The sequence below is a fragment of the Malus domestica genome, chromosome 12 (assembly GCF_042453785.1).
Source record: "Malus domestica chromosome 12, GDT2T_hap1".
Taxonomy (NCBI): domain Eukaryota; kingdom Viridiplantae; phylum Streptophyta; class Magnoliopsida; order Rosales; family Rosaceae; genus Malus; species Malus domestica.
This window is the reverse complement of record NC_091672.1, coordinates 27,718,741-27,983,307: the sequence shown is the minus strand read 5'-3', so window position 1 is coordinate 27,983,307 and position 264,567 is coordinate 27,718,741. Positions and strand designations below refer to the sequence as shown.

The 264,567-nt window shown below is 37.4% G+C and overlaps 24 protein-coding genes, 9 long non-coding RNA genes, 4 other non-coding genes and 1 pseudogene across 52 annotated transcripts; 26 read left to right on the top strand and 12 right to left on the bottom strand.

Annotated features, from left to right (window-relative positions):
• Nucleotides 1–12,728: 12,728 nt before the first annotated feature.
• Nucleotides 12,729–17,064, bottom strand: LOC103450895 (serine/arginine-rich splicing factor SR30-like). 5 transcript variants are annotated; one of them, XR_003767362.2, is made up of 16 exons: nucleotides 16,924–17,064; nucleotides 16,672–16,769; nucleotides 16,298–16,363; nucleotides 16,131–16,205; nucleotides 15,920–16,022; nucleotides 15,788–15,834; nucleotides 15,590–15,647; nucleotides 15,414–15,463; nucleotides 15,283–15,339; nucleotides 15,026–15,174; nucleotides 14,866–14,943; nucleotides 13,848–13,929; nucleotides 13,486–13,575; nucleotides 13,356–13,389; nucleotides 13,162–13,235; nucleotides 12,729–13,042 (listed from the first exon to the last, which is right to left on the bottom strand). XR_003767362.2 is itself a non-coding variant. In XM_008390300.4 (14 exons), the coding sequence occupies exons 2-14, from the start codon at nucleotides 16,756–16,758 to the stop codon at nucleotides 13,039–13,041; spliced, it is 882 nt and encodes a 293-aa protein (XP_008388522.2). In that variant the 5' UTR covers nucleotides 16,759–16,769; nucleotides 16,924–17,064; the 3' UTR covers nucleotides 12,729–13,038. The 5 variants fall into 5 exon arrangements, 1 of the variants encoding a protein (XP_008388522.2); XR_011574122.1 differs by having other exon boundaries at nucleotides 13,486–13,929; XR_531616.4 differs by lacking the exon at nucleotides 13,486–13,575.
• A 4,684-nt stretch (nucleotides 17,065–21,748) lies between these two features.
• On the top strand, nucleotides 21,749–24,285 carry LOC103450897 (uncharacterized). The gene is made up of 3 exons (XM_008390302.4): nucleotides 21,749–21,991; nucleotides 22,379–22,469; nucleotides 23,888–24,285. Exons 1-3 carry the CDS (start codon nucleotides 21,922–21,924, stop codon nucleotides 24,024–24,026), a joined length of 300 nt encoding a protein of 99 aa, XP_008388524.1. The 5' UTR covers nucleotides 21,749–21,921; the 3' UTR covers nucleotides 24,027–24,285.
• Nucleotides 24,286–33,998: 9,713 nt separating this feature from the next.
• Nucleotides 33,999–35,566, top strand: LOC103450898 (uncharacterized). Its single transcript, XM_008390303.4, has 2 exons — nucleotides 33,999–34,138; nucleotides 34,988–35,566. The coding sequence occupies exon 2, from the start codon at nucleotides 34,990–34,992 to the stop codon at nucleotides 35,329–35,331; it is 342 nt and encodes a 113-aa protein (XP_008388525.1). The 5' UTR covers nucleotides 33,999–34,138; nucleotides 34,988–34,989; the 3' UTR covers nucleotides 35,332–35,566.
• Nucleotides 35,567–36,217: 651 nt separating this feature from the next.
• On the top strand, nucleotides 36,218–38,212 carry LOC103450899 (dormancy-associated protein homolog 3). Of its 2 annotated transcripts, none has more exons than XM_008390304.4 (3): nucleotides 36,218–36,677; nucleotides 36,942–37,154; nucleotides 37,721–38,212. In XM_008390304.4, exons 1-3 carry the CDS (start codon nucleotides 36,557–36,559, stop codon nucleotides 37,828–37,830), a joined length of 444 nt encoding a protein of 147 aa, XP_008388526.2. In that variant the 5' UTR covers nucleotides 36,218–36,556; the 3' UTR covers nucleotides 37,831–38,212. The 2 variants fall into 2 exon arrangements, with proteins under 2 accessions (XP_008388526.2, XP_008388528.2); XM_008390306.4 differs by having other exon boundaries at nucleotides 36,449–36,677; nucleotides 37,728–38,212.
• Nucleotides 38,213–41,692: 3,480 nt separating this feature from the next.
• LOC108169231 (folate-binding protein 1) lies at nucleotides 41,693–44,077 on the top strand. The gene is made up of 5 exons (XM_070809188.1): nucleotides 41,693–41,760; nucleotides 42,962–43,074; nucleotides 43,349–43,423; nucleotides 43,510–43,706; nucleotides 43,850–44,077. Exons 1-5 carry the CDS (start codon nucleotides 41,693–41,695, stop codon nucleotides 44,060–44,062), a joined length of 666 nt encoding a protein of 221 aa, XP_070665289.1. The 3' UTR covers nucleotides 44,063–44,077.
• A 19-nt stretch (nucleotides 44,078–44,096) lies between these two features.
• Nucleotides 44,097–44,521, top strand: LOC139189966 (uncharacterized). Its single transcript, XR_011573824.1, has 2 exons — nucleotides 44,097–44,235; nucleotides 44,353–44,521. It is a non-coding gene; the product is annotated as an uncharacterized lncRNA (long non-coding RNA).
• Nucleotides 44,522–44,756: 235 nt separating this feature from the next.
• Nucleotides 44,757–47,457, bottom strand: LOC103450900 (uncharacterized). The gene is made up of 8 exons (XM_008390307.4): nucleotides 47,159–47,457; nucleotides 46,412–46,493; nucleotides 46,256–46,323; nucleotides 46,043–46,140; nucleotides 45,712–45,848; nucleotides 45,462–45,529; nucleotides 45,208–45,271; nucleotides 44,757–45,121 (listed from the first exon to the last, which is right to left on the bottom strand). The coding sequence occupies exons 1-8, from the start codon at nucleotides 47,167–47,169 to the stop codon at nucleotides 45,104–45,106; spliced, it is 546 nt and encodes a 181-aa protein (XP_008388529.1). The 5' UTR covers nucleotides 47,170–47,457; the 3' UTR covers nucleotides 44,757–45,103.
• A 1,616-nt stretch (nucleotides 47,458–49,073) lies between these two features.
• On the top strand, nucleotides 49,074–51,046 carry LOC139189757 (uncharacterized). Its single transcript, XR_011573624.1, has 2 exons — nucleotides 49,074–49,362; nucleotides 50,861–51,046. It is a non-coding gene; the product is annotated as an uncharacterized lncRNA (long non-coding RNA).
• Nucleotides 51,047–57,100: 6,054 nt separating this feature from the next.
• Nucleotides 57,101–76,080, bottom strand: LOC103413953 (xylan glycosyltransferase MUCI21-like; annotated as a pseudogene).
• A 30,450-nt stretch (nucleotides 76,081–106,530) lies between these two features.
• On the top strand, nucleotides 106,531–109,972 carry LOC103413950 (beta-glucosidase 12-like). The gene is made up of 13 exons (XM_008352383.4): nucleotides 106,531–106,738; nucleotides 106,888–106,957; nucleotides 107,214–107,272; nucleotides 107,422–107,497; nucleotides 107,668–107,745; nucleotides 107,839–107,926; nucleotides 108,008–108,263; nucleotides 108,461–108,576; nucleotides 108,719–108,936; nucleotides 109,073–109,104; nucleotides 109,198–109,300; nucleotides 109,443–109,551; nucleotides 109,668–109,972. Exons 1-13 carry the CDS (start codon nucleotides 106,568–106,570, stop codon nucleotides 109,837–109,839), a joined length of 1,548 nt encoding a protein of 515 aa, XP_008350605.2. The 5' UTR covers nucleotides 106,531–106,567; the 3' UTR covers nucleotides 109,840–109,972.
• Nucleotides 109,973–116,786: 6,814 nt separating this feature from the next.
• Nucleotides 116,787–120,272, top strand: LOC114820055 (beta-glucosidase 12-like). Its single transcript, XM_070810186.1, has 13 exons — nucleotides 116,787–117,003; nucleotides 117,153–117,222; nucleotides 117,479–117,537; nucleotides 117,688–117,763; nucleotides 117,934–118,011; nucleotides 118,105–118,192; nucleotides 118,274–118,529; nucleotides 118,727–118,842; nucleotides 118,985–119,202; nucleotides 119,339–119,370; nucleotides 119,464–119,566; nucleotides 119,709–119,817; nucleotides 119,934–120,272. Exons 1-13 carry the CDS (start codon nucleotides 116,833–116,835, stop codon nucleotides 120,103–120,105), a joined length of 1,548 nt encoding a protein of 515 aa, XP_070666287.1. The 5' UTR covers nucleotides 116,787–116,832; the 3' UTR covers nucleotides 120,106–120,272.
• A 13,783-nt stretch (nucleotides 120,273–134,055) lies between these two features.
• On the top strand, nucleotides 134,056–139,651 carry LOC139187484 (uncharacterized). Of its 3 annotated transcripts, none has more exons than XM_070810155.1 (9): nucleotides 134,056–134,146; nucleotides 134,885–135,230; nucleotides 135,843–135,946; nucleotides 136,670–136,950; nucleotides 137,143–137,381; nucleotides 138,424–138,642; nucleotides 138,755–138,853; nucleotides 138,940–139,020; nucleotides 139,122–139,651. In XM_070810155.1, exons 6-9 carry the CDS (start codon nucleotides 138,436–138,438, stop codon nucleotides 139,548–139,550), a joined length of 816 nt encoding a protein of 271 aa, XP_070666256.1. In that variant the 5' UTR covers nucleotides 134,056–134,146; nucleotides 134,885–135,230; nucleotides 135,843–135,946; nucleotides 136,670–136,950; nucleotides 137,143–137,381; nucleotides 138,424–138,435; the 3' UTR covers nucleotides 139,551–139,651. The 3 variants fall into 3 exon arrangements, with proteins under 3 accessions (XP_070666256.1, XP_070666257.1, XP_070666255.1); XM_070810156.1 differs by having other exon boundaries at nucleotides 134,058–134,146; nucleotides 134,885–134,951; nucleotides 136,686–136,950; XM_070810154.1 differs by having other exon boundaries at nucleotides 134,058–134,146; nucleotides 134,885–134,951.
• A 2,592-nt stretch (nucleotides 139,652–142,243) lies between these two features.
• LOC139190256 (uncharacterized) lies at nucleotides 142,244–142,752 on the top strand. Its single transcript, XR_011574349.1, has 3 exons — nucleotides 142,244–142,321; nucleotides 142,494–142,571; nucleotides 142,665–142,752. It is a non-coding gene; the product is annotated as an uncharacterized lncRNA (long non-coding RNA).
• Nucleotides 142,753–142,844: 92 nt separating this feature from the next.
• LOC103423647 (beta-glucosidase 12-like) lies at nucleotides 142,845–143,826 on the top strand. The gene is made up of 3 exons (XM_029089981.2): nucleotides 142,845–143,089; nucleotides 143,293–143,408; nucleotides 143,550–143,826. The coding sequence occupies exons 1-3, from the start codon at nucleotides 142,931–142,933 to the stop codon at nucleotides 143,824–143,826; spliced, it is 552 nt and encodes a 183-aa protein (XP_028945814.2). The 5' UTR covers nucleotides 142,845–142,930.
• Nucleotides 143,827–143,905: 79 nt separating this feature from the next.
• LOC139190255 (uncharacterized) lies at nucleotides 143,906–144,886 on the top strand. Its single transcript, XR_011574348.1, has 3 exons — nucleotides 143,906–143,935; nucleotides 144,029–144,131; nucleotides 144,275–144,886. It is a non-coding gene; the product is annotated as an uncharacterized lncRNA (long non-coding RNA).
• A 192-nt stretch (nucleotides 144,887–145,078) lies between these two features.
• LOC108172049 (uncharacterized) lies at nucleotides 145,079–145,699 on the top strand. The gene is made up of 2 exons (XM_070809187.1): nucleotides 145,079–145,511; nucleotides 145,629–145,699. The coding sequence occupies exons 1-2, from the start codon at nucleotides 145,079–145,081 to the stop codon at nucleotides 145,697–145,699; spliced, it is 504 nt and encodes a 167-aa protein (XP_070665288.1).
• Nucleotides 145,700–149,197: 3,498 nt separating this feature from the next.
• LOC103423648 (uncharacterized) lies at nucleotides 149,198–150,068 on the bottom strand. Its single transcript, XM_070810215.1, has 2 exons — nucleotides 149,787–150,068; nucleotides 149,198–149,702 (listed from the first exon to the last, which is right to left on the bottom strand). The coding sequence occupies exons 1-2, from the start codon at nucleotides 149,810–149,812 to the stop codon at nucleotides 149,390–149,392; spliced, it is 339 nt and encodes a 112-aa protein (XP_070666316.1). The 5' UTR covers nucleotides 149,813–150,068; the 3' UTR covers nucleotides 149,198–149,389.
• A 27,182-nt stretch (nucleotides 150,069–177,250) lies between these two features.
• Nucleotides 177,251–179,762, bottom strand: LOC114820182 (uncharacterized). 2 transcript variants are annotated; one of them, XR_003767589.2, is made up of 4 exons: nucleotides 179,527–179,762; nucleotides 179,338–179,437; nucleotides 179,141–179,238; nucleotides 177,251–177,626 (listed from the first exon to the last, which is right to left on the bottom strand). It is a non-coding gene; the product is annotated as an uncharacterized lncRNA (long non-coding RNA). The 2 variants fall into 2 exon arrangements; XR_011573719.1 differs by lacking the exon at nucleotides 177,251–177,626 and having other exon boundaries at nucleotides 179,022–179,238; nucleotides 179,527–179,758.
• A 1,686-nt stretch (nucleotides 179,763–181,448) lies between these two features.
• On the top strand, nucleotides 181,449–182,789 carry LOC139189918 (uncharacterized). The gene has a single exon (XM_070809186.1). The coding sequence runs from the start codon at nucleotides 181,449–181,451 to the stop codon at nucleotides 182,787–182,789; it is 1,341 nt and encodes a 446-aa protein (XP_070665287.1).
• A 279-nt stretch (nucleotides 182,790–183,068) lies between these two features.
• LOC139190146 (uncharacterized) lies at nucleotides 183,069–184,060 on the bottom strand. Its single transcript, XR_011574189.1, has 2 exons — nucleotides 183,328–184,060; nucleotides 183,069–183,221 (listed from the first exon to the last, which is right to left on the bottom strand). It is a non-coding gene; the product is annotated as an uncharacterized lncRNA (long non-coding RNA).
• A 117-nt stretch (nucleotides 184,061–184,177) lies between these two features.
• Nucleotides 184,178–186,114, bottom strand: LOC114820054 (uncharacterized). 3 transcript variants are annotated; one of them, XR_011574188.1, is made up of 4 exons: nucleotides 185,687–186,114; nucleotides 185,220–185,299; nucleotides 184,995–185,088; nucleotides 184,178–184,402 (listed from the first exon to the last, which is right to left on the bottom strand). It is a non-coding gene; the product is annotated as an uncharacterized lncRNA (long non-coding RNA). The 3 variants fall into 3 exon arrangements; XR_003767355.2 differs by having other exon boundaries at nucleotides 184,995–185,065; nucleotides 185,152–185,299; nucleotides 185,687–186,083; XR_003767354.2 differs by having other exon boundaries at nucleotides 185,152–185,299; nucleotides 185,687–185,997.
• A 2,179-nt stretch (nucleotides 186,115–188,293) lies between these two features.
• On the top strand, nucleotides 188,294–191,213 carry LOC103450891 (serine/threonine-protein phosphatase PP1). 3 transcript variants are annotated; one of them, XM_008390294.4, is made up of 4 exons: nucleotides 188,294–188,910; nucleotides 189,772–190,331; nucleotides 190,566–190,760; nucleotides 190,857–191,213. In XM_008390294.4, exons 1-4 carry the CDS (start codon nucleotides 188,715–188,717, stop codon nucleotides 190,878–190,880), a joined length of 975 nt encoding a protein of 324 aa, XP_008388516.1. In that variant the 5' UTR covers nucleotides 188,294–188,714; the 3' UTR covers nucleotides 190,881–191,213. The 3 variants fall into 3 exon arrangements, with proteins under 3 accessions (XP_008388516.1, XP_008388518.1, XP_008388519.1); XM_008390296.4 differs by having other exon boundaries at nucleotides 188,317–188,910; nucleotides 190,902–191,213; XM_008390297.4 differs by having other exon boundaries at nucleotides 188,344–188,910; nucleotides 189,761–190,331.
• A 709-nt stretch (nucleotides 191,214–191,922) lies between these two features.
• Nucleotides 191,923–193,863, top strand: LOC103450890 (large ribosomal subunit protein eL18y-like). Its single transcript, XM_008390293.4, has 5 exons — nucleotides 191,923–192,080; nucleotides 192,157–192,246; nucleotides 192,987–193,115; nucleotides 193,226–193,408; nucleotides 193,546–193,863. Exons 1-5 carry the CDS (start codon nucleotides 192,078–192,080, stop codon nucleotides 193,702–193,704), a joined length of 564 nt encoding a protein of 187 aa, XP_008388515.1. The 5' UTR covers nucleotides 191,923–192,077; the 3' UTR covers nucleotides 193,705–193,863.
• On the top strand, nucleotides 192,410–192,505 carry LOC114820298 (small nucleolar RNA snoR69Y). Its single transcript, XR_003767788.1, has one exon. It is a non-coding gene; the product is annotated as a small nucleolar RNA snoR69Y (small nucleolar RNA).
• On the top strand, nucleotides 192,746–192,822 carry LOC114820302 (small nucleolar RNA snoR53Y). Its single transcript, XR_003767793.1, has one exon. It is a non-coding gene; the product is annotated as a small nucleolar RNA snoR53Y (small nucleolar RNA).
• A 1,410-nt stretch (nucleotides 193,864–195,273) lies between the features above and the next one.
• LOC103451298 (F-box/kelch-repeat protein At3g06240) lies at nucleotides 195,274–196,297 on the bottom strand. Its single transcript, XM_008390717.3, is given in 2 exon segments — nucleotides 195,274–195,763; nucleotides 195,766–196,297. Coding segments are annotated over 2 exon segments (846 nt in total). The 3' UTR covers nucleotides 195,274–195,449.
• Nucleotides 196,298–196,784: 487 nt separating this feature from the next.
• Nucleotides 196,785–199,155, bottom strand: LOC103451297 (putative pectinesterase/pectinesterase inhibitor 28). The gene is made up of 3 exons (XM_008390716.2): nucleotides 198,368–199,155; nucleotides 197,709–197,983; nucleotides 196,785–197,533 (listed from the first exon to the last, which is right to left on the bottom strand). The coding sequence occupies exons 1-3, from the start codon at nucleotides 199,153–199,155 to the stop codon at nucleotides 196,785–196,787; spliced, it is 1,812 nt and encodes a 603-aa protein (XP_008388938.2).
• A 589-nt stretch (nucleotides 199,156–199,744) lies between these two features.
• Nucleotides 199,745–202,094, bottom strand: LOC103450889 (putative pectinesterase/pectinesterase inhibitor 22). Its single transcript, XM_008390292.4, has 2 exons — nucleotides 201,014–202,094; nucleotides 199,745–200,658 (listed from the first exon to the last, which is right to left on the bottom strand). Exons 1-2 carry the CDS (start codon nucleotides 201,951–201,953, stop codon nucleotides 199,991–199,993), a joined length of 1,608 nt encoding a protein of 535 aa, XP_008388514.1. The 5' UTR covers nucleotides 201,954–202,094; the 3' UTR covers nucleotides 199,745–199,990.
• Nucleotides 202,095–208,124: 6,030 nt separating this feature from the next.
• LOC114820296 (small nucleolar RNA snoR69Y) lies at nucleotides 208,125–208,217 on the top strand. The gene has a single exon (XR_003767786.1). It is a non-coding gene; the product is annotated as a small nucleolar RNA snoR69Y (small nucleolar RNA).
• Nucleotides 208,218–208,369: 152 nt separating this feature from the next.
• On the top strand, nucleotides 208,370–208,462 carry LOC114820297 (small nucleolar RNA snoR69Y). The gene has a single exon (XR_003767787.1). It is a non-coding gene; the product is annotated as a small nucleolar RNA snoR69Y (small nucleolar RNA).
• A 2,978-nt stretch (nucleotides 208,463–211,440) lies between these two features.
• On the bottom strand, nucleotides 211,441–212,247 carry LOC114820053 (uncharacterized). The gene is made up of 2 exons (XR_003767351.2): nucleotides 212,001–212,247; nucleotides 211,441–211,773 (listed from the first exon to the last, which is right to left on the bottom strand). It is a non-coding gene; the product is annotated as an uncharacterized lncRNA (long non-coding RNA).
• Nucleotides 212,248–213,451: 1,204 nt separating this feature from the next.
• Nucleotides 213,452–214,112, top strand: LOC139189942 (uncharacterized). The gene is made up of 2 exons (XR_011573718.1): nucleotides 213,452–213,627; nucleotides 213,844–214,112. It is a non-coding gene; the product is annotated as an uncharacterized lncRNA (long non-coding RNA).
• Nucleotides 214,113–217,039: 2,927 nt separating this feature from the next.
• LOC103451296 (phospholipase D zeta 1-like) lies at nucleotides 217,040–223,304 on the top strand. The gene is made up of 20 exons (XM_008390714.4): nucleotides 217,040–217,355; nucleotides 217,766–217,867; nucleotides 217,996–218,111; nucleotides 218,207–218,348; nucleotides 218,428–218,598; nucleotides 218,734–218,907; nucleotides 218,999–219,241; nucleotides 219,323–219,439; nucleotides 219,541–219,680; nucleotides 219,812–219,961; nucleotides 220,144–220,300; nucleotides 220,385–220,843; nucleotides 220,941–221,051; nucleotides 221,147–221,293; nucleotides 221,401–221,598; nucleotides 221,687–221,788; nucleotides 222,224–222,355; nucleotides 222,462–222,527; nucleotides 222,626–222,687; nucleotides 222,808–223,304. The coding sequence occupies exons 1-20, from the start codon at nucleotides 217,164–217,166 to the stop codon at nucleotides 223,058–223,060; spliced, it is 3,234 nt and encodes a 1,077-aa protein (XP_008388936.2). The 5' UTR covers nucleotides 217,040–217,163; the 3' UTR covers nucleotides 223,061–223,304.
• Nucleotides 223,305–224,937: 1,633 nt separating this feature from the next.
• LOC103450886 (ABC transporter G family member 11) lies at nucleotides 224,938–229,096 on the bottom strand. The gene is made up of 10 exons (XM_008390291.4): nucleotides 228,250–229,096; nucleotides 227,421–227,710; nucleotides 227,159–227,330; nucleotides 226,941–227,063; nucleotides 226,656–226,784; nucleotides 226,374–226,568; nucleotides 226,198–226,284; nucleotides 225,828–226,100; nucleotides 225,624–225,731; nucleotides 224,938–225,535 (listed from the first exon to the last, which is right to left on the bottom strand). The coding sequence occupies exons 1-10, from the start codon at nucleotides 228,601–228,603 to the stop codon at nucleotides 225,203–225,205; spliced, it is 2,064 nt and encodes a 687-aa protein (XP_008388513.1). The 5' UTR covers nucleotides 228,604–229,096; the 3' UTR covers nucleotides 224,938–225,202.
• Nucleotides 229,097–232,124: 3,028 nt separating this feature from the next.
• Nucleotides 232,125–234,451, top strand: LOC103450885 (CST complex subunit TEN1-like). 2 transcript variants are annotated; one of them, XM_008390289.4, is made up of 4 exons: nucleotides 232,125–232,348; nucleotides 232,850–232,995; nucleotides 233,749–233,902; nucleotides 234,025–234,451. In XM_008390289.4, the coding sequence occupies exons 2-4, from the start codon at nucleotides 232,892–232,894 to the stop codon at nucleotides 234,142–234,144; spliced, it is 378 nt and encodes a 125-aa protein (XP_008388511.1). In that variant the 5' UTR covers nucleotides 232,125–232,348; nucleotides 232,850–232,891; the 3' UTR covers nucleotides 234,145–234,451. The 2 variants fall into 2 exon arrangements, with proteins under 2 accessions (XP_008388511.1, XP_008388512.1); XM_008390290.4 differs by having other exon boundaries at nucleotides 232,209–232,348; nucleotides 232,836–232,995.
• A 7,735-nt stretch (nucleotides 234,452–242,186) lies between these two features.
• LOC103450882 (probable protein phosphatase 2C 34) lies at nucleotides 242,187–245,472 on the top strand. 2 transcript variants are annotated; one of them, XM_008390286.4, is made up of 6 exons: nucleotides 242,187–242,661; nucleotides 243,483–243,780; nucleotides 244,020–244,322; nucleotides 244,478–244,595; nucleotides 244,686–244,909; nucleotides 245,092–245,472. In XM_008390286.4, exons 2-6 carry the CDS (start codon nucleotides 243,535–243,537, stop codon nucleotides 245,317–245,319), a joined length of 1,119 nt encoding a protein of 372 aa, XP_008388508.2. In that variant the 5' UTR covers nucleotides 242,187–242,661; nucleotides 243,483–243,534; the 3' UTR covers nucleotides 245,320–245,472. The 2 variants fall into 2 exon arrangements, with proteins under 2 accessions (XP_008388508.2, XP_070665332.1); XM_070809231.1 differs by having other exon boundaries at nucleotides 242,301–242,661; nucleotides 243,561–243,780.
• Nucleotides 245,473–247,996: 2,524 nt separating this feature from the next.
• LOC103450883 (topless-related protein 3-like) lies at nucleotides 247,997–256,562 on the top strand. 2 transcript variants are annotated; one of them, XM_008390287.4, is made up of 25 exons: nucleotides 247,997–248,365; nucleotides 249,275–249,454; nucleotides 249,546–249,659; nucleotides 250,218–250,376; nucleotides 250,856–251,036; nucleotides 251,143–251,272; nucleotides 251,656–251,771; nucleotides 251,882–252,017; nucleotides 252,151–252,260; nucleotides 252,415–252,484; nucleotides 252,559–252,632; nucleotides 252,731–252,826; nucleotides 252,901–252,993; nucleotides 253,316–253,443; nucleotides 253,549–253,783; nucleotides 253,872–254,042; nucleotides 254,133–254,219; nucleotides 254,320–254,472; nucleotides 254,561–254,671; nucleotides 254,750–254,929; nucleotides 255,013–255,141; nucleotides 255,252–255,347; nucleotides 255,627–255,809; nucleotides 255,892–256,067; nucleotides 256,162–256,562. In XM_008390287.4, the coding sequence occupies exons 1-25, from the start codon at nucleotides 248,286–248,288 to the stop codon at nucleotides 256,379–256,381; spliced, it is 3,408 nt and encodes a 1,135-aa protein (XP_008388509.1). In that variant the 5' UTR covers nucleotides 247,997–248,285; the 3' UTR covers nucleotides 256,382–256,562. The 2 variants fall into 2 exon arrangements, with proteins under 2 accessions (XP_008388509.1, XP_028945812.1); XM_029089979.2 differs by having other exon boundaries at nucleotides 252,151–252,272.
• Nucleotides 256,563–257,412: 850 nt separating this feature from the next.
• LOC103450884 (pre-mRNA-splicing factor 38-like) lies at nucleotides 257,413–260,666 on the top strand. Its single transcript, XM_008390288.4, has 5 exons — nucleotides 257,413–257,912; nucleotides 258,559–258,680; nucleotides 258,810–258,900; nucleotides 259,048–259,245; nucleotides 260,077–260,666. Exons 1-5 carry the CDS (start codon nucleotides 257,623–257,625, stop codon nucleotides 260,498–260,500), a joined length of 1,125 nt encoding a protein of 374 aa, XP_008388510.2. The 5' UTR covers nucleotides 257,413–257,622; the 3' UTR covers nucleotides 260,501–260,666.
• Nucleotides 260,667–264,567: the final 3,901 nt, after the last annotated feature.

Genomic DNA, 264,567 nt, shown 5'->3' with positions numbered 1-264,567 from the left:
GTCACCTGGATCTCTGCATGCATATATATATATGGCTGGTACTTGGCCTGTCCCGTCGTTTGCATGCATATATATATATTTTATTTGCTTGCTTATATATATATATATATTTTATTTGCTTGCTTGTACATATATATATATTTTATTTGCTTGCTTGTCTTGTCATCCACATGCATGTATATATATATATGCATTTGTTCTTTGATGCCGTCCATTGTATGCATATATATATATATATATATGTTTGCTTGTCCCATCACTTGTCATCCGCATGCTGACTTTCCATATATATATATGCATTTGTTCCTTTGGCTGGCGTGGGGTCCTCTGCATGCAATATATATATATATATATATATGTATTTGTTTCTATGTCCCGCCATCTACATGCATATATATATATATATATATATATATATATATATATATTTGTTTGTCCCAGTCTGCACATATATAAAATTTCTCATAATGTGCGCTCCTTCACTGATGGATTTCTTTGTCGTAATGCTAGGGATCTTTAATTACGAAGCTTTCAGAGGCGTGGTATTTGGAGTGAGCAGGGTGTGAGCATATTTGTGCCTTCTGCTGCCTAGGGTTTGCACAAGGGACTGCAACGGGGTTTCGTTGTGTAGTGCCTTTTGCTGTCGCTTGGAAGGACTGTCTCGTAGCTACCTGCTTTGCCGTGTTGCTGCTGATTTATTTATTTATTTATTTTTTCGAGGTCATGGTATTTTTTAAGTGCTTTAAGGGCGGCACCCTTACCATTCTTGCCCAGGCCGGTGACTTGCAAGACAGAGGAACGACGTTGAAGCTTTACGAGCCACTGACCGGTCCTAAAGCGCTTGCTCTTCCCGCGAAAGATAACTCCATGCATATTAAGTCGTGGTCTTCCGAAGTATCTTGGGATGTGGTGGATTCTGTCCAAGCATATACGAAGAAGAAGGCGCGCATCTCGAAGATTCTTATCTTGAATCCGTCGCACCATGCCGGTGACAATCATTCGGCCTCATTTAAGCTTCTTGGTGATCACATCCGCATCGGAGCCAAGGCTTGGAATGGTACCTTGTCTACTGCTGGAGAGGTCGTTTTTGATGAGTTTTATTGGGAGTGGCTCGAAGATGTCTTAAGCCGATCTAAGGATGTGCTCACTAAGGTGGACCTTTACCACGCTGTGTATGCGTCTTTGTTTAGTTACGATCGCCATCCTTCCGTTATTCGTGCGTTCTTAGAGTGTTGGTGTTCGGCCACCAACACACTTCACACAGCGCAAGGGGAGATGTCAATTTCACTTTGGGATCTTCACAGGATAGGAGGTTTGCCGATCCAATGCAAGTTTTACGACGAGGTTGTTCCCAGCGCAGAGGACCTTTCTCTTTGCAATAACCGAGGATTGCCTGCCAGTTGCCGCTATTTGTTTTGGGCGTATCACAGGCTTTTCCAGGATGCTCGAGGTAAATCAGGCGTGAGGATTTCCTCATGGATCCGATTCTGGTACTGGGAGGCCATGAGGTATAAGAAGCCTTTGAAGAGAATTGGTCGTAACAAGACCACTAGGCCAAAGGGCGACTCAGACCCGTCCGGTGTTATTGGCGCAACCAGGCGTCGCTCTTCTGACGAGTTGAGAGCATTTGAGGATCTCGGCATAGCACCAGAGCATGTGGATGAGTCTTACCTGGCTGCTTTCTTAGCTTGTTGGCTTTGTAAATTTGTTTTCCCCGCAGGCGACGTCAACTTAGTTCGCCCTGGAGTTTTCAAAGTTGCTAGCAAGATGGCTGCAGGTGAATCTTTTAGCCTCGCTATTCCGGTCTTAGCCAGCATTTACAACGGCTTGAGCATGGTTTCTGACTCGGCAAGCACTGAAGATCGTGCTGCGGTGCTTCCTTACCACTATGTGTATGGTTGGTTGGGTGAATATTTTGGCACTCATTTTTCTCTGTCGACTCTGGATAAGTCAAGACCTTCCTCATCGACCGGAGCCAAGCTAGGGCCTTTGATGACGAAGTATTCTGGTGTGCTCTCCGCGAAGAGCCTTGACGATTTGCAAGCGCGAGCGCTATTTAAGAGTTGTGAAGATTTGAGGATGGACCCCTTAGCGAGAGTTGGCTCGGTGCGGCGAGGCATCGTAGACAACTCGCATCTCCGCTTCTCGGACTTGTCTTATCTTATAAGCCTTCGCTCGGGGTTTGTTTCTTTGCGGCAAGAAGACCGATGTATCATCCAGTCATATAGCCCCCACCGTTTCAGCAGGCAATTTGGTTTTGTCCAAAGCGAGCCAGGCAAGTTGAAGGAAAGGAACCCATCGGTATCCCTGCAAGCCGTGTACATGCATTGGGAGTCTTGTACCCGTTCATGCACAAATGCTGTTATTACGCTGCCGGCCAATGATGAGTTCAGAAGCAATCCAGTGACCCGTGTTTACGCACGTTGGTGGTCAAAGACACATTATGAGAACTCGGGGACGGCAAGTGGCGCCAATTCTTCTCACTTAAGTGATGATACGTCGAGAGAGGGTTATCCTGTGGTTTCTATGCGAATGGTACTCCTTGATCGCGCGAGTGCGGCTCCCTTACAAGATAGACCTGTAGCTTTAACTCTTCAACGTCCATGCTTGTCTCCTCGACATCCGGATGCTTCTGAAGAGGTGGGGGATGAAGGTGACTCGCACGAAGATGGATTTATTTTGCAGCAGCGTCCACGAGTTTCAAACAAGCGACCACTTGAGGATGCTCAGGCTGACAGTGATGTCAATTTCCGTCACAAGAAGAAAGAAGTGTTTAGAACTCCTCAATTCGATGACCGTGAGCCATTTGAGAGAGATGTATATCCTTTATTTTCTCTCATGATTTCTTCTGCTTTTTTCGTTTTGGCTTTTATTTCTAACATCTTTCTTTGTCTTCTTTAGGTTGGGCCTTCCCGTCATTTTGATTTGGCAACTGCAGATGTTTATTCCTATACGGAGATGCTATTTGCAGGTAACCTACCTACAGACGGGGATATCGGGGATCCTCCTGGTGTAGAGCTTGTTCCGAATCCGTCAAACTTCCCGAGTTTGCCACGTGTGGGTGGGGGTATGCAAGAACCCGTCATGCGTCCAACGCTTTTGCCAGCTAGCTCTGAGATCTCTTTGAGAGGACCGAATCTTAGCGGTACTGAGCGACTCATCCATCGCATAAGTCTTGGTGCAGCAATGGAGATCAAGGGCCATATTGAGGCGAGGATTTCTAAGTGTCCACTGGAAGACCTCCCGTTGCTTAATGAGGATTTGTCGAAGTTTGTTTCAGTGATTGACAACCTTAACGTTGATTCCTCCTCCTTGAAGATCAAGATTGCCGAACTTATGGCCGCCTCGACTGAATATTCTTCCTTGCGTGCTATTTCCTTAGAGAAGTTGAGTCCAGATGTCAGAGCTCATCAGCTAACCATGATAGACTCATCACTGGCTCAAGTCTGGTCATTTCAGCAAGCTGTTTCAGGAGATTATCAAGCCACGGAGGCTTCGTTAACTTCTGTCCAAGGGCGTCTAGATGCATTGGCGCGAGAGCGAGAGCAGTTGGTAGTCGAGGCATCACAACTCGACAGCGTCCTCGCAGAGCAGGGAACTGTACTTTCTCAGTACCAAGAAGAGATTTCACGCCTAGAACGAGAGAAAAACACGACTATAGAGTTGCCCGTCTTGTCTCCCACCGAGGTAGAGACTTTGAAGACCTTGGAAGGCTCGCTTGGAGATCGCCTTCGTAGTTTTAGAGACATAGTTTTCAAGTAATATTTCTTGTAATAAGGCCTTGGAGCCAACTCCTTCTTTCAAAGAAATAAAGCATTTATGTTCTTGAATTTGCTCCTCGATCCTCAAAGTGTTTACTTATTATTATTATTATTTCTTTTAGATGATGTGACTGTACTTGAAGTTTTGACACTTCGAGTTGCCTACGTACCCTTTGTTGAGGAGGGATCAAGTCATAACGTAGTTCAAAATACATTTTTTTTTTTATATATATATTTTTTTTTTTGCCGTTTGCAGTTTCAGCTCATGCAGACCAGGAGCGTTGTGCCATGCAGTTTAGGCTCTTACAGACAAGGAGCTTTGTGTCCTACAGTTTAGGCTCGTGCGGACAAGGAGCTGGAATTTGTTGCCTTTCAGGGGTAGTAGCGCTTCAAGAATCTACCGTTGATAGGGCCGATCTTCAAGCCGTCCTCCGCCATGATTAAGTAGGCGCCATTGGTGTAGACTTCTTGTACTACGTATGGTCCATCCCATTTTGACGTGAACTTGCTCTTTGTCTTGTGAGTTGTGATGATAGGCCTACGCAATGAAAGGACGAGATCTCCCATTTGAAAAGACCGAGGGAGAACTTTCTTGTTGAAGGCTTTAGAAAGTCGCGCTTGATAACACTCCAGGTGTTGCTGGGCTTCGAGTCTTTTCTCATCCAGTGCCTCCAGTTCTTGAAGACGTAGCTTTGCATTCTCTTCATCAGTCAAGCCTTCTTGTATAGCCATCCTTAGCGAGGGGATTTGACTTTCGAGTGGTAGAACAGCTTCTACGCCATATACAAGGGAATAAGGTGTGGCTTGGGTAGGCGTTCTATATGTTGTCCTGTATGCCCATAGGGCTTCGCCTATTCTTTCATGCCAGTCTTTCTTTGTTCTACCGATTACCTTCTTCAGGAGGTTGCACAATGTCTTGTTGAATGCTTCTGCAAGACCGTTGGCCGGAGCATGATACATGGAGGATTTGTGCTGCTTGAACCTGTATTTCTCGCAGAGCTCGTCCATGAGTCGGTTTGAGAACTGCTTTCCGTTGTCGGTGACAATGTAGCGCGGCACCCCATATCGATGGATGATATGTCCCTTGATGAAACAAACGACAGTTTCCTTCTTGACTTCCTTCAGGGGTATGGCCTCAGCCCACTTAGAGAAGTAATCTGTTGCAGCCAGGATGTAAGCCTCTCTTATAGATGACTTTGGCGCAATTGGTCCTACGACATCCAATCCCCATGCATCGAACGGCCATGAAGTAGCTGTGGGGTGTAATGGTTCAGGCGGTTGATGTATGAAGTTGGCGTGAAATTGGCAGGCTTGGCACCTTTTGGTGTATTCTAGGCAGTCCTTTACCATGCTTGGCCAGTAATAACCCATTCTTTTGAGCTGGAAATGAAGCTTTGGTCCGGACTGGTGCGCTCCACATATTCCTGAGTGTGCTTCTTCCATGGCTTGATTGGCTTCTTCCTCGCCTAGGCATCTCAGAAGTACCCCTTCAAACGATCGCCGGTAGAGTGTTCCTTTGTAATAGAGGAAGCGGTGTGCTCGTCGACGTATTTCAGAGCGGTGTTTCGGATCATCTGGAAGCATTCCGTGCTCCAAGTAGTTGATCAGAGGCTGTCTCCATTCTTCAACGTTGACCGGAAGTATTGAAATAACGTTTGTATCACTTAATACCATTTCGGTGACAAGCGGGATTACCCATCTTTGGCAGACTGGCACGTTTGTAGCTTCGTCTTCTCCTAATGTCATGCTCGAGGCTAGGTTGGCGAGAGCGTCTGCCATTTGATTCTCTTTTCTTGGCACGTGTTCTAGTGTTACGGCCTCAAACCTTTGTAGCAACTGCGTTGCCAGCCGGAAGTATGGGACAAGGTCATCTTTCCTCACCTCATATTCAGTCAGGAGTTGATTGATTATGAGCTTGGAGTCGCCGTATATCTCAAGGGCTGCGATTTCCATGTTGATTGCCATTTGGAGCCCGAGGATCAGTGCTTGGTACTCAGCGACATTGTTGGAGCATAATTCGCTTAGCTGGAATGAATAAGGTAGTACTTGCCTTTGTGGCGACATGAATACTACTCCTGCCCCCGCTCCGTCTGCTCGTGCAGATCCGTCGAAGAACATCGTCCATGTCGGGAATATGTCGATGCAGAACACCTCTTCGTCGGGCAAGTCGTCTGAGATTTTCCAATCGGCCGGGATTGGATGGTCAGCAAGGAAGTCTGCTAGCGCTTGTCCTTTGATGGCTTTAGCTGAGACGTAGATGATCTCGTATTGATTGAGAAGTAATGCCCATTTAGCTAGTCGCCCTGTCAAAACTGGCTTAGACATGACGTATTTGACCGGGTCAGCTTTAGCAACCAAGTGGATGGTGTAAGCATGCATGTAATGTCTGAGCTTCTGGATGGAAAACATCAAGGCTAGGCACATTTTTTCTATTGGGGAATAGTTCAATTCAGCGCCGGTAAGCGTTCGACTGAGGTAGTAGAGCGCTCATTCTTTCTGGGCCTCGTTTTCCTGTGCCAAGAGTGCTCCAACTGAACTTTCCTGAGCAGCAATGTACAATATGAGCGGTTTCCCTGGTACAGGTGCCCCCAGGACAGGTGGACTTGATAAATACTTCTTTATGCTTTCAAAAGCATTGTTGCATGCTTTGTCCCATACGAACGGAACATCTTTCTTCATGAGTCGACTGAACGGTTGACAACGCCCTGCAAGGTTGGAGATGAAGCGTCTAATGAAGGCTAGCCGACCTTGTAGACTTTTCAACTCGTGCAGGTTTCTTGGCTCGGGCATGCTTTGAATGGCCTTGATCTTTGATTGGTCCACTTCAATGCCACGATGCTTGACGATGAAGCCAAGGAACTTTCCAGATGTGACGCCAAATGCACACTTTAATGGGTTCATCTTGAGGTTGTATTTTCGCAACCTTTCGAACACTACTCGCAAATCCTTCAAGTGATTTGATCTTTTCTTTGTCTTGACCACCACATCGTCTACATAGCATTCTACATTCTTATGTAGCATGTCATTGAAGATCTTCTGCATTGCGCGTTGATATGTAGCTCCAGCATTCTTCAGACCAAAGGGCATTACCTTGTAGCAGTAAATACCTTTTGGAGTGCGGAAGGCTGTTAGTTCCTCATCTTCAAGAGCCATGCGAATTTGATTGTATCCAGAAGAGCCGTCCATGAATGATAGTGCCTCATGGCCAGTGGTTGCGTCCACCATGATCTCAATGATTGGCAAGGGGAAGTCATCCTTCGGGCAAGCATTATTGAGGTCTCGAAAGTCCACGCAAACACGTATTTGTCCAGATTTCTTAAGGACTATGACGATGTTGGAAATCCACTTGGGGTATTGCACCTCTCGAATGAAGCCTGCTTCGATCAACTTGTCAATCTCGGCCTCGATTTGTGGGATGAGCTCGGATCGATAGCGTCTTTGAGTTTGCTTTACTGGTCGCGTTCCAGGCTTGACTGCAAGATGATGCACAGCAATGATAGGGTCGAGGCCGGGCATTTCCTTGTAGGTCCAAGCAAAGACGTCCTTGAACTCTAATAGCAGCTGGTAATACTTCTCTATCTCGCCTGCACTTAGTAATGCGCTTACGAAGATAGGCTTCGGTTCCTCACTTGTGCCTAAGTTGAGTTCTTTGAGATCGTCAACTGTGGCTTGTCCCCCATCTTCGAGTTGTGACGGTGCCGCAATGACATCTTCTTCGAGGCTTTCATCTTCTTCACCTTCTTGGATTGTGATGTGGAAGACGTCTTGGGCTTCTTCTTCGGTGTTAACCTCCCGAGCTAGTTGGCATGAAGATTGTCCAGTGTGAATGATGGTGCGCCTTTTCACTTTCAGTGATCCAACTGTGTCAACCTCCAATATTGCTTGGCGCTTCATTCTTGAAGGAATGGAACTTCGAACGCCATCCTTTTCTGCCAGGCGATCGATCTCTTCTACTTCTGGTGTCGTCTTTCTCCTTTTGGAAGGCTCTTTGGCTTCTCCAAGTCTTTCCATAACTGACTGTCGTGGAGGAAAGCTAGTCGTATTGCTTTGCTTTTTAGGTTTTGATAACCTTTTGAAAACAGAGCCTCGAGATACTAACGTGTTAAGCCTTTTGAAGACGGAAGTTTTGTTTTGACCGCCAATGAGTTTAGGTGCCGAAACTCTGGGCTTTGAACAATTCATTCTATCGAATACTGATGTCCGGGGGGCAGGTTGAGGCTTCTCTCTATCTTGTATAATGTGTACGCTGATGTGTTGGGCGCTAGCATTTTTTGCCTTGCTGGAGATTTTCACCGGTGCATTTGGTGTGAAGCCAAGCCCAGCTTTGTTGTTGCTAACCCCGTAACCATGCTTCTCTAACTTCTTCTGAGTTTTAGTGAGATCACGTTCGTTGTCTTTGACGGTGTTCAAATCATTCTTTCCCAAATTTGCAGAGGAGGTGAAGTTATACCCAGCTTTCGACATAAGTTTGTAGGCGTTTGGATCAAAACCTTCTTCGGTCCTTTTGGTTGGGAGAAAGCTTGGTTCTACCCCCTTTGGCAGGCCTTTTATGAAGCCCTGTGATGGTTTTGCAACCTTAGTGTCGCCTAGCTGGGTCAGAGGCAAAACTGCATTCTTTTTTAGCAACTTTACATTATCTATGTGCCGCTGTGCATCGGCTTTGCTCTCTGCAGTTTCGAACGGGGATTGACCATTCTTTCTTCTCAAGGTCGGGATGTACCGGAAGACGGGTACGCTTGGTCCGTTTGAGGTCGTCCTACTTCCTCTGGTTGTTGCAGGTTTAGAAAGCTCGTCGTCATTTTTGCTTGAAGATGGCATAGCTTCTTCTTCTTGCTTCTTGGGCATAGCTTGCCACTCCTGTTTTTTAGGCGTTGCTTTGCTCATGGATTTAATCTCTTTTGGAAGAGTTTCGGGCACCGTGTCTTCATTTATGTAGAACTTGGCGTCTGCGAAATGTGATTCAGCTTCGGTGAATGGCTTGGTGTCGCCATAGATCACCTTCACTCGTTCTTGGTAAAATTTTAAACATTGGTGAAGGGTGGACGGTACCACTCCGTTTGCATGGATCCAAGGCCTTCCTAAGAGCAGACCGTAGGAAGTTCTTGCATCAATCACGTGGAACATCACGCTTGACTTGAGTTCACCAATGGTCATCTCCACTCGGATCATGCCCATCGCTCTTTGTCCTCCTTGGTTAAAACCTTGGATTAGTAGACGGCTTAGGGATAGTTCATCCACCTTGATGCCGATTGCGGTCATTGTTGACTTTGGCATGATATTTATGGCTGACCCGCCGTCCACAAGCATGCGGCTGACTTTATGCTCCCTTACGTACCCAGAGACGAAGAGAGGTCGGTTGTGAGGCTTGGATCCTAGCAACAAGTCTTCGTCGGCGAAGTGGATTGTGTCCTCGGTGGCATAACATGTGGCACACTCGTGTGGCCGAGGCCTCAAGCCTTCGTTCTTGCTTTCTTGCACTTCGTGGTCGTTCGGACTCGCTAAAACCGTTGCCAATGCCCTTCGTATCTTCTTTGGCAATTGTAGCGCTTCCTCGATGCTAAAGTGTATTGGCAGACCTTCTTCAGGTGTCGGAGTATTTTCTCCCTCAGCGGCGACAATTTTGCCCTTTGAAGGTTCTTCCATTTCTACTTCGACCATGTGACATGCGGTGATAGTGCAATGTTGGAAGAAGTCCTCCGGGAAGTACTCGTGCAATGAGACGGGAATGCGTGGCTTTTGCTTCGCAAGTTCCCCAGCATATATTGGCTTAGCAGCTCTTATGTTTCTCTGAGGCTTCCTATTGCCGCGACGGCGGTGTTTTCTCCCTTGTTCCCCCTTTTGCTTTATAGCTTGCGGTTTTGGTTTCCTCGTCCTCTCATAGGTCACCAATGTCCATCCTTTGTCATCGTCAGTAGGTGCGTCCTGGTTGCTTGCCCCCAGTGACGGTGGTGCAGAATGTGCAGTGTGGTTCGAGTATTGCCGAGCATGGTCAGGCATTTCTTGAAGAAACACGGGATCAAAGGATCCGAACACGACCGTAGTGGTGTGCGTCGCAGCTGTGTCTTCTAGGTCGAGCTCAATCCGTCCTTGTTGTGCCAACTTCATGATGAGTTCTTTTAGGATGAAACACTTGCCCACATGATGACCCACGATACGATGGTACTTGCAGTACTTGGGATCATTGATGCGATTCATTTCTTCAGGGCGTTTGCATTCGGGTAACTCAATCACCTTCTTCTCCAGTAGGTCGTCCAGCATTGCGTCCATGTCGGAGTCCGGAAAAGGGTATACCTTCTGCTCCAATTCCCTCAAGGTGTTTTTGTACCTATCTTGGGTGTGGGAAGGCTCACCTTTTTTCGTCTCCCTTGCTTTATTGAAAGAGATTTTGACGGGCACAGACGAGGTATTGATAGGGGTGGTATTGGTGGTAAAAGCTTCCTTGGCGGGCTTTTCCCCATGATTGTCTGCTCTTGAAGTGAACACCTTATCCCTTTTGAAATCGGTGATTAGCTCCTTCTTTCCATGGTGGGCGATGCTCAACTCCATGTCGTGGGCACGGGTGGCTAATTCTTCAAAAGTTCGTGGTTTGATACCTTGAAGGATGTATTGTAAACCCCATTGCATGCCCTGGATGCACATCTCGATTGAAGAAATCTCGGAGAGTCTGTCCTTACAGTCGAGGCTTAGATTACGCCATCGGTTGATGTAGTCCATGACTGGCTCGTCCTTCCACTGCTTTGTGCTTGTTAGCTCTAGCATGCTCACAGTGCGGCGGGTGTTGTAGAAGCGATTGAGGAATTCCCGCTCCAATTGCTCCCAACTGTTGATAGACTCAGGCTCCAGATCCGTGTACCACTCAAAGGCGTTTCCTTTCAGCGAGCGCACAAACTGCTTGGCGAGGTAGTCCCCTTCGGTTCCTGCGTTGTTGCAAGTTTCAACGAAGTGGGCAACGTGCTGTTTCGGGTTTCCCTTTCCATCAAATTGCATGAACTTTGGTGGTTGATAACCCCTCGGCATCCTTAGGGCGTCGATCTTCTTTGAATACGGCTTTGAGTACAACCCAGAGGTATATGAGCTCCCTTCGTATTGTGCCTTGATGGTGTTGGTGATCATCTCTTGCAGCTGCTGGATAGAAAGAGATCCCATGAGTGCCGCTGCTTGGTCTGGTTTCGGCTTCCCATCGATTTTCTTCACCGGGGGTTCTTCGTCTCCGCCAGCTCCTCCCTTTAGTGGATCATCCTCTGGGTCGGGTTTCTCGCTGTCCTGCGCCTCCAGTCGGTTGACTAATGCCGCAATTTGCAAGTCTTTTTCTTCCACAGTTTGAGTTAGTCTTGCGATTGCTTCATTCATTTGAGCAAGCTGTTCCTCGACTGAAGTTGCTCCAGCGGTCATGACTTGCATGGCTGAACTGCCGCTTGAATCGTCATCGGAGAGCATGGATTCGGAGTATTCCCTTGGTCTTTCCCCCCTTGGTGCCCTTAGTGAGGCTAAGGTGATCATAGGCTCGCGCCTGGGGTACTCTTGTCCCTTTGGCAGAGTTGATGCAGAGGTGAAAGAGGTGGCAGAAGTAGCTCTTGCCATGCTTCGAGTCGTGATGCCCAAAGTGACACCACTTGCTACGAGGACGCTCTTGTTCTTTGCGCCGGTTGCGGGAACAGTTTGAGCCTTCCTTGATGCCATTAATTTTCGAAGTGCGCTTGAATTTTGGAGAAAGAGATGAGAGGCAGAGATTGTCCCACTGGGCGTGCCAATTTGTGAACACGGAAAATTCCTGAAACGAAAGAGACAAGAACAACGCGCACAAACAAATATTTGTATTTGATGATTTTGGGTTACAATCTCTCTCTCTTTTGATCCTCTGATTCAATCTCCGTAAGGTGTTGATTGGTGGATGTTTTGTTGATCCAAGGGCCGTTGATGCTTGATCTTGGATGAATTGTTGGAAGTTTCTTCAAAGGGCCGTGGGCTTGATCTTTGAAGGTGGATTTGAGCGGATCTTCAAGGAGCCATTGGGACTTGATCTTGAAGAACAGTGATGAACGGATCTTCAAGGGCTTTTGGGCTTGATCTTGAAGAACAGTGATGAACGGATCTTCAAGGGCTTTTGGGCTTAATCTTGAAGAACGGTTGGATGTGTGTGGATTTGTCGACGTTGTTGATCCAAAGGGCCGTTGGGGCTTGATCTTGGATGAACAGATGATGAACGATGGTGCTTTCCTCAAGGGCCGTCGGGGCTTGATCTTGAATTGGTGGAAGTTCTTCAAGGGCCGTTGGGGCTTGATCTTGGAAGAACGATGAACGAAGAACACTTTCTTCAAGGGCCGTCGGGGCTTGATCTTGAAGGTGGATGGTTGTTGATCCAAAGGGCCGTTGGGGCTTGATCTTGGATGAACGGATGATGAACGATGGTGCTTTCTTCAAGGGCCGTCGGGGCTTGATCTTGAAAGAGCGATGAACGAAGAACGAAGAAGGCTTTCTTGATTCTTCGGGAACCTGGATGCTTGAGAGCTTCGGAGTTTCAGAGCTTCAGAGCTTCAAGGTGTAATATGAATTGGTTCCCCCAAATGAATGAAATGGGCTTGTATTTATAGAATTTTCCAAAGCCTAATTTTGAATATAATATCCCAGATGAAATAAGTCGTTTCTGCCAGGTGTTGACACGTGTCCTATTTGATGACTTTTCCAACTCATTTCAATTTTCGTTGAGTCACACGTTACGTGTAAAATTTATGTAATACATGAGCGTTGACACTTTGATTTATCGGTCAACATTTATTTACCGAAATTTCGATGTCTACAGGATCATTCATTTATCGCCAAATCTTCGAGTTTTACTCTTTTTTTCTTATTGATTTTGAAATTCTACAAAAGTCATAAAACTTATTTCCGTGTTATTTTTTACTGCACCAAAAGCTTGCTAAAATTCAGGCTAAGCACCAAAAGCTTGCTAAAATTCAGGCACAAGGAGAACAGAAACAACTCACGACGAGACTAGATAACTGCAAGCATACATGGGGTTTGTACCGCAACGCAACCGCTTCAAGTGCACACCAATTCAGCAAAAGAACAGCGTTGGTTAAGATCACTTTCAATACATCATACTAAATTTAACGTCGCTGACTTCATCGATGCAATACAAGACAGTGCAAGGAATGTCCTAAACCGAATGCGTCGCACACTGCATCAAGTTCCCAATTTCCTTCAGTCTACGAGAGACATAGGCAATAGGAAATGATAACGACGCGCATGGAGTCTACACAGACTCGTCCTTCGGATCTCACCTGGAAATCGCAACCTTAGTTAATACCTGATGTTAATATTTGGTAAGAAGTGCAGATAACACACTTATTGACTGAACAAACTGAAAAGTAACAATCATCAGTGAAAATTTTAGCAGTACCAAGCAGAAGGCGAAGGAGACCGAGATACGCTTCTGGACCTTGACCTCGATCTGCTCAGAGACCTGCGGTGAGGCTGCGTAGCACCAATTTCAGATGCATTAGTGGGATGCAATTCCATGAGATCCATCTTGTTTTTCATATTATTGCTCTTTCAATTCAAGAAAAGACGATACAGAGTGAAAACGGAACTTACAATATAATTTGGAGACCTAGATACCGTCCGAGATCTGCAATATTTCCAATAATCCAAAATTAATATCAACAGCATTATTCTTTTCTATTGACCTAAAGGCCCTGACACTGACTTCCAAGAGCAGACTTACCGTAATTGAAAGCGTAGAAAATAGTAATAATCATAAACCTTTTATCCTCGGATGCTCTACACCAAGCACCCCATGATCTTTCCAGCATGTCTTAAAATATAAACCAATTAATAAAAGTAAGAAATCAAAATACCAGCATCACACAACATCTAATCCTAGATGAAAAGAGGAGAAAATCCACGCATCCTTATCGCAAGTTAGTGAATGTACTAGTTTGTGAGCCTTATGCGTCCCCACCGCTAATTTGTGGGTTTTGATAGCTATGCGTTCAACAGTAATCCATCTTTAGAAGTGATTAAAATTATTTGCATTGAGATTGATTTTTTTTTTTCCGGAGGTGCTCATCAACAAAGTCGCGTTACCTCAACTAAGAGTTGCAGGCATGAGCACCACATCCCATCAAGGTCCTAAGATCCAGTCCCCAGATCTCCACAAATGCCAGATCTAGCAAGAAACAAGGAAACCTTCATAAACAGATTAGGATAACCTGCTAACCCTTCTTAATAACCCAATAACCCCTTACACCATCGAAAATTCAGACACATGATTTTGTACACCAAATTTGTGGGAGTGTAAACGAATTTCAAAGATTTGGTAGTAAGATCCCCATGTTGGAAAAGACTAGAAAAGACATATAAACTTCAAAATAGACGTGAACCTTATTATTTTTCAAAAACATACTCAGATTTGTTAAAAGAATAAAAAGATGAAACACAACCACCTCATACCCTTTTCCAAAAAACATTAGTCATAAAGTTTTAAAAGTAAAAGAGACGGGAAATACTTGAATCCTGTAGAACAAATCTAAAGGATTGATAGTTTGAACTATAGCGCACATATGGGTAACTAAGCAACTAGATAGGAAACAAAAAGGTACGGCTACCCTGTACGCCAGAAGCTTCCAAGATTGTGAACCCATCATGAACGAAATTTAATTTGAAATTTTCTTCACATTTATAAACACAATTACACGTCTGATTCGCAATAAAGCAAAAGCTAAGCACTTGGCCAGTACAGCAACACAGCTGCTAATTTGCAATGAGTAACCCCAAACCTATTGGTAGTCGTTCTGAAAATTTATGCTAAAGCTCAATGATGACTAAAGCCCTAAAGGTTATGGATGTCTATATACATAATACTCCGCTACCAGGGAAAAGAAAATGTAGGAGAAACACTAATTTGATAGTGAGAAAAAACCTAGAAAGCAACTACTAGAGAAAAGGTAAGCAAGAGGTAGAACATAATTGAATTACAATCTAACAATGAGAAAAGAAAGAAATACCATGTGTGCCTAAAAAATGAGATCCTCATCAAAATGGTATACTCATTAATTATACCAAAGAAGTAAAAGTTAAGAACTTTTAGGTAGCATATAGGTACCTTGAGCGGGAACGTGAGACAGACCTTCGGTGAGATACTGATGGAGAGCGGCGTGAATATGTTGACTCCGGTGATATGCTGCAACAAGAGAATCTTTGTCAAAATTGCACTGTCCAAAAGTATAATACCTACCTAATGCGAACAGAAAACTGCAGTCGACCTTCTGCTCTGGCCCCCATAGCTATAGCTGCGGCTGACACTTGGACTTCTTGACATATATGGAGAACGACTAGGGCTTCTAGAGTAGCTCCGTCTATAGTCATAACCAGGGCTTCTGGAATAGCTATGCCTAGAATCATACTCCCTCACCTGTACACAGAAGAAGAATAACCAAAATTGCATAAGTGGAATCTCGAATTCAGCATAACGTGCACATCATAGTAATACCCAAACATTAAGTCAAAGTTAAAATAATACCCGTATGTAAGAGCGAGCAAAGGCATTTCTGAATTCAGAGTCATCGAGTTTTCTGATCTGCAGATCACGCCGAATCAGACAATATCAAAATAACAATGCAATTGTATCATCTTTTCATTACTTTAACTTACAGCATATTTCATATCCTCGTAGTTTGTGTAATCCACAATTCCCGTCATGCCTACAAGAATATCGTTATGAAATCTATTAAAAACAACGACCATACCATTTCAACAAAATAAAAGTACACGCTCCAAGCCAATGAATCTGGAAAAAGTACATGCTCCAAGCCAATTAATCAACTCACCACCACGATCACGGAACACTTGAGAAAAGCAGACATCTCCAGCTCGGCGCATGTGATCCTGATCATTACATACAATTAACTAATAGTTAAGTCATATACTAAAAACTTTTCAAGTATCTCTTATAATATTTAATTGCAATGCCAGAAAACAAATGTATAAGAAGATAACACATTTACAGAATAAAAGAACATTCTTACTTTCAGATCCTGCCACGAAGCAGCAGGAGGCAATCCAGTGACCAGCACTGCGCATGGGAGTGACAAATAATAAGTTAAACGAATTCAACTCCAGAAAGCTGAAATAAAAATACTTTTGAACTCCCTTCGTACCACGATAGTCAGAGCGCCGAGAAGCACCACGGCTGCTGCTACTACGACTGTAACTGCTGGAACGATGTGATGAGGAGTGCCGTCCACCATGTGCTAGTTCAACCTACAAAGCCATATGCAAAAAACATATAAAGAAGGAATACAGTAATTCACACGAATTAGCTAATACAAGATGCATTCGAAGAAGGATATATATACAAGTATGACTAACCCGTAAACGAAACCCATCAAAGTCGTACCCATCCCGGCCATAAATTGCATCATCAGCATCACGAGGATCTTCATACTGCAATTAATCATCGAATTTGAAGTAGAACACAGATATCAGCCAACAAAACACAACTAACAAATTCATCAACACTCATATTTAACACTTACCTCAACAAAAGCATAACCTGGCGGTCTTGGAGGGATTTTGAGATCAATGTCAACAATAGGCCCATACTGCAATTTACATAGAAATATTAAAATTAAACCCATTTTTCTGCGTAAAATATAAATCATGATCATCCATGCAAAACCTAGCAAAAAAAAAATTACACTAAATATCTCATTAAATCTATCTTTTTTTTTGTCAATATATCTCGTTAAAACTAACAAATTGTTCATCTTATTCAGAAACAAGAAAAATGGTAGAGATAAAATTATATTTTTACAAATAAATATATCAAATTTATCAACCAAAAAAAAAAACTCTGCAGAAAATAATTAATTTCAATTAAATTGTGAAAATATTAAGAAAAAAATGCGACCTTCAGGAACAAATCTTCAACTTCTCTCATACGAATATCTCCAGGCAGATTGCCGACGTAGATAGTGCGACTCGATCGACTACTCATCTTTTACTCCCCTGAAGAACACAATCAGGATCATAAAACCATTAAAAATAAAATAAAATTCAAACTTTACAGTTTCAAAACTACGAATTTCCGTACCCCAAAAGAAAAACTAGGAATTTATTTACTAGGGTTTATTAATTTTTCGGAAAAATTATAGGGCTTTACCTTTAATTCACAGAGATTGCAGGGGAGAGAGAGAGAGAGAATGAAATGGGTCTGATAGAGTATGGTAGATTCTGGAGAGTTTTGGGAGCTTCTGGATGGATGGAGTAGATAGATTAATGAGTTTATATAGTCAGAGTTTCCAGTGTTTGTATGGCTAACACGTAGCGTTAGATCAACGGCCGGAACGAGATGCGTGTATGGTTAGCGATCTATCAGAACTGTCACATGGCATGTACCTTTTTTCTTCGTCTACTCACATGGCATGCCAAACAAAAATGGATCCTGATTGTCTGCCCTCCATGTCTCATTCTCTCCTTGTCTCCTTTCCATTTGCATCTATTTATGTGGTCACGGTTAAATCACGTTAATATTTTATATTAATTTTTTTTATAGAAATAATAAAACAAAAAATAATGAGAATATAAAATGTTAACGTGACTTGACCGTAACCACATAAATAGAAGGGGATGGAAAGGGTATGGGATGAGGTGGGCAGACAATCCAGGTCCAACAAAAATACTTAGCTACTCAACAGTGAGCATTTTTTTATACTCCCTAATGATTTTGACACAATAATATTTAGGAAAGAGATCCTCTTTGATCCTTTTGATCAAATCTACAAAATCAAAGAATTCGAATTTTTGAAATTTGATTCAATAACTATAAACATAACCCCCTTTAAAAGATATAATAACTTTAGTTGTTTGATTAATTTTCAAATGTCCAAATTCCTTAATTTGATGGATTTTGTGGAAGAGATTCGAGGATCCCTTTCCTAATATTTCAACATTATTATTTTATAAAATAATAAACATGTTAATTAATTCTTTTTTTATTTTAAAAAATAAGAAATTTGTGGGTCCTTTGATTGGACCAAATTAAATAGTGAGTACTTAAATGTTATCTAGTTGAAAGAAAAGTATATTTATGAAAAATGCACGAGTTTTTTTAGTATCAGCACTTAAAAAATAAAATTGGTGATTTCTGTTGTTTAAAATTAATGAGGAGGTCAAAACATTACATGTGTTTATTTATTTTTAATTTTTTATGGATTTTTTTCATAAAATAAACTTATAAAATTTAGTCAAATGATAAAACAAGTTCAACTATAAATGGTGGTTTATACTGTTTAAAATTAACGAGGAGCTCCCAAGTTTGAAATGCTATGCATATTTATTTACTTTCCATTTTTTACGTATTTCTTTTGATAAGAGTGTAAATTTATAAAATAAGGTTAAATAATCAAGAAGTTTAATCAAAAGTAGTGGTTTTTATCGTTTAAAATTAACGAGAGGTCTTAGGTTCAAAACGCTATGTGCATGTATATTCTTTCTAATTTTTGCGAAGTTCTATTTTGGTTGTTTATTTTTTTTAATTACTAGCTAGTGGCTATGTGGGTTGCAGTTTTTAAACTTTCATTCCAATTCAAGTCTAACCTTCAAAATTTTAAATTAAATTTGTAAATCGTGTGACATGTCACCAATATGTTTAATTTAGTGCTCATTCATTTCACCATATGTATCAAATTCTAGACTCGATCATGATTATTATTTTAGTTCCATATTGATAAAGTCAGTAAATAAGAAAAAAAAAACCTCACGATTTATATAAAACTAATTTAAAACTTAAGATGGAAGAAAACAAAACTCATTATCTATCTACTTGTAAGTTTGGGGTTTTTTTGTGACAGCCCATCCCGAAATATTTTATTGTTGGTGTGAAATGTCTTTTATGCCCTTTAATCGTTGAGTTGTGTTGTGTGGTTTAAGCTTTGGATTTGGACCAATCCTTTTTATTCCTAAGCAATTGGAACTTAAGACATTTATTTGTTTTGTCTGGTGACAAAACCTGGACCACACATTTTCCCTCACACATACACATTAGCCGTTGACTTTCTATCTCTTTTCCTCTCGGATTTTCTTCCATTTCCGTACAATCGTATGGTCATTTGCTAAACCAGTATTTCCTTGCACGGATTGAGGTTATGAAGTTGGTCTTTGTGTTCCTTGCGAGTGTAGGAGCTCATCCATACCCTTAGTTCGACATGGGGGCTTCTGAAACTTTAGAACCCAGAAGCTCCGATGAGGTGCACTGTTCATCTAACGTGATTGCGGACTTTTCTTCAAGTTTGGAGGTGTTAGAGAGCCTTAGAACTTATTCACGGAGCTTAGGGAAAAATTTTGGAAGGTTTCAGACGTTAGGAAGCTCGGGTTTGACAAGTTGCAGAGGTGGGCGGATTATCGTGATTTTTCCGGCAAGATTTCATGAGTTTTAGGACTAAAAGTGGTAAGGTTTTGTTCCTCTCATCCTAAGCTTCAATTTGGTACAAATTTCATGAATTTTGGTTGAGAAATGAAGAAGATTTGAAAATTTGAAAATTTTCCAGTTTCCAGTGACACAGACGGCGACGAAATTCGGTGACTCGCCGAATAAGAAGGCTAATATTTTGTCAATTTTGACGGAATATTGTAACGGCGTCAGGTATCTTTAACGGTATATGGTTTTATTTAACGGAATATTCCCTAACACCATTAAGGAATTCGTCAGTGTGCCAGGCACGTGCCTGCGCGTGGGTGGTGCGTGTGGCCGGCGCTTGAGGGCTCGTGAGACATCAAAAAATTATTCTAAAAATATGGGGATGTTTGTGGGGTTGAGTAAATCATGTTGGTATATTCAAATACCCCAATTGAGCAATGTATGAGAAGTTATTACCTAGTTTTGGTTATGTGCTTTAAAATAATGTTTAAATAGTTGTTTCGCATATAGATGAGACCTATCCTGAAAACGAGCGCAGTCAAGCAAGGCTCAGGGATTACAACCCTTCCACATATTAGTGAGTGGGCTTTTGGTTTTCAGTATATATACTTGGTATTTTTCCCATAAAACTTAATTAAATGGTTTGATATTTTGAAATGCCATGTCAAATGCTCTTTATATTTAATTGTGCATTAGTATGGTTATCTATGTTGTTGATTGGCGTTGCGAACATTCAGGTAAGCTTCAGGTGGGTAGATTAATGGTAGTGTTTGTAATGAGTAATTGTGTTGAGATGTATTTAGAGATTATTATCATGCACCCTGGTGTTAGTGCTCCGCCCAAGGACAAGGTCTAGCCTTCACGTGATTGTTCACCTCTCGCACCACACGCTCACCTTAGATCCAATGTAGGTGCCAGCCTGTCGTACATACCACTTTAGGTGGTTCCGACTCGTAGGTGACTTGCGATACTTCGCACAGCCTTCACGTGACCGTAGCACTTGAGCGTATTTATTTACACCCAGCCTGTCGTACGTATCACTTTAGGTGGTTCCGACTTGTGTGCAGAGAACTAGTTGATAAGATATAAACTCAGTCGTACAAGTCATGTTATGTGATTTCGGCTTGCATACTATTTCATATTGATTTATTTCACCTGACTTACTTATTTCTTTATGAGATTTGACATGGTATATTAGGTGGATTTGCTATTTTGAATATGATTTTGAGATATAGTCGTATATGCTATTTTATGAAATTATACAGGTTTTACGGCAATGGGTTACTACTTTTGATAAGTGAAATGGTTTTGAAAAACTTTGTTTTTGCTCACTCACACTTTATGTTTTGCGCCCTTCCAGGTTCTAGTTAGGAGTGCTTGTTGGTGGCTTACAAGGAATTCACGGCAACTCTAACAAATTACCACCAATGTAGGATCACCTTTGGTATTGTATAATTAGTATTTGTCCGGTTGGACTGCACTTAGGCTACCTATGCTCTGATTGTGTGTATTCACACTTAAATCTTGTCGCTTGCACTTGTATTATCGTCTAGTGTTTTAGTCAGTTTGGTTTTTGTTTATTTGCATTTCTTATATTAATATTGCTTCCGCATTGTACACATGACTACGTCACCCTCGCGTGACGACTAGTATGCCTCGATCTAGGTCGGGATGTATCATTTTTGGCTCCCTTCTCTCATTACAAAATAAATTAGCATTTTCGTATTTATAATTTATTGAGTTTGATTTATTTTCGTAAGAATAATTTTATCAAAGTCTTACATGTGAAAATAAATAATTTTTTTTACATGAAGTTACAACATATATTTTCATGGCAATCCGGACCTCAAAAATCTCAATATCGACCTTACATTGGATCACTAAGAAACAAAAAAAAATCAGGAAGATGTCCTATAACAGAAAAATGTGTCATTTGTACAATACGATGTAAGTACTTGTGTCCGGTACACTAGAAATTTTTTTTCAGCTCAGAACAGAAAATACACGTTTGGGGTTAGATTCTTGACGCTGGTGACTCACACAATGATAATCAGAGAAAGTTGAAATATCTTTGTGAGTTTTTCTGATCTTTAAAGATATGACAACGAAGCCAACGACTTGTCTTTTTAAAGAGAAAAAAAGGACGTACTAGGATTCTCTCATTTCCTTTTTACATCTCCTTCCATCCCTTCCTTTCAAATCTATTTTGTCTTTCTCTTTTTATATAAAAAATTTAATATAAGATGTTAACGTGACTTAACCGTGACTGTTCAAATAGAAAGAGAATGAATGGGAGAAAAAAAAAGATGGAAGAGAATCCTAATTTAAAAAAAAAGGACATGAAACATACGAAAAATATGGAGCAAGGATTCTCTCATTTCCTTTTTACATCTGCTTCCATCCCTTCCTTTCACATTTATTTTGTCTTTCTCTTTTTATATAAAAAAATTAATATAAGATGTTAACGTGATTTAACCGTGACCGTTCAAATAAAAAAAGAATGAACGGGAGAAAAAAAAAGATGGAAGAGAATCCTAGTTTAAAAAAAAGGACATGAGACATACGAAAAATATGGAGCACGTGTAATCTTACTACCGCCCACCGATTCGCACACAACTTTGGTTTTACTTTTGCGTCCGCGTCATCGTAACCAAGGCCACCGCCACAACTCCAGAACCTCTTCAATTATTTTCTCTCTGCTAAAAAACTTATAAGAAAAAAAGAAGAAAATCTCTCTCAATAATGTCGGAATCCAAGAGCAAGGTCGATTCTCTCAGGGAATGGGTTGTCGAGCACAAGCTTCGAGCTGTTGGTAAATTTCCCTGCTTTTTGCTCTCTAATTTTGTTTCCTTTTTCCTTGTTTTTAATTGGCAAATGCAAGATATTGTATTTTCTTGGACTTAAGTTGCATTTAGTTATGAAATACATGTTTTATGATCTGGGTTTTACGTTTTGATTGATTTTGGCATCCATTTTTATACTATTGGGGGAAATATCTGTCCTTTGGCTTTATCACCAAATTAATTTTTTAGATATTGTTCTTCAATTACGGCCCTTGGTTTTTTATTTTGGTATCTTAGATTATTGGAAAAAAAATGGTATTTAGATGCCAGATTGCTGCATAATTGTGTGTATGTGGAATCCCTTATACTGTAGTTATGGTTTTTGACGGTTTTTTGCTTTTGTTTCCATGACTTAGGTCTTCTATGGCTCAGTGGAATTACGGGTTCGATAGCTTATAACTGGTCTCAGCCCGGCATGAAGACCAGTGTGAGGATCATCCACGCCAGGTACTTTTGCTATTTGTGGATTCTCAGTTTCTTTTTTGACAGATAGTGATGTGCGGATGTGCTTACCACATTTTGTAAATATATGCATTTACTTAGTTATATAGTTTTATGCGAAACAGGTAGGTCGATCTTTTCACTAAATTTTGTCGAGTCGAGAGTTTTAGGGTTACATACTCGTTTGAAGTTGAAAGAATATTAGGTCGACGGGAGCTTATGAACATTTTCTGATGATAGAAAACTAATGAACAGTACCGGAAGCTTTTCATTAAAGTTCCCTTAATGATACTATCTGCAGTTTGTAATGTTAATGTGTATGCCATCTTGTTTGGCATTTGGCTCTCACTCTTTGAACTGGATGTCAGTTTGTGGTTACTGATTATCTATGCCGCAAACTATGCCCGTCCTGGTATTGGTATTCCCTACCCTGCCAGTGCTATTTGCCTCTTAAGTCCTATCCATGGGTTGCCCTGGTATGAAAGTTGATGCCTTGGCATGGATTTTATTATGACTGGTATAATGGAATTAGTGATTTTCTCTTCCCAAATAAAGCCAGTCAATGGAATACCAAAAAATTGGACCTTCATTTTTAATATAATTTATGTGAGAATATATATTCCAACGTGCAGATACCATTGTTCCCGAATTTGACAAAAAACCATGACTTTGGTGCGAAATTTTCGGAGTTCTTGAACTCCTGCTAATTCATTGTGGCTGTTTACTAATCTTTTAGCTACTTGAGCAATCATATGCATATAATACTGAATGATCCCAATTTGTACAAGGCATTTGATTCTTAGGTTAGAAGTGATTCTGAGATTTGATTGGGTTTACAATTTTTGCAATAGCCGCTTAATGGGATATTTGATGCGTAAGATGGCATTCAATTTGTTAATTTAGCATATGGCAGCAGCCTCTGAATTCTCTGGAAGCAGTGTTATCATAGGAATGATATTTCTTTTCCCCACCATCTTATTCCTTCTCTATTTATTATTTCAGATTAGCATGTCGTTGTTAGGGAAATTGTATCATGAAATATAGTCTCTTGGATCCGTAGCCTAAACCCTGAGATTGCTTCGAACATGCTATTAGTCCAACATGTGCTGGGTCTATCTAGGGGAGCGAGATAAAGGGATAAAATCCTTGATATACAAAATCCTAAGAGAAAATGCTTAAACACACTTGTGGTCTTTAGGGAGTGTGGAGGTCCAAATTGAATTCCCATTGTCAGTGATTCTGGGTATAAATTTTCTTCCCTATGTCGACCGGGAATGCTTCTCACCTTTTCTTGCATCTGATTCGTCTGTTTAACTTCTAATTTGTGCATCTCACTTACCCTTCATTTTCTAATTTTCCTTGTTTGCATTGACATTGAGTACCTGTGTTTTATTCCTGACTTCTTACTCCTCGATGTTTTTCAGGTTGCATGCACAGGCTCTAACGCTCGCCGCATTAGCTGGTGCAGCAGTGGTGGAGTACTATGACCACAAAACTGGAGCAAAGCACGACAAATACGCCAAGTACTTCCCAATTGAGGACTTTAACAAGGATTCCAATTGAGAACTTTAACGAAGATTAAGCATCGCGTTCGACGACCTTGCTTGGGGAAACATTTAACCCCACATAGCATGGCATGGCATGGCCTTGCGCAAGTTTATCCAGAAAATAGTTGGAGGATGATAAGAAAAATAATTGTGTGAACAGTCTTTCTTCAACCATTATTTTGTTTGTTTGTATTAACTCCGATTGTAATCAGGCATGGGATTTCTGTGCTACTGATTTGCAAGTATGCAGTAATTAGGCCTCGGCCTTTCGTGAATTCAACTACATTTTTTCTGCTTCCTTTTGCACAATCTAAATCTCTCTTTTGAGTCCATTTACTTTGGTTATGTGGATTGACCGAATATTCGTGACGTGTAGGGTTGTAGGTTTTCAAGCCGATTGTGCACTGCCATGTGTTTTTAACTTCTATATATAGTTATGCATGACTGGTTTGGACACTGTCACCATGACATTCTTGTTGCATAAGGTTTCTTCTCTATCAGTATTGGTTTAGTGGAAATATGCCCACAACTTGAGACATATGTTGAACATGAAAGTTTGAATATTACGTTTTTGTTTTGATGAAATTCGTAATCTCAAAACTGCTCCGAACATTAGTGTAAATTATCTTATTGTTTGTTGAAAAAACAAGGTCCCGAACAATTTAATCTAAAATATGAAATGAAATTGTGAATGAGAATCTCTGAAATTACACATCATAAACTGCACTTACAAATATTCAGTCACAATATATATCTCTCGACTCTCGACCATATACCAAGAAATTAATCAGAGTGGGAAAACTGAACAAACGACGTAGTTTCTAATTAAAAATCAAGACCAGAAATTGGAAACTCAACAAACAACTAACTAGCACTCAAACATTTAAACAGATACGATGTTGACTCTCAACTTGTTCTTGCAATATATTAAAGCTCGAGTAATAATTAATGTTTAGTAAAAATGCCAAACTCTTTGTATTTTTTATTTTAGATGCCAATGATGTTCGAATATCACCAGTATCAACCATCTCGCTTGCTCTTAATTTTTCAAAAGTATGATGTTATTTGAACATACAAAACTGACACACTTACAGACACGACATCTAATATATAAGGCAACGTTTACATACAATTCACACAAGCAACAGCTTGAAAATCTCCTCGAGACACAATAAACAGGAATATGCATAAGATTTTTGATATTGAAGTTGTAGCTGGCTAAACGTCCATCTTTGTCAACCAAAAGAACCTCCTACCTCTTCCAAAGCATCAATGGATGTCTACCTCTTGATCCAATTCGGGAAAATATAGACTAGTGTTTTGTCCAACCATCGTCAAATTCATCCATCACCCAAATTTCAAAGGGTTCTTCATATCCGCCGTGGTAAAAGCCAGAAAGAGCAACAAATCCAGTTCGGACAAAATTGTTAGTGTCATATTAAGTTACCAACTACATATCATGTTGTTTCTGCACCTCTTAGTTTCATACATACCTTTTGAAAGTTTTATGAGCCCTTAGGGATTAAACTTCCCACTTTGTTTGAGGTGAGAAAATTTCACCTTCCTGTTCAACCTCTTAGGGTTAAAACTTCCAATAGGTAATGTGGTCATGCTCCCCTCATAGAATACCTTAAGGATGGATGAACAAGCATTACTAGGGGAGCTAGGGCTTGCAAGAAATTACCACTTTAAGTCCTTGTTGTAAAGTGATCTTTGTGACGTTTCTTGAATAAATGGTTTGATTGGGTTTGGTTGTCAAGAAATTCAATCAAACAGTGTAAAACTGATGAGCACGTTGTACTTCACTGTACTTAACCGTCTTATATATGAGCATGCGAGGGAATAGTCCCTCGATTGATGAAGATATTTTTGTAAGAAGCCTACAATAATGGTATGACGCAGTCAAGAAACATTGGAGCCTCTGAAACCATAAAAATTGGAAAATGCTAAGAAGAAAAGCAAAATTTGCTTTTGCTCATTCACCATGACATGTGAATTATCGTAGACCAACGCATATGTTTTGGTGTATCTGAAACACCGTCATACAATGTTATTATTTCATTTTAATGATAACATATGTGCGTGTTATTTTTATGTTTATAATTAATAAGTAAGACATATTAACCATATTTTTTTATCTATATCATTACACGTGAACATGGTGAATTTGCTAAAAGACCAGAGTGGCCTTGCCACTGAAGATCGGAAAAATGACTAGGAAAGTCTTCGAGGGACTCTGCAAATGGTTGGTACAGGACCTAAGAGTCCCCACGAAGTATTCGATGAAATGTCCGCCCAACAACATGCATCGATGACACTTAGTAATACATGTTGACACCACTCGATAGTATGTGTTGATAAAACTCGATATGACTCACTCATCATCTTTAGACATTTGTTTACCGATGAGCAACATTAGCTCGACAAATGACTATATGCTTACTAAGTGCTTGATGAAACGACCCACTTTAAGAATAAAAAGTATTTTGCACGTTATACGGATTGTTTCCATCTAAAAAAATAGCTTCAATCTTTTACTATAGCACCCTCTGAAGTAAACCATGAATCTATTATCTATTAAACGATACACCGCGTAACACTTACTTTGCAACTGCAAAAATTTCTCCCAACAACCAAGCATGAATCATGATGATAGCTTTTTTTTGTCATTGAATCATGATGATTGTTGTTTCTACAAGCTTTGACAGTTGTGCATTGCGTGTACAAGCACTCCCACATACGACATATTCCTTCTCGTCCTCTTTTCCCTCTCTCATGTTTAAAGCATTGCTTGCAATTTAAGGTTCGTTCATCAATATATGGCAGGGCAGCACTGCATGTCTTTCCTTCTTGTCCCCTTCCCTCACTTCAATTTCCAGCGCTCCAAAGCCCTATCAGAAATCAAAAGATCAGAGTCCCCCACTTTCTTAGGTAAAGTGCAAGAACCACCCCCTTGCTTACAAACCCTTCTTTTTGACTGTCAAATTTATATAACCTTACGCCATCTTCCTGTCAAAACCGGTCAGTCTCAAATCTATATAGTGTTTAATTTTGAATAGCGTGGTCAATGGAAGAGAGGACTTGCTGTTTGCATAAATTAGTTTAGCTCTTCAACAGATAAAATGGGACTAATGTAGTTTACTTCTGATAATTATGGTTGAAAGTTATTTTCCAAAAATCCTGCATATCACACATTAAAGTTTACAAAAGACTTGACGCAAAATCGAACTCAATAACGTTTTAAGATTCTTACAACCGACCCCACTTAAGAGAAGAGGGCTTGGTTGTTGTTGTCATGCATCTCACAAATTTTAATTTATATTCTATTAAAAATATAATTTGCTCAAAAATAATAATAAATAATTTGTGGTTCAGGATAGTTCTTAAGTATATGTTTGGGAAATTTTAAACATAAATCATTAAATCCAATCGAAATAGCATCACTCCACTACGTACCAATAAAGCTTTCCAGAACCTGCTCATTAGTTATTACTTGACAAGCTTCTTGAGCCAAGGATCTTTAGCATGATGCATGGCCACAATGTTTTTACAGTTTTCTCCACCTGGTTAATTACTTTTTAGTTACTAGTAATTTCTTCTTGTCAAGCTTTGGTTTCGTCATAGTATCCCTTCTCATGTGGCTTGCATCTTAACAAGTAAAAGTCAATACAAGTTCTTTTAGCTAAATAAAACGAACGAAGGAAATGCTAAGAAGATCACATTTATTAATCCTGATAATTTTGCCAATTGAGAGAAAGATTTTTCAATATGATCAGCATGCGAAATGGTACATCACGTGTCATTATATAAATAATGAGATATGTTTATTAAAATGTTAATAATTTAAAAAATAAAATTTCTCAATATTTACATAAAAATACATGATGTCCCATTTGTATTCTCGTTACAATGAAAAATTTCTCCAACGGAGACTATAATTGCAGCAGAAATGTATACAAGTGTCATAGGAGAACTTAAAAAACAACTATTTAGGGCTTGCAAATGGATACAACTGCCCATAAATATTGTATTGAGATTCTCTCTAGGTCTCATACATTAGAGCTTGTGGACCGTGCAATCGGGATTTCAATTTGGTTCCATTAATTAGTTCATTTTGACCCATCTCACATACAATCTTTCTCCAACGCCCAGATATTCTCTGTTCCAAATTGCTCGATCCACAAGCTCCAGAGTATGAGATCCGGATAGAGTATTTCAATCCCATAATATTGACATTCTCTTCTTGCATGCAGAATTCTGTGCCTCTGTGATCATGAGCCAACGTCCCTCACTTGAACTTCTCATGCTAGAGAGAGGGAGAAGAGAAAGAGAGAGAGAGAGAGATGACTACAAATAAAAAAAAAAATTATTATTAGCATTCTAAAAATCTCATTCTACACTTCAAACTTTGCATTCCCAAAATCTCATTCTACAATCCAAACTTTCTATATTAGAAAAAAAATATTTTTATGAAAAATGTAAAATAAGATTTTTAGAATGACAATGACAATAACACTTTCCATAAAAAAAAACCAAAGCATATGAGTTAAATATCTCAAAGAAACGAATTAAACGAAACATGTGATATGTGGCGGTGGAAATCCAAGACACTATGAAGAGAAGACAATCGAAAGTTCTACGTTTACTTTCCTTAACTTTACCATCCTACGCACGTACAGCGTTCACACTGCCTTGTTGATCGAGCTGATGATGCAGAAATGGGGCGAGGAAGAAAAAGAGGTGAGAAGCTTGTGTTGGAGAAGGGGAGCAAGTGCAAAGTTTTTAAGCTCCTGATGAAGGATTGCTCGAGCTAGAATTTGCACGTGCCCTGCTTCTCCAACACGAACTACTCACCCATGCACCATGCATACCCGTCAGAAACTCCTAAAGACCCCCATAACCCTGGCCACTCTTTTACCCATTTCGTTTTGTTTCAACCGAAGAGTGAATCAGAAATGTGAAGGAGCCCATGCATTTATAGATAAATTTTTCAAGGAGAGAGAGAGACTCAAACAGAAATAGAGTAATTAAAAGCATTGAGTCTTGGGAGTGTCTATTCAGTGTCTATTCTTTAAAGACCTCATTTGATTTCACAAGCAACGAGCAAAAGCGATTGATTAAATTTTGAATTTCAAATAGGCATTTCAATTGTTTTTTTTTAATTTATTAACAAAAAATATTACCACTTTTAAGTTACACTATAAAAAAAAATTTAAAACAAAGATTTGAAAGATAACACTTTATTTATCCGAATAATTCATCAGTTGCATCCAATTAAATTGTTTAACTGTTAAAAAGAAAAAAAATAAAGGAATTGTTATTAACACTCCAAAAATCTTATTTGATACTCTAGACTTTCTATAATTTGAAAGAAAAATAATTTGTGAGAAGTGTAAAATGAGATTTTTGAAATGCTAATAACAATTTCCAAAAAGAATTCAAAGTCTTTCATGTATATATTTACTGAGAGACGGTGGACCCTCCCCTCTTCCCATTAAGAGCAGCTCCAACGATGATCCAAAAGTTCAGGCAATTGAGTTGGATTGCCGCCATCCCCTTTGCCCTTACTTTATTTTTACCCATTTTAAAACGGGTGGATTTGTTCTAAAATAACAAGGTCGGTTTTCTGTACAAATTATATGAAAAGTTGATGACATGACATTATAATATATTTGACCCTGCTGTTGATATTGGCTCACTAAATCTTATTCTCACCTGTTTGATTAAGTAGTGCTCTATGTTGAAGTCACGTGGTGCTCTGTATTACGTATGTTAAAGTCACCTTGAGATATTTTCAGCTAACAGTAAACGTCACTTTGTGGGGGTACGTACTGCCTGCCGCCAATTGGCAAAAACCAAGTTAAAATATTGGGTATACCACTGGGAGACAGTCCCATTGAAAATGATCTTAAGAATCTCGTGATCATGATCGTTTATCGTATATCGTTCGATTATAATTTATTTTAAAATTTAAAATTTAAAATTAAATATGAATAATATTTAACGAAAAATAACCGTATAATGTACAATGATTCAATGAACAATCACGATCACAGAATCTCTAATATCTTCAAAAAAAGAAGCCGACGATCCTTTTCCAGTTCCCATAATTATATAGCCTTTAAATATAACAAAGGGGTTTTAACGAAATAGAGCTGGTCAAAGTATCTAAATGTATAAAAACTCGTCGGATATTTCAAACTAATCTTCACATGTGTGGAGTAAGTTGGGTGAGATCCTATCCAATTTTTAATGGAAAAGGGCACACCATGCCCAACATGATGAAAAAGGCACACTAAGTTGGGTGAGATCATATCCAATTTTTTAACACACATATCTCATTAATTGTACAGTAACATGTGGTGTATTGCTCTATATTCCGATTATATTGAAAAATCTCTCAATGTGCTGCAAAAAAAAGTTTAGCCGGTGAAGAAATCAAAGGTCCATATTTATTTTGGGTTTTTTTTTTCCTTTTTACCATTGGAGGTCAATGGAGGAAATTATTATAGGGAACTTTAACAAAAAATACCCGGTACTGTTCACTTTAACGAAAAACTATATTTTTACACTAAAAAGTCAATCCTGTTACTATTCACTTTACCCTTTATTTTGTCCTTATCATTAAAACTCAAAGTTTTCAAATCCTTTTCGTTAGTTTTCCTATTATATATATAAACTTAAATTTAAGGTTTGTACTATAAGAATTATCTTATTGTAGGCAATATTATTTCATAGACACAGAGACTCTTTTAAGTACTTAAATAAGTTCTTAAAGATGATTCCATCCGTTTGTAAGTAGGGATTCCCATTATAAATACTCTCAAGTCGCATTATCCAGTTCTATCTACCAAAAAGATGCGAACATTGCCTGCATTTCTCATCTCTAAGAATTGTTTTCTACTATAACTACAAGTTGCCGAATTGGAACGTTTAGTTGATGACATTTTTGACCAAGAAATGATCACGATCACATTGATTAGATGAAGAGTGAAAGCCGAGTGAAAATTGTACAGATGGAAACTCAACACAGCATGGCAACAGAAGGAGAACAGTGAGTGAATGACAACATGACACTGGCTGTTGAGGGTTTGCGTGTTGGAAGCAAAAGTGTTTGATTAAAGCGAGGACTGAGGGGAGGGTGTTTTTGTGTGTGTGTGTGTTTTAATACATCGATATACTTTACATTAAAAAAATATGAGAGATCGGTTAAGTTATACAATGAATAACTTAATTTGGTATAAAATTCATCATTCATGAAATTCGAACCTAAAACATATCATTTACAAATAAAGAGAAATACTACCGAATCGTAATACTAATGTCTTGTGTGTGTTGTTTAGGAGAGAGCAGGGTGAGTCCCTAGGTTGATATGATTCCCCTATCTTTTCAGTTTTCCCCTCCTCAATGAGACTTCACCCCCTTTTAGTCGGAAAGAGATCCTATCTCTTCCATCAAAGTTATCGGATTAAATGATTTGAATTTTTAAAATTTCATCCAACGGTCTATCTGTTTTAATTTCTTAAAAGTTAAAATAATTTTTTGTCATTTGATTAAATTTCAAAAGCTCAAATCACTTGATCCGATGACATTGATGGAAGAGATCCGAAGATAATATCTTTTCCCCTTAGTTATGGTGGAATTTTTTAGTTCTGACCCCAATATGTCTCTATCATATATTCTGCCCATCACCCACATCGCATTTTAATTTGCTCGTCATCTTAGTATCGTTGTAAGAGTTTAAAATTTAAAATTTATTTATTAGATAAACATAAATTTTAAAATTTATACCTTTTCAACGATGATAAATAAGATGCTACTCACCCTCAAACAAAAATGCACCATTTTGCTACAATGATTCACTTCTTGAATTTTCAATGCATTGCCCATTTACAAAGAGATTTTTATAAAGTGAGTAAAGAAAAGACAAAAAATTAGTAATATCTTAGTTGAAGCATATAGAGCCCGAGGATGGATGACTAATGGCGTGTTTACATAGGGAGAAAGGATATGGCGGAATGGGAATCATTCCCCATTCCTGATTATTCCTCTGTTTACCAACTTAAGCGGAATGAACAGTTATGTGGGCCCCACATAAAATCAGGAATTTATCTCCTGATATTGTCGAAATTGGATTACCTAGAAGAAGGTAGTATTTGGATTCCGGGATAAGGTTCCATTTGGAATAAAAATTTCCTTCCCAAAATGTCATGCACCTTCAGTACTCCTTTCCATCTTCTTGTTGTCCTCCACCATCCTCTCCAACAGCTCTTTGCTCCTCTGCCGCCTCTTCTCGCTCCACCACCTCAAAATCCTCAACTTCCTCCTCCATAGGATTCGGCACAACAAAATCAACCCAAAAATGGCAAGCATACCCAAAGCAAAAATCAAATCTTCATAAAATCTGAACTTAGTTGCCACCATTGATAATAACAGAAAATTCAGCAACAAAAGGAAACGAAAGTGATGGAGAAGAGAGTGGTACCAGAGAGGCCGAGGGAGAGGAGCGGGTTTAGGTGAGAAAGACCCGAATTGGAGCTCAAGGTTGCGGAGTCCGACGCTGAGGCGCAGGCTCCGACGCCCGCATGTCGCCGAAGAAGAAGTGGTAGGAACGGTGATCTCTCCGCCTAGATGAGGCTATGAGCCGTGGGTTCTAGATAATGCCAATTTGGATGAGGACAGTGGGTTATAGGTTAGTAGATAAGCACGAGAATTCCACTAAAAAATCCAAAAATAAAACAATAAAAGTTTTACTAAAAATAAAAAATAATAATGGTTCTCTCTTCTAAAAAAAAATAAAAAGAAAGAATAAAAGATTTACTAAAAATAATTAGCATATAAAATAGATTAATTAAACTAGGGGTATTTTAGTAATCACAATAGTTTTCATTCCGATCCATGTGAATTGGTAAACAATTATATAAATCAATGTCATTCCTACTCTGATTCCAAATAGTTTTAGTAAACAACTTCAAAAGGAATCTGATTCTGATTCCCCCTCATTTCTATTCCTCCTCAATTCAATTCCTCTCAATTTGATTACGGATTAGTAAACGCGCCCTAAATGTTTAGCCAAAAAAGTATGTTGAACCCTCATTTGAATAATAATAAAATTGAAGATTAGTGTGTATAAAGCTCTTGTAAACCTATGTTATTTGGATGTTATTCCAACTGCACTACAAGAAGATTTCGTATAAGAATAGCGTCTCTCGTTGTCTCTTTCGTTCTTTTGCACTTTGCGGGTAGAATGAGACATCGTAACGGTGTTCGTATCCCAATCAAAGCCACCTTGGTATGTGAGTTTTTGCTTGATTTTCTTAGATGTGGAACATTACGGGACAACTTCTACGAATTCTCTTGCGATCCATTTAACGTGCATGTGTTTCCGCTAGTTTTGAAGTTTTAAGACCATCTTCAAAGGAGATGTTAAATATGTCAAATATGATTAAAAGACATTCAGGTGTTCTCCTAATGGATATGCCATATATGATGTGGCATGTGAGTCATTTGACTCATTGCTTTCTAGCTGCCTTTTTTGACAGCAAACAAAGAAGGAGTCAAATATTTTATTTAATTTTTTAATACATGGGTCCCATTAACAATCAATAGAATAGAAACTAAAACTAATTTTGATTATTTTTTAATAGTTAATGTAACTCTAGGCCTAATAAAATAAATATTTGACATATCCATTGGAGAAGAAGAAGATTTAGCATTTGTATTCAATTTGACACATCACTCATCAAATAAAATTTTGACATACTATATTTGACATATCATTTAGAGATGCTCTAACATTTTAAATGGCGCGTGACGTTGGTTATGGTAGTAGCAGTGGTGGTGATGGGGATGACGATAACCGTGGCAAGTTTCAAAAGAAAGGGTCTCAAACAGGCGACAAGCCCTTAAAAAGGCCCAAACTCTAATATCAGGCTAAAAAGGCCCAATGATCATTCCCTTATTTTCTTCCCTTCAGAAAAATAGAAAACAAACGAAATAAAAAACACACTGAAACCTCTACTGTTTCGTTTTGGCAGATTAAACCATTTCGAAAGCTCTGAACTTTTGAGCACTTCAGTGAGTTCTGAATCCATCGCTTCAAGCTTTCTTTGCAAGACATCCAATTCGGTAAGCAACTCTTAGACTTACTTCTCTCTTGGTCCTATATTCGGATTTTAAAGTTCTGTTTGGTTCCCCAGAAAGTTCAGGAAAAATCGAAATCGAAATCCTGTATATTTCCAACTTTCAGTCGATTAAACCCAACTGTCATTGGTGCCAATTTTCATGGGAGAAATTGGCTCTTTGTTAGTTTTAATAAATAACTACGAGAATTTATTTTTCTTGGTTAAATTTCAATTCCCGTTTCATTTTGCGTTTTAGCTTAAATTCCTGGTTACCAAACAGAGATGTCTATAATGTAAAGGTTCGTTCTTTGTTTACTATGTGCTGAATTAGGAAAAACCCATGTCGTGAAATCGATTATTTTAAGCGCAGTTGGTGTGAGTTTGGAGGTTAAGAAGCTGCACCCCAATTGTTTGATAGAAGTTGCGAATGAAAAAACAAAAGATCCAAACATTAGGCAATCACTTTCAATCGCTCCCTTAGAGCTTTTATGTCTCTTCCTTTGATCTGTCATGGGGTTCACATACTCTCTATAGTTACTGTAGAGGCTTAGGGATAGAGAGTATATTCAGGTTTGAAAGTTTGAATTGGAGACCTTTCCTAAATATATTTTGTTTGTTCGGAGTTTTGGTTTGATTGACTGAATCGTAGACCGGTGGAAATTAAGGACTCCCATTCTATAGATGATGGTAACACTGCATTGATGCTACATTTTTCTTCTTGTAGTACTAGTCTATAAATAATTCCGCTGTTTTTCTTCATGTTTCATTTTTTGAGCACCGCATCGTGGTCCACAGATATTCAAAATTTTTAGTTAAGCTTTTATGATTGAAGTTCTGACTTATTTGCAAACAGAAATGGGTATCCCTCCGGTCAGGCCACCTAGTATTACAAAGTATCTAAAGCCTTACGTCCTGAAGATGCACTTCACAAACAAATATGTAAGCGCCCAGGTGATCCACACACCAACTGCCACTGTGGCATCTTCTGCAAGCTCCCAAGAAAAGGCCTTGAGAGAAAGCATGGAGATACGTCGGGATGTTGCTGCTGCTGCAAAGATTGGGAAGATATTAGGGGAGCGCCTGCTGCTCAAGAACATTCCCGCTGTATCCGTCCACTTGAAGAAAGAACAGAAATATCACGGTAAGGTTAAAGCTGTCATTGATAGTGTGGTTGAAGCAGGTGTCAAACTACTCTGAAGAATCACTTGAGTGTACTTACATTAAGGTAGTCAGTATCAGTTGTCCTTGTTCTAGACGGGCTGCCGGGGAATGTAGACCGAAGGATTGTGTGGTAGGATATGTCTTTCGATTGCTATGCTACGGTGATCATGAACACTAGTGGAACTTTTGGTTTTCCGATGTAATGTTCTGGTTGGATGTTGATTTTGATTTCAACGATATTATTCATCGGATTGCAACTTTTGAAATGTCATCACGAGAATCAGCATATCATCAGCTTGGTTTAGGGCCTATTCGGGGTTGAAAGCTCTTTCGAGAAAAACATGAGCGATTTTTGGCCGTGTTTGACAAAAATAACTGAAAGTGCTCGTGGTTATGATTGAGAACGTAAACATGTTTGAAGGATCAGACATATTCAAGTCTTTGGTAGGAAGATTGGATCAAACTTGAAATTCATAGAAAAGCCCGGCCCAAGCCGGCAAACCATACCCAAATCCAAGTTGCAGGCCTAGAAGCCAGGGACCCAAAATGGCAAAACAAACAAAGCAAGCCCAATTGGATGGGATTGTGCAACCCGGAAGTCCAGGTAGCGGTTCCCCAAAACCTTCAGGAATGTCATATGTTTTAATTTACTCACATGAATTGCGCAATTTGTTTTTCCAATAACGTCATCTTACTAACCAAGCCAGATGTACTTCAAGGTTTTGAATGAATGCTCTTAACCAATTTACCTAAATGCAGATAAAGTGAGGCCATTATAGTATCTCACTCTCTCACTTACTGGAGAGATTTTTTAGTGTATGCGAACACTGACACAAACGCAATGCCATTAAGCATGTAGAGAGATACTTCAAAAAAAAAAATTTCATCAACTTATATAATAGCATATAACATACCGCTTTATGTTACAAATCTGAGAGCAATCGCGCTCTTAAAGTATTACCACTAGTCTTTAACCATAAAATAAAATAAAATATCCCATTAGCCTGGGGTCCGCCTTTGTTACCTCGATCTTATCGCCAACTACGTGCTCCTCGCTCTACACGCCACGTCAGCACACCCTCTGGATCCGACGAACGTTCCAGATATGTCTCGATCTGAAAACTTGTTCGACCTTTAACGCCTCCGCCGTCGATAAATAACCACCCCATCTCGTGGCTCATTCCCTCCGTAGAGTCCAATCCCACTACCAAAGTCGTTAAAGTGCGCCAGTTCTGCTACCGTACGCTGATCCTGCAGTAACATGGGACTTCGCCTACTTGACCAGCTTTGGGACGACACCGTCGCCGGGCCGCAGCCCGACAGCGGTCTCGGGAAACTGCGGAAGCACAAAACCTTCAGTTTCCGGTCCAGCTCCGCAACTGGTGCGTCGTCGTTTTAGTACTTTTCCGGCGCCGTGTATTAGCATACGCGATGAACGCAACTAACTGCTAAACCTTTTTTCCAAATTTGCATTAATTTTCCAGGAATAAAGGCTTTTAATCGATTATCTCAGATCATTTGCAAATAGATCAAACGGTTGAAAATGAAATTGCAACATGAAAGTTTTGAGATCATGCGGCTGATATTAATTAAGGGTGGGAATCTTGCCGGAAGTTTAATTGTTTGTTTTGGTTTGGTTGCATTAGGATCGTCAGATGGTGGGAACGTACGATTGTACGGTGAGAATTCCCCGGAGGAGGTGAAAGTTACGAGGAGTATCATGATAATTAAGCCCCCAGGTTATGGGAGCGGTAACGGCGGATCAGCTCCGGTTTCGCCAGCTGGGTTTACTCCGCCAGCTGGGTTCACGCCTCCGGCTTCGCCAGCCGGATCTACGCCGCCGGTGTCCCCGTTTTCTGGTAAGCATTTGAAATGTCAGATATGCCACTGGCTCCCTGCACGGAGGACCTAGTTTCCACAAATGGTATTGGTGGGGCTTCCACTCATCACGGATGTGCAGGGAGACAAGGGGTGTAGTAGTAATTTAACACGCTGTGGAGTCAAATTTCAATGTTCTAGAATTTGGATGGATTTTTGTGTAGGTACATGCAGCTGTTCATATTGTGATGTTTATGTTTGTTAGTTAATTGACATTTATGCCCTTGTTGAGAATAGTATCAAATCTGACCTAATCTTCTTAAAGAGCAGTAAGTGTGGACTATAATGAGTTGGAGAGATTTTTCGCACACGTGTTGGTACCGCGTCTCATTATATAAATAGTAGGATATATGTATTAAAAAGTTAATAACTTAAAAAAAAAAAAATTTCTATCACTTATATAAAAATAGATGGTGTGGTGTGTTCCCGACACAATAAAAAATTCTCAACGAGATAAGCAGTCTTTAATATTCTTAAAGAGTAGTAAGTGGACTTTAACGAGTCGAGCAGTGTTATGAGGCAAATGTTGAGAGTGTTGTGTTTTTAGGTGGCAGGGAGCCATTCGGGCGGTTTCGAAGAAGGTCAGCATCGGATGCATACGAGAAGGCGAGCGAGGTCCCTGGAGCTAGGAGCGCCCGTTCTCCTTACGACGTGTGACATATGAGTTCTTGTCCAATCGAAATCATCCGTGAGATTTGAGATGTGAGCCCTCCTCACGGCATGCGATGAGATGTACATGTTTTCTGTGGACGGTTTAGCCATGGCTGGAAGGAAAAAAGAAACTGTCTAGGGTTTCCACGTAGGGTTTTGGGTGTTGTTTGTTCTGAGTTTCAATCTAGTGCATGTGCGACTATATAAGTATAGTGGTTGAATCTCCGCTGTTGCTAGGGTTTGGGTGTGTTCGTTCCGAGTTGCTAGGGTTTCCATGTTGCTAAATCTGCATAATCTCTGCTGTTATTTGTAAAGAGAGTGTTTAATTTTCCCTTACAAGTTCCTGCTGTTGTATTTTGAATAATAAAACTGCATATTAGTTCGTGCATGTGTAATGTATTATGATGTGGTACTGGATCTATATAATCTGGTGCTTGTGTCAATACTTCTCGTTTGTAGAAAGATATCTTATCCATGGGCGCTATTCGTCGTAGTTGTAAGTGTGGACGTATGGCTGGCGGATTCAGGATTAAGAATTTCAGCCTAAAACATTCAGGTTCTATTTAGATGAATAATGTGCGCGGCTACGCAAAAATTTGTCGAGCATTTGGTGGACCGATCGTTATTGAATTATATTAACAAAGCCAAAGAAACTTGTCAGAGTGCTGTCGAGAGATCTCAGGGTGGGCATGGTTGATACGTCTAGCCAAATGTTGTCAAGATATGTTGTCAAGATATTTTTGGAAGGCATTTCGTCATACAATTAAGGGATATTTTGGATGCGGTTTTTAATCCTTAACATTCTTTGACTAAAATTTTAATGGTATTCAAAGTTTAATTAAAGTTTATTGACTTTGTACACCTCATTATATTACAATTAATATTTATATTTTTATAGTTTTGATATTAATTGTTTGATATTTTATGAAATTTATTATCCTATAAATTTTAAATTCTTCGTTATAATACTATTAGAAACGGTTACAATAAAAAAATTCAAACATTTTAATTGAATAAATGGATAAAAACTATGTAAAAATAAGAAATAATAAATGACAAAAGAATGTATTCATAGTGTTAAAAAAATTGGTACTTAAAAAATATAGGCACTAAAAGAAATTAATACATGGGTACAAAATAAAATTAAAAAGAAAATACTACAAATTTTTTTAAAAAATGTTGCAAATTAAAAGTGGGTACAAACTAAAAATATAAATATATGATACAAAAGTTAGGCATAAAACATAAATATACCATATGTAATTTTTCTATCATTGATTAAATATACAATGTTACATGATGACATACACATGGGTACAAACACAAATAAAATTTTAAAAAATATGCACACAAAAAGAAACTAATGTGCGCGTAACACGTAAAAATTTGTCGAGCATTTAGTGGACCGATCGTTATTGCGTTGTATTAACAAAGCCAAAAAAACTTGTCGAGTGCTGTTGAGATCTCAGGCTAGGCATGGTTGACATGTCTAGCCAAATGTTGTCAAGATATTTTTGGAAGGCATTTCATCATACTATTAATGAGTCTGTGTCATACATTTGGATAGTCCTCGAAAGACCTTCGCATGTATTTTTCGGGCAGTCGGACTGTCGGAGGTTATTGGTATCATCCGAATCTCTATGTCGATCCGGCCATTGCCAGAGGGGACCCTATTTTCCGAGACCCTAACTTGATGCCAGAAACATGGATATGAATCTAACGTCGATTGAAATTTCCGTTGGTACAACTCCGTTATTGCTTATCCATCTGGATTGTTGAAAGATGCTCTCGTTAGTATAACTTGTACAGAGAACACGAGATAAATTTTCCATCTGGGATTCTGGTATCTAGTAGAACTTATCCTAATGCCCATCCGTGATAAGTTAACGGAGCTGTGTACGGACGTATGGGCCAAAAGGGACCATGCCGCTGCCGCTAACCTAACCTAGCATTGATATGACGATAAGCTTATAACAGAATCTTATCTATATGATGAGATTCATATATCTTCACTTTGAAGAGTGGAAAAATACGAGAGATGAAGTTGACACTCCACTAACCTTATTAGGGTAGTGCTATCCACCATTTTTTATTAGGGGTGTGATATTCACACATTTTTTTAATTTTCGGATGTCTGATAAGATGAATTGAAAAATATCAAAGAACAGAAATCAACGAGAGGTCAATATCCAACCGTCTAATCGAATGAATTGAAGAAATTTGATGGTTCAAAATTAACAAATGCGTGTGGGTAAAACAGATGTGTAAATAACACTATCCTGTTATATTAAATACTAATAAAAGTTCGACTGCAATAGTACATACCATTCAAGTAGGAGTTTTATAAAAAATTTAATCATTGCAAAGATAATTAGAACGCAACATGAAAGATCTAACCGTTCTTTATTTTTCTTTTTGAAGCCCTCAATGATACATAACATGGAAGTTTTAAAAAACACAAAGACATTAAAGCAAAATGGATAAGACAAACACGGACACGCTGAATCATGAAGACAATGCCACCAACACCTACTTTGGGTGGGGGTCGATGGCAACCCCCTTCTCTGGCCAATTCCAACTACTTTTCCTTCTCCTTTGTCTCCTTAGCTTCTCTGTATTTTACTTAGACCCCTTGTATTTTGGTTTTCTTGACCTTTCGTCTCAAATTTGGGTTTTTATGCCCCTTTTTTGCTCCAATATTGCTTTCCATCGCAACCCTTAAACCATCCACCTCTGTTTTTAGGCTCATCAGGTGCCTCACTTCGACGCACTTTGGTGTTGTGTAGTTGTTAAAATGCTATTAGCACTATTTGATAAGATTATAGAGACATTTTTAGCATATTGGAATAACATATTGTATGTTATTTATTATTTTTCCGTTGCATATTCAATTATTTAAATTAAATTTATTCCCTAAGTATACCCCTCATACGAGAGCCATCCCATGGTATGTGGGTCCGCCACCTCCTCTTGGTGCTCTAGGGCCATAAGGATTTCAGGCGGTGCTTGACTGAGAATTTGGGAAACGGCGTCGTCCTTTTCTGAGCCACTGTTGCAGTGCACAGTGCACTGTCAATTCCAGATGCAGTGGAGCCCAATGGCAAATCTGTGTTTGGAGAAGAATTAAGAGAAGGCGAAAGAAGGAGAATAAGAATCAAGAAGGGTTTGGAATGGTGAGGCGGTTGAGGCGGTGGGTGATTCTCGTTTTAGGGTTATTAGATTTTTTCGGAGGGGTCACTTTTGGGCCTCTTCGGGTGGACTTCGGCTTTTGGGCCGAGCCATATCTCTTGTAATTTTTTTGTATGCTTTAGGTATAATTGAGAACCTTTACTCATGCGATGAATGTACAAGTGACGTCTCATTTGTACCTACCTCAATTATGAAGCTGTTATCTTTCTACTGCGTCCGTTTGGACTTTGTTATAAAATTCCTCCTTGACCAAAAAACAGAAAGGGTTTGGAATGGTGCCAATTTTTATTTCTCTATTTTAAGCAGGAATAAATTAGAAATATTAGAAATTTATGTGGATGTTTATAGAAATATGTAAAAATAAGTATAGAAACGAAAGGGCAACATATATGGGCCTCCAACCTGAGTCCATGTTTCCCTTCCGACCCAGTTAGAAGTTTGGGTCCATCACCGCAGACCTGAGACCTGTGGTACATTGGGTCACCGGGTACCCACCACAGCCACCGTTCTCACCGGATCGGATTTTGTTTGTGAGTTTTAACGAAACACTTTTGGTACCATTTATTTTTTTTTTATGAAAAACCATATTTTTATCTTTTTTTGTACTATTCACTTACAACTTTATTTGTCATTTTTCAATTAAAATTAAAATTTTTGAGAACTAAGAAACCACCGAGTGATGAAAAATGGGTTGCGCGTCTCTGATCCTGCTGCTCCTTCTCAATACACTCGTCCCCTCTTTAACTGGTAAATACGTACATAAATACACACACACAGATATATATATATATATATATATATATATATATATATATAATATCATTTTTCTTGTTTGTTTTCAGATCCTAATTGTTTGATTTTCGGGACCTTTGTGTTGAAATTAATCAGCGAACAGTTTTGGAGTCGATTTCGTAGTGTCCCAACTTTGCAGCCATCGAAAACGATCAGTTTTTTAGGAGAACAATGACATCATGGATTTGTATTTTTATTTTATTTTTTGGATTGTAGAATTAGTCAAAATCCAGATAGATGTTCAAAAAAAAAAAAAAAAAAAATCCAGATAGGATTCAGAAAGTCCCATCTTTTTGCACTTGATCGGTACAGTTTCAGTCTACTGTATGCAGACATCACTGGATATCTGCTCTGACATGAGAATTGCAACAGTGAGATTTCCATTTTCTCACACTAGGTTAGACTTCTGTCTCCAGTGTGCCAAAACATAAGGTTTGTATGAGCTATAGTTCCGCATTGCGGATGTAACATATTCGGTTGAGGGAAGTTGAGGTAGGCTAGAATCAGTTTGACGTGGAGGCACTGTTCCAAAAATCCCCACCTAGGTGCTAGGCGGTTGGTCACTACCTTGATTAATGTTTAAGCCTTTGAAAATTAAGAAAGAGCGTCTAGACCTGTTGAGGCGTCCGCCTAGACCACCTAGACCACCTAGGCACCTGTCTAAGTTGTGACTTATTTGGTTAAAAAATAGATAACTTTCATTTTGTATTTTATTTTTTTAATAAATTGTAAGATACTTGTTGAATACTTAAACGAATACCCATTATATGCTTGTTCCCCATGTTTTCATTATGTTCCAATACTTCCTAATATATATGTCATTCTATTTTGTAGTTTATAATGAAATTATATATTTTTTAAGTATAAACAGACGCTTATTTACACGAAATATAATAGATTTACTTAAATCCGTCTTGTTCATCTAGGCGCCCGTCTAGGCCCGCCTAGCCACCTAGGTGCTAGGCCCCAGCTTGCCGTTCAACTAACAGCTAGCGTCTTTTAGAATCTTGTGTGGAGGTCTATGTTAATTATGTCTCTGGTTGACAAGCCATGAAGGGGCTTGCTCTTTTTTTGAAGCTGACATAAGGTGTCTTTGGCGTGCCCCGACTGCCTTATCACATCTTACGAGTGCATGGTCATTGTTCATTTTTCATAGCGGTGTGGAAATTGGACGCAATCTGCTTGTTGTTTCCTTAAATCAGCAGAATGGCATCTGCTTTCTGGATTTGGCCTCGTATCGGTGTTGCTCTTGTAATCTGATTTATGCATGTAAGCATGGTTTATCTCTTTAACTTAAAGGCAACCAGAAGAAATTCTGGTTCTTCCCAAGAATCCCAAGCAAGAACGTAATTGCATTTCTTGTGGGGCAATACTTTAGGCTTTTCCGTTTCGCAGTGGCAATCATCTTCAAGAGTCTTAAGTTAACAAATTATTTTGGAGAAATTCAATTCCTATGTAAAGAAGTTTTTACATGGTTTTCAAATGATTTTTGCATGTACGCTAGTTGGTCATTAAACGTTATCTACATCTGTTTTAGTTGTAGGTAAACCTGACAGTGTATGCATTTCTCAAGGCGGTCGTTTCCCACCATTGTCTTCCGAGGGAAAACCTCCAAAACATCTGAGTAAGGGACCCAAAGATCTGACCCTTTGCAGAGTGTTCCGCAAAAAACTTGCTGTGATGTAGCCCAGACACAGCCTGCACTGGTATCCGTTAGGAAGTTGGCTTCATCAGGGGAAGCTGGCCCAGAGTGCTTGCATTTGTGGGAATTACTGGAATGTTCCATCTGTGATCCCTGCATTGGCGTGCAGTCAGGACCTCCAGCTATATGTGCCTCTTTCTGTGACAGGGTTTTTGAGGCTTGTGCTGAGGCTTACTACTCGACAGATGCAATAACACAGGTATGTGGGAGACCTTTAACTTCCAGTCGAGGAATTTTTTTTACCGACTTATAATTTGACATAACCAAATAAATAGGTGATTAAACTGATCTCTTTTGGGTGCATTAGGGAATTGCATTTTCTGATTAATTACCTTCTTCCAGGTTCTAGCACCATGTGGAGTAAGTGATTATGTTTGCGGCAGGGCCTCGGAATGGATTCTTAATGGCACAGAGTTCTGCCATGCGGCAGGATTTGCTGTTAAAGATGATGCATCCGTGAGCAACGAAGAAGCATTTTGCTACTGCGGTAAAGCCAGTCTTGAGCCGACCCCACTTAGTGGGAAAAGGCTTTGTTGTTGTTGTTGTTGTTGGTAAAGCCAGTCTTGACTTGATTGCTGATTCATGGAAGGCTTCACCTTCTGAGGTGCTCCAGAAAGCTGAGAGCTTGAGGCTGAATTCCAGCAGAGGTGGAGGGACATGCCATTTAGTGAACGAGTTTCTTGGGCCGTCGGAGGATTGGTTCTTACAGCCGGCCTATTGTCTGTAAGGTATGCCCTTCTTCTGCCGCCACATTTCGATTGCCATAATGAGATTTTGCAGTGTTGCTAACTTGGATCGTTTTTCGCTTCGCTGTTGATCTTTTCTTTGTTCATGTCAATATGCAGCAAACGATAAAGACGTAGCCAGAGCCACAATGTAGCCGCTCTACGAATCAGGAAATTTGAAGCCAAGATCAGCCAGAAATCTCCTGATAGTTCGAGAAGTAGGAAAAACAAGTAAAAGATGTATTTCTAGTACGGAAAACGTTTAGTTTTAAAAAGTTTGTTGCCCCTTTGCTATTCTGCGAGCACCGAAATGTGCTAGTTTTAGCATTTCCTCACTTGCATTCTTCTCAAGCAATCGATCGTCGCCGCGATCCGAACACTTTTCCGGACCATTCAATCGGTACGAGGGGTGGTGTGTACAAAGGGCAGGAACGTAGTCAACACGAGCTGATGACTCGCGCTTACTAGGAATTCCTCGTTGAAGACCAACATCACGATGAAATTTCAAAGATTACGCAGCTGTCTAAGAGGAAATCATAATTTCGTTCATTTATCTTCGCAAAGACATATAGTTCACTGGAAAAGATGTCAAAACATATGCTTGGGAGTTGGGAATTCACCTCTTACATCATATAAGAAAAATACCTCTAAATTGTATCACAAAATGGATATGACCATCTTACGATGAATTTGATAAAGATGATCACTCCACGTACAAATACAAAACATGTAAATACGGTTAGGGTATACTCGTGACTTGTAAAGCTCGGACCTAACACTCCGAAAAACAGTAAAGTCAAGACCACATCGATGAAACTAACATGTGTTCTTCATTTCTTGTTGATGATACCACGGATAGTCTTGAGTATCTTCAATCTAGATGTTCCATCTGCATAGCAAGGCGAAAGATTTAACAACGAAACACTAGTTAAAACACTGGCAATGGCCATAAATACAAAGTAGACACTGACGTACCTTCCAAAGACCATCGTTAAGATAATGCATGTTGTCAACTCCGATTCCCTTGTTGATATCTCTTCTGCAAACCAAGGGGAAGACTCAACTTTGTAAATACGACAATCAGCAACAGATAACTAAGCTAGATTTGAGGTCGGTAATGCAAGTTAGGCTCTCGTATTATATATCTTGTCCTCAATATTCTAAGGGTACCCAAGGCATTACTCTAGGAGAAGCAACGATAATGTCCTTCGAATAAGAAAATAACTTACATTTCTTTTGCTGACATTTTTGTGAAGCCAATAGCAAGAGCATGTTGTTTTCCTTCTGCCATTATTGCCTGAGCGTAATCAGTTTTACAAATCAGAGACATACAAAACAAACTGAACTTCAACATTTCCGTCTCGTGACAAGACAATTATTTAAATCAACTCAACCTAACATTTGAACAAAAAAAAAAGGTTCTAACATGAGTATGACATTACATTAATACAAAGAAAAAAAGAGACATAAAACTCCTACCACGGGAGTTTCTGCACCCACTTCATCATCCAAAGAACCACCGGGAGAAGTTAGACCTGGACACATTATGTTTGCACCAGAGAGAACAAACCTTATGGCGCCCCTATCTACTTGCAACTTTTTCATTATGTCTGGATCTGTAAAACCCGTAAGAAACCCCGAGCTTTCTCAGTTACAACTATTTGGAAGGAAAATTCACCAACTATGTAGCTTTTTATTTGAGAAAAATAAAATAATCCACTCAAAAGAAGAAGCAAATCAAGGATTGCATAACTGGTTCATAGACCAGACTTATTGAGATAAGGCATTTTGGCGGTAAAGAAACTTTTACATTGATGAAGAAGTCTTAGGGTAGGCATATACGGTCCATCACGAATGTTGAAAAATAGTGGCACGTTGTTTACCACCACCAGATTTAGATGGTTCTGACTGCAAAAGTCGAGCATGTGGAAGACAATGTTAGATACATGGAGATAAGGCAGCATGAAACAAATAGCTGAGTCAATAAGTAAAACACAGAAGCAGGACCAACAGAGCGACAAACCATTTAGCCACAATAAGAGGAGATTTCTTTGGGATCAAATCTTCCAACACCTGTTCGAGTCCCGGGTACTGCAGTTGAAGTTAACTTTGTGTTACAGACATATGTAAAGCGTATCTTAAAGCATCCGTGAAATTCCTATGAACCTAATCATCTTACCTCATCTGCAATACTCTGCCGAATTTTGCGCTGGACAGATGCCTTAACTTGATTTTGTGCAGACACCTCTTCAGTAGAAAACCTACAACATTACACACGTATTATGCAATCATATTACGAAATATTCCCCTTACGCATCTATTGCAACACAAAACAAAAATTTGCTACTCCAAACCGCTCCCACACAAAAACAAATATTTGAGAACCCTAACCATCCTCCCCAAATAATTAACCTCATCTTCCATAAAAACCAAAAAGAAGTGACCTTTCAAGCTTCATTTTAACATCAAAACATCCCACATACAGCACAAAACCAACTTTGCTGAGAAGGATCAAGCTTTAGAACGGTTGCTTAAACCACAGAGAAGCAATGGCACAATTCCAATTTATACTTCCACAACAACAACAACGCCTTATGAGTCGGCTGTATGAATCCTAGAACGCCACTGCGCTTGATTTTCCGTCCGTTAGCTCCAAGTATTCAAATTTATACTTCCAATTACACAAAATAACATATAAACTTCAGGGCATAAATCCAAAATTAAAACCCATAAAAGTATATAATCAGAAAACACAAATGAAAACAAAATTGAAACGCTGTTTAATTTTTCATCGAATTAAACCAAACCCAGAAATCATATGCCTCAATGATAAAAAAAAAAAAAAAAAAACTAAGCAAACAAATAACATATATTTAAAAATAAACACCTATACGTACAATATATTGACAATATATATAAAGCTTACTTCTTGAACATTCTGGAAATGGAGGATGAAGAAATCTAAGATCTTCAAGAGCAAGCAAAGAAAACCCTTCAACTGGTATTAAGGTCGAACAATACAACCTTGAATTCTGGTTCGAATTTTTCTTTTGGAGCACTGACTGGTGCGGAATCTAGTGAGCTCAGCCGCAACCATAGCCCGCGTCGGTGTAGCTAGTTGTAAGCCACTATTTAGGCCTTTATAGGTTGGGCTAGCCTGCAAGTAAATTTAGGGTTTGGGTTGGGTTATGTGTTCTTGGGCAAAGTGACTTTTCTATGAAATGAAACTGATCCATTGCAAAAGCCCACTTTCTTTAATTGCAAAAGAGATGTGGATGTCATTAATATCTCGTTTGAAAGTGCTTTTAAATTGATTGAAAAAGTTTTGGTGTAAATGTTTTTGAAATCAATTCTTGGTAAAAACGCAAGTGAATCGTGAAAAAGTACTTGAAGTGCTTTCTGGAAGAAGCACATAACCAGTGCTTCTTCCAGGAAGCACTTTAGTTGCTTTTGGAACCCCAAACATTTTCTCTAAAAGTGTTTTCAATCATTTTAAAGGCACTTCCAAATGAGCTCTAACTTTTTACTACTTTATGAACTTGATTACGAGTGTTATAAATTCACTCATATTATAGCACATGTATTTATTTGTTAATAATATACTCTAGGTTCATAACATCAGCTTAGCCATCTACGAAAACTTTTTGTGTCTTTGCGCACCTTCTCTCTGCACGCACCGTCTCGTAATGTTATTAATTTATGTGGTAGTAATGAGTGATGGTTATTTCATCATATATCATTACCAGATGGTTTCTTAACTTTCTTCTGTTACAATAAGTGCAGGCCACCAACGACCTGTGCACTTGAACCATCTCCAACCCTTGGAGTAAAACCTAAAATTTTTACCTCAGAAAATTTAGGTTTTAACCTAGAACATATTTTCTGCTCCAACCCTTTTATCCTAAAATTTTAACCTCAAATTATTAAAGAATGAATTTAGGCTATTTTTTTTTTAAATTAACTTTAAAAAAAATATGTAGATTATCTTAAATTAATTTTATGAACATTTTAACTTAAAAATATTTAAATTCGGATAAATATTGAAAAATCACTAAATCAATACATGAAATTCATGAAACACTATGGAAGAATATGAAAATCATGATAGAGATGTGTAAACACAAAAGACACACATAATACATATGAAGCACATACAAAACACATGATAAAGATGTATAACACACCAAACATGTGAAACACATGACACACACAAAACACATACCAAATACATACAAAACACATGAAACGCATAAAATACAAACCTACACACATGAAACGCAAACCTTCAATCATCCTCTATATAAGCATAGGTTGAATATCTAACCATCACACAATATATTCACCAATCAGCCAACTTTCAAAGTGTTTTTGACACGCCCCGATCCCGATATTCCCTGAATACCAGGATAAGCACATACTGGCCGACACCCGAAGGTGACGAAAGCCATTTATTGAGTGCACTTACTGAAAACAAGGGATATATAAGATTTATAAATATAAAAGAATAAAGAATATGCATTTAAGGAACATGTTCAGAGCATACAACTAACTAGAATACTAAAAGAAATAATATAAAATTGAATGAATAAAAGGATATGCGTCCTACACCGAGAGGACTCGAAGATGTCGATGAGGAAGTGCCTTGACGCCGGGATTGTATGTCTCGATTGTAACCACCCGTCCCAGGATTTATGGAACAAAAATGGTATTTTTGAATTTTCACTAAGTTTGTGGATAGTTTTCCTTTTAAAAATGGTTTTTGGTCTTAATTGGTGTGCCTAAGGGGCCACATGTGATCCTTGTCCCCCGGTTCCCTTCCCCTTTTCTTTCTTTTTCTGATTTTTATAACTCTCTCAGCCCTCTTCTTTCTCTATCTCTTCTCCTCTCTTTTTCCCATACTCCCTTTCTCTTCTTCTCCTTCACCGCGCCACACCCATAACCCATATCCTAAAATCATCATCAAATCACAATTTTGACATCACCATTGTCTTCATCTCGTCCCTACGAACACAACCAAAGGCATGGCGTCGTCGAAGTCGAACCATGAGGCCCCGTACACGAACTCTGACACAGACCGCCCCTTTCGAGGCAATTTACGGCAAAAACACGGAGATTTGGCCAGCGTTCAAGGTATAAATCTCTTTTTCTCTCTGAGTACTACAACTTTCCTTTTTGTTTCACCCAATTTCGTTGAGTATTGAAGAAGTTATAGTCATTTGAATCTTACCAAGTTTTTGGCGAGTCCGGTGGCTTTCGAGGCGTTTTTCGGCCAAACCACGGTGATTTAGATGTTTTGCGAGTACCATTCTCTTTGTCTCTTCGAGAAACACAACTTTCATTTTTGTTTCACTTGATTTCGTTGAGTTTGGACAAAGTTATGGCCGTTTAAAGTTTGTGTAGTTTTATGGCCGAAATTCGGCCTTCCCTTCCGTTTAGCTTCGGCAAGCAGTAACCACACCAGGCCTTTGGGCCTTTCCTGTCGAGCCCAACCCAAACCCATTTTTGTTTTCTTATTTATTTTGTTTTATTTTTAATTGTTTTAAGTTTAAGGCCCTTGGGCCATTTAGTTAAGGCTTGAGGCCTGTTTTTTGAAAGCCCAAATCCCTTAAGCCTTTTTACCCTAAAACCCAACCTATCCTAAATCTAAGCCCAACCCAATTCCTAACCCAAAACCCTAAACCGGGTTTGACTGACCCGACCCGATGGACCCGTGACCCGTTGACCGTCCCGGTCAACGGTTAACGTTGACTTTTCGGGTTTTCGTTCGAGACCTCTCCTAAGCTAATTTCGACGTCCTGGACCCGTTTTTGAAGTCCATTTTCCCAAATTCAATCGTTTGAGTAGAGTTTGACTAAATGTACCATTTATGTGATTAGGGGCAATTATAGTGGCGTTTTTGTCTTCGCTAGTTTGTGTGGCTCTTCAACGGCGAAGTATCTGTGAGTGGACTCATTCTAAAAATGCATGCTTTGATAGTAGAAATGCACACATGAAAAGCATGATTTAACAATTATGTTTTATGAAATGCTTTGAGATAACATGCTTACTGAGGCTAGTTTGAATTACTACTATTTTTCCTATAACTCGTGTTCTTATAGAATAGATGGATGACGATATGATATTTAGAACATGTTTCGAACACCTCTTTATTGTATAGATGATAGATGACTTTATACTATGAAGTTGCTTTTCAATATATATATGTTCAATGGTTTTGTACTTACCTAGTGGTCCTTATTCCGCTACGGGACGTAGGGATAGATTCCAGTCCATCCCGGACGACAATTTGTGGTTGGCATAGGGCCTGGAGTGTGTTTCCTCTAGCTATTTAGCACAGGGACGGGGAGCCGGCATGGGGCTTGTAGTGTATTTTTCTCTGACTGTCTGCTCAGAGACGGGGAGCCAGCATGGGGCTTGGGGGTTATATTTGGACATTCACTAGTGATTATTATATATACAAGTTATAATTTGAGACATTGCACAACATGCTAGGTTTTGGAAAACTTATGTTTATCATGATATATATGTTTTTTTCTTCATAAAACCTGGGGATTAGTACGTTGATAATTGTTTTATTATATATATATATCAACTTGGTCCACTCATGTTTGTTTTGTGGCCCCTTCAGGACTTAGAATCGAGACATACAATCCCGGCGTCAGGGCACTTCCGCATCGGCATTTTCGAGTCCTCTCGGTGTAGGATCCATCATTTGTTTCATTCAATTTTATATTATTTCTTTTAGTGTTCTAGTTAGTTGTATGCTCTGAACACATTCCTTAAATGCATATTCTTTATACTTTTATATTTATAAGTCTTATCTATCCCTTGTTTTCAGCATTTGCACTCAATAAATGGCTTTCGTCACCCTCGGGTGTCGGCCAGCACGCGTTTATCCTGTTATTCGAGGAATATCAGGATCGGGCCATGTCAGATTGGTATCAGAGCGTGGTTTGTTTAGAGTATACTTAGGACTTTCTGTTACTGTAGCAGTGTGTCGGTTTTGACGTCATTTGGATGTCCTGACTTCCGAAATTGGTGCCATTCGGCGCAGTTGTGCAAACCTTTCTCTGTTTGAATTGTCACATTCGGGTTGAAATAAGAAATCTTGTGTCGGGATTGTGCCTCATCGGTGACGTGTTTGATTTGTTGGACGACTTTCAACATCGGATCAATACTCTGCGGCGTGCATTCCCTGGGAATGGCGGGCAGATTTGGTGTTACTTGGAAGCGACGTGTTTAGAAATCTTTGTTTGAGGAAGTCTGGTCAAGACCAACTGTAGATCCGAAATGGTGATGCCACTCTGCAACATGCGTTCCCTAGGAATTGCGGGCGGAGTCGGCTCTACATCGAAATCTTGGGAAATGGAAAAATCTTAGTGGTGTGTGTTGGTTAAGACCAATTAGAAATATGAAACGGTGATATCACTCTGCAACATGCGTTCCCTAGGAATACCAGGTAGAGTCATATCTTAATGACAACTTCTTGAAACTTTCAAAGTGAGTGTTGGAGGAAGCGAGTAAGCGCTAGTTGTGACGAAGTTAGTATGTGGTAATTGGTGGGATCAAATCAATGTTCTCAAACTCATTACCACTGAAGAAATTCGTGTGGATCTTTAGAACAATTCTTGACGATTATTCTATCGATAACCATCTTGCTTACCCCAACAACGAAGTCAAGTTCCTTAACTTTTGACCGTCAGCTTTACACCAAATCCTTCAAGCGTTGACTTTGTCTAGAGATTATACTTTTCTTGGGAACTCCTTGGTAGCAGACTCTATTCTCATTATTTTTCAAAAGGAGTTGCGATTCTTGTTGTTGTTGTAGTTGGACTTAGATGATGAAGATCCAGTCTTGTTTGGATAAACAGACTCCTTGAACTTCATCTGGGCCTGGTACGTGGTGGTAAATCCTAGCTCCTTGTCCACATACTTTTTGGTACAGGTGAACTTAGCCCATAACTTGTAGCCCAATTGATCAATGTTCTTGTCCATTAACTGTTCAGCCTTGTAATTTTTCAGTGTAATGGCTTGAGATTCCACCATATTCATCATTGTACAAAGATCGAGCTTTGCTCTGAACTTCTCTAGACTCATTAAGCTTTGGTTTCCTCAAAGGCATCACTTTAAGGTAGCCAATCATGTCGCTTCATGCATAAGCAAGCTGCTTCATATCTTTCTTCTTCATCATTCTATTGATTCAGAGGTTCTATGTTTAATTTTTGAACTTTGAAATAGCTCTCACAAAGTATTGTGAATCTCGAAATGTTTTTGGCCTCGTCAAATTTTATTATCAGTTCTTAACTATTCTTAAGCTTAGACCTATTTCCTAAGGCCCTATGGTCTTTGAGGTGGCCTGAAAGGCCTATCGCCAAGAGGGAGACGCCAGAGCTAACCGTAGAAGAACATTGGAATTTGAGGTTTTTCGTCGGAAAACTGGGCTAATTTAAACATCTATAACTTTGTCAATACTCCACGAAATTGAGTGATTCAAGACGAAAATCGTAGTTCTCAAAGAGACGAAGAGAATGGTACCTCGCACGACGTTTAACTCGCTGTGGTTTGGCCGGAAAACCCCTTAAAAGCCACGGAGGTCGCCGAAAACTGGGTAAGATTCAAATGAGTATAACTTCTTCAATACTCAATGAAATTGGGTGAAACAAAAAGGAAAGTTGTAGTACTCAGCTAGACGAAGAGATTTATACCTTGCAGGCTAGCCAAATCATAGTGGTTTGGCCGAAAATTGCCTCGAAAGTGACAGGTTCCTCCCCGGAAATCTGGGGAAGTCTCCCCGACGTGTTTTCATGTCCAAACCTTCACCAAAATCATATTTTAGCAACCATGAATCCTTCTAGACTACTAGAGAGAAAGATGGAAGGGTGTTTCGACCTACTTTCATAAAAAACGATGAAAACTCGTCGGGGAATGTCTGCACCGTGGTGAGAAGGAGAGAGTGGGATCGGAGGGTAGTGCCGTTGTCGAAGTCTCCTTGGGTGTGTATGTGTGTGCTTTTGTATGTATGGGTGTCGATCGGGAAAGAGCCTGAGAGAGAGGTGAGCTCGAAATGGAGAGATAAGGGAGAGTAGGGCTGGGTTCGGTTCTCAACGGTTCGGTTTTTCACCAAAATCGAAACTGAACCGAATCAATTTTTTTCAATTTTTTCTCGGTTTGGTTTTTTTTTTTGGTTCGGTTTTGGTTTGATTTCAGTTTTTTTTCCTCCAAAAAATGAAAAATTTAGGTTGACAGGTTCGTCTTCCCCATCTTCTAGAACAACCCACATTTCTAAATCTTCAAAAAATCAACGTGCTCACATTATCCAATACTAGCTGCGCCTTCTTATGTTGAGCAAGTCTATTCACTTACATTCTGTCAATGTCAATCTTGGAAATGTTGCTCACATAGTCAAAATACCAAACCCAACTCCAAATCCAAGTTCACCCTTATCCAAATGCGCCTTAATAATTAGAAGGGAGAAAAGGATATTTGTCAATTCTGTCAATTCTCATAACCAAGACTTAAGAACAGAAGTATATTAAATTGTTTTTGGAATAGTGTCTATGCTTTTTCAAATGTCCAAGCACTTAACATATTTTACGTTGTTCCAAAGTTTCACTGATTTTGTACATTAACGTGTGTGCTGCGTGAAAAATAAAAGAATGAAACGTATTCCCGAATTCAGTTCTTGTGTGATCTCAGGAAAGAGCAGTTTACGATCAGTGTGGCGAAGCAGGACTGAAAGATATGAAGACGTCAGTGACAGTGGAGGTGGATCAAAATAAATTTAATCCTAAAAATCCAGTGGATATTTAGGTCATCAGGACCTGGGAGGTCGTCATCTGATAGAGAGTGGATCGTTCAGGGGATATGGACGAACATAAATATTTTAGTCGATCATATACTGAGGGCGTTAATCCAAAGAAACAACCAGCATCGGAGAAATTTTTATGACAAAAGAAACAACCACTAGTAGCTGTACGATAACTATGGAAAAATCATGGAAATCGAAGATTACAGAAATCAGGAAAATGTAGAACTCGTGAAAATGGAGAACTCAAAAAATATGGAACAAAGAGAAAAAACAGCTTGAAGAAGTTGACTTTTTCATTTTATTGAGAATTGATGAATTACAAACAGTTATACACATATTTATAGTAGCTGTCAAAACTTAATAAGTAAGCTAGCCTAATTGCTGAGGTGTACATACTAAGCTAACTTAATTGCAGAGGTTTACATTCTGTTATTACTTCCCCTCAATCTCAGCTGGGATATCCCAGTCTGAGATTGGAACAATGATGAACAAATAGAGGGTTGTGTAACCCTTTAGTTAGAACATATGCAACCTGAGCTTCTGTGGAAATATATTGAACCTCCAAATCTCTTTTCTGCGCTCTTTCACGAAGAAAATGAAAATCTGTGTCTAAGTGTTTAATCCGAGTATGAAAGACTGGATTAGAACACAAAGCTAGAGTGGACAGATTATCACAATGCAAGACATGTGGTGAAGAAAGAAATAAGTGAAGATCTTTAAGAACCAATCTTATCCAAGCAACATTAGCTACAACATTAGCCAATGCTTTATACTCAGCCTTGGTTGAACTTCTAGACACACTTCCTTGCTTTTTTGATTGCCATGAAACTGGATTCGACCCCAAAAAGACAACATAGCCAGTGGTGGACCTTCGAGTGTTTATATCAGCTGCCCAGTCAGCATCACTAAATGCAAACAATTCTAATTTCTTAGTAGCAGAGTATGTGATTCCACACTGTATTGTACCTTTCAAATATCTCAATATTCGTTTTACCAAACAAAAATGAAACTCAGTGGGTGTGTTCATGAACTGACATGCATAGTTGACAACATATGCAATGTCTGGCCTAGTAAAGGTTAGATATTGCAAAGCTCCAACCAAACTTCTGTACATTGTAGGATCTGCCAATGGTACTCTTTCATCATTCAACAACTGTATATGAGGTTTACTACGAGTAGAACACGATCTACAAGACAACATTCCTGCCTTATTGAGAAGATCAGTCACATACTTTGACTGATTAATAAAAATATCTCCATTGTCTTTGTAACTAACTTGCAGCCCAAGGAAATAAGTGAGTGTCCCCATATCTTTCATATCAAACACAGAGGACCAATCATCAATCACATGCTGCACTAGCTGGGAACATGAACCAGTAAGTATAATGTCATCTACATATAGTAGAAGAATCACCACATCACTCCCATTGACTTTGACAAATAAACTTGGATCTGAATGAGAAGATTGAAATTGTAAGGCTGGAAGATAACTTGTGAATTTTGCATTCCAGGCTCTTGGAACCTGTTTCAGACCATACAAAGACTTAAGAAGTTTTCAAACATGATTGGGATATCTGGGATCTTGAAAACCTTGAGGTTGTTTCATAAAAACCTATTCTTGCAATTCTCCATGCAAAAATGCATTTTTAACATCTAATTGTCTCAATTCCCATTTGTAAGTTACTGCAAGTGATAAAACAAGTCTTACTGTGGTATGCCTAACAACTGGACTAAAAGTTTCTTCATAATCCAACCCTTGTTCTTGACTATACCCCTGTGCAACCAGTCTAGCTTTATATCTAGACACCTTCCCTTCTTGATCTTTCTTTATCTTATAAACTCACTTACTGCCTACTACATTTCTGTCTTCCGGATATGGTACTAACTCCGAAGTCCCTTGTTTTTGAAGAGCATTAAATTCTTCAGTCATTGCATTTCTCCAACATTCAGACATTACTGCTTGTTTATAATCAACAAGCTCAGAAGAATCATGTATATCTAGAACAACAGTAAAGCCACTGAACATTATATCATCATTATGTGATTTAGGACACAAGTCTTCATTTGTCACAGGAACATGATAGGCTGCATAATCTTTTCTTTGTATTGCACCACTCTTTAACCTAGTAATCATACCATGTATAGAAGTACTAGGAATAACAGGAGGTAATATGTCATGATCAACCTCTAAGGGATTAGATGTTTCAACGTCAATAGACTGCTCAGCATATATATCATGCAGTGGTAATGATTCAGTAAAAGAGTGTGGTACCTTAGTTTGGGAACTAGCATGGACAGGCAACAAGTGAGATGAAGTAGGATCTAGAGTAGTGACTTGAGTAGTGGCTTGTGTTGATTCTTGACTCGAGCTATCAGAGGGACTTATTGCTTGCATAGTCTGACTACTCTAATTAGTATCTTGAAACTGTTCCTCAGACACATTTGAAGATCTTGGTAACACAACAAGTACAATCATAGATGATAATTTCTGGGAAGATGCATGAATAAGAGAAGAACTCATGTTTGGAAGGCAAACTGATTGAAAAGGGAATACACTTTCATCATGGATTACATGTCTAGACATCAACAACCTCTTTGTATTCCTGTTATAACACAATACTCCTTTATAGCCCAATCAATGAATATCCCAGAAAGACACATTCATCACTCCTTGCCTGCAACTTATTGTCACTATAAGGTCTTAAATAAGGGTATACGGCTGTACCAAAGACCTTGAGAGTTGTTAAAGATGGAGACTGTCCAAACAACTTGACAAAAGATGGAGACTGATTGAGGTAAGAATGCAGCACCAAATAAAGTTATAGCAGTTTCAATAATATGTCTATTCTTCCTCTCTGTTAACCCATTTTTCCGGGGTGTATATGGACATGAAACAAGATGTAAAATGCCATGTAACTCCAAAAATTTCTTAAACAATCCACTCATAAACTCTCATCCTCCATCTGATTGTAAAAACTTTATTGTAGTCTTAAAATGATTCACAACGAGAGCATGAAATTTAACAAATACTGCATACACATCAGACTTATTCACAAGAGGGAAAAGCCAAGTAAACCTTGTGCATTCATCTAAAAAAATGACATAATATCTGTAACCTTCAACGGATATAGTGGGTGAAGGTCCCCATACATTGGTATGCACTTTTTCAAATGGAATACGAGACTTATTAGTACTTAAAGGAAATGGTTGTCTAGACATTTTACCCTTTATACAAACTGAACACATCTGAGGATTATTGTCTATAGACACAGAAATAGAAGATTCCTTAAGCATTTTTTACTGCACTTCATTTGTTGGATGACCAAGTCTATGATGCCATATAGAAGACTTCACAAGTTGACCCAAGACAGCCTGTGGTGTAGTATCTAGGAGCTGAAAATACTTGAAGAATTGTTGTTGAGGAATGTAATACAAGCCACTACAACTACTCATTCCTCTCAAGAGAACTTTCTTTGTTGCCTTGTCCTGCACCCAAAAACCAAACTCATAAAAAATAACATAATAGTTGTTATCTTTACAGAGTCTATAAACAGACAATAGACTAGCAGCCAATTTTGGAACATGTAGAACCATGTGTAAAGTTAAAGCTTTAAAAGGAGTGAAGATGGAACCCAAACCAGTGTTGACATTAGGAAGCCCTTCGCCATTGCCCACTGTAATCCTCTCATTTCTTTCAAAAGGAGCCACCAAAGTCAAATTGTCCAAATCAGCGGTCATATGATGTGTAGCCCATATGTCTAGCACCTAATTTTGTTGTGAAGAACCATCAAAATTTGATTGAGCTTGTGTCGTAAGAGCAGAGATAGAAGGAGGTGGTGGTGTTCCTTGATATGCATAATTCCCCCTGTGATAGCAATTAAGAGCAGTGTGCCTTTTCTTCCCACATATTTGACACTCGGGAACTTGAGAAACAGTGCTGGAACTTGTATCATATCAAGAGTAACAATTTGGGGCAGTGTGGCCTCTTTTGTTGCAAATTTGGCATTCAGGAATCAAAGCGCTCTTTGATCCATTATTACCATTCCAATTCTGCCAAGTAGATCCTCCCTTAGCCCCAAAATTAGATCCTCCATTATTACTGGAGCTACCAGAGAAGTAATTAGAATTCTCAGAAAATCTTCCAGAAGATCCATTATTAAACCTTGGTCTGTTATTGAACCTGCCATTGTTAGCACCATTGTTATGATAATTCCTTTGATGCTGAAAAGTTCCATTCCCTTGAAACTGAGGCAAATTGGCTTGTGACACAAATCCTCCAGTTGGTCTTGATCCACGAGCCTGAGAGTTAGTGTTGCTGCCGCTAACAAAGCCAAAACCACCATTGAAATATTGAGAAGACTCTGGAGAATTGTGAGTAGTATTAGAAGATTCACCCTGACAATACATTGTAGATCCAGAAAAAGTCAATGTGGTTAGATTCTTCTGTAAATTGAAAGGACCACTTCACAAAATTGTCATCTTGTAATCGGATAGTTAACATGCCCAGTAGACTGTCCATCTTTATAGCATTCATCACCAGATCACCAATACACCAAGATTATATCAATACACCAAGATTATGCACCAAGATTTGTCAAATCACCAACTGACCGAATCACAAATGAACAAATGAATTCAATTCCTCAAAGAGTTTTGTACTCAAAGAAACAATTTCAGCTGGCTTCGTGCCAAAATGACCAGAAAAATACTCCACAGAAGCTTATATATCAACAATCTAGAATATGCATACAAATTTCTTCGGAATTCACCACACAGACATTAATCTTCACACGCATTGAACATAACAACGAGCTTCGTGCCCTAAAAAAAAATTTCAGGCTTCATGCCCTAAAAGTTCATCATCGCAATCTTCTACAATCAACATATCCAGAAAACAAACTAAGAACTCCAGAAATTTCACGCAGAATTGATCACACAGATACACCGAAGAACGAAATTCAGAACCTGATTCAACGAAGATAGATCTCCGACGAAAAATCGCGAACCAAAAACAGCTACAAATCTCTACGCAACGACTACTTCCATCGCTTGATGAGCCAATCCAGGATCCTTCTCTTAGATTCACCGAACCTAAGCTCTGATACCATGATAGCTATGGAAGAATCATGGAAATCGAAGATTACAGAAATCAGGAAAATGTAGAACTCGTGAAAATGGAGAACTCAGAAAATATGGAACATAGAGAAAAAACAGCTTGAAGAAGAAGTTGACTTTTTCATTATATTGAGAATTGATGAATTATATTTATAGTAGCTGCCAAAACTTAATAAGTAAGCTAGCCTAATTGATGAGGTGTACATACTACTAAGCTAAATCTCGACGTTATATACATGTTCACAAATTTTTATCAAGCATGTATGAATCTACAACTTCCAGAATGACTAGTTTATTGTTGTTCGAAATGCCGAGTCGTTCTTCCAATGGCGCAGTTATAAGCACGAAGCAGCTGCTTCTTAAATCTTGTGAGGTGTAGTCTCACAGTTTGACCTTCAAGGTAAATCTCCTTTGTGTATTCCCATCTTTTTTTTGTTACACTAGCTGGATTTTTAAGAACATGATCATCTTTACCATACTTGTTGTGTAACGAGTTTTCTGTGGTAAGAATTTTGTAGCCGACGTAGTTTAACCCAAGCTTTCTTGCAGGTTTCCCATAGTATTCCTCTGCTGCCCAACTAGTTCCAAGAGGAATAACTTGGATCAACACAGAGCCAGGTCTCATGAACAGAAAATGTTAAAGATGAAGATGCTATATCATAGCTAAAGTTGTTTGTTATATGTTTGTTACTCATGTAATTAGTTTGGTTTATTTGGTTAGTTTAGATAGCCAAATGTAAATAGTCACAAGGACTATATATATGTAATTGTATTATTCATTTGTTCAATTAATGAAAAGTCACAGATTTCTTAATTCTTAAGAAACCTCTCTCTCTTTCTCTCTTCTCTTCTCTTCTCTCTCTCTCTCTCTTACAAGAACACATAGTTTTTATATGGTATCTTTCACCTTCTGCCTCAAGGCCAATTCGATCCTTTCTTCCGCTTTGTTTCTCTGATTCTCGCTGATCTTTTCTTGTAATTCTTGTTTTTGATTACCATGGCATCTCCGTCCGATTTTGCATCTCATGAATCTCTCCAGCATTCTGCCCCCAATTCTTCTACAAACCCTAACGTGTCCAATTCGTATGCTTCTATCACAATTCAGAATATTGGAAGCATGGTGCCAATTAAGCTCAAGAGATCTAACTATCTTCCATGGCGTGCTTTGTTTGCATCGATTCTCAGGCGCTACAAACTTCTTGGAATTATTGAAGGTACTGAGCCGTGTCCACCGTCATTCCTTCTCGATCGATCGATTAATCCAGCTTTTGAGATCTAGTATGAAAAGGATTAGAATCTGTTGATTTGGTTGAATTCTACACTTTCGGAAGATGTTATTCCTTTTACTGTTGGTGTCTCTTCTGCTCGCGATCTTTGGATCAAGCTTGAACAACGGTTTGGTGGCGTCTCCGATGCTCACATCCATCAACTATGATCTCGCCTTCAAGTAATTCAAAAAGGTACTCAATCTATGACGGATTATCTTCAACAACTCAAAGAAATCTCTGATTCTCTTTCTGCTGCTGGTGCACTTATTTCTGATCGCGATCTTATTGCGGCTACTCTTGCTGGCTTACCTGATGAATTCGAATCCTTCATTGATTCTGTGATGTTACGTCTCTCTTCCACGTCTCTGGATGAGTTACATGGTCTTCTTCTCACCAAAGAGCTTTCAATGTCTCGTCGCAAGAAGCTCTATTCCTCCACTACTGAGTCCTTTCAGGCGTTCTCTGTTCAGTCTCAACCGCCTCTTCTTCCAACTCTACCGCCTTAAGCATATGTTGCTCAACCTCACCAATCCTTTCGATTCAACTCTTATCGTGGAAGGAACATCTATAGAGGTAATCACTCTCATAATCATGGTCGGTACAACAACAATCGTGGACACAGAGGCAATTATAGAGGTCAATCTTCCAATCGTGGTCATCACCAAGGTGTTCGCAACTCTTCATTCGGCAGTACTCATGTTTCTTGTCAAATTTGTGGATCTACTAGTCATGAAGCTATTGATTGCTTCGATCGCATGAATCCTGACATCTCTGGGAAGATTCCTCCTGCAAAACTTGCAGCCATGTGTGCACACTACTCCTCCAAACCTTCTCCATCTTGGCTACTAGATTCTGGCGCCACATCTCACATCACTAATGATATTGCCAACATCTCTTCACCAACACCGTATACTGGCGAGGACAAGGTTTATGTCGGTGATGGTAAAAGTCTCTCTATACATCATATTGGCTCTTCTTCTTTGCATTCTCCTAATGCTCAATTTCATTTGCGTAATGTGCTTCATGTCCCTCAAATAAAGCATAATCTGTTATCTGCATACCAATTTCTCAAAGATAACTATTGTGCCTTAACACTTGATTCTGATGGCTCTGTTGTAAAGGATCGTACTACGGGGAAGACGTTTTTGTAGGGTCCAGTTAAAGATGGCTTTTACCCTATGCAAAACTGTTCTTCCACTGCTCAATCTTCTGGATGCACTTATGCTCTTGTCAGTGCTCAAGGTTCAGTCAAACTATGGCACAGTCGGCTAGGACACCCTTCCTCATCTATCTTTCGCAAAATAATCTCTAGTAATAAGCTTGCTATTAAAGGTACAACCTCTGTTGACTTCTTTTGCTCCAAGTGTGCTATTGCTAAAAATCATAAACTACCCTTTAGTTCATCAACTACAACCACCTTTCAGCCTCTTGAGCTCTTACATTGTGATCTATGGGGACCAGCTCCTGTAACTTCAGTGAGTGGTTTTCGATATTATTTTCTCCTAGTTGATGAATTTAGCAAATACAATTGGTGTTTTCCTTTAAAGACTAAATCAGAGGTGTATTCTACTTTTGTAACCTTCAAAGCTTATGTTGAGAATACTGTTGGTAATAAAATCAAGATTCTTCGTTCAGATTCTGGGGGTGAATTTACCAGTTTACAATTTAAATCTTTTCTACATGCTCATGGTATTGTTCAATAACTTAGTTGTCCCCACACACCAGAACAAAATGGTTGTGTGGAGAGGAAACATAGGCATCTTGTTGAGACAACTTGGACTTTATTGGTTGAATCTAGTGTTCCTCATTCCTATTGGGTTGAAGCTTTCACTACTGCCCTTTATCTTATAAATAGGCTGCCTATATCAGGAAATCCTAAATCACCATGGGAGTTGGTGTTTAACAAGTATCCAGATTATTCCAAACTTAAGGTTTTTGGGTGTAGTTGTTATCCATGGTTAAAGCCCTACATTTCTTCTAAGCTTGATGGGAAAAGTAAGAGATATGTCTTCTTGGGTTACAGTTTACAACATAAAGGTTATAGGTGTTTGGATTTGGAAACCAATCGGATTTATGTTTCTAGGCATGTTATATTTGATGAGGTTACTTTTCCTTTTAAGGATGTTACTCCAGTTCAATCCTCTATTGATCAGTGTGCTCCTTCATCTATTAATCTTCATTTTTCAATGCCTATCTCTAACCCCACTACACCTGTGCCTCTCTCAGCATCCCTCTCATCTTCTTCACAACCATCTATATCTCTTCCACCTATGCCTTCTTCTCCTATCATGTCTACCCATCACCCTGTACCTACACAACAACCTGTCCCTACACATCAACCTGTCTCTCCACAATAACCTATCCCTCCCCATCAACCTGTGCATCCTTCTGTTTCTAATGTTCATTCCATGGTTACTTGATCCAAAAATGGATTCATAAACCCAAAGCATTAACTACTACCAAACATCCTCTCCCTTCCTCCACTGATTACATTCCAAATACTTATCTTCAAGCTTCTAAGTCTGAAAATTGGAGAATGGCAATGCAAAATGAATTCAATGCTCGTTTATCTACTGACACTTGGACACTTGTTCCTTCTTCACCATCTTAAAATGTAGTTGGCTGCAAGTGGGTCTTTAGAATTAAAAAGCATCCTGATGGATCCATTGAGAGATATAAAGCAAGACTTGTTGCTAAGGGATTTCACCAACAGGAAGGTCTTGACTATACAGAAACATTTAGTCCGGTTGCAAAGCCAGTTACTATCAGACTTTTGTTATCTTTTGCTATCCAATTTAATTGGTTTCTCCATCAACTGGACATTAGCAATGCCTTTCTGCATGGTGACTTAAAAGAGGATGTGTTTATGGTTCAACCTTCTGGTTTTCAAGATCCCAGCAAACCTACTCATGTGTGTAAGCTCAAAAAATCTCTCTATGGACTTAAACAAGCTCCTAGAGCTTGGTTTGACAAATTATTTCAAGCTCTTTAATCTCTTGGATTTAGTCAATCATCTTCTGATGCTTCTTTATTTGTTCTTCATGCTCCAACTCTGGTTATTGTGCTTGTCTACGTTGATGATATTCTAGTTAGTGGTCCTGATGCTACTATTTGCAATCAGTTCATAGCACAGTTGAGCACTTTATTTCCTGTCAAAGATCTAGGCTCCTTGCATTACTTCCTTGGTCTGGAAGTTCATCGCACCGAAGATGCTACGCTTCTTCATCAAAGCAAGTATTTGATTGATTTGTTACAGAAAACAAATATGGCTGGTGCAAAACCATGTTCCACTCCTCTTAGTTCTACCAAATTAGATCATAGTGGGGAGTTACTTGCCAATCCTACTGAATACAGATCGATTGTTGGTGCTCTCCAATACTTAACTTGGATAAGACCTGGTATTTCTTTTGCAGTAAACCAAATCTGTCAATTTATGCATGCACCTACTGTTCTTCACATGCAAGTAGCCAAACGTATATTGAGGTTTCTCAAAGTGACTATCACTCATGGTTTATTGTTTAAGAAAACTCCCTGCATCTGTCAGCCTACTCTGATGCCGATTGGGCTGGTTGCTCTTATGACTGACGATCCACTAGTGGTTCATGTGTTTTCCTGGGCACCAACTTAGTTAGCTGGAGTGCCAAGAAACAATCAACAGTCGCACGTTCCTCTACTGAAGCTGAATACAGATCCTTAGCTCACACTGCTGCAGAGGTTACTTGGATCTGCAAGGTGCTCAAAGACTTTGGTTTTCCTCTATCTCACAAACCTACTCTCTGGTGTGATAATATCTCTGCTATATCTCTTGCATCTAATCCTGTATTTCATGCTCACACTAAGCATGTAGAGATTGATTATCATTATATTCGTGAGTTAGTACTTGCAAATCTGGTTGAAGTTAAGTATGTGTGCAGTCAGGATCAACTTGCAAATATTCATACCAAAGCCTTGTCTAAAAACAAGTTTCAGTTTCTGCAATCCAAGCTCTCACTTGGACTTATTGATTCTTCCAAGTTTAGCTTGAGGGGGTGTAAAGATGAAGATGCTATATCATAGCTAAAGTTGTTTGTTATAAGTTTGTTACTCATGTAATTAGTTTGGTTTATTTGGTTAGTTTAGATAGCCAAATGTAGATAGTCACAAGGACTATATATATTTAATTGTATTATTCATTTGTTCAATTAATGAAAAGTCATAGATTTCTTAATTCTTAAGAAACCTCTCTCTCTCTCTTCTCTTCTCTCTCTCTCTTACAAGAACATAGAGTTTCTACAAATGTGTCATGGCAGCTAGACCTGTAAACGGGTAGAGTTTATTGGGTTTGAGTTGGGTTCAACCCGACCCATTAAGTTAACGGGTCAACCGAACTCGACCCGTTAAGCTAACGGGTCACCCGTTAACACCCGTTAACAACCCGTTAACAAATATTATTATTTTTTTTTGCATAAAGTTTATTTGTTGTTGTTAAGACTTTACTAAAATTACTAAAGCATCCTCAACTAACGGGTGCTACCGGGTTGACCCAAAGTGACCCGTTATTTAACTGGTTGTTAACGGGTTCACCCGTTAGCGACCCGACCTGTTAAGCATCCATCCAAATACTAATATTAACGGGTCGGGTCGGGTCGGGTCCAAAATGCCAGGTCTAATGGCAGCACCGTGAACCCCGATCACGACATCACTCGAATTAAGAACGCAATAAATCTTTGCCAACTCGGTCCTCGAATTAGGTCTCAGAACTTCAACTTCAAACCCCATTTTTCAGCCATTTTCACCAGCAAATGCTCATTGGTTATCGCTCTTGATCCATTTCTAGATATGATCACTAGTCTAGGCCTCTTGAGTTGATGTGCTTCATGTACTTTTCTCTTGATTTTTAAGGATCTTTTCGATGCGGGAGACATAGAAACGGAGAGTTTCTCTTTTGCTTCTCGTTCGTGAATCAGACTTGTAACTCGAGGACTGTAAGCCCCGTCTAGAAGATTTCGAAAGTCGAATATGCTCTTATTTCCTTCCATATTTGAAGAATCCACAGTGAGCTCATCGTGAATTTGCAGACCGACAGTAGCTTCGGGAAAGCAATGAGTTCTCTTGTCTGCACTGAAATCAATTACTGGATAGTCTGATAGTTGTGAAAGAATGTCTCCATATTTCATAAGCCACCAATTGTGAAAATTAACGATGACAAACACAACCTGTTTCCTCAAATGCTGAGAAGTACTGTACAGCGGCATAATACCATCGTTGAATTCATGATAAACATTACCGGTATAGCCCGCCGTCGAGAAGAATACGGCCGGAACCTCACGTTGGACATCACACTCATGTTGCTTTCCTGGAGTGCCATCTGTCTTTGCAATGAGGTCTTATTCTGTGACGGTGTCCATGATACTTGGTTCCCATTTCCGGGTATACGGTTTGATCTTTTCGCGGTGAAGCTGTTCCTCATTTTCCTCTTCGTTTTCCTCGACGATACTCGATAAATAATTTGTGAAATTACTTTTATCTCTGGATCTGTAGACAAAGATGGAAGAGGAACCGGAGTGTGTTCTTACATCCCCTTTCAGGATACAAACATCTGATCGAAAACTGCTCCTGTCACAAAATATAGTTCCTGCACCCACAACATTTATAGTTAGTGAAAGTAATTGCAGATAGAGAAAATGTAAAAGTGTCACATACAGAAAATAAGTGTACTCAATTAACTTTTAAAACATTGATATTATTTACACTAAAACTTTGGATATTTGGGTGAGGCCATACAACTGGGTCATCTATAATAATTTAGTGTTAGTTTAGGATCGAACCTAAAATCTTTCTACTTATAACAAGTAGAAAAATATACCATTAGACTACAGTTATAATAAGTGACGTAAAAATTAGATTTGGCTTTAGGTCTATCAAAACTTAGAAAATTAGGAATACATAAATCATATTTATCACAAATTTTTAAGTGGTTGCGGGGTTCAACAAGCAAGCATGCTTTGTTAGAGTATGAGTGTGATTCTCACAGTTTAGTAATAATCATTGTTATTTCAGATTGGTATAAAGAGGTCTTAATGTGTTTATAAGAGTTAATTCAACTTTGGTTTGGATTGAAACTCTACTGTTGGCTTGAGAATAGAACTCATACTTGTACAAGGATTTGGTCTTGTATTCCTTGTAGGATTATTATAGGGTAATCCAGATTTTGTAGTATAAAAACCACAAGCCCCTGCTCTCACAAAAGGGCGCTCTTATCGTTCCAATTACCTATAACTTGGAGAGCATTGAGTTTTGCAGAGAGGAGAAGGTTGTGCGCTCTTATCGTTCCAATTACCTATAACTTGGAGAGCATTGAGTTTTGCAGAGAGGAGAAGGTTGTGTGTAGAGGGGTGTCTTGGTATGGTTCCATGTGACAGTTGAAGAAGATGGAGAAGTCGGATTGCACACGCAGTGCCACGGCTTGCTGCTTTACGTGTCCTGCTGTATTCTTGAACCTAGTTCCTCCTTGAAACCCTAGCAGTCATAGCTTCTTCTTCCTCCGCTTTGGAAGATAAGTTTATTTCCCTTTAATTGTTTGATTGGTTTATTGTAGTTATATTTGTTATATTTGTGATCCTAGTAACTTGTTGATTTTCAGATTACATCTTACATGCTTAACTTGCAGGCTCCATTCATTTGACTTCAACCTGATGATCCATGGACGATATAAAATTGTGGCGGTTCAACTGGAGCTGAATTAACTATATATTAACTAAATTAATTAGAATAATTAGAACGTAGGGTCTGGGTTCGAATTGACCACTCACCCCGTATGAGTTCCATAAGGAAAGAGAGATAGCAGACCCAGCTTGCTTGTTGAAAAGACTAGAACAGATTAAAAACTAATTTTGAATTTCAGGAATATTATCAATATTGTTTTTATGTTATATTTTTACGTTGTTTTACTAGGAGTTGTTATCAGTAAAAAAATATTGTCTTGCACTCGTCATCTATGAAAACATAAGGAAAAAATATACAAGAAAAAATTAATGTAGAATAATATTTTTTAAATAACAATAATAGTTCCGTATTTTATTGTTTTTGCAGTATCAATTCGAGTATCATCGCAACCGGGGGAGGAGCTACATGAAGGCCAGAATAGGCTAGTGCCCATCCTGAAATTTCAGCTATTTATTTGTTGTCTGCTAGTACTATATAGAGTATATGCTTCATAGGTGGAGTGTAGTTTAAAGTTACTCGCAAGTCATGATCAGTTCAAGACTTGTTTATGCTAACAATTTTCTAATTTTCTTACCTTCTAAGCCTTATAACCAGCCTTCTGATGCAAACGATTTTTTTCAAACCAATTAATCGATAGTAATACTGTCTGGTAAACTTTGCAAGGTATTTATTAACAACTAAAACACAAACAATTAATCGATTCCAAATAGAAGCCACTGAGAAGCAGAGAATTCTACCGTTAGAGATTGAAGAACTCGAGGGAGCATATGCAACCATATCGTCAGCAGCAAGGCCTACAAAACCAAAGGGTACATATTTATTCGTGAATATAGTGGAAAAAAAAAATTAGAGCATTCAACTTAAAATCAAACAGCAATAGATATAGAGTCTATCTATATTATTGTGCATGGCTTACTTTTCACTATGTGAGATAACTCAAAAATATTGTGAATGTTTTGAAAGACGAAGGGTTGAAGCAATTTGAGGTTTCATCACAAAATCAATTGACAATATGAGGAGTAACCCAACTTACTTATAAGCTCACATTCTCTCATTAATGTGAGATTCATTCTTAACACGTTCCCTAACGTGTGGTGATCTTCAAGCCAATAACGTGGACAACACAAACGGAGTTGAATAATCCGAAAATCATTTGATTTTCAATGACTATACCATGTATCGAAAAAGGGTACTTGAAGACGGGGAGAGGGGATAAGGACACTTCATGTATTCTAATAAACTGATGGTTTGATACGTGGTTAGCTTGGTTCTCATACCATGAAAGAGTTAGAACATCCAACTAAAATCAAGTGCATATAGGTGAAGAGACCCAACTGGGTACTATATAAGCTAGGGTTTATGCATGGGGTTCTATATAATCTGGGTACAAGCTAGGGTTTACATAGGGTTATTATATAATCTCAGCATACAATTAAAGGAAACTGAAAGAAAAATGAAAAAATGAAAATGAGAAACTAGAGATAAAAGCTTACGTAATAGAGAGAAAGTGGCATTAGGGTAGAAAAGATGAGGTGCTAATTATGAAGCTGCAAGAGAGGAGAGAGAGAAAGACGAAAGAGAGAAGCTTGGGCCTTGTTCTTTTGTAGTAACCAGAGTTTGAAGACCCCATAATAATGCTCTGACACTCTTCATCTTCTTCTGTAAGATGTTCACCTTTTTTTCCTCTGCTTGTATCTCTGATAGTATACCATATTTTTCCTTATGCAAATAACAGTTTAGAGAGAGAGAGAGAGAGAGAGAGAGAGAGGGGGGGGGGGGCAAATGAACTTGGTCTGCGTTGATTGAGAAGATGTTTCTCTTCATATGTATATCTATGTTTCAACTACAAGAGAGACGAAAGTTGAGAGAGGGAATAATCAAAAAAGGGTGCTGCCAATAAAAGAAGGCTAATTCATGAGAACGACTACCACGAATACACTTTCACGGTATCTTGTGCTTATGAAAAAGGGAACTTTAACGAAAAGCTCCCGATACGGTTCATTTTAACGAAAAATCACATTTTTACACTAAAAAATCAATCATGATACTATTCACTTTATCATTTATTTTGTCCTTATCGTTAAAATTCAAAGTTTTCAAGTTCTTTTCATTAGTTTTCCTTATGAAAAAAAGGATATGTGAGTTAAAACTACATAATTTTATTTTATTGAATGAGGTGAGCTTTAGTGCAATATAAATGTTGCTCATTTGTAACCAAAAGGTCACGGGTTTGAGTCGTGGAAACAATTTCTTTACAAAGCAAGGGTAAAATTGCGTACAATAGACATTTCTTCCCGACCCTCACAAAGCAGAAAACTATGTTGGCTAAGAATCACCCTTTTAGAACGTCATCATAACAATATACCTGTGGATGCAAATTTCTTCCTCCTTGATCTTGGACAATTTTGCACCTACAAAACAATCAACACCTTAGGTTAAGGCCAAGAGCCTCACGCGCCCATGATGAATGGGGGGGCTTTGGCTGAAGAACCTCCGATGCCAAAGTTAGAATTTAGAGAGAAAGAGTGTTTAGAGAATTTTGGGATTTTTGCCAAAGTGTTGGAATTAGGTTTTTGGTGAGAATGAGAGCCTATTTATAGGGATAGGGTTCTTGATTTAGGTTAAATTTAGGAGTTATGGGAATAATTGACTAATTAATTTAGCAAATAAAATTATTGCCAAATTAACTAGCTAACTAATGCGATAAAATAGGTGAATATGATGAGATCAACTAGGGTGGCCAGCCATTTGGGATTTTTTGGGTAATGGGTTATGTAATGGGGGATTAATTGGCATAATGGGTCATTTAATTGGTGATTTAATGGATTAATTAGGAAATAAATCCATTAACTCACCAATTAATCTAATTTAAATGGAATATTTGGAATGGTTACCTTGTGGAGTATATGGATGAAATAACTTTTATTTGTTACCTTCTTTGGGCATTTTTGACTTGGTTAACGGATGATTGCCCGCTGCTCGTGCGTAGGAATCCCGGTATGCCTCAAGGATATTTTTATCTTCTTTTATCTAAAAATCCACGTGTCGCCTTGTGAATATTTTTGGCTCCACAATACTCATGCTATATATGTTCTCCTAATTTACAAGTGGTGCCTTCTATTTGCGGTTGCCTGCGTGGAATAATTAATAATATATGTAGCATAATGCAACATGTTATATATTAATATAGTCTAATCATTTGCAGTCGTTTTTTTTTTTAATTTTAGTGAAACCTTGATATTGTTGGATCACGCGTCCTAATCCAGGAAATTACTCAAATTACACATTGAGAATTAAGTTGAATATAAATTAGAGGTATATTGGCTTCTTGAACCAAAGTCGGGACAAATGAGGATTCCATAGCTGTGTGCTTGAAACTGGACGACATTACATTATAGATTAACTTTTGCATTGGCTTCGTACTCTTAATTAAGAATGTATATGACATAACTTAATTTGAATTATTTTCTTGTCCCGCCTTCAATGAATTAGATGCTCAAGATTAACATTACAATAAATTCTAAAAACTCAAAGTTAGTTAGATTTGTGTACATCAACTCTAGCTCAAGTTGTAATAGATTAGGGTGATTGTTATTGACTCATTGGAGAACTTTCCTATGTATGTAAAACACTGCTGTGCATTGTACTTTTTCACGTGTTATAAGTGAAGGCAGCATGGTTGATATATCTCACTTTTAAAGTATATTATTACACATGTTATAGTTTGAGTCGAATTGTAACACTACGGCAGTGTTTCGAGTAACACCGAAAAAAATCTCCAATTTATGAAATATTTAGTTTTGCATTTATGATCTTATTAATGAACCTTTGGCCTTAAGTTTCAGGTTTCTATTGGTTTTTATTGAATTGTTATCGGCTATGAGATTTGAACTAATAAACCTTTTCCAACAAATGAAGATTGAATTTTACTTGACCAAATGGCCATTTGGGAATACTACCACTCCATAGTAAATGTCAAGAATTTTTTTTTTTATTGTGCACGAAGATTGTCAAAAATATGTGGTCATGCATTGCATTTATTATAAGAAATAGTAATCAATCACGTACGTGAGGGGGAAAAATTGTCAATTGCTGGAGTAAATCTTCCATGCAGTAGGTTAATTTGCAACACATGAGTTTACACAACTTGCGGTGGGGGAAAATTCCAACTTTGTTACTGGTTGTGGGCTTTTCGAAAGCAAATCTTTATGCTAAGTTACTTAAGCGATTACTTCCTTGCTTGCTTTGATGAATAAGTACGTTATTAAGCACTAACAAAGCAAGACAAATTAGTGGAAAATAAAACGATGTTTGTGAATTAGGTCTTTCAATATATTGAGTTTAATTATTGGCGTTTTTGTTTTAAATACAAATATAAATAAGGTACGAGTATAGTACGTGAAACATACATATGTGTATTATTCGACAAGTTTGCTAAACTTTTACAAATTCGGTCATTTTTTTATTTTAGTATTTTATTTCCTGGATAATATGTGAAAAATACGTATAGGAAAAGTGAATTATATATATTTTATTGAAAAAGTGTCAAAATAACGAGTATTAAGCTTAAAACTTGTAGATCTAGGTTTTGATTTTAAGAGAGATGGTCGGGGAGAAAAAGAGAATATTTTTAACATTGAATAACTCCGTATGCATTGGAAATAATATAACTTACACCACGGCATGTGAAATTAAATGTAGCTTTATAATTTTTAACTCTTGAGTTTTAGATTAGAGATATCAGCCTTACACTTGTTGATAAATAAAAAATACTTGAAATTTGTATGCGCACTAAGCCTGCTGGCTGGCTAACCAACCAAGCTAAACAAATACATCATTTTATTTTGTTGTTCTTATTTAATATTGTAGACAATTGCAACAACTGATTCTATTCTTCCCCCATCGTGTGAATTTAGAAAATTTCATGTCATAAAATAATATAGTGGTCGTTGGTGGTTCCTATGGTCATTAGTGAACTACTATTATTATTCGATAAAAGATGTTGGATCCTACTTTTTATCACTATATTTTGTTTGTTTTCAGTTCTGGTCCTTAATTTTCCCAATTTGATTCCTTAGTTTCAAGGATACTTCCCTTACGACCAAAAGAAAGGATAATATTTACTTCCCTCATTCTTAGTAAAGAAGAAAGTCCTCATTAATTTCAAAATGTGACATCATTTTAGTTTACCAACGTCATTATTATAGCTATTCATTTTCTTTATGATCATCAAAAGATCATCTCTGGAAATATTTATTTGATTTAGAGACTATTTAGTTATCCTAGTCAAACAAATCAACGATTACGCTAATAAGTAGCATCACCATGATGAACTCTCATATCTTTGATTCATGACAAACTAAACAGTCTCCAAATCATTTGAACTTTTTTATTGAAAGATGATAAGTGAGTGAATAATTTTGATTACGATACTTGTAGAGTGAAAATTAATGTCACATTAGTGATAAAGAGTACTAACTAAAAAACTTGTGAGTGGGGGGATCCTTAATTTTAAATTTTAATTCATTGTTTTAATGTCTTCCGTGTTGGTCTTTTTAATCCAATTTCATGAAATTGGTGTCAATGGGGATTTAATTTTAATTCATGTGATTTTTTTTTAACTAACGATATTATCTACACTAAGGGGGTGGGGGAGTGGGCTAAGCCTCATAATGGGCTAGCAATAATATGGTTCGAATTTGCCTTTGGCGAGAATCGAACCTAAGACCTCTCACTTACAAGTGAAGAAAAATACTACTAAACCGTAGTACTAAGTGGCAATTCATGTGAAATTTTTAATTAGAGTGCTTTTTGTGATCTGCTTTTAGGGAAATAAAACATGTGAATTAAACCTGGCGCCCCATTATAGTTAGGGAAATTTTATTTGAACCCATATTTTGTATCTCAACACCCAGCTTACTTTTTATATCCACATTGTATTTGATTTATCTATGATTATCTATTTACACCCAACATTATTTTCGAAACCGCCCTTACTTATCAAAACTCAACTCAATCAAACTTCTTTTTACACCCAACTCAATCTACTTAAAAATAAAAAATAAAACGCTAACTAGTTCATCATCTCCATGGAACAAATCCCCTTCTCTCTCTCTTTAAAAAAAATCCTTCCATCTCCCATGGTTGTCATTCTGCACCCCCATCTACTCCTCCGTAGTCATCCAAATCTCTTCCTCTTCCTTTTCTTCATCATTTGACATCTCTAAATTTCTAGAGCACTAATTAGATGAGTTTGGTATGAGTTTGGTATGTTTCAATTAAATGAGAATCTTCCAGCCTCTATATTCCTATATGTGGTAGAAAAATGGGTATGTCCATGATAACTTTTGGTAGATCAATGAATATTTTTAACCGTGGATATTTATTAGATACAAAAGTTGCGAACAACAATTCACATTACATTGAACTGTGGCTAAAAAGTATATCACGTTTGCACGTTTTATAGGCGAACTCATAGCTAAGCAGTTTTTATTGTGGAGCAAAACTTCGGGAATTGATCTAACCTGAATGTGTAATTGTGTTTATGCATTTTAATGATTGAACTGATACATATTTCGACCATATATGGATTTAATATCGTACTATCTTTTAGTCTCTATATGCCACAAAAGTTGCGGGCAAAAATTCACAGTACATAGAACTGTGGTTAAAAAGTTTATCGCCTTTGCACGTTTTATAGATGAACTCATAGGTAAGTAGTTTTATTGTTGACCAAAACTTCGGGAATTGATCTAACTTGAATGTATAATTGAGCTTATGCATTTTAATGATTAAATTCATAAATATCTCGACCACATATGAATTTAATATCGTATTGTCTTTTAGCCTTTATATTGGTATCTGTGGCAAAAAAATGGGTACCTCCATGAGAAAATTTTGTAGATCTATGAATATTTTCAATCTGGATATTTATTAGATACCAGAAATTATAAGTCAATTCACGAAAGTCTAAGTCAATGCCACATACAATATTTGTTAAGACATATTTAGGGAACTGTTATTAGCATTCCAAAAATCTCATTCTACACTCCGCACAAGTGCATTTTCCTTTCTAATTATAGAAAGTTTGGAGTGCCAAATGAGATTTTTGGAGTGCTAATAACAATTTTCTATATTTATATACATTTTATTTTAGTTTGGAAGTCGACTTCCTTTTTTTTTTCTTTCTTTATCAAGTTGGGAGTATCACTGACTATGACCCTGTGCAACTAGTTGTTGATTTGTCTTGAATAATCAACATTATTTCTTACAATGTCTTGGGCATATGAATAACAAAAAGAAAACGGTCATGATACAAGCTAATATTAGTAATACTAATTAGTAAACTACTTGTGCATGATGTTTGCTTATAGCCAAGTGGCATGAAGGGACAAATGTATAGGTTTCATGCATGACTTGGAATAGTATTAGTAAATGCATGATGTTTGCTTATAACCATGTCGCATGAAGGGACAAATGTGTATGTTTCATGCATGACGGTTTTCCTTCTGTTATTTATAAGCCCAAGACATTGTAAGAAATAATGTTGATTATTCAAAACGAATCAACAACTAGTTGCACATGGTCACAGTCATTGATACTCCCAACTTGATAAAGGAAAAAAAAAAAGGAAGTCGACTTCCAAACTAAAATAAAATGTATATAAATATAGAAAATTGTTATTAGCACTCCAAAAATCTCATTTGGCACTCCAAACTTTCTATAATTAGAAAGAAAAATACACTTGTGCAAAGTGTAGAATAAGATTTTTGGAGTGCTACTAACAGTTCCCTAAATATATCTTAACAAATATTGTACTTGGCATTGACTTACACTTTTGCGAATAGACTTATAATTTTTGGTATCTAATAAATATTCAAATTGAAAATATTCATCGATCTACAAAATTTTCTCATGGAGATACCCATTTTTTTGCCACAGATACCAATATAGAGGCTAAAAGATACTACAATATTAACTTCATATGTGATACACCCCGACCGAAATCTAGGCATGATGGCCGTCACGTGAGGGTGACGTAACCATGTGCACCGTGCGGAAGCAATAATGATATAGAGAATTAGGAATAATTAAAACCAAGTTACTAGCAGTACTAGAGCGATATTAAGTGTGAAATACACAACGAGAGCATAAGTAGCCTAATTGCAGTCAAGTAGGATAAAGTACTAATTAAACAACACCCGAAGGTGATCCTACATTTGGTAGTCTGTCAGAACTATCTTGAAACCCTCGCAATGCCACCAACGAGGATTTCCTACCTAGAACCTGGAGGGACGAAAAACAGAAAGCGTGAGTGGGCAAAAACAAAGCTTTTCAAAATCATTTCATTCTCAAAAGTTCTAACCCCTCGCCGTAAAACCTGTATAATTTCCCAGAAAATAGAATACATACGTATCTCAAAAACCATGCTCAGTATATCAAAATCCACTTATGTGCATGCTATGGATATGCCATGTCCAAAATCACAATATAACATAAGTAAGCCAGGTGTGAATACTAATGCAAATAACCAATCTAGCCGGAGTCACCTCACGTGACCTGTACGGCGAAATCTAGAGCTCATCTATCTAGTTGGAGTCACCTCATGTGACCTGTACGGCTCAATCTATAACTTAATCATGTATCTCAACAAGTATACCTGCACACGAGTCGGAACCACCTCTAGTGGTCTGTACGACAGGACTGGGTGTAAATAAATACGCTCTAGTGCTACGATCACGTGAAGACTGTGCGATAAATCGCGGGTCACCTACGAGTCGGAACCACCTATAGTGGTGAAGGAATGTGCCCTAACCATGGCGGGAGCACTAACACTGGGGTGCAGGTTTATGAACTCAAATATATCTCAACATCATCATTCCATTCACAATCACTAACATCATAATGTACTCACCTGTGGCTTACCTGGGCCTCCGCAGCATCATGCAACATTATGCATATTTATACTAATGCATATACTAAAGTACAATGAAAGTATGACATGACATTTCAAACACATTTCATTTTAATACGTTTTCTGGGAAAAACATCAAGTGTGTATATATATATATATATATATATACTGAAAACCAAAAGCCCACTCATTGGTAGGTCGAAGGGTCGTAGCCCTCGAGCCTTGATTGATTATGCTCGTCCTCTGGATAGGTCTCACTTATATGCGAAACAACTATATAATCGTCATTTAAAGCACATACACAAAACTAAGTAATAACTTCTCATATATTGCTCAAATTGGGTATATGAATATACCACCGTGATCTACTCAACCTCAGGAACATCCCAATATTTTTAGAAATTTTTTTTGATGCCCCACGCGCTGGCAAGGGCACGGCCCTACGCGCCCCCACGCTCGGCCAACCCTGATGGAATCCTAATTGCCGTTAAGGAATATTCAGTCAAAATAATAGCATATTCCGTTAAAACTAACCTGACGCCGTCAGTCGCCGTTAGGAATATTCCGTCAACTTTGACGGAATATTCTCCCTTCTTCTCCGATGGACCTCGTCGGAGACCGCCTTCTACAACTCGCCGGAAACTGGAAAATTTTCAAATCTTCATATCTCTTCCATTTCTCAACCAAAATTCATGAAATTTATACCAAAATGAAGCTTATGATGAGTAGAACACATTCTTACCTCTTTTGGAACCTAAAACCAACGGGATCTCGCCGGAGAAATTTAAGAAAACCGGCCAACTCTACAACTCGAGCTTCCCGACGTCCAAAAACCCTCAACTTTCTTCTCCGAGCTTCGTGAGAGTGTTTTAAAGCTTCCTATAACCTTAAAATCTTCTAAAAACACCACATTTACGTGTGCATGAACAATGCTCAAGATTGGGTCTTTTGGGTCTTGGGTTTTCGACGGTTTCAAGTTCTGAAACAGGTATGGATGGACTCGTGACGATGAGATGAAGATGATAGTGCTAACTATGAGCTCGATCTGTGAAGAAATAAGTTGGTTTGGAGTTGACCGTACAAATCGTACGGACGAAGGAAGAAAACCGAGAGAGGAGAGAGAGAAGGGTCAACGGGGTTGCTTTGGGTGTGTGTGTGTGTGGTCCTAATTTGGGCTACCAACCACAACAAATAAAGACTTAAGTCCTAAAACTTAAACTTAAACCACACCACCACACAACAAAATTAACGACCAAGGGTAAAATAGTCTTTTCATGCCATAATTGATAATAGTTCGGGACGGGCTATCACAATATGTGGTCGAGATATTTATGAATTTAATCATTAAAATTCATAAGCTCAATTATACATTCAAGTTAGATTAATTCCCGAAGTTTTGGTCAACAATAAAAACTGCTTACCTATGAGTTCACCTAAAAAACGTGCAAAGGCGATATACTTTTTTACCACAATTCTATGTATTGTGAATTTTTGTCCGCAACTTTTGTGGCATATAGAAGCTAAAAGATACTATGATATTAAATCCATATGTGGTTGAAATATTTATCAGTTTAATCATCAAAATGCATAAACTCAATTACACACCCAGGTTAGATCAATTCCCGAAGTTTTGCTCCTTAATAAAAACTGCTTAGCTATGAGTTCGCCCTTAAAACGTGCAAAGGCGATATACTTTTTAGCCACAGTTCAATGTAATGTGAATTGTTGTCCGCAACTTTTGTATCTAATAAATATTCACGGTTTCGACAAAATATATATATATATATCCACGGTTAAAAATATTCATTGATCTACCAAAAGTTATCATGGACGTACCCATTTATCTACCATAGATAGGAATATAGAGTCTAGAAGATTCTCAATTAAGTAAAACATACCAACTCATTAAACACTCTAACCAGAAGCTCATTTAATTGAAAAGAAAAAGGAATTAATACGTAAAAATTGAACCAATCGATTGAACACATACCAATTATTAAGCTAATTAGTGCTCTAGAAATTTAGAGATGTCAAATGATTAAGAAAAGCAAGAGGAAGAGGTTTGGATGACTACGCAAGAGTAGATGGGGTGCAGAATGACACTTATAGGAGATGGAAGGATTTTTTAGAGAGAGAAGGGACTTTGCTCCATGGAGATGATGGACTAGTTAGGGTTTTATTTTTTATTTTTAAGTAGATTGAGTTGGGTGTAAAACAAAGTTTGATTGAGTTGAGTTTTGATAAGTAAGGGCGGTTTCGAAAATAATGTTGGGTGTAAAGAGATAATGATAGATAAATCAAATACAATGTGGGTATAGAAAGTAAGATGGGTGTTGAGATACAAAATATGGGTTCAAATAAAATTTCCCTTATAGTTATCCCTAAACAAGTTGTTTCTTCTTAAAAAAATATAATAATTGTTACTGACTAAATTGTAGCAATGGTCATTGAGCTATATCACATGTTTAGTTTCCGTCCCTGAACTCTGCTAATAGTTTCCCTCGTCCTCCAATTATGTCATTTGATGCACTAGTAGTCATTTTCGTTTTTTTTTTCTTGTCAAACAATAGATTTTTATTAGATTAGATATTAGATTAGCCACCAACGGAGTTCGAACCCACTTCATCATGCAAGGGCTCAACTCTTTTCCACCACTGTGTTAAAGGGTCACATGCGTAGTCTTTTTCGTTAACTCTGTCAACTTTTCCATTAAGTTAAGAGATAAAATAGGAATTTCATTATAAAAAAAAAGGAGTTTCATCCAAAAAAAAAAATGAAGTTTTTAAAGGGAAAGACTTGTCACTTAGTACTACAGTCTAAGTGGTATTTATCTTCACTTGTAAATGAGAGGTCTTAGGTTCGATTCTCACAAAAGGCGAATTTGAGCCACATTATTGCTAGTCCATTGTGAGGCTTACTCTCCCTTAATGTAGATAGTATTGTTTGTTAAAAAAAAAAAAACAAAAACAAAAAGAGAGAGAAAGACAAGACTTGGCTTCTCAAGGATTGAGGAGGAACTTCTCATTAAAATAACTTGTGATCTATTTACAGAACTTCGAGCTTCTGATCAAAACTCCTTAAGGATTGACTAAACGATTTTAGTTTTAATTTATTTTTTGCAGAGATGATCTTTACATAGTGATCTATAATATGAACGGTTCCGATCATAAGCATGAAATTTTGTGAATAGGCCACGAAGTCTTTTGAGGAGGAACTCCTCCTTAACCTTAAGGAGCCAAGCTATTCTCTTTTTAAATAATTTAGATTTTGTTGTTGTATGAAAATACCATTATACCTTTAAATTTGACGAAAAGGACTACTCATATAAAACATAGTTAAGTTGGAAGATGAGAAAAATTAATAGAGTTTAGGGACGAAGATTAAACATGGGGTAAAATTCAGAAACCTTTGCTACTTCGCACCCGTTATTTCTTATTGATTTTTGGCTTGAGATGGTAACATGTATTAATTATTCTAAAACTTAATTAAGTACTCGTTTACGTGTAAGAGGAAGATCCAAATCATCACTTGGAACATTCTTGTTTTATATATAGATGGTGTATGGTCATGTCTAAATATTCTTGTTAACGATTTAATAGGATAACATATTAAATGGTCTTAACAAGAGAACAGTATATACTTATTTAGAATTCATTTTAATCCCTAAATAAGTTTATTTTTTCAGTAATACCGTATGGAAGATTAAAAATTAAAAATAGTCCTCCACGTCAGATTCTAGTATTCCATGTCATATTTAATCAAATTTTTTATAGAATTATTGTAGTTTTAGTTTCCCTAGTTACCCTTGGGTACAAATCAATGTTTTAATGTTTTGTATGTATTGATTCTTCACATCTCTCCTCTTTCGGTTACAATGGCATCCCCCATCTTTGGAGGCAATGAAGTTTTTTCCTCCTTCTCTGCTGATGATGATGTTCACGCTTCTTTTCTATATACTGAACCTGAAATCGATAGAACTATGTTTTTTTTGGTGATTTTAGTTTTATTACTCATCGTCAACTACACCTACAGTTGTTGTGATATTGACTGGCAATTTCCACGCTTTTGAACCCTTAATCCAATCTAGGATTGTTGATTGGTGTTGGATTTGAAGGCAACCCATTGTTGTAAAAATCATTGTCAAGCTCAGAGAACTGAGCAAACATATATAAGCTTTTCAATTGCAGCAATGGTTAATCTGGTGTTGTTCAGAATCAAATATAAGTCATCAGGTGTTGTTTGGAATCAAACATAAGTTTTCCGTACCTTATTGACTGTACCGAAATGATTGAACCTATCCTAAGTAACGTACCTAACTGATCATACCGAATCGACCAGACCTAAATGACCATATAAAAATTAAAAAAAATGATGGCACTTCACAGCCAGCAAATATTTTAGGCCATATCCTCAATCCCTACCTAGCTACGATGCACATTACATTATTTTGCAATGAGATTTCATCCCCCACCTTCACATCACATCCTATTCTACTTACAATGTTTCCATCTGTGCTTCACATCCTACGTACCTAACTGACTGTACCGAATCGATTGAACCTAATTGGCCGTACCTTAATAAAAAACAAAACCACCAAATGCAAATTTACCACATAGGCTTTCAACAAACACAGTGTGTGCATTGCAAAATAATCTATTCTTGCTAAAACAATGAAAACTATCTAACCTAAACATACCAACTGTAGCAACAAGCTACACAAGTATCAACTAGTGTGTTGATTATGAGAGCTACACACATTTTCCACACCATATAGCTTATGATTAAGACAACAACACAAACCGTACAAACTGTTGTGTTGATTAAAACAATTAAAATACAAACCGTAGCTTACAAGTGATTCTTGGGTTCTGACGAAGGCAGTGAATCGTTAAGCCGAACAATAATTTCTCTTTTTATTGTAGCTTCAAACAGATTTTTATGGAGTTGTAGAAGGTACCAATAGTGTAAAAGGAACATAGTGTTCTTCAATTTCTTTGAACTCAACTAGATGCCTCGAACATCTTCGATTTGGCTAATATTTTGCAAGGACAATCTATAAAATGCAACTTGAAAAATAAACGGTTCCGATCGGTGATGTTCGATGTGAAGTGGGCCCCACTACTAGTCCCTATTTTGATCAAACTAGCATGTCTCTTGACATGTGATGCAAATTCAGACATCGTTTGGGCAAAAATCCTGCATAAATTATTTTTCTCAAGAGGTGTAAACACAATAATGAATGATAACAACAATCAACTAAATTCAAGCAGCTACATGCATATCTCCAGTACACACTACACACACACACATAAAAAATAAAAAATAAAAAAACCACTTTGCCAGAGGGAAAATCTTTGTTGGCTAAAAGGAGGACTCATCGCTGGAAACTTTACCCGACATAGGTTCGTCAGAAAAGCATAGTCGGGCAAAACTCGTCACGCGGGGCCTTAAAAGTACTAGCCACGCTTTAATTTAATCTTGTAGTGAAAGAATTCCTACTAACTTACATGCCAAAAATACGAGGGTTTTTTTTGTACTCATAACGTATATAAAGAAATCCAATACAGTTATTACATTTGAAATAAAAATAATTACTTAGACACACACACACACACACACACACATATACATATATATTTTTTTTAATACGGGGTATTACAATTTACCCTCCTTCAAATAAATTTCGTCCTCGAAATTTGTAACACCTTAATCGTTGCATTCGTAAGGTAAACAAATCTAAAAGACGTAAAAAAATATATCACAAATATTATTGTAATAGTTGAAAAGCATTAGTAAAGTATTTGGTTAGAGTGGTTGCATGGAGACTACCTTTCCATGTCAAGCGGATTGCAATTCTACCACTATAGTGCCTTCCAACTCTAGCATAACACCTCTAAGTGAACATGATAGGAAAACAAAATTAGTCTTTAACTGAAAATCACATAATAATGAAATCAGCATAGAAACATTGATGGTTATACAAATCCAAAATGTAACTCACCATTCACCTTACTAATTAGATTCTTATATTCTCATCACACTTCATTTATAATTTTATGTGGAGGAGTTTTTAGGGATTGCCATGGTTAGTTTCTTGGTGGTTTTTGTCAATGGATTGGTCATTGCAACTCATTTTTTGCAAAATTATCAGCAACTATTATTGTGTCAAGTTTGCATATCAGCTGGGTTAGCATTGCCTTTGGTTGGAATGTGACTCTTCTGCTATCCAATCAACCGATTTTGATCCTCCTTGGCCTCTTCGTACACAATTGTCTATTTGTCTGGACCACATTCGAAATATGGCCTTTTACGCCTCTCACATATATCGTGAAGGAAATGTTGTTGCAAATAAATTTGCTAACATGGACTTGTTTTCTCCAACTTTGGTGTGGCATGACTCCCCTCCCCCGCCCGCTCGTGATGCTTTGTTTTCAGACTATGTAGGCATGCCTGGCTTCCACTTCTCAAACTAATGTGCATCTCGCCATGCAGGTATGTCTTCATTTCTTGTTTTTTCCTAACCTTGTGGTGTTATTGTTTGACTTGTTTTGCAAGTTTTAGACCTTTTAGGTTTGACTTTAGAGGGGTTAGGTTTCATGTCCCCCCCCTCTAGAGGGTAAGGTTTATGTCCTCCCCTTCTTATTCATGTTCTTTTTCTCCTTTTCTTGGTATTATGAGGGGTAAGGTTTATGTCCACCCCTGACTAGATATAACTTTTTTTCGTTATCAATAAAATATCCCTCGTACAGTCGAGGTTTGATTAAAAAAAAAAACTCATCACACAACCCGTAGTTGTATAGGAATGAGAAATATTACTAATGTTACCAACTAGTGTAGGAATGAGAATTTCACTTCGCAATGGCCTTTTCCTTTATTTTCTTTTTCCTTTGTCAGTTGGAATGAAGAATTACCTCCGAATTTGTTTCACAATTAGGAAGCTCTTTGGACGTGACATCTATTCAAGAAGCTCTTTGGATCATGAATAAATTTCTTGATGCGCGCAACTTTGGAAGATTATTTGATAGCAATATCTATTCAAACTTAGTGTCAAATATCATTAGCTCGTAGGACTATAGACTACGATATCCAATATGGCGGATGTGTACCTCTATAATCACATACAAGCAACAACATTCACATAAAGTACCAACAAGTTGTGGACAAACGTATATATATGATAAGTGTGCTTAAGGCTTAAGGGTGAGTATCACACTAAACACATATATGGTCCTCTTTACGATCACAACATGATCTTCCTTAATGCTTAAAATAAGCCCTTATGTCGAAAAGACAATCTTCAAAATTGGCTTGCTGTAATGACAAGTATTTAGAAATAAAACACATCAATCCTTAATGCATATCCATGAATTTTTAATTGAAAAGCAAAATAGCTCCCACTAATTTTAGGCATCTTTAAAGCTTGATAACTCTCCCATTCTAGTGACATGCTTTAAAGAAACTAACTGAGGAATAACTCTATTAATATATATGTAGTCATATCTGTAGTGTGAATATAATCAACACTTGTATATCATTTCCTCACTCTTCCTCTTTCTAGCAAATATTGAGGGCGTCCGGTATGGAGAAAACTTTAACTACCCTGCATGCGTTAGAGCTCCACAACATCCACGAATTAAGTATACATACATAGTACAGAAAAATAACTATTGATTGCATAACATTTGTCTATAATATTGCACCTCCAATTCTAATACAAACGCAAAACTAGAAATTGACTTTAGAAGTATATAATCTACCAAAATTGGAATCTGAATAAACCATTTGTTTCCAACTTTTCTTTCCTCTTGAAAACTAGTATGTGTTTTTATATTGACCCTTGAGATAACACAACATTTTCTTTTGCATATGGCCTATACTTAATCTCTACTCTTTCAAATCTCTTGAATACTTCAAGGCTCTAAAATTTCTTTTGTCCAACTTCTAATAGCACAACTACTTTAGCCATAATTTGCTAACAGTAATGAGCTTTCTCACCTTTTCTCTTACTATAATCCCTTAAGCATTACTAAGCCCTACTTCTTTAAAACCTCCAAATTTCTTGGTTTAAAATCCCAGTTTGCTGTAAAAGAGAATCAACTTTCAAGACAATCAACCAAAACAATTCATACATTAAGCAAGAACCGAAAAGTACATATATTCTTTCCCTGTAAAGAGAATTTTGTCATCGAAACTCAACCTCCTTAATATACAGATACATATCTCAAGGTTTTTGGCCCCTTCAATCCTTCTTAGTCTTAAACGCTCACTTACGTCCTATTGACCCAATACCTTGTTTTGGTTCCACTAAGTCCCACGCTTTATTGTTTTTCATGAACTCTAATTTAGTTTATATAGCTTCAACCCTCTTCCAAAATGTGAACTAGAAATAACTCTTTATTAGTACACAAAATTGAATCATATAGATGACTTTATTTACCTTCAGACCTCTTTGGCTCTTGTTCTGTTGTAGGGCCTTCTATAGAGATTCCATCTTGATCTTCTTCTTATTCGATATCGTCTACATCATCTTTTGGTCTATTTGACTAGTCTGTAGGTTTACAACATTGGTGTGTTTAACTACTAATTAACTCTCCTTCTTCAAAACAAATTATTTATTCACACCATTGTCCTCACGTTCTATGTAATTATTCCTACTTATGGTATGTTTATGATCCTAAAAAACATAAAACCTTAATCGTTTTGCGTAACCAATAAGATAACAATCCACTACATCGGATTTTTAGAAATTGATCACAACTAACATGCGATATAGAACTTCTGTGTTTCACTTACTTATTGATTGGGTTACAATCTCAGCATGAGAAACTCATTCCATGATCTGAAAAACATGGAAGAATTGTATAGCTAGAGTAGATAAAGATCAAAAATAGTAATCACAAAACTCAAATTTAAAGCATAGTTTTGTAGCTCCCAATTTTTTTCTAAGGAATGCAAACACTCTTGCCTACCTCAGATGGCTATAACTCATGAATCCAAATCTCACTGAATCAAGCCTATTCTCTTAAACCAAACATGAAATTGTTTCATGATCAGCAACTAATATGATTTACAACAAAAAAAAAAAAAATTAATCAACTTGAAATCAAATATAAATCCAATTCAATTTAAACATACCAAGCACCAAGCATAACAGAACAAATCATAGATAAACAATCAATCAAACAGAACTGAATGAGATTTAGCTGCTTCAAAAATTTCACATTAAACCCAATTATAAAGCACAAAATCCTACCCAAAAATGAAAACAGAGATAAAACAAAGCAAAAATCGAACAAAAGAAGATGGGTACCTCTGTTTTTGACTTGAGATCTCTGCGTGCTTTGAATTTCTGCATACAAAATATATTACTTCTGTAACACTTGATAAAATTTGGAAGGTCTTTAATAGCTCTACTCTTCGTATCAATTGATTTTTATGATAACATCCTGAGTTGGTATATAATAAGATTCATGTTTGCTGATGATTTTTTTTAATGCCCAAGCAAGAGGATTAGTAATGGTAAAGCTAAAGTTTGGGGATCCATGTGTGATTTGGCTTTTGATGTTCAAATGAAGGAGAATGAATTTGTCAATGTAAGTTGGTAAATATTTGATCGCGTAAAAACTATGTTTAGCCACAAAATACTATCATGTAGTCAGATGGAAGCATTAAGGATTAATTTTCATTATTAGTATTCGATCTATTTGCAGACATTTTGTATGATAATCCTTTTTGGGTGGTTAGGGCTGGGTTCGGTTGGCAAACCGTGCCAAATTTCTTGTGCCACCTGCCAGCCACATATACATAATTACCGAAAATCAATTACCGCTAGCCAATCGTCTTCTTGCGGTTGCCAAAAATCGGTTCAGCCAAAATTATTGGCTGGTTCGGTTGGTAAATGGCACAACCGGTAGTTTCCACTTCTTCCTCACTATCTTCCAGTTCCAAGGGCTCAATTTGATTTTCAGATTGGGATGCTTGTTCGGTTGCTGACACACCCCGACCCGGATAGTCCACTTCGACTTCGAGTCGAGTTGTGCTGGCCGACACCTAGAAGGTGATGAAGCCATAAAGTGTGGTGATGTGGAATATGTGAATAAATTTAAACCTAAAGGTGCCTAAAATACAAGAGTGCACTGTGAGCGGAAATGAACCCATTCACACGTGATATAGAGCATAAGTAAAGTACAACAAGGTAAGGTAACAATTATACCATCATAAGAAGTCGCTCGAACCAAGAAGTACCATGAATCCTCGTCGATACCGAACTTTGCTACTAGAATCTGGAGGGGAGCAAAAATAGAAAGTGTGAGTGAGCAACACAAGGATTTCTAAAATCAATTCAATTATCAAGGTAGTAATCTCTCGCCGTAGAGTATGTATAATTTACAGAAATGATACTATGTATGAGTATGAAATCAAATGTATACTAACAGTAAGTCCAGAAATATACCACGACACAACATCTCATTAGCATATGAAAAATCATGTGTTTAATAACTCATACTAGCACGCACGTCAGAGTCACCTTTAGTGACATGTACAACTGTACTCATATCTCATCAATTATTACTAGCACATAAGTCGGAATCACCTCTAGTGATCTGTACGACTGTAATCATATCTCATCAATCATTGCTAGCACATAAGTCGAAATCACCTCTAGTGATCTGTACGACTGTATCATATCTCATCAATCATTGCTAGCACATAAGTCGGAATGTTGCTCGTGAGTTCCCAGAAACAAAACCGTGAGGGAATAGTAAGCCCAAAGTGAACAATATCGTGCTATGGTGGTGGAGCGAGCTCGGGAAGTGATCCGCCTCGGGCGGGGATGTGACAGTTGCTTTGTGTGGTTCATTTTGGGTTAATCCATGTTGTGCACTAACGGTTGATTGGCTAGACTCCATCATCCTAAACATAAGCAACGCATATACATTCAAAATCATATATATGTACGTGTATATATAGTATCAATAATCATCATGCTATCAATTTTGTTAACAATATTTTCTATATTTATTATGGCATGAATCATATATATATACATATATTTTTTAAACCCTAAAACTAAGGAGTCAAACATATAAAAAATACCTAAAATATCTAAATAGAAAAAAAAAAAAAAATATATATATATATATATATATATATATTGGTAGGTATGGCATACCGCCGGCATACAAAATCAATTACCAAAGCCATGCCATTAATTGTTAGTTCGGTAAAATGCCAACCGATTATGAAAAAATGCCAAAACTATACCATACCATTATGAGCCGACCGGTATGGTTCGGTCGGTAAATCGGTTTATGGCAAAATTTCCCACCCCTATGGGTGGTTAGTCAGATCAATTAGGGATTAAATTTAACTAAAATGGTAATGCTTTTTAACTAAAATTGTTGTAAACTGAAATAGAAATGAACGAAGTTACCCGAAAAAATGTAGAAGCTTTGAGTGGTGAATGATTCATGGGATGAGTCGCGGACTACGTCACTCTCTTTAAGACATTTCACGGCTCTGCCCAAAGTGTGCAAGCAGTTCATAAACACCACGTCGTCCCCAGGATAAAACAGTCCAGAACCTTCTTTTGATAAGGTTCTTCTTTGCACAATGGAAGAACCTTCAAACTTGCACCCTTTCGATATGTTGCTTTCAAAACTTAATTTAAAAAATTATATATAAACTTGTAGTATACTCTATATATTCCATTGATACTTGGGACTTATATTTATATACAAAAGTAAAGAAATAGACGTTGAAGGATTAATAAATTAGGGGCTAGAAATCCGGAATAAATGAAAACCTAAATAATCAAAACGGATAGATTACATATGGAGGTGGATGTGACCATCTTCTCTATTCAGAGAAAGCATTTCAAATTTGTTGTCCAAGGACTAGATGGTGGAATCTAAAAGAAGAAAAACAAGCCATTTTCAAAGAGAAAGTAATCATCAAGTGTGTGTGGGATAGAGAGGGGGAAGCTAGCCAAAGGTGGGATTCCATGCTAGTTGTATCCGAAAAGTAGCAAAAGAGGTATTAGGAGAGTCCAAGGGCTTTGCTCCACACCAAAAGGAATCTTGGTGGTGGAATGAGGAGGTACAAACAAAGGTGAAGGCTAAGAAGGAATGTTGTAAAGCCTTATACAATGATAGGACAGATGAAAATGGTGAAAGGTATAGAAAAGCGAAGCAAGAGGCGAAGAAAGCTGTGAGAGAAGCTAAGTTAGCGGCTTATGACGATATGTATAAGCGACTAGATATCAAAGAAGGAGAGTTGGATATCTATAAACTAGCTAGAGCAAGGGAAAAGAAGACAAGGGACCTAAACCAAGTGAGGTGCATCAAGGATGATGATGGAAATGTTTTTGCTACAGAGAACGCGGTCAAAGACAGATGGGAGGTTATTTTCATAATCTTTTCAATGAAGGACATGAAAGGAGTGCTTCTTTAGGGGAGTTGAGTAACTCAGAAGAGTGTAGAAATTACTCCTTTTATTGTCGAATCCGGAAGGAAGAAGTGGTTGTAGCTTTGAAGAAGATGAAGCATAGAAAAGCAGTAGGCCCAGACGATATACTGATCGAAGTGTGGAAAGTTTTGGGAGAGACAGGTATAACATGGCTCACTGACCTTTTCAATAGGATTTTGAAAACGAAGAAGATGCCAAATGAGTGGCGAACGAGCACTTTGGTGCCTATCTACAAGAACAAGGACGACGTACAAAATTGCATGAACTATAGGGGTATTAAGCTAATGAGTCATACAATGAAGCTCTGGGAGAGAGTCATTAATCATAGATTGAGGCAAGAGACATGGGTTTCGGACAACCAATTCAGGTTCATGCCAGGGCGCTCAACCATGGAGGCAATCTATCTCTTACGAAGATTGATGGAAAGATATAGAGATGGGAAAAAGGATTTACACATGGTTTTTATAGATTTGGAAAAAGCGTATGATAGGGTCCCAAGAGACATTTTGTGGAGGATTTTAAAGAAGAAAGGAGTACGAGTAGCATATATCCAAGCTATAAAGGATATGTATGAAGGAGCAAAGACTGCCGTAAGAACTCATGAAGGACAAACAGAAAGCTTTCCCATAACTGTAGGATTACATCAAGGCTCATCCTTAAGTCTTTACCTTTTTGCGTTGGTAATGGATGAGTTAACATGACATATTCAAGATGATATTCCTTGGTGTATGCTTTTCGCAGACGATATAGTGTTGATAGATGAAACTCAGGAAGGGGTAAATGCAAAGCTTAATCTTTGGAGAGAAGTGTTAGAATCTAAAGGTCTTCGTCTAAGCCGATCAAAGACAGAATATATGGAGTGCAAGTTCAGTGCAAATGGAGGCCAAAATGAGTTAGGGGTGAGGATCAGAGATCAAGAAATACCAAAGAGTGACCGTTTTCGTTACCTAGGATCTATCTTGCAAAAGAACGGAGAATTAGATAGAGATCTCAACCATAGAATACAAGCTGGATGGATGAAGTGGAAGAGTGCATCCGGCGTGTTGTGTGACCGCCGTATGCCACTGAAGCTCAAGGGAAAATTTTATAGGACGACAATAAGGCCGGCGATGCTGTATGGCACAGAATGTTGGGCGGTGAAGCATCAACACGTACACAAAATGGGTGTAGCGGAGATGAGGATGCTTCGTTGGATGTGTGGGCACACGAGAAAGGATAAGATTAGGAATGAGGATATCCGGGGTAAAGTAGGAGTAGCCGAAATTGAAGGAAAGATGAGAGAAAATCGGTTACAGTGGTTTGGACATGTGCAAAGAAGGCTTACTGACGCTCCGATTAGAAGATGCGACTATGGGACAGAGGTTCATGGCCGAATGGGTAGAGGAAGACCTAGGAAAACTTTGGAAGAGACTCTAAGAAAAGACTTAGAGTACTTGGATCTAACGGAGGACATGACACAGGACCGAGCACAATGACGTTCTAAGATTCATATAGCCGACCCCACTCAGTGACTTGGATTTTCCAAGTCTCCAACCGAGAAGTTTTCCTCACTCGGGAAATTAAGGGAACACTACCTCAACCTACATGCTCCACTCACAAAGCTTCAACAAAAGAAAAATTCAAAGAACTTAGCGAAGAAGGCTTTGGTGTATTTAACACAATACGTTGAAATGAAGCAAAGCTTATTTATTGATATCCCCGATAAGTTACAAATATGTACATATACATGAGTCAAAATAAACAAACAAGAGGGAGCCTTCACAAAGGTTGCTTAGGAGAAGTCTTAGCAGTCGGTAGAGCCCCAGAAAGAGAAGGCACCGGAGGGGGATCATTCGGAGCCTCAGTACTGGACAGAACCCTAGAAGGAGGATGCATCAGAGGTTGATCATTTGGAGCTTCATTACGCGGTACAGCCCCAGAAAAGGAAGGCAATAAATGCCTTTGGAACAAACCCACAAACCTCTGATGATCAAGTAAAACCTGACCATTAGATTCCTTCATCTGGTCAAGCTTCCTCTTCATGTTTGTAGCATAGTCATGTACGAGCCGGTGCAACTGTTTATTCTCATGCTTGAGCCCTCTAATCTCCTGTTTGAGACTTATCACTTCAGCCGCCAATGATTCAACTTGGCGGGTTCGAGCAAATAGGCGTTGGGCCATATTAGACACAGAACCTGCACACTGAACACTGAGAGCCAGAGAATCCTTAACAGCTAACTCATCAGACCGTTTGGAAAGTAGTCTGTTATCTTTGGGAGTGAGAAGGTTCTTGGCCACCACCGCAGCGGTCATATCATTCTTCATCACAGAATCCCCAACGGTAAGAGGACCAGTAGGGGAGACGAAGGATGTGCGCCATATGTTGTCTGGATAAGGCGTGGCTGCCTCTTCAACAAGGTTCAAGTCAAAACGACGGTCGGAGGGGCCAAACATTTTCAAAGGTGTTGAAGAGAGAAGAGGTCGGACAAATCAAGATCTTAGAAGTGCAAAAATAGAGCTTCTACTGGTGGAGATTCAAGTGTGATTTGGAACTTAATGCCAACCTCTATAAAATCTGCACTCGACGGAGCTTCAGAAATCGAAGAGGCGTTTGCTTTCTCAAAAGCTAGGCTGCTCAAACACCACGAAGGTCGATTTCAGAAATCGAAGAGACGCTTGCTTTCTCAAAAGCTGGGCTACTCAGAGACCACGAAGACCGATCTCAGAAATCGAAGAGGCGCTTGCTTTCTCAAAAGCTGGGCTGCTCAGAGACCACGAAGACCGATCTCAGAAATCGAAGAGGCACCTACTTTTTCAGCCTTGTCAGCACCTGTCACACATACACTCAGCTTTGCAGAAATTACGGGCATTCTGTCGAAGATTTCTGGTGAAGTAGAAAGCACATAAATCTTACTGTTCAATCACCCACTTTCCACACGCAACATTAGCTCATGGGTACCACAGATAACTTTGCCAAAATTCTCTAACAAAGTTAAGACACGTGAAGCTTGCAGCTCCCACTACATCGCTTTGACCAAGAAGGGTAAAAGAATAGCAAAGAAACAGCACTAACAAAGTTTAGACACATAAATTTTGAAGGTCTAGCTACCATATTATTACCCACAAGGGTAAAGGAACAATACCACTGCTGGATAATTGGAAAGTCCCTATGTGTCAACCTCTGTGCTCCGTGGCAAGGTAGACTAGCAAACATGCCCAACCTTTACTCACATTCGAGAAAACACTCCCAACAAGATTGCTTGCTCCAAAATCGAAGAGGCACCGCCCTCCGAATCTCGAGAGCCAGACTCCCAACATGATTACTTTCTAAAAAATCGAAGAGACACCGCTCTCCGAATCTCGAGAGCCAGACCCCCAGCAGGATTGCTTTCTAAAAAATCGAAGAGGCATCGTTCTCCGAATCTCGAGAGCCAGATCCCCAACAGGATTGCTTGTCTGTAATCTTCACATGCAACATCAGCTTTCCAGATACCACAGACCACTTTTTCAAAGTGCTCTGACAGAGTTAAAACATGTGAAGCTGGCAGCTCCCACTACCGTGCTATGACCAAGCAGGGTAAAGGAATAACATTACTACTTGTTGTTAGGGAGACTCCTATATATGTCGACCTCCATCCCCAACGGACAGGCAGACCTGCAAAAATGCTCAACCCTTTCTCATATCTGAGAGGGCACTCCCAACGAAGCCTTTCGAAATATTTAGCTTTCTTTCCCCCCGATAATACCTCTGTAAACAAGCTATACCGGAGCAAGAATATCTCATATCATCAGGGTTAAAAGCAAGAGTATCCCATATCATGCTTTTTCCCTGTCTTTTCCTTTGGCCTTGTTCTTACCTGCAATACAAGGAGAAAGAGAGCAATCAGTCAACACTTGGAATCAAGCTTCCAGTCAGGAACTGACTGCTTGGAACCCCTTACCTGATTACTTACCTGGCATTGCTCTCGAGTACTCATCTTCAACATCTTATGTTTCCAGGGAAGATACCGCATCTACTTGAGGAACAGATAGGGCAAGTGAGAAGGATACAAGGAAGCATGTGGAGACAAGTGTAACAGCACACATGCCGATACATCCACTACTTTGTCAAAAGCAAAAGTATCCCATATCAGCAGGGTCGAACGTACTCTAGATTTGATGGACTTGTTTTGACCCTCAAATTCTTCAGTCGGCCTTATACTCTGGAGGAAACCAGAAAACCCTCCAACCCAGTTCAAGAATAAGCCTGTGGAAAGTTACTTCTTCAAAAGCAAAAGTATCTCATATCATCTCTTCTCATTTTTCTTCTCTTTATCCTTCATGCTGCCTGCAAGATAGGGAGAATGAGAACAATCAGTCGGAACTCGAAATCAAACTTCTGATCTGGGACTGGTTGCTTACCTTGTTTGTCACCTCTTTCGCAGATCCCCTAGCTCGGCGACTTGGGGGACTCCTACTACATGGTTTGTATCGCGCTTGACCAAACCTGAAACTACAAGTAAGCTTCAAGTGAAATTGATACATTACCTTGTGCATCTCCACCAGTTAAAGATACCACCCCTGGATGGAGGAAGAGTACTTCCAGAGAAGATGCCACATCTACCTATGAGACAGATAAGGCAAGTGAAGACGATGGATACACAAGTGCCTTCTTTGAACTCTAAATATGAGTACGTGTATTCAATATAAGCTTAAGACTTTGAACTCCGACTTGGAGAGTTACATGAATCATTACTCTACATGACAACCATGGATACACTTGGAAATTTGAGTCCGATCAAAGGTAGAAACTCCGGACTTGTCAAGTGATTAGGTGCTTAAACTAAATTTTGAGGACAAAATTTATTTAAGGGGATAGACTGTGATTTGGAAAGTATATTTCTACTGAAATATATTTATAATTGTGTTATTGGGTTTCTTGTATATATGTATAATATGTATGTAATTATTATATATAGGCATATTGGTCAACAGGTGATGACCAAATGCAAGAAAGGGCGTGCTTGTAATTTGAAAGGATAAATGAGTAGGACTACTTGGAGAACACTCCAGTTTGGAGGTGGCAAACCAGTTTTCATCTTTCCTTTTGAGTGACACCTTCACCATCTATTTGATTCTTGAACACTTGAAGCTCGTGCTCTGCATGATGATGAAAAACCCAAGCCTTATCTATTAGCTAGGTGTATCTGCCTTATTTGTTCTTCTCTATCAAGTCGACAGCTCCTCCTCTCCAATTGCCGACTATCCCTTTATATATATTTATCTGGTGCTTAATCACCAAGTATTGTATAAGTATAAATAGGGACCTCAAGAGCTGCAAACTCCAGTAAGAAACGAGAACAGAGAGAGAGGGCAGGGATGATAAAAGGAAGAAGGAGGTCATCGAAAAAGATGGGTCTGCGTCATGAAATAAACATGATTTCTTATTTGGCAACTTTGGACATGCAAAGATTTAGTTAGGGTTCGGAACGATGTGGTCGTGTGGAGGAAATAGCTGTGTTTGAGTTTTCCCAATCTTAAAAATGACGAACGCCGACTATGCGTTGCTTCTATATGATGGTGAGTCTTTTTCCAGCTTTACTGCAAGCTATATGGACTACTTTGTTATGTGAGACTGAAAGGGATCAGTTCATCTACTAGTTGAATACAAGGTTAATCTAAAATAACCATTGTTCTGCATATATCTATATCTATATAAGTAATGATAAGTTTGGGACAAAAGCTGAATTTCTCTTATCTTATCATTTTAAGTATGTTGTTGATAATACCCTTTATAAAATGGTTTCACAAACCATATTCAGTCCACTGTCTCTGTTGACCCTATTTTTTAAGACACAATTTGAAGATTATATATTAATTAGTTAACATAGAAATTATTTAGCCATAGATTAATAGGGTGTTATTTATTATTGGATTAAGTACTTAAAACCCCCAACCGTTTAGTGTCATTCTAAATTGGTCACAACCTTTTTAAACATTCCAAACAAGTACTCAACCTATTGAAAATGACATATTTGTTAAGCCCCAGTTTAAAATCTATTAAATTAGCTAGGGCTTACCACCCCTTCATGTCATCACCTCAAATTCCACCACAAAACCACCAATTCCACCTACAACTCAAGTCGCCAACATTGAGAAGAAGGTCATGGAGGTTGCTGAAATGGTATGGACTATCATGATGTGGCCACCACCATCTTCACCGCTCACAAAGAAGAGCTGAAAGCTTTACGAGTTGAGAACCGGCGAATGAGGAAATCACATGAGCATAAACAAGCTCCTTGAAACCGTAACTAAATTCTTAACCATCTTCTTTGTTAGGAGATTGCCTTCCTAATGTAATTTCAATTTGAGTTCATTTTTTATTCAATCAATACTTATTTGATCATGGGATTCCATTTTATATAATCTATGTTTGAAATTTAGATTTTGATCCAACTAATATTAATGTTGACCATGATATACCCAATTGGTCGTTTTGAATAGAATCTATGTTATTATTAACTGGGGCTTAACAGATGTGACATTTCAATAGGTTGGATACTTGTTTGGAATGTTTAAAATGTTGAAACTAATTTGAAATGACACTATAAGGTTGGGGAGTTTTAGGTACTTAATCATTTAATATTTAATTAAAAATATTATGTTTCTTTATTTATTTGATAACAGTTATATAATTAAGGATCATCTCCGGATCCTCTTTGTGAGGCTCTCGGGTATCCTCAAATCGTGTCCATTCATCGTACATCGTGCGGTCAGAAATTATTTTAAATACTTTTATTTAAAATTAAATATGAATTGTACTTAACAAAAACTGATATCTATATAAGTAACGATAAGTTTGGGACAAAAGCTGAATTTCTCTTATCTTATCATTTTAAGTATGTTGTTGATAATACCCTTTATGAAATGGTTTCACAAACCATATTCAGTCCACTGTCTCCAAACTATTTTGTATCTATGTTTATGTATTGTATTTACTTGGACCAAAACCAAGTTTCTGATTCACGGATTCCCAATAGTGCTTGGACTGAACCAATATAGTTTTCAAGTTATCAACTATATACTTATTGTCCTCACTCGTCTTCTATACATCACTCACATCAAACTGTGATGAATTGGCTTTTTTGGATCTAGATTTGTACAAGGTTTAAAACTTGATTATGCCTTTTCATGTTCTCTTAAAATTTTACAACTGTGATTTCACACCTTCAATAAAAAGAATGCATATGATTGTTCTCAGTTTCACAGACATATGACAAAATATATTACAAGACGAGACATTTCTATGTAGAGCATTTGTGGAGCGTTTTGACACACGTTACGATTGGTGGTATAGTGTCTGCCCCAGCTGTGTAAAACAAATGCATAAGGACCCAATAACTGCGCAGCTAATTTGTCAAAAACACCCAAGCCAAATTCCAACACCTTGGTAATATTTAACATGTTGTGCTGCAATTTTGTTTCTGTCTATACCATGAGTTCATTTTTTTTTACTTTGCAGTTTTCAGTTTAGAATCAATTAATTTTTTGCTCTGTCAATGGTATATAATTTTTCATTCTCACTATTGATATTTTTTTAAACACCTAAATATCTCATGGTTGTTTTTGTTTTGGATATTTCATTGTGATCTTAAATTAGGTTTTTAAATGTAGGTATAAGGTCAATCTGATACTTGAAGATGAAACCAATGAGATAAATGCTTTGATAATTGAAAAATGTGTGTTCGCGTCAGGAATTTCCGTCGGGGATGTTTCCTGGCCGACGAGCACACAGCTCCCCGGGAGGTTGGCGCCGGTTGAGGGCTGCTGTCGGGCTTCTACTTCACTGTCGGGCTTTGTCGGGCAAGTCTCGTCGGGCAAGGCTGAAAGAGAAGGACAGAGTTAACTTTGAGAGGTGCCTTTGTGGGGCCTTAGGTGTAGGCCTTGAGGCTCACAATCAAGGTTAACTTTTAGGTGCTCAGGCGTGCCACTGCCATCTTCAGTATGGCAGATGTGAAATGGATGTCGAGTTTTGGTTGTATATATGTATATACCCGAGAAACCGTGTTAGTTATGACAGGTGCCTTTGTGGGGCCTTAGGTGTAGGCCTTGAGGCTTCCTATCAATAACTAAACCAGTGCTCGAACACATCATATTTGTTCTCGTGATTGCATGAGTCTTATAACTATTATACTTCTGATTACCCGAGTCCGAGAGGTAGAATGAACCCAAATAGGTGCCTTTGTAGGGCCTTAGATGTAGGCCTTGAGGCTTCCCATTAGAGTTCGTTCTTATACTCAAACGTTCTAGACCGCAGAACGGAATGAATCCAATAGATCAATGTTCAATATTTCATTGTGATCTTAAATTAGGTTTTTAAATGTAGGTATAAGGTGAATCTGATACTCGAAGATGAAACCAATGAGATAAATGCTTTGATAATTGAAAAATGTGGTGAAAAACTTTTTGGCATGAGCTGCAAAGATTTGGTTCTGAATCAGAAATTGGTGGACCATCACCAATTACCAAATGAATTTCTTAAACTAGCATTCATTAATTTTGGCATGAGCTGCAAAGATTTGTCAATATGTATCAAACAATATTGCTAATATTTGCCTGCCATGTAAATGTCTCTCTGGTCTGGACTTCATAATATTTTTTGCATGTACATAAACCAGCATTCATTAGTTTTTTGTATGTAAATGCTGGTTCCACTTGAGAGGTAGATGCAAGTGGTAGAATCCAATCAATCACTGTATTATTTTTTGTCTATATGTAAGGAAACAGGTTTTAATCCTTTGTATCTGGATTGTACAAATTTAATATTTTATGTATAAACCACTTCCAACATCTTTGTTTACGGTGATGTAAATATTGTGTGATCTACTTTTTACATCTCTTCAACAGAGTGTTGCACAGAATTTCCACAACTACACTCATTTTGAACTTAGTTTGGAGCAACATTCGGTATACCTTTCTTTTACAGTCAGTTTCATTTGTTTATATTTGAATCAACAAATTTTTTACGGATAATGATTCTTCCAACTGCTCATAAATTGATTCTTTTATTTTTGTTGCAGTTTCGTGCGTTGATCTATTGAACAAGCAATACGTCAATCAGCAATGTGGATTTTTCTCAACATATGACCATCAAATCTTCGTATGTCTTTCATCATATTTCCTCCCTTACAATTATAGAACTGTTATGTTTCTCATTATAATAATGCATTGAAAACAATATTTACATTTCTGTACAGTTGCCGTTTAGAATTTTTTTTGAACAATTGCCGTTTAGAATTTTTTTTGAACAATTGCCGGTTAGAATTAAAATTGGTAATCTTCAAATTCCTAAACCTAATTAATTAAAAAATTAGTGCCGGGCTTCTCCCTCGTTTCTGCCTCGTCTCTCTCGGTCTGTCGTCTTCCGTTCGTGGACTCGAATCTGCGCTCCTATTCTACAAAGTCTTCGATGCCACCTCCTACTCCAACTCTGAAATTACCTTGCAGTCATCACCCTCTAGGCTCTAGATTGGTTTCTCATCCCGATCATCTGGTTAAACACGAAAACCCCAAATCTCCACAAATACCGAATTGTTTCTCTCGCAGCCCACTCCTTTAGCCTCGATCTGCTCCGGCTCACTCTCCTTCGGCCCGTCTATTCAATTCCCAATCACAAACCCGCAACGCGCCAAAGGTATAGCGGTTTAGTTATTTTCTTTTTATTTAATATAATTTTTAATTAACTAGATGCCATTTTGTGTGATATTGGTTTGATATTGATTTCCAATCCATTACATTTTGGAGGTGCCTTGAATGATTTCTTGTTTTGTGTTTGGTTCTTGTAATGGTTTAATTTGGGTATGTTTGAAAGATTTTTATGGTGCAGGGTCAATGCTTGGTTCTTGTAATTTTTCAAAAGTACATGTTGAAGGGAATTGAATAGGTTGTCAAACAAGGTTAGAAAATGGCTTCATATTTTTTATTTGCTCGGGTTTGTTAACTGTGATGTTAACGGTACTTTTCATTTGGTGATATGTGTGTTTTCTGAAGTGAGTTAGAGCAAAGAAACCTTCCCAAGTTGTCCAAGAAGCAAGTCTTTTTGGCACCTTGCTTCACATTCAGCAGGTGACCATGTAAATATTACTATGCTAGTATCATTTGGTTATGAACAGTGCAGTTGTTTAAATTTATTGTATGTTGCATTTTAGGATCTTGTCCTGAAGTGCAATTGGACTTGGATTCAATGTCAACACAGAAAATGCGAGACTTGTACATGGAGTTCTTATGCTGAAAACAGTTTTTGTATGGCATCAGTCATCTCTTAATCTTAATTATGTTACATTGACACTACATGTTTTATTGAACTAATCCTCTTTGTTAGATTTTTCATGTTTGTGTAAACTCTAATAAAGCTCTGTAGTTTGTGGTTTAATCAGATGTTTGATATACCTCGATTGGATGAAAATAACTGAGTGCTTTAGTCAGCTATTACATAAGAGGCTAAAGGAAAACCTCTCCGTACTTGAGGGCTGCTAATTAATCCAAGATTTGAACTGCTACTAATTATTATTTTGTGACTTATTGTACCTCCTTTCATTCATTTTGATTTGCATCTTATTAAGGGACTAAAGAAAACCTCTTAATTGGCAGGTGGTTTGAAATGTTCATTACAAGGTTGGATGAACCATTGTCCTGGCCTCTAAGAATCTATGTATGATAAATGTCCGATGCTTAATCAAACTCACTATATGCTTGATACTAATATGATGTTAAGTTTTCATTTTTTATTGTACTACTGTGGTGTTATTGCAGCTCTGCCCCATTTTCTACTATGGTGCTATATCGTCCAAGGTTTAAGGTTGCAATTGATGCTCTTCAGTAAGCCACCTCTTGCATGATGACAAATGCTCACATTTCTGATATTAGCATTAAACGAGAAATATATAATTGCACTCGTAATATAATCTTTTTAAATGTTTGAGTTTGCATATGTGGGGTTATTGAACTTTTGAAGGTAATTTGATCTAAAGCTAGGAATGCTCATTTTCTTGTGTTGTGGAAATAAAGACTCTAATTTTAGAAGTTAGACTCTGAGAAGCTTCCAGTATATTTTTTACGATCTCTATCATTATATCTATCTAGAGGAATGATATTTAGCACATTTGAGAGCTTCTAATCATTATTTCAATCTAACCGTTTACGAAAACTATGACTACCTCAACAGAATCATGGCTAGTCGATGCAGGGAGTTCAAGTTTGAGTTACATGAGAGTTTGGGTCGCCTGAGGAGCCATTAGCCAATCCTACTGCAGAGATGGACGAGAGACCAGGATAAGGGGAGCTTTTGTATGAACAGTTTAGTCCATGACTTTTGATATTTTTTATTTGGTTCATGTGTAACATTCCTTCAATTGTTTTATGATTTCACTAACGATACTTTTGTATTACACTCTAGATGTACATTCAACATTTATCAATCAGTAAAATATTGTTTCTTAACAATTGTCTATTGTATTTTGATATGCATATGTAAGAGCTGAGCATCAAAGCATTTTTTTTTATAAATTAAATGTCTTCCTGACAAAACCAATTTGTCGGTAGAGAGAAGGTTGTGCCGACGAAATATTCATGGCGACAAACACATTTTGTAGGCTAAAAAGTATTATTCGTCGGCTAAAAAGGCCTATACCGATGAATTATTTGTCGGAAAAGATGGAAATGCCGACAAATAAGATTTTGATGGGAAAAGTTGAATCTTAGCCGATGAAATACCAAAATTCGTCGGCAAAACTCTTAGGCGACATGCTTTTCGTGACAAAATTGCCGACAAATTTTTTCCTCGGGAAAGACACTTTGCCTACAAATTTTGACTTTTGCCAACAAACTACTTTTGTCGGTAAAGTCAAATTTTCTAGTAGTGTGTATCCAATCCTTGCTGATAAACTAATTCTTTGTTCAAAACTTGAACCCTAAATGTTGTGACCTATTTCTCTGTATACAATTCATAGAACTGTTAAGTTTTTTCTATGTGTGTCACTGCTAAAATTCAAATTCGTATATTTCGGTAAGAAACAAACTTTTATCTATTTCTTGAGTTAGGCAAAGTTGTAAAAGATTGAGTTAAGCAAAATTGCAAATATAACTTTCTACATATTGTATGCTATTTAAAAACCCGCGGCATCGCGCATGCACCGTTGCTAGTAAGTTCTATAACCAAGACATGACGGGGAAAAAATTAAAATAAATCTTATTTGTAACTAATACACGCTACAATGTAAAGCACTCGCTAATAATGTTTACATAATATATACTTGAATTTACTACATAAAATTTATCGAATATGCATCAGAATAAAAACAAATAAAGGGTAACCCACATGCTTTTATTCTTAGTTTTTGGAGGCCTCCCGCACATTTTTTTTTTTCAGTTTTCAAGTTGAACAATTAAGTAAAAAATAAATAAATTAAATAGGAGTATGTGATTGTGATACGTTGAAAGAGTGTGTTTCTCTTTAATTTTAATCTTCAGATTAAATAAATAAAAATAACATTACAAATTAAATAAGTGTATATAAATTGTTAAAAGATTTTGTGTTTATCATCTTTTTATTTATCCCTTCTCTCTATTCCTCTTTAGATTTACACAGGGAATTTACTTTCCTTGTTTTGGTATGACTAGGAATAGGAAACTCACGATTCTCTTCGTCTCTTTTCCCCTTTGGGTATGGGGAAAGTAATAATTGTACGTTGTAACACTTGTGTAAGTAATTAAACAAAGAATCCAAATCCCAATCATTTATTTCATAGATAAAAAAAAAAAAAAATCGTTTATTTCATAAAGAGTATCACATTCAAAGAAAAAGAAAAAGTTAAAAAAAATCAAAATTTTGTTAATCAAAACAGATGTACAGTGGGCAGACCTAATGAATATTAGATGCATAATGGGCTCAGTGTATAAAATATGTGTGCTGGATGGGCCCTGAAAAAGCATGCATAGGAACCTATAAAATCATAGGAAAACTAATGAAAATGGCTTAAAAACTGAGTTTTAACAATAAGGACAAAATAAAGGGTAAAATGAATAGTATCAGGTTTGACTTTTTAGTGTAAAAATATGGTTTTTCGTTAAAATGAACAGTATCGCAGGCTTTTCGTTAAAACTCCCTAAAATCATACCTTAGAAGTAACAAAATTATTTTTGTTTTTCTTTTCGTAGTGGTGAGGTTTGCCTACTCCTTGAAATGAACTTGTTTACGTGCATTCAATGTATTTGTAACTTGAGAACAGTGTTCGAAACCATTGTCAGACCATTCAAAATCAACGGCGTTCCTTTGAGACGTGTGAATCAGTCCTATGTGATTTTGCCACTTCCACCAAGGTTGACATTTCAGGGGTTTGATGAAAAATATTTTGCAAAGGTGTTGGGGCCAAAAATCTCACATGCAAGCACAATTATACTTCGAAGCTCGAGTACCAAAAAATTGCCACGAGCTGAGCCTAAATCCATGCGAAGATACTGAATTAGGGGTACGTAACTAAATTTACGATCACGTCATGCTAATAAAATATTAACTTATAACTTGAACGTTTGTATAATCACGCCAAGTTTATGCAAATCCATGCAAATTTATCATGCCAAAGTCATGTTATGACGTTCACATCATAGACAAATTGTGCCAACCACGTTATGTGCTAAAATGAGCCCAAGCCACATGTAGGGGCTTGCCAAGTGGATCGTGGTGTGGATGGCTAAGAAAGTTTATTGGGCCTACGTGAAACTAAGGTTATGGAAGACTTTGGGCCTATGTCTTATAAATTCTAGTCATGTAATCCCACCTTAATCTTAGCTGTCCAATTCAAACTAAAAATATCTCTAATTAAATATGAAATAATACTAGCTAGTTTTGTAATAATTTTGTAGAAAAAGATCTTACGTTGAGACTAGTTTATATATCAAAAGTATGAGTTCTTATATAAACATAGTGTAATAAAGAAACCCAAAGAAAAGAATTTATACTTGAAATAAAAATAATTACCACATACACGTGTGTAGGGGTGGGTTCAAAAAACCGAAAACCGAAAAAAATCGAAAACCAAATCGAATGAGGCCGAAAAAAATCGAACCGAAACTTTCAAACCGAACTGAATCGAATCTGGCCAGTTCGGTTTCGGTTTTTGAGGTTCGAAAACCGAACCAAACTGAACCAAACCGATATATATATATTTATTTAATTATTTTTTTTCAATGTTTATAAATAGTTTAGTCATACAATTATAATAAAACAGAACCTGTTGTGAGGTTGGTTTCAGTGAAACTTTCCAAGCTGGTGGAGCGCATGGGTTCAAACCCTCCTCATGCCTCCTGGATTTTGGAGATTTTTTTTTAATTTTTATGACCAAATCAACAAAACCCTAGCGCAACCACACTTTTTCTAATTTTCATTCCCCTCTTCTCTCTCTATCGTTCCCTGCCTCCAGACTTCCTCCATGTCCATTTCTCCATTCTTCTCCATAACCCGCACCCTCCTTTCTATTCCAAGCTTCATATTTGTGAGACCCTCCATGTCCATGCATCCAATTTCTCCCTTTTCTCTATCTCGTCCCCTCTTCTCTCTCAGTCATCCCTCTGGCTCTGGCACCCATCCCCATGGCTGCGAGCATGCTGACCCTGCGACATCCCCTCTTCTATCTCAATCAAAAGGTATTCAACTTTAGGGATTTAGGAAGAGTAACTTAGGGTTTTCTAGATTTAGGGATTTGGGTTATTGATTTGCAGTTAGTGTATGAGATTCAATATTTAGATTTTGTGCTATCCGTGAAGATGTGATAGAGTTTTCATTATAGTTATGGAGAAAAAAATGGGTGGAGATGAATAGAGGTGTGTGCTGCAGATTATGTATTGGTTTTAGATTCAATAAACGGACATAGAGCAAAGAAAGTATGGGTTGCAGATCATGCGTGGGGATGTAGATTATGTATCTGTGTTTGTTTCTTTCCATCTGATTCAATCCAAGTTTTTTTATTTTATTTTTATTGTGTTGGATAAAAGATTCATGTTCTGACCAAAAAAATTAGCTTTTCCCTCTTCGTATTTTGTTGCATCAATATGAGCCCACAAATCCTACAAACCCTAAATGAATGTAATTGTTGTTGTGATTTGTAGATGAAGATAGTGGTTTGATCAGTACCAATATCCAGATTTACCAAAAAATCGAATCGGGCCGAAACCGAACCGAAAAAAACTAAAACCGAAAAAAAATTGAACCGAACCAAAATTTCAGTTTGGTTTCGGTTTTGGCAAAAAATCGAACCGTTTCAAACAGAACCTAGCCCTACATGTGTGTGTGTGTGTGTGTAGTTTGTTTTTAAAATACGGAGTATTACAATCAACCCCCCTTAAAATAAATTTCGTCTCCAAAATTTGTAAAACCTTAATCGTTTTATAAATAAGGTAAACAAATATAAAAGACGTAGAAAAATATATCACAAAAATATGGTAACAGTTGAAGAACATTAGTAAAGTGTTTAGTTAGAGTGGCTGCATGAAGACTACCTTTCCATATAAAATGGATTACCGCCTAAAGTTCCAACTAAAATGGTGAAATGATTTGTCATTAGCTCAACTGAAGTACGGATCCTCCCAATATTGGGAGGATTCGTACGTCAACTAGTCCCCTTGTTCAGCGAATGGATGTCTTAGTTGTTGAGAGGGTTTCCCAAAAGCAGTATATAAGGCGTACAATTTTTTGGTTGATAAAGGGATCAAATAGTATAATTCTTTTGTTGGTAGATTGGAGGATTAGAAACATGACTATTGCTTTCCTCTTGGCTATTTCTGCATTAAATGCTAATTCTTTAATTTACTGATTAGTGTACGTGTCGCATTTGCTTCTCCTGAGGGTTGGTGGGGTAACAAAAATGTTCCATTTTTCGGCACATCATTATGCATTGGATTAGTGTTTCTGGTGGGTATCCTTAATTCTCTCATCTCCTGAACCTATTCGTTCTATATCCAAAAATGAAATGATCCTCCCTCCCAATCCCTTCAGGTTGTGAGACACATTAAAATTCAATATAAGTCCCGAAAATTCAAATAAAGAAAAAAATTAGAAAAATTAGAGGGGGGTCAAAATTTTGTGTTTTTGAATTGTAAAAAAATATTAAATCAAAATAAATAGATGTAAGCTAATAAAAAACCAGTCTCTTGAAACAGCTAATCAATTTCTTGTACTACCAAGAAGAAGCCACCCTAATGGTATCCTTTCACAATCTTTAGGAGCGAAATAGCCAATTTGAGAACCTAGCTATTTCGATGCCTTCTTAATTAGCGTGGAAAAACAATTTCACAAAACCATTGGGTTCACGGATTCAATATTAAAGCTCTATCAAGAAGTAAAAGATCAAGATTAAAATCTTCATCTTTATCGATTATGTACTTACGTAAAGAATTACGGTCATAAATTTCTACTTTTTTTGTTGGGTCAAATAGTTTTCTGTAGTTTGAATAAGTCTCTGTAGCTAATCGTCCATATTCAACTTCAAAAGTTATGCCCTTCAACAGTTGGACAGACATAATATAAACATGCAGATAAATGACTCTTTGTTTCCGAATACAGAAAACATTTTCTTTTGCTGGAAAACTCAAGGGTAACTCAAGGATTGATCATTTCAAATTAAGATGAGATCGATCGAATTGTTGTGTACATTATCTTACTTTTCAACTCAAGGAATATTTTTTTTTTATAAATAATGTATTTTTGTAGTATAAGTTATTAATTTCTTAATCTTAATTTGAATATCATATATACAAAAAACTACTCAAATTAAAGACCGTTTAGTCATCCAAATGTATCAATAAAATGAATAGTTCGCTATAAATCTTTTACTTAGTGTCTACACTGTCGATTGGGTTCATATATTTAAATGATTAAACGATCTCATATTCATATAATTGTTTTTGTTTAGATGATCTGCAAGGAAAGATTATGAAACTGAACGATCACAATATAAAATTTGTAGAATATGTGCATTCCTCATAGGTGGAACGCAAGTATTATCCATTCTTTTACGTACGTAAACAACTTTTGGGTACATGAAACGTGCTTTCTTTTAAATTACAGACCATGACTTGGACTTTAAACTAGGACTTTCAAAGCCAATTTTGTTTACAAATTTTAACCCTTTACTATTCTCATTCTTGTACTAGCAAGAAGAATGTGTAACCACTATACTTTGAAGGGTGTCCAAACCTTCGAAAAAGCCACCCCAATGGAATCCTTTCACAATCTTTAGGAGCAAAATAGCCAACTTGAGAACCTAGCTATCTCGATGCCTTCTTAATCAGAGTGGAAGGACAATTTCACAAAACCACTGGGTTTACCGATTCAATACTAAAACTCTAACAAGAAGAAAAAGATCAAGATTAAATTCTTCATCTTTATCGGTTATGTACTTACATAAAGAATTCTGGTCAAAATTTTCTACTTTTTTGCGAGTCAAATAGTTTTCTACTGTTTGAATGAGTTATTAATTTTTTAATCTTAATTTGAATATCATATATACAAAAAACTATTCAAATTGAAGACTGTTTAGTGATCCAAATATATCAATAAAATGAATAGTTCAATATAAGTCTTTTACTTAGTATCAACACTGTCGATTGGGTTCATATATTTAAATGACTAAACTATCTCAGATTCAAATAATTCTTTTTGTTTAGATGATTTTGAAATAAAGATTAAGAAACTGAACGATCACAATATAAAATTTGTAGAATATGTGCATTCCTCATAGGTAGAACGCAAGGATCATCCATTGTTTTACGTACGTATATACGCAACTTTTGGGTGCATGAAACGTGCTTTCTTTTAAACTACACACCATGACTTGGTCTTTTGTTTTTTTTTGAAATATACCTTGACTTGGTCTTTAAACTAGGACTTTCAAAGCCAATTTTGTTTACAAATTTTAACCCTTTATTATTCTCATGAGCTAGTACGTAGACACCATATCCCTTCCTCCCTTTCTCTATATAAACCCCATGCAATATTCCCGGAGGAGATAACTTAATTATCTCGATCGATATCAAAACTCCCAAGTTATGGCAATGAAATATTCACGATCTTTGCTCTTTGGTGTGCTGCTACTCATTGGCTTTGCATTGACAAATGGCAAAGCAACTAATACAGATCCACCTGTTCATTGCGAATTTCTCAATCGCAGCAGTTTTGAACCAGGGTTCATATTTGGCACAGGTTCTGCATCTTACCAGGTCAGTATATATATATCTTCTGTCTTTATTTACCACATTTTTGGTGTATTTTATACATGCAGCTAGCATCCATGCATGAATTATAATGTTGTCATCTTCCTTGCGTGTGTAGTAGTACTCTTACGTATATGCATGTGTGTGTATTTCAGTATGAAGGTGCAGTAAAAGAAGATGGAAGAGGACCAAGCATATGGGATACCTTCACCCACAAACATCCAGGTCTGTGATTTAATCAATTGGTAATATGAAAACTTTTGCTACTTCATTTCAAAGGAGTAGAAATAGCACCTCATTCTTTTCTTCGTGAGGACAAGTAAACTCCAACCTCTCTAACAGCCATGCACTTTGTTGGGAGACCAACAGTACGTGGTCATGTGATATGTACAATATATGTATATACTTCATCAGTGCGCACGCATATAAAGTACTTTGCACATGATATGGATTTCACCATTATGTTTTTTAATAATTGCAGAAAAAATCGATGATGGCAGTAACGGAGATGTCGCTATAGATCAATATCACCGCTATAAGGTCTAAAACCTCATAACTTTGTCTCTCGACCCTTTATACTTGAAGGGCACATGTTAACATTATAAATTGGAGCCTTTACAAAAAAAAAAAAAAAAGAACAATATATAATGAGATCCTCAATATTTAATTTTAAACTTTTGTCATTCTAGGAAGATGTGGGGATTATGAAGGATATGAATTTGGATGCTTACAGATTATCTATTTCATGGTCCAGATTATTACCAAGTAAGTTGCTCGACGTCCTCATTTTTGGTTGGGACCAATGACAATATTGTGCATAAGAATTATTTTTCCTACAAGAAAATTATTCTCTTTATATACTATTAACTAAAGTAATGTGATCGAGTTATCTACTGGGTAACCCTTTTTTTTCTTGTTATTTTTGTTCTAATTAGATGGAACGTTAAGTGGTGGCGTTAACAGGAAAGGAATTGATTATTACAACAATCTCATCAATGAACTCCTACGCAATGGTTAATTATCCTACCTTAAACAATTATTACATGAATTTTTAGAACATCATTCAATCAGACTTTTAATTTGATTTTACTGATCATGTATTATAGGTTTAAAGCCGTTTGTAACACTCTTTCATTGGGATGTTCCCCAAGCTTTAGAAGATGAATATGGTGGTTTCTTAAGCCCTCGTATTGTGTAAGTGAACAAAATTTATTTTCTCGTTGATAATTTGATAAAATACGTACTGATATACTTAACATAAATTTGTATCTGCAGCGATCATTTTAAAGACTATGCAGAACTTTGTTATAAGGAATTTGGTGATCGAGTCAAGCACTGGTTCACGGTAAATGAGCCATATACTTTTAGTAGCATGGGTTATGCTGTTGGGACTCTAGCACCGGGACGCTGCTCTTCTTGGCAAAACCTAAACTGCACCGGTGGAGATTCAGCCATTGAACCATACTTGGTGACACACCACATTCTTCTTGCTCATGGAGCAGCTGTAGAATTGTACAAGAATAGATATCAGGTTCAATAACTGTTTTTTTATTTTTTTTTATTTTGTTTTTTGGGTTAGATTATTGGCTCCTAATCGAGAATTCTATATGAATCTTTATTATTGAGTTGTAATACAAGAGGGAATACTCTCAGTAGTAAGATAATCTAAAGGTTGTATCTTTTTCTATAACTCCTATTTATTCAACCAAAATTCATATTTTTGTGTAGGCATCTCAGAAAGGCTTGATAGGGATAACATTGGTGTCATACTGGTTTGAGCCTGCTTCGGAGTCAAAGCAAGATAAAGATGCTGCCTTACGATCTTTGGATTTTATGTTTGGATGGCAAGTGTCTTATTAAATTATACATAAACCCAATTACATCATGTATACTTATGACTTGTAACATTGATACTACCTAGCTAGCAGTACTATTTATCTATAATGCTATAATTAGGCTAATATTTGGAATTTTCTTGTTTTGTAGGTTTTTGGACCCTTTAACAAGTGGTGACTATCCACACAGCATGCGATCAATTGTTGGAAAAAGATTGCCAAAATTCACAAAAGAACAATCCAAGTTGCTAAACGGATCATTTGATTTTCTTGGAATAAATTATTATACTGCTAGATACGCAACTAGTACACCTAAGAACAATTCACTACAGGCAAGCTTCGTAACAGATCCTCAAGCTGATCTTACAAGTGAGTGCCAAAGGAAACTTACTTTGAATAGCTTCAGTTCTTTGTTCTTCTTGACCTAGTTTAACCTCTTAATTACATTAATTATATTCTAATATTTACACCAATTGTATTCTAATGTTTGTAAATATTGTGGCAGCTGAGCTTAATGGAGTACTTATTGGTCCACAGGTATACATCAAATTTATCATTTTGAGCTATTTGCATTTGGAGGATTAGCTTTTTTCCCCAACATTTACGTATTATCTTGAAATGGTGTTGCAGACTGCTTTAGATTGGTTATATGTATATCCAAAAGGAATTCACGATCTTGTGCTCTACACAAAGGAAAAATATAATGATCCACTCATTTATATTACTGAGAATGGTATGTAATACGTACTTTTAAGCCTTGATTAATTGCAAAAGTTTCACATATTTATAATGGCGTAAACTGGAACTGCATGTTTTTTTTATATTTTTAGAGGAAAAAACTAAATTTAATTTTTTGTGCAATAATATGTACGTAGGTGTATCAGAGTTGAATAATCCAGAACTATCAATTGAAGAGGCTCTTCTTGATACCGGTAGAATTGACTACCACTACCGTCACCTATGTTACCTTCAAGCGGCGATCAAGTAAGTAGTTATTAACAAATTAATTAAGGTTATATACTGCCTAGCCTTCTTAAGTTATTGTTATTTAATCATTATATTGACCTAATCCATTTGAACATTGGTGTATGTGTGTGCAGAAATGGTGCGAAAGTGAAGGGATACTTTCCATGGACATTGTTGGACGACTTTGAATGGAATTCTGGATACACCGTCCGATTTGGTTTAAACTACGTGGATTATAATGATGGGCTGAAAAGACACCCAAAACTCTCAGCACATTGGTTCAAAAATTTGCTTAAGAAGAATTGAAGAAATTAAAAGAAATTTATTGTTGATTATAAACATTTAAGTGGATAATTTTCCTTTTTATGTATTTGTATTTCAATTCCTTTTGCATTTGTATTTCCTTTCAATAATGTAAGTATTCTTTGAGATTCAATAATTCAATAATAAGACATGTGAATGCTAAAGTAAAACATCTCTATATAAAGGAATAACTTATTTATAGTCATAAACAGTTTCGGTCCCAGTTGGGGTTCAGGAATAAATACCACATTGTAATAAGTTATTATTTTTCTTGGTCCTGTTGTAAAGAAACTCGCCTCGACATAGTAGTAATTGTTAATAAGTACAATAATAAGCAAGGTCACAAAAAAAAAAGTTTAAGATGGACTAAAACATTTCTATACTGTTATTCGGGACCATTTTTTTTTTTCGGAGTTGATACCACAACTTGGAGCTTACGGGCACGTATGTAAAACCTTGTCAATATCTTCTTGTTGAAGTCAAAATATTTCTAGCTCCTCACGATTATCTCCTTCTCCTTCTTGCCTAATTGTATTAGTGATTTTTTTTTCAATTAAAGCGTACTTAACTTTCTGCACAACTTAACGCAAATGTTTTCAATTAGCTAACTTTGCATACGACCTTGGGTGACATGACAAATTTGATTGAAGAAAAGAAAAAGCATACGCTTGAATTGGTCGAAGATTGGATTGTACGTATTTGTCAAATTTACTTAGAAGAATTAAAGAGTTTCAAAACTTATGCTATATATTACAAACGTCAATTTTTTTTATTCTTTGTTGAACAGAAGGATGCTAATAGATTTTAATATATTCCACCTATTTAACACAGTTTTAAAACAAATCGCACGGGCTCAATTGCTTGTAGCAAATTATTTACAAATGTTGATGCACAAAATCAGTGAGACATTGGAACAACGTAAAGTGTCAAGTTTGTAACCTTCGCGAGGTTGCTCCGGTTACCTGTTGAGGATCATAATTAAAGAGATAGAGGTAGGAAAGCAACACAAGATGTATGTGGTTCACCTTAAATTGGGTTACGTCCACGAGGGTAGAGGAGTCCTCATTAATAGTGAAGATTTTACACAAGACCTAAGTTTAAGCATAATCATCATTAGTGAGTCCTAATGACGAGTTTAAGCGCAATAATGATATTAGGAATTAATTGTACGAGAACGGTCTCCTTTTATAGTTGATGAGAGTCTTCGGTCTCCTTGTATGTACTACAATGTTTGACCTTCTGGTACAGTTGAAAGAGATGTTAATAACGATTCATACTGCATGGTGATATAAGGTGAGTTCCTTCATTACTTGGTTACTGAAAAGAGTGGAGCACTGGTTGTACTTTTCATCATTTAGTTAGTGGACAAAGGTAAGTTCCTTCATTACCTAGTTGGTGGAAAGGGTGGTAAGTTGCCAAAGGAAAAAATTATCACCTGGTTGGTGATACGAAGTTGAGTTGCTTCATAACCAAGTGGGTGAGAATAATGACGAGTTGTCGAGGCACATTGTAACACATGCTGAAGGGAAAAAGTGTATGTTGACACCTATTCTGAAGGCCCTGAGTGTTGTTTATAATCTACCACAGTTCAAAAAGAATGCTCGTGGCTGAAGCTACGGGCATATTCACACAATGACTAGTTTGACTTCTGAAGAATGGTGTATAAATGTTTGGCGGAGTGTAAGCAATCAGCCTAGAAGATGCGTTGCACCACAAAAAGTCTCTTAAGATTAGTGAAAGAATCTATTATATCAGGTTGAAGACGACAATACTAATTGAGAGCTCCCACAGATAGAATGAAGGGGAAAATGAGACATCGTTCTTCATTACTATGCCTCGGTATACCATGGTGGATTCAAAGAGATGGATATGCTCATTTGGATCTTCCCTCCCAATTTACGATAGCAAACCAATCTTCTGTTTTGTTTCTCCTTTTAGAGGGGTGCCAAAGATCCTTCTTGTCAGAGGGCCTGGCCTCGTCAAGTTAGGTACCTTGGCATGGCGTTTGGCCTTTAGTCTGTTCACTTCCTCAAAAAACTGTAGGATAAGGGGGTCCTAAGTGGAGTCAGGCACTACTGGAACCCTGCTTCGTAAGTTTCCATCATTTCTTGGAAGTGGAGAAGTTTGGTCAAGAGTATGTGACTTTTTTTTGGATTCACCATATTGGCTTCAAGGAAATTCCGGTTAGAAGTTCCTCGAGACCCAAACACCTTCTTGTCCCTCTAAGTCTTGTCGTTTCTTCCTTAGGTTAGTAGTTGACCTTGGTTATGGTAAGGGATTGATTCATTCGATGACCATTGGGGTCAATGATCCTTGAGTCTATATGGATAGGTTTTTTTTTACGATGCCTCAAGAGGTCTTGACAGTCGCGATAACCAGCTTTTGATCATTCCAATCCTGTTGCAAGGAGATGTCGTCTTCCAATTATCTTGTTTTGGTTTGAAGCAGCTGGGTTGAGAGAAGTCTCGTGTTGATCAATATCTTGGGTAGAAGGCCATTCCTTATTAAGAAGACATGTGAAACTTTGCGTGGGTACCTATGTGTTGATCCGCTGTCATGAAGGCAATGACTCTTGAGATTGAGTCGGTATAGCTTTGTGAAGCATCTCGAAGAGCTTCACATACTGTTCTTGGAGGATCTCATTCCATATCACCATTTTCTTTTATTCTGAGTTCTAACCTCTTGGACTTTAGTTTGAAGAACAGGCTTGTTCCTTTCCCTCATTCGCTGCCTCACACTAGGCATGCAAATGGTGTTTTTCTGCATGTTGTGCCTTCCTTCACTCCCCATGTTGGAGAACGACGCTTTATCAAATAGAAACCAGTCTGACAAAGCTGGTAAGAGTAGGAATCAGTGTCGTTCCCACAAACGGTGCCAAATGTTGATACGCAAAATCAGTTAGACTTTGGAACAACGTTAAGTGACAAGTTTATGACCTTCGCAAGGTTGCTTTGGTCACCTTGTGAGGATAATATGTAAAAAGATAGAGGTAGGGAAGCAAACACAAGATGTACGTGGTTCAACCTAAGTTAGGTTACGTCCATGCGGGTATATGAGTTCTTATTAATAGTGAAGAGTTTACACAATACATAGGTTTAAGCATAATCATCATTAGTGAGTTCTAATGACGAGTTTAAGTACAATAATGACATTACAGATTAATTGCAGGAGAACGGTCTCCTTTTATAGATGAGGAAAGTTTTCGGATCCTGTCCACAATTGATCTGGGTCTCTAGGAGCTTTATTCTGACGTTGACATGTGTCGTTTTTTTATTGGTCTCTTGATTGGAGAGGAACTCGTGTGCTTTGGCAAGGGTGTCTCCACGTTAACTCTTTAGTGGATCCTTGAAGGTACATAGTTGACCGGTGCTCGGTAGTTTCGGGAGTGACGAAGTATGGTACAAACAACAAATATCCAATTTTCCTAAAGCTCTTAAATCTATATTTTGTCTATTTAGACGTGATTACTTTGCCAAATCCCCATGTGCTCATTTACTTTTGTAAGTCTCGTTGTTCCCTTCGAATCCATACATAATGAGCCAAAACTGACAGGATCATTGCTACGTTAACTAGAACATTTTAAACAGTCCAAAACATAAACTTTGGGGAATATGACAATGATAAATAACCTATTAACCTATAAAATAACAATTCTTCAATCATTTTTCTTAATTCAACGTCGCTCCCTTCTTTAATTTTATTGCATTACCTAATTTTATCTTATATTAGTTATAACACAAGAGTGGTCCTTGTGGCTGGTGTTATCTGTAACACGCAACTGTGAAAAAATGAAAGCCCCTGGCTCGAGGATGGGGTTATCCTACAAAAAGATCTACTTGTCATATAACTATTGCATTGAAAGATATATGTTTCGATGAAGATGAAGAAATAGATAAAAGGAAATTCAATAAATCAGAGCCGAGGAATGCTTAAAGGAAGAATATTTTATATTATAAATTATACAAATACGCTATATTATGTTATGCTTAAAAAAAATCGAATGAATAAAAAAACCATACAGACAGATGTCACATTGCACGATTTATATAGTAGTGGGGGATTATGGGACAAAAAATAAATCCATTTGGCATGGAGTTAGAACCTTGTTTCGAGATGTTTTTGCTGGTATTGATCCAGATTTAGATGCTCAACTGGAATTCGGAGCATTCCAAAAGCTTGGAGATCCAACTACAAGAAGACACGTAGTCTGATACAATATGTTTTGTTACTTGTTACTCTTCTTTTTTATTTTCTTTTTGTGATTTTTAGATGGGGTACCAGATAAATCTAGATTTGAATCACTGCCTTTTCTTTGACTCTTCTTCTTTATTTATCCGGGAGACGATCCCAAATAAACAGGTATGGAAGCTATAATTGTAAACCACGATCGAATCTATGGAAGCATTGGTTTAAACATTCCTTTTAGTCTCAACTCTAGGAATAATTTTTTTCGCTATCTTTTTTCGAGAACCGCCTAAAGTTCCAACTAAAATGGTGAAATGATTTGTCATTAGCTCAACTGAAGTACGGATCCTCCCAATATTGGGAGGATCCATACGTCAACTAGTCCCCTTGTTCAGCGAATGGATCTCTTAGTTGTTGAGAAGGTTTCCCAAAAGCAGTTTATAAGGCGTACAATTTTTTGGTTGATAAAGGGATCAAATGGTATAATTCTTTTGTTGGTAGATTGGAGGATTAGAAACATGACTATTGCTTTCCTCTTGGCTATTTATGCATTAAATGCTACTTCTTTAATTTACTGATTAGTGTACGTGTCGCATTTGCTTCTCCTGAGGGTTGGTGGGGTAACAAAAATGTTCCATTTTTCGGCACATCATTATGCATTGGATTAGTGTTTCTGGTGGGTATCCTTAATTCTCTCATCTCCTGAACCTATTCGTTCTATATCCAAAAATGAAATGATCCTCCCTCCCAATCCCTTCAGGTTGTGAGACACATTAAAATTCAATATAAGTCCCGAAAATTCAAATAAAGAAAAAAATTAGAAAAATTAGAGGGGGGTCAAAATTTTGTGTTTTTGAATTGTAAAAAAATATTAAATCAAAATAAATAGATGTAAGCTAATAAAAAACCAGTCTCTTGAAACAGCTAATCAATTTCTTGTACTACCAAGAAGAAGCCACCCTAATGGTATCCTTTCACAATCTTTAGGAGCGAAATAGCCAATTTGAGAACCTAGCTATTTCGATGCCTTCTTAATTAGCGTGGAAAAACAATTTCACAAAACCATTGGGTTCACGGATTCAATATTAAAGCTCTATCAAGAAGTAAAAGATCAAGATTAAACTCTTCATCTTTATCGATTATGTACTTACGTAAAGAATTACGGTCATAAATTTCTACTTTTTTTGTTGGGTCAAATAGTTTTCTGTAGTTTGAATAAGTCTCTGTAGCTAATCGTCCATATTCAACTTCAAAAGTTATGCCCTTCAACAGTTGGACAGACATAATATAAACATGCAGATAAATGACTCTTTGTTTCCGAATACAGAAAACATTTTCTTTTGCTGGAAAACTCAAGGGTAACTCAAGGATTGATCATTTCAAATTAAGATGAGATCGATCGAATTGTTGTGTACATTATCTTACTTTTCAACTCAAGGAATATTTTTTTTTTATAAATAATGTATTTTTGTAGTATAAGTTATTAATTTCTTAATCTTAATTTGAATATCATATATACAAAAAACTACTCAAATTAAAGACCGTTTAGTCATCCAAATGTATCAATAAAATGAATAGTTCGCTATAAATCTTTTACTTAGTGTCTACAATGTCGATTGGGTTCATATATTTAAATGATTAAACGATCTCATTTTCATATAATTGTTTTTGTTTAGATGATCTGCAAGGAAAGATTATGAAACTAAACGATCACAATATAAAATTTGTAGAATATGTTCATTCCTCATAGGTGGAACGCAAGTATTATCCATTCTTTTACGTACGTAAACAACTTTTGGGTACATGAAACGTGCTTTCTTTTAAATTACAGACCATGACTTGGACTTTAAACTAGGACTTTCAAAGCCAATTTTGTTTACAAATTTTAACCCTTTACTATTCTCATTCTTGTACTAGCAAGAAGAATGTGTAACCACTATACTTTGAAGGGTGTCCAAACCTTCGAAAAAGCCACCCCAATGGAATCCTTTCACAATCTTTAGGAGCAAAATAGCCAACTTGAGAACCTAGCTATCTCGATGCCTTCTTAATCAGAGTGGAAGGACAATTTCACAAAACCACTGGGTTTACCGATTCAATACTAAAACTCTAACAAGAAGAAAAAGATCAAGATTAAATTCTTCATCTTTATCGGTTATGTACTTACATAAAGAATTCTGGTCAAAATTTTCTACTTTTTTGCGAGTCAAATAGTTTTCTACTGTTTGAATGAGTTATTAATTTTTTAATCTTAATTTGAATATCATATATACAAAAAACTATTCAAATTGAAGACTGTTTAGTGATCCAAATATATCAATAAAATGAATAGTTCAATATAAGTCTTTTACTTAGTATCAACACTGTCGATTGGGTTCATATATTTAAATGACTAAACTATCTCAGATTCAAATAATTCTTTTTGTTTAGATGATTTTGAAATAAAGATTAAGAAACTGAACGATCACAATATAAAATTTGTAGAATATGTGCATTCCTCATAGGTAGAACGCAAGGATCATCCATTGTTTTACGTACGTATATACGCAACTTTTGGGTGCATGAAACGTGCTTTCTTTTAAACTACACACCATGACTTGGTCTTTTGTTTTTTTTTGAAATATACCTTGACTTGGTCTTTAAACTAGGACTTTCAAAGCCAATTTTGTTTACAAATTTTAACCCTTTATTATTCTCATGAGCTAGTACGTAGACACCATATCCCTTCCTCCCTTTCTCTATATAAACCCCATGCAATATTCCCGGAGGAGATAACTTAATTATCTCGATCGATATCAAAACTCCCAAGTTATGGCAATGAAATATTCACGATCTTTGCTCTTTGGTGTGCTGCTACTCATTGGCTTTGCATTGACAAATGGCAAAGCAACTAATACAGATCCACCTGTTCATTGCGAATTTCTCAATCGCAGCAGTTTTGAACCAGGGTTCATATTTGGCACAGGTTCTGCATCTTACCAGGTCAGTATATATATATCTTCTGTCTTTATTTACCACATTTTTGGTGTATTTTATACATGCAGCTAGCATCCATGCATGAATTATAATGTTGTCATCTTCCTTGCGTGTGTAGTAGTACTCTTACGTATATGCATGTGTGTGTATTTCAGTATGAAGGTGCAGTAAAAGAAGATGGAAGAGGACCAAGCATATGGGATACCTTCACCCACAAACATCCAGGTCTGTGATTTAATCAATTGGTAATATGAAAACTTTTGCTACTTCATTTCAAAGGAGTAGAAATAGCACCTCATTCTTTTCTTCGTGAGGACAAGTAAACTCCAACCTCTCTAACAGCCATGCACTTTGTTGGGAGACCAACAGTACGTGGTCATGTGATATGTACAATATATGTATATACTTCATCAGTGCGCACGCATATAAAGTACTTTGCACATGATATGGATTTCACCATTATGTTTTTTAATAATTGCAGAAAAAATCGATGATGGCAGTAACGGAGATGTCGCTATAGATCAATATCACCGCTATAAGGTCTAAAACCTCATAACTTTGTCTCTCGACCCTTTATACTTGAAGGGCACATGTTAACATTATAAATTGGAGCCTTTACAAAAAAAAAAAAAAAAAGAACAATATATAATGAGATCCTCAATATTTAATTTTAAACTTTTGTCATTCTAGGAAGATGTGGGGATTATGAAGGATATGAATTTGGATGCTTACAGATTATCTATTTCATGGTCCAGATTATTACCAAGTAAGTTGCTCGACGTCCTCATTTTTGGTTGGGACCAATGACAATATTGTGCATAAGAATTATTTTTCCTACAAGAAAATTATTCTCTTTATATACTATTAACTAAAGTAATGTGATCGAGTTATCTACTGGGTAACCCTTTTTTTTCTTGTTATTTTTGTTCTAATTAGATGGAACGTTAAGTGGTGGCGTTAACAGGAAAGGAATTGATTATTACAACAATCTCATCAATGAACTCCTACGCAATGGTTAATTATCCTACCTTAAACAATTATTACATGAATTTTTAGAACATCATTCAATCAGACTTTTAATTTGATTTTACTGATCATGTATTATAGGTTTAAAGCCGTTTGTAACACTCTTTCATTGGGATGTTCCCCAAGCTTTAGAAGATGAATATGGTGGTTTCTTAAGCCCTCGTATTGTGTAAGTGAACAAAATTTATTTTCTCGTTGATAATTTGATAAAATACGTACTGATATACTTAACATAAATTTGTATCTGCAGCGATCATTTTAAAGACTATGCAGAACTTTGTTATAAGGAATTTGGTGATCGTGTCAAGCACTGGTTCACGGTAAATGAGCCATATACTTTTAGTAGCATGGGTTATGCTGTTGGGACTCTAGCACCGGGACGCTGCTCTTCTTGGCAAAACCTAAACTGCACCGGTGGAGATTCAGCCATTGAACCATACTTGGTGACACACCACATTCTTCTTGCTCATGGAGCAGCTGTAGAATTGTACAAGAATAGATATCAGGTTCAATAACTGTTTTTTTATTTTTTTTTATTTTTTTTTTGGGGTTAGATTATTGGCTCCTAATCGAGAATTCTATATGAATCTTTATTATTGAGTTGTAATACAAGAGGGAATACTCTCAGTAGTAAGATAATCTAAAGGTTGTATCTTTTTCTATAACTCCTATTTATTCAACCAAAATTCATATTTTTGTGTAGGCATCTCAGAAAGGCTTGATAGGGATAACATTGGTGTCATACTGGTTTGAGCCTGCTTCGGAGTCAAAGCAAGATAAAGATGCTGCCTTACGATCTTTGGATTTTATGTTTGGATGGCAAGTGTCTTATTAAATTATACATAAACCCAATTACATCATGTATACTTATGACTTGTAACATTGATACTACCTAGCTAGCAGTACTATTTATCTATAATGCTATAATTAGGCTAATATTTGGAATTTTCTTGTTTTGTAGGTTTTTGGACCCTTTAACAAGTGGTGACTATCCACACAGCATGCGATCAATTGTTGGAAAAAGATTGCCAAAATTCACAAAAGAACAATCCAAGTTGCTAAACGGATCATTTGATTTTCTTGGAATAAATTATTATACTGCTAGATACGCAACTAGTACACCTAAGAACAATTCACTACAGGCAAGCTTCGTAACAGATCCTCAAGCTGATCTTACAAGTGAGTGCCAAAGGAAACTTACTTTGAATAGCTTCAGTTCTTTGTTCTTCTTGACCTAGTTTAACCTCTTAATTACATTAATTATATTCTAATATTTACACCAATTGTATTCTAATGTTTGTAAATATTGTGGCAGCTGAGCTTAATGGAGTACTTATTGGTCCACAGGTATACATCAAATTTATCATTTTGAGCTATTTGCATTTGGAGGATTAGCTTTTTTCCCCAACATTTACGTATTATCTTGAAATGGTGTTGCAGACTGCTTTAGATTGGTTATATGTATATCCAAAAGGAATTCACGATCTTGTGCTCTACACAAAGGAAAAATATAATGATCCACTCATTTATATTACTGAGAATGGTATGTAATTCGTACTTTTAAGCCTTGATTAATTGCAAAAGTTTCACATATTTATAATGGCGTAAACTGGAACTGCATGTTTTTTTTATATTTTTAGAGGAAAAAACTTAATTTAATTTTTTGTGCAATAATATGTACGTAGGTGTATCAGAGTTGAATAATCCAGAACTATCAATTGAAGAGGCTCTTCTTGATACCGGTAGAATTGACTACCACTACCGTCACCTATGTTACCTTCAAGCGGCGATCAAGTAAGTAGTTATTAACAAATTAATTAAGGTTATATACTGCCTAGCCTTCTTAAGTTATTGTTATTTAATCATTATATTGACCTAATCCATTTGAACATTGGTGTATGTGTGTGCAGAAATGGTGCGAAAGTGAAGGGATACTTTCCATGGACATTGTTGGACGACTTTGAATGGAATTCTGGATACACCGTCCGATTTGGTTTAAACTACGTGGATTATAATGATGGGCTGAAAAGACACCCAAAACTCTCAGCACATTGGTTCAAAAATTTGCTTAAGAAGAATTGAAGAAATTAAAAGAAATTTATTGTTGATTATAAACATTTAAGTGGATAATTTTCCTTTTTATGTATTTGTATTTCAATTCCTTTTGCATTTGTATTTCCTTTCAATAATGTAAGTATTCTTTGAGATTCAATAATTCAATAATAAGACATGTGAATGCTACAGTAAAACATCTCTATATAAAGGAATAACTTATTTATAGTCATAAACAGTTTCGGTCCCAGTTGGGGTTCAGGAATAAATACCACATTGTAATAAGTTATTATTTTTCTTGGTCCTGTTGTAAAGAAACTCGCCTCGACATAGTAGTAATTGTTAATAAGTACAATAATAAGCAAGGCCACAAAAAAAAAAGTTTAAGATGGACTAAAACATTTCTATACTGTTATTCGGGACCATTTTTTTTTTTCGGAGTTGATACCACAACTTGGAGCTTACGGGTACATATGTAAAACCTTGTCAATATCTTCTTGTTGAAGTCAAAATATTTCTAGCTCCTCAAGATTATCTCCTTCTCCTTCTTGCCTAATTGTATTAGTGATTTTTTTTTCAATTAAAGCGTACTCAACTTTCTGCACAACTTAACCCAAATGTTTTCAGTTAGCTGACTTTGCATATGACCTTGGGTGACATGACAAATTTGATTGAAGCAAAAAAAAAGTATACGCTTGAATTGGTCAAAGATTGGATTGTACGTATTTGTCAAATTTACTTAGAATTACTAAAGAGTTTCAAAACTTTTGCTATTTATTACAAACGTCTATTTTTTTATTCTTTGTTGAACATAAGGATGCTAATAGATTTTAATATATTCCACCTGTTTAACATAGTTTTAAAACTCGTGGCATCGCGCGGGCTCAATTGCTTGTAAGAAACTATTTACAAAAGTTGATGCACAAAATCATTGAGACTTTGGAACGACGTAAAGTGTGAAGTTTGTAACCATCTCAAGTTTGCTGCATCACCTAGTAAGGATAATATGTAAAGAGATAGAGGTAGGGAAGCAACACAAGATGTACGTGGTTCAACTTAACTTTGGCTACATCCACGAGGGTAGAGGAGTCCTCATTAATAGTGAAGATTTTACACAAGACATAAGTTTAAGCATAATCATCATTAGTGAGTTCTAATGACGAGTTTAATCACAATAATGACATTAGGAATTAATTGTACAAGAACGGTCTCCTTGTATAGTTGATGAGGGTCTTTGGCTCCCGTCCCTGGTTGATGTGGGACTTTAGGAGTTATATTTTTAGGTTGACACGTGTCGTGTTGTGATTGGTCTCTTGATTGGAGAAAAACTCGTGTGCTTCGCCCAGGGTGCCTCCACATGAACTCTTTAGTGGGTCCTTGAAAGTATGAAGTTGATTGGTGCTAAGTAGTTTTGGGGGTGGTGAAGTATGGAACAAACAGTGGTCCCCCAAGTTCACGAGTGAGGAAAGTTTCTCGGTTGGGGACTTGTAGAACCCAAATTGGTGAGTACTCATGAAACGTTTGAGTACTAAAGTGTATTAGCATATAATGGGAGTCCCCCAAGTCTCTTATTGATGAGGATTACCGAAGGAGCCGTCTTATATTTCCCGAGTCATTGAAGAAAAAAGACTTCAAAAATTCTTTACTCATGTTTTTTTGGATGTTGCCCAAGTACGATTTTTGTTTTTGGAGTTGATACCACAACTTGGAGCTTGCTAGTACGTATGTAAAACCTTGTCAATATCTTCTTGTTGAAGTCAAAATATTTCTAGCTCCTCATGATTATCTCCTTCCCCTTCTTGCCTAATTGTATTAGTGGTTATGTTTTCAATTAAAGCGTACTCAACTTTTTGCACAACTTAACACAAATGTTTTCAGTTAGCTGGCTTTCCATTTGACCTTGGGTGACATGACAAATTTGATACAACAAAAGAAAAAGTATACGCTTGAATTGGTTGAAGATTGGATTGTACGTATTTGTCAAATTTACGTAGAAAGAAGAATTAATGAGTTTTAAAACTTTTGCTATATACTACAAACATCTATTTTTTTTATTCTTTGTTAAGCAGAAGGATTCTAATGGATTTTAATATATTCCACCTGTTTAACACAGTTTTAAAACAAATCGCGCAGGCTCAATTGCTTGTAGCAAATTATTTACAAATGTTGATGCACAAAATCAGTGAGACATTCGAACAACGTAAAGTGCCAAGTTTGTAACCTTCACAAGGTTGCTCCGGTCACCTGTTGAGGATCATAATTAAATAGATAGAGGTAGGAAAGCAACACAAGATGTATGTGGTTCACCTTGAATTGGGTTACGTCCACGAGGGTAGAAGAGTCTTCATTAATAATGAAGATTTTACACAAGACATAAGTTTAAGCATAATCATCATTAGTGAGTCCTAATGACGAGTTTAAGCACAATAATGATATTAGGAATTAATTGTACGAGAACGATCTCCTTTTATAGTTGATGAGAGTCTTCGGTCTCCTTGTATATACTACAATGTTTGACATTCTGGCACAGTTGAAGGAGATCTTAATAACGCTTCATACTGCAAGGTGATACAAGGTGAGTTCCTTTATTACCCGGTTAGTGAAAAGAGTGGAGTACTGGTTGTACTTTCCATCACCTAGTTAGTGGACAAAGGTGAGTTCTTTCATTACCTAGTTGGTGGAAAGGGTGGTAAGTTGCCAAAGGAAAAAATTATCACTTGGTTAGTGATACGAATATGAGTTCCTTCATAACCAAGTGGGTGAGAATAATGACGAGTTGTCGAGGCACATTGTAACACATGTCGAATGGAAAAAGTGTATGTTGACACTTATTGTTGTTTTATAATCTACCACAACGCAAGAGAATACTTGTGGCTGAAGCTACGGGCATATTCACATAATGACTAGTTTGACTTCTGACGAATGGTGTATAAATGTTTAGCGGAGTGTAAGCAATCAGCCTAGAAGATGCGTTGCACCACAAAAAGTCTCTTAAGCTTGGTGAAATAATCTATTGTATCAGGTTGAAGACAACAATACTAATTGAGAGCTCCCACAGATAGAATGAAGGGAAAAATGAGACATCGTTCTTCATTACTATGCCTCGGTATACCATGGTGGATTCAAAGAGATGGATATGCTCAATTGGATCTTCCCGCCCCCCCCCCCCCCAAAATTTATGATAGTAAACCAATCGTCTATTTTGTTTCTCCTTGTAGAGGGGTGCCAAAGATCCTTCTTGTCAGAGGGCCTGGCTTCGGCTAATTCCAGTCAGGTACCTTGGCATGGCGTTTGGCCTTTAGTCTGTTCACTTCCTCAAAAAACTGCAGGATAATGGGGTCTTGAATGGAGTCAGGGACTATTGGAACCCTCATTCGTAAGTTTCCATCATTTCTTGGAAGTGGAGAAGTTTAGTCAAGAGTATGTGACTTTTTTTTGGATTTACCATACTTGCTTCAAGGAAATTCCGGTTGGAAGTTCCTCGAGACTCAAACACCTTCTTGTCCATCTAAGTCTTGTCGTTTCTTCCTTAGGTTAGTAGTTGACCTTGGTTATGGTAACGGACTGATTCCTTCGATGACCTTTGGGTCAATGATCCTTGAGTCTATATGGATAGGTTTTTCTCGACGATGCCTCAAGAGGTCTTGACAGTCGCGATAACCAGGTTTTGATCATTCCAATCCTTTGCAAGGAGATGTCCTCTTCCACTTATCTTGTTTCAATTTGAAGCAGCTGGGTTAAGAGAAGTCTCGTGTTGATCAATATCTTGGGTAGAAGGCCAGTCCTTATTAAGAATCCCCGTGTTGAAGACATGTGAAACTTCGCGTAGGTACCTATGTGTTGATCCGCTGTCAAGAGGGCAATGACTCTTGAGACTGAGTCTGTATAGCCTCGTAAAACATCTCGAAGAGCTTCACATACTGCTGTTGGAGGATATCATTCCGTATCGCCATTTTTTCTATTTTATTTTGAGTTCTAACCTCTTGGACTTTAGTTTGAAGAACAGGCTTGTTCCTTTCCCTCATTCGCGGCCTCACACTAGGCATGCAAGGGGTGTTTTTCTGCATGCTGTGTTTTCCTTCACTCCCCATGTTGGAGAGCGATGCCTTATCAAAGAGAAACCAGTCTGACAAAGCTGGTGAGAGTAGGAATTAGTGTCGTTCCCACAAACGGTGTCAAATGTTGATACGCAAAATCAGTTAGACTTTGGAACAACGTTAAGTGACAAGGTTGTGACCTTCGCAAGGTTGGTCTGGTCACCTGGTGAGGATAATATGTAAAAAGATAGAGGTAGGGAAGCAAACACAAGATGTATGTGGTTCAACCTAAGATAGGTTACGTCCATGAGGGTATATGAGTTCTTATTAATAGTGAAGAGTTTACACAATACATAGGTTTAAGCATAATCATCATTAGTGAGTTCTAATGACGAGTTTAAGTACAATAAAGACATTAGAAATTAATTGCAAGAGAACAATCTCCTTTTAAAGATGCGGAAAGTTTTCGGGTCCTGTCCACAATTGATCTGGGAATCTAGGAGCTTTATTCTGATGTTGACATGTGTCGTTTTGTGATTGGTCTTTTTATTGGAGAGGAACTCGTGTGCTTTGGCAAGAGTGCCTCCACATCAAATCTTCAGTGGGTCCTTGAAGGTACAGAGTTGACCGGTGCTCGGTAACTTTGGGATGGACGAAGTATGTTACAAACAACAAATATCAAATTTTCCTAAAGCTCTTAAATCTATATTTTATCTATTTAGACGTAAATACTTTTCCAAATCCCCATGTGCTCATTTACTTTTGTAAATCTCGTTGTTCCTTTCGAATCCATACATAATGAGCCAAAACTGATAGGATCATAGCTACGTTAACTAGAACAATTTAAACAGTCCAAAACATAAACTTTGGGGAATATGACAATGATAAATAACCTATTAACCTATAAAATAACATAAACATTGAAAGATATATCTTTCGATGAAGATGAAGAAATAGATAAAAGGAAATTCAATAAATCAGAGCTAAGGAATGCTTAAAGGAAGAATATTTTATATTATAAATTATACAAATACGCTATATTATGTTATGCTTAAAAAAAAATCGAATGAATAAAAAAATATATACAGACAAATGTCACGTTGCACGATATATATAGTAGTGGGGGATTATGGGACAAAAACTAAATCCATTTGGCATGGAGCTAGAACCTTGTTTCGAGATGTTTTTGCTGGTATTGATCCAGATTTAGATGCTCAACTGGAATTCGGAGCATTCCAAAAGCTTGGAGATCCAACTACAAGAAGACAAGTAGTCTGATACAATATGTTTTGTTACTTGTTACTTTTCTTTTTTATTTTCTTCTTGTGATTTTTAGATAGGGTACCAGATAAATCTAGATTTGAATCACTGCCTTTTCTTTTACTCTTGTTCTTTATTTACCTGGGAGACGATCCCAAATAAACAGGTATGGAAGATATAATTGTAAACCACGATCGAATATATGGAAGCATTGGTTTATACATTCCTTTTAGTCTAAACTTTAGGAATAATTTTTTTCGCTATCTTTTTTTGAGAACCACCTAAAGTTCCAACTAAAATGGTGAAATGATTTGTCATCAGCTCAATTGAAGTACGGATACTCCCAATATTGGGAGGATCCGTACTTCAACTAGTCGCCTTGTTCAGCGAATGGATCTCTTAGTTGTTGAGAGGGTTACCCAAAGTAGTACATAAGGTGTACAATTTTTTGGTTGATAAAGGGATCAAATGGTATAATTCTTTTGTTGGTAGATTGGAGGATTAGAAACATGACTATTGCTTTCCTATTGGCTATTTTTACATTAAATGCTACTTCTTTAATTTTACTATTAGTCTACGTGTCGCATTTGCTTCTCCTAAAGGTTGGTTGGGTAACAAAAATGTTCTATTTTTTGGCACATCATTATGCATTGGATAGTCTTTCTGGTGCGTATCCTTAATTCTCTCATCTCCTGAACCTATTCGTTCTATATCCAAAAATGAAATGACCCTCCCTCCCAATCCCTTCAGGTTGTGAGACACATTAAAATTCAATATAAGTCCCAAAAATTCAAATAAAGAAAAAAATTAGAAAAATTAGAGGGGGGGGGTCAAAATTTTGTGTTTTTGAATTGTAAAAAAATATTAAATCAAAATAAATAGATGTAAGCTAATAAAAAACCAGTTTTTTGAAACAGCTAATCAATTTCTTGTACTACCAAGAAGAAGCCACCCCAATGGTATCCTTTCACAATCTTTAGGAGCGAAATAGCCAATTTGAGAACCTAGCTATTTCGATGCCTTCTTAATTTGCGTGGAAAAACAATTTCACAAAACCACTGGGTTCACGGATTCAACATTAAAACTCTAACAAGAAGTAAAAGATCAAGATTAAATTCTTCATCTTTATCGATTATGTACTTACGTAAAGAATTCTAGTCATAAATTTCTACTTTTTTGTGGTGTCAAATAGTTTTCTATAGTTTGAATAAGTCTCTGTAGCTAATCGTCCATATTCAACTTCAAAAGTTAGGCCCTTCAACAGTTGGACAGACATAATATAAACATGCAAATAAATGACTCTTTGTTTCCGAATACATAAAACATTTTCTTTTGCTGGAAAACTCAAGGGTAACTCAAGGATTGATCATTTCAAATTAAGATGAGATCCATCGAACTGTTGTGTACATTATCTTACTTTTCAACTCAAGGAATATTTTTTTTTTTTATAAATAAAGTATTTTTGTAGTATCAGTTATTAATTTCTTAATCTTAATTTGAATATCATATATACAAAAAACTATTCCAATTGAAGACTGCTTAGTCATCCAAATGTATCAATAAAAATAGTTCGTTATAAATCTTTTACTTAGTGTCTACACTGTCGATTGGGTTCATATATTTAAATGACTAAACGATCTCAGATTCAAATAATTGTTTTTGTTTTGATGATCTTCAAATAAAGATTATGAAACCGAACGATGACAATATAAAATTTGTAGAATATGTTCATTCCTCATAGGTGGAACGCAAGCCTTATCCATTCTTTAACGTACGTACACAACTTTTGGGTACTTGAAACGTGCTTTCTTTTAAATTACAGACCATGACTTGGACTTTAAACTAGGACTTTCAAAGCCAATTTTGTTTTCAAATTTTAACCCTTTACTATTCTCATTCTTGTACTAGCAAGAAGAATGTGTGACTACTAGTACAAAAACATGTTTGCGCGACGAAAACTTGCGCGATGCATAAAACTACGTCGCGCAAAGCCGTTTTCCTGACGTAGGTGTACGTACGTCGCGCAAAACGGCTTTGCGCGACGTAGTCCTTCGTCACGCAAACTTTTGGCGCCAAACCCTAAGAATTTACCGCTTTTTCCCACCTTTGCGCGACGTAGGTGGGCATGCGTCGCGCAAAGTCACCAACTTTTTTTTCTTTTCATTTGATCAGTTTGGGAGGCAGAAACTGCATACCCAGTTGCAGCAGCTACCTCCATCGCCCATCTCTCTCTTCAAAACCGTCTACCAGATCAGGTTTGAAGTTTGAATTACTAGGAATAGCCATAATGCCTAAATCTGTAATCATTAGAAACAGTGTTATTATTTTGTATGTCTTGCTCTCCCCAAATCCCACATTAGTTAAAGTCGCAAACTTTTCTTCTTTTTTTATAAGATTGTTTGCAATGATGTTCTTAGTTAGTTTTATGTTAACTTCAAGTTCGTAGATTTTTACTTTCGGAGTTAGTCTTCAAATTCGTATTGCTGAAAATTCTGGTTGATGTAGGATCTGATGAAGGATTATATGCTTGGGTTGTTGCAAACCACGCACTTGGGACTCTGGGTGGTGATCCAATGCAGACAACTGGGATAATTGAACTTGGTGGAGCTTCTGCTCAGGTTAGGTGACTTCTATCTGTTATTCGGGAATTGGTGTTGTATTGGGAAATATGATTAGGTATCTCTTCATCCACAAGCACTAAAAAGTTTAGGTCTTTTCACTTAATAGTCCTTGATAATAGTACATTTTAGAGAAAAATGCTTCAAGTACAATGCTTTTAGAGGAAAATCCGGCTGACGATGAATGGGTGAATAACAACAAGGGAATTTCGCAAGTAAGAATTAGTTAGAAAACGAAAAGTGGCTTGCTGAGTTGTTTTTTAACTCTAGTTAAACTCTTGAGGTGTTTTTTCTAACTTACTGAAAAAAATAACAGAGAAAAGAGTTGGGAGAGTTGTGCATGGTTCAAGCAGTTAGCAATTTGAAGTTTTTAATTTTTGGTTGTCTGATAATGTTCAGTGCAATTTTATTTTAGGTGACATTTGTTTCAAGTGAGCCGGTGCCTCCCGAGTTCTCTCGTGCTGTTAAATTTGGAAATGTCACTTACAATCTCTACAATCACAGCTTTCTTCATTTCGGCCAGGTATTTATTTAGCTCTATTAACTCTGTTTAAAGTTGCCAGCCAAATGGAAGCTTGAAACTTTAATTTTCCTTAAGGCATTACTTTATGGTTTGAAGTTTAGAAGTAATTTGGTTTTGCAGAATGTTGCGTATGATTCATTGAAAGAGGGTATTGTTTCAGGAGACTTCGACTCAGGTAAAGATACAAGCTTTGCTTTCTTCACTGATTATATGAATGCCATGAACCTTGAGTTATGATTCATTGAAAAAGGGTACGTTTCTTAAGCGTTTAGTCCTTGGTTTTTATTGTGTAAGTTTTCCTTCCCCATTCCCCCTGCAATAGCAAGATCTTTGTGTACTTGCAGTTCTTTTATTATCCTTATTGACTGATTTGGCTCTTTTCTCTAGCAAGCAATGCAAGTCATTCAAGGTAAGAGCTGATCAGGTCAAAAATGGTTTGGAGAAAGGTGTTCCTGGCATCAAAGTTCTACTAAACCCTGATAAGGTATACTTAATGAAGGATATTAATGTTTTCCATGGATTCGAGCTTATGTGGATGGAATGATTTAAAAGAAAGGATTTGGATATATTACAATAACGTTGAATTAATAGAAAGACCAAAAACATTAGTTTTATGAATTCGAATTGAGTGGATACAAGGAATCAATTGAAACCATAAAGAATCAGGGGATAAACATTGTTTGTCGACCATTGTATCCTATAACTCACACTATTATCCAATCTTCACAATTTGAGATTAGAATCGTGCAAAACCTTTACTGTTAGGAAAATAGTAAGTGCATGTTTAAGACTAATCTGTTTCTTATCCAAGCCGTTTTTCAAACGATTGCAGATATTCGTCTTACTCTTTAATCATTCAACAGCCACTGAGCACATCTGTTTTTTACTTCCCTCTTGCAGTTGATCATCAAATTAGGAATATCTGCACAGATAAAACCGGTTAAAAACTCTTAACAAAAATTAAACTAGGAAACAATTTGATTAGGACTTTGTAATTGGTTCTGTTTGTTCTTATGGTATTAGTTTGTTTCTTTTCACTTGTTACTGCCTTTTGTAATTAACTTTTTCACTGTCATTATTTACTCTGATTGGTGATGACAGAGGCATGGCTATTGTATCTCATATAAGAGGAGAACTAATAAAGGAGAACTAAGGAGAACTAAGGAGAACTAAGGACTAAATTAAGAGATAGATGCGTAAAGTGAAATAAAGGGTGCATAAATCACTTTATATTAAAATGAAGTCTAAGAGAAATTTAACTACATTTGAGATGTCACAGTGTACATAAATCACTTTATTTTCTTCACTAAATTAATTTTTATTAATTTTATCTATTTTAGTTAGTTTTAGTAATTATTGTGATTTAGTTTATTTGTATGCACATATTTTTGTACATCACCTACAAAATTGTTTTGTGTTGTACGAAGTTAATACTACTTAACTTCGTACCCTTTTCTCAGGAAAAGCTTAGTTTCCTGTTTGAGAATTAGTTGGATTTCGTGCATGGATGCAAAAGCATGACTGCGGTCCAATTAATTCTTGAATTGTCCCATTTTTTGGACAGTTTGGGAATGCCCTAGTTATGTGTTGTAGTTTGCACTCCACGGATTAGGTTTCGATAGTGGAAATTTTGGTAACATTTCCTAATGTTCTTTGAGTACACGGTGGATATTATGTATCTACGACGTGCACTTGAAGAACTGTAAGGAGATGCTGCCGATATTAGCCCACGTCGAAATTTAATCCATTGGAATCGTAAATTACGGCACATAACTGTGCATTCTTGAATGGGATAGGGCCCTGACCGGAGGAATAAGGTGACAAGACAATAGTTTTCATGTCCTAATCTGTCTCATAATTTGCTTCAATTGTACTTAATTCCAATTTTTGAATAAAATGAATGAATGCCAGCAACGGTGTAGATTTTCAATGGCATCCAATTTCATATAGTTTAATTAGTTATATCTCCAATTCCAATTTTTGAAAAAATTCACGCATGTGTAAATAATTGTATATTGTTCTATAAGGAGAACAAAGCGTTGGATAAATGCCCTGTCTGCAATGAGCAGAGGTTTAAAATGACATCACAGAATAGAAACACCAAGATTCCACAAAAAGTAATGTGCTATCTTCCATTGAAGCCTAGACTGCAACGATTGTACATGTCAATGCATACCGCAACCGACATGAAATGGCAAAAAGAAGGACAGGTAAATGACGATGTTATGAGGCATCCTGCAGATGGAGAGGCATGGAAAGAATTCGATCGGATGTACCCTGATTTTGCAGCTGACCCGCGCAACGTCAGATTGGGACTTGCCACCGATGGATTTAATCCGTTCGGGGTGTTAAACCTAAAGCACAGCACTTGGCCGGTCGTCGTGTTTCCTTATAATTTGCTACCTTGGAAGTGCATGAAAAAAGAATACATGATGTTGACTCTATTAATTAACGAAGATCCAGGAAAGTCCATTGATGTTTATTTGCGGCCGTTGGTTGATGAGCTAAAAGATTTATGGGAAAACAGTGTTCGTACATACGATAAATATACTGGGTAGATGTTCACCATGCGAGCGGCAGTGATGTGGACAATAAACGATTTTCCTGCATATGCAATGGTTTCTGGGTGGATGACTAAGGGTTATTTGGCATGTCCAATATGCAAGGAGAACGTAACATCATCTTGGCATGCAAGAAAAGTTTGTTATCTTGGTCATCGTAGATGGCTCCCTTGGGACAACGAGTGGCGTCAGAACGATAAAGCCTTCGACGGCACAAAAGAGACTCGGCTAAGACCAAGAGAATGGTCCGGAGATGAGATTTTGGATCAGTTAAACCGTTTGGAATTTGGTCATTTCGGCAAAGGGGTCAGTAACCCCAGACCAACTACACATCTGAACTGGACGCACAAAAGTATGTTATTTGAGCTTCCATACTGGTCAAAGTTAAAATTGAGACACAACCTCGATGTTATGCATATTGAGAAAAATGTGTTTGACACTTTGGTCGGGACAATTCTAGACATTGAAAGAAAACCAAAAGACACGATCGAAGCTCGCCTCGATTTGGAACGAATGGGCGTTAGGTCATCTTTGTGGATGAAGAATGTCGGTGGTACGTTGAAGAAAGGCCATCCTTTTTTTACAGTTAAGCCGAATGGGAAGAAAGAGTTTTTCAACTTTATTTCTTCTGTAAAGTTTCCAGATGGGTATGCTTCCAATATCTCGCGTTGTGTGAACGTGAATGGGTGTAAATTTCAAAACATGAAGAGTCATGACTGTCATGTGATACTCCAACGCCTTCTTCCAGTTGGTATTCGACACTTATTGCCTCTTGATGTGGTGAAACCAATCGTGTTGTTGTCGAGATTTTTTTCGCAGTTGACTGCAAGGTGTTTGCGGAAGTCAGATGTTAAACAATTGCAGGACGACATTGTGAACATCTTATGCAAGTTCGAACAGATATTGCCCCCAGTGTTTTTTACAAGTATGATTCACGTGATGATTCACTTGCCAGATAAGGCATTGCTTGTCGGACCAGTGAACTGTCGATGGATGTATCCAATAGAAAAGTACTTAATTAAGCGTCTATATATATATATATAACATATTCATGATCAACGAACGCTTTGAATAATTTGTAGCATACCTTTTATTTGTGCAGATATCTTGGTGAGTTGAAAAAGTCTGTTCGAAACAAGGCAAAGCCCGAAGGATCACTTGTGGAGGCATGGGTCGCATATGAGTCACTTACTTTTTGTGCAATGTATCTTGAAGATGTTGAGACAGCTTTCAATCGTTCTCAAAGCAATAATGACGGTGGTGTCAGAAAAGAGAAACTGTCTGTTTTTGCCCAAATTGCGCGACCATTCGGCGATCATGTAAAAGACGAATTGTTTACCAAAAAAGACATGGAGGTAGCGCATTGGTTCATACTCAACAATTGTGACGAGGCTTTGCCATACCTTGAAGAGCATGAACAATTGATGAAGCCGGAACATCCTTCACATTTATATGCCAAGAAGCACCGTGACTTGTTTCCTTCGTGGTTTCACGCACATGTAAGTTGTATGTGGTTTGAATTGAGCATATTTTCCAACTTGTTCATGCCCGTCTTTAAATTTGGTTATACTAACAAGTTAACTTTTTGTATATGTTATATTAGATGAACAAATTGAAGGAATTGAATTCACCCTCTTACGATGGAGAATTATATAACTTGGCGAGAGGACCGCTTCACGTTGAATTGTTCTCAGGTTGTCATGTCAACAGGATCAAGTTCTTGGGGGCAACACGTGATGACAAGTTGTCTACTCAAAATAGTGGTGTCCATGTCCCGGGTGCGGGTGACAGTGAAGACATTGATTTTTATGGCAAACTAACTAGTGTAGTACAATTGCTTTACAAAGACAGGTGTCAAGTGATACTGTTTAAGTGTCTTTGGTTTGATACAAACCCACATAACCGAACGAGTGTTAAGCGAGACCATGGTTTACTATCAGTAAACACTATGAGACATTGGTACGATGAAGACCCATACATTTTGGCAACAATGGCGAAACAAATATTCTATCTAGACGACCCTAAAGCTGGCAATGGTTGGAAAGTTGTTCAAAAGATTGATCGAAGAGGGCTATATGATATTCCAGAACAAGATCATGATGACAATTACAATAACGTCGCTGACCAACAGTTATCATCTTCGATAGAAATTGGTGAAGAAACACTCCGGGATACTAATATTGTCCAAGAACCGTTTGACGTAGTTGGATTTCCTGAATTCGAAATATCAATTGACCTTGGTGATCTACCTCAATACAATGCACCAGAAGAGGCAAACGAAGATGAAGACGAATGGGAATCCGGAAATGATAGTAATGAGGATAGCGAGAATTATTATTGTAGTTCGGATGATGATTAATATAAACTTGTAAAGAAAAATCGTGCTTTTTCGTTTATAACCGTAAAAAAGTTTTGTCCCGTTACATAATCTCTGAATGTTTGTTTTTTGCAATTTTTGGCGTCTGCGATCTTGAAGCATATACAAACAAGTTTGACGGTTGGATAGTTGAAATTAGTTTCGTACAATGCGTTTCCCATCAAGTTCAATGGTATATATATTTACTAAGTTGATTTTAATTTATTTATTTTGTACTTATAACACTTAAGAAATTTAATGATATATATGTAAAAAAAAAATTATTGTGAGTTTTTGTTAGAAAAATATATTATCGTGGGGTTTATGTAAAATAAATTTGAATTTGAAAGAAGTAAATAGTAATTTTTATAATATTAAAAAAAAAAAAAAAAAAAACCTTGCGCGAAGTCTTAATGTAGTCGATGCGCAAAACTACTTTGCGCAACCTCAATTTGTATACCTATGTCGCGCCTGATGTGATAATTTTGGCGCTCCAATAGTGAAAAATAGGCGCTTGTTTTCAATTCTCCAAGTTTGGCAACCTTTTGAACCCCCAAATCTCGCTCTTCCCGTATACCTCTCTCTTCCCACTCGCTCTTTCTTTCCCGTACGTAGACCTGCATCTCTCCCTCTCGCTCTTTCTTTCCCATATACCTCTCTCTCCTCTTCAACCCCCAAATCTCGAAGCCGACGCGACATAGGGTCCTAAAATCAAGGTAAAGGTTTCTCATTTTCGAAGGGTTTTTGTTATTTAGGGTATAGGGTCAAATTGCATGTTGATTTCTGAGTACTTTGTCGAAATCTCCAGATAAAATTGGATGTTGGTTCTGATTTGATAGGGTTTCGGATTTGTGAGGGTTTGAGGTTATGTGGGTCTGTTGAGATTACACCAAAAGTCTGCACCGTTCACCGTTTAGGGTGTGAAATTAAAGAACCACATATTTGGGATGGGGCTGAATGAGATTGGCATACGGTCTTGTACTTTTCAGATTAGCTTGTAAATTTCTTATTAAGGTAAAAAATGCTGAAAATATTGATTATTTTCATGCTGGAGTGTGACTGTTTGGGAGATGGGATAATCGAAATGCTTTTGCAGTTGATTTTAGTATAGATCCACATTTCAGTTTCGGTTGGCCTGGTTTCCCTTTCTCTTCTGGATATCGGAATCAAACAAAAACTATTAAATTTGATTCTTGATGCACTTTACCAGAGAGGGTTCAGATCTTTGAGGGAATATGAGTTTAGCATTTGCCCAGCATATTCCTTTTCTGCCATCTCTTATTTAGATTTGTGTAATTGGTTGGCTCAAAGATGGTTTACAAGGCAGGGCTCTATATTCATCTTAAGATTGGTCCATATATTTGTTCATAATGGAATTTTGGGAATGATCATTTTCCTCGGCAGTTTTTTGTTTCGTCAATGAATTTCTATTTTAATGTTTCTATTTTCTTTAGGGGGTTTCCAGTTTGGCTGAAGTTTGTTCCAGGCATTAGCTTCAGAACAAATAATGAGCCTTTTAAGGTGTGTGCGCTTTTTTTTACTAAGGATACGTAATTTGAAAAGTTGACAATTTCAGTCATTTGTCTTAATTAATCAATGATTAGTTTTTTACCTGCCCCAAAAATTTTAATTTTATTTTCGAGCCCTGATTTCATATTAGGCGCCTTATCTTCATTTGGATTGTTCTGTCTCATATTGGAATCTCAACTTCTACCTATGTAAATTTGATTTCAAGTTTTTTAGTTCATCAGCACAAACAAGATCATGAGCATTTTGGTAGCCTGCAGCTCTCAGTTCTTGGTATTTCTTCTTACACATAATCTGGTTGAATTTTTTATTTTGTGGGTTTGGAAATTCAAGTTTTTTTTTTCTGCAATTTATATTTGCATTGAAGTTTTTGAACTATTGTATTTGGTTGCCATTATGATTACTTATGGACTATTTCGCCATATGTATTTGCTACAAAATGTAAATTTATTTTAAATGAAACATGTTGAAGTCCTCTGCGCATTTGCATAAGCTATTGTGTGTTGTTAAAAGAGAGAGGGCATCTAGCATACAACACACATGCCATGGGTGTACAACTAAGTATGCCATGGAAGGATTTCTGGATTTCTTCGATCGCCTCTCCTTCAGACAAACCTCTGCATTTACATAAATTTTTAGATTGCAGGGTCTAACAGCATCAAGCATATAAACCGTTAGTAGCTATAGATTTATTTTTCAAATCATTTTGGAAAGGAAAATTAATGGATGGTAGAAGTAAAACTGAAATTGAAAAACACCGAGGTTAAACATGTACAGTTGAAACTGTACCATTTGTATAATTTTTTGTATAAAAAAAAAGAGAAAATAAATTAGGGTCACATGGCTTCACCAACCTCATAGCATTAACATTTTGGCATTTTACAGGCAATAGAACTATGGAAGACAAATATGAGGCATCCTCAGGCATCTGAGGTCGTCAACAAGGACTTAATATCGCACTTTGTTCTTCGGCTAGTTTATTGCAGAACGTAAGAACTTGTAACATTTTATTCTCGTAAAAGATATCTTATTTTATGTTGTTAATTTTTATTTTGCATTTTAGAAATTTTCCTTTTGCTTATTTAATTGGCATTGACTTGCATATAGTATTCATGCATGTTAGATGTATTCTGGAAAATCTTGTTCTTTTAGATAGTTGTTGTGAAAAACCTGTATTCTTGTTCTGAAGAATGAGCCCTGCATATGGCTTTTCCAGATTTGTAGGAAGTGTTAACTTTTCACAGGGGATTGAAACTAGAAAACATTTGATGCACATACTTATATATGATATGCCTGATTGCTTAACCCACTGCCTCGAGCTATTACGGTATTACCTTAGATGAGAATTTTACTTCAAAAGACTTGAGCAGTGCAGGACCCGACCATTTAAATACTGTACTTTTGAGCAGTTGCATTATAACCCACATATCCCATGTAAAGTTTATTCTAAACCTTTCATGAGGTGGAACAAATCAGTGAAAAAATCTATCATTTTTGCTCACAAAATACACATACTGCCACGGTTTAACTAATTTGATCTTTCTATAGTGATTCTCTTTTAGGGTTTGTTCAGATGCAAGAAAGGATTAGTTTAAATATTCTTGTATTGATATTATTGCTCTAATTACTTATATTATTTTGGTTGCTATTTTATTAGTTTCAAATGCAAGAAAGGATTAGTTTCTAATGTTATATTTTTATGGTTCATAAAGTGTATAGATGTTGCAGTTGATCACTCGTCGTCGAAGTGTGTCCAATGCAACTCCTGCATTATCAGCATCTAGTGCTTCAGGCGTGAGTGCTCCATTGATTGGGGAGCCTACACCCCTTACGGAGGCTACTCCTACAATGTCCCAGGTGCCCGTATCATCAACGTCATCAGTGTCAGTTGAGCCCCTCAGTGTACGGCGGCCTCACCGGCGCCGCCGTGAGCCGGAGCCTTCTGATCACACTTCCTCGTCCTCCAGAGTCGACGATGGGGCCTCCCAACCAGGTAGTTTTTTTCTAATTCTCATTATTTTGCATTTTTTGTTTCATTTCAAAACTATTACTTTTATGATTGTGAAAATGTGTTGCGGGTTGTGAATTACTGTTTTAAGGTACTTTTATGATTAGGGGAGGTTTTGCCAAATTTTCTGTACAAATTTAAGCTTAGGGTTTTTACCATTTAAGTTTTTTTGGGCAGCTAAAAAAAACACCAGGGGGCCCAATCGAATGTTGAATGAGCTACAACTTGTACGTATGTCTGCCTCCTTGATCAAGATTGCGTATGATGAGCGACATCGTGGAGCGGTTACCTCACAGCAGCATAACAGCGTCGTTAATTGCTGTGGTTTTATTATTAGGAATTTTTGTCCTATGCGGTGGGAGAGTTGGGCAAAAATTCCTGAGGAGACGAGGACCTTGGTGTGAGACAATTTGGAGGTTAGTATTTTAATTTTTAGCAAAGTCAACATCTTTCTCTGCTTAAACTAGTGCAGGGCCATCATCTTGATTAGTAAAGTCAAGATCTTTCTCTCAATTTCTGTTTGGTTGCTAAGAAAATGTAGGAGGGAAAGAGAAATCAGGTGCATTTCATTGTTTTGCACCTGATAGCCGAGTGTTGTTGTGATGAATAATTTGGTCATGTATTTTGCACACTCTTCTTCTGTTCATAATTGGGAGCAGGTGTGGTCATTTAGTTTTGGTTAATTTCAATGATTTGCGGCACTGTTCTTTGTTGTCTGAATGCTTCCTGGGAAGGAAATTGAAAAATAATTCCGTGAACCATTGTTAAAATAATGATTATGTTGGTTAGGTGGAAGGATTACTATCTTATCTGATGCATATTTATGGGTTTTTAGTTTTGGTCTACGTCCTTGCTAAATGATTTATGATAGTGTTTAGGTGAGTATGCATGCCGTCTCTAGTACATTGCTTTGCTTGTGTTGTGCATCAGTTAACCTGATCCATAGTATCCACTGGTTGAGCAGCATCATGATACCTAAACATTATGCCTATACATGCTGTTTTGTTTTAATCATTAAGTGCTTCTTGGGACTGGCTATACTAATCAAGTAATCGATCTTTTACCGAGCGAGTCCTATGTATGGTTCTTGACTTTGCCTCAATTTGATAGTGAATTGTTTTTAGTTGTTGTCCTGGTTTTATTTATTAAAGTGAACTACGAAAGCAGCCTTAAATAGTCGAGTTAAATCCTTTGTTGAGAAATTGTGCTAAGGAAAGGAATTTGATAAATAATTTGAGTGTTAACCTTTTGGTTTGAACATTAAAGGTTTGACACTTGTGTGAAGCTGAGGTTTGACACTGCTTTCCGAATATAAACATTATATTGTTTGCTTCCTAACAAATTAAGATTCTAGTTATTATTGTAAACCGACAAACTTTATCAATATCTTATAAACTAGTTGTCAATTATTCTTATACATGGTCATTTTGTTTGTCATTTTGTTTTTCATATTTGTAGGTCGTTTTTGAAATGGAGGACATATCCCCTGAGGTCAATGCCTACTTAGAGGAGACCTTAGCAAGCCGGTACAAAGATTGGAAGAGCGCTCTTCACAAGCATTTTCAGCTATGGGAATCTCCGGAGATTGCTCGCCTACAGGGTTGCCCACTCGAGTATAAGGAGCGGCGAGAGGATTGGGAATGGCTCTGCACACATTTTACGGATCCAAAATTTTTGGTATGTACATAATACTTTAATAATAATTTATTGTTTTTGTTATTTTATTTAAGCTTTTTTTAATAATTTCTTTCAAATAGTCGCACTAACATATATATTGTATGTTTAACAGAAGAAATCTGCTGTTGGCAAGAAAGCTCGGGACTCAAAGACACTTCTCCACCATTCTGGTTCGAAGCCCTTTTCGTATAGGGTTGAGGCACGACGTGAGGTAAAAGTATATTAATTTTGAAATTTTATACAATTTATTTTATATTATTGATTAATAAAATTTTCTTAATGTTTTTTTTTCTTTAGGAGGGTTCTAAGTTCCCACAGATTGACCTGTTCAAGCATGTTTACGTTCATCCCAACAATGAGAACAGTGACCAGCTTTATGTAAGTATATGTAATTGTTATTTTTCTTATTTTTATGAATCGTTCAAATATTATTTATATTTTGTTATTAAACATTATATGTTTCTTCTTTATTATTACAGGGTGATATGGTGGAAAAGAGCACTGCTATTCTCCAAGAAGCAACATCGCAGCTTCCCCTAGAGACCCCGATCGAGGACGTCATTGTACCCAAGGATGCAGATGTTCAGATCGTGACTGAGGTCCTGGATCAGAAGTTCGGCCGTCGTCATGGTAAGGTTGTTCGGTGTACGGGGAAGGCGGGGGTTCGTGAAACGGGTGCCTCTTCTTCCAGATTGTCCATAGGAGAGGTCAATTCCTTGAAGGAGGAGGTGACAACCCTAAGAGGTCAGGTTGCGGCCCAGGGCGACCACATTAGGGCCCAGGACGAGAGGATGAATATGATTGTTCAGGCCTTAGCGATGTCCGGCCTCCAAATCCCGACGATGCCAGCACCTAATGTTGCTCCACCTTCGACTTCCCAGTCATTTTTCCCAAACGATACCGAGTAGTATGATGTATTAAACTTAGAAGACTTGTAGTTTTTTATTTTTTTGTTTGGACAAACGTACATTTTCATATATTCTATAATTAATTACTTTTTCTTGGTTTATTAATTATTTTTTAGAATTTAATTATAATATTTATTAAAAATTAAATTAAAAAATATAAATGACAAAAAAAAAAAAACTTTGCGCGACGTAAGTAGACACTGCGTCGCGCAAAGTATATTTGCGCGACGTAGATCCTACGTCGCGCAAAGCTACTTTGAGCGACGTAGGTAGGCACCGCATCTCGCAAAGTATCTTTGCGCGACGTAGGACCTGCGTCGCTCAAAGTAGCTTTGCGCGACGCAGTGCCTACCTACGTCGCGCAAACCCTTCCTTCACTGCCTTCGAGCGACAGTTCTTGCGCGACGAAGGTTCGTTTGGCTAATTGTTGGGCGACGTATTTTGACTTTGCGCGACGACGGTCCTACGTCGTGCAAAGTATTTTTTGTACTAGTACTATACTTTGAAGGTGTCCAAACCTTCGAAAAAGCCACCCCAATGGAATCCTTTCACAATCTTTAGGAGCAAAATAGCCAACTTGAGAACCTAGCTATTTCGATGCCTTCTTAATTAGAGTGGAAAGACAATTTCACAAACCACTGGGTTTACCGATTCAATACTAAAACTCTAACAAGAACAAAAAGATCAAGATTAAATTCTTCATCTTTATCGGTTATGTACTTACGTAAAGAATTCTGGTCACAAATTTCTACTTTTTTCCTGGGTCAAGTAGTTTTCTACTGTTTGAATAAGTCATTAATTTTTTAATCTTAATTTGAATATCTTATATACAAAAACTATTCAAATTGAAGACTGTTTAGTTATCCAAATATATCAATAAAATGAATAGTTCAATATAAGTCTTTTACTTAGTATCAACAATGTCGATTGGGTTCATATATTTAAATGACTAAACTATCTTAGATTCAAATAATTCTTTTTGTTTAGATGATTTTCAAATAAAGATTAAGAAACTAAACGATCACAATATAAAATTTGTGGAATATGTGCATTCCTCAGGTGGAACGCAAGGATCATCCGTTCTTTTACGTGCATATATACGCAACTTTTGGAAACATGGAACGTGCTTTCTTTTAAACTACAGACCATGACTTGGTCTTTTTTTTTTTTTTTTTGAAACATACCATGACTTGGTCTTTAAACTAGGACTTTCAAGGCCAATTTTGTTTACAAATTTTAACCCTTTACTATTCTCATGAGCTAGTACGTAGACACCATATCCCTTCCTCCCTTTCTCTATATAAACCCCATGCAATATTCCCGGAGGAGATAACTTAATTATCTCGATCGATATCAAAACTCCCAAGTTACGGCAATGAAATATTCATGATCTTTGCTCTTTGGTGTGCTGCTACTCATTGGCTTTGCATTGACAAATGGCAAAGCAACTAATACAGATCCACCTGTTCATTGCGAATTTCTCAATCGCAGCAGTTTTGAATCAGGGTTCATATTTGGCACAGGTTCCGCATCTTACCAGGTCAGTATATATATATATATCTTCTGTCTTTATTTACCATATTTTTGGTGTATTTTATACATGCAGTTAGCATCCATGCATGAATTATAATGTTGTCATCTTCCTTGCGTGTGTAGTAGTACTCTTACGTATATGCATGTGTGTGTATTTCAGTACGAAGGTGCAGTAAAAGAAGATGGAAGAGGACCAAGCATATGGGATTCCTTCACCCACAAACATCCAGGTCTGTGATTTAATCAATTGGTAATATGAAAACTTTTGCTACTTCATTTCAAAGGAGTAGAAATAGCACCTCATTCTTTTCTTCGTGAGGACAAGTAAACTCCAACCTCTCTAATAGCCATGCACTTTGTTGGGAGACCAATAGTACGTGGTCATGTGATATGTACAATATATGTAATACTTCATCGGTGCGCACGCATATAAAGTACTTTGCACATGATATGGATTTCACCATTATGTTTTTGAATAACTGCAGAAAAAATCACTGATGGCAGTAACTGAAACGTCGCTATTGATCAATGTCACCGCTATAAGGTCTAAAACCTCATAACCTTGTCTCTTGACACTTTATACTTGAAGGGCACATGTTAACATATTAAATTGGAGCCTTTACAAAAAAAAAAAACAATATATAATGAGATCCTCAATATTTAATTTTAAACTTTGAGTAAATTGTACAAATGGTCCCTCAACTTTAATCAAATTGGAGCAATGGTCCCTCAACTAAAAATCCATTACCATTGGTCCCTCAACTTATCAAAATGTGTAGCTATAGTCCTTTTCATCAATTTTGTCAAAATTTTGTCAAAATAAGCTATGTTGGAATGACCATTTATATAATTAGGGTCCCTCAACTCATCAAAGTGTATAATTATGGTTCTTTTCGTCAACTATGTCAAAAAATTTGTCAAAACGAGTTATATTGTAAGGACCATTGCTACAATTGGATTAAAGTTAAAGGACCATTTCTCCACTTGAATTAAAGTTCAGGGACCAATGGTAATGGATTTTTAGTTGAGGGACCATAACTGCACGTTTTGATAAGTTGAGGGACCAAAGGTAATGGATTTTTAGTTGAAGGACCATTGCTCCAATTGAGTTAAAGTTAAGGGACCATAGCTACAATTTACTCTTAAACTTTTGTCATTCTAGGAAGATGTGGGGATTATGAAGGATATGAATTTGGATGCTTACATATTATCTATATCATGGTCCAGATTATTACCAAGTAAGTTGCTCCACGTTCTCGTTTTTTGGTTGGGACCATTGACAATATTGTGCATAAGAATTATTTTGCCTACAAGAGAATTATTCTCTTTATATACTTTTAACTAAAGTAATGTGATCGAGTTATCTACTGGGTAACCCTTTTTTTTTCTTGTTATTTTTGTTCTAATTAGATGGAACGTTAAGTGGTGGCGTTAACAGGAAAGGAATTGATTATTACAACAATCTCATCAATGAACTCCTACGCAATGGTTAATCATCCTACCTTAAACAATTATTACATGAATTTTTAGAACATCATTCAATCAGACTTTTAATTTGATTTTACTGATCATGTATTATAGGTTTAAAGCCGTTTGTAACACTCTTTCATTGGGATGTTCCCCAAGCTTTAGAAGATGAATATGGTGGTTTCTTAAGCCCTCGTATTGTGTAAGTGACCAAAATTTATTTTCTCGTTGATAATTTGATAAAATACATACTGATATACGTAACATAAATTTGTATCTACAGATATCATTTTAAAGACTATGCTGAACTTTGTTATAAGGAATTTGGTGATCGAGTCAAGCACTGGTTCACAGTAAATGAGCCATATACTTTTAGTAGCATGGGTTATGCTGTTGGGACTCTAGCACCGGGACGCTGCTCTTCTTGGCAAAACCTAAACTGCACCGGTGGAGATTCAGCCATTGAACCATACTTGGTGACACACCACATTCTTCTTGCTCATGGAGCAGCTGTAGAATTGTACAGGAATAGATATCAGGTTCAATAACTGCTTTTTTTTTTAATTTTTTTTAATTTTGTTTTTTTGGGTCAGATTATTGGCTCCTAATCGAGAATTCTATATGAATCTTTATTATTGAGTTGTAATACAAGGGGGAATACTCTCAATAGTAAGATAATCTAATGGTTGTATCTTTTTCTATAACTCCTATTTATTCAACCAAAATTCATATTTTTGTGTAGGCATCTCAGAAAGGCTTGATAGGGATAACATTGGTGTCATACTGGTTTGAGCCTGCTTCGGAGTCAAAGCAAGATAAAGATGCTGCCTTACGATCTTTGGATTTTATGTTTGGATGGCAAGTGTCTTATTAAATTATACATAAACCCAATTACATCATGTTTACTTATGACTTGTAACATTGATACTACCTAGCTAGCAGTACTATTTATCTATAATGCTATAATTAGGCTAATATTTGGAATTTTCTTGTTTGTAGGTTTTTGGACCCTTTAACAAGTGGTGACTATCCACACAGCATGCGATCAATTGTTGGAAAAAGATTGCCAAAATTCACAAAAGAACAATCCAAGTTGCTGAACGGATCATTTGATTTTCTTGGAATAAATTATTATACTGCTAGATACACAACTAGTACACCTAAGAACAATTCACTACAGGCAAGCTTCGTAACAGATCCTCGAGCTGATCTTCCAAGTGAGTGCCAAAGGAAACTTACTTTGAATAGCTTCAGTTCTTTGTTCTTCTTGACCTAGTTTAACCTCTTAATTACATTAATTATATTCTAATATTTACACCAATTGTATTCTAATGTTTGTAAATATTGTGGCAGCTGAGCTTAATGGAATACTTATTGGTCCACAGGTATACATCAAATTTATCATTTTGAGCTATTTGCATTTGGAGGATTAGCTTTTTTCCCCAACATTTACGTATTATCTTGAAATGGTGTTGCAGACTGCTTCAGATTGGTTATATGTATATCCAAAAGGAATTCACGATCTTGTGCTCTACACAAAGGAAAAATATAATGATCCACTCATTTATATTACTGAGAATGGTATGTAATACGTACTTTTAAGCCTTGATTAATTGCAAAAGTTTCACATATTTATAATGGTGTTAACTAAAACTGCATGTTTTTTTTTTATATTTTTAGAGGAAAAAGCTAAATTTAATTTTTGTGCAATAATATGTAAGTAGGTGTATCAGAGTCGAATAATCCAAAACTATCAATTGACGAGGCTCTTCTTGATACCGGTAGAATTGACTACCACTACCGTCACCTATGTTACCTTCAAGAGGCAATCAAGAATTTGAGTATGAAGGATTTTTGGTGTGCAACATGTCTCCTCTACAACTAGTAGCTCGCTTGAAGAGACCATTGAGAGATTATTTGCTTCAACAAATTTGAGTATGTCTAAGTTACGGGAACAAGGCTATGTTGGAGCTAGTAATATGAAAGGAGAACTAAATGGCCTTAAAGCAAAGATTTTGAACAAGTATCCTTAAGCATTTTATGTTCATTGTTTTGCACACCAACTTCAACTAGCTCTTGTAGCCGTTGCAAAGGGAATTGAGGGTGTCGCCATTTTCTTCAACAATGCTAGTATTTTGGTCAATACTATTGGATCATCGTGTAAGCGTCGTGACGCATTTAGAGAGAAACAACTAGAACAAATTAAGAAAGCTCTTGATATTGGTGATCTTGAAAGGGGTAAAGGGTTAAATCAAGAGATTAGTCTCATGCATCCTTGTGATACACGTTGGAACTCACATTATGGTATTATAGTTAGTATTATTGTCATGTTTGAAGCTGTGGTGGAGGTGCTTGAATGGATTAAGGATGATACCAACCAAGACAATTTTGATGAAGTAAGTAAGTTATTCCATGACATACAAACTTTTGATTTTGTGTTTCACCTTTTTTTTATGAGACTCATATTGGGAATTACAAATGAATTATCACAAGCATTACAAAAGAAAGATCAAGATATTGTGAATGCGATGGCGTTAGTGGAAGTATGCAAGCAAAGACTACAATCCTTGAGAGATGATGACTTTGGGGACTTGCTTGATGATGTACAAAAGTTTTGTCAAGAGCATGATATTGTCGTTCCTAACATGGAGGATTTGCGTTTTGTACCCGGAAAATCAAGACGTAAAGCTCTAAGACTCATAAACTTCCATTACTATCATGTGGACCTCTATTTTCAAGTCCTTGATACACAATTAAAGGAATTGAATGATCGCTTCAATGAGGTAAACACCGAATTGCTTCTTTGTATGGCATGTTTGAGTCCAGTGAATAATTTTGCATATTTTGACAAAGCAAAAATTGTTCGTCTAGCCCAACTTTATTCTCAAGATTTTGATTGTATGGACCTCATGAATCTTCCAATTCAACTTGACAATTACATTCACGATATGAAGATGCATAGTGAGTTTTCATCATTGAAATGAATTGGTGATCTTGCAAAGGAGTTGGTGAAGATCGGGAGGTATGCAAGCTATATGTTAGTGTATAAGCTTCTTACATTGGCTTTGATGTTACCAGTTGCAACCGCTTCGGTGGAGAGAGCTTTTTCTGCTATGAAAATTGTGAAAACACCATTGCGTAACAAATAGGAGATCAATGGTTGAGTGATAGCATGCTTGTTTACATTGAGAGATATGTATTTGCTTTTATTGATAATGAGCCTATTATGCGGCGTTTTCATGATATGAAACCTCGTCGGCAATAATTGTAATTTGTTTGTATTGATAAATTATGGAAGACATTACTATTTAAAGGATTTGGTTGTTACTATTCTTTTGAACCTTGCACTCTTTTAACTTCGCCTATCCTCCTGTCAATTCCTGGTTCCGCCATTGGTTTCACAGATCCAGGACTCCTGCACAGATAGCACACATGCATGAGATAATTTTTCCTTGTTTTCTTTCTGACCTACACTTTGAAGAACGCTCACGAAAATCAGATATACGGGGAAGGACAATTACCTTTATGATTGCTGGGATTTCGAATTTCTGAGCCTCGGAAGCGTCGACATTTCCATGGCGATAGTACAATCTGATGGCTGGGGTTATCTTTGATTCGAGAGGTCCACCGTAGTTTTGATTTTGTGATGATGGTAGAGAATTGAAGTTGAGATAGGCTAAGGTTTGAGAGCAAGATGGAGAGAACCCTCACGGCTCTGGGCTCGAGGTGAAAATGCTTATTTTCAAGAAACATTAGTTGTCAAGCTTATGCTTATTTTCATATTTGGAGATTATTTGTTTCCCATTTCGTTTTAGTTTTCATTGTGTTAGAGATAAGAGAGAAAATGCATAGGTGAAACTAAAGTATACAAGAAGAAAAAGGGGGCGCTGATCACCTTGTTAAGATTAGAGGGCTGGTCATTAAGAATCTAAGATCAAAGAAAAGAAAGACAAGAAGAAAAAAGAAAGACAGGTGTAGATTTTCTTTCAAGTTTGACAAGTGGCAAGCTGCCATTGGACCGTAAATCAAAGGGGTGAGGCGGCATGGGATTAATCCCATCTTTGTTCTTCATTCAGTCGCTGCAAACAGAAGAAAAATAAAAAACAGAGAAAGGAAAAGTTCTATTAATCTTCCAAGATTTGTAAGTTTTAACCCGGGAGTCCGAATTACGAACGGTTTGCATGATCAGTGAATCGAACTCAACGCTCTGAGGTAAGATTAGAGGGCTGGTATTAAGGTTTTGAAAATTCGTTCAGTTTGGTGTTTTCACAAGCCCCGCTTAAGTGATGGAGAACCAAATGAAAAGAAAAGGACTTGAGTTATATGTCGCTAGAATTTCAAGAAATTAGTTAAACTAGAATTCAATTTTGTAACACCCCGACCTGCGAATAAGGACTATTTACGAGTTAGGGCGTGAGCCACATCTTAGCTATACCATGCTATGACAAATAACCATACGACGCGAAAGGAGAATATTTATAACCATACCACGCTATGATAAATAAACCGGACGTTTGTATAAATCACGTCATGCCCATTCAAATCCATGCCTATTCGTCAAACTCTACCACTCTAACTACTATTCACGCTAAAATAAGCACAACTCACATTTCAGGGCTTGTCAAGTGAATTGTGGTGCGGATGGCTACGGAAGTTTATGCGGAACTCTCAAAGCCGTTAGATTGTGTGAATGACTAAAATTTGTTTGAAATTAAGTGGAAACTAAAATAAAATATTCTCTCCCAAAGGTGGTGATCGGATCTTAGGCCCACCCAGCACACATTTTCTATACACTGAGCCCATTATACATTTAATACTCATTAGGCTTGGCCCACTGTACATCTGTTTTGATTAACTATGCAACGCAACACATAAATTTTAGGAAGTTTTAATGAAAAGTCCGTGGTACTGTTCACTTTAACGAAAAATCACATTTTTACAACAAAAAGTCAACTTGGTACTATTCATTTTACCCTTTATTTTTTCCTTATCGTTAAAACTCAAAATTTTCAAACCATTTTCATTAATTTTCCTTAAATTTTAAGCTAATCTCCGAAACTAGTCGACCAAAGTTGGACATATGCATACAGCACACATACGTACAAGTGTTGTGCTCATTAACTCGTCATTATATACATAAGAATTGTCCTTGTTTGCACCTTTGTTTTGCTCTTTTATATAGGTTTTTCATTCTATTTGTGTTTTATAGGTTGTAACAAGCAAAGAGTAGAGAATGAGTTAAAAAGAAAGCATGGAGACTAAAAAGGCTTTTACAATCATATGTGGTCAGCACAGCTTGTGCAGATCAGTCGAGTTCGTGAAATACACTTTACCGACTCGGGAAGAACTAGGAATGAGCCATGCACGCTTGGAAACCTACGGGTTCTATTTTCTATAGAATTTTGCGGTTCGTTAGTATAATTTTTCTAAAGGGCGTTATGACAGTTTTAGTACATGAAGGTCGGACTGCGAGCGAATTAAAGTTTTTTACTGCTTGGCAGATTAAAGGAGGGTTAAAATACCTATGTATAAGGAGTTCGAGCAGTCTTTTTTCCTTTTTTTTTTTTTTTTTTTTTTTTTTTTTTTTATGTTAGATTAACCAGTTGGAAGAAGACGAAGAAGCAAATAAATAAGGAGTTTCGATCTTATGGGACCTTAAGCTTATTAGGAGACAAGGGAAAAGAAGGCTATTAGCCTTCTCGGTTACAAGTAAAAGGGATGTATATCCCTGGTCAGTTGAGCAGCAGGGCAGCGGGGAATAAAACAGAAAAAGAAGGGATATAACGAAAGAAGAGAGCAGGCACCATAGGAGTTATTCTACGTCAGATCACCGTAGGATAGCTTTGTAATTTGAGTTCGTTACATAAGCAAATTTGGAAGATTGAGTCTTGTACCTATGCCAAGTAACAAGAGAACTAGTTACGTTTCCTGAAATTAATTATCATAAATAACCGGAATAGATACCATGTTCTACGATTCGTGTGTTTGTCGATTTCCATTGTATTATGCTTTCTCGGAGTGCAACTTATTAGATACCATGCTAAATAGTTCGAGAATGAAAAGAGTTAGTGTATGGACACCAATGCCTACTTTGTTGTTTAGGGAAATCAGTCATGCCTTTAGGTTGATAAACGTTAAGCATCTATATTTGCTTTGTGTCATTGTGTGTGTCGATTGGTTAGGTGAAAAAGATTAGAGATTGAAACCTAAAAGCCTTCGGACATTATTTTTAAAACCCTTGTTGCCAACTTTTCTTTGCCTAGTTCCGTAAAAACTGTGCTTTTATACTTTCAGATTCAAGTCATCTCAAACTAGTTTGTTAAATCATTTTTGTGCATATTTGATAGCTTTTGTGAAAGAATTAATTTAAATTGTTGGGAAGATAACATATTAGTGCAATCGTCGTGGGAATAACCTCATACTTGGTTTCTATACTGTGTTTGATTTTGTGTACTTGCGAGTTTAAAACGTGTAATTAGTAGCTTAATTTTAGGTTGCTAATTTCATACAACGAGTATCCCAAAGGATAGAATTCTAAAAACACATTTAATCATGGACGTCAAAACACTCTACAAGATTATATATATATATATATATATATATATATATATATATATGTACTGCCTTTCACCATACATACAACCAATCAATTTCATTGTATATATTGTGATCAATTTCAACCAACCAATCAAGTATATAACAAAGCCTGAAACATTTGTATAACAAGAAACACTTGGTATCACGATATTGAATATACCTACTTCAGCATAATGTGGACGAGTGAGTGAATGTGTGGAGTGGCACTATACAACAACAAAACAGTTATGTCCATGTGCGTCCTAAGCAGTGATATCATCCAAAACCTCTGCCGGCGAAGGCCTCTTTGCAGGGTCGTTGTCCAAAAGCTTCAGCGCAAGGCTCTTAAGTGGATGGCCACTCACTTTCTCAGGAAGTATTCCGTCCTTCTTAAAGCCGTTGAGAATGGCACACTTTTCAGCAACTGTCCCTGGTTGTGCAATCAGCTCCACTAGAATCATACCAAGGCTGAACATGTCCCTCTTGAAATCCACTTTATCTTCGGGGGCATCATACATCCGACCTTTAAATTCTTCTTCTATCTCCTCATCCCCGAAAGAATTACCCACTTTCGTGCTGCATAAACAGGTGCTTTAAATAATTTCCCAAAAGTTTACACCATCTTTTACTTTTACTAATAAACAAATTCAAAACACTTACCAATCCCGAAATCTCCTATCTTCCATTCATTGTCTTTTACAAGTACATTTGACGGATTCAGATCTCCATGCACTATACCATTCCCATGGATGTACAGCAACCCTCTTGTTATGTCTGTGAAAACAGGCAATGCCTCATCCCATGCCATGTTACCCTCCCTCTTCAATAGCTCATTACTCAAATTTCTGCAAAAGAGGATTAACCAAACAAAGTTAACATAGGAAAAAAAATACAGAACACATATGTTTAGGTAGTCTCAATCTGGTACCTTTCACAACATTCTTGTACAATGTACAAGCATGGAAGTTGCTGCTTCTCTTTGTTGTTCGTATTCCCAGGTCCTTCTTCAAGCGAACTGTTACTTCCATCATCATCCATACGCAAGCCTTCTTCCTGTTCAAGTTGATCTCTCCCACCAGCAAAAGTCAGATCAGTCCAAGAGGTGTAGTATTGCACCACATTTTGGTGTTTTAATCCCGATACAATTGCAACCTCGCTGCACATGTACATAGAATACCTTTTTAGTTAAAGGTCGTACCCAGTGCACAAGGCTCCCGCTTTACGCAGGGTCTGGGAGAGGTGAATGTCGGCTAGCCTTACCCCCATTTATGGAGAGGCTGCTCCCAAGTCTCGAACCCGAGACCTACCACTCATGGGCGAAGGCACTTGCCATCGCACCAAGTGCGACCTCTAGAATACCTTTTTAGTTAAACGAAAAAAATACAATAGCCTAAAAATACAAATAGAATTTCACGGTAAATTCCAAATTCTTAGTTTCTTACCGTTGGATGGTCTCAAAGTCCAAAGAACGAACCCCTAGAGTAATTTTCTTTGCCGCATAGACTTTGTTGTCTAATAAGTTACTGCAGCGCGCTACGACCCCAAAGGACCCTTCGCCAAGAATCTGCAACTCTTCATAATCCGAGAGATACCTTGAGAACTTTTTAGCATTTTCTTCAATCTTAGGCTCCCAAATGACGATATTTGTGATGGGGCATGTTATTGGCTGAATATGCACCTCCATATTGAACCAAAACCTGCAAGAGTAAAAAAAAATCTTATATATGATCTGATAGGCCCGTAAAAAGCTTCTAATAGGCTTTCATTTTATATGCATCTCCTAGGTTCTCCAGCCTTCCAATAGGCTTTCCATTTTATAAACGTACGCATGAACCATGAAAATGGACAAGTCTGAGACGAGTACTTTCTACTCCCTCGACATCCCTCTCCTTTCGAGCATGCTCTCAAGATATATACAGTCACACAATCAACTCCTTGCCCTTCTCATCATTAACTACCATAAGATGAATTTTATCATTAATCCAGGAAAGTGCAGGAGCAAATTCTTAATCTACAAATACAGTATACATATATATTCCATAAATGAGTGGTCCTCAAACCCAATTCTTGGTCGTTTCCTAAGTTTTCTTTAATCTATCTTACTTATACAAGATTTTATGTTATCAACTGGGAGGCTATAGTGCAGACATAAATTTTCAACCCTAAATTGAAGAAGAATTGCCCCAATTAAAAATTGCAACGCTGTAATAAAAAAAAATTAAAAAAAAACGCAACAATTTCCTCCAGTTCAAGAAATGCTTCATCGCATCAAACACGAAGGAAGTGCATTACACTATCTACTTAGATTCTCCTAATCAATCAAGCAATTCGATTCTCGAAAATATTCTCATCAAGAAAATTCAATTCCAAGAAAAAAATCTAACTACAAACTAACTGTATCAGGAATTAATGAATCTGAGATAAGGACTAAGGAGCTTACAGGTGTTGATCGTTTTCGGTTCGGGACGAAATTGTAGAGGTGCGACTGCGAATCGTCACTCCCGACTCCTGAGCTCTCTCTCTCTCTCTCTCTCTCTCTCTCTCTCTCTCTGCAGCGTTGCTTCTTGCTTCGTAAAGTAGAAAGTGGAAAATGGAGGGAAACACTAAGGCCTCGTTTGGCAGCTCGGACTGTACTGACTATTTCTGTCGGATAGGATAAATAGCCACCGGATAGTACTGACTAAATTAGTCGGGCGTTTGGTGCAGTATCGGATTAATGACCGTATTATTTATACTGTGTTTAGTTTTATACCGGATAGGCTAAATCAAACTTAAAATTAAATTAAACTTATAAAAATAAAAATAAAATCTGAAACCATCCCTTCTTCTTGCCTGTTCTCTCCGCCGAACCCCTCAAACGCCCTCCTTCTCTCTCCCTTCTTCTTCCCCGCCTGCCTGCACATTTGGTGAGCAACCATGAGTCATCAGATCCACATCAACCCAAATCAAGATGCAACAAACGAAACAAACTAACGATTTGTTGACAAGGTTACCTCCTGCACTGCAGCATCGCAAGTGGAATGGACTGGCGGCGGTTTGACAGAGAGAAGGAGAGTAGTTTGTTGGCGTTTTGAGAAGAGAGGTTTCCCAGACACCATGCCGGGCAAGAGAGTGCATGCTTCTTTGCAAGACCCAGTTGCAGGGGAGGACGACGACGGCGACGGGGAGGACGACGATGGTGAGAGAAGGTGACGGGGGGGGAGGACAACGACGCCTAGAGAGAGAGAGAGAGAGAGAGAGAGAGAGAGAGAGAGAGAAGGCCGAGAGAAGGCAAGAGAGAGAGAGGGCCGACTAATAATCCGGGCCTTTTGGTTGGTTTTATTAGTCCGGTGTATACCGTACTAAATAAGCACACCGGTTAATTTAATCCGGCGCTTATTTAGTACGAGTGAACGCCAAACACCCGCGTTCGTATAATTAGTCCTATCCGATCCTCTATCCGATCTGCCAAACAGGGAACAGAACAGTATAAGAGGAGGGCGATACGACGTCGTCCTTTCTGTTAAGAACGAACCGGCCGAAGTCTCTGGGCTCTGGCCCACAACGGAAACTCATAACTTCTGGCCCAAAGATAATATCTTCTTTTTTTTTCGGCCAAAAAATCAGGATTTATTTTTGTTCCCCATTCGTGAACATCCACCGACTTATGTCACGGGCTGACGCATAAGAGTATGATAGGACATTTTCGGTATATTATAATTTATATGTCATTTTTGTTGAGTGGTGTTATACTCATCTCAATATCTGATCTTCTCACCCACCTTTTATTCCCACCCAACAAAAAAAGTAAAAAGAAAACCACACTATTTTTCCACCCACTGTTATTCCCAAAGCGCCCTTACCCCCAACACCTTGATCAATGGCCTCATATCCCATCGTTACTGATCGCTTAAAAACCCCCAAATACTATCATATCAATGCCTGATTTCCTTCCAGACTTCCAGTAACATGTCCTCCATTCTGTTTTCAATTCTTTGAATTTCCAAATATGAAATAATTTTGAAACAAAATAGAAAGGAAAAAGCCGAGCTCACCGGTCACTTTTGATACAATCATACACATACTTTGCACTTCCATTGCAATTTGCATGCCCTGCCTGTGCTTGGTTGGTGCCCAAGTGCCCAGAGCCACAGAAGCAAATGTAGGCGAAGGCAAGGCAAGAAACGAAGTACCAAAAGTGGAATCAAAACTGGTTGCCAATGGATATGTCCATCCTCCAAATCCAAATCAAATCCCAATCCCAATCCCAATCAAAGATACCACCTCCTAGCATCGCCTAGTGGGTTTGGCAGTGGCAGCTGCAATGGCATCTCAATCCGCAATAATCGTCTTCCCTCCAAATGCCTCATCCCCTTCCTCTCTCCTCGCCATTAACCGACATAAAGTAATAGAAACTTGACCTTCACTTGAGTCACCTGTCCACAAGATCCAGTTCGCTTCATAACGTTGATCACAATTGCATTGTCCATTAATATGGAGGTTGGAGTTTCAGAAATGACTGAGAGAGCTCGAATGAGACTGAAACGGAAGCATTGCCTTTTTGCATGTCCTTATATGTTATTTTATGAGAGGATAAATTAGTCATTAAAATTTTAATAAAAATTAGGGTGGGAAAATAAGACATTAGGGTGGGTGTAGTAGCATTCTTTTTGTTAACCGTCAAATTCGCTATTTCGAATACAAAGAATCAAGTAAATAATACATTTTGTAAGCTCATGCAGGTCCACAATCAACAAAACATTTAATACAACATGCAACATATGATGCGTCAATATCCTATATTGTATTCATATGTACGTCTTTAGCCATAAAATCCAGATACAATATAATGTCCCTTTTTATATAAAAGTGCATGCGCCTATTGAAAATGTTAGTCCTACCTATCTCAAGAGGATCTTCAGTAATTTTTTTTTTTTTTTTTTTTTTTTTTGTAAAAATGGGGACTAGTTAGGGGCAGGGGTAGATTCATTCATAGTCCCGAGCGCGAGGGCAAGGAAGAAAACGGGGAAAGAAAAAGCTGTCAGTTAAAAATCTTGAACAAGACAACACTGTTTATCCTTTCATTAAATAAAAACGACATCCGCCATTTTGAAATTAAAAGAAACGACCTGTCAATTTTTTGAAATTAATTAATAGTATGTATGATAAGTATAGATATAGATTTTGAGTTCTTCAAGCGAGTTGGAGTTATTATTCTTAAACTTTATCAAATGTTGATATACTGTTTAGGTTACTGTACTGTATGTGAGATTTTAAAAGTTTGGGGTTGGTTGTAAAGTGAGCCAGTAGGTGATAAAAAACTTTTCAACTTTGAAAAATATTTCGTGTATTATGAACTCGTAATCACTTTAACTTTCATCTCGTACCATCAAATTCACAAAAATACTAAAGAGTTTTTTTTTGATATTTTGTATGTTACATGTTAAATAATAAACCTAATTAAAATAATAAACTCAAATTCTCAATACAAGTACAGTTTTTAAGTGTAAATAGGCATTTATTTATATATGATATATAATAATTTACTTAAATCCGCCGAATACATGGCTATGCCCCTGCCTAGGCCTCGTCAAGGCGCATAGGCGCTAAGCCCCATCCCGCCGCCCGACTTGGACCTAGCGTAGCTTGATTAGGACCACCCGATGTTCGAATCCTGAATCCGCCACTGGTTATAGGGCCAATTATACAACGAACTTCAATTATCCGAACCGTCTATTTTGTAAGTCTTCATTTATAGATCATCCTTGAAAAAAATCAAGTCAATCAGAAACCATTTACTCATTTGAATGTCATAATAAAATTTCAATGTTTTTTGGAACATAGTGTTCGTCAATTTCTTTGAACTCAATTAGATGCCTCGAACATCTTCGATTTGGCTAATATTTTGCAAGGACAATCTATAAAATGCAACTTGAAAAATAAACGGTTCCGATCGGTGATGTTCGATGTGAAGTGGGCTCCACTACTAGTCCCTATTTTGATCAAACTAGCATGTCTCTTGACATGTGATGCAAATTCAGACATCGTTTGGGCAAAAATCCTGTAGAAATTATTTTTCTCAAGAGGTGTAAACACAATAATGAATGATAACAACAATCAACTAAATTCAAGCAGCTACATGCATATTTCCAGTACACACTACACACACACACATATAAAAAAATAAAAAATAAAAAAACCTCTTTGCCAGAGGGAAAATCTTTGTTGGCTAAAAGGAGGACTCATCGCTGGAAACTTTACTCGACAGAGGTTCGTCAGAAAAGAATAGTCGGGCAAAACTCGTCAGACGGGGTCTTAAAAGTACTAGTCAGGCCTTAATTTATTCTTGTAGTGAAAGAATTCCTACTAACTTACATGCCAAAAATACGAGGGTTTTTTTTTGTACTCATAGCGTATATAAAGAAATCCAATACAGTTATTACATTTGAAATAAAAATAATTACTTAGACACACGCGCGCGTGCGCGCGCGCGCACACACACACACACACACATATATATATATATATATATATATATATATATATATATATATATATTCTGTTTTTTTTAATACGGGGTATTACAATTTACCCTCCTTCAAATAAATTTCGTCCTCGAAATTTGTAACACCTTAATCGTTGCATTCGTAAGGTAAACAAATCTAAAAGACGTAAAAAAATATATCACAAAATACGAGGGTTTTCTTTTGTACTCATAGCATATATAAAGAAATCCAATACAGTTATTACATTTGAAATAAAAATAATTACTTAGACACACACACACACACACACACACACATATATATATTCTGTTTTTTTAATGCGGGGTATTACAATTTACCCTTCTTCAAATAAATTTCATCCTCGAAATTTGTAACACCTTAATCGTTGCATTCGTAAGGTAAACAAATCTAAAAGACGTAAAAAAATATATCACAAATATTATTGTAATAGTTGAAAAGCATTAGTAAAGTATTTGGTTAGAGTGGTTGCACGAAGACTACCTTTCCATGTCAAGCGGATTGCAATTCTACCACTATAGTGCCTTCCAACTCTAGCATAACACCTCTAAGTGAACATGATAGGAAAACAAAATTAGTCTTTAACTGAAAATCACATAATAATGAAATCAGCATAGAAACATTGATGGTTATACAAATCCAAAATGTAACTCACCAATCACCTTACTAATTAGATTCTTATATTCTCATCACACTTCATTTATAATTTTATGTGGAGGAGTTTTTAGGGATTGCCATGGTTAGTTTCTTGGTGGTTTTTATCAATGGATTGGTCATTGCAACTCATTTTTTGCAAAATTATCAGCAACTATTATTGTGTCGAGTTTGCATATCAGCTGGGTTAGCATTGCCTTTGGTTGGAAGGTGACTCTTCTGCTATCCAATCAACCGATTTTGATCCTCCTTGGCCTCTTCGTACACAATGGTCTATTTGTCTGGACCGCATTCGGAATATGACCTTCTACGCCTCTCACATATATCACAAAGGAAATGTTGTTGCAAATAAATTTGCTAACATGGACTTGTCTTCTCCAACTTTGGTGTGGCATGACCCCCCTCCGCCGCCAGCTCGTGATGCTTTGTTTTCAAACTATGTAGGCGTGTCTGGCTTCCACTTCTCAAACTAATGTGCATCTCGCCATGCAGGTATGTCTTCATTTCTTGTTTTTTCCTAACCTTGTGGTGTTATTGTTTGACTTGTTTTGCAAGTTTTAGACCTTTTAGGTTTGGCTTTAGAGGGGTTAGGTTTCATGTCCCCGCCTCTAGAGGGTAAGGTTTATGTCCCCCCCCTTCTTATTCATGTTCTTTTTCTCCTTTTCTTGGTATTATGAGGGGTAAGGTTTATGTCAACCCTTGACTAGGTATAACTTTTTTTCATTATCAATAAAATATCCCTCGTACAGTCGAGGTTTGATTAAAAAAAAAAAACCCAGCTCATCACACAACCCGTAGTTGTATAGGAATGAGAAATATTACTAATTAACTTTACCAACTCGTGTAGGAATGAGAATTTCACTTCGCAATGGCCTTTTCTTTTATTTTCTTTTTCCTTTGTCAGTTGGAATGAAGAATTACCTCCGAATTCGTTTCACAATTAGGAAGCTCTTTGGACGTGACATCTATTCAAGAAGCTCTTTGGATCATGAATAAATTTCTTGATGCGCGCAACTTTGGAAGATTATTTGATAGCAGTATCTATTCAAACTTAGTGTCAAATATCATTAGCTCGTAGGACTATAGACTACGATATCCAATATGGCAGATGTGTACCTCTATAATCACATACAAGCAACAACATTCACATAAAGTACCAACAAGTCATGGACTAACGTATATATATGATAAGTGTGCTTAAGGCTTAAAGGTGAGTATCACACTAAACACATATATGGTCCTCTTTACGATCACAACGTGATCTTCCTTAATGCTTAAAATAAGTCCTTATGACGAAAAGACAATCTTCAAAATTGGCTAGCTGTAATGACAAATATTTAGAAATAAAACACATCAATCCTTAATGCATATCCATGAAGTTTTAATTGAAAAGCAAAATAGCTCCCACTAATTTTAGGCATCTTTAAAGCTTGATAATTCTCCCATTCTAGTGACATGCTTTAAAGAAACTAACTGAGGAATAACTCTATTAATATATATGTAGTCATATCTGTAGTGTGAATATAATCAACACTTGTATATCATTTCCTCACTCTTCCTCTTTCTAGCAAATATTGAGGGCGTCAGGTATGGAGAAAACTTTAACTACCCTGCATGCGTTAGAGCTCCACAACATCCACGAATTAAGTATACATACATAGTACAGAAAAATAACTATTGATTGCATAACATTTGTCTATAATATTGCACCTCCAATTCTAATACAAACGCAAAACTAGAAATTGACTTTAGAAGTACATAATCTACCAAAATTGGAATCTGAATAAACCATTTGTTTCCAACTGTTCTTTCCTCTTGAAAACTAGTATGTGTTTTTATATTGACCCTTGAGATAGCACAACATTTTCTTTTGCATATGGCCTATACTTAATCTCTACTCTTTCAAATCTCTTGAATACTTCAAGGCTCTAAAATTTCTTTTGTCCAACTTCTAATAGCACAACTACTTTAGTCATAATTTGCTAACAGTAATGAGCTTTCTCACCTTTTCTCTTACTATAATCCCTTAAGCATTACTAAGCCCTACTTCTTTAAAACCTCCAAATTTCTTGGTTTAAAATCCCAGTTTGCTCTAAAAGAGAATCAACTTTCAAGACAATCAACCAAAACAATTCATAGATTAAGCAAGAACCGAAAAGTACATATATTCTTTCCCTGTAAAGAGAATTTTGTCATCGAAACTCAACCTCCTTAATATACATACACATATCTCAAGGTTTTTGGCCGCTTCAATCCTTCTTAGTCTTAAACGCTCACTTACGTCCTATTGACCCAATACCTTGTTTTGGTTCCACTAAGTCCCACGCTTTATTGTTTTTCATGAACTCTAATTTAGTTTATATAGCTTCAACCCTCTTCCAAAATGTGAACTAGAAATAACTCTTTATTAGTACACAAAATTGAATCATATAGATGACTTTATTTACCTTCAGACCTCTTTGGCTCTTGTTCTGTTGTAGGGCCTTCTATATAGATTCCATCTTGATCTTCTTCTTATTCGATATCGTCTACAGCATCTTTTGGTCTATTTGACTAGTCTGTAGGTTTACAACATTGGTGTGTTTAACTACTAATTAACTCTCCTTCTTCAAAACAAATTATTTATTCACACCATTGTCCTCACATTCTATGTAATTATTCCTACTTATGGTATGTTTATGATCCTCAAAAACATAAAACCTTAATCGTTTTGCGTAACCAATAAAATAACAATCCACTACATCGGATTTTTAGAAATTGATCAAAACTAACATGCGATATAGAACTTATGTGTTTCACTTACTTATTGATTGGGTTACAATCTCAGCATGAGAAACTCATTCCATGATCTGACAAACATGGAAGAATTGTATAGCTAGAGTAGATAAAGATAAAAAATAGTAATCACAAAACTCAAATTTAAAGCATAGTTTTGTAGCTCCCAATTTTTTTCTAAGGAATGCAAACACTCTTGCCTATCTCAGATGGCTATAACTCATGAATCCAAATCTCACTGAATCAAGCCTATTCTCTTAAACCAAACATGAAATTGTTTCATGATCGGCAACTAATATGATTTACAACAAAAATAAAATAAAATTAATCAACTTGAAATCAAATATAAATCCAATTCAATTTAAACATACCAAGCACCAAGCATAACAGAACAAATCATAGATAAACAATCAATCAAACAGAACTGAATGAGATTTAGCTGCTTCAAAAATTTCACATTAAACCCAATTATAAAGCACAAAATCCTACCCAAAAATGAAAACAGAGATAAAACAAAGCAAAAATCGAACAAAAGAAGATGGGTACCTCTGTTTTTGACTTGAGATCTCTGCGTGCTTTGAATTTCTGCATACAAAATATATTACTTCTGTAACACTTGATAAAATTTGGAAGGTCTTTAATAGCTCTACTCTTCGTATCAATTGATTTTTATGATAACATCCTGAGTTGGTATATAATAAGATTCATGTTTGCTTATGATTTTTTTTAATGCCCAAGCAAGAGGATTAGTAATGGTAAAGCTAAAGTTTGGGGATCCATGTGTGATTTGGCTTTTGATGTTCAAATGAAGGAGAATGAATTTGTCAATGTAAGTTGGTAAATATTTGATCGCGTAAAAACTATGTTTAGCCACAAAATACTACCATGTAGTCAGATGGAAGCATTAAGGATTAATTTTCATTATTAGTATTCGATCTATTTGCAGACATTTTGTATGATAATCCTTTTTGGGTGGGTGGTTAGTCAGATCAATTAGGGATTAAATTTAACTAAAATGGTAATGCTTTTTAACTAAAATTGTTGTAAACTGAAATAGAAATGAACGAAGTTACCCGAAAAAATGTAGAAGCTTTGAGTGGTGAATGATTCTTGGGATGAGTCGCGGACTACGTCACTCTCTTTAAGACATTTCACAGCTCTGCCCAAAGTGTGCAAGCAGTTCATAAACAACACGTCGTCTCCAGGATAAAACAGTCCAGAACCTTCTTTTGATAAGGTTCTTCTTTGCACAATGGAAGAACCTTCAAACTTGCACCCTTTCGATATGTTGCCTTCAAAACTTAATTTCAAAAATTATATATAAACTTGTAGAGTATACTCTATATATTCCATTGATACTTGGGACTTATATTTATATACAAAAGTAAAGAAATAGACGTTGAAGGATTAATAAATTAGGGGCTAGAAATCCGGAATAAACGAAAACCTAAATAATCAAAACGGATAGATTACATATGGAGGTGGATGTGACCATCTTCTCTATTCAGAGAAAGCATTTCAAATTTGTTGAAGTAATAAACTTCCTCACGTCTCCTATATAATTAAGAATGGAAATTACTTCTAATGACAGTTATATATATATTTAATATTTCTAATAAAACAAATCATAACCATATAAACATATATATTATTAAATAAAAACTTAACTGCTCCAACAAAAATGATAATACAATTCAATATCCTTCTCTTTGAATTGGAGATCAAGTAGAAAATATTACCCACAAATTCATAATTATGCATGAAAAGTAGAAATGAAAAGCAAAAACTAAATCACTTACATGGCAGGTCTTCAGCAAGAGTAGCATTGCTGCAACCAAAATTGAAGCCGTACGAATCTTATTGATTATGAGTACCAATTCTCTGGATTGAGCACTGCGGGGTAAGATCTGCATTTGTATGTGTTCGACTAAGTACTAAATATGAGTACGTGTATTCAATATAAGCTTAAGACTTTGAACTCCGACTTGGAGAGTTACATGAATCATTACTCTACATGACAACCATGGATACACTTGGAAATTTGAGTCCGATCAAAGGTAGAAACTCCGGACTTGTCAAGTAATTAGGTGCTTAAACTAAATTTCGAGGACAAAATTTATTTAAGGGGATAGACTGTGATTTGGAAAGTATATTTCTACTGAAATATATTTATAATTGTGTTATTGGGTTTCTTGTATATATGTATAATATGTATGTAATTATTATATATAGGCATATTGGTCAACAGGTGATGACCAAATGCAAGAAAGGGCGTGCTTGTAATTTGAAAGGATAAATGAGTAGGACTACTTGGAGAACACTCCAGTTTGGAGGTGGCAAACCAGTTTTCATCTTTCCTTTTGAGTGACACCTTCACCATCTATTTGATTCTTGAACACTTGAAGCTCGTGCTTTGCATGATGATGAAAAACCCAAGCCTTATCTATTAGCTAGGTGTATCTGCCTTATTTGTTCTTCTCTATCAAGTCGACAGCTCCTCCTCTCCAATTGCCGACTATCCCTTTATATATATTTATCTGGTGCTTAATCACCAAGTATTGTATAAGTATAAATAGGGACCTCAAGAGCTGCAAACTCCAGTAAGAAACGAGAACAGAGAGAGAGGGCAGGGATGATAAAAGGAAGAAGGAGGTCATCGAAAAAGATGGGTCTGCGTCATGAAATAAACATGATTTCTTATTTGGCAACTTTTGACATGCAAAGATTTAGTTAGGGTTCGGAACGATGTGGTCGTGTGGAGGAAATAGCTGTGTTTGAGTTTTCCCAATCTTAAAAATGACGAACGCCGACTATGCGTTGCTTCTATATGATGGTGAGCTTTTTCCAGCTTTACTGCAAGCTATATGGACTACTTTGTTATGTGAGACTGAAAGGGATCAGTTCATCTACTAGTTGAATACAAGGTTAATCTAAAATAACCATTGTTCTGCATATATCTATATCTATATAAGTAATGATAAGTTTGGGACAAAAGCTGAATTTCTCTTATCTTATCATTTTAAGTATGTTGTTGATAATACCCTTTATAAAATGGTTTCACAAACCATATTCAGTCCACTGTCTCTGTTGACCCTATTTTTTAAGACACAATTTGAAGATTATATATTAATTAGTTAACATAGAAATTATTTAGCCATAGATTAATAGGGTGTTATTTATTATTGGATTAAACCCCCAACCGTTTAGTGTCATTCTAAATTGGTCACAACCTTTTTAAACATTCCAAACAAGTACTCAACCTATTGAAAATGTCATATTTGTTAAGCCCCAGTTTAAAATCTATTAAATTAGCTAGGGCTTACCACCCCTTCATGTCATCACCTCAAATTCCACCACAAAACCACCAATTCCACCTACAACTCAAGTCGCCAACATTGAGAAGAAGGTCATGGAGGTTGCTGAAATGGTATGGACTATCATGATGTGGCCACCACCATCTTCACCGCTCACAAAGAAGAGCTGAAAGCTTTACGAGCTGAGAACCGGCGAATGAGGAAATCACATGAGCATAAACAAGCTCCTTGAAACCGTAACTAAATTCTTAACCATCTTCTTTGTTAGGAGATTGCCTTCCTAATGTAATTTCAATTTGAGTTCATTTTTTATTCAATCAATACTTATTTGATCATGGGATTCCATATTGTATAATCTATGTTTGAAATTCAGATTTTGATCCAACTAATATTAATGTTGACCATGATATACCCAATTGGTCGTTTTGAATAGAATCTATGTTATTATTAACTGGGGCTTAACAGATGTGACATTTCAATAGGTTGGATACTTGTTTGGAATGTTTAAAATGTTGAAACTAATTTGAAATGACACTAAAAGGTTGGGGAGTTTTAGGTACTTAATCATTTAATATTTAATTAAAAATATTATGTTTCTTTATTTATTTGATAACAGTTATATAATTAAGGATCATCTCCGGATCCTCTTTGTGAGGATCTCGGGTATCCTCAAATCGTGTCCATTCATCGTACATCGTGCGGTCAGAAATTATTTTAAATACTTTTATTTAAAATTAAATATGAATTGTACTTAACAAAAACTGATATCTATATAAGTAACGATAAGTTTGGGACAAAAGCTGAATTTCTCTTATCTTATCATTTTAAGTATGTTGTTGATAATACCCTTTATGAAATGGTTTCACAAACCATATTCAGTCCACTGTCTCCAAACTATTTTGTATCTATGTTTATGTATTGTATTTACTTGGACCAAAACCAAGTTTCTGATTCACGGATTCCCAATAGTGCTTGGACTGAACCAATATAGTTTTCAAGTTATCAAGTATATACTTATTTTCCTCACTCGTCTTCTATACATCACTCACATCAAACTGTGATGAAATGGCTTTTTTGGATCCAGATTTGTACAAGGTTTAAAACTTGATTATGCCTTTTCATGTTCTCTTAAAATTTTACAACTGTGATTTCACACCTTCAATAAAAAGAATGCATATGATTGTTCTCAGTTTCACAGACATATTACAAAATATATTACAGGACGAGACATTTCTATGTAGAGCATTTGTGAAGCGTTTTGACACACGTTACGATTGGTGGTATAGTGTCTGCCCCAGCTGTGTAAAACAAATGCATAAGGACCCAATAACTGCGCAGCTAATTTGTCAAAAACACCCAAGCCAAATTCCAACACCTTGGTGATATTTAACATGTTGTGCTGCAGTTTTGTTTCTGTCTATACCATGAGTTCATTTTTTTTTTACTTTGCAGTTTTCAGTTTAGAATCAATTAATTTTTTGCTCTGTCAATGGTATATAATTTTTCATTCTCACTATTGATATTTTTTTAAACACCTAAATATCTCATGGTTGTTTTTGTTTTGGATATTTCTTTGTGATCTTAAATTAGGTTTTTAAATGTAGGTATAACGTCAATCTGATACTCGAAGATGAAACCAATGAGATAAATGCTTTGATAATTGAAAAATGTGGTGAAAAACTTTTTGGCATGAGCTGCAAAGATTTGGTTCTGAATCAGAAATTGGTGGACCATCACCAATTACCAAATGAATTTCTTAAACTAATCGGGCAAAAGAAAATTTTCCATCTGCGATTTGGAAATAGAAGAAAAATTTCAATCCAAGCAATGTCCTCATTCACAATGTAACCGATGATACAACCATGCAACCAGCAACTCCACTGCCTTTACCAAGAGAAATCATAGGGTCTTCCACAACGGTTTCGTCTTCTACTTCAAGTGCTGAAACTACTGAACAATCGAATAAACGGAAGAGGGAATCAATCAAGAGGGCTCTTTTCACCAACAATGAGCAAAGGTTTGTTTCATAACTTCTTTTCAAAACATAATTTTGGACTTATTCTTCATTCATTTTATTTAACGCTGGTAGCCCATTTAAAATAGAGAAATCGATGAAATTTCAGAGGCAGATCCAAAAGAGTTTGATGAAGTTCTGTAGAAATATAAAAACTGTAAGACTATAATATTAATGGAAGTTGTACTTTTCATTAGTAATCACTGAGTATAAATACACAAAGTCTGTAAGGTTTACAGAGAGTCCTAATGGGACTGGTTAACTCGTAATACAAGTTCTGTTGGGATTACAAAACTCCAAGATAAGATAGGAGATAATCATGCTAACTATGACGAGAGGAAGACGTGGAGGAGTCTCTGCTAACACCCCCCCGCAAACTGGGCATCCTTGGATGAACGAGTTTGGACCGAAGTAAATGGTGACGCGCCTTGAGTAAACCTTTCGTCAACAAGTCCGCAGGTTGATCAATGGAGGGAAGAAAACAAACTTGATGACTGCCGAGAGCAACCTTCTCACGGACAAAATGATAGTCGAGTTTGATGTGGCGTGTTCGAGCATGGAAGACTGGGTTGGCAGCCAAGTATGTTGCGCTGAGATTGTCACAATGAAGGTAGACAGGAAAAGTAGGGCGAACGCCAAGTTCATGGAGCAAGTAGGTGAGCCATGTGGTTTCAGCACAGGCATGAGACAGCGCCCGGTACTCGGACTCAGCGCTTGAACGAGAGACAGTGGGCTGCTTCTTGGAGCACCAAGACACCAAGTTAGCTCCATGGTAGATGAGATAACCAGTGGTAGAGCGACGGGTGTCAACACACCCTGCCCAGTCGGCGTCGGAGTATGCGGAGATACGAGACGAAGGGGGTTGTGGGCGAAGAAGTAAACCAAGATCAATAGTTCCTTTTACGTACCGTAAGATACGTTTAACGGCCAACATGTGGGTCGAAAGAGGGTTGCTCATATATTGAGCAACATTGTTGACGGCAAACGAGATGTCAGGGCGGGTGAGCGTCAAGTATTGCAGGCAGCCTACTAACATACGATATTCAGTCGGAGAAGTCAAGGGTACACCATCATGGGAAGACAAGGAGAGTTTGGCAGCAACTGGTGTGGAGCATGGTTTACACTCTAACATGTTGGCCTTTTGTAACAAATCATACGCATATTTGACTTGGGAGAGGTGCAGTCTGTGGTCAGTGGTGCTGACTTGAAGCCCTAGGAAGTAGTGAAGAGGTCCGAGATCCTTTAACTCAAACTCATGACCTAATGCCGTGATAAAGTGGTGCAGGAGGGAGGAGGCGTTGCCAGTTAGGACAATGTCGTCGACATATAGAAGGAGCCACATACAAGAGGAGCCACGGTTATATATAAAGAGAGAGGTGTCAGCTTTACTTTGGAAAAATCCATAGCGCAACAAATAGGAGCTAAACCGATGAAACCAGGCCCGGGGTGCCTGCTTAAGACCATAGAGGGCCTTAGTGAGACGACAAACATGATGGGGATGGTGGGGATCAATGAAGCCTGGTGGTTGTGACATATACACCTCCTCTTGCAAGTGACCATGTAGAAAGGCATTCTTGACATCAAGTTGATGAAGGGGCCAATTATTCGAAACGGCAAGGCTAAAAACTGTGCGGATAGTTGCAGGTTTGACGACCGGACTGAAAGTTTCAGCATAGTCAATTCCTGGTTGTTGGTGAAATCCCTTGGCCACCAAACAAGCTTTATATCTGTCAATACTACCATCAGAATTCCTTTTAATGCGATAAACCCACTTGCAGCCCACTTTGTTTTGATGGGACGAAGGGGGAACAAGGACCCAAGTGTTGTTCTTAAGAAGAGCATTAATCTCCTCGGTCATGGCAGCCCGCCATTCAGGTTTTCGATTAGCCTGTGTAAAACATGTAGGTTCATCAGTGGTAAGCGAAACGGAAAGAGCATGAGGGAGAGGATACCGAATTGAACCATCAGTCCAGGTCTTAGGTTTGCGCATGCCGGCTTTGGACCGCGTGAGCATGGGATGGGAGGGAAGCACATGTTGTTGGATGCGTGGTGGAGGCACGGGTTGCGGTGGAGAAGCATGAGGAGAAGGTGGGCCATCGGTGGAGGAGGGCAGAAGCCCAGTGTCATTTGGCGTTGAGGAAGGGCCCACGGAGGGCAGTGGGCTAACAGGAGGGGAGGGGACAATAGGGCAAAGAGTGAGCTCCACATAGGCAGGTGGTTGGTGGCCGAGAGCAGTGGCGAAGGGAAAGACTGCTTCGTTGAAAACAACATGGCGAGAGATATAGACACGGCCAGTGGCACGATCAAGGCACCTGTAACCTTTATGAGAAGCACTGTAACCCACAAAAACACACTCAAGAGAGCGAGGCATTAGTTTGTCGGGAACATAATTCCGAAGATATGGAAAACACATACATCCAAAGGTACGTAAGTGGGAGTACACAGGGGGCCGACCAAAAAGAAGTGTGTGGGGGGTAGACCAGTTGAGGGTAGAGGTGGGGAGAAGGTTGATGAGATGAACGGACGTGAGCGCAGCTTCAACCCACAAGGTGAGTGGGGCATGAGCTGCGGTAAGCAAGGTGCGGGTCATATCAGCAATATGACGATGCTTACGCTCAGCGAGGCCATTTTGCTGGGGTGTGTGGGGACAGGAAATACGGTGTTGGATACCGAGATGACGAAGGAATGCTGTAAAGGAGTGGTTGACATATTCAGTGCCTCCATCACTTTGAAAATATTTAATGGAGACGTTGAAAAGATTTTTGGCCATAGCAACAAAAGTTTGGAAATGGGTGAAGACCTCAGATTTCTGTCTCATGGGATAAATCCATGAATAGCGAGAGTAATCATCAGTGAACAATACGTAATAACGAAAACCAGAAATAGAAGTAGTAGTGGACATCCAAACATCAGAATTTACTATAAAAAATGGGGTAGTAGCCCTTGCATTATTCAATTGAAAAGGAAGTTGTGTAGACTTGCCTAAAGCACAACTTTTACAAAAAAGATGGGAAGAAAAAGACTTAGAACCTAGACTAGAGCTGAGACGAGACAAAACAGAGGACGAAGGGTGACCGAGACGTTGGTGCCAGAGGTTGGAGGATGACGCAGCAAGGGCTTGGGGTGATGAGAGCGACAAAGGATAAAGGTCATCTCTACAGGGGCCCTGAAATAATAAGGAACCAGTGTGTAAGTCATAAATGCGGTAAAAAGAAGGAAAGAAGCAAAGGACGATGTTGTTATCATGGGTAAAACGTGCAACAGAAAAGAGATTCTTACGTAAAGACGGAACAAGAAAAACATTGCGAAGACTAAACGGAATAGAGTTGAGAGAAATAGGAATTGTACCAGTGGATGTAATGTTTAGAGAATCACCATTACCCAACTGAACGGAAGTAGGACCACGATAAGGCTGGGGGTGAGAGAGAGCATTGGGATCGCCCGTCATGTGATGGGTAGCGCCGGTGTCAGGAAACCAAGTGGTGGGATCCGGATAGTGGACCACCTGAGAGCCCGCAAAGGGAGGGAAGGAGTCGGGGCCGCCATAACGATGTGGGCACTGAGTAGCACTATGCTGTGAAGTGGAGCAAGTTGGGCACCAAGGGCCGGGACCCAACAAACCAGAAGTGGGGCGACCAGGGAAACCACGCGGGCCAGGCCAGTGAGTCGGAGCAGGTGCGCCGAACCATGGTTGCTGAGAGGTAGGAGGAGGAGGCCCATTCCAATTTTGGTGGTTACGGGAAATTTGGTTTCTGCCAGAACGCCAGTTAGAAGAAGAACGCTGCTGGCCGCCGGAGTGACGCTGGGAACGACCATTCCAGTTTCCAGTGCGAGGGCCAGATGACTGAGATGGAGCACGGGGTTGGTGGGTGGTGATGAGAGCAGTTTGAGAAGCAGCGGGAGCGGGGGAGATGCGCAGAGTTTGAAGGTCAAAAGCTTCAATTTTGGAGGTCAATTCCTCAAAGGTAGGAAGAGGGGTGACATTGATGATAGCAGTGGTAAGGGTAAGGTAGTCAGATCCAAGGCCACGAAGAACAGCGGTGATGAAGTCTTCAGGATCAACGGGACGACCGATAGCAGCAAGTTTGTCAGCAAGAGATTTAGCATGCTGAAGATAGTCAGCAATAGGGCGAGATCCTTTGGAAAGATCAAGCAGTTGGTAACGCAGGGCAGCGGAGTTGAGAACAGAACCGTGGGCGAAGCGCCGTTGAAGACAAGCCCATACGGCTTGAGCAGAGTCATGGCCTACAGTAAGAGCAAGGACAGGTTCTGTCAAGGTGGCGGTGATATAGCTGACGACTAACTGATCGTGTTGGTACCATTGGGCGAAAGCGGGGTTGGGAATGATGGAGGTAGTAATCACGGAAGAACTATCTGAGTCAGAAGCGGCAGAAGAAGGGGTGAGAGTAACGGTGAGGGTGGTCGGTGGAGGTGGGTGGGAGCCATCAACAAACTTCCACAGATCATGACCCACAAGAAAGGGCTTGATCTGACGAAGCCAGGTTAGGTAATTGGAGTCATTAAGTTTAAGAAATTGGGCAATAGCAGGGCCAGGAAGCGGGGAGGTAAAGGACATGATGGGAAGCAGGATCGAAAAGGGTGGTTAAACCGGGGAAAGGGATGATACCATGTAGAAATATAAAAACTGTAAGACTATAATATTAATGGAAGTTGTACTTTTCATTAGTAATCACTGAGTATAAATACACAAAGTCTGTAAGGTTTACAGAGAGTCCTAATGGGACTGGTTAACTCGTAATACAAGTTCTGTTGGGATTACAAAACTCCAAGATAAGATAGGAGATAATCATGCTAACTATGACGAGAGGAAGACGTGGAGGAGTCTCTGCTAACAAGTTCCAATCAAGTTCCTCAAAAAGAAATCGTCACCAACTAGCGGAAAATCTGATACCACTCCTGAAAAAACCTGCTAGGTTGCTATATTTTAAACATGGCTTCCTTTTTTCCTCTACAGTTATTTTGATATATATTTAATATCCATCTAACTGTATTATTTTCTCTCTTTTTCCTAGCTTGCTTGCTTAAGGATGAACGATGCAGTGGCAAAACTCTATCTCCGATACTGAAACGCATTAACCGTTTTTTGTCAATATGTATCAAACAATATTGCTAATATTTGCCTGCCATGTAAATGTCTCTCTGGTCTGGACTTCATAATATTTTTTGCATGTACATAAACCAGCATTCATTAATTTTTTGTATGTAAATGCTGGTTCCACTTGAGAGGTAGATGCAAGTGGTAGAATCCAATCAATCACTGTATTATTTTTTGTCTATATGTAAGGAAACAGGTTTTAATCCTTTGTATCTGGATTGTACAAATTTAATATTTTATGTATAAACCACTTCCAACATCTTTGTTTACGGTGATGTAAATATTGTGTGATCTACTTTTTACATCTCTTCAACAGAGTGTTGCACAGAATTTCCACAACTACACTCATTTTGAACTTAGTTTGGAGCAACATTCGGTATACCTTTCTTTTACAGTCAGTTTCATTCGTTTATATTTGAATCAACAATTTTTTTACGGATAATGATTCTTCCAACTGCTCATAAATTGATTCTTTTATTTTTGTTGCAGTTTCGAGCGTTGATCTATTGAACAAACAATACGTCAATCAGCAATGTGGATTTTTCTCAACATATGACCATCAAATCTTCGTATGTCTTTCATCATATTTCCTCCCTTACAATTATAGAACTGTTATGTTTCTCATTATAATAATGCATTGAAAACAATATTTACATTTCTCTGTATCCAATCCTTGCTGATAAACTAATTCTTTGTTCAAAACTTGAACCATAAATGTTGTGACCTATTTCTCTGTATACAATTCATAGAACTGTTAAGTTTTTTCTATGTGTGTCACTGCTAAAATTCAAATTCATATATTTCGGTAAGAAACAAACTTTTATCTATTCCTTGAGTTAGGCAGAGTTGTAAATAGATTGAGTTAAGCAAAATTGCAAATATAACTTTCTACATGTTGTATGCTATTTAAAAACCCACGGCATCGCGCGGGCACCGTTGCTAGTAAGTTCTATAACCAAGACATGAAGGGGAAAAAATTAAAATAAATCTTATTTGTAACTAATACACGCTACAATGTAAAGCACTCGCTAATAATGTTTACATAATATATACTTGAATTTACTACATAAAATTTATCGAATATGCATCAGAATAAAAACACTAATTATTAGTTTACAAATTAGTTCACTATGGAAATAGGTATCTACCAAATAATAATTAAAATGTAGCAAGTCTTGCAAACACATAAAATATATGCAAATGAAATGCATGAATGTCACTCCCTTCTAATCCCACTAACACATGCCTAAGGCACCCAAGCCAGCACGTTCCATACCATACTTATACCACTTGGCTCTGAATACCTTAGAATAAGAGTTAACTCCCGTTCATTTCTTAAGATCAACTTTTGTGATTTAAATTCTTAATTTCCACTTTATTATATAGACATTTCGCCCGAAGCCCAATTGTATATTTGTGCCCTTCCTCCGATGCATGACATATTCAAGGTTTCAGAATATATATCCAAGGCTTTTTCCAACCCTTGAATATCTTCACAACTCTCACATTTTACACAACTGAGCAATTGATATAGCACAACACTGTTTTTCTTGCTTTATGCATATATATGTAATATGCAACATTGACTTCAAGAATCACATGCTATATTGCTATATGATAATTTTATAAACAAACCAAAAAAATGAAACACACAAATAAATTATATAAATAATAGTAAGGGAGATTGATGAGAGTTGATGATAAGATTATATATCTTACCATCATTCTCTCTTTTTTCATCAAGCAAGCTGTTATAGTTTTTTTTTTTCCTTATTTTTGAACCCTTCCTTTTACTTTTACATCCTTTTGAATCCACCACTCATCACTTCCACCGTTCCACTAACAGAATACTTCACACTCAACTTTATGTTTGTGCCATCCCATAACTTTTGCTGCCTTTCATACAGGGTTCCCCACAAAACACCCCTTGCTCATCATCTCACACTTTGTCAACTCCACAGTCAAGGGTTTGGTGATGGACACGTTGGCTAGAACGGAGCAGTTCTCTTGGACGGTGAGCGCCTTAATAGTATGTATGATCTTAGTCACAACGTCGTCGTTGTCCTCCGTGCCCCGGCTTTCACTGCTTAGTGTGACTAGCCAAGGCCGACGATGGTGCTAAACTAATAAGCTTTTAACTTCCAATTCACAACCGCGCTTAAGCGAGCCATAATTTGTCTTAAGCATTCATTCTTTAGCCATTAATTCAACTGAGATACTTTTTAAGACACGTTAATTCTTTCGAGGTATCTCGAGACTTGATATTGGACACAAACTAGGGGAATTGGGAGTTTCCACTGAAGCCCAAATCCAACTCGATCAAAATATCCCCAACACAAAGCAAGTGGAGAAGAAGAAAAAGAAGAGTGCGAGGGAGAATTTTTGAGCAAGAGAAAGAGGTTAGTACTTTTATAATTACATCACTTCTAGGTTTCTAGCTATATAGTTCTTGAGCTAATTTTTAGTCTTAGGCTATCTCCACTGTCTTTTTTTTTTTTTTTTGAACAAACGATATTATCTAAACTAAGGGGAAGGAGGTGGGCTTAGCCTCACAATGGGCTAGCAATAATGCGGTTCAAACTCGCATTTGGCGAGATTCGAACCTAAGAGACCTCTGACTTACAAATGAAGAGGAATACCATTACACCGTAGTACTAAGTGGCATTTCCACTGTCAATGTTGTGTTGTCATCAGTCATCAGTCTTTCTCAATGAACAACGACCTGGACGACAAATTGGAAACTGTGAATTCAGTTGCTGTTGGACAATGCTGCATTAATGTTTGTGAAATTAAGTTACACCACATCAGATCGAGGAGGCTGTGAAATTAATGTTTGTGAAAACCATTGATGATAGTCTTATTAAGTCAACATTCTGATAATATAATTAGGGTCAATTCTCAATGCTTGCTAGCGTGCCGTAACGTATTAATCGTTGTTGCTCTTCTCCTCCTCCTCTCTTGTATCTGTATCTTATCTTTGAGCATTTGGCTGCACTAGAATTAATATTGCTTTCTTCAATTGGATATAGTATATATTGTATACTAATTTAATTAATTTCTTGAAATTCTAGCAACATATATCTCATGTCTTTTTCTTTTCACCGGGTTCTTCATCACTTAATACGTTTTCGCATCTAACTGATTTTTAATAAATTTGTACAACTTTTTTCTCAGCATTTGATGTACTGAAGATATGCATGCAGCTGCTTGAATTTAGTTGATTATTGTTATTAGACCCATAATCAAGAGTATCTAGATCCAAATTATTATATGCTATATAGTCAATAAAAAAAAATAAAGAGATTATCATATCAGTCATCTATGCATAACTCGTGGCAGCAAACGCTGTCTAGGTTGATACGGACTCAGGTCTTTGCACTGGCGGTGATAATTGAGTCTAGAGAAGGAAGCTACGAACCTGTTGTTGTGGTTTGGGTAATTCCATCTCCTCCATCCCCGCACATAACTGCATTTCGCTAGGATACAAAAAGGGTCTTCTGTCTTTATATACAAAGTAAGAGTCCACATGCCCAATCCAGGAGTCTTTTTCTGTATCACACTGGCAAGCTATTTCCTCACTCAAAATCTTTGCTCCCTTGGAAACTTCTTGTGCTGCTGGAAATGGAGAGCCAACACTCTTCTGAGCATGATCCAGACCATAGAAAGGCATCAAGCAAGCACGGAGCGTGAAGCAAGGAAAGTGATATCCCGGTACAGCTATGTTCAACCGTGTCTCTTGAAGCAGTTTCAGCTTTCTTCTACTTTCTAAGTCATAGCGAAAGATCAGCTTTCGAGTGCCAAAGAACAGCACATGAGAATTTGGACTTATTGCAAACGGTACCAGAGTATCATGACGTTGATTGTACTTGCCATCCGAAGCGAAAAGCACTTTCATTCTTAACGCCATGCCACACACACTATATCTGAGAGTCCATCTATCACCAGATTCACATCCTGGTCGATCATCATAAGACCAAAAATAAAAATTATCTGAAGCATCACGGTTTACATAACAGACAAGGTCCATTGACACCCCAAGAAGACATCCCACCATTGTTTTATCATCATCGTCATGGTCCTCCTCCTCAAGGACAGGACGAGGAGGGAGTTGAAAGGCACGAGCTTCGACAGTATTGAGATCAATACACAAAAGTTTCCCTGAGGTAGCTAAGCTGTATAACACCCCACGCAAGTAGAAAAATTTCCTGCAAAGTTTGAACCTTTTGAAGCCCTCAACAAAAGCGGGGTCAAGTCGCAACCCATGTCGAACCCACTGTCTAGAATGCGACGAGAAAATGTCCATTGGGGTGGTTGTGGTTATGGAGGTTGGTTGTTGCTGGGAATGGAAATAATCAATTCGAACAACTCTGTAGTGATCTGACTCGACAGGGTCATAAGCCAAGGCAGCACAGAAATCGGCCTCCTCGGCTTCCACTACAGGAAGAGGGATGGAGGCGTGTTGCTTAGTGATGGGGTTGCTCACACAAAACTGGTAAGTTGTTGGGTTGAACAACAGAAGTAACCCATTACAAGAGTCCCTGAGATTGTCAGAGAAGTCACGTCTCTGCCACCGACACAGTTTACCGCCCCAATCCACATGCGGTAACGACGATTCGGGGGACTTGAAGAAGGGATAATCATATAAATAGACCAAGGAGAGTAACTGATACATACCGTCGCAAGAGTGGATCGTACGGTAGAAAAGACCCAAGGTAGGAGACCGCGGCCAAAACATCTGCAGCCACACACGGGAGATTATTCGGTGCCATTGCCAGGACTTGGACACCATCTTGCACTTTACCAAATCCCTTTGTGATAATCTACACAAAACATTAAACAATGCATCCTCGCACCAACATAATAATGATAATAAATTGCTCCTCCTCATAACTCCTGAATCTGAAACTGAATTTGAATCTGAATCGTTAAGATTAACACTCAGATTCAGGTCAACGGCAGCCTCTGCCGGAGCCGGAGAGGAAACCATTGACGACGACGACTACCCCGCCGCCACCGCCACCGCCACCAGCTTTGACAGCAAAACCCTACCCTACCCTAGAATGAATGAATTCTGAAACTAAGCAATTAACAGAACAGAAACGTCGTCAATGTATTTCTTTTACGAGTAACGTATTCGTAATGTTTTGTGAGAAGCTGTAAAGGGCAGTAGTTCGTCGATCGATCTAGTCTCTAGATATAGCCCTAAACTCTTTTTCACTTTGCAGAAACCTCATTCACCAAATAAAGGGTAACCCACATGCTTTTATTCTTAGTTTTTTTTGGAGGCCTCCCGCACAATTTTTTTTTTTTCAGTTTTCAAGTTGAACAATTAAGTAAAAAAAAATTAAATTAAATAGGAGTATGTGATTGTGATACGTTGAAAGAGTGTGTTTCTCTTTCATTTTAATCTTCAGATTAAATAAATAAAAATAACATTACAAATTAAATAAGTGTATATAAATTGTTAAAAGATTTTGTGTTTATCATCTTTTTATTTATCCCTTCTCTCTATTCCTGTTTGGATTTACACAGGGAATTTACTTTCCTTGTTTTGGTATGACTAGGAATACGAAACTCATGCTAATAAAATATTAATTTATAACTTGAACGTTTGTATAATCACGCCAAGTCTATGCAAATCCATGCAAATTTATCATGCCAAAGTCATGTTATGACGTTCACATCATAGACAAATTGTGCCAACCACGTTATGTGCTAAAATGAGCCCAAGCCACACGTAGGGGCTTGCCAAGTGGATCGTAGTGTGGATGGCTAAGAAAGTTTATTGGGCCTACGTGAAACTAAGGTTATGGAAGACTTTGGGCCTATGTCTTATAAATTCTAGTCATGTAATCCAACCTTAATCTTAGCTGTCCAATTCAAACTAAAAATATCTCTAATTAAATATGAAATAATACTAACTAGTTTTGTAATAATTTTGTAGAAAAAGATCTTGCGTTGAGACTAGTTTATATATCAAAAGTATGAGTTCTTATATAAACATAGTGTAATAAAGAAACCCAAAGAAAAGAATTTATACTTGAAATAAAAATAATTACCACATACACGTGTGTAGGGGTGGGTTCAAAAAACCAAAAACCGAAAAAAATCGAAAACCAAACCGAACGAGGCCGAAAAAAATCAAACCGAAACTTTCAAACCGAACTTAATCAAATCTGGCCAGTTCGGTTTCGGTTTTTGAGGTTCGAAAACCGAACCGAACTGAACCAAACCGATATATATATATATATATATATATATATAATTATTTTTTTCAATGTTTATAAATAGTTTAGTCATACAATTATAATTAAACAGAACCTGTTGTGAAGTTGGTTTCAGTGAAACTTTCCAAGCTGGTGGAGCGCATGGGTTTGAACCCTCCTCATGCCTCCCGGATTTTGGAGATTCTTTTTTAATTTTTATGACCAAATCAACAAAACCCTAGCGCAGCCACACTTTTTCTATTTTTCATTCCCCTCTTCTCTCTCTATCGTTCCCTGCCTCCAGACTTCCTCCATGTCCATTTCTCCATTCTTCTCCGTAACCCGCATCCTCCTTTCTATTCCAAGCTTCATATTTGTGAGACCCTCCATGTCCATGCATCCAATTTCTCCATTTTCTCTATCTCGTCCCCTCTTCTCTCTCAGTCATCCCTCTAGCTCCAGCACCCATCCCCATGGCTGCGAGCATGCTGACCCTGCAACATCCCCTCTTCTCTCTCAATCAAAAGGTATTCAATTTTAGGGATTTAGGAAGAGTAACTTAGGGTTTTCTAGACTTAGGGATTTGGGTTATTGATTTGCAGTTAGTGTATGAGATTCAATATTTAGATTTTGTGCTATCCGTGAAGATGTGATAGAGTTTCATTTTAGTTATGGAGAAAAAAAATGGGTGGAGATGAATAGAGGTGTATGCTGCAGATTATGTCTTGGTTTTAGATTCAATAGACGGACATAGAGCAAAGAAAGTATGGGTTGTAGATCATGCGTGGGGATGTAGATTATGTATCTGTGTTTGTTTCTTTCCATCTGATTCAATCCAAGTTTTTTATTTTATTTTTATTGTGTTGGATAAAAGATTCATGTTCTGACAAAAAAAATTAGCTTTTCCCTCTCTATATTTTGCTGCATCAATACCAGCCCACAAATCCTGCAAACCCTAAATGAATGTAATTGTTGTTGTGATTTGTAGATGAAGATAGTGGTTTGATCAGTACCAATATCCAGATTTACCAAAAAATCGAACTGGGCCGAAACCGAACAAAAAAAAACTAAAATCGAAAAAAAATTGAACCGAACCAAAATTTCGGTTTGGTTTCGGTTTTGGCAAAAAATCGAACCGTTTCAAACTGAACCCAGCCCTACATGTGTGTGTGTGTAGTTTGTTTTTAAAATATGGAGTATTACAATCAACCCCCCTTAAAATAAATTTCGTCCCAAAAATTTGTAAAACCTTAATCGTTTTATAAATAAGGTAAACAAATATAAAAGACATAGAAAAATATATCACAAAAATATAGTAACAGTTGAAGAACATTAGTAAAGTGTTTAGTTAGAGTGGCTGCATGGAGACTACCCTTCCATATAAAATGGATTGCAATTCTCCAATTACTATGTCTCCCCAACTCTAGCATATAAATAGTGATAGAAGTACTGCAGGTTCACAAACTAATCATGAACATCACCTACATCATATTACTACTGGTAGCTAGTTAGTATAGTTAGAGTTAGTTTTATGACCAGCTGTTGAACAATAAAAATACATGACATATAAAAAATAGAGTCCATGTAAATTGGGCCAAACTACAAGGCCGAAAAAAAAACAAAATGCAATCCAACCCAAAAGATGAGGATGGGCCTTACATACAAAAGATGAGGATGAGCATTACATACAAAACAACATCCAGAAATAAACAAATAAAAAAAATAAAATATGAATTTCTTCCTACAAAAGGGGGAAGAAAACGTGCAACACAGAAACCTCCTTCTCTGCAGGGTGTGAAAAAAAACTGCACAAGTTAGTGGGAGAGGTTAAGTAAAAGTGGCAGGAGATCATGGCCTCCAACTTCCCCCACGTAGCAAATTCTAGAGCTTTCCTAGGATGCCTATAAATAAGCATCACCTGCAGCAAGTAAAAGGAAAAAAGACAGAAAAAAGGAAGGGGAAACTCTGCAGAAAATAGAGAAACTTTGAGAGAATACCAAAAGCAACGAAGTGCTGCCAGAAAAGAGAAGGAATTCAATCTTTCGTGCTTTCGAAGTCAAGAACCAAAGAAGAATATTCATCACCAGGTATAAAAACAAAGGAAAACTAATGAAAATGGCTTGAAAACTTTGAGTTTTAATGATAAGGACAAAATAAAGGGTAAAATGAATAGTACTAGGATTGACTTTTTAGTGTAAAAATGTGGTTTTTCGTTAAAGTGAACAGTACCGGGTGCTTTTCGTTAAAGTTCCCTAAAAACAAAGCCCTGTTAAATTTATTTTTCTCTTGATTTTTGTTATGTTATACATATATACAAGAAACAGAGAAGGACGCGAAAGAAGAAACACAAAAAAATGGCAGCCGAAGACCACCAGGCAATGGTCCATGACATTCCCCTTCATTTGACAATGGTCCACAACGCAAGGAGAAAAAAAAACAGAGAAGGACAAATCAAATGTTCTAATATTTCTTTTAGTTTTTTTTTTGTGTCCTTTGTTTCGTTGTTTGGTATTTTTTCTGCACCAAACATATGGAGGTGGAGATTCTGAACCACTAACTGCAGCAGAAATGATCTCCAAAAATCCCATGAATTTCTTCGGGGTGGCCTAGACCACCCCGTGAAGTTCCAATCAAAGTCTAAGTAACCCATACCTGCCGTCCGTACATTATGCGACTTGAAGTAGATGGGTTTGGCAAATGCCGTGTTGCATAAAGCCAGACGAAACTCATTCTTTGCGGTCCAATGAGAAAACAGATGCATTTGTGGACAAATAAACAAGGGAAAAGAAGCAAAATGCAACTTTTGCTCCCCTTGACTAACTCATATTTGGTCTCTATGAAGAAAAGTAGCAAGGAAGCAACATTTACCAAGATGAAACTCGAGAGGAAAGAAATTATCGTGTTTGGTGTTTTCTTTGCTGCTCACGGGTACAAGATATGGAGCATGCCTTTGGCTAAAAATCCTATGAAAACTTATTGGGGATAGAGTCCAAGAAAAAGGAAAAATGGAAAAGATGGTTTGCAAAGGAAAAGAAAGCCTAAACTCCCCTTGACCGACTCATGTTTGGTCTAAAGTCCACAAAAGAAAGTCCCCAATTCAACCATTGATAAAGACAAGGAAAGAAAGGAAATTTCACAATCTTTAAATAGATAGCTAAAAGAAATTTGCTTCTCTACCACGGAAAAGTTGGATTAAAAAAAAGGTTCAGGCTGTCTCAAGTTGAAAAAAAAATGGCAAGCATCGAAGACAAAACATAAATGGGAACACAAAAAAGGGTGTCCAAATGCTACTGTCAAAGCCAGTCAAGTAAAATCTCTTTGTGGAAACAGAAATACCAGAGTGATAATCACACATGAGTACGTCAAAACTCATTCAAAATATGGCAGATATTATGAGTACGTTACTACAAATTTCAGAGTACAAACTCTCACATTCGGAGCCATAAATCAACAATTGTCTTCAACTAACTCGGGGCTGCAAAATGGTTTTGTCCAACAACCAATCGAAGAGATGTCGTTTCCTGGGACTCCTGCACGAAATAATTGATAAAGTTCATTGCAGCTAGAGTTTCACTTCACTCCAAATACATAAACAAACCCAGAACATAAAGAAAACAAAAATGGGTAACCTGCTCGATTTCTTCCCCCTCTTTGTTTTGAGTTTTCGATCCGCAGAGGAAGCACACAAGCAAAAGAATAGGGCAGCAGGAAGATGAGAACTCTTGTGTCCTGCGTAAAGTGGGACTTTGCGGTTTAAAGAGAAATGACGGAAAATTGAAGTAATTGGAACAAAAAATTTAAACTCCAACAAACCTTACCCATTCCTACTCTGAAATCCATGGATACCCAATCCAAATAGAAGTTTGAAATGCAACGAAGTCCACGGAAGTCCAAATATAGTGGAATAGTCGCTTGCTTCTAAAGGAAAACCACCAGATTTCAAAGCCAAGGGAAAGTGGATCGCTGAAGCCATCTTACCGGGGGATGAGGATGCTAAATCCTCAAAACCATCAAGGAGAGGCACGGCAGGGATAAAAAATCAAAGCATGAAAAAGCAGGGGACCTAAAACCTAAAAAGGCATTTATAAAAAATGGTACTTTACCACTTGCTTTTATTAAACAATAAAGCAAAGATTTGCTTTGCTACTATACTGCCCAGTTAGTGTCAGGCATGAAGACAAGATGGAATGGTTCAAGACAAAGTAAATGAAGGCAAGTAAAAGAAAGAAAGGTTGCTCATCACGTGGGAAGTATGGACTCACCCTAAATACACTAAGATTTGATTATTAAAGGAAAAGGCATGGGTCATACTTGGCAAAAAACCATCAATTCATTTTTTGTTTTTGTTTTGTTTTGTTGCCAGTCATCATCTTTTGGGCACTTTTCTTTTGCCAAAGTCTGAACACAAATCCAAATCAAATATTTTTTATGAACTACGCCGGTTTGATTCCGTTAAGGATACGTAGGCAGTCTGATATCAAGTTTTAGACACAACCGTGAAACCGAAACGAATCCCTGGTTTATATAAACTAAATTCACTCCTGCCGTCAAATACCAAAATGGCACGAAGCCGAAGAAAGTTTCAAATGGCACAAAGCCGTATCAAATCCCGAGTGGCACGAAGCCAAAGAAAAGTCTCAAATGGCATGAAGCCATATCAAATTTTCTATGCTCCTCGCCCGCATGAGCTAAAACTGCACAAGGCATCAAATCCAAACAAGTACCAAATACCTGAACTACGAGCGACTTGATCCCTCAAGAGGGTACGTAGGCAATCTAGGATTCGACCTAGGTGCAGTCACAAAATCAAACAAACACCAAAATCCTCAAGTTACATTTTTATTCGAATTAGAATCAAAGGGTATTCCTTTCCTAAAAGAAGGGTTGTAATTAATAGGCGCATAGCCTAGAATGGGTCGAACTCAAATTAATAAAACCCTCTTCAGAAAAATGAACGAGGGTGAAATTGTGTCGAGTGAATTATTTGTTTACATATTATGTACAATTTTTGCTCAACACCAGCTGTTGCTAGTTGTTGCTAAGTTAAAGTGCTGAGTCAGCATTCATTTGGTGTATGTATAAATACTCTCTCGATGTATGATTCTGATTCATTAAAATGAAAGATTCAGTTTTTTTCACTTTCTATCATGATATCCCTCGCTGATGTCTAACGACGCGTCAATCCTACGCTTCCCCTTTCTCATACTTTCTTGTATTTTCTCACATTTTCTCGTATCCCAAACAGATCTCTGCTTCTCCAATTCTTCAATTTCTGCTGCAATAAGTTTGATTCCTCTCATGACGACAACTCTGAATTCTCCTAATTCCTCTTCTCCAGGAAATTCTTCTGGTAATACTCATCACAATGAGGTCCCCAATCCTTTGATTGTTTCTCTCGGATCGATTACTGTTCAGAATATTGTGGGCATGGTACAAATGAAGCTCAACAGTCACAATTTTATCACCTGGAGCAGCCTCTTTCTTCCTGTTTTGAAGAAATTCAAGCTGTTAGGGCTTGTAAATGGCAAAGATCTATGTCCTCCTCAATTTTTTCTTGATTCAGCCGGATCTCGAGTTCTCAACGTTGCTTATGAAATCTAGTGTAAGCGAGATCAAATCTTGATGATTTGGATTAATTCTACTATGTCTGAAGATTTGCTACCTTTGACGGTTGGTATGGAGGATTCTCGATCTCTCTGGCAATCTCTCGAGTGTCGATTCGCTGGTGCTTCGCGCACACATGTTCAAGAATCTCAAGTATACTTCTTCCGATATTCAAAAAGATCTTGTCCGTGCATGTGCCATTGAAACTATTGGTGCAATTACTAAAGATATAGAAGGTACATTTTTTTTTCTTTTGGTTGATAGATCATGTGATTCTTCAACTAAAGAGAAAATGGCGGTGGTATTGCGTTATGTGAACAAGGAACGAAAAGTAATTAAAAGGTTTTTGGGTGTGCAACATGTCTCCTCTACAACTAGTAGCTTGCTTGAAGAGACCATTGAGAGATTATTTGCTTCAACAAATTTGAGTATGTCTAAGTTACGGGAACAGGGCTATGATGGAGCTAGTAATATGAAAGGAGAACAAAATGGCCTTAAAGCAAATATTTTGAACAAGTATCCTCAAGCATTTTATGTTCATTGTTTTGCACACCAACTTCAACTAGCTCTTGTAGCCGTTGCAAAGGGAATTGAGGGTGTCGCCATTTTCTTCAACAATGCTAGTATTTTGGTCAATATTATTGGATCATCGTGTAAGCGTCGTGATGCATTTAGAGAGAAACAACTAGAACAAATTAAGAAAGCTCTTGATATTGGTGATCTTGAAACGGGTAGAGGGTTAAATCAAGAGATTAGTCTCATGCATCCTTGTGATACACGTTGGAACTCACATTATGGTATTATAGTTAGTATTATTGTCATGTTTGAAGCTGTGGTGGTGGTGCTTGAATGGATTAAGGATGATACCAACCAAGACAATTTTGGTGAAGTAAGTAAGTTATTCCATGACATACAAACTTTTGATTTTGTGTTTCACCTTTTTTTTATGAGATTCATATTGGAAATTACAAATGAGTTATCACAAACATTACAAAAGAAAGATCAAGATATTGTGAATGCGATGGCGTTAGTGGAAGTATGCAAGCAAAGACTACAATCCTTGAGAGATGATGACTTTGGAGACTTGCTTGATGATGTACAAAAGTTTTGTCAAGAGCATGATATTGTTGTTCCTAACATGGAGGATTTGCGTTTTGTACCCGGAAAATCAAGACGTAAAGCTCTAAGACTCATAAACTTCCATTACTATCATATGGACCTCTATTTTCAAGTCCTTGATACACAATTAAAGGAATTGAATGATAGCTTCAATGAGGTAAACACCGAATTGCTTCTTTGTATGGCATGTTTGAGTCCAGTGAATAATTTTGCATATTTTGACAAAGCAAAAAGTGTTCGTCTAGCCCAACTTTATTCTCAAGATTTTGATTGTATGGACCTCATGAATCTTCCAATTCAACTTGACAATTACATTCACGATATGAAGATGCATAGTGAGTTTTCATCATTAAGATGAATTGGTGATCTTGCAAAGGAGTTGGTGAAGATCGGGAGGTATGCAAGCTATATGTTAGTGTATAAGCTTCTTACATTGGCTTTGATGTTACCAGTTGCAACCGCTTCGGTGGAGAGAGCTTTTTCTGCTATGAAAATTGTGAAAACACCATTGTGTAACAAAATGGGAGATCAATAGTTGAGTGATAGCATGCTTGTTTACATTGAGAGAGATGTATTTGCTTTTATTGATAATGAGCCTATTATGCGGCGTTTTCATGATATGAAACCTCGTCGGCAATAATTGTAATTTGTTTGTATTGATAAATTATGAAAGACATTACTATATAAAGGATTTGGTTGTTACTATTCTTTTGAACCTTGCACTCTTTTAACTTCGCCTATCCTCCTGTCAATTCCTGGTTCCGTCACTGGTTTCACAGATCCAGGACTCCTGCACAGATAGCACACATGCATGAGATAATTTTTCCTTGTTTTCTTTCTGACCTACACTTTGAAGAACGCTCACGAAAATCAGATATACGGGGAAGAACAATTACCTTTATGATTGCTGGGATTTCGAATTTCTGAGCCTCGGAAGTGTCGACATTTCCATGGCGGCAGTACAATCTGATGGTTGGGGTCATTTTTGATTCGAGAGGTCCGCCGTAGTTTTGATTTTGTGATGATGGTAGAGAATTGAAGTTTAGATAGGCTAAGGTTTGAGAGCAAGATGGAGAGAACCCTCACGGCTATGGGCTCAAGGTGAAAATGCTAGAAAGCAAGGGAGAAATGGAATGCTAAAACTTAATTTATACTAGGAGCTGTTAAGGTTTTGTCACGTGAACACTACACGGGTGGAGCTTCGCATTAGCATCAGCGCTCCTCGTTTCCTTCAGGCCACGGGTTCGAGTCTCCAAAGCAGTGAATTGGTGCTTTCTTTTTCATTATTTTTCTAGCGCATATTCTCCTTGCACCAGGTCACCACTTCGAATCTCAGGTGTGTCCGTTTCCTTGTCTTTTCTTTTATTTTCTGTTTTCTTTGTTATTTTATACTTTATTTTATTGTTTCTTTCTTTTATTTGCTATTTCTGTTTGGGTGCATTTTTGCTCACCCACATTAACTGGTGTATACTCACCATACACCTTATTAGTTGTCATATGTCCCATCTTCTAACCCTAGTAAACTTGTTAATTAATATATCTTTTTTAATTTTTAAAACTAATTTAAACATGATTAAATAAATAAACTCAACCCCAGAAACTTTTCAACTTCCCCAACCAGCCAACCCCCACCCACCCATGCCACCCTTTCAATCTTCTTGTTCAGAAGCCATAGCGAATCAGCCATCTCCGCCATCCCTCTTATTCCACTGTAACTCTAATTTATTTTATAAAGAAAACTCAACATTTCCAACACAATCATAACATAAGAATTCCAACTAGAATCAAAGACAATGAAAATAAACATTTAAAGTTCAACTAGAATCATCAATCAAATCTTCCAAAGTCCAAATTTAAAATAAACATCACACAAGTCAAATAAACCTTCAAGGTAGGATGCACAAAGTCCAAATTTGATGATCTCGTTGAGTTTGAGCTTGAGCTCGAGGCCTTTGATGCACTTGACTTCATCTAATTAAGATACAAAACATATAATAAGCAAAGGTAGGATGCACATGCAAAAGCTACGGATGCACATAATAAACCGAACTGAAAAAACAACTTTAAAATATTGAGTATATATGAACTTTTGAAAAGATATCAGCATCAAAAAATAAGGATTACAGATAACAGATAATGACTCCATATGGTCCTCACAATATTATAAGGATCAAAGACTACGGATACAGAACATATATATATATATATATATATATATATATATATATATATATATTGTCATGAAACCATTAGCTACCATAATGACTCCATATGGTCCTCACAATATTATAAGAACATATTTATAATTAAGTTTTCTGATGCCATTAACATAATTATAAGAACATATTTATATTCCAGACTTCACGGGTATATGATATGTAAAACACGAATATGGTTGAACCACCTCAAACTTTGGCAGAACCAGGGTTGCATTTAAAAGATGGGCAATACCAACACCATCACATAAATGCACTCCACATAAATAAATTTTCAGGCTTAGCAACTTGGCAATATAAAATTGAGCATATATACAAGCAATCACAAAGTTGCTTTGATCACTCACATCTCTTCTCATCTGATTAAGGCCCTCATAGCAATCCACTCGAATGAATCCATTACTCTTTGATGGCAGAGCTGCAGAAAACCAATGCAATTGTCTGCAATGATAGTTAATTAAGGGAACTGACTCCGAATATCAAAAAACTATATAGTAACCTCACCTCAATCCTAATTCTATTCCCATCAATCACAGCCAAATGCAATGGAAGCAAAATAAGTTGGAATGTACCAGTGAGGTGCCCTTATAGCCACAACTTGCAAGGTCTCCATTCTACCATCCTCCCAACACTCCATATATCCAATTTGCTCCTGCATTCGCAAAGTCAATCAGAAACTCATACTTTTCGCGGTTTTTCGTCCCAAAGTAACCGCAAATCCACACTTCAAACTAGTCCTGAATCACATCGTAATTCTCATTTCTCAGATTTTAACAGCAACCCAACTTAGACACCATCAAAAACACCAAACCCCAAAAGAAAAAAATCACCCGTTAATACCAAAAAAAAAAACATGGAAGACCTTTGAATATATTTCTTTGCCATTTATATAATATGAAAACCTTTCAAGATCTAAACTTTCATGCTACTTCTTTACCAATAAATCCATGAAATTGAAAAGCTACAGATCAGAACCAATGAAATTGAAAAAAAGAAATCTGCAAAACGCATTACGGGGGTAACTAGGTGATAGACTAACCTTGCAAATGAGGGAATTTGTGGGTCGAGACTCGAGACTCGAAATGGTGAGAGGAAGTCATAGGTCGCGCGCGGGTCACGGGTCACAGGGGTGAGAGACTGAGAGTGAGATGGCATTGGCATGAAGAAGACAAAGCGGAAGAACTACGGAGCTGGGAAGGAGATGGTCCAGAGTGAGAGTACAGAGGACAGGGATAAGGGAAAGGGAAGGGAATGGATCGATCGATCTGTTTAGGGTTTCAGACTGAAGAGAAGTCAGTCTTAGTGAACGAGAGAGAGAATAAGGGAATGAAACATAGAAAATGTGTGGCTGCTACTAGTGGCTAGGGTTAAAGGGTTTTGTTGATTTCTCAACAAAATTAAAATAATTCTCCAAGATCCTGGAGGCATAGGATTCGAACCCAAGCGCTCCAACTTGAAAAGTTTCACTAAAACCGACTTGGCAACGGATTCTGTTTTGTTATGATTGTATGACTATTTATAAATATTGAAAAAAATAATTATATATATATATATATATATATATATATATACGTTCGGTTTGACAGTTTCAGTTCGATTTTTTTCAGCCTCGGTCAGGTTCAGTTTTCGGTTTTTTTCGGTTTTCGATTTTTTGAACCCACCCCTAAGGGATAGTGAGGGAGAAGAGAGAAGAGAGAGAAAGACTTTTCAGAAAAATAAAAGAAAATGGAAAGGGAACCGGGGGACAAAATAGGGGGTGGGCCCCTTGGGCTCATCAATTAAGACCCAAAAACCAATTTTAAAAGAAGAAGATCTAGCCCAAAGTGAAATTTCACGAAAATACCCCCTTGTTCCGATAAAATCGGGACGGGTTGTTACAGTTTTTGTTTCCTCAAAATCATCAATATCTCACCAATGGGTGATAGAAGAAGGCGTAGCTTGGCAATGCAGACGGCACAATACCAAGCAAGCCTTGCAACTGCGGATGCAGAAATGAACAACGAAGAAGCTGAATTTGCAAACTCGCTTATGCAATATGAGCACCATGCCGAATCTCGCTTATGCAATTTTAGTTGTTAGATATTTTTTTTGCCGTTAGATTTGATTATATTCGATCTCAGCTGTTGGATTCAATAAATATATAAATATAAAACTAAAAAAAAAAATTGAATGTAGACCGTTGGATCAACCAACAACTCAATTGATTCAAGCCGTTCAATCAAAAAAGTAGTTGTTACATGTTGATGCAAGTGGCCAACATGACCTTGTGGGTGGGGCCATGTCGTTGCCTGCCCTTGGCGCGTTGCTCGCGTCCAACCTTTGCGTCTGGCGTTCAAGCGCCCATTTCCACTCTCACTAGTGGGCCCCACACGTTTCTTTAGGCTATTTCCTGGTCGGAATCTGGCATTTTTTCTGGTTAGAACTCGGGTTGGAATCGAATGGGGGGGGGGGAATAGAAGGGAAATTATAGGTTTTAATGGGGGGGGGAATAGAAGGGAAATTATAGGTTTTACTCCAAGGTTAGAGTTGGTCTTAGAAGAATAAAATAGACCCAATCACCAACCATTACCATACTTCACCATCCATGGCATATGGCCAAGTAATTACTCAAACAATACTAATTGGCTGCTGGAAGTTTAACAGCCACTCCTGTTAATATCCAATTATATTTGAACATGTGTCTAAATAATTAAAAGTATAAAAACAAATTGAACATGTGTTTAAATGTAATTGGGTGTCTGCAGGAGTTTTCAGCAGCCAAGTTGCATCCTTACTCAAACCCAAGGACGCCCACTAATTGCAATAGTTAGCAATTTAACCCAATACAATTATTGGTGATATCTATTGTTTCATCACCTCCACTTTAGCATTTTGCTTTTTAAAAAATTGTCATATAAAAGATAAATATTTTTTGATCGAGAAACTATAAGGGTATTTTATTAAAAATGAGATTCTCGATAGATTTTTTGTTACCTCATGTTTTTAGTATAATATTCTATAATGTCTGCATGTGAGTTAAAAGTATAAACACAAATTGAACATGTGTTTAAATGTAATTGGGTGTCTGCAGGAGTTTTCAGCAGCCAAGTTGCATCCTTACTCAAACCCAAGGACGCCCACTAATTGCAATAGGTAGCAATTTAACCCAATACAATTATTGGTGATATCTATTGTTTCATCACCTCCACTTTAGCATTTTGCTTTTTAAAAGATTGTCATCTAAAAGATAAATATTTTTTGATCGAGAAACTATAAGGGTATTTTATTAAAAGTGAGATTCTCGATAAATTTTTTGTCACCTTATGTTTTTAGTATAATATTCTATAATGTCTGCATGTGAGTTAACGTTAAACTGTGAAGTGAGTATAAAATTATAAATATATTTTTGTTGTACGAAGAATGTTTTATTCAGTCCTGACGCGTGAGAGGATGAAATTTTGCACAGTGTCAGAATCAGGATCTGACGCATTAAGTATTATAATATAAGTAATTAAATTTTTTTTATTTTCAATTATTTAACTAATTGTATTATAACACTTATTATACCGGTCGTTTTCAGACGGTGAAAAAATTCTACTCTCACGGATGAGGAGCACTGACAGAGGACCAAAAACATGAATCCACGTGTTCCACGTTTCTATCATGCGCCCCCACTTGGTCGTCAACTTTGAAGGTTTCAACAAAATTGAAATTACATGGCGCTGCGAGAAAAATGTAGAGATAAAGAAACATTCAAGGCAAATCCCAATTTTCTAAGCCATCTTATCCCAATCAATCATTCGCTTTCACCCTCAATTTCCTTCTGTTGCTTCTCCCATATCCAAAACTCAAATCGCACCATTTTTTTTCTTTTTCTGTTATCTGTTTTTGTTTTGTCAAATTTTGCAGCTAATAAATTGAATTTCTCAGCCTTTCTTTGTTGACCCAGTTGATCTTTCTTATTATTCAATTCAAAAAGTTGGGTTCTTGATTCAAATCTCTGGATTCCAGAGCAACCCATTTCTCCAATTCGTCTGGTTCTTCAGAAATTTGGACAATTTCAATCTGGGTTCTTTCGAGCAGAAAAGATGATGATGATGACAATGGAGGGGATGATGGATAAGGGTGTGTTGGATGATATAATCAGGAGGTTGTTGGAAGGCAAAGGAGGGAAGCAAGTGCAGCTATCGGAGGCGGAGATCCGGCAGCTCTGCGTCAACGCCCGCCAAATCTTCCTCGCTCAGCCTAATCTTCTCGAGGTCCGAGCTCCGGTTCGCATATGCGGTCAGCTTTCTCATCCTCTCTCACAGCCTTTTTTTATGGAAATTATGGTGATTTGAATTGTCCAATTTAAAAGATCATTTATTTTTGGTGTTTGCTTGTGGATTATGTAAATATTTGGTATTGAATAAGAATGTTGGTGGAAAATGGAAATGATACAACAACAACAACCAAGCCTTATCCCACTAAGTGGGGTTGACTACATGAATCCTAGAACGCCATTGCGCATGGTTTTATGCCAAGTCTTCCGTTAGCTCCAAGTGCTCCATATCTTTTCTTATGATAATTCGAATAAATTGGAGTGTGTGAATTTTTGGTTTTTCATGTTCTGTAATGGATAAATAACTTATGCAAAATTCTGTATGAATTTTGAGGAAAATAGGATATTTCCGATGCTATGTTCATTAGATCAATTCGGAATCTGTTTGAGTGATGGAGATGTGTCGAGGTGTTGGCATTGTATGCCATTTTGTTCATTCAATTTCTGCTAAATAGTGTTCATTTTCTGGTCAATAATGACAATGAAAGCCAACGAAATGGTTATTGTTTTTCATAATGACCGGTTTATTTCGCTGGCTATAAGAATAACATAATCACGTACTTTTTTCTTAATCAGCTAACATAATTATTGTGTTTTGCAATGCCGGTTTATTTTGCTGCATTTTGAGTACTCGATATCATTGAGTTTGTGTCCTTCGGATCAGTTTCGTGGTCCTGTTATCGTACATCATGGCACAGTCCAAGATATGCTAATGTAGCTTGCATGAAACACAGGGAAATGAACTTGAAAGCAAACATTAGTACAATTATCTCCTTATATTTCTTTATGTCCTTGGTCTTCCTAATATTGCAGGCGTCTTACAGGTGATATACATGGACAATACCAAGACTTACTAAGGGTGTTTGAATACGGTGGTTACCCTCCTTCTGCAAACTACCTGTTTCTAGGAGATTATGTAGATCGAGGAAAGCAAAGTTTGGAGACAATCTGTTTGCTTCTGGCCTACAAAATAAAATATCCTGACAAAGTTTTCCTTTTGAGGGGAAACCATGAAGATGCAAAGATTAATCGAATATATGGGTTCTATGACGAGTGCAAAAGGAGGTTTAATGTTAGGCTTTGGAAAATATTTACCGAGTGCTTTAATTGTTTGCCTGTGGCTGCACTTATTGATGGGAAGATACTTTGTATGCATGGCGGGCTCTCACCAGAGTTGGAAAACTTGGACCAAATAAAGGAAATTTCAAGGCCAACTGACATTCCAGATAATGGTCTTTTATGCGATCTGCTTTGGTCGGATCCTGATGCTAGGGTTGAAGGCTGGGCAGAGAGTGATCGAGGTGTTTCCTGTACTTTTGGAGCCGATAGAGTTATTGACTTTTTAGATAAGAATGAACTTGATCTCGTTTGCCGGGGTCATCAGGTAATCCTATTTTTATTTGACGAAATTGAATCCAAGTAACAAATGACCTAATTGTATGTCATATGTGTGTAGCCAAAATAGGCCTTCCCACCCCGTCTCACTTTTTTCATTCCCTGGCACATCTAGGCGTCCTTTGTGCAGATAGTTTCCACTATTTGCTGAATTATCTTTCATAGTCACTTAATCCTACTTGTCCTGATTAATAATTATGTAAGTGACACTGCGACAATGTAGGTGGTGGAGGATGGCTATGAGTTTTTTGCAAAACGAAGATTAGTCACAATATTTTCAGCTCCAAACTATGGCGGGGAGTTTGATAATGCCGGTGCTCTGTTGAGCGTTGATGAAGCTCTAGTGTGTTCCTTTGAGATATTGAAACCAGTTGATCATAAAGCATCCCCGAGTGGTTCAAAGTCAAATCTTAAAAAGGTATTTGTGTCGCCATTGATATTTGTTTTGATAATATTCGTATGTGATATTTAATCATGAATTCATGATGTCCTTATGTTGTGCGTCTTTGGGCAGACTCCTAAAACCCGAAAGAACTGATTATTTGGAGATTTCTCACAGCTCAATTAGGGAAATACAACAAGTTTGACAGGTGCTAGAGTTTGGATTCCGTTTTAGAGGAGCTTGACAAGGGAGAAGCGCCCGTCTTAATCCGAGAGTTCAAGCGTTGGATCACATTGAAGACTGTCAGATAATTTTATTACACGAATGTAAATCGTAACTGCATGTGTTATTGCTTGTTCAGGGAAGAGGTTTTCGGTTTAGACTACTTTTTGGTCAAGATTTGCTCGTTTTGGTTTGTTTTTTGTTGAGCATTTGTATATTATGTTTCATCACAGCATTTCAGAATCAACTTCTCTGGTTTCCTCATTAGCCTTCGCTTCTTTAAATTAATGTTCATGTACAAGAGTGTTACTGCAAATAGCACGAGAAGAGGGAAAAAACGAAGAACGAAAGGACCAAAGAAGAAATGTCGGGTTTGTATGAGCGGAGGAGATGACGACGAAATTCTTGTTTTTTGATTTGTTGATCTTCCCATCGATAACGAACTTGGTTTCGATCAACCCCGAGTACTAACAAGTTAGTTAATACGACGCTAATCACTATTTTGAGTCTGTTTTACAATGTCATCCCATGATCGGAGCCGATTAGTTTTTTGGGAACAGCCTCTCCATAAATGGGGGGTAAGGCTAGCCGACATTTACCTCTCCCAAACCCTGCGTAAAGCGGGAGCCTTGTGCACTGGGTACGACCTTTTTTTTTTTTAATGCCATTATCCATCACCCACATTTCAAACGCCACAAAGAGTAAGGGATACATTCCAAGCTACAAGATGGATAACAATAGTTTCACCTAGCCGAACGAGTAGGTTCTCCAACATTGAGTGGTATGGAAAATGAATGGTTAAAATTAAAAGTAAAAGATCAACTAGTTGTGAAAATCAAATCTAACATCTAAAACACCCGTAGCGCATTGAGTGTTGCATAACATTAAGGCCACCAAAAAAAAAACTACACTGACCCTTGGCGACAAATCTCATTGGGCCACTCTCGATAATGGGCTATTTTGGGCCTATATTTGTACATAAATTGGGCCAAAAGCAGAAGCATGTAACAACAGACCCGCCCGGCAGGTCCGGCACCAGCATCATCAATGGTAAAGTTATAAAGCTTGTCAAAACCCTAGCATTCAGTCAGCGGCGTCCCGAGCAACCGAGCTTCAGCACCAGCAGCAACAATGGTATCTCTCTCTCTCTCTTTATTTGTATTAGCACCTGTATTGATATGTGAATAACATTGGGTGTGGTGCGAAACAGGGGATCGATCTCGTCGCAGGAGGTAAGAGCAAGAAGACGAAGCGCACTGCGCCCAAGTCCGATGACATCTATCTCAAGCTTCTCGTCAAGGTATATAATTTCGCGTCTTTGTAAATGTCTACGTATTTGTATTTATCGGATTTTGTATCTCGATATGAATTGGTTGCAGCAAATGAAAGTTTGAATTTTGTTGATTCCGTTTTGTTTATATCCAATTTTCATTTCTGGGTTTTAATAGTTTTGGGGGTGTTGTTGTTTCTGCAATGACGATATATGTGTATCCCAGCTCATTACGAGACCTTTTGTGGTCAAGGAATACAAATAATTCCACATCTATCTGAGCCTTTCGCAACTTCGGTTCGTTAAATCTGATTAACCAAAAACAAAAACAATGTATCTGTTATTGGTGTAAATTGCTACCTTTTGTTCTTGTGTTATGCTGTGATTGTTTGGATGGCGTAAACCGTGCAATGTTGGTGTTGTTTTTCAATTGTTTTGTGATCAAAACATCGAAAAAGCAACTTTGTTTGGTTTTGTATCCCAAATGTTGTAGCTTCCTGTTTTAATGTTGTTCAACTATGGAGAAAATGTTCCCTGTGATGCTTTTGAACCATGCTAATCCTGATTATTTCATGATTATAGTTTTCTAAATATTCTGAGGGAACAAGCTCCTATTTTTCAAATTTGTTCGTTTGAGTTTGTTAACCAGATTTTGTTTACCGGGGTTCATGAAATCGCCCTTATTTTTCTGTAAATAAGGGTCTTTTTAATTATGCATGTAAACGTATGAATGTGTAGGCTGATTGGGTTCCTGGTTTGTTCTTGGTCAGCTATACCGTTTTCTTGTCAGGAGAACTGGAAGCAAGTTCAATGCAGTCATTCTCAAACGTTTGTTCATGAGCAAAGTCAACAAGGCACCACTTTCTCTCTCAAGGTTGATCAAGTATATGCAAGGAAAGGTTAGTTAGTCTGAATCGTCATTTCCTTTTCACTCTTAAGTTACCTGCTCTTTAGATATCTGTATTTTTAATGTTCTTTTTCGTTCTAAAAAGGCTTCGATCTTATACAGGACAGCAAGATTGCTGTGGTTGTGGGGACCGTGACCGATGATATTAGGGTCTATGAGGTTCCTCAATTGAAGGTTACAGCACTGAGGTTCACTGAGACTGCAAGGGCCAGGATTGAGAAGGCAGGAGGAGAGTGCTTGACATTCGATCAACTTGCTTTGAGAGCACCATTGGGTCAGAACGTGGTATGAGTTCTTTATACCGCCGAGTAGTTTCAATTTAAAATCTGCTAAATTGATCTGTACCACACAATGGTATCACTGTTAAATTTAATCTCTTTTCTCAAGTTATTAAGTAAAACTTCTTTTGGCCACCCATGCAGGTTCTCCTCAGAGGTCCAAAGAATTCCCGTGAAGCAGTGAAGCACTTCGGTCCAGCTCCTGGTGTACCACACAGCCACACCAAACCTTATGTGCGGTCCAAGGGAAGGAAGTTTGAGAAGGCTAGAGGAAAGAGGAACAGCAAGGGCTTTAGAGTTTAACCCGATTACAATGAAAAACGGTATTTCTGGAATCCAATGTTGCTTTGGCTTTAGGTGTCTGGTATCGTGTTTACTTTATTTCACTGTTAACTCCAATTGTCTCTATTACCAAAAGAGAAGATTGTTTGATACATTTGAGGAATGCAATTATATTTCCAATCCCGATTCCCCTTTCATAAATTCTCCTTTTGCCATGCTGGTACAGATTGATCTCGCTCATGGTTCGTTAAACAATAGATCGAATTTAACAGTAAAATCGCAAGAACGATCTCTAGAATTGAAGTATTTTAACTCTCAAATTTGTTGGCTCTCTGGATTTGAACTATCCCATTTGTATACACAGTTACATCAAACTCTCCTTCAAACACATGTGAACACAATTGTAGCCGTTGAATCAAATTTCAATAATCCGGATCATTTGATCCCTGGGCTCAGTTCCTTTGGGTCCGGAGGGGATCCGGTTCCGTATGAAACTATGTGCTCGTCGTTATTAATCATAAGAGTCTCGTCGCTCTCCAAAAAAGCAGTGAATTCTTCAATCCAGTTGCGGCCTCAACTCTAGTGTTTCATCAAAGAACCCTGAACGTCACCAGAATCATCCATCTAGGGCTGGTTCGGGTCGGGATCCCAAACCGAAACCCCAAGCCCGAATCCCAAACCGACTCTCTTCGGGATAGGATTCTAAAACCCGAAACTGTACCAGAATTTTGGTATTCCTGAATTTCGGGCATCCCGAAATTGTTTCGGATTTTCGGTTCGGGATTGGGAAAGCATGCAGTAAGAAGATATCAACCTAATTTAGGAAGATCGAATTAATGCAATCCCCAAATAACAAATTTCCAGTCCCCTAATCCCAAATTTGCAGAAACCCATAAAAAATCAGACAGTCAAGGATCGAAGAAGCCGTCGATCAAAATTCAAAAGCAGAAAAATACAAAGAAATCAAGCATGCAGTAACTGAAATTAGGGGATTTTCAAAACAAAAATCCTAATTTTAATTCTAAATCCCCAAATTGAAAGTTCAAAACCCTAATCCTCAATTTCAGAATCCAAATCCAAATCAAGGTACAATAATTTCATGAAGTTTGGCACCTTCAGAATAGAGAAGCTTCGATTTGGAGGTCGTTGGAGGTGGAACCATGGAAGTTTGGATTTGAAGACTCGACGGCCGACGTGTTGAGTTTGTGACAAAAGGAGGAGGAGGAGAGCAGAGGCCAAAGAGTGCAGAGACGATTCGAGGGATTAGAGAGAGTGTTGAGTTCGAGGCTGTTGACATAACAGATGAGGAGATGAGAGAGCGCAGAGATCTGAGAGGTTAGAGAGAGTCTGTCTGAGTGAGAGAGAGAGAGCGCAGAGTCATTTGAGAGATAAGAGAGAGAGTGAGGTCTTTTAGCCAACGGTTGAGATTTAATCTCAACCGAATCCAACGCTTATGGTTTATTCAAGTATATATAATATATAAATATAAATATATATATATATATATATATATATGTATATATGTATATATCGGTTCGGGATTCCCGAACATTTGGCAATCCATTCCCGATTCCCATACCGCAGTCTCGGGATTATTTCGGTATGGGTTACCGAATTCTTTGGGATTTTTTATTTCAGGATTTTTCGGTTTCGGGTTCGGGTAATTCGGGAATTTTTTCCAGCCGATCCATCACCCAAACGTGAAAAGAATTGATACTCGAACAAAGATAAGAGCAACAGATTCGTTCCATGCTCCAAGCCGCTTCTCATAAGCACCTTCTTATGGCCGGTAGAAACACGCCGGAAACAATCGAACCAAGGTAAGAAATGAACTCCCTTTGCTTCTCTCGTGCCATCCAACAGCATTTCCCCTTAAGGTACATTTCAAAAGAATAGGGCCAAAACTGTGTAGTTTCTGTTTCTAAATAATCGATCTTGATTTCTCTCCAAGAATTCGAACTCATTGCGTACACTTCTGCTCTCGGAGAACGACAAACAACGCGATCACCATACGTTTCCTCACCACTCGATGCAACGCTAACAAGTACATAATCCTTAGATTTCGGGTTATAGCCGATTCATAATTTTGAAGGCTCGATTCATCGGGAAGAATCCTGAAATCGTTGATCGACGGATTATAAAGAACAATATGGCCAGTGTAAAGAATCAAACATAAAATCCCATCACATTGGCCTATAATGTCTATAGATCCATCAAGCTCACTAGGAAGCTCAATTATTTGACCCCCATTGTTTAATCCCATAGAAACCGGAAAATGCAGGTCCTCAACAACAGAATCTAGGTTATCGAAATCAGCTTCACTATCGTTAGAAGGATCGAGGAACGAAAACACAACTTCCTCCTTGGTAGTTTCCCTTTTTTTGGCCACGGTGTGCTTGAAAAGGATGCGTGCGGAGGAGGAGAATTCGTTGTACGAATGGAGGTGTTTGGCTACAAACTGGGGGTCATTGATAAGGGCATACCACGACTTTCGAACGCACTTGAAACGCGGTAGAGATTTCGGATGCAGCCTGGCTAAGATTTGCGCCACCATCTCTTCCGGCATCTTGCATGAGGCTGCCCTTTTTACTGTGTTTTCGATTCGTAAATCCATTTGGTGTTGGTGGTAAGGAATTGAGGGAACGTAAACAATTTTTGTGGTATGTGGTTTAAGATAGCAAACGATTGAGGATCACTTAATAGTAAACTCCCTAATCACCCCCTCAATTAAGGAAAATTAAACACTAAACCCCAAGATTAATTACATTGTCTAAGAAGCATATGAAATTAACTAGATAGTATGAAGCATGAAAAAAATAAAATCTGAAGGGAATTGTATATTAATTGAATTTTTACTGTAAATGGTCACTGAGATTGACTCAAGCAATCAAAATGGTCCTTGTGTTTCAAAAGCAATCTAGCGTTACATAATTATACATTTGTATACAAATTTCAGACCAACAAAAACAACTCAAACATCATCAAATTATATAACTCAGGTGCCTTTCGAGACCCTACGTAAATGGGGGTAAGGCTAGCCGACATTCACCTCTCCCAGACCCTGCGTAAAGCGGGAGCCTTGTGCACTGGGTACGACCTTTTTAGGTGCCTTTCGAGAAGGATGGAGTCCTTGTAGTTGCAGTTTTCGATTTGTTGCTAGTGGTCAGGCCGGGGATATAAGGAACACCTGAGAGCCTAATCCACTTATCACCCCTGAAGAACCTACCGGGTGTGAAATCTGCAGTATGATTTTCAGTAATCTGCTTGATCCCGCGCCATGTCACGCGCCTTGCCTTGTTAGCAGCAGGGCCTGTGTTGCCTGACTCTGCGTAGAAGCATGTCTTTAGCCCCCACTCACCCTCCCAAGGTAACCAACCTTCCGGTTGGATCACGTCATCAATGTATGAGTCCATGATGATTGTTCTTGAATACTCCTTCCATGGACGACCAAGATATGCCTTGTTCTCATCCTTGACAGGGAAGTAATCAGGTTCGGCAGTGATTGTGCTGTTTTGAATGATGATTGCAGATGGCTGGCGCCGTTCTTTCCTGCCTTGAGCTGTCACAATGCAAGACTGGTTTGGCAATGGCTTGCGGATCAAGAAAGTGCAGTTTTGGAAGACTGCAGTTGCATCACCAAAAACAAAATCTATGGTGCCGGAGATGGTGCAGTCGCAGTAGAATTGGCGTTGTGCGTGTGTGTAAAGGGTGTCTTGGTACCCGTCCATTGAACACCTGTAGAAGATTGCCTCGTCAGCACTCACCCTCAATGCAACAGCCTGATGTTTCTCCGGACCAGCAGAGTTGTCAAACCCTATATCCCTTGCCATGAAATGATCTCCCTGAATAGCTGCATGCATCCTATAACCAAATTAATCATACTTCCAATTAAACATATTCACAGTCTGACAACATAAGCATTTGTACACCAACATAAGTGTGTTAAGAGAAGGTTAAAGATTCACAATCGGTCAACGTAAGCTGTTAAGCGGATATTAAAGGCAATTTACGAGAAGCGTGCTTACCAACGGTGGCAGTATGGTAGGTGGGCGTGCCATCTGCAAAGTTCTTGTTTCCGGTGATCCTAGTCTTATTTGCGCCATCTCCGATCATCATCACGCTCGTCATGCTCCTGGTAACCAGGATATGCTCATTATATACTCCTTCCTTGATGTAGATGATAAAGGTTTCATTGCCATACTTGGGGACATGGTCTAGCGCCTCAGTGATGGTCTTGTAGCTTCCACTTCCATCCTTTGCCACAATGATGTCGGGCTTATTAATTTTCGGAGCAGAACTGGTACTGGTGGTGAGAAGTTCTCTGCCTTCACCTCCATACCACTTGGGATCTTCGAATTCCCCATGACCAATAACGGAGAAGACGGGGAAGACATCGAATTGGAGGAGGCGGCGGAGTTTCTTGCCTTCACCTCCGTACCACTTCGGATCTTCGAATTCCCCGTGACCAATAACAGGGAAGGCATCAAATTGGAGGAGGCGGCGGAGTTTCTTGCCTTCACCTCCATACCACTTGGGATCTTCGAATTCCCCGTGACCAATAACTGGGAAGGCATCAAATTGGAGGAGGCGTCGGAGTTTCTTGATTCCACCTTCATACCACTTAGGGTCTTCGAATTCACTGTGACCAATAACAGGGAAGGCATCAAATTGGAGGAGGCGTCGGAGTTTCCTGACTCCACCTTCATACCACTTGGGGTCTTCAAATTCACTGTGACCAATAACAGGGAATGCATCAAATTGGAGGAGGCGGCGGTGGCTAGAATCAGGGTTGTTCAAGTCAGTGAAGGCTGAAAATACTTGAGATACCATGGCAAGGGCATTGCTACTCAAATGCATAGAGGTATTCAACACACTCTTCATCTCCTCAGCTGCATCAGTAGAGCTAGTAGTATTCTCAAAAGCATCCAAGCAGCTTTCTTGATAAGTGATTGTAGCACTAAGCCAAACCTTCAAATCCACCAACATTTCATTAAACTTTGTAAAATCATCGATGTACCCTAGTCGCACAAGCGACTGCCTGAGCTCACTAAGCGCCAAATCCATAAGCTCTTCGCACGCGTCGAGGGCATTGGAGGTTCGGGGATCCTTCTCGAGCTTTCGCAAGAAGTCGGATTTTTTGGCAGCATCGGTTACGTACTTCATTGCAACCTTGAAGCCGTATTCAATGAGCTCTATTGGATCGGTGGTGGTGTTTCCGGAGGCGTAGCTGAGGCTGTCGAGACATTCTTGCTTGTAATCGGTTGGCTGGCAAATGGTTTTGATTGCTTTCATTGAGGCTGACTTGTCATGGGAGCTACCCTTGCTGCCACTGACTGGACTATTGTAGAAACCCTTTTCCATGATGAAACCAGCTGCCACCGCCATCACCATTGCCATCAATAAAAATGCAGATAGGCTGATGATGACGATTCGCTTCTTCGATCTCCTATCTACATCTTCCCTGTTCGCCATTTTCGAACAATGTTGGAAGAGAAAATTACTATTTTTCTTCTCTATTTGTTGTTTTTGGAAAATGCATAAGAGAAATGTGAATTTATAACTGAAGAGAGAAGGGAGATTTGAATGGTGGTTCTAATTAGGTTGTAACAGTATAGCAAAAGATGTGGCTTGGAGCGCAAGGAAGGTTCTATGCCAAGCTATATGTTGTTACTTTCACAAAAACAAGAACAAGTGTACTTACTGGCAAGGCTAACTTAGCTTTGACACGATTAAGCGTGGCTGGCTTTGACCAGTTCCGGATTATAGTTTTCAAATAGTTTAGCTAAAAACTTACTTCCAAAGGTCTGCACGCGGTTGTATGTAAGTTTCTTTTATATTTTAGATAATAAAATAGTAATATCACGTGACGGTATTTCTAAACTTTTCTTTTGCACGCAATTTTCTACAAAAGTGGTTCTTTGCGTTAAGATTAAGTGAATAAATTATTATTAATTTATATTTTTTTAAGAAGTCGGGAATCAATGAACATAAGAATTCTAAAAGTAAAAGTGCTCGTCTTTAAAACGAAAATACTTGGTGAATTACATGTAAAGAGTAATCCTTCAGGCAAGCAAATGACATGGACGTCATTTATGTCATAATGCAAATTAAAAGATAAGAAAAATATGAGGTAAAAAGTGAATGATACAAGACCTACTTTTGTCCAAAAAATAGAAAATTACACACTTTTTTTATTTATCTTCTATTTTTAGAAAAATAAATATTTCTCTAAAGAACACAAGTAGATTTTAAAAATACTAATAATAGTTCATGTCCAAATAATATTAATGATAATATTTTAATTTAATTACTCAAACCCTGCTGTAAACTTGATACCGGTCGACGGCAACCAAGCCATCCCATCAATAAACCTCCCCACGGTGAAGAAGCTCGCCGCAGCAGCATCCCTGAGTATATGGTAACCACGCCATTTGACCCGACCCGACATAGCTGCACCCGGCCCATAATTCTTATACTCACCATACCACAACGTGCCCAAAGCAAAATCCCCATTCCACTCAAGCCACCCTCTGGGCTGGACCAACCTACTCATATAAGTGTTCATATAAACAGTTCTGGAATATTTCTTCCATGGCCTACCCAAATAAGTCGGCTGGGTGGCCAGAACAAAACTGTCCTGGATTGCAAACCCTGTGCTTTGATGTGGGCTTTTTCTACCTTGGGCAGTGATTGTGATTTTTTGTTGTGGGAGTGGGACCCTTGTGTAGATTTTGCAGTTTTGGAGGACCGCAGCCCCATTGCCAAAAATGAAGTCTACGGTGCCGTAGATGGTGCACTCACGGAAGAATTGGCGGAGCGAGTGAGCGTAGAGGGTGTCTTGGTAACCCTCCACGCTGCACTGGAAGAAGGCCGACTGGTCGGAGTCGACTCTTAGCGCTACGGCTTGGTGGTTTTGAGGGGCGGCTGTGTTGCGAATTGTCAGGTTCCTTGCTATGAATCCCCTTCCGGATACGGCTGTATGAAACATAGTATGCATGAGAAAATACGTCATTTGAATCATCTCGGAATAGACAATAAATATGTTGCCGGAGGCCGGATCCCTTTCACCAAATCCACCACATCAATCAATCCAAACCCTTAAAATTTGATCAACGGCTAAAGTTATTATAACTTTTAAAGGAACTCCTTGTTTGTAGCCGTTAGATCAAATTTTAAAAACCTGAATTGATTGATGGGGTGGATTTGGTGGAAGGGATCCAGAGATGATCCCTTTTTATAGCTTGATTCATAGTCTAACAATATTAGATTTTTCTATATATTATGTGTGAAAAATACGTGCACTCAACATGAAAAGCATAATGTAACTTACCGACTGTTGCAGTTCTAAACGTAGTCCATCCTTGCATGAAACTCCGGTTACCCGTTATGATAGTTTGTCCAATCCCATCCCCAACAAACATAATATTGGTTTTGTTCTTCTTCATTTCGATGTTTTCCCTATAAATTCCCTTCTTCACATATATAACGTACCTGCTAGGGCTGTAGTTTGGAGCTTCATTGACAGCTTCTGTGATCGTACGGTACTGTCCACTCCCATCTGCTGCCACAACAGCATGATTCACACCCGATTTTGGATTCGATTTAACCAGCTCTTGATCTTCCTCACTCATCCAAGCCGGGAAATAATCCCCTGGCGAACTTTTATTCGTTGGGGGACCATGATGCCTAGGAGGCTTAGAGGGCAAGCTGTGTAGTTGAGTATATAAGGTAAGAACATTACCAATGAGCTGTGTCACTTGCTTCACACTTCCCCTAACGAAACTTTCGAAGCGTCGGTCAGTTCCTTCAAAACCCTCAAGGCAGGTATCTTGGTTACTTAAGGCAGCACTAAGCCAAGCTTTTAGGTTTCCTTCGTAGTGAACATTTGTGTCGCCGCCGCGAATTTTGATCATTTCCCCTAGAGACCAAGCCAACTCGGAGAAGGAGTAGTCTAGGAGCTCCTTGCAGTCCTCAATTGCTACACTCTCTCTGTAACTTCTGGGCAAAGAGTTGAACTTTGTGATGATTTGGATAGCATTTTTTGTTTCATTGAGCGTATGCGTAAGAGCAGCAGTTAGGATTGAAACCGAATCTTGAGTTTGAGGCCCCCTTTTTTGGAGCTCGGCTTGCACGTTTGTGAGGCACGAGTTTCGGTCATCGACATCAGTGCAAGTTTGCGTAACCATGGATCGAATGGAAGGGTAGGAAGTAACCCCATAAGAAGAACATGAAAGTGAAAGAAGAAGAAGCAGAAAATTGGCTAAGGCCATGTTTGGCAATGTTGGAGGGAAGGAAGTGATTGGGAAAAAGAAGGATATTTATTTATAGAGCAAAATTTGGCTGTTTAAAAACAAGTAGGAGCTCCTACTCTCATCTAATAACAACAAGTGTCTAAAAAAATTGTAAAATTTAAATTTAAACTAACAATGTGAACACTTATCAAGTTGTTGTTGAGTAAGAGTAAGAGCTCCTGCTTGTATTTAAGCAGCCAAACTTTGTTCTTATTTGTACGTGTGAGAATGAAAGGGAATATAGGAATGGCTTGTTTATAGAGGAAAGTTTTTGTTCTTGGAGATATAAATAATTTGTTGAATATTTCAAAGAATATATATATATATATATATGTCTGTATGTATATATGATATCTTTTTGGCAGAGAGTAGGAAGTTGGGTTATTAAGTCAACAATCATTTCTCTTTGAAATTAAACACTGCATCTTTTTTTATTTGGCGTAAGACATGATGTTTTTTCCTTTTTGGTTCAAAAAAGACATGATTCATTGTGAACAAATATCATCTTTCCTATTTGGCGAAAAGACACGATTCATTGTGAACAAATTCAAAGGTTTTTTTTCAAATCCTCTTTGTGAAGATTCTGAAAATCTGTGAATCGGGTCTATTTATCGTATATCGTGTCGTCATTTTTTTTCAGGTACTGTTTGTGTTTAATTTTAAATAAAAGAATTTAAAAAAATTTTGACTACACAATATATGATGAACAGACATGATTTACGGATCCCTAGGATCTGAATTCGTGAATAAATATCATCTTTGGACATGTGGTTCTCTGCATTAGGTATACCCATTGAAATGCCTTTTGGATAATGCATTGTATATATTCAAACAAACATGACCTCTTCGAACTAATATGACTTCAAAAATTATGTATGTTCGATTAAATTGAACATGTGCAATTCTCTCTATATATTGATAACATGGCAGAAGAGAAAATTCATTCAAAAATTTGTTGTCAACACGATTTCCTTGCCCTCTCTTCTCTTTCCATCACATTAATACAATTTTTGGTTATCTTAAAAGAATTATTAACTTGAGTTTAACTTACTCTGAGTTTTCAGTAGTACTTGAAGGATATTCATATGCAAGTTGGATAACAAGTGCTAATGATAATCAATCTACATCAGGGTGGATTTTTACAATTGTCGGAGGAGCAATTTCTTGGGCTTCAAAAAAGAATATGAATTTATAACATAGTAGTAGCAGGTAAAAAAGCGGAATGGATTAGTTGTAATTGCTTGTAGTAGTTGGGACATGGGAAGGAACCTCATCTATATGAACATAAGAAGTAGTGTCACTTCTACCAAGAGTTGGGTTTTCTCTTGTAAATGTTCATGAAAGCATGATGAAGCACAAAGTCATAATAGTGCTTAATTAATTCGGAAATTTCTTTAAAGAAATAAGACATAGTTATGTGTGTAGTGATTTCGATTTTAACATAAGAATAGATGATTTAAACTTAGGTTACCATCTCATTCGTTATAGTTTTGAATTACTTACACTAATTAAAGGTTTAATTCAAAAGATTCTAAAAAAATCTGTTACCGGGAGACCCATTGGAAGTGAAGTTCACTTATCTTTACTTCGAAACCTTTTCTCGATTCGCCGACATATTAAATAAGAAAAGAAAAAGAGAAGTCGACTAAGCAAACTCATGATTATATCGGTATGCTTATGATAATTATAGAGAGAGACTTGTTGTTGTATCATTTTCTATATATTCTTAAAATAGGGAATGATTGTTGAATATAATATATATATACACACACAAACCTTTTATGCAAAGGGATTCCCATTTTTTTCAAAAAATAGAGATTAGGTGTGAGGCTCACTCCATATCAAACTTCAACAATTTGAACCATCTATTTTATAATTCTCAATTCATAGATCATCCTTGCAAAAATTCAATTCAATCCGAAACCATTTGATTATTTAATTATCAAAATAAAATTTTATTGTTTCTTATGTAACAAAGTATTCATAACTTTTTTTTTGAACTCAATTAGATGTCTTAAATATTTCTGATTTGGCTAATATTTTGCAAGAATGATCTATGAGGTGTAACTTAAAAAATAAATGATTCAAATTGTTAAAGTTTGATGTGTTGTGGACTCCATAACTAATTCCTTTTTTTTTTATTTAAAAAAAAATTGATGATTCCTTTCTTTAAAGGCTTATATATAAATATATATTTATGCGCCATTTTGGCAGAGAGTGGGAAAGTGGGTGATTGAACCAACAATAATCTCTCTTTGAAATTAAACACTGCACCTTTTTCCTGTTTGGGGAAAAGACATGATTCATTTTGAGCAAATATCCTCTTTGAATATTTAGTTCTCTGCATCAGGTATGCACATTGAGATGTCTTTTGAATAATGTATTGTATATTTTCAAACAGACATGATTTCTTTGAACCAATATGACTTTAAAAGTGATGTATTTTCAACTAACTTGAACGGGTGCAATTCTCTCTATATATTAATAACGAGGCAGAAGAGAAAATTCATTCAGAAATTTGTTGTCTACATAAATTCCTTGCTCTCTTCTCTCTCCACCACATTCATACAAGTTCTTTCTAGTTATTTCTAAGGAATATAATTTGGTTTTACTAATCGAATATTTTATACTTTGTTGTATCTTGAAAATGATTTGCCAAGAGCTTTAGCAAACTCATTTGAGTAATGACAAATAACACTTTAAGAAAACAATTTAAATATTATCTTAAAATCATCCTTCAAATTATTCTCTATATTTTTACGTTTACTCTAACATAATTTACCTTCATTTTTTGTGCTTTTTCTCTAGACAAAGTTTAAGGCATTAAGTCATCCCTTCTTTTCTAGGGCGTGTCCCTAATGTTCCATGCTATTTTTTATTGACACGTTAGGGTGCCTTGTCAAACAAGTTATCCGTTTCATACCGCTTCAAAATGTAGGAGAGAAATGTACCCTCGTCTTAGTAATCAGTCTTGAGTTAGAGAAGAACTTACATTAATTAAATATCAGAGTGCGCAACGAATGAGACTAACAAAATAACAGAAATATATTAAACAACCGAGAATGCCGGAACGGCTACAAAACCCTAAGAGATTACATTGTGAATAACTTGATTTTCATGCTAAACTATAAGCTATATTTATAGAGAGCCTAGAAACCCTAATTCAGATGGGCGAGGCCCATATACTAACAAACAAGCAAAACCTAAATACTAAAATAAACATAAATACTAATATTTTCCAACACTCCCCGTCAAACTCATGACGGTATACGACATGAGTTTGCAAACAAGCAAATGCGGACTGGCTTCATTAGGTGGACTGGCAGGCATGCAAACTTAACTTGACTTGACTGGCAAACTGGCAAGAGTTGAGAGTATGGAAATAATCCGTCACTAAAGGGACGAGATTTCCATATCTCAATTGTAGCAACGAACAAACAAACACAAATAATATCACTCGAGTGGTCACAATTCCAAACACTCGAATGACGGTCACAAAACAATCCCAAACAAACCAACAATTCGTGTGGACCTAAAAACAAACTTAACCATTTTTTTTCTTGTTGCCGGTGTGGGCCTCAAACTAACAGCAAACGATTTTTTTAAGGAAAACTAATGAAAAAGACTTGAAAATTTTGAGTTTTAATGATAAGGACAAAATAAATGGTAAAGTGAATAGTACCATAATTGACTTTTAGTGTAAAAATGTGGTTTTTCATTAAAGTGAACAGTACCGGGTGCTTTTCGTTAAAGTTTCCTTTTTTTTTACCTTCTTTTTCTTTCTTTTTTCCCTATCCTTTCCTTCCTTCCCATTTTTCTTTCTTTTTTCTTTCTGGACTTCAGTCAACAGCAGCGGAAGGTTGCAGAAAAACTGGGCACATGAGTGCAGGCTGGTTCGACGAAGGTACGGCTTGGCTTCGGTGATTCTGGCAACAGGAAGCAGGTCATGTCGTCTGGGCTTGCGGAAGTGGTGCAGCAACGAGTGATCGGGTATGTGCAGGTGTGTAGAGGGTGCTGATGCAGTGCAGTAAACGGTGTGGTGATGCGGATGCGGCTGGTGTTGGATGGTGGGTTCAGCGCTGCAGTGGATGCTGGTCGATAATACAGGCAACAGTGTATACGGGAACAATAGTAGATGATGGATCAACTTGATCCAGCGTCGGTGCGAGTCCAAACTTTAATTCCAGAAACTTCTTTCGTTCCTTTTTTTTTTTTTTCCAACTATATGAATGACAAACAAAAAAACTAACCAGAAAATGAAAATATTCCACGATCGAAACTGGAAAAATAAACAAACGCCAATAACGAACAGAACAAGATGAACTAGACGAACAAACAAACTGATACGAATCAAGGGCATATTAAATCCCGAAGGATCAAACCTGCTATAATACCAAGTTGAATATCAGAGTGCGTAACGAACGAGACTAACAAAATAATAGAAATATATTAAACAATCGAGAATGCCGGAACGGCTACAAAATCCTAAGACCATCTCCAACCCTGGGCTAAAAGCCAAATTACCTCCCAAATTACCCCCCCAAACACTCTCCAACCCATGCTAAAATTTTAGGCTAAATGCCAAATGCTATTTCTGGGCCAAATACCCCCCAACTTTCCCTCCGGGCTAAATGCGAAATGTTTATCGGAATTTAAAATTTTTTAGATTAAAATGTTCATAAAATTAATTTACAATAATCTACATATTTATTTAAAAAAAAATTGATTTAAGAAAAAAAATTTAGGCTAATTTCATTCTTTAATAATTCCGGGCTAAAATTTTAGGGTAGAAGGGTTGGAGCAGAAAAGATGTTTCTGGGCTAAAAGCTAAATTTTCCGGGTTAAAAAATTTGGCTTTTAGCCCAAGGGTTGGAGATGGTCTAAGAGACTATATTGTGAATAACTTGATTTTCATGCTAAAATATAAGCTATATTTATAGAGAGCTTAGAAACCTTAATTCGGATGGGCTAGGCTCATATACTAACTAACAAGCAAAACCTAAATACTAAAATAAACGTAAATACTAATTCCAACAACATTTGCTTGAAATGAGTAATCCAAGCAAATGATACACTACTAGGCATCTAGTTACATATTTTAACTTTCCCACATGACAATTGAATCATTAATTTAGGATTTCGAAAGGAGTAATGCTACAACTATTCTAAAAATCCCCGTCTAGGTGCTAGGTGGCTGGCCACCGTCCCGATCAATGCCTAGGTATTTGAAAATTAAGAAATGAATCCTAAACTTGCTGAGACGCTCGCTTAGCCCGTCCAAACCTGCCTAGGTTGCAACTCACTTAGACAGAAAATAGGTAACTTTCATTTTGCATTTTATTTTTTTCAATAAATTGTAAGCGACTTGTTGTAGACTTAAATGGACACACATTATATGCTTGTTCTATATGTTTACACTATGTTCCAATATTTCATAATATATATATATATATATATATATATATGTCATTTTATTTTATAGTTTATGATGAAATTGTTTATATTTCAAGTATCAACTGACACTTATTTACAAGAAAATATAATAGATTTACATAAATCTGCCTAGGCGTCCGCCTAGCCGTTTAGGCATTAGGCTCCAGCCCGCCGCTCGACTAGCAAACTAGCGTCTTTTAGAACCTTACATCTAACACATATTTGTATCATCTGTCTAATAGAGGTATAACCAACCAATACATGTGTGTTTCATTTCTTAAATAGATAGTATAAATATATGGTAAGAGTAGCATTTTTGTTTCAAAACTGTTGCATCCTACATGTATGGAATGGCATGCTTTGGGAAATAATATGCAACCGTGTGCAAGATTGGGTATATACATTCTCATATCAAGAATACCAGAATGGGCTTCAGATTATGGGCCAAGTTGTAGTCAACAACCCAAATCAAATTTGTAATTCAAGCAATCTCCAGGGTCACAATCGGAAATTAGAAAAACCATGATCTGCCTTCCTATAAAAAGGCTAAAACCCTACCCTCTTCTCTCCAGTTCGTCTGTGGCCGTCGCGCACTCTGCTCCTCCGCTTCCAACAAAACCCAGCCGCGTTTTTCTTTCAACCATTTCTTCTCCGATCTCCATTGATTTTCTGATATGGGTTTATCTTTGTTTCTATTTATTTATTATATTAGTTATATTTTGTGCTGTGATGATCTATGATAATCCCAGCTCTATGAGACCTTTTGTGGTCAGGGAGTAGAATGTTATCCATACAAATCTGAGCCCAGAAAGCAATTTTAATTTTATTTATTTCTTTGATTATATATATATATATATATATATATATATATATATTTTTTTTTTTTTTGTTTAGTTTTCATTTGTGTTGATAAACTTATGGTATTTTTTATTTTATTTTTTATTTTTAGTTATTTGTTATATTTTTGCGATGATGATCACTGTGTATCCCAGCTCATTACGAGACCTTTTGTGGTCCGGGAATAAATTAGATTCACATATTATCTGAGCCCAGAATTTAATATTCTCAATTTTTCTTTTTTTTTCTCGAAAGAAAAAATAATTTGATGTTTATATGTTGTCTTGTTTTTAATTCATGTTCTTTTAGGAGGTAATTCTCTGTTTTGTTGTTAATTTCTTTTTGGATGATTAAACCTCGTTTATTTTTCACTCGACCAACAGAAATTTGACGTCTGCACATTGAGGTTGGAGGAGATTAGGCTAATTCGAAACAAATAATATGGAGCTTAAACAGATAATTTCTTTGACAAAAATGAAAGTAATTAAATGAAAAAGGAGGAGAATCATATTCTGCTACTAGAAAAGGAAATATCAAACCCAAATATGTGACATTTTATAATGGTTACAACCAAATTGGTCAAGTTAGGGGATCCAGTTTGAAATTTTAGTAGTAGATGGGAGTTAGTTCAATTGATATTTTGGTCTGTTTTTGTTCTTTCTTTAGGAGTTTGATACTCTTATAATTAGACTTGATAATATTTTTCGTTGATCTAACATAAAATGACATAATAATAACAGGTTTCGTCAACCTGTTAACTAGTAAGGTTGTTATTGTTACCGAGTAAATTGTAGCAATGGTCATTCAATTTTAATCAAATTAGAGCAATGATCCCTCAACTAAAAATCCATTCCCATTGGTCCCTCAATTTATCAAAATATGTAGCTATAATCATTTTCATCAATTTCGTCAAAATTTTGTCAAAATAAGTTATGTTGGAATAACCATTCATATAATTAGGGTGCCTCCACTCATTAAAGTCTGTATTTATGGTCATTTTTGTTAACTACATTAAAATTTTTGTCAAAACGAGTTATGTAAGGACCATTGCTACAATTAAGTTAAAATTAATGGATCATTTCTCTAGTTGAATTAAAGTTGATTGACCAATGGTAATGAATTTTTAGTTGAGGGACCATTGTTGCACGTTTTGATGAGTTGAGGGACCAATGGTAATGAATTTTTAGTTGAGGGACCATTGCTCCAATTGAGTTAAAGTTAAAGGATCATAGCTACAATTTACTATATTGTTACCTATTAAGAACCTGTTAATGAATTACGTCGTTATAGAGTCACTTATTAAGAACTCAATAAGATATTGTTTGTCAGGCCTAGTTATTAGGCATGATAATTTATTGCATGACTCGTCAATCCAGCTCGAAATGACATAATTCCTTAATGTATCGGGTTGTTATCAGATCACCAACTAAGAGATTGTTAAAATAATGAATTTGACACGACACGACCTATTAAAATAATAAGTTTGACACGAAAAATACAAGCACGACAAACACGAGTTGTTTGCTAGGTCTACTTATTATATTGTATAGTTTGGAACTTCGGACTTAAAAATTGCTTTCAGAAAAGAATAAAATCTTATAAATAGGGCAACTTTATCCCACATGATGACATATATGGTACATTATTATATAGGACTAGGACTAAGCTCAATTCTCTCGATAATTAGTCCACCTTTAAGGTGCACACCCTTCACTTCTCTTGGGCTCATCGTTGCATCCTTTTCATCACACCCATCTTCCCGCTCACAGAGACCTCCGCCGCAATCTCCTCCGTCTACAATCCTTGATCTCGAAGCTCTTACCGCCTTCGGAAAATGTTCATGTTCTGATGAGGCTTGCTTCCTACTTTGATCATCGTGGTTGCTCAAGTAAATTGTACCTTGTGATTTGAAATTACCAATTTCAAGTGAAATCTCATAAGGTAGAGTGTCTAACCCATATGCACAATTGGCTAACTTTATAGTAAGATAGGCCCCATAGGCATTTTCGGTGATAGCACATGAGTATTTGTTCTGTCATGCGTTTCGATGAAAATCTCATTTGTTTTCTTATGAACTTGTAATTGTGTGACTTTGTCTCATTTGCTTTTGTTCTTTGTATCAAGTTAACCTATTTTGTTAAGTTGGTCAGGAAAATCGTTAGCTTGGTTATTGTAGAACTAAAGCTAAAACAAAGAAAATGTCGATTTTTTTGCTCTAGTTCCAAATAAGCCAAGTAAATTTACAATTTTCATGATCAACTTGACGAAAAGGAATAACTTTGGACACATAATGAAAGCGCAAGAAGTAAAGTCACACACTTACAAAAATGGGGTTATATACTTTAATTAAGATCATATATGATTAGGGTCACAAAATTGTTTTTTATGAAAGTAGATTAGGGTTAATCAAAGTATGAAAACCTTAATTCAAGACGAGGTCTCCAGTATAGAGGATGGCAGCCTCATGTAATGGAAAGGTCCCTTGCACTTAACATATACCATTTTAGGAAATTTCCCTATGAAGAACATTTGTGCTGTTCATCAATCAGAATTTAATTACTTGACTTCAATCAAAATCAAACAATTATTATACATATGTAATAGAAAACCCCTAAGCCGAGAGCGACATATACCTATACATAAGATACTATCCTAATGACATTCTCAAAAGCTTCACAAACTCTGGATCAAGACAATGTGAAGCAAAACCATTGAGGGTTTTGCATGGAGGATTTTTTGAGCAAAAAAAGGCACAAAAAAAGCAGAAGCAGGTAGCAGCAGCAAAAGCAGATTCTTCAGAGCGTTTGCTTTTTGGAGGGTTGTGTTTGTTGCGAGAATTCAAGCTTATCAGCAAGGATGTACCCCACCAGAAGCATGATTCACGGTGGAGGTTGTGAAGTTGAAGGTGGTGATATGAAAAAATGAAAGAGAACCGACATAGCTTTTTGTGTCGATTTCCACAGACGGCGCCAAATGTTGATGCACAAAACCGGAGGGGTCTTGGAACAACGTAAATCCGACCGTAAATTTGTAAGAAAGTAAATAATACAAGATGTATCGTGGTTCACCCCAATGTTTGGGCTACATCCACACTAATATTGTATTTCTCTGAGAGGATTGTGAGGGAGAGAGCCTCTGTAATGAATATGAGAGGCTTTGAGAGGGTGAGAGGCTTTGGGGATCTCAAGCCCAAAAATTGACTTCCCTTAATGAGGAGAGTGAAGAGTCATTTTATAAAATAATGGTTTATCACTTATTACATATTTACCCCTCTATTTATTACATAATTACATTTGAGTCCTCCGAGTATTTATACGAGGTCTAAATACAGAGGCCCTAAGTATGGTACAAACACAGTTTAATAAGTTAAACTCTTAAAGACGCTAGTGCATCGACAGACGGTAGAACAAATATGAATTTTAACGACTAAACAAATTAAATTCATATTTGATCCCCCGCCTGTCAATGCAAAAGCAACCTTTTGGTGTATCTTCCATGCATCATCTCCTAATTAACTTGTTGCCAAAAGCTGCAAATGCAACAATTGTCAAGTTATTCACCATATACAAGTGTTACACTGTCACATAACAGTTTAAGCATTTAATATTGCTAGACTGTATTGACAAAAGAACATTACGTTTATACGTGATAATTTTTTAATGATGACGCCTACATTTTAAGCCAAAGTAAAATTCCAAAAAACTATTGATTGATCCATTATTTTACTTACGTTTATCGTCTTCAATTAAAATTTACCTTATCACCATCATCTATTAGGCTTGGACTGCATAACTTCATAAAAAAATCTTTGCTAGACATCTGGATAGAATCTCTTTGTGGTCTGATGGCAAAACTCTCTGCTACACACTATCCATATCGGCCGTGGAACGAAACGACGATGAAACTACGAGAAACGACATGCATCTCCCGGAGATGTGAACGATAAAATGTGCCCGAAGCAGTCTCCAGGCAAGCGATCCAAGTTCATCTCTCAAATAGGTGTAACATTACCTGGAGGGAAGCCATATAATTTATACTGCTACATTTTGTACCGAAGAGGGTCATCAGGTGATGTCGTTAACATGACAACATTTTCTTAAAAGTCCGGTCGACATCATGACAACATGCAGGCAACATATATTTGTCAACATCATGACAACATTATGAAAATGAACACTGGGAGAACAATAAAGTGGCCGTGCTCAAGTTGCGGAGAGCAACGAGTTTACCTTCACGTAGCGTTTCGATTTAATAATTCAATGTTTATGTGAACAAAAATTTCAGAATAGTATTGCTTCTACGCGACACTAATAATAATTTTTAAATATTGTAAAACCCGTTATTGGTTGTAGCCGATACTAACAATTATTTTTTAATAGTTTAAAACCCAATATTGGCTGGTTCCTATTACTTCACGTGACTCTCTCTCTCTCTCTCTTACACACATCACAGCACATCATTTTTTAATTTCCTTCTCTTTGGCCGGTTCCCTCACATGGGTACTTCACATCTCATTGACACACATGCCTCATTTCTCTCATTCCTCTCACTTTTTTTCCCCCTCTCTTTTCCGTCTCCATAAGAGCAACTCCAGCCTTGCTGGTTGCTCGGGCGTCAGGCGAGGAGAAAGGGCCCTCGGGCCGGTGGGAGCAAATTCAGCGGGGAAGGGCCCGAGTGAGGGTGGGAGGTTGAGCGAAGGGGGGGTGGGGAGTCGACGGGCCTGTGGCCCGAGGGTTTTGTATTTTTTTTATTTTTTTTGTGTCAGAGAGAGAGAGAGAGAGAGAGATAGCTTTTGTAATTTTTTATTATTTAAACAAACATAAAAAACTATTATTTTTATTGCTTATTGCCAGGGGGGAGGGTTCCAAGGGTGGAGATGTAAATGGCAATTACTGTTCATTAATGGTTATTACTATTCATTTAAGGCAGTTACTATTCAATAGGGTGGATTGAATAGTGGATTGCCAGGGGGGAGGGCTCCATGGGTGGAGTTGCTCTAACGTCTCTCTCTGTACCCACCCACTCAACCTTCGTTCATCCCTCTCTCTCTCATTCCTATTCTATCTCTTTTTCCTCGACTTCTCCATTTCCATCCCTCCATCTTCTTCTCTTTTGGGCGGGATATTTCCCCCCATTTTTTAAACGAAAAAGAGGATGTCAGTCTCCCTATTTCAAGAGGCTCGTCTCCTTCATTTATCTCTCCCTTCTTCCAAGCACACCCTAAAACCGTAGCTCCTCTCTCCACATTTTCTCAAACCTTAACCTCTGTTTCTGCAAACCAAACTTTAATCTTCCATCATCAACCCATAAAACCTCGTAACCACAGATTTACCGCATCACCATAAGGGTAGCAGCACCGATCTTCGTGTCGACGCACTCAAAGGTAAACTTCTCACCCTCCCTTGCTGATTCATGCACTCATGTTCATAGATTGAAATATACCATACAAGAAAAAAAAATCTTCAACTCCTCATGCACTCAGGTTCGTAGATCCATAATTTTTTAAAGGTATAAAACCTGAGTTTAATCTATAGAGATTAGAGCCCTAATGTTGAAGTAGTAAAGTATGGGAGCACTGATCTGATGGCAAGCATGGCAGCATGGAGCTGCTAGAATTATATATGGCAGCATGGAGCTGCAGAATATGGCAACATGGAGCTACAAAATATGCGATCTTCAACAAAGGTAAGCACGGGAAAGCATCATGGCAGCTGCTAGTATTATATGCAAGCATGGAGCTCTGATTAGTATTATATGTAATTGTTAGTTTTTTTTATCTTCATCTTGTAACCGGTTCTCTAATAGCTCATATATATGTGTTATTTGTACTTCCTTATTTATATGAAATAGAATACATTTAACAAGAAATTCTACATCCAAAAACCCCAGTTGAATTCTTGAATAAATTGAATCTGTGAAGTTTGCATCCCATGTATCATCTGTGTAGGAATGCATGATAATTATTTTATTTATCGAGATGTTGGGTAATGTCGGTTAGGACCGACAATAGATTGAGTATTTTATTTGTTAGCTACTAGTTGACGTTGGTACTTAATGTCGCTTGTATCCGACGCAAGCTTCGATGTCACTTTTAAGCGACGATGTTGTTCTTTTTTATTTTATATTACTTTGCTTCTTAGTGGCAGATTAATGGGGCTAAGCGACGTCAATACCCTTTTTGTGATGGTAGCATTGGTGTCGGTTCCTCTATCCGACATTGCACGATTTAATGTCGTATTTTTACTAAAAATCCAATAGTAATTAGGGTTTCTTGTCGGTTTTGCCATCGCCAGTGATATCCCCTTTTGTAGTAGTGTGCTCAAGAGAGGGAGAGAGAGATTCAGGCCGTTCAAGTTTTTTAAGTTTTGTGAAGTGAGTCAGTGAGATGGACTAATAGGAGCCATGGGCTCTAGACACAGAGATTCAAAGTGGATCTCAATCCATGAGAATTACCTAAATTTACACTAGTCGGAGCGCACCCTAGACTAAGGGCGGCTCCGTCTTTGCCTCCATAAGACAAGGAAATTTTTTTCAGAATTGAAATTTACGGAATACAAGAGGAGTCTTGAATTTACTCATGAGCTTGACCTCTATCAATACACAGTCTTTCATTATTATGTAAGTTGGGTTCAAATTGTCCACTATTTATAACTTTTTGATACAACCGATATTGGAGGAGAATGATTCGAACTTAAAACCTTGAGTCCAATAAAAAAACATTCTTAACCAACTTAACTAAAAATCTCGTGCCTAATATTCGTAGTTTTTTTTTTTTAACCGAAATGATAGCTTCATTAGAAATCAAAGGCATTACAAAAGACCTCCAGCAATGGAAGGGGCTAGCTCAAACAATCTTCTAGCAAGAGGTCGGCAATGAGATCCGGTACCTCAAGCCATCTACAAAACCATCACAGTGAAGAGCAAAACGCGCTAGACAGTGGCCGATACCATTGCTTGTCGACTTACGTGGGTAGAGTAACCTCCAGTGATTGTGGACAGGACAACTAGAATTTGAAATCTTCAACAATATGTCCAAAGGAGCCGTCCAAAAATGCAGTTACAATCTGCAGGGAATCGTTTTCCAAAGTTAAATTTTGCATACCCCCTTGATGACATGAGCTTCTTGTTGTGTCCATAGTTAAATTGTTCATTTGAAAGAGCTTTTAAAATGATTAAAAGTGTTTTCGGTGAAAATATTTTTGAAACTAATCCTAACAAAAATCCAAATAGATCATGAAAAAACACTTAAGATGTTTTATGCAAGAAACACATATCTGGTGTTTCTTCCAAACTACACTTAGTGCATTTGAAATCCAAAATCAATTTTACCAAAAAACCTTTCAATTATTTTAAAAGCACTTCCAAACAACGAAATTCTACTTTTGTCCATACAAATCGCACGAACTTGTGCTTAAATATTAGGCCATACATTGTTTTCGTCTTGCTTATTAGGTTAGAATCCGGTGTGCGTCATCGACCAAAAAAATATATATATAATTAAGAAGGGTCAATTATTAAACCAAAACTTGCAATTTTATCTCTGTGACTTGTCACATAAACTGCACAATCTAGCCGTGCACGACAAATTGTTGGTCACAAAATTTAACAAATATTAATCTTCTTCCTAAGAGTATTATTCCTTTATGCCTTATTTTACTAATTACCTTAATTATACGTAATTAAGGATTTTTGATAACCCACTATATATCCCTTTTCGGCATATTCGCAGAGGTAAGCACATAAATTTGAATATTCTTTTTTCTATTGATCCTCCATTGGGATATGCCGTATACGGCATCCAGTACTCTGAGTGCATGAACCCTAATGACATCATAGGTACATTTACCAAAATACCCTCAAGTTATTTTCATGAAAATTGACTTCTATATAGAGAGTTCCTTTAACTAATATTTAGATTTGAGTTCAAATCTCATGGGGGCAGACATCTATTAGAATCGCACCGGTCAAAGCAAACGTAATGAGTTGGTTTGGTTGTGGTTTTGAGCTTTCCAAATTGGTCTAAACCTAATCGTTTTGATCATTTTATATTTATTTTATTTTACATGTCTAGTATTTCACTAGCTAATAACTAAATAAATATGGTGAATTGTAACCGTATTAGTAATTAAACTTGACCAATCCAATTTGAACCGTATCCACTCCTAAAAATAATTGTTGATGAAAAAAGGTAAATTTATAAACTAAATTTAGGTCTAACTTTGATTGCATATGGTCCAGTATCTTAGTGGATAAAGTGTTGAATTTTTATTCATACGCGTCCCGGTTCGAAATTCCTCATTTCCTTAAATTACTGTAATAGTTTCGAAATCTCTCTCCCCCTCCTAATTATAGTAAATTAGAAAGGAAAAGAAAACTATGGAGGAGAGTATAATCTGAATTTTGGTTTCTTAAGTGAAGAATTACAATGAAACAAAAAAAAATTAGAAGGTTACTTTGGACAATGTGGCAAGCAGCCATTGCAACCATCATGAATTACAAATGTCATATCCGTAAATAATAGATCAACTGAAAAACTCCAATTAGTTGGGCTAATTTTTTTATTTCTCATTAGAGAAAATATTAATTCCAACTCTTTATGTGACAACCAAGGTCACCCAAACTGCATGCTACCTACTTCAGCTACTACCACGTGGAATAATAAACGAATTCAAATCGAAGAATGAGCACGTGTCATTCTACTAACCAAACATCATGAAAAACCCCTGGGTTCAAGTTCACCCAAACCAAAAGCCCGCGTTCCTGAATTTCCCGGGAGTTCTGCAAACTATAAAAACCGCTCCATTTGACCATCAAGCTCTTGTTTCTTGATTTATTTCATCTGGTTTTTTCTTAAAAATTCCAAAAGTCTCCATCTTTGGCCTGGGTTTTTCTCAAAATTCCGAAAGCAAGAACTGTCGGATGTCGTCGCAGAAGCTCATTGCCAACGGTTCTGTTAAGTCCGATGCAGTGAATATGAACGTGGGGCCTTTCTCGTCCATGCCGATTTTCGACGAGCTGCCGGTCGCCACCATTGTATCAGTTTCGCGGCCCGATACCGGAGATATTAGCCCCATGCTTCTGTCTTACACCATTGAGTTTCAGTACAAACAGGCAAGCACTATCTCTCTGTATAATTTGTTTAGGATGTTTTTTTTCTTCAGTCAGAATTTCAAGTTTTAGAAAAAATAAATAAATATTAGTTTTTGGGATTGAAATTGTTCATCCGCTAAGCATTTTCTTTGGTGTCATATACATAGTTTGGGAGGTGAATTTCGCACTCCCGTTTTTTTCTCTCCGTGCACTTGTTCCGTTTTAATTTTCTAGTTTTTCGGTTGAATAAATTAAAGGAGAATCGAGGGAATGAATACAGGAGAAAACGTGAGTGTGAAAATCACTACGTGTATCCTACTGGTAGTTTTTGGGTACACTTGTTCAGGATTTGGGATAATCTTTTTGCGCACAGATGTCTCATCTGACAATTTACATGCTAAAATATTTGTTTTGTATTCCTCTTTAAACAGTTCAAGTGGCGGTTGCTGAAGAAAGCGTCACAAGTTCTCTACTTGCATTTTGCTTTGAAGAAACGTGCGATAATTGAGGAGTTTCATGAGAAGCAAGAGCAGGTTTGCTAGTCGCATATGATACGTCAATGCAGTTCTTTATTATTTGAAACATTTACGTGTAGAGGATTTTTCTCATATACATTTGGGCTTAATCGTCGTATAATTTTCATGGGAACCTTGCACGAAAGGTTAAAGAATGGCTACATAGCATAGGAATAGTTGACCAGACAGCGGTAGTACAAGACGATGATGAACCAGATGATGGGGCTGTTCCTTTACATCACGACGAAAGTGTTAAAAACAGGTGATATCTGACTTCGTATCCACTTCTCTTCTGTGCTTGGGCACAAGTTAGGCCGTAATAGTAATTATGATTTTCTAAACTTGGTTGTTCTTCAGATATGTTCCATCTCGTGCTGCTTTGCCTATCCTCCGTCCAGCATTAGGACGCCAGCAGTCCATTTCAGACAGAGCAAAGGTGGCAATGCAGGGTTATTTGAACCATTTTATGGGAAACATGAATATAGTAAATTCTCGAGAGGTACGCTCCTTTCTATTAGTGCTGCAATTTGGTGGTACTCATTTTCACGTTTGTTATAAGAAGTGGTTTCAAATTGTAGGTCTGCAAATTCTTGGAGGTCTCGAAGCTCTCCTTTTTACAGGAGTATGGACCAAAGTTGAAAGAAGGTTATGTAATGGTGAAGCATCTACCAAAATGTACCGGGGCTAATTCTGATGTTAAATCTTGCGCGTACTTTTTTCTTGATTGTTGCAGCAACAACTGGCAAAAGGTTTCGTCAATAAACTTCTTTCTTTGCTTGTTTTTTTACAGCAAAATCAAATTATATTTTCCTACAATTTGTCTACTATTTCTTTCTTTCTAGAGAACCACATTTGTTTATCGTGTTGGTTTTATCCAACTGCAGGTGTGGGCAGTTTTAAAGCCCGGGTTCCTGGCCTTATTGGAGGATCCTTTAGATACCAACCTTTTAGACATTATTGTTTTCAATGTATTGCCAGCTTCCAATGGAGATGGATGGTCTCAAATATATTTGGCTAATCAAATAAAGGAGCATAATCCTCTACGTTATACATTTAGGGTGAGCTCTTGTTTTAATATACTTACAACAGCTGCTGTATAATTTTATTCAATTCTGACGACCGACCACATTGGTTTGTTAATTTCAAAAGGTTGCTTGTGGAAATCACAGCTTAAGGTTAAGAGCCACTACCAATGCTAAAGTTAAAGAATGGGTTACCGCGATCAATGATGCTGTTTCAAGGCCTCATGAGGGTTGGTGTCATCCTCATCGGTTTGGTTCCTTTGCTCCTCCAAGGGGTTTGACTGATGACGGAAGTCAAGCCCAATGGTTTGTAGATGGCGAGGCAGCATTTGAAGCTATTGCTTCATCTATCGAAGGTGCAAAATCAGAGGTTTGTTTCTCGCCATGTTTACGCTAATTAAAGTCTATTTCTAGTGATTATAGGACTCAACCATTAAATGTTTGCTTCCAGATATTCATTACTGGCTGGTGGCTTTGCCCTGAACTGTATCTAAGACGTCCTTTTGATAGCAATTCGTCTTCCCGGCTTGATGCATTACTAGAAGAAAAGGCTAAGCAAGGTGTTCAGGTGCAAATAATTTTCTCTCGTTGTTTGTATTTATTATTTGACATCTATTTCTTGATTCTTAACTTCCGGATGATAATCTCCATTGTTAATTTTGTATGCAGATTTACATTCTTCTCTACAAGGAGGTTTCTATTGCTTTAAAGATCAACAGTTCATACAGCAAGAAATTGCTTTCGAACATTCATGAGAATGTGAGAGTATTGCGCCATCCTAACCGTTTTCCCACAGGAATTTATTTATGGTATGCACATAAATCCTTATCTGATATAAAGATTTAATCGAAAGAATTCTCCAAGTTTATTTTTTTAACTTGATTTTGGTTTGCTTTCATGATGATTCTCCATAAATTATTTATGAAAACGACACGTACAGGTCACATCATGAAAAAATTGTCATTGTTGATTACCAGATTTGCTACATTGGAGGATTAGATTTGTGCTTTGGCCGCTATGACACGGTTGAACATAAAGTGGGCGACTGCCCTCCTCATATATGGCCTGGAAAGGACTATTATAACCCAAGGTATCTCTCTCGAAAAATCATCAGTATAGTTTCCTAGACCAAAGGAGATCAAATTTTCATTGTTGCTTCATACGACTCACACATATTCCTCCAGGAAATTTTGTGCTAAAAATATCTAGTATTTTGATATGAGCATTTAGAAAGAAATAGCCGTTTAACTTTGCCTTTTTGTGGTGGGGTAGAGAATCCGAACCAAATTCTTGGGAAGACGCACTTAAAGATGAATTAGAGCGTGAAAAGTATCCGCGTATGCCTTGGCATGATGTCCACTGTGCTCTTTGGGGACCGCCCTGTCGTGACATTGCAAGGCACTTTGTTCAGCGCTGGAACCATGCTAAGGTTGATTTTGTGGTACTGCTGGTATTGCTGATGCATTTCTTTTTCAATATAGTAAATTTGCTAACGTGATGAACCATTTTCTAGAGAAACAAAGCTCCAAATGAACAGACAATTCCGCTACTTATGCCTCACCACCACATGGTCCTTCCGCATTACATGGGAAGAAGTAGAGAGATGGACATTAAGAAGAAAAACAAAGAAGACAACCAGAATGGGACCAACAGAGAGAATTTTTCCTCACCATCACCGGTGCAAGATATTCCATTGCTTTGGCCTCAAGAAGCGGATGGTTTAGATGCTCCTATTTTAGACCAAAAGTTACGCGCCATGCGCTTGAATCAGAATCTTCTCAACCAGCCAACTGATGGTTTCATAGATGACCTTCATTCTAGGGATCTTAAAAGTGAAGCAAATTTAAACACGGTGACACAGTCTGGCTCAACAACTCCAAATGAATGGTCAGAAAGTTCAGACAATGGCGATCATGCTGTTGCTGCTGATGATTATGGACAAATAGGTCCTCGTACTGCATGCGAAATTCAGGTTAGCAATGCCTCTGGGATACACAAAATTTAAGTTTTAGATTTCATGATTTGCTAGGTATTAATATAGTTCTATCTAATAAATACGTAATGTGTAGGTTGTAAGAAGTGTGAGCCAGTGGTCTGCTGGGTCTAGTCAAACGGAAGAAAGCATACATAGTGCTTATTGTTCTCTCATTGAGAAGGCAGAACATTTTGTGTATATTGAGGTTCCCCACCATCCTCACTTTTCTGTTCAAAGTACTGATTTTCGGTTCTTGCATATACTGATCATTTTGCTATTTTCCATTCTGTTTGCTTCCAGAATCAATTTTTTATATCAGGTCTTTCAGGGGATGACATTATACAGAATCGTGTCCTAGAATCGTTGTACAGTCGTATTGTGCTAGCACACAAAGAACAAAAGTGTTTCAGAGTTATTGTTGTCATACCACTATTACCCGGCTTTCAGGTACCAATTATTGGTTCATTTTCTTAATATGATAGTGCATGACATTTTTCTGTGAACTTTCAGCGACATTGTTTTACCTTGCTTATAATCACTGGTGCATATATTAGGGTGGTGTGGACGATGGTGGTGCAGCTACTGTTAGAGCTATAATGCATTGGCAGTACCGGACGATTAGCTGGGGAAAACACTCAATACTGCAAAAGCTTAAAGTTAAGCTTGGTACCAAGACACATGATTACATTTCTTTCTACGGTCTGAGGACATATGGCAGACTTTTCGAAGGTGGCCCTGTGGCCACAAGTCAGGTACTTTTATGCATTACATATCATATATGCTTAAATGCTTTTGTTCTCAATTAATTGCTGAATTCCGCTTGTTGTATGTATTTACCAGGTTTATGTGCACAGCAAAGTGATGATCATAGATGATTGCATTTCCTTCATCGGATCATCTAATATTAATGACAGAAGTCTGCTTGGATCAAGAGACTCTGAGGTAAGTTTGTGTCATTTTTTAAGTAAGAAGTGTTTCAGCATGTCTATTGCACTGCGTTAGATCTTTTATTTGTGAATTCAGCTTAACTCAACTCAATTTCATAAGTAATCTAATGCTGTAGACCAGAAACGCTATCGTGTGCTGCTGATGATTGAGCATAGAAGTTGATTTTTTACTTGACATCTAGAATAATTCTGAAGAAGGTATAGTGTTTCTTAAGTTGTGTAGTACTCCCACTTCCCTAAGAATTTTTTTGCTAAAATGAGCCGTTCATACTTCCTCGATAGCTCTAGTACGCAGGAATAGTTTTCTTTAGCAGTCAGGTTCACTGTTTTCAGTAGCTGTACTTGGATAATTGTTTATTTTTTCTGAAACTCGAACCAAAAGTGATCCTTCCGACAACATTACCTATGAACAATGTCTCATTTGTTGCAGATTGGTGTGGTAATTGAGGATAAAGAGTTTTTCGAATCATCTATGAATGGACAGCCTTGGAAGGCCGGAAAATTTGCGCATAGTCTTAGGTGCTCCTTGTGGTCCGAGCACCTGGGTCTTCTTGCAGGGGAGGTTGGTAACATTGACGAAACATTCACTAAACTCTCTTTAGTTATTCGTGCATGTCTTCTTCAGATAAATATCGACATTGTTTCTTGATCCGGTATAATTTCTTCAGATACATCAAATCAATGATCCTGTATCAGACTCAACATACAAAGATCTGTGGTTAGCAACTGCAAAGGTAATAACTTGCAAGTCTCTAACAAAGGATTATGGCTATTGTTTGGTTGATCAAGTATTTTGCGATTTCTATAACTATGTCGTGTTTCTCTTTTACAGGAAAACTCAACTGTTTACCAAGATGTCTTTTCTTGCATCCCAAGTGATTCTATCCACTCAAGGTACAGTACTACCAAGGTTTATCGTCCCGCAAACAAAATTTATGTACCAACGTTTTGTATTTTCGTTTCTTTGATGTATGAACTCTTAAATCTCTACTTTTTTTTCCCATCAAACTACAGAACTGCTCTCAGGCAATGCAGGGCTCAATGGAAAGAGAAACATGGCCACACGACGATCGATTTGGGAATAGCCCCCGAGAAGCTACTACAGTCTTGTGAAGGTGGAGAGGTGAAAGAAATAGATCCGATGGAAAGGCTGAAGCATGTAAGGGGACATGTTGTTTCCTTCCCTTTAGAGTTTATGCAGCAAGAAGATTTGAGACCAGTCTTCAATGAAAGTCAATTTTACACTTCCCCTCAAGTATTTCGTTGAGCATGTAATTCCATTAGGGCTTGGAGGCACCAAAAATTTGAAATACATGTGTAAATAGTGGGAACAATTTGTTTACTTACAATTTGTGCATAATTACACACAACAATTTAGAGAGATGGTATAAAAAACACCAAATGTATATATGTACATTTCTTTTCTTTATTAGCGAGGGATCTAGATTGTGAGAAAAACTTGTGTAAGACAGTTGAACCACATGTATTGTTGACTGCTCTCACAAAACAAAGTTCTTGTGTTTTGGTGGTTGCATCCAACCCCACTAATCCCACCCCTTTGAGAGAGGAACCACGTGTACTATCTAATTGCCCTCACAAAACAGAGCCCCTGTATTTTGGTGGTCACATTTAACCCACTAATCTCACCCCTTTGAGAGAGGAACCATGGTGTATTGTCTGACTGCTCTCACAAAGCAGAGCTCCTATATTTTTGGTGGTCGCATCCAACCCCACTAACCCCACCCATTTGAGAGAGGAACCACGTGTATTGTCTGATTGCTCTCACAAAACAGATGCCCTGTATTTTGGTGGTCACATCCAACCCCACTAATCCCACCTCCTTGCAAGAGGAACCACGTGTATAGTCTGATTGCTCTCACAAAACAGAGCCCCTGTATTTTGGTGGTTGCATTCAAACACACTAATCCCAACCCTATTGCGGTAACCTTTATGAAGTTCTTTTCTAGATTGTTTATGAGAAAGTGCAAACTAAAACTTTTAATAAAACAATTCTAGCCATTCCAAAATTACTTTCAAAATGACCCCAAGTGTCTTATAACATCTTTAACTTACGAGCAAGCACCTGTTAGGGTAAGTAAACGAATAAAATATTATGAATCAAGAATTTTCAATTAGAACATCATCACCAGGATAAAAACTACTCATCTTCCTTCTGGTTGAAAACTCATCATATTTGGAAAGAGTGCTGCTAAACCCACCTTAATGTCTTATCTCACCCACATTATAATCTCACCACCACAAAAAGTTAAAATTTTGAAATGCTATTTTCTCATCCCCTATTATTCCCAAAACAACCTCTAATATATATCTAAATTCTTTTGTAAATTAAAAAATAAATATTAGAGTGCTAATATGCCCAACCGGGCCTCCACTCACCGCGAAGGACTCTTCCCGATTTTTATTCCGGTTAGAATTCCAAAATTTGATCACTCTCCAAATCTTCAGCCGATTGCAACCCTTTTTTCTTCCCTCCCTCCAGATCTCCAACGCAACCCTCTTCCCTCCCACTTCCAAATCCCACGACCAAGCCCCATGCCGCATTCCCAAACTTTTGTCCTCATACTGTCATACACCATTTCCAAATTCGCGACAACCCAATCCCACCCCCTCCAAGCCCAATTCCTTCCTCTAGTCTCCCATTTCATTTTTTAAAATTTTTAAAGAATTATGTCATTATTAAAAGGAAACTTTAACGAAAAGTTCTCGGTACTATTCACTTTAACGAAAAACTACATTTTTATACTAAAAAGTCAAAGGAAAACTAATGAAAAGGGCTTGAAAACTTTGAGTTTTAATAATAAGGACAAAATAAAAGGTAAAGTGAATAGTAGCAGGTTTGACTTTTTAGTGTAAAAATGTGGTTTTTCGTTAAAATGAACCGTACCGTGGGCTTTTCGTTAAAACTCCCAAAAGTCAATCCTAGTACTATTCATTTTACCCTTTATTTTGTCCTTATCATTAAAACTCTCAAGCCATTTTCATTAATTTTTCTTTATTATTAAAATGCTTTGAACAACTACTATATATGATTAAACTAAGGGAATAGAAAGAAAAAAAACTAGAAAAAATAGAAAATGAAGAAGATGTTTATTTGGAGAAATTGAGATACTTGCAGACAGATGGTGAACAAAGAAAGAGAATTTTTCTTTTTCTTTTTTATTGCTTTGGTCCTTAGATATCCTTTTACAATAAGATAAAATTAGTATTAAAATTATTAAAAAGCGGTGGGAAGAAAAATAGGTGGGGTAGATTTATCAGCACTCTTCGGAAACCAAGCATCAGAACATATGCTAATGCTCATAAATTACATAACATACTACAAACTTTAAATTCAAAGTCCCTCAAGTGCTTTATAATTTTGTGGAACTCTTCTCAGAGAGGTCTGAGTCTACCTTCTTGCATAGTTCCTCAAAGAAGGTGACTGGGTGAGACCATCAGGAGCAACTGTTGTGTTTTGGTTTCCATTCTTCTGTTGCATCCTCCTCCTAGCCATGTAACCTCGAATCCACGGCGTCACGTCCTCGCTGAACTTGATCATGATAAAGAAGATGATCCGGTACACAACAATCATGCTCAAGATCACACTCAGGTCTATCCATTTTGATCTCGCGGTGTTAATCTGGAACACATTTTCCAGGATGTACTCGCCGGGTATCTTGGGAAGATGATCCGGTGTGTCGTTGTCGAACAATAAGCCGCTCAGGTCGTTCTGATATTGTCCCTGAAGGTGAAACATGTTCATAGACATCAGTTGTTTGAAGCACAATTCACTGCAAGTAATTGTCTACCAGTAAATGTTGTGTTTTTACCTGTAAGGCCCAGAAGTGGAAGCTGATGTATGACATAGGATAACGCCAGACGAGTTTTGGGATGTCATTTGGAAGCCTGAAGTACCCGGAGACTAGCATGAAGATACCCTGACATGTGAAGAAAACCATACAATTCATCAAACATTGTCCAAGAATACGAAAAATGATATGTTCCGATTTTGAAAAACTTCGATTGTTACAGACCTGAATTCCAGCCCCTATGATAATGCCCATGAGGAAGTTGGGGACAACGCTGGCTATCGCCATCATCAAGCTCTCAACGACGGTGACACTTGCATAAAGGCACAACACAAAGAAGAGATAATGCTCGAAGCCCGGGTGGAGCCGGACCATGAAGTAACAAACAGTACCGGCAAGAAAGGTAATAAGTATCAGGAATGGCATTGCAGAGAATGTGTTGCTGATCACAAATGCAGTAACGCCGTAGTGGCCATTCAGCCTCTCTCTTTGGAAAACCTGGGTTGGTGGTGAATAATTAGACTACTAAAAATATAAGTAAATATTTAGGGTCTTTTCGCATGGGGCGAACTGGCGAAGGGTCTAAGGAACAAACCTTCATATCCTCTATGAAAGAAGGAAACCCGCCAATTGACATGAACGTGACAAAACCGAAGACGAAAGATGCACATGAACCCCTTGCCTGTCACATAATGAAAGAGGAGAAACTATTAGTGCCTGAATGAACTTGGGACTTCAGATAGATAGTTCCGCTTTGCAAATAATACATACCAGAATCGAACTGTAACCCGTTCCCACATTCAAATAGATGGTTCCGATACAAACTGTGACGACAATGTAAATGACAAGCCTGAGCCAGTAGTATCCAAAGTCCCTTGACATGTTGATAAATGAACGCTTGGTCAATTGGAAGGCCTGCATAAAAAAACTAGCCTGACTTCCTCCAGAATCTAGCACAGTTCCTTTCTGCATCATATGGCAAAAGAAACATCAGTCAGAGTAATCGAATTAATGACCAACTAGTTACAAATCAGGGTGTATCTAAACACTTACAACTTTTGATATCTCCTCAACTTTTTCTCTAGCTGCGTACGAGTATTGAGAAGAACGATAGGAATTAATCAGAACTCTTATAGCTTCAGCAGTGGTCATCTTCTCCAACGGATCATCACTTGCCTCAAACTGATAACAGCAAAACAAAAAAGTTTTGAATTTTATCAGAAGACCGAAACTATGGCTACAAAGTGTGAACAAAGAGAACAGCAAAAACAAGCTAACAATAACATTTAAAGTAACATAATATAGAGATAGAGAAGAGAAAGTACTATACATACATACCCTGAGTTTCATGGACCCTTTGAGTGTGGCCTTTACTTTGTCGAAGTCGGAGTTTATGCATCTAAGAAAATGATCAGATGGGTTCCTCAAAGCAGGGCAGGGAAAGCCGGATTGTGCAAAGAACTGAAAAAACCGACCAATGTGTCCGTAAGAGCTCTGTTATATTTACATAAAATCAACAAATAGATGTTCATAATGCGAAGACTGAGGCTTCTTGCCTCGTATGCATCCGCCGCCTGACCAAAATAGACAGTTTTGCCACTAGAAAGCAAGTACAGTTGATCAAACAGTTCAAAGACTTCACTACTAGGCTGGTGAATTGAGGCTATAACAGTCCTTCCGTCTCGTGCCAGGGCACGTAATGTCTGAGTCACGAAAAACGCCGAAGCACTGCCACAAAAAACCAAATGATCATTAAGATTTAACTCTATAACATAATAATGAAAGCACTTCAAACCAGTTAAATGAAGGCATACAAACCTATCAAGTCCACTTGTTGGCTCATCAAGGAAGAGAAGTCTAGGCCTCGTCAAGATTTCAAGAGCAATGCTGACTCTTCTCTTCTCTCCCCCACTGATCCCACGCAAATGCCAATTTCCGATAACAGTGTCGGCGCAATCCTGCAGACCCATCTCTATGATTGTACTCTCAATCAGTGCCCTCTTTTCCGACCAAGCCATCTTATCCGGCAGCCTCAGTCTTGCCGAATACGAAATTGTTTCTCGTACCGTTAAAGTTCCAATCAAGTTGTCATCTTGGGTTACATAGGCCTGTTTAAATTTACACCACATATGCAAAAAAACATCATCAATATGTTACATCTAGAAATTTGCCTGGCGCTTGATCAAACATAAAAGTACTAGCGCCTATTTGGGACTGCTTCAGAAAGAACAAAAAACACTTTCGGGCAGACGAATTTTTTTTACTACGTTTGACAAAAAGAAAAAACTTTAAAGTGTTTTTGGGTCATAGAAGCACTTTAGGGTTTAGTGAAGCTCTTTCTGGCTAGGTGTTTTTTCCGGAAAGAACTTGGATTTCTAACAAAAATTTCAAGGTGTTATTAACAAAAGAACTTTTAGCAAAAACGCTTATGAGTAAAAGTGCTTCCTCAATAAACACTCCCAAATAAACCTAAAGCAAACAGCTCAAAATCAAGTAAACGAAAAAGATAATGATCAAATTCCTTAATAAACACACCCAGATGTCCGTTGTTTATCATCACCAACAACACGTATCGACATGTTATGTTATGAATACATTTCCGACAATATCTATATAAAATTAAAGAGAGACAGAGATTGCTACTCACAGCAGTGCCAAAAGAGAGCTTCCGTTTGCGGCCATTGAGAAGTATAGTCCCAGAAAGGAAAGCATTGGCGGCCAACCGACTGGAGAGAGCATCAAGCAAAGTCGATTTTCCAGAACCAGAAGGCCCCATGAGAGCCGTAAAAGTTCCAGGCTCAGCATAACCAGTCAAACCCTCCAAAACCTTCTGCGTCTCGCCGTTGTTCAGAGTCACCATCACCGTCAGATCTTTCCACGTCAGCCTGGCAGACACATCCCCAACAATCTCCAAACCTGGCTTCTCCCTCCACAGAGTCTCACTCAGAGGGCTCAGCCCTCCGGCCACAACCCCGGAGGGCTTGCCTGCTTCTATCTCCATCACTGCTGCGGCCACCGGTGAGCTCCTTGTCTTCTCGTCGTATGCCACGTTAACTAATTTCTCGGTAGCTCGCTCGGCTAGCTCGAACTATAACCGATCAGTCCTTCAAAAAACAGCTCAATCACGATATTGCACACAACCCAGAAGAGATTTATAGTCGTGTTTACGGAAGAAGACGAGGAATCAAAGATGTGAGTGAAGAAATGAGAAATGTGTGAATTTGACTGACAGGTGGTTGCAAAGCATGGAAATTTGAATTCCCATGCAAAACGAGCCCGTTCAAAGTATGAATCTTTTGGTATCACAAACTGCTTAAAAGAAAGGAATTAAATTTATTTTGGTGTGGTTTTCCATTTCTGATTGAGAGAGTTTGAATCTTTGAATTCTGAGAGGTGGTTGTGGGGAGAAGAAGAAGATCCATACAGCTATATTTTTTGTTCTGCAATTAATGGGTTCTGGTGGCATTTTGGTAGGAGCATTTAATACAAGGAACCACTACTACCAGAACCGACCCCCAATATTAACATTTGGCACTCCTCAACATTGTCACACATAACCATCTGTTTTTTGAAACGCTACTACACTTACCATTTAATTGTATCATTCCGCCAATACATGTGGATCTCATATTTATTAGAGAAATGATATAAATAGATCGTAAGTATAGCATTTTTGCTGTTTTTTAATTTTTTTGTGTATATTGAATTTAGTTCACCACATGAAAAATTATCGCAAATTGCTATTGTATTTCGATGAGTGTGATTTAATGAAGTTTACCAATCTTTTTTTCTTTTTTTTTCTTTTTTTTTTTTGGTATATTGAATTTAGTCCTACTTGGTGTAAGAACTGGCATAATTAGTCTTATTAAAAATTATGTTGTCATTTTAACAGTGTGACGATCATATGATAGTCTTATTAAAATTAAAGTAAATTGTGGTAACGGTCTCTCAATTTTAATCAAATTGGAGCAATGATCCATCAATTAAAAATTCATTATCATTGGTCCCTCAACTCATCAAAATGTGTAGCTATGGTCCTGTTCGTCAACTTCGTTAGAATTTTGTCAAAATAAGTTATGTTGGAAGAACCGTTGCTACAATTAGAGTCAATCAACTCATCAAAACGTGTATATATGGTCTTTTTCGTCAACTTCGTCAGAATTTTGTCAAAATGAGTTATGTTTGAAGGACTATTGCTATAATTGGTTAATATTGATGGATCATTACTCCAATTGGGTTAAAGTTGAGGGACAATTTCTCCGGTTGGATTAAAGTTAAGAGGTCAATGGTAATGAATTTTTAGTTGAATGACCATGACCGCACGTTTTGATGAGTTGAGAGACCAATGTTAATGAATTTTTAGTTAAGAGATTATTACTTCAATTAAGTTAAAGTTAAATGATCATTACTACAATCTTGTCGTTTTAACACGATCATACTGAAAAATTAATAGTAAGTGGCGATATCATACTAGCTAGGGCATGGGCATGGGCGTGCATGTGCGTTAATGTGAAAGCTCCTCAATCAATGACAGTCACAACCGTCCGCCTATAGGTGACGGTGCCTTGGTATTGCTTGGTTTATACATAACGACGAGTCACAAACTGCTTTAATTGTGCATTCCTTCCTTCTTCAACCTTCAACCACCTCAACAGGAAGATAAAGAGAAAGAGCTCCTCTCAATCGTCATGGGCATTGCCGCATAAGACACATATGATCTCATCTCGTCCTACTTTGGCCCTCTTCAATGAGGATTGACATCCGTTCTGAATTTCTGTGTTGGAGTTCCTGGATCGAAAAGATCCGGATCACTCAATTTCAATCATATACTCTCTATAACACTATCTCATTGACGCACTTCACAAAAACTCAAAAAATTGAAATGCTATCTCTTCTTCTTCTTTTTTCTTAAATCATCTGAATTTTTGATCCACAGGCTCGAGTGAACCCAAATGCCTTCAATGGGACTCCATCCCATTAATAAATGGATAGAGCTTCGTTGCGGAAAAGATCAGCAGCTACTACTTATGCTCAATCATGGTTGGACAAGTGTCCAAATTTTGATTAAATAATTAAAATTTGGACACGTGTCCAGTCATAATTGAGCATAAGCAGCAGCCAAGTCCAATTCTTAATAAATAAAACAGTTTGGTGGTGGGGGGTCCAATTTCTCAAACTAGTCTGGTAGGCAGAGGTTGTGATAGTCGGGGGATTAATTCCTTTTCTTTCCTATTGGCACCTCACTATTTTGTCTTGTTTGTTTCAATTGACGTACTAATTTTCTTTTTTTTTTTTACTTCTAAGTTCTAACTAAACAGCACTTCTGTTCATTTGCAATGTAGCAATTTTGTATCTTTCCGCCGTACCCATCAGCTACCATTTTAGTTTCATAAAGTCGTAGAGATCTAAAACTCTTAAGTTTCATAAAGTATAGAGATTTGAAACTATGTATTTAGGGTTTTTTTTTTCTTTGATCCACTACGGTTCAAATTCTCTCTTTTCAATGTAGAATATTGTTTGTATTAAAAATTAGAAAAAAATTATTTTTATGATCTGTCTTATATTGTTCCACTTAATAGTACGGTCTGATGGTATTCCTCTTCATTTGAAAGTGAGAGGCCTTAGGTTCAAATCTCGTGGATGGCGAATTCGATACCAAATTAGGTTGCACATTGAATGGCTTAGCTGAACTCCTCCTCCTCTTAGTGTAAAAATATCGATGTACTAATAAAAAAAATGTAAAAAAAAAAAAAAAAACCCACCTCCTAATTATGTATATTTTTATAACTTCTCTTAAACTCCTGGTTTATTCTCATACACACTTTCTTCAAGCCCTCAAACCTAAAAGCTTTGTTTAAGGGGCAAGCGGTCATCAAAAATCTATTCTGTTCGGTAAAACTTGCTTATCGCGGATTAGTGCATTTATGCGCCGCAAGCGTCCTTAAGTCAAATACACAAGTTGATCTTTCTGGTTGGAGATATTTTTCAGTGTGAACAGTACACAAGTTGATCTTTCTGGTTGAAGATATTTTTCAGTGTGACCGGTACACGGGGTGATACACTACGTGTTATTATACAAATGATGAGATATGTGTGTTAAAAAGTTAATAACTTAAAAAATAAAAAATTTCACTATTTATATAATAGTACGTAGTGTACCATCAGTCTTTCTGTCACAAAAAAAAAAAAATTCTCATCTGATTTAGGTTGCATTCATTTTGACATGTGAGAAGGGCTAACATCCCTAGTGGATTGGGCTTGGGAATGCTAAGGTTTAAGCTCAAGCATGTCGAAAATAACACTTTCAAATTTCTTCTCCCAGCTCGATAGTGACGGCGCCGATGGTTCTCCACTACCGCTGCCGCCATCATGGGAGTTGGGGTGGGAGTTTGTGAGGGGGCGGACGATAATTTTATTTTTTTATTTTTTTTTGGAAAAAGGAAAAAGAATGAGTTTTTGGTAATAAAAAAAATTAAATAATAAATAAAAAAGAATGAGTTTAAGTCCAAATAAGTTCGGACTGATTTGGGCAAAACCTATTGAAACCGACGATTCGATTTCATAAAAGCCCAAAACAAAAACACAAAAAAACGAGGTAGGCGGTACGCGGTAGGCCTACTGCTGTTTTGTACAGAGCAGCTACTACCAGTATTCGAATGGTGTTTGAGGAAAGATACAAATTTGCTACATTCCTTCACCTCCTCGTACAGAAAGCTCCCGCCCTTGAAAAACCAAAGAACTTTAAGGTCTGTGACTTTCGTATCGGTTTCTTTTCTTAAAGTTTGGATCTTTTTTACTACATTTTGTTTGAATTTGGGTATCTGGGTATGGTTGATTTGTTAATATGTATCATTCTGTAACTTGATTTTGTGCTGATTTGAATTGGGTGAATGGATTGAAGGAGAAAGATGCGATCTTTTATCTGCATTTGGTTTGAATTGCAATTTTTGAGATGGGTTTTCTGCTAAATTGTTCTTGCCGTCATGAATTTATTTTTTCTTTCTGAATATATGCTTTCTGACTTCTGGGAATATTTTGAAGTGTAAATATATGCTTTCTGTTCTTTGTTAAGTGTGATGTAAAAGATTAAAATTAGTGTTAACCCCATCTTTTCTTATTTTTCATATTTTTGCTTCTTTTGATAGGTTGTTAAAACTGTAAAAAGTTCCAAGTTATAGTTCAAAATTTCAAATGGTTGCATTTTGGTACTTTTTAGTAATTAATTGCATGCAGTCGTCATATTTCAGGTGAGATTTGGATGCTTTTTTTGAAGCTAGCGAGTTTAGTTCATGGCATCATCTGAAATAAAATCTGGGGCATTGGTTACACTGCAAGACCTGCACCCATCTTCCTCGTACTTCAAGCAAGGAGCTTCACTACGAGTAACCGGAAGGTAAGACTTCTGCCCTTCCAATTTTTAGTGGTCCTTTTCAATTGCATCGTGTAAATATTGATTGTGTTCCTCTTTTATTTGCTTTCGAATTATCAGTAACGAATTAAATCCCTGAGTTTTAAACTTGGAAGGTTTGAAACTTACAGATTCAATTCTTTGAGTTTGATCTCATAACTCTATTTATAGTGGCTTAATAGGGTACACGTAGTTTATAGCTAACGCGGGTTCTGTTGGTCTTGCGGACGAGGAAAACTTGCCTATCGCGGGATCTACATTCCCATGTTACTATAGCTCTCAATGTACTATGTCACGTGATGTAAGCTAGATGAACACGCGGATCTGCACCCCGCTACAGGGAGTTCTTGTCCTTGGGGACAGCCTTTGCATCACAATGGTGACAAGATAGATGGAGATGAGGGGAAGAAAAGAAAGATAAACTAGAGGTGGAGTATATCATACGGACTATGTAGATATGATAGTTTCGGCATTTTCGGTGCTGTGACAACATTGCTCGGAACAATTGTGGTTTGATTTAGATTTAGTTAGATGATCGTCAAGATGGTAGTGTCGGAAAGGATGCAGAACTGTCCGAGAAGATATTCTTGAGGCGAATGTGGCATCTCCGGTTGGTGCATTGAGGAGGATGCATATAGTACATTGGTAGCATGATGTGCATGAAGTAGACAATGTGAACCAAGTGCATTTCTTATATTTATTCTTCAATATCATTAAGAAGCTTATGAATATTCATAGGTTACAAGATTATTCTGTAGAGACAGCCATTGCCACAATTGTCGATGGAAGTGAGAGATTAAAAATCAACACTCAGCACCTTCGGGAGCTTAGTTTTCGAGTTGGATCTGTCTACCAGTTCATCGGCGAGCTGCTTATTCAACCGGACAATGAGGTAAGTGGTAAATTACAATTACATTCACTTGATGATTTTTGGTGCCGGTCTTTTTTACGAGTCACAACATATGAATGTGAAAGCAATAAAGCTCAAGTGTTCTTGTTCTTCTTTTTTCTCAGGCAGTATTGCAGGCACGTGTGGGTAGGAATGTCGACGGCATGGATCTCAATCTTTATCATCAGTCTCTTCAATTGTTAAGACAATTTCAGGCCAATCATTTGAAGAACCCAGCAGTTTAGGTATTCCGCAGTAGTTTGAATGAGTGTGATACTCATATAGAGGAATCAAGCAGCCTGAGTTTGATACCTATAACATGCATTAGTGTGAGTTCGATAACTGTGAGAGTCATACTTTAGAACCTAGTAGTTTATAAGGTATCACGCTCAAATTTTCTGGCCAACTATAAGAGTGTGATTCCTATGTTAACTTAATATATTAGCATCATACTCACTTTTTCGAGCCTACCAAGGAAGGCCTTAATACAACTGTACTTTTGGAAAGGCTCATGTGGAGATTTTAAAGCTTATAATATTTTGAAATTTCTCATCTTCCCCTCTATATTATATGAATTAGAAAACTCTTTAGAAATCTTACATTTTGGTGTCACTCTCCATGCACGTCTTTGTTGAGACGAACTTTACCTATACTTGGTATGCCATAATGCTAATATTATAAGTCAATAATGCACTGTCATTTAGTAAAAATTATAATACATGGTACTGTATAATTGATCTAAAATACCTCCACAATTGCATCCCTAGGTATAATTAAGTTTCACCTGCCTTAACGAGCATTCTTTTCGTGAGAAATGATTGTCACACACGTCTCTCACGTCTTTTCTTCTTTTACACCTTCTCTATTTTTTTTATTCTCTTTCAAGTATTCAATTCAAATGTTGTAAATAAACAGGGTCTGCAATCGAGATAAGGAGTATGTGGAAATCGTCCCTCACTTTTTCAATTGCAAATTTAATTGAAAGACCAAGTCACCCCCAACATCCAACCAATCAAACGATGCAGATAGACATTCTAATGAACTTCGTGCGACAATCATTACCACCCCACTTCATAATTTAAACAAACATAATTGGGCCCATATATTTTTAAAGAACATTGTTCGCACAACGATCAAATTTTCTGCATCTAAAATCGATTCTGTTTTGTTGCGGCCTCAATTAGTTTTTGACATTTATTAAGTTTATAATAATAAAATTTTAAAATATTAGATTTATAAATTGGAGTCACAGAAATATCGCATCTATTTCGAACGTAAAAGATTTGATCTCGTTCGGAGGTCCGTGCATGGCCAAAGTCCTTCACCCACCTTTAACGTATTCTCTGGAAGCTTAGCATTGCACGTCGCTATCGAGGGCGCCGCCCCACACATGATTGTTGGCTCTTACGTGGCAGCTGTTGGTTTGTTGGAATTCAGGCGGTGCTGGACCCCAGGTAATCGTTGCTCCTTTGCACCGAGTCACCGACCTCATCATCTTCGTTAACAGTGAGGAGCAAAGGATAATGTTGCAAAGTATCACGTGTGAAACAGCAGCAAGGCGATAATCTTGTGTCTCATGCTCTGAGACGTGATATTGAATTTAGGATTCGAATTCTAGGAGGTTCTAATATTAAGAGTAAATTATAGTAATGATTTTTTAATTTTAATAAAATTAGAGTAATAGTTTCTCGATTAAAAATTCATTATTATTGGTTCCTCAATTTATCAAAATATGTAGCTATGGTCATTTTCGTCAACTTCGTTAGAATTTTGTCAAAATAAGTTATGTTGGAATAACCATTGCTACAATTGGGGTCCCTCAACTTATCAAAATGTGTAGGTATGGTCTTTTTCGTCAACTTCGTCATAATTTTGTTAAAATGAGTTATGTGGGAATGACCATTGCTACAATTAGGCTAAAGTTGAGGTATCATTGCTCCAATTTGGTTAAAGTTGAGGGACTATTTCTCCAATTGGATTAAAGTTGAGAGACTAATGGTAATAGATTTTTAGTTGAGAGACCATAGATGCACGTTTTGATGAGTTAAGGGATCAATAGTAATGGATTTTTAGTTGATGGATTATTGCTCCAATTGAGTTAAAGTTAAGAGATCATCGCTATAATTTACTCTAATATTAATGGTATAAGTTTTTAGATAGAAGCAAAGTACAGAGCTCATGAAAACAAAAATCAGTTTCCTAATTGATGCATTTCGTCAAACACTTAGCGAGTTTTTTGTATCATCCAAATTATGTTACGCACATGTCAACACTCAATATATGTCGAAAGCAATTTGCCGAATGATGTCAAGAGAAAACTTAATATGTCAAGATATCCTTAGCATACATTACATTAAGTATTTAGTGAGCATACAAGGGATTCATACCAAACATTCGGAGAATCCTCAAATGACCTTCATATGTATATTTCTTGAATTCAGAATGATCTTGGAACCAGCTTGATCCAATGTACATCCGCCACTGCTTAGTACTTTGAATGTTTTATTTATTAAATTTTTATGTAATAGTACAATAATTAAGATTAAAATCTCGCAGTACAAAGGACTCTGAAGCACCCAAAAGTTTTGGCTCATGCTCATCCTATTCATGCAGTACAATAAATGGACTCGTTCGAATGAAAATACCTTCTTCTATTTTCCCCCTCCAATAATAAAATTTTGGTAAGAATATTCTGGAGTTCAGATTTAATATATAAATTTGTTTCCCTTTGAATAAAAAATATTATCTACAAGAGGGGATGTGTTTAGTCTCACAATAGGCTAGCAATAATGTGGTTCAAAATTCACTTTTAGCAAAAGTCGAATCTAAAACCTCTCACTTACTAATTAAGATGAATATCACTAGACCGTAGTACTAAGTGATATATTTCATATATAAAGATATGCTCCAAAACCTAAACTTTGATTACTAGAAAATCACCGTTTAAAATGAAGATAATTACTGAACCACATTATTATTAGCTCATTGTGAGGCTAAATCAACCATCTCCCCTTAGTGTAGATAATATCGATGGTTCAAAAAGAAAAATGAAGATAATTACTAGAAAATCACCATTGGAACTTGGAAATGAAGATAATTACTAGAAACTTACCGTTTAAAACGAAGAGTTAAGTGCTAGATGATTAGTTGGTCTACAAATATTTTACTCTTATTAATTAAAAACATCTTAGTTCAAATATCATAGACAATAATTGTGAGTATTAAAACACGCATTGGGTTGCATATAACTAACACAAGTATGAGGAATTATGACATACAGTCATGAGAAGTGAGAACACCCATATTAGGGTTGGTTTGGAATTGTGGTGTTTTTAAAATAAAATAAAAAACAACTTATTAAAAAACTAATGTCAATGAAAGTAGAAAATCATAGAAAAATAGAAGCAGAGTCTACCATGTTTTTTAAAAAATGTTTTTTTCTTTCAAAACTTAGTAATCAATGCTCATTTGATGAACTTTTTAAATGACAAGTATACCCCCACATGTTTAACAAAATTACAATTTTTACCCTTACATTATTGTTTTTTACAATTATTATATCACATTAAATACTATATCTTTTTTAGTCATTTAACATATTCAAATTAATTTATATAAAAGTTTACCAAACACTTAGACATTGCTTTTTTTTATTAAAAGCACTTTTACAAAAAAAAATTTATCAAACACTTAACAACTTTATTTTACAGCTGTTTATTCTCACATCACAGCAAAAACAATTTTTTTTAAAATGCACATTAATACCAAACTAGCCCTTAGTCACATGAAAGTCGTGTAATAGGAGAGATATCACGGAAACAAAAAGCTTTGGTTACATTTATAACGTCAAATCACGTAATAAGAAATAATAACATACTAATACGCCTATTGTTACATTGCATAATTCCCTCGCATAGGTAGTAAGAGAAATAATAACATGAAATATAGTAAGATCAATTGACATGAAATACACATGTCTGCCTTTTCTTTTTAGAAAATTTATTCATTACCAAATTCATCATATCCTTCGTTAAACTCGAAACAAACGAAAAAGAACGAAAGACAAGAACATAAATTATGAATCAACTAAGCCCCTCGTAAGAATCTCCCAACAATAATGTGGTGAGACATTGAAGATGGGGCCACTTACCCAAGTTCATACGGTAAAAAGTTGTTGCCACCAAATATTCACCAACAATTTCGTATGGTGCAGATAAGCCTTGCTGACTATATAATACAACGATTAATCCACGATCATGAATTTCCTTGGACCGACAATATTATGGAAAATCTTAGTCCACTATTTGAGAGGAAAGGGCAGACATCACTGAGAGAAACCAATGAACCATGGTCAAATCACCATCATATTCCACCAGGATATAGGTAGGGTTATATGATAATAATTACGTTTTTTGGAAGAGCAACTTGTGTGTTATTAATTCACCACCATACTACATTTCAGATTAAAATACAAAGTAATATGATAAGAAATTTAACTTGATATTCAAGGGCGAATATATATTAGGATCTAGGTGGCATTGGGACCATTTAGAATTTGGAAAAATTACATGTGTAGGTCTTTTGAGAACTTTTTGAATGTTTGGTACGAGTTATTTTAGTATTTACCGAGTGTTTGATGTAATGCCTTTTAGATATATCTCGACATATTGCTTTGATAGCACTCGACAAATTACCTTGATATCACTCATCAAATTGTTTCTTCAGGAAGAGGATCCTCTCCGGATCCACTTTGTGAGGATCCTAGAGATCCTTACATCCTAGCCATTCATCATACATCGTACGGCCAGTTTTTGTCAGGTACTATTTGTGTTTAATTTTAGGGTAAATTACATAAAACTACCTCAACTATTGGGTCAGTCATAGTTTCATTCCCCGTCTTTAAAAAAATTCAATGTCTACCTTATCTTCGAATTTGTTGCAATGTCATACCTTCTATCAGTTGTCTGTCAATTCCTCTCTTAAAATTTGATGTGGCTTGAGGCGGGACCCTCTTTTTATTAAAAAATTAATTAAATATTAACTAAATTAAATTTATTTAAAAAAAAAAAAACCAAACCCACAAATCTTCCCCATCGACCCGTGCCTCCTCCCCCAAAAAACCTTCCTTCACCACCCCACCGCCGCCTCTCTTCCTCCATCTTCACCACCCCACTGCTACTTAATCTCTTATCCTAAGCCACTGACGTGCCGACCTCGAGCGAACCAAAAAGATCCTTGATTGCAAACGAAGCCACCTCCCGGGTTAGGGTCAACGCCATCGTTTTAGGCGTCCAGGTGCAGATCGTTGGAGGGAAGGGGGTCGTCGGAGAAGGCCGACTTGAAGAAATCCATGGGTGCAGACCGACTTGAAGATTTGGGTGTAGGATAGGAGGAGAGAGGGTTGGGTGGGACGCGGTGGAGATAAGGTAGGAGGGTGCTGGGAAGTTTCACAGGGGTGGGGGGGGGGGAGGGGGAATCCATGGGTGCAGATCTGGGTGTAGGATTGGAGGAGAGAGGGTTGGGTGGGACGCGGTGGAGAAAAGGTAGGAGGGTGATGGGAAGTTTCCCGAAGGGGAAGTTTCCGACGGGGTGTGGGGGGGATCTGGGTGTGGGTTTGATTTTTTTTTGGTTTTGCTGCTTTTTTTTTTTTTTTAATAAAAGTGGGTCTCATTTCAAGTTACGTCAACATTTAACCGAGGAATTTACAAACAACTGACGGAATGTATGACATTGCAACAAATTCGAATATAAGGTATGACATTGAAATTTTTTAAAGACGAGGTATGAAATTGTGACTGACCCAATAGTTGAGGTAGTTTTATGTAATTTACCCTTAATTTTAAATAAAAAAAATCAAATGATTTCTGACCGTACGATGAATGACTAAGCTATAAGGATCCCTTGGATCCCTACAATTTGAATCCGGATGAAATCCATATTTGTTTCTCCATATGTCGATATTGTTGACAGATTACATTGTAACGGTCTCTTACTCTCTTACTTTTTAGGACGTTTCTCCATATGTCGATATTGTTGACAGATGTGATCATGTTACATCGTAACGGTCTCTTACTCTCTTACTTTTTAGGACATCGATATATTTCATGTGATAGATAGATTTCATGTGATAGCTAGATTTTCATGTGATAGCTATATTATTGGTTAGTTGTGCAACATTTTCTTCCTTTTGGTAAGCCCTGCCATTGAGTGCTTTCCTTTCACACTTGAATAATAAGTTTGTTTTCTGTGGAAGTTGTTCTTGTTTTTACCTAACCTATAATATATTGAAAATGTTGAAAAGGAACTTACCAGTTACCACAACGGGAAAATAAAAAAGGTATTTTGATTCTGGTTAAAAAATTCGAGCAGTTGTAGAATTTAGTCCAGTTTTTTTTACCTTTCAACTTTAATTAAATTTCTAAATTTATGCATTTTTACTCAAATTGTTAATTTAAATATGAAAATCTACGATCTAATGGTATTCCTCTCCACTTGTTAGTGAGGGAAACCACATTACTGCTACCTCATTGTGAGGCTAAGCCGACCCCATTTGTTAGGTTATATGTTAGATTAGGTAGCCGACAATATTTGAATCCACGCCGTGGTGTAAGAGCAACACTCATTTTTACCAGTGTGGTAGAGACCCACATAATTCAAATAAATTTCATTCCATATATTTATAAATCCATACTAGTGTACATATCCAGATATATAGTACATACAAAGTAGATCAGCTAACACAGTTAACGTGGAATGGAATAGAAGAAAAAAATTGAAATGCAAATTAATAAATGAAAAAAGAAAACAAAGTGGACTAAACACAATAGTGATTCACAAAATTGAACTTATATCAAGTTTACTCGATAAAGAAATGAATGCATTCATTTCTTCTATATATATGGTATATTAAAATGAATAATTTTGTTTAATTGAAACTTTGTATGGTTTTACATAATTGGAATGTGACAATTTATAATCAACACTTATTTGACTAAGCTCTCTGCTAGCCAACCCCAACAAACTCGGTGATTACTAGATACTCGTAACTATTTGAGTTACAAACCTGTAAAAACTCTTAATGTTTTGTATTTTGACAAGGTCTTAGAGCCATGCTAGTTTTAAAATAAATTATCATAACAAATTTAATAATCAGATTTGTAAATTATTTAAGAATGTGGTATATTGTTAATGATTTTCATGAAATTAAAAACTTAGTTGACTACCTCATGGGCGAATAATTTTCCTAAGCACTTTAAAATTACAGAACAAAACTTAAAAAATGAGCATTACGTATTCAGTAGTTAAATTAGCTAATTATATCTTGAGCTAATGTAATTATTATTTTTCATGCTCACCTAACTATATTCATTTTTGCAGAATTAATAAATTTAACCCAATGATTACGATGGCTTACTACATATATATATATATATATATATATATATTTTTTTTTTTTTTTTTTTTAATTTTAGACATTGCATTCGTCCATGGCTGCAGCTGGCCAAGATACAGCCATGTGTACACACGCTAGAGGACTCTTGATTGATTTTTTTTTATTTGTTTATTTTTAGAAAATGGATCAATGGATGGTTTTAACACGTTTATTCATTTTTTTAGAAGCCATAAAAACTCACAGATTTATTTCAATTTTCCCTAAATATTATCATTTGAATCACTAGAATCAAACTCAAAATATGCGATATAAAATATGAGCATAGAATTGTCCTCAACCACCGACCCATCCTGTGATCGTTGAGGACTCTTGGTTGATAGAGATGAACATATTATTCCATACTATCAAATTAGCATCGACCGTTAGCCTTATTTTTGTGTGGTTATTTAATTGCATATATGATCTGGGCATTCCATTAATTTATTTCAATCATAATTTTTGTTTAAACAATCAAATGTTCCTACATATTTTACTATATATAAACCAAGCATGAAATACTTAAATGAATGAGACATACTTGTCCTTTCTAAATCGAATTAATTTGTAAATTACAGATGCTTTTAGGTCAAGTCAAGTGGTTAAAAATATTTATTTTTGCACATGAAATTTTACGTGTGAATCATCCTTAATATCATTTGTATATATAAAAATTTACAATGATATAGAAGGTTCATTTTGAGTAATCTTTCGTGGTCAGTTTTGCATTATTATTTTTTATTAATTTTTTGTAGAAATGGATTAAACGAGATGAGCTCTTCGTCACTAGGAACCCGTGACTTTTCAGTTACAACTCACAAATGAACAATTTTTTCGTTGTGCCAAGACTCGTCCTCAAATTTAAGCATTTTTATACTACATATAATTTCTGTATATTCACAACAAAATAATTGCCTATATATTAAGAAAAAGAAGCTAAATTATACTATGGGAGCTAAAAAAGCAAAAACCCTTTTGGTTTTTTATGACGTAGACTCGTAGAGTTTGTCTTGAGGAGTAGTGTGTATTGTTTGTTTGTATACACAGCAAGCTCTGTGTGCTTTGTTATCTTCTCCTCCTCAGATTAATTATCACTTCATTTTCACCATTACCAAACAAAAACACGAACACAAATCATACGCAGAAGAGAGACGGGGTGTTATGTTATGGATTCTCATCGATCTCCGACTTCAGTTCCTAAAGTTTTCAGCTATGTTCGTCGGAATTGCGCCGGGGTCCGGTCGGATAAACCAGTTTTCCGGCAACTCCGTCAAGTTCCAGCCTTCTAGCTTCTGAAAATCTCTGGTCAAACCTTGCAGGAGTTGATATCAAGGTTTCAATCTCCTCGTCTGCTTCGGTTGTTTTATTTTCCTTTCTGGTTCTTTTGTTTGGTTGCTCAGAAAATGATGACTTTTGTTTTTGGGGTAGCTTAGAAGCTCAAATTGAACTGTTTTTTGCTGCATATATGAATGTTCCTTTCTGGGTGTTGTTTGGTAACTGAGAAACTTCAAAACCCACCTTTTTTTTTTTTTTTACTCTGGTTCTCTTTAATCAAGCTCTCATCTGGGTTTCCTTAGATCGCAGTAACTTTTGTGGGGAAAGGGTTGAAAAGTTTCAAAGGGCAGAGCTTTTAGATTTTATGGATACCAAGAAAATGAAGGAAAAGATTATAAATTACTTGTTTGTTTCCAGTTTTAGAAGAGTCTTTATTTTACCTACTAATTTTTTTTTTTTAAGTTTCCTTTTTCAATTCAAGAGCCAGATTTATACGAAAGATTAGATAAGAATACGGATTTTCTCATTAAATGTTTTAGAGAAAATTCTAAATTCCATGGTGGAAGTCCATGGTGGAATTCCATGCAAGCCTGAATATTCCCTGAAATGTCCTTCCCATTCCTTTTTTTTTGTACCATTTATTTTCGTATAAAATTACGAGATTCTTTCACCTTTCCGAGTCAGATCATGTCTCTTTTCAGTCACAATACTAGCACCCAGTTCAACTTGCTCAACTTGTTCAACCTTCTGTCCTTTCTCTGAGAAGAACGTTAAATAAAATTGAAAAAAAAAATAAATTCCAAAACCTGACATGTATGTCAAGTAATTTCTTCCCTTAAGTGATGTTTAGTTGTTTTATTAATGGTCGACATTGTCCAGAGTTTTTGAGTCTACAAACACAATTGGGTTGCCTGGAGAAGTTGAATAGGTAATGGAGCAGTTATCCTCCATGTTCAGCGGGCTGGCGCGGTCGCTATCATTGAAGAAGGGGAAGAACAATGATGAGAAGTCCGGTGCAAGAGGAGCTGCAGAAGCAATGGCGAAGGAGGCGAAGAAGAATGACATGATCCTACGCTCTTCTGGGATTGTCTATGTCGATGGTTCAAATAATTTTGCTTCTGTTTTCTCGAAAAGAGGCGAGAAAGGAGTCAACCAGGATTGCTGCTTTGTGTGGGAGGTAAACAAATTTTGCTCATTTTTCTTACCTTAAGCTCCATTTTGTTGCCAATTCAGTAAATTAGTACAATACCAAATTGAATATAAAACAAACATAAATTGGATCAGCTGCTGAAGAATGTAGACATCGCATGTCAAAATTGAGTACAATATACAAGCAAGTGGTTCCACTAGTTTGTGTCTCTGAAATCTCGACATCAGCTACAACAGCCTATCTTAACTCATTTGTTTTCGTTTTAGGGATTTGGGTTCCAAGAAGATATGATGTTTTGTGGGATTTTCGACGGGCATGGTCCATGGGGACATTTTGTGGCAAAACAGATCAGAGAAACAATGCCACCCTCTCTGTTGTGCAGTTGGCAAGAGACCCTAGCTCAAACTTCTATTGTCCCGGATCCAGATTTGGATAAAAAGTGTCACCGATTTAATGTATGGAAGGATTCCTATATCAAAACTTGCGCTGCCATTGATCACGAGCTTGGACAGCATCGTAGAATCGATTCCTTTTACAGCGGAACAACTGCCCTGAGTATTGTCAGACAGGTATCGATAAATTTTCACTTGAACACTAGTTCAAATTGTTGCTAGGCTTGTAATGTAGCTGGATGTTTTCCAGAAAAATCAAGTATAAATTGATGACCTTATGCAGTTTTCATCGGCATTTACATGAAAGTATGTCCAAATTTTTGTTTCTTTAGGGCGAGCTCATTTTCATAGCAAATGTTGGCGATTCTCGCGCTGTTTTGGCCACAACTTTAGATGACGGAAGCTTGGTGCCGGTTCAGCTTACTGTCGATTTCAAGCCTAGTTTGCCTCGTCAGTCTCTATCTCTCTCCAACACATAAAACTGAAGAAAACAACATATGGTTACACATATTTACATGTTTTTAATGGTTTTGTTTGCAGAGGAGGCGGAGAGAATAATTCAAAGCAATGGACGCGTTTTCTGTTTAGATGATGAGCCGGGAGTGCAAAGGGTGTGGCAGCCGGACGGAGAGACACCAGGACTAGCAATGTCTAGAGCCTTTGGAGATTACTGTGTGAAGGACTTTGGTCTCATTTCTGTGCCTGAAGTGTCACAGAGAAATATAACAAGCAGGGATCAGTTTGTTGTGTTGGCGACTGATGGGGTATGTACTGCATTGCTCTTCCACTAAAATTCATTTTGAGAAGGGTTGGCTAAAAGCACTTTCAGATAACCAGAAGTGCTTCTAGTTACTTTTAACATAAATGCTTCAACGCGGTTTTAGCAAAATCGCTAATGAACGAAAATGTACATTTCCCACGGACTCTAAGACATTTTTGCTTGTAGGTTTGGGATGTTGTTTCAAATCAAGAAGCCGTACAGATTGTAAGCTCCACTGCAGAGCGGGGGAAGGCTGCGAAGCGTCTGGTGGAGTTCGCTGCGCGTGCATGGAAGCGCAAGAGGAGGGGAATCGCGATGGACGACATTTCTGCTATTTGCCTCTTCTTTCACTCCACTTCCCCTCTGGCTGAATCCCAGCAAGTTCACCCATTTAGTATTGCCACCCCAAAATAGCAAATGCAGAAAATCTTTGTTCCTTCTCCTTGTTTATCTTATATCTTTGTAATTTTTATTAGACTTTTATTTAGGAAATTGCGCAAGCAAGCTAAGGATGTTGGTTCGAGTTTCAATCCAACTGTTAGGTGTTTCCGTCACCTTGTTCCTAAATCAAGTCTTGAGATACAAGCAAGCACATTTAGAGTCTGATTGCAGCGTGGTAAAAGTGAAAAACTTAATAACATAGAGCCTCGAGTGCCACAAACCAAATCTAAGAAACGAACAATACGCTTTTACTATTGGGTGGTTTCACATTGTAAATACGAACACGTAGACATCGAAATTTCGATGAAATAAATGTTTATCAACACATTAAAGTTTTGACATGACAGGATTTACATGTCATGTGTCACGTGTCCCACAAATAGTACACATGGAGGTTGTTGGAGCAATATTAGAAAATATGGAAATAACACAAGAATTCCATTACTAATAATCATTAAGAAATTTTCAACATCAATTTATGTATGAGATTAACATAAACAACTAGAGAGAAAGTTAGAAAAACTGACAATCTTAGAGATTGAGGCTTGCATCAATGCAATGTCCTAAAGACAGAAATTCGCCCCTACTCTTGGAGAAATTTTTAGTTGTGACGGGAACACGAGTGGTACACCACGTGTTTTAATATGAATGATGAGAAATTGTATTTTTTAAGGTATTAAATTTTTAGCACACATATCCCACCATTTGTTTAGTGACACGTGGTGTACCATCAAGTGTACCACTCACACTGAAAAATCTCTCATACTCTTGTGCTTGTAGTTCAATAGGCGTTCATCTCCCAGGATTCAACAATCTATGATCCAAAGTCAAAGCACTTCAATCTTCAGACTCTGGCGAACTTCATATATTCCGTACTCTCAATACACGACTCAGATTTTTACTAAGACATTGGAGAAAACTCTTTTCTTAATTCTATTAGATAAGTGGGATGCTTGAGTTTATATAGAACTCAAGCCACCATTTTTGAAACATTATGACCGTTGCCTAAAGTTCTAATGAACAGATACAACTCATGAATTTGAATTCAACTATGATACATGACTCTTATTTTTCATTCATCAATTAATCAAGCCTACAATCAAAACTAAGACTTTTGCACTACGTTTGTGCACGCCAATGTGTTTGCACTACACTTGTGCGTATGTTTGCACATAAACATCCACACCAATAGTTGTTATCAAGACACATGAAACTTACCCAAATACCTCGCACAGTAGAACCAGTGGTCGAGCAGAGATGAAATGTAGATACAGTATTTAGTTACTGATGTAACCATCACACACAGAAATTGGTCAAGGGATCACGATTCCCTTCGTGTTATTGGGCTACCAGCGGCGTCCCAGCCATTTGTAGATTACGTCTGGTTTTGGTTGCCTGGCCCAAATAAATAAATGCGACGAGTCGTGCCGACACAAAACATAGGAACGGACACTTCACGACAGCAATAGTAAGACATCGAGGCGAGCTCGAGTGAGGTAAGCGATCAATTTTTCAGTGTGTAGGAAGGAAGGACAACGTTTCTATCTTCTTCTTTTTTTATCTTTTATTTCCTCTTCTCTTGTTTGAATGCTTAAAAAAGGAAGGGGATCATCTCCGAATTTCTTTCTCATAATTCACCAAATTAAGGGATCCGTACCTTTGAAAATTGATCCAACGGCTGAAGTTATTATAACTTTTAAAGTAAGCCCCTGTTTGTAGCCATTGAATCAAATTTCAACGTCACAAATCCCTTGATTCGGTGGATTATCCTTAAGAAAAGATAAAAAAGAGAACATTAGAGAGAGAAGAAAAAAAATACAGTGAAAGGAGGAGAGGGAAAAAAGAAGAGGAGAGAATTTTATTTGTCGGAAACGCAGTTCTATATATCAACGGTTACAATATAAGTGTTTAAAATTTTTTATTTTTAAATATCTAACCAATTGTATTATCTCTACTAATTAATAAAACACTTATTGTCAACCAAAATTCTATGAAATTACCAGTTTAACCCTCTAATTAAAACATAACATGAATAAGAAATATGAGGCAGAAATGTAATTTCACACAACCAAATTTTGTTTTTTTTTTTTTAATCTCACTTAAATGTAATCCTAACATATTTCTAATTAAAAATAAAAAAACCAAAAAATAAAAAATAAAAATAAAAACTTCCCGGTCCCATATTTTCTCTCGGACTTTGTATGTACCCATATGCTAGTAATACTTAATTTAATACCGAGCAGCGTTTTAAGGACACTAAAAGGTCTATTGAGGTAAGCAACCTCGTCCATTCATGCTTGTCGAGTCCCAATAATGAACCTTATCCGAAACTCCGCTCATCTCGTTTCCCGATTATTTCCCGATATATCAGCGACAGAAAAACTGTCACTTCCCTTCATTAAACTCCGCTAATTTAGTGTCCCGAAACTCGAGAGCGACAGTACGAATTTACGGAAATTAAAGGCGTGGTGTTGGAATGGACGTGAGTACTGAGTATTCAACTAAGTTTTATGTTTTGATTTCGAATCCGTGACACCCCACGCACGTTGATAAGTTCAGAAACTACGCAAATAACCACAAGCACTTATCGATAGGCAACTGTACTTATCAGTGATAGGTCAGTAGAATGGGAAAGACTCCTGCATCGAACACAGCGAGACTTCTATAAATCTCTCTCTCTCTCTCTCTTCTCTCTCTCTCTCTCTCTCTCTGTGCAGTCTTTAAAACCCTAGAAATCCTCGAAGCGTGAGAGGCAAAATCGTCAGAAACATCGATGATTTCTGGGATCTTGAGTTTTATCTGAACTCAGGTTCGAAGCGGATCGAGTGTGTAATTTTAACGTTAATCTGTGTCTGTTTGTGTAGTGAAGGTTGAAAGGTCTGGTTTTTGTTCGGGAAAACAGAGGAATCTTTGGGGTCTGAGAGTTTGAGGATCGAAAAATGTCGTCTTTGAGCAGAGAATTGGTGTTTCTGATACTCCAATTTCTGGAGGAGGAGAAGTTCAACGAGTCCGTACACAGGTAAGCTGAAACCTTTCCCAAAATCCTATGTATACTTTCACAATTGTACACGTGTGCACGTGTGTGTGTACGGATTCACACATGCATGTACGGAAACACGTACGTTTGAGCGTGGTTTTGGATTTATGTGCTGGTTGTAAGATTTTGGTTGTTTGAAGTTTATGTCGTTAATTTTAATTTTTTATGGAAGTTGTTCGTGTTTGCTTACCCGGCCGTGGTAATCCCGGTTTAGTGGTTAAAGATGGAGATTTCAGTCCCCCGTACGGGATTAATTGAGGTTCTTACATGCATCATTGGCGTAAATTTTGAGAGATGGGATGATATGCATGTGTAAAGTCCCTTCTTTCGGTTTTTTATTGCGTTGTTTTGGTGCAAATTGCGCTGAAAATGGGGGGAGAGAGGGGTACAATTTACTTAATTTTAGGAAAATAGTAGCATTTAAGCTTAGTTGGTTAGTGAGGATTACTGGATTAGAGTCAAGGCGTCATCCGTCTCTATCTGAAATCTGAATTCATTGAATGATGAATGAGGTTGTAGTGTGAGAGAAATTGAGAAAGTAAAGAAAATATGGAAGATGAAGCTACGAATATACGGAAAACAATAATGATAGAGAAATTCATCTAAGTTGGTTTAGTAAGCTTGGTCAAGCAACCGTTTGGTTTAAATTGCGATTTAGTTTGGTAAATAATGATCACAAGATGCAACGGAAACAAACAATAACGATAGTAGAAAACGAAGGCAAGATTCACAACACTTGTTTGACAAAAATTTCAAGATGATTTCCATGTGTGTAACTGATTTTCCGCTAAAGATCTCGTATCGACATTTATTTTCTTACTTACTCTCCAAAATTGGTCTACTTTGATGTTTGTAAATTTCATTGAAAAAGTTGACAACCTTATGTTGTAGGCTTGAGAAAGAATCCGGATTCTTTTTCAACATGAAGTACTTTGAAGAGAAAATTCAGGCCGGAGAATGGGACGAAGTGGAGAAGTACTTATCAGGATTTACAAAAGTTGATGACAACAGATACTCTATGAAGATATTCTTCGAAATAAGGAAGCAGAAATATCTCGAAGCACTTGATCGGTAATCCTTAAGTCTACTTCTGTTGTTAGGCTTTCTTCGCCTAATGAAAAAAATTATCGGCTTGACTATATTCTTTTTTTCTGTTGTGTAGGCAAGACAAGCCGAAGGCTGTTGAAATCTTAGTTAGCGATTTGAGAGTGTTCTCCACCTTTAATGAAGAACTTTTCAAAGAAATCACGCAGCTTCTAACTCTTGGAAATTTCAGGTAATTCCTTGCATATATTGGGGGTATTGATATTTAGCAAAGGTTTTATGTTGATTAATGCTTCCTTCTATGATCTCGTTAACTGATGACGAAAAGTTGGAAAAAAAGGGTGAGCAAGTTACATTGCGTACTGGGGGTCAAATCTCCTTGATATTGGTTGATCTGTTCACTAAATTTCTTACTTACAAAAAAGTATTGCATTACTTGGAACCCGAGAGAACAAACCAATTGCCCAACCAAGATCAGTTAAAGCCTGCCTTGTTAATGTCGGTTTTTATTACAACAAAGCCAAAGCGGCATATATAAGGGAGATGCAATGTGTAATCTTGACAATTGAGATCTAGATTTAGGGTGGCAAGAGCGTAGCCAATTGGTTGTCGGACCTGTTCGATAATGATCTAAGTTCAAATTCCTCAGCCATATGTCGTAAATTTAGCAGAAAAAATGAAAGAAAATGCACGGCTGTATGGGATTGCTTGTTTTTCTTTGATACTCTAGAACTCCTTTGTTTGTGGTGCATGTATGTAACTAATCTCTTTCTTTGGAAATAACTACCAGGGAAAATGAACAGCTTTCCAAGTACGGTGACACGAAAACAGCTCGCAGCATTATGTTGATAGAGCTTAAGAAACTTATAGAAGCAAATCCCCTCTTTCGCGAAAAGCTTGTTTTTCCCGCTCTGAAGACATCAAGACTGCGGACTCTAATCAATCAAAGGTGAGACCGCGAGAGTGATATTCTTGGATGAAAAAACCTGGATTTCCCCCTTCTCTTTCCTCTCATAGGTGTTACAAACAGTAGTTTTGTGGTGCAAAGTGCAATGATGTTTGATTTAAAATCCAATATTTGACTATTTTCTTATTTAAAAAAAAAAAAAATTTGATGTAGAGATTTTTGTGTGGCCTTCATGAACGACGATTGAATGACTCAAGCTGGTTTTATTTTGAAATTGTGCGCAATCAGCAATCAATAACATTTGTGTTTTTTTCATGTTTTCTTTCTCTTCTTTCCAAAGGGAAAGAAAATCATAAGCTAGTAGAGGCCTTTTGTGCTTTTTTTGGGTCGTATAGCAGTCTGGGACCCTGGTAAGGGTTCGAAGGGCAAATGTTCTTTTAACATTGTCATATTGTAAAGTTGTCGATGGTTCAGGTTATTGTGCTAAGCTGATATTTGTCTGATCTGACACTTTCATGTAGTTTGAACTGGCAGCACCAGTTATGCAAAAATCCAAGACCAAATCCGGACATCAAAACTTTATTCACTGATCACACATGTACACCTTCAAATGGCCCTCATACTTCTACTCCTACACCTGTTACTCTTCCTGTTGCCGCGGTTGTAAAACCCACTGCTTATCCTTCACTCGGAGCTCATACTGTATGATATTATACATCTCATAAGCATTGATCTTTTTTTTCTTGGCCTTCTTGATTATACTTTAGGAATATAAAAGTGTGGACTAATAATTATCTTCTTTGTATAGCCCTTTTCGGTCGGTGCAGCTGCTGCGAATGCCAATGCTTTAGCAGGTTGGATGGTCAATTCCTCAGTCTCTTCATCTGTGCAAGCAGCCGTTGTTAATGCATCATCCATGCCCGTTCCACAGAACCAAGGTAAGAACTTGACTTGGATTTTTTTTTTTTTTTTTTTTTTTTTTAAGTATAATTTCTCTCTTGTTTTCTTTTGGGAAAAAAAAAAGAGAACTAGAAGGAAAAGGATATATGTGTGATGTTGATGTTCTCTGCAACGTTATTCGAGTTCTGTGTTGCAAATATTGTGGAATGAACTTAGGATAAATTTTCAAATTTCACTTCAGTGGGTAGTCAAATTGAAAACTCTTAGCAGTGCTAGGTCTAATATTACTTGATGGGTTCTACTGTTATTCAATTGATATCATCATCGAATGAATTCATCTTTTTCAGTACGAATTTCCTTTCTGCAGATTTACTCATTTCCTAGCATATATATGTCGTAACAATCGATTTTTGAATTTAAGGCGTTGCAATCTTGAAACATCCAAGAACACCTCCACCAGCCCCAAGTATGGTTGATTATCAGACTGCTGATCATGAATTTATGAAACGATTGCGACCTGTTCAATCTATTGAGGAGGTAATCTAGACAATATTCTGTTTTGTATCTAATTTTGGAATATTTGGAATTGCCTTTTTTTTCTTCTTTTTTTTCTGTGTGCAATAATCTTGTCGCTGATTTACATATAGGTTGCATATCCAACGTCTAGACAGCAAAGTTCTTGGTCACTGGATGATATACCCAGAACAGTGGCTTTTACCTTGCATCAAGGATCTACTGTCACAAGCATGGACTTTCACCCGTCTCTCCATACGTTGTTGTTAGGTGTGACATTTTGCCATCTTGTTTGGCCTTTAAACTTTGAGTAGCATTATTCATAAGGTCCCATTTAATACGTTGCATCGCCCCTGGGCTGTCCCCATTCTCTTCTGAGTCCTCTGTACCGTATGCCTCGCAGTTGGTTCTAGTAATGGTGACATTACTCTTTGGGAACTTATGTCGCGGGAGAGGTTGGTTTCAAAGCCGTTCAAGATATGGGATATGACAGCATGTTCACTGCAATTTGAGGTCATCTTTAAGTTATGTTCTTTTTTTCTTGTCAAAATTTTGCTTGGTATGATATTTGTATCGTCTGGTGTTAAATAAAGTAATTTTACGGAAGTATATATAGTGTTTTGGGGATTTGAAATGCAGTTATAGTAACGGTTAAGTTTTAATGCAGGCCACAATTGCAAAAGACACACCCATATCTGTCAGCCGTGTTACATGGAGTCCAGATGGGAGTTTCGTGGGTATGCACATTTCGAAGATTGAAGATGTTTCTTGAATTTTTTTTTTGTGTATCTTATTGTTTTTCTTGCCGCAGGGGTTGCATTTACCAAACATTTGATGCACTTGTATGCTTATACTGCACCTAATGATCTACGCCAACATTTGGAGGTGTGATCATTTTACAATATATATATATATTTTTTTAAATTGATCAAGAAGGTTAAATTTGTAACAGCTGCTGAAATTGCATCCCTTATTTTTCACAGGTTGATGCCCATATCGGTGCTGTGAACGACTTAGCTTTTGCTCATCCAAATAAACAACTGTGTGTTGTGACCTGTGGAGACGACAAGATAATAAAGGTAGAATTAGAATTCTCATTGTCAGATTCGTTTTGTGTACAAAGTTTCCCCTTTATCTAAATTAAGTGAAACAGGTATGGGATTTAACTGGACGAAAGCTATATAACTTTGAAGGTCATGTTGCTCCCGTCTATTCGATCTGTCCTCATTACAAGGAGAGCATTCAGGTATGTTTGCGAAACAGCAAATGCCTTCGTGTGCTTAATCAATTTCTTTCTAGTTTTTGGGAAGCAAATGTTTTCAATTAAGCTAGCTTAAATTCGCATGGTTTTGCTGATTTACCGAATTTTTAGAATTTTGAAGCAACTATTTGGGAATTATAGAACATATTTTTTCTGGATTTTGCTCATCTGAAACAACTAATTACTTTGATTTATTGGTTGAGGGGATCTTTTTGAAACTTATTTTGAAGCGTATGGTCTACTACCCTGCTACCTTGTCTTCTGTTCATTACCACGTGCAGTAATTGGTGTACGCTTGAATTTTCAGTTCATATTTTCAACTGCTACTGATGGGAAAATAAAGGCCTGGCTGTATGACAACATGGGTTCAAGAGTTGACTATGATGCTCCTGGCCAGTCGTGTACCACAATGCTTTACAGTGCAGATGGAAGTCGGTATGTAAAATTTTAAAAGATGGACCCTATGTAAGAGTTATGACGTCAAGTTGAAATGTCGTATCAAAACTTATGTAAGTTCCATTGTGTCCAATTATCTTTCAGATTGTTCTCTTGTGGAACAAGTAAAGAGGGAGACTCGTATCTAGTTGAATGGAATGAAAGTGAAGGAGCAATAAAGAGAACATATTCTGGACTCAGAAAGAAATCAGCAGGCATTGTGCAGTTCGACACAACACGGAATCATTTTTTGGCTGTGGGCGAAGATAGCCAGATCAAGTTTTGGGATATGGACAATAACAATGTTATGACTAGCACAGATGCCGAGGGTGGAATTCCGGTCAGTATGTTGTTGTAATTCTAGTTTATCGCTTATACTCCCCTGGTTGTCGAATGAAGGCATGATGTTATCATATTATATGTTTCAGAGCCTCCCTCGCTTGAGATTCAACAAGGAAGGAAATCTTCTTGCTGTCACAACTGCAGACAACGGATTCAAAATACTTGTAAATGCTGCTGGGGTTAAATCTTTGAAAGCTATCGAGTCCACCGCTTATTTTGAAGGATTAAGGCCTCCCTTTGAATCTACTGCTATCAAGGTTTCGATCATTTATTTAGGCTTCTCTTTGTGAATTCGTTACCAAGTTTTTCTTTATTTACAACTTTGAGAACCTTTTTATTTGTCTCAGGCATCCGGCTCGGCTTCTGTTACAAATGCTAATGCGGTCAATTGTAAACTGGAAAGGAACTCTCCTGCTAGGTCTACTCCAATTATTGTACGTCAGTCGATTTTTTGTAAATATCTTCTTTTTCTTTTAAATATTTTTTTTCTAAAGTGGCGGTGCGTTTATTTGATTACTTTGGCTCTCTCTCAAGCTTGGAGTTGATCACCTCAGTAGAAGTTTTGACAAACCCAGAAGCGTAGAGGATGCAGTGGATAAACCTAAACCCTGGCTGTTGACTGAAATTCAGGATCCTATACAGTGCCGGCAAGTTACCATGCCTGACACAACCGATACTTCTAGCAAGGTCTGTTATGTTGTGTACTTCAAGCTCATGATATTCTATCGAGATATTTTCTGCTACGAAATCCTTAAACCAATGCATTTAAATTTAGGTTGTCCGACTCCTATATACAAATTCGGGTGCTGGCATATTGGCACTTGGGTCAAATGGTGTGCAGAAGCTGTGGAAGTGGGTCCGTAATGAACAAAACCCAAGTGGAAAGGTAACACCTAACCTAGAAAAAGTTCGATCATCTGTTTTTTCTCGTAAATGCAATCTTCTGAAGTATGTGTGTTTAAAGGCCACAGCCAGTGTTGCTCCGCTGCATTGGCAACCAAACAGTGGTCTTCTTATGGCCAACGATGTCTCAGGCGTCAACCTTGAAGAAGCAATTCCATGCATAGCGCTCTCAAAGAACGACTCTTATGTAACGTCAGCTTGCGGCGGAAAGGTCTCGTTATTCAACATGATGACATTCAAGGTAAATCTGTACGTGCATGTCTAGCTAATTTTCTGAAAATTGGGTTTCTTTTTTTATTGTTCTTCGTGTTGTTTGAATTGTAGGTGATGACAACATTCATGGCACCTCCTCCTGCTTCCACTTTCCTAGCATTCCATCCTCAGGATAATAACATCCTGGCCATCGGAATGGAAGATTCTACCATCCACATTTACAATGTTCGAGTTGATGAGGTAATTGCTTCCATTTTTACATATTTTACTTATTCTCTTTCTCGCCTCAAAGATTTGTATTTCGTATGTGGCATTGCTAAAGACCTACATGATTTATCTGTTGATTTTAGGTAAAATCAAAATTGAAGGGTCACCAAAAGCGGATAACTGGTTTAGCTTTCTCAACCAATCTTAATATACTCGTTTCGTCCGGTGCTGATGCTCAAGTAAGTAAAAATCTTGGCTCTTTTGTTCTTGTTTACCACGTTCATATTAACCGCGGAGAATTTTTGTTATGCAAACTGTTATAAATGTCAGATTCGAAATGAAAAATACTGAAGCGGACATGTGCAACAAGTACACGCTGTGTATCATTTTAATCTACCATTGCCAAATGAATTGGTTTCTTATTTGCCGACTTTGATAAAAGGCCGATCGACCCATTTCCATGCTTGATGGTCTTGTCTTTTCCAAATTTAAAGTATACTTTTACCTACAACGTGCAGCTCTGTGTGTGGAGCATTGATACATGGGAGAAGAGGAAGTCGGTTGCAATTCATATGGTTTCTGCAAAGGCAACTGTTGGTGAGACTCGAGTGCAGTTCCATTCCGATCAAATTCGTTTGCTGGTGGTTCACGAGACACAACTAGCAATATATGATGCCTCGAAGATGGATCGCATACGACAGGTAGAAAGTTAGCTCGAATGTTTTGACATAAACAAGGGCAGATAACAGATTTGCTCACTGTGAATTTGTCCTTCCATTTCAGTGGCTTCCACAAGATGCACTTCCTGCGCCAATATCTCATGCAGCATACTCCTGCAACAGCCAACTAATATATGCTGCCTTTTATGACGGTAACATTGGGGTGTTTGATGCCGATAGCCTAAGACTGAGATGCCGTATTGCTCCATCAGCGTACTTACCCCAAGCGGTCTTGAACGGGTAAGCTGTCGAAAACTCACCACGAACTTTCAAGGTTATTATTTTTTCTTAAACTCGTCGTCATTAATTAATCGTGAGGTGCTCTACGTTGTAGAAGCCAAGCCATGTACCCGCTTGTCGTTGCAGTACATCCACAAGAACCAACCCAGTTTGCTGTTGGGTTGGGTGATGGTTCTGTTAAAGTTATTGAACCCAAAGAATCAGAAGGGAAGTGGGGTTCGTCTCCGCCTTTCGATAACGGAATACCTAATGGAAGAACATCGTCGTCTACCACCAGCAACCACGCGCTCGATCAAATGCAAAGACGAGAGTAGTTTCGAGTTCTTGGCACAAGTCCTCGGCTGTAATTTACTTGCATAGAACTCAAAGACATTTTGTGTAGCATTTAGGTGTAGGCAGCTAGTCAGCTCGATTTAGGCCAAAGAAAGATGATCCGATGTGTATTTATGTGATGTTTGTTTATTAAGATGTTATCAGATTCGGTCGTGATTAGAAGTTTTGATTACCTCATTTAGAATTTAAAATATCTCTGCTGTATGAAACAACGGGGCTAAACGTTCAACAAAGAGAAACTACAGTAAAACATCATGATGTCTAGAGATTCCAACAGCGTCTGACACTAGGAGATGTCGTCAAGAGCCAAGAGCTTGATCAAAATAAACTAGACTAAGAGAATGCAACAAACTCAAGTTAGTCAGTTCATCGATCACAAAATTTGTCTCACAATAAACTTGATGGAAATCACAATTCCAATCTCTGTCTAGCAACTCACGACAAGCCTGTACCAATTCACCAAGAGAATGGTCATCACTCACCTTAATAAAATTATATTTCACCAAAAGACGCAAAATCCTTTATTTCAAGCAAGCTGCAAGCTGAATAATACACCCCAAATTTCCGCAAAAAGAATTTCCCTATGCCCAAGGGTAACACAAAACCCATTTTAAAAACAGCAAAACACGACAAGCCTGTACCAATTCACCAAGAGAATGGTCATCACTCACCTTAATAGAATTATATTTCACCAAAAGACGCAAAATCCTTTATTTCAAGCAAGCTGCAAGCTGAATAATACACCCCAAATTTCCGCAAAAAGAATTTCCCTATGCCCAAGGTTAACACAAAACCCATTTTAAAAACATCAAAACAATATTTTTTTTTTTAAGTACATCGATATTTTTACAGTAAGGGAGAGAAGCCACACAATAAGTAGTCTAATTTGATATCAAATTCGTCATTCACGAGATTCGAACCTAAGACTTTTCACTTTCAAATAAAGAGAAATACTACAAGATCGTAACAGCACATCAGAACAAGATTTAAAACCAAAAGTTGATACACATGAGATATTTGCAAATTATCATAAATACGACACTCCGTTTTAAACCTGGCGAGGGCAATTCGTATTGCAACACAAAAACGCACCGTCCAACTCCCCAACGGCAACTATATTTCCTTCATTCGCTGTGATTTTAGGGTTAGGGTTTATCTGTCCCTCTCTCTCTGCCCCCCAAATCCAGAGCTTCGTCCACTTCAATCTCTACGCCTTCCAGCGATGGCGAACCGCACGGACCCGTCGGCGAAGAACATAAGGGGAACGAACCCCCAGAATCTGGTGGAAAAGATCGTACGGACGAAGATATACCAGAACACGTACTGGAAGGAGCAGTGCTTCGGGTTGACTGCCGAAACCCTAGTCGACAAAGCCATGGAGCTCGACCACATCGGCGGCACCTTCGGGGGAAACCGCAAGCCCACGCCTTTCATGTGCCTCGTGATGAAGATGCTTCAGATCCAGCCGGAGAAGGAGATCGTCATCGAGTTCATCAAAAACGACGATTACAAGTGCGTTTCACTGTCTCATTAATTAATTGCTCATTAGAATTGTTGTAATTTTGTTTGGATGGGCTTATATGATTGGCAATGTGCATGTTCTAGTAGCTGGGAGAGTTAGAGTTAAAGGGGGCTGGGAATTTGGAATTTGTGGTCTTTTTATGATAAACCCAATTTCGACATTGTTTTCTTTTGGATGCAGATATCAACCTACCGGTTTTTGTTTGATTAGTATAATATCAGATAAAATTAACTGAAATCGGATAAGTTTGGTGGTTTGGGTTGATTAGATTGTAGTATGAAAGGAATAACCTTAGTTTTTTTATGTAAAAGATGAAGGAGAGATATAATATTCTCTGTTGTGTTAGGTGAAGGTAAATAAAGAAGGCGGGAAGTAATCGGGTCTTCTAGTTTTTATGGTATAAAAAGAAAGTTTTTCTTTGTGAATTTTGGTTTAGGAAGGTTTAAACAGAAAGGGTTTAGATAACAGTGCAAGTTCGTGTATTATGGTGGAGATTGTTTTTGTAGTGTTATGTCTGAAGCAGTAGCCTTTATGATTCTTAATGCTGAATATATTTATTTTTCAAGTTTCATGTGGGCGTGGAACATTTTAAGTTCTTCTCGTTAATGTGATTTAACGTTATTTATTTGGGTTTAGGTACGTTCGGATACTTGGTGCATTTTATTTGCGGCTTACGGGAACTGATACTGATGCATACCAGTACCTAGAGCCTTTGTACAATGACTATCGGAAGTTGAGGAGGAAACTGCCTGATGGGAGTAAGATACATGATCTATCTCTGAAAATTTCATTGATTACTTATTCATGACTGGTCTATGCTACCATACTTATTATGGAATATTTATGAGCATGCTAACACAAGTATGGCTAATCTCTTGCTGTATCAGATTTTACCTTGACGCATGTGGATGAGGTTATTGATGAACTTCTCACAAAAGATTACTCATGTGACATTGCAATGCCACGAATTAAAAAAAGGTTTGTTTATTGGAACAATTTTTCAAGTTGATTTTATCATGGTGGTCTCTTTCGTTTCCTGTTTTTTAGCTGTAGACTAATCAAACAATTTTTCAAGTTGACTTTGAACTTTAGGTTTGTATATGTGATTCCTTTTTATATATACAGATGGACTCTCGAAGCAACTGGTTCATTGGAACTCAGGAAAAGTGCTTTGGAGGAGGACTTTGAGGAGGAGGAAGAGAAAGAGGAGAATGATCAAGTTGATGTAATGGATGAAGATGTCCATGATAGGGATTATTATCGTGGTCGAAGCCCTGCCAGGGAAAGAGATAGGGATAGAAGACGCGACAGTCACAGATACAGGTTCGTTTTCCTGTTTGTGGTTTCTGAGAATGTTAGATTTATTGATATCTTTAAGTATGTTACATTCGTTAGGTTCTTATTCTTTGTGCTATTATATGTGAATGGAGATGGTTTTAGGATTTTTTTGCTTTTAACCCATATGGGGTAAAGTGAAGTTTTGGTGAAAATAGAACACAAGAAGTAAGAGGTGAGGCATAAGAAAACACTTAAAAGAGGTTGAAACTGATTTTATATTTGTTTTGTAAATGAGAGTCAAAACTGATTTTATGTTTGTGAGAATTATTAGACTTGTTTTACCTCATGAGTTTATTATTTATGAAGTGGAAGCTGTTGCCTGACTATAAAAATACAGTCTAGTACATTCATATGTAATTGAGGTTTCTACCATGGCATTTTAGGCCGTAGGTGTAATATGATGGCTTCCTATAGTGATATCAGTGATCCTGCCAGGTTTCTCTGCACTGACAGTGTGCAGTGAGAAGTATGATGGATCATACATTTTGCTTGCAGGATAAATGTGGTTTCCTGGTCTGCTATTTCTTTTTCCTTATTTGGCATTAGAGTATAATTTACTGTGTTATAGCTGTGATTTGATGGCGATTCAGGCGTAAAATTTTGAGAATCATAAGTTCTTTCAGAATTATTTCCATGACGTGGTTATTTGAAAGCCATGGTTGCTCATTTTTGGCACCTGTGTTTAATTTCATTTTAGTGCTGTCCTTTCATTTGTAATTGCTTTTTCTGCTATCCTTTCCCTTGTTAAAGGATTGGAGCTGTCATTTTTAAGCTAACATTGTCATTTCTGTTTCTTTCTCCCCCCCCTTAAAATAGGGACCGAGATTATGACAGAGATTATGAAAGGGATAGAGATTATGACAGGGATCGTGGACGTGAAAGAGAGAGGGACAGAGACAGGGATAGGGATCGAGACCATTATCGGCTAAGAGACGAAAAGGATTATGGTCGTGATAGGGATAGGGACAGGGATAGGGATTGGGACAGGCGAGGGAGGGATCGTGGCAGGAGGAGGAGCCATTCAAGGAGCAGAAGTCGTAGTAGAGATCGTGATGGTGTGGATAGAGATCGCAGGAGACATGCCCGCAGCATTAGTCCCAGGAGACCTGATCGTGAGGAACCGAAGAAGAAGAAAGAAAAGAAGAAGGAGAAGAAGGATGATGGCACAGACCATCCGGATCCAGAGATTGCCGAAGCAAACAGACTCCGAGCATCTCTTGGGTTGAAACCCCTGAAGTAGTGATAATCCTGGTGACTAGTTCACGTCAATGTGTCTGAACTGTCTTTTTACAACGTAAGACTTTCTGCTGTCCGTGCTTTCAGTATCTGTTGTACATCCATTAATTAGCACCAAAGTTCGTATAGAGAGATTGATTTAACGATTAATACATGCCTTGTTCGAGTTATCTTTTCCGAGAATCAACTGCTCTCATGATGAGAAGAACAGACATGCAACCGGGAATCTAGGGTGGCGGTATTTCAAGCCTATCGCACTCCGATCATGTGATTGGTTTGGGATTCTGCCACCTTACGTCGAAAACTAAAGAAATATGGTAAATTCAACCATCTAACAAAAATACAAGGAATTTAAAAGAAAGTATTCACAAACAGAATATCATGGTATGATCTCAGCTACCAAATGCCATCTTGATCGTACTCGAGAGTTTCTGATAAACTCAGTGGCTTGCACTTGCCTCCCATTAGAATCCTCCTCTTGCACAACTCCTCCCCTTCTCTTTCACCTTGCTTCGAATTATCTTCCTCATCAAACTCCCTTCTTAACATTTTCCCCAGGTACCTTCCCGTTCTCGACGTCCAGCCATCAGTTACCATTAACTTCGATGGATCCCCATTCAAGTTGCCGGAACTTCCATGTTCCCCAACCACTCTGTCACTCTTGGTTTCACTTTTCGTCAAGTTTCCGCCATCTGGTGACTTGATCCTCATGCTGCTGAACGCATTGACAAACACCGAGCGGATTTTCATTGTCAGAAGCTTTCCGGGCATCTTCCTTGTTTTCTCCGTCTTCGTTTTCGTGCAACACTGCTGCTGCTGGTCATTATCTCCATCAGCGTTGTTCATGTTGCATCCATAGGGAAAGCGTTTCTGCATGGTTTTGAGCAGGAACTTGGGGTTGGGGACCTTGATCCTTATGTCTGGCTGAGGAATGGAGATCCTAGTAAAGTACGAAAACGGGTGAAGGTTTTGTGAGATTATTTTCCGGTCCATTGAAAAATCCAAGACCTCTACAGACTACTGTTTGTTGTGTGTTCCTTTCACGCTTTCTCCATTTATTTGAATGCAGCATTGTTGGTGGCCTCCGAGAAGATAGGTTTGAATCAAAAGAAAGTGGATATGAAAAGGGAGAGAAGTTGGGAGACGTGTGTGAGAGCAGTTGAGAAAATGTGAGAGCAGGAGAGAGCACTTCTCTCTCCTCCCAACACCTTCAAACGCCGTCATCTCCGTCGATCCCTCCGCCAAAAGGTTAGTTCAGTGCTCTTCTCTCTGACGCGCCCCGTCTCTTTCTTCTGTCTTCCTCTTTCTAAAATTCCAAGACCCAAACCCTATACACGTGTTTTGGCGCAGTACTGGTAATGAATCCCCGACCAAAACCGTGTATGGGCGACCAAAATCACATCAATGGCCACCAGATAATAAATTACGTCGCCCTTGACTTTTCCGTAAATGATAAGGCGACGAACTTTGGTTGCAGAAACCCAGTCGGACGAAAAGTCAAGAAAGGAACGACCAACTGGTTTAGTCGCGTATCACATTTTTTCTCTTCGGAAATGGAATAAATTCACTTAATTAACATGATATATACACCTTACTTGTTGGATCAAATGTTATACACACATATAATAGAAGAAAGGTGATCGCTCTATTGCCTAAATAATAGAAGATATCACTTTCAACATTTGAGCACATTGTTCAAGCAAAATACAATCATAAGAAATTGTTAGACTAAACCGACGTTACGATATGTATAGTTAGGTGAAGACTCACACATCAACATTCAAGTCATATCGCTCGAATAATTGATTCGAAATCCACATGAAACACGATAACTGCACAAGAAAATAAAAGCTTATTTGACATAGTTAATGAGATACAATGAGACATATGATTACTTTGCAACTCAATTGAAATTGCTTTTTCTAAAAACACTGTTACTCTTAATTATTTTAGTGGAAGTGCTTAATTTTTTTAAGCTCCTCCTCACTTCCAGATGCTTGTTTTGATAATAGAATAGTTCTATACAACGGCTTTTTGGTAATCAAATTTATTTTGATTTCGATTCATGCTTGCTTCGTCTCCTGCTTAACCTGATTTATGCTTACTTTGATTTCTGCTTATTCCGATTCCAAATTGGTAAACATGCCCTTAAATTTTATTTATTTATTTTTCCTGAAAAAAATGTCAAGAATTCTTATTTATAAAGCACTTGCACTTGCATGTTCTAAAAGGAAATTACCTATTTTAAAAGGGACAAGGATTGTCTGTCCTCCTTGTTCCCATGCCCTCTCATGCCCTCTTGTTTGTGTGGTCACGGTTAAGCCACGTCAACATTTTATATTACTATTTATTTTTGTCTTATTATCTCTATAAAAAAACAATATAAAATATTAACGTGGCTTATGAATGATGATTTTGTGAAAACATGTTCATTTGAGCAACATCTATAAGCATGCAATTAACAATTAAAGGCAGAATCATGCTAGCATGCACTAAAAAACAAAACATTACCCATGAAATTCAAAGCCTAGTAGATTGGTGAACCAAGACTCAACTCAAAACAAAGTGAGTTGAGAAATTTATACCTTTGTAGATTCCTCTTTGCATAAGTAAAGGCTAATCACCCAAGGAGAGGGTCTTCATTCCTTACTTCTTAGATCCATGGATTTGGATGGAAGAATAGATTCTCCAAGTTCCCAAAATTGAGAACCTCTAAGTTTCCACACTAAGGATGGATTGATGAAGAAATGAGTGACCTAGAGGAAGCAAGATTGCTAGTTAATTTCCTCTAGGGTGGCCGGCCTCTTTAGAGAGAAAATAGAGCTTTGTGTTCTCATCTTTTCTCCAAAAGAAACCCTTTATGAATTTAGGCTATAAAGTCATTTATATAGTCCCTTCAAATAAGTGACTTAAAGAACCAAAAAGTCATTCTTCTAACATGGCCGGCCACAAGGGTTTTATTGGGCTTTTGGGCCTTTGTGAATTAAGTTGTCATACAACTTAAGTCAATGGGCTTGACGTTCGAAGCTCATTGGGCCTTGAGGCCCAAAACTAACCCGTGGTCTTTTAACGAACTTATTTGTTTGATTAATTAACATATTAATTAATCCTTGCCATAAATAATTAAACCATTTAATTATTCTTACTCATCTCCGTTGTTTCTTCAATCTTTACCTTACACGGTGTACGATCCATTAGGTTCCTTTTAGCGAGGCAGTGGGCGATTAGAACTCTTTCAAACCGATTGTGAATTGAAACTTACTTTCAATTCTCCCTTTAGTGATTATACACGTTTAGGGCTTCCACAAACCATGAGTGACACCTAGCAGCATATCATGGTTACCCAAGCTAATCAGAAGAGGTGGAGAACCTATTCAGTTTAGGATTACAAATGCAATACGGTCTTTCTCTAATACAATACTCTTGACCACATTGTTTGGTTTGATAGTTTATTCATGTCTACTATCCAATGTGATTCGTTTACTTATATGATTACCTTGAATGTGATTTGGAACGCCTTCCTAAATCTCATTCATACTCTGATCAGAGATTTTCAATCATATCATAGAGTATTCTTCCCCAAACGGTTTGAAGGTTAGAGATCCCTTGTTGCGCATTCAATTGCCTCCATGGCTAAGTGTCTTAACCCCAACGATGCCGTGGACAACCGCGGATGGGGTGACTTTGACATAATCAAAGATCAAGGACTTAACCACAAGACAACTGTGATGCCTCAGGTCAAAGGACTACTTTGCATTATCCCAACCATGAGTTCTCATGTGACATGAATATGAGAACTCTTCGTTGATCGTGTTCAGTGAACTCATTCTCTATTGAGCACCTACGTACTTGTCTTGATGTCACACACACCAATGACTCGAGACTAGTCACTCTCCCTGAGAGAAGACACAACACGTACTGATCTTAACAGACTGTCAATGCCCAATTGGCAATCCTATGATCAGGAACGTTTAGGATGTGTCTACGAAAGAATGGTCTCATGAATCTAACTTCTTTAGATTGCATTCTCCCAATCACATATTCCTTGGACTTATCGTTTAAGCATATAAC

Bases quoted from the DNA above. Each gene is read 5' to 3' on its own strand.
- LOC103450895 (XM_008390300.4), bottom strand. From the start codon at position 16,758: ATGAGTAGTCGATCGAGTCGCACTATCTACGTCGGCAATCTGCCTGGA. The intron at 15,835-15,919 runs GTACGAAGGGAG...TCCCATGCGCAG, and splicing joins TCGGCGCTCTGACTATCGTG to TGCTGGTCACTGGATTGCCT. The intron at 13,390-14,865 runs GTACCTATATGC...GAAATATTGCAG, and splicing joins GTCTCACGTTCCCGCTCAAG to ATCTCGGACGGTATCTAGGT.
- LOC103450897 (XM_008390302.4), top strand. From the start codon at position 21,922: ATGTCGGAATCCAAGAGCAAGGTCGATTCTCTCAGGGAATGGGTTGTC. The intron at 21,992-22,378 runs GTAAATTTCCCT...TCCATGACTTAG, and splicing joins GCACAAGCTTCGAGCTGTTG to GTCTTCTATGGCTCAGTGGA. The intron at 22,470-23,887 runs GTACTTTTGCTA...GATGTTTTTCAG, and splicing joins GTGAGGATCATCCACGCCAG to GTTGCATGCACAGGCTCTAA.
- LOC103450898 (XM_008390303.4), top strand. From the start codon at position 34,990: ATGGGTATCCCTCCGGTCAGGCCACCTAGTATTACAAAGTATCTAAAG.
- LOC103450899 (XM_008390304.4), top strand. From the start codon at position 36,557: ATGGGACTTCGCCTACTTGACCAGCTTTGGGACGACACCGTCGCCGGG. The intron at 36,678-36,941 runs GTGCGTCGTCGT...TGGTTGCATTAG, and splicing joins CCGGTCCAGCTCCGCAACTG to GATCGTCAGATGGTGGGAAC. The intron at 37,155-37,720 runs GTAAGCATTTGA...TTGTGTTTTTAG, and splicing joins GCCGGTGTCCCCGTTTTCTG to GTGGCAGGGAGCCATTCGGG.
- LOC108169231 (XM_070809188.1), top strand. From the start codon at position 41,693: ATGAAAAATGGGTTGCGCGTCTCTGATCCTGCTGCTCCTTCTCAATAC. The intron at 41,761-42,961 runs GTAAATACGTAC...CATTTTTCATAG, and splicing joins ACTCGTCCCCTCTTTAACTG to CGGTGTGGAAATTGGACGCA. The intron at 43,075-43,348 runs GTAAGCATGGTT...TTTTAGTTGTAG, and splicing joins TTGTAATCTGATTTATGCAT to GTAAACCTGACAGTGTATGC.
- LOC103450900 (XM_008390307.4), bottom strand. The intron at 46,141-46,255 runs GTTTGTCGCTCT...CGACTTTTGCAG, and splicing joins CCTCTTATTGTGGCTAAATG to TCAGAACCATCTAAATCTGG. The intron at 45,849-46,042 runs GTAAAAGTTTCT...CGGGTTTTACAG, and splicing joins CCTAAGACTTCTTCATCAAT to ATCCAGACATAATGAAAAAG.
- LOC103413950 (XM_008352383.4), top strand. From the start codon at position 106,568: ATGGCAATGAAATATTCACGATCTTTGCTCTTTGGTGTGCTGCTACTC. The intron at 107,273-107,421 runs GTCTAAAACCTC...TTGTCATTCTAG, and splicing joins ATCAATATCACCGCTATAAG to GAAGATGTGGGGATTATGAA. The intron at 108,264-108,460 runs GTTCAATAACTG...ATTTTTGTGTAG, and splicing joins TGTACAAGAATAGATATCAG to GCATCTCAGAAAGGCTTGAT.
- LOC114820055 (XM_070810186.1), top strand. From the start codon at position 116,833: ATGGCAATGAAATATTCACGATCTTTGCTCTTTGGTGTGCTGCTACTC. The intron at 119,203-119,338 runs GTGAGTGCCAAA...ATATTGTGGCAG, and splicing joins TCCTCAAGCTGATCTTACAA to CTGAGCTTAATGGAGTACTT. The intron at 119,371-119,463 runs GTATACATCAAA...ATGGTGTTGCAG, and splicing joins GAGTACTTATTGGTCCACAG to ACTGCTTTAGATTGGTTATA.
- LOC139187484 (XM_070810155.1), top strand. From the start codon at position 138,436: ATGGAGGACATATCCCCTGAGGTCAATGCCTACTTAGAGGAGACCTTA. The intron at 138,643-138,754 runs GTATGTACATAA...TATGTTTAACAG, and splicing joins TTACGGATCCAAAATTTTTG to AAGAAATCTGCTGTTGGCAA. The intron at 139,021-139,121 runs GTAAGTATATGT...TTATTATTACAG, and splicing joins AGAACAGTGACCAGCTTTAT to GGTGATATGGTGGAAAAGAG.
- LOC103423647 (XM_029089981.2), top strand. From the start codon at position 142,931: ATGGGTTATGCTGTTGGGACTCTAGCACCGGGACGCTGCTCTTCTTGG. The intron at 143,090-143,292 runs GTTCAATAACTG...ATTTTTGTGTAG, and splicing joins TGTACAGGAATAGATATCAG to GCATCTCAGAAAGGCTTGAT. The intron at 143,409-143,549 runs GCAAGTGTCTTA...TCTTGTTTGTAG, and splicing joins TTGGATTTTATGTTTGGATG to GTTTTTGGACCCTTTAACAA.
- LOC108172049 (XM_070809187.1), top strand. From the start codon at position 145,079: ATGGCGTTAGTGGAAGTATGCAAGCAAAGACTACAATCCTTGAGAGAT. The intron at 145,512-145,628 runs GTGAGTTTTCAT...TGATGTTACCAG, and splicing joins TCACGATATGAAGATGCATA to TTGCAACCGCTTCGGTGGAG.
- LOC103423648 (XM_070810215.1), bottom strand. From the start codon at position 149,812: ATGGAAGATAGGAGATTTCGGGATTG. The intron at 149,703-149,786 runs GTAAGTGTTTTG...CTGTTTATGCAG, and splicing joins GATAGGAGATTTCGGGATTG to CACGAAAGTGGGTAATTCTT.
- LOC139189918 (XM_070809186.1), top strand. From the start codon at position 181,449: ATGTTCAAGAATCTCAAGTATACTTCTTCCGATATTCAAAAAGATCTT.
- LOC103450891 (XM_008390294.4), top strand. From the start codon at position 188,715: ATGATGATGATGACAATGGAGGGGATGATGGATAAGGGTGTGTTGGAT. The intron at 188,911-189,771 runs GTCAGCTTTCTC...GGCGTCTTACAG, and splicing joins AGCTCCGGTTCGCATATGCG to GTGATATACATGGACAATAC. The intron at 190,761-190,856 runs GTATTTGTGTCG...GTCTTTGGGCAG, and splicing joins CAAAGTCAAATCTTAAAAAG to ACTCCTAAAACCCGAAAGAA.
- LOC103450890 (XM_008390293.4), top strand. The intron at 192,247-192,986 runs GTATATAATTTC...GTTCTTGGTCAG, and splicing joins ATCTCAAGCTTCTCGTCAAG to CTATACCGTTTTCTTGTCAG. The intron at 193,409-193,545 runs GTATGAGTTCTT...CCACCCATGCAG, and splicing joins CACCATTGGGTCAGAACGTG to GTTCTCCTCAGAGGTCCAAA.
- LOC103451297 (XM_008390716.2), bottom strand. From the start codon at position 199,155: ATGGCGAACAGGGAAGATGTAGATAGGAGATCGAAGAAGCGAATCGTC. The intron at 197,984-198,367 runs CCGACGCCTCCT...CACCACCAGTAC, and splicing joins GAAGGTGGAGTCAGGAAACT to CAGTTCTGCTCCGAAAATTA. The intron at 197,534-197,708 runs GTAAGCACGCTT...GGATGCATGCAG, and splicing joins CTACCATACTGCCACCGTTG to CTATTCAGGGAGATCATTTC.
- LOC103450889 (XM_008390292.4), bottom strand. From the start codon at position 201,953: ATGGCCTTAGCCAATTTTCTGCTTCTTCTTCTTTCACTTTCATGTTCT. The intron at 200,659-201,013 runs GTAAGTTACATT...TGTTTCATACAG, and splicing joins GTTTAGAACTGCAACAGTCG to CCGTATCCGGAAGGGGATTC.
- LOC103451296 (XM_008390714.4), top strand. From the start codon at position 217,164: ATGTCGTCGCAGAAGCTCATTGCCAACGGTTCTGTTAAGTCCGATGCA. The intron at 218,349-218,427 runs GTACGCTCCTTT...TTCAAATTGTAG, and splicing joins ATATAGTAAATTCTCGAGAG to GTCTGCAAATTCTTGGAGGT. The intron at 221,052-221,146 runs GTTCCCCACCAT...GTTTGCTTCCAG, and splicing joins AACATTTTGTGTATATTGAG to AATCAATTTTTTATATCAGG.
- LOC103450886 (XM_008390291.4), bottom strand. From the start codon at position 228,603: ATGGAGATAGAAGCAGGCAAGCCCTCCGGGGTTGTGGCCGGAGGGCTG. The intron at 227,711-228,249 runs GTGAGTAGCAAT...AAATTTAAACAG, and splicing joins AGCTCTCTTTTGGCACTGCT to GCCTATGTAACCCAAGATGA. The intron at 227,064-227,158 runs GCAAGAAGCCTC...CGGTTTTTTCAG, and splicing joins AGGCGGCGGATGCATACGAG to TTCTTTGCACAATCCGGCTT.
- LOC103450885 (XM_008390289.4), top strand. From the start codon at position 232,892: ATGGCATCATCTGAAATAAAATCTGGGGCATTGGTTACACTGCAAGAC. The intron at 232,996-233,748 runs GTAAGACTTCTG...GAATATTCATAG, and splicing joins TCACTACGAGTAACCGGAAG to GTTACAAGATTATTCTGTAG. The intron at 233,903-234,024 runs GTAAGTGGTAAA...CTTTTTTCTCAG, and splicing joins TTATTCAACCGGACAATGAG to GCAGTATTGCAGGCACGTGT.
- LOC103450882 (XM_008390286.4), top strand. From the start codon at position 243,535: ATGGAGCAGTTATCCTCCATGTTCAGCGGGCTGGCGCGGTCGCTATCA. The intron at 244,323-244,477 runs GTATCGATAAAT...TTGTTTCTTTAG, and splicing joins CCCTGAGTATTGTCAGACAG to GGCGAGCTCATTTTCATAGC. The intron at 244,910-245,091 runs GTATGTACTGCA...TTTTGCTTGTAG, and splicing joins TTGTGTTGGCGACTGATGGG to GTTTGGGATGTTGTTTCAAA.
- LOC103450883 (XM_029089979.2), top strand. From the start codon at position 248,286: ATGTCGTCTTTGAGCAGAGAATTGGTGTTTCTGATACTCCAATTTCTG. The intron at 252,994-253,315 runs GTATGTTTGCGA...TTGAATTTTCAG, and splicing joins ATTACAAGGAGAGCATTCAG to TTCATATTTTCAACTGCTAC. The intron at 254,043-254,132 runs GTTTCGATCATT...TATTTGTCTCAG, and splicing joins TTGAATCTACTGCTATCAAG to GCATCCGGCTCGGCTTCTGT.
- LOC103450884 (XM_008390288.4), top strand. From the start codon at position 257,623: ATGGCGAACCGCACGGACCCGTCGGCGAAGAACATAAGGGGAACGAAC. The intron at 257,913-258,558 runs GTGCGTTTCACT...ATTTGGGTTTAG, and splicing joins ATCAAAAACGACGATTACAA to GTACGTTCGGATACTTGGTG. The intron at 258,901-259,047 runs GTTTGTTTATTG...TTATATATACAG, and splicing joins ATGCCACGAATTAAAAAAAG to ATGGACTCTCGAAGCAACTG.